At 41.0% G+C, this 252,309-nt stretch overlaps 21 protein-coding genes and 1 long non-coding RNA gene across 34 annotated transcripts; 13 read left to right on the top strand and 9 right to left on the bottom strand.

Moving 5' to 3' along the window:
- Positions 1-2,501: 2,501 nt before the first annotated feature.
- Positions 2,502-5,719, bottom strand: LOC117252236 (uncharacterized). The gene is made up of 5 exons (XM_033618977.2): positions 5,343-5,719; positions 5,073-5,236; positions 3,732-3,974; positions 3,411-3,630; positions 2,502-3,215 (listed from the first exon to the last, which is right to left on the bottom strand). Exons 2-5 carry the CDS (start codon positions 5,110-5,112, stop codon positions 3,170-3,172), a joined length of 549 nt encoding a protein of 182 aa, XP_033474868.2. The 5' UTR covers positions 5,113-5,236; positions 5,343-5,719; the 3' UTR covers positions 2,502-3,169.
- A 92-nt stretch (positions 5,720-5,811) lies between these two features.
- LOC117252972 (immediate early response 3-interacting protein 1-like) lies at positions 5,812-8,013 on the bottom strand. The gene is made up of 3 exons (XM_033620281.2): positions 7,854-8,013; positions 7,245-7,346; positions 5,812-6,304 (listed from the first exon to the last, which is right to left on the bottom strand). Exons 1-3 carry the CDS (start codon positions 7,942-7,944, stop codon positions 6,249-6,251), a joined length of 249 nt encoding a protein of 82 aa, XP_033476172.1. The 5' UTR covers positions 7,945-8,013; the 3' UTR covers positions 5,812-6,248.
- A 3,191-nt stretch (positions 8,014-11,204) lies between these two features.
- On the bottom strand, positions 11,205-21,895 carry LOC117252759 (mothers against decapentaplegic homolog 2). Of its 2 annotated transcripts, none has more exons than XM_033619890.2 (10): positions 21,523-21,895; positions 19,918-20,007; positions 19,488-19,681; positions 16,730-16,864; positions 16,323-16,397; positions 15,715-15,768; positions 15,333-15,545; positions 15,033-15,170; positions 14,058-14,202; positions 11,205-11,442 (listed from the first exon to the last, which is right to left on the bottom strand). In XM_033619890.2, the coding sequence occupies exons 1-10, from the start codon at positions 21,756-21,758 to the stop codon at positions 11,319-11,321; spliced, it is 1,404 nt and encodes a 467-aa protein (XP_033475781.1). In that variant the 5' UTR covers positions 21,759-21,895; the 3' UTR covers positions 11,205-11,318. The 2 variants fall into 2 exon arrangements, with proteins under 2 accessions (XP_033475781.1, XP_033475782.1); XM_033619891.2 differs by having other exon boundaries at positions 16,335-16,397.
- A 1,724-nt stretch (positions 21,896-23,619) lies between these two features.
- Positions 23,620-39,103, top strand: lrp13a (low-density lipoprotein receptor related-protein 13 a). 2 transcript variants are annotated; one of them, XM_033619108.2, is made up of 21 exons: positions 23,620-23,744; positions 23,952-24,107; positions 25,001-25,216; positions 25,336-25,554; positions 26,803-27,018; positions 27,119-27,348; positions 27,660-27,789; positions 28,624-28,814; positions 29,425-29,611; positions 30,602-30,814; positions 30,939-31,122; positions 31,217-31,418; positions 31,612-31,776; positions 32,183-32,383; positions 33,674-34,223; positions 34,334-34,453; positions 36,366-36,473; positions 36,590-36,823; positions 36,916-37,300; positions 38,834-38,942; positions 39,034-39,103. In XM_033619108.2, exons 1-21 carry the CDS (start codon positions 23,633-23,635, stop codon positions 39,055-39,057), a joined length of 4,152 nt encoding a protein of 1,383 aa, XP_033474999.2. In that variant the 5' UTR covers positions 23,620-23,632; the 3' UTR covers positions 39,058-39,103. The 2 variants fall into 2 exon arrangements, with proteins under 2 accessions (XP_033474999.2, XP_033475000.2); XM_033619109.2 differs by lacking the exons at positions 25,001-25,216; positions 25,336-25,554.
- A 3,683-nt stretch (positions 39,104-42,786) lies between these two features.
- hnf1a (HNF1 homeobox a) lies at positions 42,787-49,464 on the top strand. 2 transcript variants are annotated; one of them, XM_033620510.2, is made up of 10 exons: positions 42,787-43,233; positions 44,260-44,459; positions 44,600-44,780; positions 45,297-45,499; positions 45,830-45,972; positions 46,064-46,205; positions 46,295-46,483; positions 46,563-46,678; positions 46,756-46,840; positions 48,810-49,464. In XM_033620510.2, exons 1-10 carry the CDS (start codon positions 42,929-42,931, stop codon positions 48,938-48,940), a joined length of 1,695 nt encoding a protein of 564 aa, XP_033476401.1. In that variant the 5' UTR covers positions 42,787-42,928; the 3' UTR covers positions 48,941-49,464. The 2 variants fall into 2 exon arrangements, with proteins under 2 accessions (XP_033476401.1, XP_033476400.1); XM_033620509.2 differs by having other exon boundaries at positions 45,806-45,972.
- Positions 49,176-52,709, bottom strand: c9h12orf43 (chromosome 9 C12orf43 homolog). 4 transcript variants are annotated; one of them, XM_033620511.2, is made up of 6 exons: positions 52,555-52,709; positions 52,162-52,192; positions 51,794-51,892; positions 51,591-51,676; positions 51,381-51,468; positions 49,176-49,883 (listed from the first exon to the last, which is right to left on the bottom strand). In XM_033620511.2, the coding sequence occupies exons 1-6, from the start codon at positions 52,670-52,672 to the stop codon at positions 49,520-49,522; spliced, it is 786 nt and encodes a 261-aa protein (XP_033476402.2). In that variant the 5' UTR covers positions 52,673-52,709; the 3' UTR covers positions 49,176-49,519. The 4 variants fall into 4 exon arrangements, with proteins under 4 accessions (XP_033476402.2, XP_078027054.1, XP_033476404.2 ...); XM_078170928.1 differs by having other exon boundaries at positions 51,381-51,470; positions 51,596-51,676; XM_033620513.2 differs by having other exon boundaries at positions 51,381-51,470; positions 51,602-51,676.
- A 3,594-nt stretch (positions 52,710-56,303) lies between these two features.
- unc119b (unc-119 lipid binding chaperone B) lies at positions 56,304-59,740 on the bottom strand. The gene is made up of 5 exons (XM_033620553.2): positions 59,409-59,740; positions 57,935-58,048; positions 57,007-57,115; positions 56,685-56,857; positions 56,304-56,559 (listed from the first exon to the last, which is right to left on the bottom strand). The coding sequence occupies exons 1-5, from the start codon at positions 59,641-59,643 to the stop codon at positions 56,447-56,449; spliced, it is 744 nt and encodes a 247-aa protein (XP_033476444.1). The 5' UTR covers positions 59,644-59,740; the 3' UTR covers positions 56,304-56,446.
- Positions 59,741-60,108: 368 nt separating this feature from the next.
- On the top strand, positions 60,109-61,680 carry pop5 (POP5 homolog, ribonuclease P/MRP subunit). Its single transcript, XM_033620204.2, has 5 exons — positions 60,109-60,192; positions 60,275-60,417; positions 60,552-60,701; positions 60,796-60,879; positions 61,219-61,680. The coding sequence occupies exons 1-5, from the start codon at positions 60,173-60,175 to the stop codon at positions 61,320-61,322; spliced, it is 501 nt and encodes a 166-aa protein (XP_033476095.1). The 5' UTR covers positions 60,109-60,172; the 3' UTR covers positions 61,323-61,680.
- A 752-nt stretch (positions 61,681-62,432) lies between these two features.
- Positions 62,433-63,177, bottom strand: LOC117252831 (uncharacterized). The gene is made up of 3 exons (XR_004501344.2): positions 63,040-63,177; positions 62,792-62,873; positions 62,433-62,563 (listed from the first exon to the last, which is right to left on the bottom strand). It is a non-coding gene; the product is annotated as an uncharacterized LOC117252831 (long non-coding RNA).
- rnf10 (ring finger protein 10) lies at positions 63,112-72,519 on the top strand. 2 transcript variants are annotated; one of them, XM_033620035.2, is made up of 17 exons: positions 63,112-63,683; positions 64,432-64,616; positions 64,785-64,990; positions 65,072-65,162; positions 65,278-65,462; positions 65,629-65,765; positions 66,061-66,215; positions 66,480-66,608; positions 66,777-67,017; positions 67,500-67,633; positions 69,452-69,569; positions 69,674-69,775; positions 69,892-70,029; positions 70,141-70,232; positions 70,379-70,436; positions 71,070-71,234; positions 71,346-72,519. In XM_033620035.2, the coding sequence occupies exons 1-17, from the start codon at positions 63,521-63,523 to the stop codon at positions 71,417-71,419; spliced, it is 2,373 nt and encodes a 790-aa protein (XP_033475926.1). In that variant the 5' UTR covers positions 63,112-63,520; the 3' UTR covers positions 71,420-72,519. The 2 variants fall into 2 exon arrangements, with proteins under 2 accessions (XP_033475926.1, XP_033475927.1); XM_033620036.2 differs by lacking the exons at positions 70,141-70,232; positions 70,379-70,436.
- A 1,632-nt stretch (positions 72,520-74,151) lies between these two features.
- Positions 74,152-103,710, top strand: LOC117252336 (uncharacterized). The gene is made up of 13 exons (XM_033619139.2): positions 74,152-74,380; positions 76,408-76,501; positions 77,650-79,007; positions 79,115-79,205; positions 80,089-82,983; positions 84,089-84,214; positions 96,986-97,101; positions 99,962-100,127; positions 100,331-100,487; positions 100,703-100,836; positions 101,642-101,784; positions 101,886-101,973; positions 102,065-103,710. Exons 3-12 carry the CDS (start codon positions 77,665-77,667, stop codon positions 101,959-101,961), a joined length of 5,247 nt encoding a protein of 1,748 aa, XP_033475030.2. The 5' UTR covers positions 74,152-74,380; positions 76,408-76,501; positions 77,650-77,664; the 3' UTR covers positions 101,962-101,973; positions 102,065-103,710.
- A 1,581-nt stretch (positions 103,711-105,291) lies between these two features.
- LOC117253066 (beta-crystallin B3-like) lies at positions 105,292-107,701 on the top strand. 2 transcript variants are annotated; one of them, XM_033620404.2, is made up of 6 exons: positions 105,292-105,362; positions 105,726-105,823; positions 106,157-106,275; positions 106,412-106,544; positions 107,022-107,164; positions 107,307-107,701. In XM_033620404.2, the coding sequence occupies exons 2-6, from the start codon at positions 105,749-105,751 to the stop codon at positions 107,560-107,562; spliced, it is 726 nt and encodes a 241-aa protein (XP_033476295.2). In that variant the 5' UTR covers positions 105,292-105,362; positions 105,726-105,748; the 3' UTR covers positions 107,563-107,701. The 2 variants fall into 2 exon arrangements, with proteins under 2 accessions (XP_033476295.2, XP_033476294.2); XM_033620403.2 differs by having other exon boundaries at positions 105,309-105,445.
- A 3,675-nt stretch (positions 107,702-111,376) lies between these two features.
- Positions 111,377-115,690, top strand: crybb2 (crystallin, beta B2). Of its 2 annotated transcripts, none has more exons than XM_033620317.2 (7): positions 111,377-111,507; positions 113,598-113,876; positions 114,231-114,318; positions 114,518-114,636; positions 114,867-114,999; positions 115,091-115,233; positions 115,352-115,690. In XM_033620317.2, exons 3-7 carry the CDS (start codon positions 114,256-114,258, stop codon positions 115,518-115,520), a joined length of 627 nt encoding a protein of 208 aa, XP_033476208.1. In that variant the 5' UTR covers positions 111,377-111,507; positions 113,598-113,876; positions 114,231-114,255; the 3' UTR covers positions 115,521-115,690. The 2 variants fall into 2 exon arrangements, with proteins under 2 accessions (XP_033476208.1, XP_078027052.1); XM_078170926.1 differs by having other exon boundaries at positions 113,598-113,882.
- A 243-nt stretch (positions 115,691-115,933) lies between these two features.
- On the top strand, positions 115,934-121,240 carry ctu1 (cytosolic thiouridylase subunit 1 homolog (S. pombe)). Its single transcript, XM_033618682.1, has 3 exons — positions 115,934-116,096; positions 119,298-119,815; positions 119,958-121,240. The coding sequence occupies exons 2-3, from the start codon at positions 119,320-119,322 to the stop codon at positions 120,491-120,493; spliced, it is 1,032 nt and encodes a 343-aa protein (XP_033474573.1). The 5' UTR covers positions 115,934-116,096; positions 119,298-119,319; the 3' UTR covers positions 120,494-121,240.
- A 773-nt stretch (positions 121,241-122,013) lies between these two features.
- On the top strand, positions 122,014-143,833 carry pxnb (paxillin b). Of its 3 annotated transcripts, XM_033619800.2 has the most exons (14): positions 122,014-122,156; positions 133,433-133,641; positions 134,646-134,731; positions 134,835-134,974; positions 135,050-135,233; positions 136,541-136,652; positions 136,778-138,079; positions 139,207-139,473; positions 139,600-140,004; positions 140,160-140,321; positions 140,431-140,604; positions 140,690-140,771; positions 140,891-141,039; positions 141,489-143,833. In XM_033619800.2, exons 1-14 carry the CDS (start codon positions 122,144-122,146, stop codon positions 141,753-141,755), a joined length of 3,552 nt encoding a protein of 1,183 aa, XP_033475691.2. In that variant the 5' UTR covers positions 122,014-122,143; the 3' UTR covers positions 141,756-143,833. The 3 variants fall into 3 exon arrangements, with proteins under 3 accessions (XP_033475691.2, XP_033475693.1, XP_078027053.1); XM_033619802.2 differs by lacking the exons at positions 136,778-138,079; positions 139,207-139,473; positions 139,600-140,004; XM_078170927.1 differs by lacking the exons at positions 140,160-140,321; positions 140,431-140,604; positions 140,690-140,771; positions 140,891-141,039; positions 141,489-143,833 and having other exon boundaries at positions 139,600-140,010.
- A 1,115-nt stretch (positions 143,834-144,948) lies between these two features.
- Positions 144,949-151,947, top strand: rnf181 (ring finger protein 181). The gene is made up of 6 exons (XM_033618521.2): positions 144,949-145,013; positions 145,868-145,995; positions 146,484-146,620; positions 146,804-146,919; positions 147,034-147,108; positions 147,214-151,947. Exons 2-6 carry the CDS (start codon positions 145,910-145,912, stop codon positions 147,271-147,273), a joined length of 474 nt encoding a protein of 157 aa, XP_033474412.1. The 5' UTR covers positions 144,949-145,013; positions 145,868-145,909; the 3' UTR covers positions 147,274-151,947.
- On the bottom strand, positions 150,339-166,628 carry LOC117253003 (transmembrane protein 150A-like). The gene is made up of 8 exons (XM_033620320.2): positions 166,529-166,628; positions 158,699-158,974; positions 158,335-158,382; positions 158,120-158,206; positions 157,543-157,610; positions 155,002-155,129; positions 154,729-154,906; positions 150,339-153,322 (listed from the first exon to the last, which is right to left on the bottom strand). The coding sequence occupies exons 2-8, from the start codon at positions 158,761-158,763 to the stop codon at positions 153,021-153,023; spliced, it is 876 nt and encodes a 291-aa protein (XP_033476211.1). The 5' UTR covers positions 158,764-158,974; positions 166,529-166,628; the 3' UTR covers positions 150,339-153,020.
- A 6,154-nt stretch (positions 166,629-172,782) lies between these two features.
- On the top strand, positions 172,783-177,796 carry LOC117253002 (potassium voltage-gated channel subfamily V member 2-like). Its single transcript, XM_033620319.2, has 2 exons — positions 172,783-174,390; positions 177,130-177,796. Exons 1-2 carry the CDS (start codon positions 173,056-173,058, stop codon positions 177,382-177,384), a joined length of 1,590 nt encoding a protein of 529 aa, XP_033476210.2. The 5' UTR covers positions 172,783-173,055; the 3' UTR covers positions 177,385-177,796.
- Positions 177,797-215,445: 37,649 nt separating this feature from the next.
- Positions 215,446-218,232, top strand: atp5meb (ATP synthase membrane subunit eb). The gene is made up of 4 exons (XM_078170925.1): positions 215,446-215,601; positions 216,514-216,568; positions 217,732-217,830; positions 217,924-218,232. The coding sequence occupies exons 1-4, from the start codon at positions 215,566-215,568 to the stop codon at positions 217,947-217,949; spliced, it is 216 nt and encodes a 71-aa protein (XP_078027051.1). The 5' UTR covers positions 215,446-215,565; the 3' UTR covers positions 217,950-218,232.
- Positions 218,233-221,401: 3,169 nt separating this feature from the next.
- On the top strand, positions 221,402-223,578 carry LOC117253038 (purpurin-like). The gene is made up of 6 exons (XM_033620370.2): positions 221,402-221,513; positions 221,644-221,758; positions 222,130-222,266; positions 222,377-222,489; positions 222,581-222,793; positions 223,213-223,578. The coding sequence occupies exons 2-6, from the start codon at positions 221,645-221,647 to the stop codon at positions 223,221-223,223; spliced, it is 588 nt and encodes a 195-aa protein (XP_033476261.1). The 5' UTR covers positions 221,402-221,513; position 221,644; the 3' UTR covers positions 223,224-223,578.
- Positions 223,579-223,624: 46 nt separating this feature from the next.
- idua (alpha-L-iduronidase) lies at positions 223,625-231,530 on the bottom strand. The gene is made up of 14 exons (XM_033620368.2): positions 231,177-231,530; positions 230,657-230,797; positions 230,388-230,470; positions 229,863-229,970; positions 229,362-229,457; positions 228,766-228,968; positions 228,342-228,521; positions 227,258-227,474; positions 226,830-227,039; positions 226,576-226,697; positions 225,731-225,856; positions 225,276-225,352; positions 224,933-225,033; positions 223,625-224,815 (listed from the first exon to the last, which is right to left on the bottom strand). Exons 1-14 carry the CDS (start codon positions 231,311-231,313, stop codon positions 224,715-224,717), a joined length of 1,902 nt encoding a protein of 633 aa, XP_033476259.2. The 5' UTR covers positions 231,314-231,530; the 3' UTR covers positions 223,625-224,714.
- Positions 231,531-232,371: 841 nt separating this feature from the next.
- Positions 232,372-247,797, bottom strand: LOC117252669 (poly [ADP-ribose] polymerase tankyrase-1-like). 2 transcript variants are annotated; one of them, XM_033619729.2, is made up of 28 exons: positions 247,311-247,797; positions 246,433-246,657; positions 246,078-246,173; positions 245,610-245,646; positions 245,274-245,349; positions 243,746-243,766; positions 242,028-242,122; positions 241,872-241,938; positions 241,316-241,502; positions 241,044-241,165; positions 240,711-240,802; positions 240,231-240,309; positions 239,943-240,114; positions 239,594-239,673; positions 239,105-239,250; positions 238,586-238,751; positions 238,191-238,410; positions 237,803-237,912; positions 237,389-237,577; positions 236,918-237,164; positions 236,698-236,780; positions 236,355-236,475; positions 236,036-236,133; positions 235,608-235,682; positions 235,304-235,409; positions 234,929-235,115; positions 233,762-233,918; positions 232,372-233,634 (listed from the first exon to the last, which is right to left on the bottom strand). In XM_033619729.2, exons 1-28 carry the CDS (start codon positions 247,759-247,761, stop codon positions 233,548-233,550), a joined length of 3,792 nt encoding a protein of 1,263 aa, XP_033475620.1. In that variant the 5' UTR covers positions 247,762-247,797; the 3' UTR covers positions 232,372-233,547. The 2 variants fall into 2 exon arrangements, with proteins under 2 accessions (XP_033475620.1, XP_033475621.1); XM_033619730.2 differs by lacking the exon at positions 243,746-243,766.
- Between the last annotated feature and the right edge of the window lie 4,512 nt (positions 247,798-252,309).

The raw sequence follows: 252,309 nt of genomic DNA, 5'->3' as shown, positions 1-252,309 counted from the left end.
CATGAGTCAGCTTAGTGGCCTTGTGGTAGAGTGTCCGCCCTGAGACTGGGAGGTCGTGGGTTTGATCCCCGGCCGGGTCATACCAAAGACTATAAAAATGGGACCCATTGCCTCCCTGCTTGGCACTCAGCATCAGGGGTTGGAATTGGGGGGTTAGATCACCACATGATTCCCGAGCACGGCACCGCTGCTGCTCACTGCTCCCTCAGGGGATGGGTCAAATGCTGAGAACAAATTTCACACATTCAGGTGTGTGACAATCAGTGGAACTTTACCTTTACCTTTACCTTTACCTTTATGAGTCGGGACAGGGAGAGACGTTACTGCGAAAGTAAATCATGGAAAATGTATAATAATATTACAATATTTTTCTTTTGAGTGAACCTGGAATCTAGAAGCTGTTTTGGCGTATGTGCCAACTCCATTGTAATGTGTAGGTGCCATTTTAGTATCCAGTGTTTAGGTATTATTACACATCTATGCAAAAACTGGCTTAAAGCCTTGCACGCTTCCTGGGTGTCTGAATTAGTTAGCACAACTGTATTTCACAAGTTGCGGAATACTCCAAAAAACACTCCAGCGACTGTAATCTTTGTCTTAGATATACTTACTGATATGAGGACTTTGTGTGGAATAAGGGTATGAATATTTCTCAGAAAGAATATAACAGTGTTATTAAAAGTATATCACCAAAGCTACTGCTTCTCATCAAAAGTGCATTGTTATGGGGTGTTGGTGGCTTAGTGGTAGAGCAGGCGCCCCATGTACAAGGCTGTTGCCGCAGCGGCCCAGGTTCGACTCCAGCCTGTGGCCCTTTGCTGCATGTCACTCCCCCTCTCTGTCCCCTTTTCACGCTCATCTGTCCTACCAAAAAAAAGTGCATTGTTATATGGCCCTGTGACTGGAGAAATTCCCAAACTTTTAATTGATGGGCTATCTGATTGCATGTGCAATAATCACCATATTAGAAAAATACTGACCTCAGATCAAAGTTACTTTCCAAAATCAACTCTTTTATGGAAACTAACTTTTCCAGAAATCTTAGAAGAATAAATTTCTCATTCCAAATAAGATAAAAGAAGTACACATATGATTTTACATAAATACTACTCCTATAATGATTTTTACCTAAATTTAAGGAAGCTGTTTCTCCAATATGTTCTTTCTATAAAACAGAAATTGAATCAATGTCTCATTAATTCTATCATGTACTTACTCTCAGACATTTTTTTGAAAGTCTGTCTGCTGATTAATACAACTTTTGATGGATTGGCGTGAATATTAGAAGACACGGTCTTGTTTCTAAAGTGTAATACAGGCTCACAATCTACTGACGAGGCTCTCAAACATATATAGTTGGCAAGTATCACATCCGTAAGGCTCGAATGCTTCAGATTACACCAAGTATTCGTCTTTTTAACAACATCTCTTTGACTCGGTTTCTAAGATAACAATGAACAAGAAAGCTTTCCAGACCTCTCAAAAACATTGGCAAAACTATACCTAAATAACAAACAAGCTGTATTATTCCAAGGTTTACATCTCCCTTGTACAATTTAATGTTTGTCTGTATTAGTTTTGTTTTATGTTCTGTTGTTTGTTTTTATTTCACATATGATGTTAAAATTATTATTTTAAATGTTTCGATATATATCTATATGTGTAATATGATCAATAAAAAAACAAGCAAACAAACAAACAAAAAACCACTCCACCAGCTATATTCGCATGAGTATTTCATTGGGAACACAGCAATGTGATTGAAATTTGTTAGTTCTGGCTTTTGTGTGTGTGTGTCTTTGTGTACATGCTTTATTTGTGTATGGCCTTTACATTTTTTTTAAAGAAGCCCCACTGATGTCTGTAAGGCAGCCCTGCACTGGATGTGCATGTTTTCCTTTGCTTTTTCACTGTGATGTACAAACCAAGTTTCTCTCAGGGGTGACTGACACAGCTGTTGTCATTTATATAACAACTTATCCAACATGCACATAACAAAGTGATTCAGCATTATATAAATCAGTTCCTTATATGCATCTGGACATGGCACAATTTATTTTACAGTGGAAGTTCTTATTTTTATGTTTTTTTTCTTTTTTTAAAAAAGCATTTTCTATAAAAGAAAATGCATTACCATTATCAGAAGGTAGTGAAGCAGTTGCACTCAATGAAGCTGATAACTGCTGATAGCTGATATCTAACAAAAAGCTGGCTCAGACACAGAAACATCTAATAATACACACCCTTGTGAGAATATTGGATTTAAATTTGCAATAAATAGACATTATTTTATGATCGTATGAAACCAACTTGAGTGTTAAATATTGATTAGATGATTGTGCAGACCAACCATGTTGCATTTAACTGTGTTGTCAACACTGTAGCAGAAAAAAACAGAAAAAGTACAATACAAGGCATGCAAAAGTTTGGGCCCCCCCTTGTCAAAATGTATTTTACTGTGAATAGTTAAGTAAGTAGAAGAAAAGACAAGATGCTTTTAACGTTTTAAGCAAGTTTAATGTATTATATTTGTTTTATACAATTTTAGAGTGAAAAAAAATAAAAGGAGCACCATGCAAAAGTTTGGGCAACCCAAGACATTTGAGCTCCCAAACAGGGTCTCAGACTTTAATCAGTTTGTTAGGGTTCTGGCTTGTTCACAATCATTGTTAGGTAAGGCCAGGTGATGCAAATTTTGAAGTGAAAATCCCCCAAACAAGAACTGGTTACAAAAGGTGTTTAGCAGCTATGATACTTGCCAAACGGGGCGCTACCAAGTACTGACCATGCAGGGTGCCCAAACTTTTGCTTCAGGCCCTTTTCCTATCTTGTTATTTTTAAACTGTAAAAGACCGAAATAAAAAAATAATAAAATGTTGAAGAAATGTGTTGTCTTGAAGTTATTGCCTTAAGGAAATCAAGTCATCTTTTGCTTGATTGCACAGTGAATACAATTTTGATGAAGAATGCCCAAACTTTTGTGTGCAACTGTATCAGCATTTGACCTTCTATGTTAATCAGTCACCTCGAAATCAAACCCTTCATGTGAGAGATGTTGCTTCCATGTTGCTGCATATGGAAACTGACGCTTTGGGCAGGAGACTGATCCCCATCTTTGGTTGTCTCCCAAAACTTGATCGTCACTCTGCCTGGTACCAAAAGAGGCTCTTTAAACTGGGCAGTGATGCTGATGGGAGCTGTGATGACTCCAACACCTTAAGACACATGAGAGCAATGAGGTTGTCTGATCAGTAGTGCTCAAAATGTTTTTTTTACACTGGACATTTTGAATTGCTGTAACAGGAGAATAAAAAAAAACAGTAACAAAAAATATCTGCTATGAAAAAGGCAAGTTCATCCCTTTTAATAGCAAAAGCTTTCATGCACTGGCTCCATGTCAGGTCTTTTACCTTTTGTGCTTTCCTATTTCAGCCAAGCAGACAGACAGCATCCAGAGACTTGGTGCCTGCAATTTGTAGCCAATGAGCCTGGCTGGTAGAGAGAGGAGCCGATAGGGGTTGTAGTCAGAGAAGGACCATACACGCTGCAGGCCGGTAATCCTCGGAACTCTGAGCTCTACCCGCTTTACATTTTCTGGCACAGACTCATTGGGTTGGCCTGTCGAAAGACCTTTGACCAAAAACAGAAGGATTAATACTCTGCCACTATAAACAGGAAGGCAATAATTACTGTTTGTTTCTGTGGCAAGAAACAACCAGATTGTTGTTCACATTCACGCTCATTCTTGAGTAAGCATCTGCTGGCTTTGTGGCGTGTGTTTTTGGACAGCAGTGTCAGGACGCTCTCCCACACTGGGCAACCGGCACGAGAAGTGGCAGACAGACAGATGTCCACCACCACTCCTGCATCAATTTGCCGATACTCCAGGACTCGAGCCTGCAGCATGAACGGACCCCTCTTCAGTTCATCGACTGGCTGAAGGGTTTTCAATCTTTGTTGCACACGAACCAGACCTGCCAAAATAATTCACAATCACTATAACATCACCCATTTCTAACTTTTCATTTGAAGCATTCAAAAAACATGAAAATCAGGGCAGTGGGATAAACCAGATATAATGTACTCAATATAAGACATCTGCAAAAACACAAGCCGGGGCAATCAGCTTAAATAATCTGTTTTAAGTTTCACTGTGTAGAATTTAGGGAGATAAACTGGCATTAAGTATATTTTCGTTAGTTTATGATCACCTGAAATTAAGAATTGTGTTTTCGTAACTTAGATTGAATCATTTTAACCTATATAAGGAGCAGGTCCTCATCCATGGAGTCCTCCATGTTGCACCGCCATGCTTCTACAGTAGCCCAGGACGGACAAACCAAACACTTGCTCTAGATAGGTCCATACACATTTTCGCACAGAAAAATGCAGATTTTTCTTAACTTCTTTATTCAGTTTTTTTTTTTTTTTTACTGGTTTAAATCACCAGGTCTCTCTATATGGAGGGGAAGAGACCTCTGAGGGCAATGTTGCTCCTGCTAAAAACTCCCTGAATGTCTGCATCTTAAATTATCAGAGAAAAAAGGTGAGCACATTAGCAGGTGGTGAGTTAACAACGAGTCAAACAATATAAGGGAAATACTGAATTGTGCCGTAAACCTTCTTTATTCTGTGTTTCTGCACGTTAAATCACCGGGGCAGTTTGTTTTGGAGAAAAAGAGACCTCTGCAGATTATTCAGCTCCTGATGAAAACCTCCCAAACATCTAGATCAGAAAAAAGATGAGCACGCATTAAGCTATCACAGTTATTAGCAGGTGGTGGGCTAACAACCCATATTGGAGAAACACTGATTTGTAACTTGAAACTGCTTTATTCAGCATTTTTACTGGTTTTAATCACCTGGTCTGTTTGTTTTGGAGAAAGAGACCTCTGAGGATAATTCAGCTCCCTGTAAAAACCTCCTTAACAAAGAACACTGAAGGAATTCTTAACTGGAGAAGTTTCAGCTGGTTGCAATCTGCAATCCTCACCACTAGATGCCACTAAATCCCCCTAAATCTTACACAATGCTCGTTTAAAAAGTCACGTTGAATGTGTCCTGTGTCTTACCTGCTGGGCTGAGGCTGAAATTTTCATCAGTCAGCACCATGAGCAGCAGTCTGTGGCACAGGATCTCTGGGAAGCACAGTGGGATGTCTCTGTATTGGGTGTCTGGATAATCCCAACCACACCCTGCAGCACTGCAGAACCTCCTCAACAGGGGAGTCTCCAGCCTTATGTAAAAACACATATGCTGATTCAAGTTGTGGATGACCAGCTGCCACTTCTTCCAGCTTCAAAGGCTTTCTCATTAAAACTTAACTGTCAAACGTTTCTCACCTGCAGTTGAGGACCGTGTAAACGACGTCACGCGTCTCTGTCGTTGCTGTGTGTTAGTAGCCTGTCCTCCGAGTCAGAGCTCTGGTCACATATTTGATGTAAAGATACACGAAACTGGGAAGTCTCTCGTTGTTGAGGACACTTGTTTTCAACAACTTATGAGAGCAGTAAATGTAAACATAAATGATATACACACAACATGCAGAGAGCGAGGCAGCAGTGTAACTCTGCGCATTCCCCATTGTAGCTCCAAGTGGATCATTATAACGCACCACAGCGGGTTTAATAAAGTTATATAACAGTGCAGTACTACATATCAATGACTTTTGGTAGTTAGCACAACAAACCATAGACTGTTTAAGGCAACAAACACATCCGGAATTTCTTGACACAAAAGTACGGAGCGCAAGTTGGGACAAAACATACCCCTTCGACTATTTCATGAAATGATACGCGTTAACACACAAAGTTTAAAAACACACTTTCTTTTTTAATATTTCAACAACCGTAGCACGTTTACAAGAGATAATTTACATGGTTTCAGTGTATAAATCCCAAACATTTTACAGTTCTTTGTGAGTTATATTTTTACTCAGGAAAGTGTAAAAACATTTGTTTTTCACATTCATATTTTAATCAAAAGTAAATTAAGAGTTAACTATTCAGCATTTTATTGTACAATCAAAAAAAGGGGGATGTTAAACATTCTAAACAGCTGTGTATATTTAATTACTGTGCTGAAAAAAACAGGCCTTGGCAAATATCCCATGTATTGGTGTAAAATATAATATTCATATTCAGGAGGCATTTATGACTCAAACAGATCAGATGCTTCTGCAGATTGGGTCCTGAGATGATGGAGATGTTCTCCTGACAGCAGTTTGAACCATCTTCACATCCTGCTCCTCATCCAAACAGGAGCAGCAGCACTATGCACACTGCATTCACTCCTATCAGCGGCACTGCAGAGCAAAGAGACAGCAGATGACACAATCAGAGGCAAGAGGAGACTCACTGGGCTTCTTGTCACTCACCCATGCACAGACTGTGTACACTATGGCAAACCATTTTAACATTTAATCGCTAAGTTTGACTATCCGAAATTACCATTATAGATATCAACAACGTCATTTTGACTAGTAGTAATGTCACTGTGACTAGTATGAATTTTAATTGAAAATATCTATAACGTCATTCTGACTAGTCAAAACTACAGTTACAGATATCTGTAATTCAGTTTTGACTAGTAAGATTCAAACTATTTTTGCCATTCATGTGTATGGGGTTTGTCATTATAGATATCTACAATTACAATATGACTATCTATAATTCCAGTTTGAGATAGCTACAACGTCATTTTGACTAGTAATAATTCAGTTGTGGATATCTACGTCATTTTGACTAGTCACAATTCAGTTGCAGATATCTACGTCATTTTGACTAGTCATAATTCGAATTCAGGATATCTACAACGTCATTCTGACTATCTGAAACTCAATTCAAGATATCTAGAAAGGACCATGTAGATATCTTCAATTGATGATAATTAAAGATATCTTGAACTTGAATTATGACTAGTCAAAATTAAACTGTAGATATCTCAAACTGGAATTACAGATATCCACAATTCAGTTACAGATATCTGCATTTCTTATTGCGGATATCTGTAACTACATTAGAGATATCTATAATGACAAACCCTATACACATGAATGGCAAAAGTAGTTTGAATCTTACTAGTCAAAACTGAATTACAGATATCTGTAATTAGAGTTTTGACTAGACAAAATCTAATTACAGATATCTTGAATAAGAGTTTTGACTAGGCAAAATTATGTTGCAGATATAATGAATATCCAGTCTAGCTATTAAATGTTAAAACGGCTTGCCATAAACACCCACCTCTCATTACTGTCCTCACAGAGCGGACAAGGTTCATTAGCTGCACTTTGATGCCTGGTTCATCACCAAAACCTCCGACACTTTGGTCCACTCCCCAGCCGACTGATGATGGTGAAAACAGACAGTCAGGCACATACAGACAAACAGACATGCAGCTTCACCATTAAAACAAAATAAACCATGCTCTGACTAAGTACTGTTTAATACAAGTAAAGGATTGTCTTCATTGTAAGATAATGTTACATGTGTTGCTATACAGGTATGCTGTATTTTTACAGTCAGTTGCTGTAAGTTTGGGCCTCTAACGTGTGATTGTTGTGCACTGGTTTTGTTAATAAAGTTGTTCAATAAATTATTAAAAAAGTAACGTTAGTTTAATAATGATACATATAAATTAGATTTAAACGGTGGATAACCTCTCTTGGCCATTCATTAGAGACTGTGCGGTAACGTTAACTTTAATTATCATCACCCTTCACCGATAAACCCCAAAGTTCTGACAGTTGTTCTAACTCAGCTGTCATGTTACAAGCTAGTTAGCATTAGCTAACCTATTTCGACTTCCCATGAAACCTACGGGCGCAAACAATTTAAATGACAGCCACTTACTTTTACTCAGAAATCTTTCTTCGTGCAATACAGCGACAGCATTGACGCACAGAATTGCTGCTTGAATGAGAGAATACAAAGTAAACGCCATGTTGTCTTCACAGGCGGCTAGCTGACTAGCACACTGTATTTACTTCTGACGTAGCCTACGGTGGCTCCGGAAGGTCAAACCTAATGAACAGCAGTGGTTGAGGAAGTATTCAGACCGTAAATATAAGTGGCAATACCCCCTTGTAAAAATACTGTATTACAAGTTAAAGTCTATTAAGAAGTTAAAAGCAAAATATTGGACAGTTATTATCGATGCATTCAAATTTATGTTAAAGTATAATAACCATTATTTAATCAGTAATCATTACCTTGATTGTTGTAGCTGTTCATAGTAAAGCAAATTACTTTACTAGTACACAGTCCATTCGAAACAAAAATGTGTAAGAAATGCATCATATTTCATGGGCTAATAACATTTTGTATGTAATGTGTAAACCTGCAAACTAACTGTGGCTGTCAGATAAATGTAGTGGAGGAACAAAGGAAAGTTTTGCCTCGCTCATGACATTATGAACGTCTCAATATGAAGTGAAATACACACAAGTAGGATCTCAAATTTGTACTTTGGTGCAGTACTTGAGTAAATGTATTATGTTCCTTTTCTCTACTGCACCCAGTGTTCACCTGCAAATTAGTAATAGCTGAGCAAATACTTTAGTCCAAATCTGTCTAACTACCAGTCTTCAGTGACAAATATATCTTATATCTATTTAAGTGTGGGAGTGGCCTATTTGAATCCCTTTTGTTTGAGACCATGCTGCAAGGTGAGTGTGTTTGCTGATCCTGTAAGTTTATTTATCTCCTTTATATTGTAGTTCTGCTATGTAGCGTGTGAAATAGAGTATGGTGAATGTGCTAGGAAAGGTAGTATCAACACTGCTTCTACCTGGAGCTTGCATGTACGGAGCCTGGGTTTGGTTGAAGGTAGCGGTGCTGTTTGGGCTGAGAAAGCCATGTGTAAGTAAGGTAAAGGAGGTTATTGGGTTGGTGTGGGGAGCAGTGAGACCTGGCATTAGGAGAGTGTCTCTAGGACGCCAGAGATCACTGTCTAACCTCCTGGAGGTGTCGTGGGACCAACTAGACGAATTACTGGTGAAAGGAGGTTCCCACCCGATGACCCCAAAGACATGTTAGTTATCACTGCTCACTGGTCTGTATAGTTAAGTCTTGCCATAATAGCTTATTATAGGGCTTAGGAGGTTATTGACTGAGTGCTGATCCTTTTCTAGAGCACAAACTTCTTGTGTTTATTTGAATATTTACAATCAAGAAACACACACGCATACAACAGACAGAATCATGAGAATAAAAATCTTTATTAGTGTTTTATGAAGTCTGCATAATATGCCACACGCCTGAGAAGCTTATGGTCAGAAAAAAAAAGAACTGCTCTATCAATACCGCCCTCTACTGGTAAAACAACTGCGACATCTACTGTACTGACTGCTTTGCAAAAAGATTACTGTTAAATACACACATACTGTACTACTGTTATGTATATGTACGTCTGGTCCACGTCAGTTTTTGTAATGTATTTTTTCACATTCATATGTTGTAGGCCAAAGATAAAAACAATGTAACACTGGACCCTAACACATGGTTCAGTTCCCCAAATCCAAACTTCACTAGGTGCACTTAAAGTACAATCACTAGTGCCATAAGGTAAACACATTTACATCAAAAAGAAGGTGGTGGGGGCCACGTAATGACAAGAATGGCAGAGTTTAAGCTAATAAGTCCTGTTGTACATACTGTATTTTATAGACATAACAAATACAATACACACATTAACACAGAATGTCCTAGTGTGCAGGCACATTCACTCTTCTTTTCTCATGGAAGGAAAACCACTCTCCTCCCATGTTTCTGTAACATTTTAAAAGCCAATTGTATCTGGTTGACCTTAACCCGCTTGACTAAGCACCAAAAGGCTACAAGAGGTCACGTGTGTTTTTCAAAATAAATGAAGAGATGACTGAATGAACGGCCATTACAAAGTTTTACATGCCTCTGGAATCATTACAACGGTTACAGGAAAGTAGATTTTGGCTTTCAGGCAAATCTGTTGTTTTGTGTACTTTAAATGCACCAGATTTCTTTGGAAAAACAAAGGATAGAAACAGGCTACACATCATGTGGGGCAGTGAGGTTTTTTTTTTTTTTTTTTAACCAAGACAAAGAGCTGCAATTGGAAATTAATTCAAACTAAACCTTTTGGGTAAAATGAAGGAATGATCCATGCCCTCCATGTCACTTTAGAAACAGCTGTGGTCTTGAAAATATTACTTTAATAGAAAGTGAACGACAGAAAATTTTAAGTATATTTATATATAAAAATACATGAGAATACAAAAAAGTAGCAAAACAACGGGGATATAGGCTAAAAACAGAATGAATTCATTGATACCTTCAATTTCTCCTGGTGTGACGTTTAATGCTTCACCTTGGAGAGCCCCGGGACTCCCAGTGTCGAGTCAAAAAGAAAAAAAAAAAAAGCTTTTAATAACGGCTGATATTCTCTGGTCCCTGCCCAGTGCACCTTGCAAAGCCTGGCCTACATCTCATTAGCTTCCATACCAGGCTGTCCAATGTAAATCAACTAAACCAAGGACATGTAGAGTGCCATATAATGACAAAGAAATAAACTACATCCAGATAAAGTTTGCAGTTTGTTTGGGGGTTTTTGGAATTACTTTTTTTATTAACTAACATTCCTACTTGTCCATTAAGAAGTATGTCTTATAACGACACACATCGAGAGTTACAAAAAGGGCCTTTCTGGCAAAGTCAATTCAAATTTCATAAACACATTGTGGCGTTTCCTTCAGAGGAGAACGACCACCAAGGCCATCATTTCTTCACCAAGCCACCTCCCCCTGACAAAAGATGGGGCCAAGTTTCCCAGAGAAAAGTAAACTCAGGTTCAGAACAATGGTTGGGGTGGGCTGGAACAAAAATCATTTTTAGCATTCAAGCTGGTGTTACTCATACAAGCAATCTTCAATACTGAGAAACTATTCACAGATATTTTTGGTATTTCCCCTACTTCCTGGACTAAAAACCAATATACATTTTATTTGTACCACAAATAGATCTAATATTAAGGATTTGGGGAAAAGCAATTTAACAAGGTGCATGACATAGATGGGTAACAAAGTGCCAAATTTTTTACTGAAAAGTCTGTATGTGTATGTGTATGTGTGTGTGTGTGTGTGTGTGCATTTGTTCTTTTGTTTGTGTGTGAAGTAAAAGAGGGATGTGGTACTGGGCCACAAATACTATGAAGAATGGTACAGAAAATTCATTCTGTGGGGGGGGGGGGGGGTCCATTTTTTTTCATGAAAGGATTCACAAGTTTAGAATTTAATGATCATGTAAGGGGCTGCGTTTTTTGGGGGGCGTTTCTTTAGCTGTTTAGGACATACTGGAGCAGCGTGCAGACGGGGAACCCATCTGGGTCAGAACCTTGTCCAGCCACTGCAGGGGACCATTCAAATGCAGCTCGATCCAGCAAGGAGTGCTTGTTACAGTCTGCCGCCTGGAAGACAAAACAGTACATGCAGGGGTTAAAGCAAGAAAAAAATTTGTGCGTGCAATGTGGAGCACGGAAGATTTATGTGCCTGAAATCTGAAATCTTGTCTGAACGGGGGGGGGGGCTTGGTGTTGCGGTCACAAAATGAAGAAATAGAAATGTATGTGTTGCAAAGGAACGTGTTTATTATCAAAAGGAACAAAAAAATTATAGCTTTAGTAGTTACTTTTCAGATTAAACTTTTATAGCATAATGAGTTTATAGATAAAGACTAAACTTTCAGTGGTTACCAGACTTTTTGACTTATAGCTCCTACATCTCTTTTTTGCCTTGGTGCTATTTATTTTTAGAAGCTAAATCATTTAGGCTGTTTGCAAAATTGTATTGCGCTTGATGTGAATTAAACAGACAGTTACGTCGAAATTTCGCCTCTGGGCAAGCATGTCATCATTGAAATCGATCATATAATGTTGTGGTGGTGACTTTAAAACGTTTCTGTCTGGTTTCTGTTACCTTACCTTCAAAATTACCGCAATTACCGGAACCTCTCCCACTCCATCTGTGCTCTGTCTCTCAATGTGACATGATGTGAAAGCATGCACAGGCATCAGTGTTGATTGGCTATCACTTGTGACGTGTAACCAATCAGAAGGGGCTGTAGGTGGGACATTGTTACAAAGCTCAGTGCAGTGGGGACTGCAGGCAGGGAGGGAGAGGCTGTATCAGAGCCAAAGGAGCGAGTTTTAAAATACATTTATTTGATCGGTTATCAATGAAAAAATGTCTGATGCCGATTATGGTAAACAGTAGGCTGTGTTTCCTCGCACACTGTGCGCCTAAATCATTTTCCCGGTTCACACATATATATATTTTTAGGGGCAAATAGGAGTGAAATGCTCGCACTGCAGAGCACTTCTGCCCGTGCCGGACAGAAACTTCGCCACGCCGGAAATCCATCGCTGTGCCAGAGAACTTTAACCCCTGTACATGTTAATATGAGAGGCCTGTGCTGATGTAGCTTTTTCAGTCCTTTCAACTGTGACGTATGATGCTTCATGCTTCTTTTGAGGTTTTCAAATGAAGTTTTGAATGTCTGTCCTTAGATCAAATTTAGTAAGTCTTTTTTTTAATTAAATCGACTTTCTTTAATAATGAAATGCGAATCATTGTGCTGTTATACTGTTGCTAGACCTTCCTGTTAATAAAGGCACGTGCCTCTCTTTGTGTTTGGCAAGAAGAAGAATAAACACTTTCTTGACCAAAGTGAAAATGTGGTTTCTGAAAGACTTAACGCCAACAAATATGGATTGAAGCAGAACATTTCATTAGATTGAAACATTGTCTGAATTACATGAGTCAGAAACAATCCCGAATCACATTTTTCCAATAGTATATACTAATGATAGTTGTGTAGCCAGACATGCCCAAAAATAGAAAGAAAAAAAAAAAACAGCTAGACTTGTGTCAAGTCTTCAGTCCAAGAGCATAATGTATAACCCTTCTGTTTAGGTTGAGTTTGTAACGCACCTAACAAATAATCCCACTAATATCAGGGCTTTTTTGTAAAGCAGTAAATAAAGGTAGTAAAGGTGAATGGCCCATAAATGGGACAGGAAAAATCCCATCAACTTCATCTCAACCACACCAAACAAAAATTGAAACCTCACGTTGCTGGCTGGTTAACACGGTAGCTCTGATGACCTCACTTTTGTTAGACCAAGTAAACTGCTATGATAATGAACCAAACAAACTTGTAATAAAACAGACAGGAAAACTTATCATACAACAATATGAGCTCACTAATCAGGGTTGCTCAACATTTTTAGCTTCTGCAGTTTCACACTAAAAATGTCATTATGCACATTTTAGCAACTATCAGAAATAAAAGAGGGCTTTGTGTCCTCACTGAAGCCCCTGGCCAAGTGATGCTTACTATCATCTGTACTGTTGTGCGTACTTTTTTCATCCTATTACTTTTGTGAGCACAGGTGGTCTGTCGAGAACCAATCAAACATTACAAGAAAAAGAAAGCTGGACTGAGTAGCAACTGAAGATCAAACCATATTCAAATAAGTGAATCCTGTGGGGAAACATTTCTCATGCAACTAAAAATCTCCTAAAATTTAAGATATACCATGAATAAAAAATAAGACTCTTTAAGAAGTTGTATGACCTTCAAATTTAAAAATCTAATTTAGGCAACTGGGTAACTGGGTATGGCTACTGAAAGCTGTGCAATGGTTGATGCACTTCCTTTCTGCCATAAATGGAGCCTTCATTTTACCTGGAGATTGCAGTGGAATTGTATAGGGAGAGCAAGGCTTACAGCAACCAATATGAACGCAGATGGTGACATTATTCTGCAGCCATTACATCGTGCAATCAACATTTACTTCATAGTGGTAAGTTAAAGCAAAAACCTTGTCTATTTCCATTTCAGCTGAAAGTTTCAGATCAATGTTACACATCTTACGCTATGACAGAAAAACAATCTCCACTGGTAAAAACAGTTAAAATTAGAAACATGTTTTTCAAATGTTTGATATCATCTTAATTCAAACCTGTGTAGCCACCATGTAGGAATTAAGCTGTTCGTTATAATATTATTAGCAGTACTGACCTGTACTCGGCTCCCCAGCCTTTGACAAAGCTCATGCGGATGGTGCACATCCTGGTGAGCTGGTAGACAGCCTCAAAGCCCTGGTTGACTGACTGAGCCAGCAGGGCTGCAAATTCCTGGTTGTTGAAGATTTTTAGATTACAGCCTAAATGGAACAAAGACGTAAACAGGCCAGCAGTGAATGTGGGTTTTCACAGTGATTTGTAAGCCTTGACATGCAAAGTTGAAATCTGGCCTTTGGTTGGCAGTGGTCTGTCATTGTGTGTCTGTGGCAAATTACTGCCCAGAATTTTTGTGGTGTGTTTGGCACCATGGGCTCTAGTTGACCTCAACCAGTAGCGGTTAGGTCACATGGGCATATTTAATCAGAACCAGTGGGTGAAAACAGGAGCTCTGACTGGCTGTTCTTCCAAGCCAATAAATGATTGCACTTGTATATTATTGTTTTTATTTCCTTTTCACCTTCAAGCAAAACGTAACACTGCCTTTTTTAATCAGATACACAGTAAAGTAGCACTCCACGCACATGGTAACAGTTTAGACTGACTGTCAGAGTGTGACAGTGGTGGAGAACTAGATTGTACTGCAGAGGTGGTTTAAGGGGTTTCTATGGACACTGCATTAGATACGTTTTTTTTTACCATGACTCTGGGCCCCATCAGAATATTTTGTACCCGATATGAATCACACCTGACAACAGCTGCCATCCACCATGAAGGAGCATAGTGAAACATTTGCCAATAGCCAACAGCATGTGGATCTCTATATTAAAAATACATTTCTGGTGATTTATACCTTCAAAAATCTTAATTCTGGGTATATTATGCCTTCTTCAGCATCCATTTCACTTAAATGGCAAGAGCTCCATATATTTATGCCCTGAAGCTATCCACTCCGTCATTTTCTGTGTCCATCACTGACAATTTTTAACACATTTCCCCAAATGCTACACAAGTAACATCTTCAGCACCTTACCTGGAGGAATTTTACACACTGTTGCTGGATGCCAGCCATATCGCTGGTTGCAGTTTGGACTCTGGACAAAGATGGCGCTATCACTCAGGCACTCAGCAAATACCTCCCCTCCAATGTAGTAGAGTCTAACTCCTCTTCCTGTAAACACAGACATACAGAAGCTACAACACGAGATCTAACTTGAACAACTTGTGTCAATGTGTAAGAGTAGACGAGTGAAAGCTTAAACAAACTGTAAGAGACTGACAGCTTGTCTACAGATGATTAGTCGCTGCAAAGCTACCTGAAGCTTTGCCATACCTATGTGCCTCCGGGTCATCTCCACAGTGGCGTTCCTGTTGACATTAGACAGCAGGCCCAGGCAGAAACGCTCAGAATTTGATGGATCTGTAAATCCGTCCACTGTCAGCGAAGGCTGAGAGGCGTGGAACGTCTCCCCCACACGCTGGTTCAGCTCGTAATAGGCTATAGAGCACCAGAAGGCTGGCTCAGAGTAAGTCACCGGCTGCAAGTCTACAATAAAGGAACATGTCAGTAAGGTTTATACATATATGCTGATGAAAATACAGGCACTGCAAACATATGTGTATCTCACTAGGCGCCAAACGGCGATGTATTAAAACACAGGATGCTATAATGTTTTTTAGTCTTTGTATAGTTTCAGATGAGATTTGAATCTTACCCATGCTGTGATTGACAGGAGACAGAGTGCTGGGGGAGAGCTCTGCTGGAGAACCTGACAAAGGAAACAGTCAGACGTTAGTATGGATGGGTTCACAGGACACCAGAACACTGGTACCAGGTGGATCAGATCAAAGGCTTATGATGAAAGTGGTGGCTTGCAAAGGAATGCCATAATGATAGAGTAAACCTGATCAATTTGCATCAGAGTGATGAATAGAAGGTGTTTACTGTTACCATAAAAAAGCCTCATCTGTACATCTTACATCTTGCTTTGATAGAGGATTGTTGTACAGTTCAACTACAGTGTACTTGATTGCATTAAGACCTAAATGGACGATGTACTAAACAAATAATAGCTTGCTGCTGCTATTGTGGTTATCATCAGCAGCACATTGAAGATGCAAACGCACTCTGAGGTTGAGAATTTGGAGCAGGCCAGGAAAGACATGGTAAATACACCCCTCAGAATATTGTCCACTGTTGTGTTAATGACTGTTTATCACATATGCATCCTCAGCAGATTTATTCCATGAAAACATACATTTGAATTTGATCTGGCTGGGGAGGTGAGGAAGGAAAGGAGACCGAGCTGCTAGTCTAGGGTACCTGTGTCCATACTTTGATTCATCTGTTGATCGCTGGCCTCCCCATCCTCACTGATGTAGCCTGGTGGAGGTGTTTCTGTTATAATCATGAGGGGAGGGAAAGAAAAGCTGTCATGTTATCATCATTGAATGTGGCTGTTTAACCTACTGAAATCAAGGAAACGTTTTTCCTGGAGTGATGTAGATAGTAAAAGTAGAGGAAATTTACAGCTAAACCCAGAGTATAGAGGAAAAAAACACAACATATACAAACTAGATATCATGTCATACACTGCAAACTGGAATAACAGTACTTACACTTAAAACAATATCTATAACAACACCTTAAGATTTAGTTTAGCACATTATGTAACCTTTCGTACATTGGTCAAATATAATCCCTCCCATCCAGTGCACAGATGAACTCACCTGGTATATAGTTGTTTGGAGGTTCAATTCCTGCAGGAAAGTTTGTGTTCTCAGGTATGGAATGAGTGTAGTCATCCAGAGGTGGCAGCTCTGGCAGGATTTCTGAGTGTCTTGGCACAAGAACAGGAGGCAGCACTACGGTGTCGGGTAAAAGTGTCAGAGGAGATGAGTTAGCCTCTTATCAGTTAAATACTTTTCCAAAATAACTGTCAGTTTGTTTTGAACAATTTTAATGCAAATATATATATGTTAAAAGGGCTTAAAGGGCCAGTGTGTAAAATGGGTTGAAAACAGTGACATCAGTGGTCAAATTCTAGATTGCAGGGCTCATTTGCTCACCCCTCCCGTCGGGTAAATGACGGTGGCCTCGTAGGGACAAAAAGCCTTGCGCACGAGTTTTTCAGGAGTAGGTCTATCTAGCGACGAGGTGAATATTTATTTAGAAATCTAAACCATGTTACGATATTGTAATGAATCCCTCACGAGCAGGAGACCAGAGGAGCGTTTGGGAAAAAGGCCAGTTTATTTGAGCACTCCAAAAACTCTGGTAACACTCTAGGGGGTAAAAGACTCCGTCCCAAACTCTGACTCTTCTGGTGTAACAGACACACTTCATACACACATACTTGTTTACCATACGAAGTGGGGACCCCCTCTCCTCTCTGCTCCGCCAATCTCCAGCCTGCACACTGACTGACAGCGTAGCCGGTAAACAGAGTTCAGCTGTTTATTTAGCCTAGCAATATCTCCGGACTATAGTAGCTGCAATGGATGACTTTGAATGCGATTTTGAAGAGTTTCTTGTAGCGGACACAGACCCAGAGCCATACCTGTTTGAGCCGGAGCATACAGATGAGGAACTCCATGTGTTTGATGCTGAGCGGGCGAGAAGAGCGGTTGAATGCACAGAATGGGATTCGGTGCTACTGCTACCATCGTTGGGGAGATATATCATCAGGAGGAAAAGCGCCACAGAGAGTGCATCACAAGCAATGAAGTTGCGTCTTCTTTTCCTCGCAGATGACAGTTCAGGTTCATTCTCTCCTGTAAGTCTCCGGTAAGTGTGGTCCATTCGCAAACTTTATAACTAAAAAAACTCTTCACTACTCTCTATCGATGAACTACTAACACTCTCTGCTGTTTCCTCCTCCTTCTTCCTTCCTTCTGCTGTCTTTGTTGGTTCATTTATACACGCCAAACGCGTTCTCTGGCTGGCTGGATTGTCCACTCGGTCTGCCGTACGTACATGGCGGCGCAAGATGGCGACCTCTCTAAAGCAAGGCCCTTGCTATACATACATATATATATAAAAGCATAATTATAAGGCTACGAAAACCAAACAAATTTTATTTTATAGCGATTATACACTTGTATAAACATATTAATGGGCAGAATATTCAGATTCAGATTCAGATTGACAATAAACCATGCCAAATATTACACACTGGCCCTTTAAAGTGAAATCTTAAACTGATCAATGGCTTGCTAAGGCAGAATGAAGCAAGTTTCACTGCAGATTCTAACACAGTCCGCCCCTGAAACTCTTAAAGGAATAGTTTGACATTTTTGTGCCTGGGTCCAGACTTTGGAATCCACTCCCTCCACCGAGATCATTGATTTGTCTTGTATCATGACATGAAACGGTGATTTCTCAGTTTAAATTAAAAAAACAACAACAATTGAATGAGCACCACCGAGGGACTAACTGCGTTGTCAAATGTTGTCAAGCAATGCGCTGGAACCAAAGAAAAGTAATATAACACAGCGCTTAAAACAAGACTGACGCTGCTATCAATGCTGTTCTAAATCGAAATGTCTTCTCAATATCGCCCGACATTGTAGTTTGTTTTACTTTGCTCCGCTACACTCTTAAAACCATGGCAAAACAGGTACACTGACATGGCTCCGCATCAGTGTAGACATAAAATGACAATAGATTTAGGCTGATACATTGGTCTCAGGTGATTGGTTCAGGGAAGTCAGTTGGAGTGGTCAGGCTGGAGATGGAAACGGAGTGCAACAAGTTGACAATTCTGATATCTGGCAATGACATTTTGGATGACAAACTTATTTGCTTTCTTGCTGAGAGTTCGATGTGCAGATTAAAACCACATCCAAATCTGTTTATTAAATACTGTATAAGGGTAAAGCCAGCAGTCAGTTAGCTTAACATAAAGACTGTTAACAGGAAAACAGCTGACCTTGCTCTGTCAAAAGGTAGAAAATATATGCCTACCAACACCTATCAAGCTTTAGCTATACAAGCTATTTCTTGGCAGGCTCACGAAGGGTAGTCATTGCACCCCAAACAGAAACCCCAGATAGTGAGAGGCTAACTGTTTACCCGTTTCCAGTCTTTATGCTAAGCTAAGATACCAGGCTGCTCACATTAAGCATACAGATGTGAGAATGCTATTGATCTTCTCAGTTAACTCCTAGCAAGATATCCCAAAATGTGAAATTATTCCTTTCAGTAAACAAAAAAATGGAACGATTAATCAGATAAAAAGCTATGCATCATAGACTGGCCCATTTTCAGATCTCTAAGGCCATCTTAGAATAAAATCATCACTTTGGTTACTGGGAAATTCAACAAAATCATAATGACAAAGATGTTTTAAAATATTGCTGCTCAGCATTCGGTTTAGCAATACAAGTCTCAGTGGGAGCCAACAGATTTAAACAACCATGCAACAATAACGCAGAGAGATACAAAGAGATGTGCACATTTAGGTAACATTGGACCGAGTCATCTCACCTGGGGTCTCCACCCTCTGGTAGTGGTAGGGGTTGATGCAGACTTCATCCTTCTTTAGGTGGAAGGCATACTCACAGGCCTCAATGGCGCGCAACTCGTGGTGGCTGTGGAGGTCTGGCCATCGCCACAAGCGACAGTAGATAACATGGGGAAGCCCCTTCCTGTGGGAGACCTGCAGGCGGCCATCCAGGGATCTGATTGAACAGCAAACAGGAGATGGTGGTGAGATGGGCAGAAGGCACACAGGGAAGAGGGGGTGAAACATAATAATATGGCCAGGTAGGGGAGGGAAATGGAAATGGATTGGATTGAGTGGAGACGAGAATGAGAAACAAAGATGTTCTCAATGTCCGTCACCTCAAACATTGTAATGACAACTCTCCCACATCAAAGTTGTATGCAACACCATACAATAGTTGAGGATAGTCACCTGGTTTGGTCAGGGTAGCTGTAAAGGCCTGATGTATCCCACTGTTCTATCGTATTTGGTGTACTCAGTCCCCATATTTCAGAGCAATTGCTGTGCACAGAGAAAACAACAAAACAAAAACAAAAAACAAATGATAAACATGGGACATGGCTCATTCAGAAGTATCAGTATGGGTAACGTGAACACTAAAAGGCCTCTTTTATTAGAGTCGTATGGCAAAATAAAAACATCAAATTCATTTTGTGGAAATAAAAGATGGGACCTTCAAATAAGAGAAGCCTTTTTGACAGAATTAAGGAAAAAAACATAACATGGAATCTGCTAACACACACAATGAGTGAGACAGAGAGCATTCTTCAACAGTGGCATTGCATCAAACACTTTTTCACTACAGTCGTTTATGTCAGAACTTATCTGGAGACATTCAAACTAACACTGAAGACACACAATGACACAAAAGAGAGGGAAAGGGAGGAGGCAACCTTGGGGGAAAAATATCCATTTTCAGACATTCTCAAAACATTCACAAGAAAATGGACAAAACATAAGAAATTAAAGAACTTGAAATGAAGACAAATGAGAGTTGTTGCTTCTGAATAACAGGACAATAACAAATTCTGCATGTTAAATGCTACAAATACACAACAAAATGTACTACACTCAATTACTTTGGTGGGATCTCAACTACTATTCAAAATTACAATCGTCTGATTCATGACAGGGCAGGAAACCAACTTTTGTCCACCAGCCACAGCTGCTTGTAGATCCAGTTATCAGATATTTGTTCCTGCAGGAAACTAGGTGTTTAGAGTATAATCAATCTAAATGTTGAATGGGTACCTGCCAATGTAGCAAGCAGGGTAAATGCTAAGCTCCCCAATCACAATTGAAACGCACCAACATAAGTATGGCTGGTGGCAATGCCCCAATCTGGCATTATTTTGAGTTTGTAACCCTCCCTCTCTTATGTAGATGTATCCTCTACATCTCCAGTCCTCTACAAGAAATTATTTCATTCAGATTGAGCCAGCCATTGTATCTCTACAAACATAACAGTGCGGCCTAGAACAATTCCCAGGCGATAACAACCACTCCGCTATCTATAGACATACAAATACCTGACGTGGTACTTGGCGGCACATCAGTGAGGAATGACTCTGTTAACACAGTGTTCCCACTGAACATGAGTCTGGGCCATCAAGGCTGGCTGGCTGATAAAGTAAAAATCGTCTCTCACCCTTTTAATGTCTCTCTCCCCGTGAGTGTAATACAAGTTATCTGACTGTACATGCAGTAGTAAACAAACAGTGATTTAATTAATTTTCAGCTCACCTTTTATGAGCAAGTCATGTTCTACTATTTTGCATCCCTAAATAAACTTTGTAGCATTGTCATCAGATTTACATTTGGTAATAATTGCAGGAAATTATTGAAACAGGATAAAGAAAGGAAAAGTGTAACATCACCACCTACAACCAGCCCAAGGTTTCATGGTTTTATATTGTAAAGATGTCTCAACTAAACACACTTGCAGAGACACTGGTAACTGTTACAGCTTTTTCTCTGACCCTAGTCTGAACAGCAATCAAGTGTTGGGCAGTATACCTGGGGATGGTGACACACTTGGTGTTGCAGTTCTGTGTGGTGATAGCTTTCTCCAGCTCATCTAGCTGGCCTGTCTTCTTTAGTTTCTTCACTAAGCTCTTCACAGCCTTCTCACACCATTTCTCCTCTTGCCCATTCTGTTCTCCACCGCCTGCTCCGCCCGGGCCGCTGGTCGACTTCTTCCAGCCCAACAGCCTCTTCACCACAGGAGGGGTGAATGGCAAGATGGAGGACATCTTAGCTGGGCAAGCCGGGAGTCTCCAGAGGACTCAACACAAGCTCTCACACACAGACTGAGGGGACCTGGAGCTACAGTTTGGGCCCTTGCTCTGATGGGGCCCCTCTAGTGACCAGTGAGTCACAGGGTGGAAGCCAGTGCTAGCAGGGTTTACTCAAAAGAGGTGGACACCTTGGGAGAGAGTCACACACAAAGTACATCATTACAAACAAAACATGGTATAGAAAAACAATCACGATTAGGCTCATCAAAACAATACAAGACATGATGCTCATAACTCAATGAAATTTTAACTATTAAATAAAACAGCCAGATTGTTTTGACAGCAGCATCTTTCACGTTAAATAAATGTGTAATAAATTTCACCGAATACTTAATAAAGTTGAGCATTTGGTGAGTTGAGCAGGCAGAGATGTCCACTTGACGTTAGCTTGTCACATACACTGCTCGACATCCAGACTAGCTAACATGCAAACTTATAAAGTTAACACACGGGGTGTGCCTCATACTGACGCATTATGCGTATAAATCCAAATACGACAGATACTAAAATACATACTGAATACCACAAATGAACGCTGCTAAATGAACATGAACAACGAGAGTGTTTTGTGAGAGGCCCCCCAGTGCTAACACCAACTGGCTTGGAAGGCCGGCTGCTAGCTACCTGGTAGGGGGGCCTGCTTTACTCAAATCACAACAATAAGTTCACTAGCATTAGCTTGCTGAGTGACGAGCAGCAAAATGCTGAAATGGTCTTAGCTAAAAATTAAAAACTATAGTTAACATAACTAGGAAGATCGGAGGGAATTCATGGAGAAGTCCCCATCTAGCTAGGTCAGCTAACGTTAGCTAGCTTAACCGAGCTAGCTGCCAGCTTGTTATCAAAAATCCTTTTGTTGTGATCCACAAAAAACCTCCTATGCGCAACAGTCAAGTCGCGGCACTTCGCTACCTAATGTCAGCTTGTCAAATAAACTCAGGCTATAATTAACCAAATGACACAAACTGTGGTTTCATGAATTCAAACACTCTTGTGTTTTATTTCAATGTAGCTATTGAATGTTTGTGACTTTTATTAATACACAGACACGGCAGAAAATGAGTTAGCATCTTGGACGAACTCTTCCAAACTGAGCCCTGGCTCCCGCTGGCTAACGGACCTACATCTCTCACACAAAACAACATGCTTCAAAGTCCAGAAAACAGCTAAAAGCAATTTGATAGTTACCCCAGTTTTAAAGTCCAAAGCTCCGCGTTTTGAGTAAAAGATGTGCACAGCCCTCTAAACACCTTGTTGACATAAAAATGCTTGAACTGTATTGTGCTGCGGCTAATTTTGACAAGGCTTGTGGGCTCCTCTCAAGTTGCTACCAGTGCTACTGAAGCTAGTTTGCTAGGTTAGGTAGACCGGAACAACAAAACAAACATGATGGCTACGTAGGCGCTCTTAATCCCTCCTTTTCAAAAACTGATTGGAGGATTATAAGAAAACGCACTCTGAATACTGGCTAATGTCCTTGACAATCCTTATTGATTATTTGACAGCATGGGTTTATGTCTGTCATTCAGAGAGATTTGGAGGCAAAAGCTATTTTTATTCTGCATTTTCACAGAATATTACGTCATTATTTCCATTTTCAACAAAATACAACAGTAGATTAACAGCAATATACATATATATATATATATATATATATATATATATATATATATATATATATATATGCCTACAGGATGTCACAGTCAGTTATAGTTATTTCTTATCTGAGGAGGTTCAATATGAGTTTTAATGTGGCAACCATCAGTAGCTCCTCCCCTCACTCAGGTGTGTAATTAGGTTGTATTGGCCTCACCTGGTGTCATTATAAAATGATACACTTTGGCACTTGGCAGCTTTTGGTCCGTTTTATTTTATCTGTGGCGATGGGTGGATGTTTGTTTCTCGGTGTAGTCTTATTGCAGTTGTCAGGGCCCTTGCGAGGTGAGCCAGCTGTACAAAAAATTGCTTTTACATCATCTGCAAACATGACCCGATTAGACTTCATGCTTTATAATTTATCCAGAGGAATGTTTCTCAGTTCAGACGCTGAGTGAAGGATGCATTATCAGCTATATGTTTTATTTTTATTTTATTTAACTTTAGCAATGGTTGACAGTTTGTCCTCTTCTGCTCTCTTGATCTAAACAGTTGTTTCAGCTGAAAGCACTCCTTTGAAGTGTGGCCTGGGCTCTAAAATGTGCAAGGATGGCTCAGAGTGTGTCCTCTACAGCCATGTTTGCGATGGAGAGCATGACTGCAAGGATGGTTCAGATGAAGAGGACTGTGCATCAGGGTGCAATGAAGGTACTGGACTTGAAGTCATAATACTTATGTGCATTGCTAAAATTTATGGCCATCACTGAAAAGAGTTTAGAGGTCAAGTTAGATGGGATTTGAATTTTCATTTGGCGTAAATCAAATGCATGTCTTGTGTGATATTGATTTTTTTTTTTTTTTTTTTTTTTTTTTTTTTTAAATTATCCAAATTAGCAAATTACTGTGAATCAAAATCTAATGTGTGTACTTGGCTCTTTAATGTTCAAGAACCTTGAGGATGAAGTTTAAAAAAAACAAAAAAAAAACACCTCCATCCTCAAGAGAGAATGGAAATTTTCCAGTACACAATGGATTAAGTCTTAAAATGAATTGAATGACTTGTGTTCATTCATAAAGCCTAACTGCAGCGGAAACACTTGAGTCTGTAAAAAGCTAAATTCTTTCAGAATAAACAGGCCAAAAATGGAGTCAGTTGGTAGTTAGCTAAAACCGATAGTCTTGCACAACAACCCTGGAATAAATCCTGCCTTCATTAATGTTCAGTTTTTTATATCCTCAAGGATAGTGTCCCTGTATTATGCAATACAACTCAATAGCGCCACAAACTGCAGCCTCCAAATGATCATATAGTTGAGTCAACACCTTTCAGATAGTTCAAACAAAACTGAACATTAAAACCTTCATGAAGGTACAATTTATTGCAAAACTGTGTTTGAGACTACATTAATTTCAGCTGGGTGTGCCTGATAAACTGGAAAATGAGTAAATATCATCAAACTAAGTCACCATTTCACTGTTTGAATATGCTATTTGGCTCCAGTTAAACATGTCATCAGTTTAATTGCACGCAAAAATTGTAAACTTTGTTTTGAGGAAAACCATGGCTTGTCTCATAATGTCAAATGCCTGCATCTGAACAGATCAGTTCCAGTGTGCTCATGGGAAAAAATGTATAGACAAGGACCAGGTGTGTGATGGTATACCTCACTGTCAGGACCGTTCTGATGAAATGCAGTGTGCACAGCAAACTGAGGGCTGTTTTCACTACTGTGACAACAAGAGTCGTTGCATACCTGCAAACTTCATTTGCGATGGAGAGAAGGACTGCTCGGATGGCACAGATGAAGCCAACTGTGGTAGGTTGAAATGATCAGAGGATATAGTAGATCTCTCGCAGGAGATAATCGCATACATATCTCACTCTTGCATAATATGCATCATACTGTTTACCCACTTTATCTGGCATCTGCATCAGAGGACCAAGAGGAAGACAGACATGAGAGGGAAGATGGGACCAGTCCAATCTCTGTGCTTGCTCCCTCCGCCAGCTCATCCACTCCTGTGAAATGTCATTTGGGCTCTAAACCCTGCAAGGACAACAAAGAGTGTGTCCTCTACAACCATGTCTGTGATGGAGAAAAAGACTGCGCAGATGGCTCTGATGAGGAAGAATGTTTATCAGCATGTGAAACGGGTAATCTGGTGGTTGGTTTGTTTGGCTGTAAACTCCTGTATGTGGGTGAAGAATGACTTTACTGCCCTCTAGTGGGTAAAGTTAGTCTTTGTTTTATCACAGAATCTTTTCTTTTAAATGCATTAAATGTGCAGGATGTTGGTGCAGAGACAGTAATTTGGCTCACTGACATAAAGTGAGGGTCACTGGTAAATGGAACCATATTGGCCTAGATGTAGTCAAAAACAAAGGTCTTTATTGTCATTGGAGTGCATCCTCACTGCAAAGAAGTAATGTTATGCAAAACATTCCAAGGTAGGGGAGACAGGGGATGATTACAACACTTTTTGTTTGAGTGTAACTCAGTGGGTTTTTTTGTTAGAGCTCTTAAATTTTGATACGTGGTACCCATATTTGTCTGCTATAAATAACACACACTTTGACCTCTACTACACCATCACAGATTATGGAAATTAATGTCAAATACAAAGAGGTATATTGTTACAACGCACCCCAGTACCGGGGTGAGTTGTAACACTAGCTGGGGATGGATGTAACAATTAAATTATTGTGCTTAAAAAAGATTCACAGTAGGCTAAATGTATTCAAGCACTTTAATGAATGAATAAGAAGGAACAATAAACTTGTAAGAATACAATAATTATAATAAAATAAATAGAAATGTATAACATAAATAAAAAAAATAATTGTAGCCTGAATGAGGTTGATGTTTGAACAGCATTTTAACAGTTGAACAATAAATACTTTCGAAGAGTTACAACCCTCCCCATGCCTAGCAGCCATGAAAAAGCTAACCGTTTTTAGCATTTAGCTTCAAAGCTAGCACTAATGAAACACATCAAATTAAACTAGAGAAACTACTACTTGAACCTATGTAAGTGAAACAATTGTACATACAACACAATGGACACATGCCAAAAACAACTGATGAAAATGTTTGGTTTCTCACCTGAAAAACTGTTTTTTGGCTCTAGAACAGACAAATTTGGACTCAGAGACATGCGGCTTCACCAGTGAGCTCCAATTGTAAATGGGCATGGACTATATTGATGTCACCACAGCTCATTTCTAATTGGCCAAACTGAGTGTGTTACAACTATCCCTTTGTTACAACCATCCCCGATCTCCCCTAGTGAACATAAATAAAGAGCATCATGTATGACAACAGAGTTAATATAGTGTGTAGAGGAAGAGCCTTGATATTTGGGTTATGTTCACAAGATTATTTCTGCCATGTGTCCTCTGCAGACCAGTTCCAGTGTGCACATGGAAAGAAGTGCATAGAGCAGAGCCAGGTGTGTGACGGTGTGCCTCAGTGTCAGGACCGCTCAGATGAACTGGGATGTGCCAAGCGGATGGAGGGCTGTGCTCACCAATGTGACGACAAGAGCCGCTGCATTCCTAACAGCTTCCTCTGTGATGGGGAGAGGGACTGTTTGGATGGCAGTGATGAGGCAAACTGTGGTATGCTGTCATTGAAAAAGGAAATGAATATCTACTCACTGTGTATTCAGCTCTGCTTGTATGGTTCACCTTTGTGATGGTATCTCTGCCCTCCCCCCAGTTGACGGGGCCTGCAGTGCCACGGAGTTCAAGTGCACCAGTGGCCAGTGTGTGTCGGACACAATGCTTTGCGATGGTCACCCAGACTGCTGGGATCGCTCAGATGAGGAGAGCTGCACCAACGCACCGGTCTGCCCCACCAAACACCGCTGCCCCCAGAGCAAGGAGTGTCTGGTGCAGGAGTGGATCTGTGATGGAGATCAGGACTGCAAAGATGGCACTGATGAAAAGGTGGATGTTGAAGGCAACACCACAAGTTTGTTGGGCAAAAGTAGACATTAAAGTAGACATCTTTTGAACTTCGTCTTAAGCATTAGTCTTTCAGGGACAACAGAAATACAATCCTAAAAATCCAAGTGTTGTCTGTATTGGACCTTTGTCATAGACCATATTTACTTGTAGTGGTTTACAGTGAGCCACTGGGATGGTCTAAACATATACACGGCCTATCCATGTATATGGCCTCAATTTTCAAATCAAAATTTAGAACTGTCAAGTACCACTTTGGATTGCAGTAAAATAATCCATTTGTACCTCCTCAGGATTGTCCCGTGGCTCCACTGAACTGTGGTGAGTTCCAGTGGTTGTGTAAATCCAAAAGCAAGTGTATCCCTACAGCCTGGAGGTGTGATGGCATGAAGGACTGTGACGAAGGCAGTGACGAGACTGAATGTGAGTGGTTATACATTATATAATATATACACTATAAAACGCAGAAAAAGTTGTTTACCCTATGGTGAAAAGAAATTAAATGATGCTCAAGTGAAATGAATCGCAGCCATGTAACTGCAACATCTCTGGTTCAAATCCAGCTTATCCCTCTTTATTCCCAGGTTTCCTGTCTTTGTTTGCTATCTAATGAAGTCAAAAATGCCAAAAAGTAAAGGAACTATATGTGACATTCAGAGCATGGCAAACAACTATTTGCTGTAAAGATATAGTGGCATCCTGAGCAGAGAATGAAGTCACACTACTTCTGCATGTGTTGTAATCAGATTTTCTGTCTGTTATTGTGGTAGATGGTAATGTACATGTGAGTCTGTGTATCCAACTGGCTAGCTACTCGCTGCCACTCTGCACTGTGAGTACACAGTGGTTACCATTGATGCTGTCCCTGCTGTGGCAGGGCAGTGTTGTCGCGTAAGCATAGTGCTCACCCTCTGGTTCCCTCCTCTGTTAACTCACGTAGCTCTGTAAGCACAGTTGCCACTGTTGGCGCTATTCATGCTGTTAGCACTGTTAGCTCCTAGTCACCAGCTCAGCCACCTCCATGTTGAGTCGTGTGCAGGCAATTATGGCTCGGACTCTCAATCATAGATATGCTCTGAAGGTCGCGTACAGCTCCTTTAAAGTGATATTTGTAGTGTGGAAAAAGGAATACCTTTTATCGATAGTAAAACACTTAAACATTCAACTGTTCTTGTTTGTTAACTTTTCAGTAAAGGGTTTTTCTTATTCCAAAAGAATTTTGTATTAAATATGAAACTGAGTGTGTGTGCATACCAGGTGGAATGGTGACATGCCTCCCTCACCAGTTCCAGTGTGGCAGCCAGGAGTGCCTGGATCCCGTCCAGGTGTGTAACAGCATTACCAACTGCGCAGACGGCTCAGACGAGGGCGGTAGCTGCCAGATCACTTGCGCAGACGCAGATAACAGCCGCTGCTCCCAGAGCTGCTACAGCACACCACAGGGAACGGTGAGGACCCCTGTATCTCATATTCTGCGTGTGCTTGACGTTAACCAGTTTAAGGTCCAGTGTGTACGATTTAGGGGCATGTGTCAGCAGAAATTAAACATAATAAAATGGTTTTCATGAATTTAGAATCACCTGAAAATAAGAATCGTGTTTTCCTTACCTTAGAATGAGCTGTTTATCTACATACCGAGTGGGTCCTCTTCATGGAGTCTGCCATGTTGCTCTACAGTAGCCCAGAATGGACAAATCAAACACTGGCTCTAGATAGAGCCATTTGTGTTTTTGCTTCGGACATGGTGGTTCTCCAACATACTTGATACACAGGAGGAGTTCCAGTTCTGCAACCTCACTGCTAGATGCCACTAAATCCTACAAACTAGACCTTAAATCAAAGTCATATGCTTGTTGGTGGCATAAAATGTAAAAATAAAGATAAAGAAATGCAGTAGAGACTGAACTTTTAATGTAGCAGTACAATGTGAAGTTTCTGAGACCATTCTGAACAAATTAAATAAGTAAATGTGTGTGAGTGTCATGACTATGCTCTCTTACCTTCTGAATGTGTGATGTAAATGTTGCAGCTCCTCTAACACTTGATCTTGCTGTGTAGCGTTGTCACTGTGCAGCAGGGTTCACGCTAATGAAGGACGGGCTGACCTGTGTTGATATTGATGAGTGTGAAGGCCAGAGCTCAGGTGTGTGCAGTCAGCTGTGCATCAACACTCCAGGCTCATATCAATGTGACTGTCACCCAGGCTACATAATGGAGGCAGATGGACACCACTGCAAGATCACCGGTAAAGTCCTTTTAATAGACTATACCATTTGGTAGGCCATAGCCCAGTGTTTGAGCGGGGCACATCATAAAAACTTAAGGAACAGTTTGATATTCTGGGAAATGCTCTTCTCATACAACTCACTTTCTTGCTGTGTACGTCTGTCCGTTAAATATGACTCTACAGCCAAGAGGAGTTTAGCATAAAGACAGGAAATGGCTAGCCTGGTTAAGTCAGAAGATGAGAAAATCCACCAAATTAGTATATCTTGGCACCAAAAAAGTGGGAGATTATCAAGTTGCCATTTATGTGCCAGACTATTTCTTGGCCAGGTGCACTGACTTGAGATCTGTGTACCTTTGGGACTGAGCCATGCTCAGCAAAGATGACTGTCTCCTGGCTATAGTTTCATATTAATAGACATGAGAAGTGATGTCAGTCTTTTCATCTTAAGGCAAGAAAGCAGCGCCTTTTTAAAAAAAAAAAAAAAAAAAAAAGTCTTTAAATACATTGTCGTGACATGTGGACAGAGTACTCTTTACACTATATTACCACTTCCTTCCATTCCACCACTTTTAAAATGCTATGTCCTACACTCATGTCTCGCTTGGACCAAGGCTACACTGCCCCCATGATTTCTGGGGGTCCTGTTCCGTTTCGTCTATTCGTAGGCTTTTGGAAAACATGCACAAATAGGGACAATAAATGCAGAGTATGATCAGAGGGCTCCTTATGTGTCTGTATATGTATCCAATGTTGAACATAAATGAGCCTTGAGACTATGAAAATCAATGTATTGGATATGAATCATTTTTATAGAACAATCATTTCAGCACTGCTGTTCAAAAAAATGCATCTACATCTACTTATTTTAAAGGAGTTTTATTCAATATTCAGAGCATATCTATGATTCAGAGGTTGTCTGCACCCAGCTCTCAGCCATGAGAGGGCACACTGAATGAGTCCAAAAATAACCATTGGCACCATAATGTTGTTTTTCTCACCCTTTAGGTGAACCCTTCCTGCTGTCATCAGTCCAAACGGACCTCTTCTTGTTTGGCCTGCGCAGTGGCAGCCTTGATGTGTTGTCCTCCTCCGCCAAGAAGGCCATCCTCTCCTTGGACTATGACTGGAGGGACCAGAGGGTCTTTTGGGTCAGTCTGGACACTGAGAGCATCAGGTGGTCCTCGCTGGACCAGAAAACCACAGGAACTCTTATTAAAGGTTGTTGCAACACAAATGTGATTGGAGTATTTTAAGTGACTGACATCTACATTTTTGATTATTGAATGTACTGTCATGCATAAGGATGCCTCCTCATGACACACGACACCATATGTTTCCACAGGTGTCCGGGCTGATTCTGTTGCTGTGGACTGGCTCGGGAGGAACCTGTACTGGATTGACGGAGTGAATAGTCAGATTGTTGCCATTAGACTAACCACAGATACTGTCAAATCGCTGGACCACAGCGTCATCCTGGATGAAGACCTGGATCAGCCTCGCTCTCTCGCACTGCTGCCACAAAAAGGGTCAGCATTACTTTATTTCACTGTCCAAATTGTTCCACAATGTTTGTGAAAACCTTTTTAAGACTAGTATTGAGTCTTTTCATTTTTCTACCAGACTGATGTTCTGGACAGAGATTGGTAATGTAGTGAAGATAGAGCGTGCTGGGATGGACGGGTCAGAGAGGAAGGCAGTAGTAAACTCGAGTCTGGGCTGGCCAGGCGGTGTGGCTGTAGACACCATCTCTGACAGAGTCTACTGGACGGATGAAAGGCTGAGGGCGATTGGATCTGCAACACTGGATGGAGATGACATTCAGGTAAAACATTTTGGACTCAACACTAAATCTACCAGCAAAACGTCAACCTACCTTCCTTAAAACTACAGGGTACCCTACAAGTGGCGCCTACTGGGAGGTTTCTTTTTCCTAAAACGGACCAAGCATAAATAGATTAGACTTAATGTAAAAAAATGGCAAGATATAAAGTCAAGTACCTAAATGTCATTTTCAGATTCTACAGATGAAAGAGACCACCAACCCGTTCTCCCTGGCAGTGTTCAATGACATGCTCTACTGGTCTGATGCTAAGAAGCGAGTGGTGCTGGCTGCCCATAAAATCTCTGGCAAAAACCAACAAGTTCTCCTGAAAAGACCCAGACAACCTTTTGGTGTGAAAGTGAGTGAAATGTTCAGAATAAGGTGAAAGTGAAAAAATGGGGTATTGGTATAATTGTATAATAGACATTGTAACTAAATTTCAATACCTGTGTGTGACGTGCTCACAGCAGCTTGCCATATTTCCGACACACAGCTGTGACATTGCATGTTTGAAGCCTTCCACTTATGAAAATAATAATATAAAAAATATGAAAAACCATTCTGGCACAGTTCTGGGAGATGATAAAAACCTGAGGCCGTTGATGGAAAAATGGCAAAACTGGTGTTTGAATTAAATAATACATGTACCAAATACTGAATGTAGCATTTAATTTTTTATCTATTTATTTATTTTTAAATCAGCACAAATTATAAGGATTCAAAAAACATTTATAAAACATGTTCCTGTTCTGTTTGGTTTGCAGATCATCCACCCATTGCTCCAGATGGGCATTGAGAGTCCCTGTGAGAAGATAGACTGTTCCCACATGTGTGTGTTGGCCCCGGGACCCAAGGCTGTGTGCAAGTGTCCCTCTGGCCTTTTACTGGCTGAGGATGGCCTGACCTGCTCTAGCTCAGTCAATTCAGCATTCCTGCTGATGCTGTCTCCCTCCACCGTCACCCAGGTTTTTTCTTTGATGCATACCAGGTCGAATTTGTTTTAACAGAACAGACTTTAAAGGAAATGTTGGACATTTTGGGAAATGCATAATTTGTGCCTTTTTTGGCATGTATTTGCACCTGGGTGAGTGACTAGAATTAGGGCAAAGAGAGCATGGTTAGGGCTGGTATTGGCCAATCTTGTAAATTCACTGAGATTAAAGTGGTAAATTTTCGAGAAATTGCAAATGTCCTACCAGAAAGTAGGTTGACTTATTAATAAAGGGTGACGCAGTCCTTGGAGGAAAAAGGTGTGTTTGGTGAGTGGGTTAAACACAGGAGGCCGGGGTTGAGTCCTGTGTGAATAAAAATTGACAATATTTTTAGAATTGGCTGACCTATTATCAGTTTTTAGCATGTATAAAACTGCTGAATGTAGACTGTGTGAATAGCCACATTGGCTATATACACCTGGGTGTAAATAGCATTTCTGGCTATAGGACACCTGGGTGCTAATAGCATCTGCCTGTTTTTTGCTGAGTGTTGGATGACAGGATTGATACCACTCTTATCTATGATAACTATAAAGCTGCAATCGGTTAGCTTAGCACGAAGACTGGAAACTGGGGGAAATGATTAACTTGCTTTTGAAGGAAACAAAATCCACTTACCACCAGCACCTAAAGCCCTAAAACATTAACAAGTCATGATGTTTGTTAAATTTGTACAAAAGTGTAAAATTAAATTCCCTGCTGTAATGAAGGGTTATTTGCCAGACTATTTCCTGGTCAGGAGCAGTTGTTAATGGTGGTACTTGCCAAGAAGTGATCATAACCCTATGTTAAACAGAAAATTGTCGGTTTTACACTTTCACATTTTATGTCTTGATTTTAAAAAAAAAAAAAAAAAAAAAAAAACATGATCATGTGCTGGCAAGCAAATTCACTTACTTTATGAACAAGCCAGTCAGTTTGCCCCAGTTAAACTAAACAGTGGCTGCTTGCTCCAGCTATGTTTTAAGTGCATGTCCCAAAATGTTGAACTAAGCCTTTCAGGTCCAGTGTGACAAATTTAGAGGGATATATTGGAAGAAATTGACAATAATATAATAAGTAGCCTAGGTTTTCTTTTGCATATAAATGACCTGGAAATGAGACTTGTTGTGCATTTTCTTTACCTCAGAATGAGCCATTTAGATTTACATAGGAAGCGGGTCCTCATTTATGGATTTTGCCATGTTTCTACAATAGTGAAAGTTTATTCTGTATTCATATTTTACACTTGAATGTATTTTAAATCTCCAATTATCTCCGTAGATCTACTTGCAGTCCCGACACACAGCAGCAGAGCTGAAGGGCTGGCCTGAACACCTGGCCCTGCAGGTGCCCAGTGTCAATGAAGCAGCCATCATTGACTACAGCCTTCGTGACCACACCCTGTTCTTGACAGATGACGGCACAACTTCACTCAGCTCCTTCAAGCTGAGGGACTCAGACTTGTCCTCTCAGGGCCAGCTCCTAAAACTCCTGGGCAACACCATTACCGCCATGGCTCTGGACTGGGTAACACTTAACATCTACTGGAGCAGCGACAAACAGCCTCGCCTGCAGGTCACCTCCATCACAGGTGCACACACTGCTGTTCTCATAAAAGATGGTATTGGCAGAGTGGAATCCATTGCCCTCCACCCTCCCAGTGGAAGGGTTTGTTTCACCAATGTGGGCCTGCAGGGTACGGGTACTGTGGCTACTGTTGAGTGTGCCAACATGGATGGTGCTGGGCGGAGTGTGGTGTGGAAGGATGCTGTCCAGCCAACATCTCTGGTCTTCTCCAATACTGGGGATACAATTTACTGGGCTGACGTGGGTAAGATGCTTTTATAAATTTGGCTCGAGTTGGGAAGTTTTTGTTGAAGGCTTTTATGTAGGCTAATAATGGTTTAGAAAAGCAGTAACATAGCTTGGATTCTTGCCCAGATTTAGGGACCATCGGCACTGTCCAACTTGATGGATCTGGATACAGAGAGCTGAAGACCGGTGATGGCCTGGCTGCTGTGGCTCTGAGTGATGACGCACTGCTGTGGATGACTGTCAGTGGTAATGGCTCATTTAGTATGTAATAAATACAATGATACTGATGCCATGTTGTGTGTACCAAATACCAGGAGGTGGTGCTGTTAAACATCATAACTTTACCTTATATAATGTCTTTACTATATATTTTTCTATGCATCAGTAGGTGAAGACACACAAGACAATAATGCATTACAAAGTCTAAAAAAAAAATCAGTCAAATCTGACTGTCCTGATTGGTGTCACGCTATGAGTTGCAAGTTGCAAACATCTTGGAACCCTGACACACCAAGCTGGCATTGTTAATATTGGGTGTCAGTGAGCATCGGTCGGGTAGTTTTTGCAGTGTGGCCTGCATCGTTGGCACTAGCTGGCCCTTGTCGGCTGTTTTTCGGCCAATTCAGCATATTGAATCAACATCAGAGCTGGGGGAGCCCATCAGTGAGAGGAATCACTGATCGCTTTCCTCACTTCTGTTACTCTTCTTTTGCACTGAGCTAAACTGCCAATCAAATGACGAAAGTCAAGAGGGCATGAGATGGAAATAAACTTGTTATATCAGTAAGAATATTTTTTTAGCCATTGAGAGCATCAGCAGAAATGGTCTGCTAGTGAACAATAACATAAAAGTCTGAGCAGTTTCTGCTAAAGAGTTAAATGGCTAAAAAAAGAAACTGAAATATAACAAGTTTGTTCCGATCTTGCACCCTCTTGACTTAAGTTTACTTTATTTGCTTTTCTCACTTCCATTACTCTTCTCATGTACTTAGCTGAAGTGCCAACCGAAGCGATTTCTCTCACCAATGGGCTCCATCTGCTCTGATGCCGATTCAATGTAGGGGAGACTGGGGATGGTTGTAATAAAGGGATAGTTGTAACACTCTCAGTTTGGCCAATTAGAAATGAGTTGTGGTGACATCATCAATGCAGTCCATGCCCATTTACAATTGGAGCTCACTGGTGAAGCCGCATGTTTCTGAGTCCAAATTTGTCTGTTCTAGAGCCAAAAAACAGTTTTTCAGGTGAGAAACCAAACATTTTCATCACAATTGTTTTTTTGCATAATGTCCATTGTGTTCAATGTACAATTGTTTCACTTACATAGGTTCAAGTAGTAGTTTCTCTAGTTTAATTTGATGTCTCATTACTGCTAGCTTTGAAGCTAAACGCTAAAAACGGTTAGCTCTTTCATGGCTGCTAAGCATGGGGAGGGTTGTAGTAGTTCTTAAAAAGTGTGGATTTTGGGCCCACGAAGCCTGCACCCCAGGCTAGAACATCTACATTTGCCACAACTGCCAATCAGATTAAAAATAGGCTATAGGTATTATGCTTTGGTTTACTCAGATAATAGTTACTCTTCAAAAGTGTTTATTGTTCAGCTGTTCAAATGCTGTTCAAACGTCAACCTTTTTTGTATTTGTTATACATTTGTTTATTTTAATATTATAATTATAGTATTCTTACAAGTTTATTGTTCCTTATTATTCATTGAAGTGCTTGAATGCATTTAGCCTATTGTGAATCTTTTTTAAGCACAATAATTTATTTGTTACATCCATCCCCAGCTAGTGTTACAACTCACCCCGGTACTGGGGTACGTTGTAACAATATACCTCTTTGTATTTGACATTAATTTCCATAATATGTGATGGTGTAGTAAAGGTCAAAGTGTGTGTTATTTATAGCAGACAAATATGGGTACCACGTATCAAAATTTAAGAGCTCTAACAAAAAAAAACAGTGAGTTACACTTGCTCAAACAAAAAGTGTTACAATCATCCCCGGTCTCCCCTACTGAATGCCAGCAGTTTGGGACCCACTGCAAAAACAAGGGCAACAGACACTTACTGACCGATGACCGACTGTCTGTTTGATGTTCCAGGGCCTTTAGATTTCTAATATATCTTCATGACTTTGTGTCGGCCCTTTCCCTCAGACAAGACCAGGCTCTGGTACAGTGATGAACAGCAGCAAAACAAGTTGTGGTTTGAGGTCGGCACAGAAGTGGTCAGCTTAAAGGCATTCAGCAAGTCCAGTCAGACTGGTACGTAAGTTCTGATGGTCTTTCAGAGGGCATTTTTAATATGATGTTTGGCACTAGGTGACACTGACCATTACAAACTCCAATGAACTAATGATCTGCTGAACTATTTTTTGCAGGTTCAAACCAGTGCGCAGAAAACAATGGAAACTGCCAGCACTTATGTCTTGCCACCCCAGAGGGTCGGACATGCAAGTGTGCCCACGACTACATCCCTGTGAATGCTACCCACTGTGGTCCAGAGCAGAGCTGCCCAGGTGGCACCAGGCCCTGTCTGGATCAACTCTCATGTCAGCCTGTTGAGAAGTTCTGTGACAAGCACATTGACTGCTATGACCACTCAGATGAGAACTGTGAGTCTTTATCTTATACCTTTTTTAAAAGCAATAAGAGCTGTTATCTAAAATGGCATATGTTTTTAGCTGAAACGTTCATCTTTCCTCAGGTGTCACTCTGAAGCAGAGGTCAAGAGCAAAGGTCCTTGCTCCCACCCAACCCCACAGCTCATCTCCTCCTCGTCCGTCCCCTCCTTCTCCTCTCTCTGAAGACACTGGCCCGAACACCACCCTAAATGTCAGTAGTCAGCTCATGAACCTGGATGCCCAGCAGTGCAGCCAGAAACGCTGCAGTGGTAACGGCCGCTGTGTGGAGGTCAATGGAGAAACTGCATGTGTGTGTGCACTGGGCTACAGTGGTGATTCCTGTCAAGACAATCTCCTAAAGACCATGCAGGGTCCCATTATATACGCTGCTGTGGGGCTCTGTGCAGGAGTGGTGGTTATTGCTGTGATGGCAGTGGTGGTTAAGAGGAAGAAGAGCGCCAACACAAGGTTTGTCTGATTACTAATTAAGAGGAAAACCTTCCTGTTACAACACTGACATGTTGACGTAGTCTGTAACTTGAAATTTTAAAGCCAAGACATGAACATTTTTAAACAAGATGAAAACTCTAGTGGCCCTGTGAGACTGTACTTGGGCATTAGTGAAGCTTCTAGCCAAATGCTAACATGCTCATGGTACACCAGTGCTAGCTGGAGCAGGTTTTAATCAGTTACTGAGCAAACATTCACTTATTAGCACTAAACACAAGCACAGCTGAGGCAGAGGGAATAAGTTAAGTCAAACAAGTATTGGGTCAGGAACCAACGTATTTGACAACAAAAACTGACTTGAAGGTTAGCCTAAATCAGTTGCTGGAAGTGAGGCCTGCTGGCCAATGGTGGCCCTCAAAGATTTTGTGTGACACCCAAAAATTACATGAAATGCATGTATTCTATTTAAATCATCCGAAGTCCATTTCAGTACTTGGGGGAAATACGGTTGGTCATCAGTGCTGGTGCTTTAAGGAAAAGGACAGTTTAATGTGGAAGTGGAAAGGAAAAAACACTTTGGTTGAGGAGAAAAAGAGGCGTCAGGAAAAATTCATTAATGCTTGTTTCATCTGACCTCGGGACAGAGTGATCCACCTCATCTACAAACAGGTGAATTTGGTGCTCAGGGAATTTAATGTTAAAATATTATGAGAAAATAACTTCCTACAACTAGTTCATAGATGAAGAGCGTAAGGCTGAACAGTTTCAACAAGACCTATCTGCCCAACAGCCGGTCTTCAAAAATCTTAGAGTTAAAAGTGCTAAGGTGTTACACAGGCAAGCTATGTGTTAGCTCATGGAATTGCTAAACATGGTAAGCTGTTCAGTGAAGAAGAGTTTATGCAGGACTGCTTGGTAAAGGTAGCTGATATTTTGTGTCTAACCTATGCAACCCTCAATCATATGCTGACCCCTAAATTGACGCCCAGTCATCAAAACTGAGCATCCCTGCTTTAAAAGATTTAAGGGGCCAGCAAAGCTTCTACATCTTATCCTGATAGGACCATGAATGTCTGAATCAAATTTTCATGGCAATCAATCCAGTAGTTGTCAAGGCATTTGCTAAACACATTTCAACCTCATGGTGGTACTAGCAGGAAAGTCAGAGGAGCACCAACCCCCACTAGGGGATTATCAGTCAGGTTCGTCCTCTGGGGACCACAAATATTTGTACATGCTTTCATGGCAATCTATCTAGTACTTGAGTTTCAGTCTGGATCAAAGTGGTGGACTAAACAACATTGCTCTCCCCAGAGCTACACTGCTAACAAAGCTACAATAAACTAAACTGAAGGTGATCAGATGGCAACAAATGTCTCTTTCTAGGCTACGAGTCTGACAACAACCAGTTTTAGGAAGCTTGATGTGAACAATATCATGAACCTACAGTGGATCTGTGCATTTGTTGTGCACAGATGGGATTAATGTTTGCTGCATATGGTTGACTATACTGGGAGCACAGGACTACACTTTTGTATTTCATTCCTGCAGGAGAGCTAGCCCAGCAGCAGTGAAGGAGACGTGTATGACTGACCTGGAGAACAATACTGAGGCCAGCCCCAGTACACAAGCCGCCTCAGCAGACACAGAGAAACCAGAGGTGAACCTCCCAAAACCTCCATAAACTAGCAGGTTCCCAATTTGTTATTGTGCTTGTGTGATTATGGTCTGACTTTTTTCTCTCTATGCAGGAAGCAGTATCTTCTGTTGACTGAGGTTGATTCATGAACAAGCAACATTTTAAATAAAACGTTAACATTTGCCACTGTTTCCGGTGATGTTATTTCAGCATCGTTTGCTGTCACACCACCAATGTTGAGTTTTTTTGACAAACTGTTCCAGATAGTTGGCTGAGTTATGGGACTTAAATATTGTTCACACTGATCAAAGGTCAGTGGGTAACATCAGAGAATTTGGTGACCATCAGGTGAACTTCACTTTTGTAAGTCATCTTGAGGTTGCCAAGAGGTTCATTGTGAATGACAAAGGACAATAAGAATCTGGCATTAAAAGAAGCAAAACTCTAACCTAGGAGGACAGACCAAATTGCAAAAAATGCATTATTGTGTTTTGTGTAATTTCTAACCTGAAGGATGGGAGACGGCTGCCGGTGCTTAGATTTTTGATCCAAACCCCATTACGATCTTTTTCCTTGTGACTAAAGACTCATTTATGCTCACTTTTGGATACATATGTAAGGACACAGAACAAGCCTTTTGTCTGTTCATTATATCCATATTTGTGCATGTTTTCTGAAAGTTTACAGACATGGAGAAGTACCTTTTGGTTGTGGGGACAGTGTTGCCTATTTCAAGGGAGAGGTGACAAAGACATCTTAAAAATGACGGAGCAAATTAGTAATGGTGAAAATAATTCACTTGTCGCAATGTATTTAATGGCCTCAGACCACTGCCATTTACAACACTGCCTCAAATGATTTACATAGTTATGACGACCTCCACTGTCGCCATGTTGTTCCCTCGTGTGCCCTTTAGTGCCATCTAGGAATGTGTCTATGCCAACATAAAGGGTCACTTAAGTATATGGGTAGTGCCAGTTATGGGTTAAGGATTTATTTTTGTACGTAACGGGAGCATAAATGAGCCTTAACTCAAGTTATGTGTCATGAAAGACTACGGCTGCAACTACCTAATTCTTTTAATCAAGTAATTTGCTGGTTATTTTCTCAATTAAATCATTTGGTCTGCGAAATGTTAAACGCATGAAATGTACATCCTAGTTTCCCAGAGCCTAATGATGCTTTCCAGTGTCTTAATTTGTTGGACCAATAAGTCTAAATCAAATATTCATTTTACAGTGATATTCAGTGGAGAAAGGCAGCAAATCATCACATCTAAGAAGCTGAAGCTAGAGATGGATGCAATTTTTTTCTTAAAACATGAAATGATAAATCTTATCAAAAAAGATCCTGATTAATTTTCTGCCAATTGATTAATCATAAAATGTTGCAGCACTGCTAAAGACCAAATTAAAAGATACATGGCTATTCGCCATTATGATACACAGTCATCTGCCATTTTAGCAATGCTAGCAGCATGGCTGCAGAGATGGCAATGTCTGTCAGTCGGTCCACCTCATAAATTCCTGCCCCTCTTTAGGATGAATTGTCATCAACTCTGTTCATCCCTTTATTTTTCCTTTAGCAACACTGACAGATTTTAATCTGTGAATACCTGAAAAAATGCAAAACTAAGAGCATACACATGGTAAACATTGCCATTAGTCATTCTGAGCATGTTAGCATGTTTATGTTAGCATTTAGCTCAAAGTATTGCTGTGCCTCTCAGAGCTGCTATTGTAACTGAGGTCTTGATTTCACTGTGGCTATGCTGAAGTACTGTGGCTGTGGTGATGTGCTTGATATACATTTAGCCACTGCACTTAGATAAAGTTTATCATTTTATTTCACTTTATACTTCTACTATACTAGGTTACAAAGGGAAATTGAACACTTTTTTACCCCACTACATTTGATAGCTAATTCCTTCATAGAAGAACATTTAATATGTGATCAGCATATGTATGATCCACTGTTACAGAGAATGACAGTTGGGAAGACTGGGGATGGTTGTGATGCTTTTTGTCTCAGCACTTAACTTGCTGAATTTCTGTGCTGTCAAATTTTGACACAAAGCATCTTTTTTTTGTCTACTACAAATAGCGATATTTCCAACATCAACTATATTACAGAACTTAACTGCTGTCCAATACAAGCAGTTCCATTGTTACAACCTGCCCCACCACTGGGGTAACTTGTAACACAACCGGGGTAAGTTATAACAATAAGAATGAAAAATTTAAAATAACAAAATTACAAAAATTATGCATAAAAAAACGGATACATAAGATAATAACCAATTCCCACTATTGTCTAACTTCCTAACCTGTACCTGTCAGATGCTTAGTACCTCATGAGTCTAAAGTAAGTCTGCTGCCTCAGTTAGGTTACCACTCAAGATGTCCTTTTGCTTTGCACTGAAGAATTTTGACTGCCGTGACACTGCTGCCACATAAGGCAGCTGTGTTGGTTCTCTGTCTCTGATGTTTTGTTATTTCTTGCAGTGTCTGCTCAGTGTTACATGGCAGAAAGAGTATTATTTGGGGACAGACCTTAATGTCTTTCCCTGCCTCACTTTTAGTATGTGTGCAGGCACACCCCTATCACTTTTAACCTCTAACTCTCCTGGCCTGTTAAAGAGATAGAGGAGATAAGATGTGTTTAGTTGTCACTGGGGTTAGATGTAACACTTTCATAAAAGCTGTTACAACCATCCCCACCCGTGTCCTCCAGTGTTTAGTGAGCTGCAGCAGCATGGCGGTTTAAGATGAAAGATGAAGATGAAATACCTCACATTTTTTCTAAGAGACTACTCTTTAATCTAATACAAATTACATTATTCTAATTTCAACAATATCAGTACTTACTGAAAAATATAGACCTGCATCTAGAAATTACTTTCATATCTGAAAATCAGTGTTTTGGCTGTAAAATCTGCACACTTCTTCACACAACTATGAAATTTCCCATGCAAGCTCAGGAAGGAAGTGGTCATCCAATAAAACATCGTCGGTCGCCCCTACATCATGCTGGCCAGGACAGGGGCGCCATGTTGTGAGATACGTGCTCTGTTACCACTGTTAACAGAAGTGCACTCAATCCAAAAAGAGAGAGTTTAAAATGTGAGTGGAGGTAGCGCATCAGGGTCTGTAATCCAGCCTTGCGGTGCCAAGTCATATGGACCTATGCTGTTTAATGTAATTAGTTTGTCCAAATACTGTTGCTTGACCACTGTAGCAGGCACAGGTAACAGAGTGTGATCCTAACAAGATGGCGCCTCCCTCCAAAAAAATTAACATGGTAAAAAAATTAACACAGTGTGGCTTTAACTTCACATTATCCATAGATGAAACAATCCCACATTTGTTCAAAGCTCCACCTTAAATAACTACAATATTAATCTCATACTTGTCTTTGCTTTTATTATGACATTTTAAACTACATGTTTCAACATCAAAATCTGGAATATCCATAATTCACACAAAAGAGTAAAAGGAGCTTTCCCAAAAGTTTGAGTCACTGTGAAATTATGAATACCTACGGTACATATATAAATGCACCACACAACTCCACTTTTGTGTTTCTTTTTACTTGTCCTCTATATGTGAGGTGATCTTTTGCCTCTGCAGCCCTGAATGTAACTGTAAAGTCCCCTCACGTTTATTTATTGTTTTTAAATTGCACTTTGGTCACTGTTGGGGACTGAGGGAGTGGGGACAAAGTTCACAGGGCGCCTGTAAGGAGGAGGGGGTAAAGAGGAGGAAGGTTAAAAAAAAAAGAAAACTGACCTTTGAAAGCAAAACAGCAGGTGGAGAGCTAAAACCAGGCAGCTCAGTACACACTGAGAGGAAATTCAACACAGGGAAAATGAAAGTATATGTTCTTTAAGCTGAAGAGGGACTACAAATATTATGAGGCCCAACGCTGCCTGTCTTGCTCTCATCTGAGTGTGGCAGTGCACACGAGCGTTTGTTTGCAAGGCAGCAGTGACATAAGGCATCAGCGTAATGGAAGACAGGATAGAGGAGAGGGCCGGGGCAGCCATGGCGAGGCCGAGCCGTTTGACCGCCCTTCAGGAGCAGCTGATCTGGGCCCTGCTGGGATCTGGACTGTCCCGGGATGTCCTGGTCCAAGCCGTAGGGGAGCTGGAGCGAGATAGGGCAAGTGCTGGTGTCGAGAGAGGAGAGAGGGGGGACGGAGAGAGCTCTGAGGAAGGAGAGATGGATTTCCCACCACCTATATTCCGAGAGCTGGAGAAGCTTTCCCCAGAAGAGGCAGCTAAATTGAGGAATGAAGTTGACCGCCTACTGCAGTAAGTAGATCCAAAGCTTCATGGCAACAGCAAAATCAATTTAATCTCTCACTTACTGCTATTCTCATGCAGCAAGTTGTGCAGGACCTGATCGGGTCAAATTTCCAAAATGCCTTGACTGATTCATCAACACTGTTTTTGAATTCTTCTCTTCTCTTTCACCTCCTGTATATGAAAACTAAGCACCTGAGAGCTGAAACAACAGTTTACCTGATAATATCCCCTTTTCCTTTATTCTTCTTAAGCTTGGATCCCCTCTCTTTACAAAATCCTCCCTCCTTCTCCTGCTTCTCTGTCTCTCTCCCTCTGCAATCTGGCTTCTGAGGCGAATTTAAAGAGGGTTCCTCCTTTGCTAGTTACTAATTACCCACCCCCATCATTATTCTCTGGCCATTTCTTAATAAATAAGCTACATGCATAGGTGAAGATTAATGGAGTAGGGCTGGTCATGTGAGGCAATGTTTACACAAGGCGCCAGTGATATTTCTACATCGTTTTGGGCCTCTTTTCTGATATTTGGAATACACTGTGCACATCTTACACCTTACTGAGATGTGTATTTTTAAAAAGTATTAAACATTCACTAATCAGCTTATTAAAATAGATTTTATTACAGTTTTCTGTTTAAAAAAATATCTGAAAATAGGTTGTGTGCTGAATTAGAATCTTGTAAAGTCAGAAATTTGAAATTTTGTGTCTTTTATCTGCTCCTGCCCTGAGAGTTAGGGAGTGTTAAATTAGGATTCATAAACCTTTCACACCTTTTTTCCCCTCCAGTGATCTGAAAGGGCTGGACTTTGCCCCTTTGTGCTTTCCCTTATCTCTCTGTCAATAAGCCTCTGTCTACTTCCGTCTGAGTGGCCATGCATTATGTCCAATGTTGTGACTGTTGAGACCTTTCCAGAAAAGGTTTAACCCAGAAATACTAGAGAAAGGAAAAAGGGATTCACTTCTGTCAAATGAATATAAGAATACATGAGAACGTTAGATAGGCGAGTACACATTAAAAATTTGTCTGTGTGACAGGGAGGATCCCTGGCATGTTGCTAAAATGGTTAAAAGCTACATGCAGCAGCACAACCTCCCTCAGAGAGAGGTGGTAGAGTCCACAGGACTCAACCAGTCCCATCTCTCCCAGCACCTCAACAAAGGCACGCCTATGAAGAACCAGAAGAGGGCCTCTCTGTACACCTGGTACGTCAAGAAGCAATGCGAGATCAGCCAGCGTGAGTACACAAGCAGCTGTTGAACTGCAAAGGCCCGAATTTCTGCTTTCAAACATGCATCAAATATCAGTTCTCTAACAGTGTGAGACTGAATGAGAGATGTAAAAAACAGAAAAATAAAAAAGGCCATTCCCTTTCAGAATTTACCAACGCCAAACATGGCCTTCCGTCTGTGGAGGAGCAAGGAGAGGAGACCAGGAAAGGACGGAGGAACAGGTTCAAATGGGGTCCAGCATCCCTGCAGATCCTCTTCCACGCCTATGAACGGCAGAAGAACCCCAGCAAGGAGGAGAGGGAGGGCTTGGTGGAGGACTGTAACAGGTGAGACATAGTGACCGATGTCAAAGGGAGAAGTCAAAGGCCTGACATGCTCTTTACAAAAGTCAAAGTCGAAGTCAACTTTATTGTCAATTCTGCCACATGTACAGGACATAGATGAGACTGAGATGCTGTTTCTCCCAGACCCCTGTTGTAAACATACAAGTGCACAAACAAAAGAAAAGAAAAAGCTTGATATCTGATCTTACATATTTCTTTATAACAATAAATATTCATAACTAAATCAGCAATAATCAATTTGAGGAGTCCCTGTGGTTTGCATCTTCCACATTTTATTGTGTGTTGTGCAATGTGGGACTCGTGCTAGTCTGTTCTTGGACTTGACCACTCTCGACCACTCCAAGTCTTGATGTTGTCTTGATACACTCTGGTCTTGGTCATGACTTGGTCTTGGTTTAGGTGGTCTTGACTACAACAGTGAATGTGCCACACTTTAAAAGAGACAGTGTATGCCTTCAAGATGTAAAGCCATGTACCAGTGTGCTCTTCCTCCCTCAGGGCAGAGTGTCATCAGAGGGGGGTGTCGCCCTCCCAGCTTGCTGGCCTGGGCTCAAACCTAGTAACTGAGGTCCGAGTGTACAACTGGTTCGCCAACCGCCGCAAAGAGGAGGCCTTCCGTCACAAACTGGCTCTGGACACACCTTTTACCAGCCAATCCGCCTCCTCTTCTCACCCCAACCTCCCACCAAGTCCTGAACACGGTAATACCCTGATAGTGTCCAGGCAAGCTTGAGGAGTGATTAATGGAAATTCAAAGTGAAATAAAAACTGCCTTCTAAAATATGTAGCGAGTGTTGTGTTGAGACAAAGATAGACTCACCCACACCAGATCTTAAGACTTTCTTGTCTTTTTGATCCCTTGGTGTAAAATAACGAGCACACACTTGAAGACTTGACTGTTCTGGTTCTGGTACTGATGTTCATATTTCTCTGTTACGTCATGCTGCCATTTGGAGCTATCAACTAATTTATGTTTGATGTGTGTGTGAAATTCAAACTCCTATCAGTGTTGTGGGGCCTGACTTTTCCAGGTGTGAAATATAGCCAGCAAATCTTGTGTGACGCTGTTAGCTCAGCCAGAGGCAGCGGAGGGGACAGAGTGGGACGATTGGTGGTCAGCCCTATCCAACTGGAGCCCAGCCACACACTCCTCGAGACACATAACCCCAAGCTGGTGAGAGCATGTGTCATCGTGGTCCTAGTTTATATTCAAGTCTACCTGTATAGACTGCAGCCATTGTGACCGTGCTGTCTTCTGGTCTCAGGTGTCTAGCGGTGGACCACTGCCCCCAGTAAGCACTCTGACCTCCCTGCACAGTCTGTCTGCCTCCCCTGCCTCTTCACAGGGCCTCATCATGGCCTCACTGCCTAGCGTCATGAGCCTGGGGGAGTCCTCACTTCTCATTGGTAACATCGCCTCTCTAGTTTCCCCTCTTTTCTGTGGTAAGAATGAAATTAAAATTCTGACAACAATGTCTTTGGGGGTTGATTCCCAGGTTTAACCTCCACACAGCCTCAGACCGTGCCTGTTATCAACAATGTGGGGGGCGGTTTCACCACTCTCCAGCCAATCTCATTCCAGCAGCAGCTTCATGCCTCTTCCCAGCAGCCAATATCACACCAGCTCCAGAGTCACATGGGGGCCAGTCCCTTCATGGCAACCATGGCGCAGCTGCCATGTCACAGTAAGGCCACAGCTTGAAAGTGATGTGAGTTTAACATGTTACGTTGAGTAAGGACTCATGCATCTGTTTCTCATTACAGTGTACAACAAATCAGATTCACCCCAGTACCACTCGTCCAGTCTGCTGTCTCAAGCCATGGTCATTGCTGACAGCAGCAGCCTGGGGACGCTGACCAGCCTCACTGCTGTCAGACAGGTAAATGGGTCAGACCAGTTGTTAAGGCTCAAATAATCCTATTTTGATTTTAAAAAAATGATTTTTGTTTTGCATAGATTCTAACAGCAGATCCCGAGGAACAGACGGACCCACCTTTACAAGAAGACTCTCTACACCTGCAGCCGCACACACCTGTGCCAGGTAAACATCTGTAAATACAGGCTTACTCCTTGACATCTACATCCTATTACATCTTTGGGATGACATCATAGCTAGTTTCGCAAAGTTTAAAGGGACCTCCAACCTATAATTGTTTAGGCCAATTAGATGAATTTGAGAAATTGGGATGTTCTGCAATGTTTTGTTGGAATTGACATTAACCAATTAAATGTTAACATATAAACTCAACAAAGTGCTTGCAATGATTTTAAAGGAGTAGTTCAACATTTTGGGAACTATGTTTTATTTCCTTTATTGTCAAGAGTAAGATGACACGATTTACACCACTGTCAAAGTGGAGAGTGGTATCAGTCTTCTCATTTACAGGTTGAGTGTGCAGGATTTAGGGGCGTGTTTTGGCAGAAATGGTAAATAATGTTCATGATTATGTTTTAATTAGTTTATAATCACCTGAAAATGAGAATCAGTTTTGTTATCTTAGAATGAGCCGTATTAGCATCTACTAGGGGCGTAACAGTTCCCAAAATTCAAAGTTAGGTTCAATATGATATGGTGGTGTCATGGTATGGTACGTTTTCGATACGAGAAATTTAATTGATTTTTTAAAACTTTTTTTATTATTTCATTTATTTTAATTAATTTACATATTAAAATTACCATTGTTACGTATCATCAGCTGTACCTGAGTGACCCATCTCTTGGGGTGTCTTCTAAGCAACATATAAAACAAAAACAGCTCCTTATAAAATATAAAATGTAATACTGTAGTTATAAACAAATACAAACAAAAGGAGCAATTCTTCAAAAATTGTGAAGGAATATTGAAACAGGGCTTGAATACAAACAAAAGAAACATGTTCTTAAAGCCTGTGTTTTCCTCCACGGAGTCGAGTCTGTATCAGTCACCACAGTGATTACTTTTCCCCTGTCTGAATCAGTTGGGAATGACTGCCTAAATGCTGCAGGGATAACATTAGCTTATAGCTTGTGTTGCTCCCTGTTTTTGTCTAGTTCCACCTATTGACACACTGGAGTGAAATCAGCGTAAATGACATGTTGTTCTACATTAGCCAAGAACGGACAAATTAAAAACTGGTTCTAGATAGGGCCATTTGTGTTTCTGTATAGGCCACTGTAATTCTCCTACATGTAATCTGCGACCTCACCACTAGATGCCACTAAATCCTACGAACTGGCCCTTTAACTCTTAGCAAGGAAGCAAATAAGAGTATTTCCCATGCATCCATCATCACGAGTATAATCAATTCGTTGCATGCAACCTTTTTTTAATAACTGCAACATTTGAGATGAAAAAAAAAAAAAAATCGATGTCTGTGGGTTTTATTGTTGAGTGGCAAACCAGTTTACCAGTACATAGGCAAAAATCTATACCAAAGACAAAACTAAATTATCTTTGCCATCTTCCTTTAGGTATTTAATTAAAAGACTACACAATTTCAACGATGCCTTCCCAAGTTGATTTTTGCTTCCATTCGCGGAAGCATTTACCTTATTCCTCATCATAGCTAGTACATTTCAGTAGAATGTGTTCATCTGATTCACGTCCATTACAGTGTGCGTAATTTGGTTGGGTGTTAACCTATTTCATGACGTGTTTGATTGAGCCCTTTTACATTGTAGATGTTTTCCCTGTGCAATTGCCGTCCCCATATTCTTGCCATTATTTTGCATATAATAATAATAATAATAATAATAATAATAGTAGTAATAATAATAATAATAATAATAATAATAATAATAATAGGGACTGTATGACCATATCCTCATTGCCTTCCACACCTACAAAGGAGTAACCCAGAGGACACTCCAACTTCTACTATGCAGCTTCAATTCTACATAAATGAACATGTGATGAAGGGTTATTAAACTGCCTGTAGTCTATCTGTAGTTTCTGCTTCTGTGCTGCAAACAATTTAGTGTTACAAATAGCTTTCCAGCCCAGATAAACCAATTTTCTCTTTGTCAACAGCTTCCTCCGAGAGCCTTGAGCTGTATCCGGCCTCTCAGACAACAGACAGTCACCAGTCTCACCTCCTCTCGCCCTCACCAACAGACATCAGCTCCTACATCCCTACACAAATGGTGTCTACTGCGCAGTAGAAGTGCTCTGGCAACATAGTGTCTCCTCGCTATCAGCTGGTCTCAGGAGCATGATGGTGTTTTGGATGGACAGCTACCTCTGGTTTAAATTTCCAGAAAAAACCTGGAGTCAGGGGCCACAGTGGCGATTCAGCTTTGATGTTTCACAGGCTCTCTGAAACTCTGTGCCACTGTAATACGAACAAGGATTGACATTAGAGAAGATTAACTTTTGATACAACAATCAACTGAAAAATCAACACCAAAATGTATTTTTATTAAGATGTTTTAGTAACATTCAAAAATTGTACATTGAGTTTTAACTTGTAAACTGCATGTTACCTGCATTTTTTATGTCATTGCCTTGAAATGCTTTTTCACACTCTTAATAAGTATCTTTAATAACAAAGTAAAGACTATCTCAAGAATAACAATGAGCAATGGAATGAATACATTAATGTTTAGATAAACTTTTTTCTAATGTATTTTCCTTATGTTATGAAACAAATGGCTTTCTTAAATATACTCAAAATGTTTTGAAAGGTTTTGCAGACTGGAGAACAAACATCCCAAAACAGTGAAAGATTAGTCCTTAGAAATTCAGTTCAAAGCTTCTTCCTCTGTGCGAAACTTTTGCTTCTTTTTCTTTTTCCGTTTTACTTTGACTTGCATGTGTTCCTGCTCAGAGTTCCCGTGCTCACCATTTCTGTGAGCATTAAGAGGAGAACCTGCAGAGTCCACCTGCTCGCTCTCTTCTTGATTCTGTTTCCTCTTTTTCTTCTTCTTTTTAACAACATGGTTCTTCTCTTCCTCTGCCACTTTCTTCCTTTTCTTTACTTGTTCTGAGCAGGGAGGCTCTGCTGAGGGAGTGGAGAATGTAGAGGGCAGTGACGATGTGGATAAGAGATCTTTGACAGACACTGCTGCCTCCTTCAGCCTTGTTTCCATCTCACTGTCGCTGTCACTGTCACCAACAGAGGAATGTGTAACGTTAGAGTTACTAAACCCCCAAACCACTTTTTCAGTTAAAAACCAATATACCTGTATGGGTATTTAGTCATGTTGTTAATTGATTCAGGTCCAAATCTTGAAATTTCAGTGCAACATATTTAATTCTAAGTATTGTGTTGTAAATGATCATAGTGACTGCCCTCCATAGGCTAAAAAAAAAGTCTTGCCACCAGACAATCAGAGATCTCCGCCTTCTGATAGTCTGGGGACACTCCTTTCTAAAGTGTGATTAACACACCGGCGAAAACGGCCGGCAACAAAGCAACACCTCTTGCATTTTTGAAAAGGACAGGCCTTCTCGGAAATGTGCGCTCCCCCTTTTCTCGTCCGCAAGGACACAAACACACAGAGAGCTTGAAAATGGATGCCGAGAGATTTAACTCTGTTTTATCAAACGTGTGCTCATCCATGGAGAAAATATTTTTTCCAGCGGATGTCTTAGTTACAACATGATTGAGCTAACTGGATTAGTTTCATGTCGTATCCGACAATGGGAGGCTTTTAACAGATGACGTCCTGATGTTTGCTTTGCAGCTGCTGTTAGCTGTCCCTGTCAGCTGCAGCCACTGATGCTTTCTAGACATCGTGATTTCCCAAAACTGAATTAATACCACACATAGCAACACAAAACTGCTTTGCTAGCTCAATCATGTTGTAACTAAGATATCCGCTGGAAAAATTATTTTTTTCACGGACCCTTTATTGAGTTATTACCTATTACAGACACTGCTAACTGCTAAGAAATAGTAATGTTTGTTCAATCATTGTGTTTATAGACTTTACAAACATCGGATTAGTCTAAACAGTGATACAGTGATTTGAAAAATGTGATCTGCTGGTTTTCTGCCTGGAAGTATTTGCAAACAACAAGGCGATTGCCTCTATAGTCCGGCCGGACGGATGAGTCATGGCCTTGTAAAAGATTATGTTTGTTTCTTTTAGTTGGCGAGAATGTGTCGCCGCAAACGCGACAAACATCCACTAACTTTGACAGCGTTTTCTGCGAGTGTGGCTGAGCCATTTTGTACCTCTACACGTGTTTCTAGTTGGACTATGTTTACAAGCACAAGAGTTCAGCGAGCCACCGAAGGACCGCCCTGCAGATTTACTATTGGTTCTGCAATGTAGGGAGTTTTTTGAAACTCTGAAATTGTATCCACCCATCTAAACACAAAATCAGGGAGAAAGTCATCAGTCTTTAGTTAAGCAAAGCGTCTAAAGACTGACTTGTGAGTCTAGCTAAAACCAGGCTATTGCAACTGAATTTTGCTTTTGGCTGATCCAGTGCAAAGTGCAAAGGCAGTTTTCCTCACCAATCGACCGACTGACTAACCACCTCCTGTCTCTGCAGACTGTGGCAGCAGTGGTCACTCAGTCAGTTACTATACAGCTTTAATTAGCCCAAGATATACAAATAATGGAAGTTCTTTAAAAACAAAATGATAAGAACCTTGAGCTGGGAATAGGCCGGCGCCTCACAGGGGCTGGAGGATCATCAGCTGTCTGTCCTGGGACTGATGTAGAAAAAAGACGAAACCCTGAAAAATAGATAAATAAATAAATAAAAGCCAAAGGAAAACATGGAGGGATGTACATTTAAAGAAAATGTGACAGAATCCCCATGAAATTTGCAAGTACCAAAAATAAAGACAAACCTCACCTTCATCATCATCATCATCATCATCATCATCACATTTTGCTGATTGCAAACAGGACAAAGTTTCCATCTTCATCTCTGTAATGGAGCTGACAGTGGCAGGCATATTATAAGTAACATGTAAAAATATGTGCATCCTGTCCTCACATTATTCGGAGATGATTGCATTACAATGCTAAACTTCTCTACACTGCCAAACTACTTACTTGTCAAGAAGATGTCCCAACTTTTTGGCAACGTGTGTTCGAAACCCTTGTGTGACCTGGAGCTCGTTGCCATCATGGTCATGGTCAGCGACAACAACACTGTTGCATGGCAAGAAAATATTTTAACTTATCTCATTTGTGATATTCAAATATTTGTATGAAATTCAGCATTCAATTTTACTGCAGCACCTTTCATATATAACTATAGCTGACACACTGGAACTGTGTCAACTTCCTAATGGTAGGAAGCTGAAAAGTTAGTTATATAGGCTTCTTAAACTGTGTGAAGCACAAACAATTTTACAGTAGCCCCTCTTCCTTGTTTATACAGATTAAAGTTTGATGTTATGAGGACAAAAATAGCTTACCGCTTTGATTGTTGCACATTGCTCTCCCCGTCTGTAACAAGCAAACACACCAGCAGTTTTCAACAGGTAAAATGCATATGACAAACTCTCAGAATGCGTTTTAATGGACTACCAGCTCAGTTGTTGGTACCGAAAGTTGAAACCAGTAACCCTGCTAAAGGTTAGAGCACGTTAATGAGCTATGAAGTCCAATAAAATGTTTTATTTTTGACAGTCACGTACCTTCAGGTAACGTTTAATGACAACTAACGTTACTATCTCTGTATGTGCATTACATGTATTAAGGGTGGACTTTTCACCAGGCTACTGCCGCCGTATTTCTACCGGAGTTTATCTGCTTGTACAGGCAAGTTCACTACGTCCCTCACTATGAGATAAAAGAAAAACTTTTACCTTTATTATTCACACTTTGTGTCTCCCAAACTGCCTCCCGACACTTTTTCAGCGCTTCATCGTCACTACTGCTGGAGTCTTCAGACACACCGACCATCTTTTTAGTGGAGGCCGCCATGATAAAGGCATGTGCTGCTAGTGTTGTCTGTTTTGAGCTGAGGATTCTGGGTAATGGAGTCAATGAGCACTGAAGGCCCAGAAATGGGCTTTTTTCTGTCATTAGGGACGATAGGGGGTCGCCAGTTCGAGTCTCCCAAATACGGAGCGTGGACTGGTAGCTAGAGAGGTGCCAGTTCACCTCCTGGGCCCTGCAGAGGAGCTCTTGAGCAAGGCACCGGACCCCAACCACCCAGCATGCCTGTCCATGGGCAAACCCCTCACTTTGACATCTTCCCATTTAATGCATGTTTAGGTCCTGTATGTATGTATGACAACAGAATGAAAAATTTAAATTCCCCTCAGACATTAATAAATTTCTTCTTCTTCTTCTTCTTCTTCTTCTTCTTCTTCTTCTTCTTCTTCTTCTTCTTCTTCATGCTGCAGGACAACCACCGCACCACCCAGCTTGGTCTTAGCAAGGTGCTGCAGAAAACATTTCATACAATCCCCAAATGCAAAAGCAAGCAGGTGGAACACAGTGAATACAGAAAAAAACATATCCATTCAGAAAGCACCTTATAATAGTATCAATTACAATGTCATCACATAGTAAATGAGGCTTTGAGAGGGCTCAGGCTACAGCCATCATTAATCAGAGATCCTCAGATTTATAAAACAAAAAGGCCAAATCAGAGGCCAAAATAGGCCAGTGCTTTATAATGGTGTTTCTAAGGATAAAGACCTGATGAGTCTAAGTGGGTATACAGGAGATGGAGTAGCTTTCATCTTTTTTGACACTTCTTTGTAAAAGATTGGATCTAGAGAAAGCACCTTGGTAGGCCTTATCAACACACTGTAAAGAGTAGCCTCTGTCCAGACAATTTATGGCAGCAGCTTTATTAATAAATTCCTCATTACAGTGACATACATGTCTGAGCCTATAAAACTGACTCGTGGGTAAACCATACTTTAAAGCTCTGTGATAATTCAATCGTCATACAACTTTGAGAAACAAGCTGTTTGAACAGAACCACATCGGAGAGAAAATATGTTAAATCCTCATTGTACTGATAGAGGAAGTAAAAAGATCTTGAAAAACCAAGAGCTGTGCAAAAATGGTCATTCCATAAACATTAAAAACAATGTCATAGATTTCCCATTTTACATTTCCAACATACGGAGATCAGAATTAAATGGAGATTTCATGTCATACCAAAAATATTCAGTTTGCAACAGCTATCCAAAATTGTGTGGATATAGGAAAGTCAACAGAATTTATGTTTTCATGAGGTACCAATATGGCAGATGTAATGTAAATATACATATATAATGCATGATTTGTCTTGGACAGGCCACATAGTCAAACCATATGTCTGTGTTTACCATTTATGCCAATGTGGCGCGGGGGGGGGGGGCATTAGTTTCATGTTTTGCAGTCTGTCTTTTTTATTTACATTAAATTTCATACAACATAAATGCATCATTTTTTAAATCAGCCAATATAAAAGGAGTAGTCTATTTATCAGGTAACAGAATGGATTCATACATTGTTCGGGGGGGGGGGGGGGGGGGTCATGTCATAAAATCTTTTTGTGCAGATATACAAAGTGCCATTTAGACCAGATTTTAAGACAAAATACCACAGACTGAAAACATGCTGCAAAACAATGCACAGTCTTCTCAGCTCCTACAACACCAGTGTTGCTAACCAGCTGTCAATCTGACAAAAATTGAGGGTGTATAGAGTCCTGGAGCAAAGACTACAGATGTCCATGCATGTGCCTGATATCACACTTGATGGGGTTATTACATAATGACTTGATAAAATGCCAAAGTTTGTACAGGTAAAGAGTACATGAAATGACTCAACACATGCTGTAAGACACCCATATCACACCAGGCAGTTCTGCAAAACGCTGGAGTGGAATATTCTTTCCTTTACCTTTATGCAGTGTTTGCCTTACAGGTGGATGATGCACTTAGTCCTCCTACATACAAAAAGCAACCCAACAATGAACACCTAGATATAAGGCACATGGAATCAATGTTACAATGTACAGTAAACGGATCATTTGTGCATCAAAAACTACTTCCAGTCTGTACCAGTGGTTCTGCATTTAAATGCATTACATCATGGTGTCAGAGCAATGCTGACCATTTACATGGTTTTAGGAGTTTCTCCTGCCTTTCAGGCCGCTGCTGATGTCCATTCATGTCTGGACAATATGAAAAATCAGAGGAATGAAACAAGCTAATCACAGTGGATATTGAGACTGGAAATGACATGGCAGGCAGGAGACTGCTCATTGTTGGTATTTTTAATAAACACTACAGACATCTCAACTTTTCAGGAACACATTTAAATAGATGGAATATAATTCAGCAGCACTGCAGCCTCTTACAGACAGACACCTCTCTGATATAGTGTCACCAAAACTGAGTATTGCAAGCTTAACTATGGAAGGATTTAGTGCAGGGCTGTTAGGCAGAATTAAATTACATTGTGTAGGTGTACCTGGAAACTTTGGAAACTCAAGTATAACATTACACAATTTAGCGTAAATGGGTTATAATTAATGCAAAACCACCAGTATAGTCTTTAAAACAGGGCTTCCATGAATAGACAAACAGGTCAACTTCTGTATCTACTCTACTGCCTCGTTAAAAAATATCAACATCAAATCAACATCAATATCAAAATATCAATATCAACTACCAAGCTACATCACTCTGTACTGACATGTTGCGTGCTAGATTAAGAACCTGAGTGCAGAGCAGCTGAAGATACACTCAGCAAAAACTTGGTTCCTTAAGAGTGGGATTCACAGTGCTGTACCAAATAAACCAGGAAGACAAACCTCAAGGGATTAAATAACTGTGTGATTACACACTGGAGTGGATAAAGCGGGCCGACCACACTGTTTTAGACACAGATGCCATATAAAGCAAGTCCGGTATCTCAGACTCTGCTGCTATCTTGTCCTTTTCATGTATCCCAGTATGTGTGCAGGTTACAGAGTTTGAACAAATGCTAGATTCCCAGCTGACAGTCATCAATGTTGTTAAAACTGCTGTAAAGAGCTCATGCTGTTCTTGAAACAAAAATGTCCTACTGAAGATCAGATAGGACAACCCAATGTTCCTTATAAAAGTGACACCAAGCTTAAACATCCAACGCAAACAGTCCAAATGACTCGTAACAATATTTAAGCAAGAGTGAAACTCAAACAATGTCAACTAGTGCTACATGATCATCTATGACTAACAATACTGTAAAACATCTAGTTAATGCTCGCTTTTCCATACAGGAAACACAATTGTCACTTGCAAAAGGTAGTTCAAATAAACACCAACCGATAACAGCTTTATACTAAAGTAAATGAAATCATAACTAACAGTCTATAGGCTTTGCCATGAGAGGTCTATGACTCAAAGTGTCCCTTTCCAGCAGAGACGGCAAGAAACTTAAGGCAAGTGTTCAAGCAGTAACATGATTCTTGTATGACCAACAGAAAGAGAGAACAAAAAGGTTTCAGTCAGATTTAACAGAGAAATATTTAACGGAACATTCCTCAGAATCCCAGAAACTGGGCTCTGTGAGGTACTGGTGAATGGATCCATGATTTCATTTGAAGGCAGATGTGGTTCGTTGGCTCTTAAGAATGTTGTCACGTCTGTAGGAATGTCCACAATGGAGAGAATACTTCTGCCCCCCCCTGCTTTTGGTTTGTCGTAATATAGGACATCCATCCCCTGGGAAGTATTGCAAAAATTTTTTTTTTATCTTTGAGTATTACAGACCACCATTGTAGGCATAGTCTGCCTTGTTGTGCATGATGAGTTTGTTGTCCACAAAGTAGAAACTGTCTGATCTGGTCTCGTAAGGGTGTGCAACCATTTGGCGAACTAGAGAGGGAGTAGGAAAAAAGAGGGAAGGAGGGACAGATGGAACAAAGATTACTACATGGATTATTATCTGAAAATATGCATGAAACAGCATTAACATTAGTGGCCGAACAAAATACACTCACTGAGGTCATCTGGAAGCTGTGGAAACTCATAAATGTGTTCACATGTGTTGCGGCTGTTGGGAATGCAAAAACCAAAGTCAAAGTCAAAGTTCTTGAGAAGGCGTCCCTGGAAGTAATGCCTCTCAATCATACGAAAGCTGTTTATGGGCCGGTCGCCCACTGTGAATTCCACACTGAGGAAACAAGAAAGACAAAATTTAAAATTCAGCTGAAACATAAAGTTTCAAACAACAGCTTGACTCGGAAGAGACTGAACACGAAAGTGTGGTTATTATGTTCAGCTGTTTTTTAATAATCAGAAAGTTATGGTGCATTTACTTACGTTGCACCAACCGTGCAAAGTTTTAGGAAGGCGGGTGTAAACTGATATCGGACAAAACGCCCTGCACTGGTGTCTACATCTCCACTCTCCTCTTCACCCTCCACAGGACCTAATGCAGAAACCATGTTTAGCTGGCATCCAATCACATATTCACAGGGTAGGCAAAAATTACAATAACTGATAGCATTTTAATTTTTTAATTTCTTTTTAAAGATACATACAATGCTATCTGTTACATGGAAGTGCTTAATATGATCTTAAATGTTCTCTATTATTATAACTATCTAAATTATCATTCATCAGATAGGCCTATTCTATAAAAAGCTGTGATAAAACTGATTGCACTAATACAGCAAGATTTGTAAAAGCAATGTCAAATAAATCAAATCAAGATGTTAAGAATACACTGAGGTTTCCCAGTATTTTTCTAAATTCTGAATACGTTATACACATTTGTTACTAGTGAAAAGGAAGCGATAAAAATGACACATTCCTTGAGCATTGCTTCTGTTTGTGGGACTTTCTGTTCTCTTATATAAATAATACTGGAGATAAACCAGAGAGCATACAATAATGGGGTGAGAGCTACACACAGCACACCCCTGGGAAAGACTGCTGATCTCATGCTTGGTGAAACAGCGCTTTGTTAACATTACAAAACCTGTGGGCTATAACTGCAAAGCGTCACAGTGTCTGTATACATGCTTCTCCAAACTGGTCAAGTTAGAAAAGGTTTGCTTTCCATACATAATGCAGATTAAACAACTGTTACTGGGCAGTCAGACTGCAACTCCAATCATAAACTTCATAGAACTGTGGCTGTATAAAAAAATATGTCATGTTGAGTGAAACAAATCTCCCCCAGAGAAACTTTGTGAGCTTGTGAATAGCTGCCTCTGTAACAGGCAAAAGCTAAAATGCTCCTTACCGCTGTTGGGAGGTTTGGCAATCTCAAACAGCACCGTTCCTGTCTCCAGATCTCTGATTTTAAAACGTGTAAAGTCAATGTTGTAGATATTGTCTTCAGGTTTGCACAAATAGTCTGGAATGTGAAATAAAAGCATGAGTTCATGTTAAGACAAACATATTGCAGGTGAGTCCATTATCCAACAGCCAGCAAGCACCCATTAGCAAATAGAGGTAGTTCTTTGATATTCAATGAGATTCACTAATACTTATGTGATGAACTTTTAGACAAGTCACAAAACACTTTGGAGCAAAAAAGCTCTCCCTCCCTTTGAGAACTGCGATAGCGCTTGATATGCATTTAGGGTTTCATTATCTGTTTTCTGGCTCCTGCACCTTGCAGTAGTGGTGAGTAATGCTACAGCTCAAGCTCCCAGCTTTACACAGTGTTGTGTGAGAGAAGGGAAGCAACACCATTGTTGTCTGGTCTGAGGAAAAGGCCAAAAACAATGGAAGGCATTAGGCAATTGCAGCAACTGTGGTAGACTGGGTGTCCGATGACACACACTGGGGTTTGACTCAGTGGGTTTAAGCAGGGCAGTTACTGGCATGGGCGGTGGTGAGAATTCCAGGGGACCAATGGAAAAGGGGACAAAAAATAGCAGATTAAATGGCTGCACTGATACACTTTTTAAAATTAACATGACTCTGTGTAACGTAAAAGGACCCCTTGTAGTGACAAATGCACAGCAAATCATCACCTTACTCTGCAGCCTCCCTCAGTTTTAAAAAGCTTTTTAGCATCTTTCAGCTCAGTATTTTCCAGCCTAAACCTCTGGTCCTGTCACACTTATTCCAAGTGAATAGCATTTTTGGCAATTAAGCTCCAATAAACACACTGTTTACCAACTGCTAAACCCAAATGGCAGACTAAGAGAGCATGTGATTGACTTTTGATCATAGTGAAGCCAAATATTTCCCTCAGCAGTGGCCTGTGGACAATAAAATAAAGCTTAATGTTTGATGAATAGACCTGTATTTGTAAGGTGGCCAGGAAAATAACTGCATGAGTATGTGTTTTCTATGTATTAACACATTTGCCGTTACATCCTTATAAAATGACACTCTTGCTACTGTTCACCTTTCCTCAAGTCCCCAAGTGGCCCAAAAAAAGATTTAATAATACTTTAAGGACAGGGGGCCCTGGACAATGTTCCCTCCGGCTGGCACACATTGCCTACTGCGCCCCTGTTTCCATCCTACTTCTTTGATTAAAACCAAATAGTTAGGATGCCCAACTCCACACAAAGTTAAACACACTGCGTTAACTCGCTGTTTCTCAATATAATCATTACAATTAATTAATTATTGGTAACTTAAACTGATCTGGAAACTCGTCACTTAGCCACGATTAGCATAACGTTATAGTAAATAGTGCCCGTTTGGCGGTGTGATTTTACTCACTTTGAGACCAAGGTAACATTTACATTACATACCCTCCGTGACTACCCGGAGACCCAGGACATGGTCCGGGGTAATATCTCTCCCCAGAGCCCGGAGTTCATCCTCTGTGACCACGGGCCACTTATCTGTTTGACTGCGCCTCGACTTCAGCTTCTTCAGCATTCCTCCTCCGCTCTTTCGATCCCTATGATTCGTCTCCGAGCCGGTGTTTGCGTCCGTCTGACCTTTGCTGACTGTCGGTGCCGGTTTGTTTCGTGAACCGTTCATACCGGACACAGCGGCGCTTATTTAAAAAAGAGATGTTGCGCTTTGCAATTTGGGAGCGACTTACAAACTGCGGGTGTAATTTCAAGATGGCGTACAACGTGTATAGGAGACGGAAAACTAAGAATGTGATTGGCTGAGAACGATGGAGATTGTCATAGTTACCGAAGGGGTGTGATCGTATTTTAGCCCCGGCCTCCCCGCTATATCTTTAACTGGGTGTATTATGTTTCTACAAAGTGTTACAAGATTACTGAGTTGATTATGAGCATTTTGTTCAGTCCACGAGCTCTCGTCGGCCACCTCTTCCGTTTACTGGAATGCTAATAACATCCGTTTGTTTTTATTCCTGTTAGGAAACATTATACATGTGTTGATGAATTAATAAAACAAAATCGTGCTGCCCGGTGTCTGGTATGAAGTACACCAAGCACCGCTTGTAATGTCCAGCGAGTGGCGCTAGTGCAACTCTCCGGTTAGTGCATTGTTCTTCTGTTGACGGAAGTCCTCACAGAAGAAGAGAGGAGCTACGATGGTGCGTGTGAAGTCCAGGTAAAATGTGATATTCATGTGTCATTTGCACACGTTTAGTGTGTTCACAGGTCGTATCTGACTGTATCCCTTTTGTCGGTAGGTATTTACTGTGCGAAGTCAACGTGTCAGACAGAAGCCGCCTGTTGCTGCTGGATGACAGGGCTGTTGCAGCGGCAGTGAAAGCAGCGGTGGCCCGAATACACGGGGACTATGGGGCAGCTCTCTGCAGCATCAGATTCTCTGGTAAGCAGTGGTAGTAGCAAATACTCCATAACAAGTAAAAGTCCTGGATTTAATTTCTTATCATATAGTTCTTTCAGGATATTATAGTCTTGACTGAGCTCTCAGTGTTATCTGATGTTTTTTTTCCTTTCTAGTGAAATATCTGAATGCTCATACTGGAATAGTACTCCTGCGTTTTCCCAAAAGGTGTTACAAACTCCTCTGGTCTGCATTGCCTTTCATTACCTGTATTGAAACTCGTGGGCACATAATCCCATGCTTTCTGAACTGTTTGCATGTGGGAGGTGAGAACAGCAACAGCATCACACATTTCATAATGAATCAGATATATATCTTAAACAATCTCACTTGAACACTAATTAGAGGTATATTTTTCAGGAACAATTAGAACATGTCAGAAGTTTTTGATCCGATACAACACCCAACAGCTACATCAAATGCTCCCTAAGTGCAAAAACGAAGGTAAGGGATTCAATTGACTGCTGTGTAATAGTTTATGAAACACCCTGAACTCTGCAATTACAGGTAGTAGTGATCCATTAATTGATTTACCTGTTTGTGATTTAACTCACCTGTAATAAAATTCCCCAATAACTTGGAAGGTTTGCCAGTGTTGAACATGAATCTTCTTGAATCTTACAGGATATACTGAAACATTTCACTTAAGATCATTTTGAATTTTGTATTGCAGTCTGTAGTTTATTCAGACCATTTATTAAATACAAAACATTGATTACATGATGGACAAAGACAAATAACTTTGACACTGACTTGCTCCTTCTCTCTTTTTTTCATTTGTAGAAGAAAAGCAACAGGTTCAGACAGCTATTCTGAAGTGCTCTCTAACGGGAGGAAACAAGGAGACATTTGGAGAGGAATCAGATAGTGAGGAAGATGAACAGTGACTTCAATGAAGTAAAAGGTGGCGGACTATTTTTGTTATGGGACCGATAGAAAGGAAGATATGAAGTATTTGAAGAAATGCATACTCCACTCTGTGGATATATGATTTACTGCAGCTGCTCAGTGCATTTGCTACTACACAACTGACTGACTGTATACCTGTCTTCAATAGAGGGACACATGACGTTACATAAATAATTACCATCACATAACACAAAATAAGACTATGGCCTAATTCTGAAAAAAGCAAAAAACAAAAAAACCCACACTTTTTATGTTTTTATGAAATATTTTCTATTTATACTATGTTTTGAGCTTATGTATTTTGTTTAAAAAATAAAGCACTGTATTCGAAGATAATATATTTGTCCTAGTGTCCTTAAAATAAAGTTCTGTACATACTTATGTAGACCATTCAAACATAAACAAATTGGTGGTATAGGCTACAGTTAAAAATATTCAAGATGCAGAGATATTTATATGTAATCTTTATCGGCTGACTTAACAGAACCTTTAACAATATTGCCAATACCGTGTCATACCATATCAGAATTATATTGCTTATTAAACCCATTAATTACCTAATCCTACTTAAAGGGGAACACCACCTAAACTAAGAATTACAATATTTTATTTCCATGGCTAAGGAAAGATTAATCAATATTTGTGAACATGAGTTACTCTCTCTCAAAGCCAGAAACCAGAGAAGTAAATCTCAAATTTGTGATGTTCTCAAGTAAAAAGTCTGGAGCTGCTCTGTAGACAATGAATTCCTTTTTTATACCCGAATGAGCTTTAGGGGACTTTCCGTTCACATCAGGGATCCAGGCCTGGATTATGGGCAGTGCTAGGGTATAGCCTACTTAAAAAGTGGTCTCCAGTTTGGTTCATGTATACTCTGGTACGGTACACATCAGGTGTGAACACCAGCTGTACCATAACACAGAAAAGGGTTGCTATTTAACGCAACTACAAGGCGTTTTTAATGGGTTATGAAACAGTCTCAATTTAATACTGATAGCTCTATATCAGATGGCAGCAGAGACAGAGACAGATCTGGCTTTGTTGCCACCTTCAATCTGCAGTCGAAGCTCTGGCGGGAGGCAGAGAGCGCCGTGCCCAACAGCAGCAGCAGCAGTTCCTCCTCCAGCCAGGAGCAGAGCTTCACCCTGTCGCTCCACGGGCCCCCATTGATGACTGTCTCTGGAGCAGCAGTGTCCCTTCTACAGCACCTTTTTCCACACTCAAGGAAACAAAAATGTCACACACATGATGACACAAGTTTACTCACATAGTGAACATTACTAATGTGAAACCTGAGCAGCAGGTGAGTGGAAAAGGGAGAGCAATCGTACTGCGACACAAAACATATCAATCACACAACTATAAAAACACCCTTATTATTATTAAACACCCTTATTCTATTGTAGTGTTCTCAGTTCTGAAACAGAAAATGTACCCATATACTCACAGCATTGCCCTGGCTCCTCTCAGTGTCATCCATGACATATTTCCCTGTTCATTGTCAAAGGAGCAGCTCCAGATGTTATACCCTATGACATCATAAATTTGAGTTTAAATCATATAGGCTAGTTTTTTTGGATTTGAGAGACAGTTGTTCATGTTGACAGATATATTTGTTGACTTATAGACTACATGAATAACATGTTTAAATTTTGAAAATGGACGTAGTTACTCTTTAACTTGTGTTGGTTGTACCTTTATAGCCAACAAAGCTTTGACGACTGCATTTCCCACAGTTCCTTGCTGGGCCTCTAAACAGATTTGCAGGCGGTGGTACAAGAAACATCCGGGGCTTTCAGGTTCCTGTTTGGCGACCCGTCGCCATTAGTGCAAGCTCGTCGTTTCGGATATATTTTTTGATCAAAATCTCTGAATTGCGACGATTTCCATCTTTTGGAAAACATTTAACGCCTTGTTAAGGGCATTTTGTTTTCCTTAACAAGTAAAAACCTTAAATTCGGGGAGTCTTGGCCCCGCGTGGCGAGCTTTCGTCCTCTCTTCCAACAGTCTGCATAACTTGAGACGCCGATATCGTGTCTCTTATTTTTTCTCCGGTTGTTTTATTGTCAAGATGTCGCCGTGATGGGGTCTCCGCGTTTGACAGAAATGAATCAGGGCCTTCGTCGCCTGACCCGCACTCACTGCAGCCCGTTTTCCCCTTTGGTTTTTCATTTTGATGCTAGAGAGCTCAGCGGCTCTCTACTCGGAGCTCGGCCCCAGCACCGCTCACTGCACGGAGACAAACATGGAGAAAAACCCCAACAACAGCACCAATACCAAGGTTCCGCCTCGTTCCAGCTCCACAGGCCCAGCACCGGCAGACTCTAAACCCAAAACAGGTGAGTCAACATATCAGCATACACACACGAGGTTTTCAGATTCAATGTGTGCATATGAAGCTAAACACTCGTTGCCTTGTGGCCTGTTGGGGCCTAGCAGTAGCGCAGAGGTTGTTTATCTTGTATGGCTGACGTCGCTGTCAAAACATTTGGCCCTCCAACAGTCAGAACTGTGGCTAATGATTGCACACTGCACTATTTTGAAATACCATCTGCTCTGTTATCATGCACCACAGTTGTCACATTCGTGGATGCAGGCACAGTGATACATCTTGACAATCGACTTTTGCAAACATGAAGTTTTACATCTAGCTACTTGTGTAATTTGCACACCAATCTGAATATGTGACAGTTAAATAAGGCCACTATTTGAATGTTAAGGTTTTTTGTGTGATTAGGCTAAATTACCTATGCACAATTTTAAAATAATTTCATTACTTTTATACGATTATATGTTTACTTAAGAGGTAGTTGTTTCTGACTTAAAAGAAAATGGTGGACAACCCATGTTGAAGCTTGAAAATGCATAACCAAAAGAGACTGACCTGAGCCCCCTTTAATATCAGTATAATTAAGTAGCCTATGTTTACATGCCTTTATGGAGCTAGGTCACCAAGTCTCCCATATGACTTACTTTTTCTTCCAGCACTTTCTGGTTAACAACAAATCAGGCATCAACAAAATAGAGATACTGAAGGATAATATTTCTGTATTCATGTTGCTAATATTTTCTTTTTTTTCTTTTCAGAAAATAAAAATAATGGAGGCTCCAAGCGCTACAACCGTAAGCGTGAGCCCTCCTTTCCTAAAACCGACAGTTTTCAAGGCCCTCGCCACACCAATTCACAGAAAAGCAAGAATTTTGACAAGAGACCCCCTCAGAGAGGTGGAGGACGACAATATGGAGTTACAGGTGGAGGACGACGTGAGGAGGTTGGTATTCTTAAAGGATCACCCTTTTAAAAAAAGCGATGTGAAAATAATTTCAATAATAAGAAAGAAGATCTCATCATTGAAGATTTGGAACTTTGAACAGAGGCACAGCATCAGTTTTAAGTTCAGATATGCGTTATTGATTCTTATCCACCTTTGTCTATCCAGGTAGTAGAGACACGCCGGGCCGAGTTTAGCCCGGCTCAGTTTGCTGGACCGAAAAAAATAAGCCTCAACCACCTGCTGAACTTCACCTTTGAACCCCGTGGAGGTAATGGTGGCATCGGAGATGGGGGCTCCTCCGGTTGGGGCCGCCGAAACAAATGGGGCCACAAGCACAAGCCCTTCAACAAGGAGCTTTTTCTGCAGGCCAAGTAAGCAGCCCCACCCTACAATACATAACATGGAACAGACAGCCTAAAAATGTGGGAGTTATCTAACTTTGTGTGTTTCAGTTGCCAGTTTGTGGTGACTGATGACCAGGACTATAAGGCTCACTTCACTGATCCAGACACTCTGGTCAACTGGGACTGTGTGCAGCAAGTGGTGAGTGCCTGTCAACTGCTGAGCTGTGCTACTAGTACATGCCTATAAGAAATAAAACCCACATTCATTTACATACCGATGCACATAACGATAATCCATTTGTGTGCGTCTACAGCGCATCTACAGTCATGAGGTGCCGTCTTGCCCTATCTGCCTCTACCCTCCTTTGGCAGCACACATCACCCGGTGTGGACACATCTTCTGCTGGCCATGCATGCTGCACTACCTGTCTCTTGGCGACAAGAGCTGGTCAAAGTGCCCCATCTGCTATGAAGCAGTTCACACCGCTGACCTGAAGAGGTAAATGACAGATAATCAAAGCATTATAGACAGCAGTAGGAGAGAATTACATATTTATTTTAAAAGGATGAACAAGGGAAACACTGAAACCTCCACATAGAGGCAGTTTAATTTATTTAGGTCTGATTGAGTTTCTTTGACAGTGGCAAGTCGTTTATTTTTGCAGTGTGGTTGCTATGGAGACCAGGCAGTATGCGGTCGGTGACGTAATCACCATGCGCCTGATGCAGAGGGAAAAGGGGGCTCTGGTGGCCATGCCGAGCTCTCAGTGGGTGAAGGTGGAGGAGCCTGTTCGCTTTGGTGGTGAGAGACAGGGGCACCTTTAACTATGAAAGAGATTGTTGATTTCCTCTTAGCACTATCGTCCTTTAAAATGATTTTATATGACTTACAGTAATTCTGTAGCACTTTCTACATACATACTTGTTACATCCTCAAACAAGTTGGATTATGTTATGATAAGATTTACGACCATCTCTTGTAGACAGAAATGCAAGAGAATCATTTTGCACTTTGTATTTTCACTGTTAGTATATAACTCTTAAATGGGATAATTACCTTACCACCCATTCAACATGTGATGACATGTGTTTTCTAGATGCATGTCTAAGCCCGTACTCCAAGCTGCTGCTGACCTCCCCGGTGCAGGTTCTGAGCCTGTTGGCAGAGGAGAAGGCTGTCCTGCAGGCTCAGCTGAGCCAAGAAGGGGACGCCCAAGGGTGTTTCATCCAGAGCGCCCTTTGTCTTTTGCAGGTAACTAACGCTATATTTCTTTCCACACAGTACATAGTTAGCAATAAAATCATTGTATGAATTGAGGGCATTTAAAATAGATACAACAGGTATGGAAAACATTACTACTGATAATGGATAAAGGTTTTTGCTTTGCCATTAAATATAAAATCAGCTGTTTCTTGCCTGTCTCCAGGTGGAATATGAAACCCACTTTTTGACACTAAGAATAAAATACATGTTGACAGATATTTACCTCTCTACCTGGATGTCTTCATGCTTTAGGAGCGAGAGGAAATGCTACTGAAGCAGCAGAAGGCAAATGTGGAAGACAGCCTTGATCTGTCCTCTCTAACTCTGGAAGAACCTTCTTCTCCTGTGGAGGAAGTGGTTTCTAACATCAGCAGCACCAAGGTGGGTCCAAAAACACATATTTTCAACATTCATGTTTGACAGTATGGTATCTGTTGGTAATAGGATTAAATTATTTCACTTGCATGTTCCTCCCCAGCATTGTAGCTTCTATTTTATATGGTATTATTGGTATGCTTATTATTAGTAAGAGGTCTCTTTCCTTTGTAGCCAGTGCTGCAGTACTCCTCTGCATTTGATGACGAGGTGGCGGAGGTCCCAGAGGATGCCACTGCAGAGCTTCCAGGCTTTCCTGAAAGTATTTTGGAGAGTGTCCTAGAAGAGCCTCCAGAGGCTATGATGGATGCAGCCCCAGAGCCCCAGCCTGATGAGGAGATCCCTGCCAGCCAGACAGATTCAGGCCGCCCTTCAACCAGCGTAGTGCATGGACCCTTTTACTATTTCTACCAAGGTGGGTAATTCCCTGGACTCCTGCCTTTTCCTTGACCTGCCCACCAAAATCAGACGAAGTTGATTTTTAAGTTGTGTCAGGCTTGGCTGCTGTGAGGGTAATGTTACTCTGAGGAAACTGTGAACTGAAAACATCCTGCTTACATAAGAACCAACACTAAGAACAATAGTTTAATCCAGCTACAGGAAGACAGAGAGCAAATCAGCTCAAATCAGCTGTTCACAAGCTAATAAATCCTGTTTGGTTAGTAAAAAACAGAATCAAAAACATTAACATACCTTAATCATAGCTGGAAAATCTTGTAAACATTAGTCATTAAAACAATAAAGGATGTCTTGGAGTCTGACCAATAAAAAGTACAGGAAGCCTGCTTGTCTTGGCTGTATGGGCTGTTGGTTTTTCAACCCTCACCTTTAAGTTTCAGTGTTGACTCAGTTTTTTCCCATTACCTTTTCCTCCCTCTCCCATGTTTCTCAATCCAGCTGACGACTGCCAGCAGATGTTCCTGCATCCTGTGAATGTACGCTGTCTGTTGCGTGAGTACGGCAGCTTGGAGGCCAGCCCTGACTCCATCACTGCCAGAGTGGTGGAGATAGTGGGACACACAGTCACTGAGGTCAGCAAAAGAAGGAAACACAACCTCATACTATTGATATCATTTTGGTGTGGCTGTTTCAGCAGAGAATGTGGCAGTCTTATATATAGTACAGGCCAAAAGTTTGGACACACCTTCTCATTCAATGCGTTTTCTTTATTTTCATGACTATTTACATTGTAGATTCTCACTGAAGGCATCAAAACTATGAATGAACACATGTGGAGTTATGTACTTAACAAAAAAAGGTGAAATAACTGAAAACATGTTTTATATTCTAGTTTCTTCAAAATAGCCACCCTTTGCTCTGATTACTGCTTTGCACACTCTTGGCATTCTCTCCATGAGCTTCAAGAGGTAGTCACCTGAAATGGTTTCCACTTCACAGGTGTGCCTTATCAGGGTTAATTAGTGGAATTTCTTGCTTTATCAATGGGGTTGGGACCATCAGTTGTGTTGTGCAGAAGTCAGGTTAATACACAGCCGACAACCCTATTGGACAACTGTTAAAATTAATATTATGGCAAGAACCAATCAGCTAACTAAAGAAAAACGAGTGGCCATCATTACTTTAAGAAATGAAGGTCAGTCAGTCCGGAAAATTGCAAAAACTTTAAATGTGTCCCCAAGTGGAGTCGCAAAAACCATCAAGCGCTGCAACGAAACTGGCACACATGAGGACCGACCCAGGAAAGGAAGACCAAGAGTCACCTCTGCTTCTGAGGATAAGTTCATCCGAGTCACCAGCCTCAGAAATCGCAAGTTAACAGCAGCTCAGATCAGAGACCAGATGAATGCCACACAGAGTTCTAGCAGCAGACCCATCTCTAGAACAACTGTTAAGAGGAGACTGCGCCAATCAGGCCTTCATGGTCAAATAGCTGCTAGGAAACCACTGCTAAGGAGAGGCAACAAGCAGAAGAGATTTGTTTGGGCCAAGAAACACAAGGAATGGACATTAGACCAGTGGAAATCTGCTTTGGTCTGATGAGTCCAAATTTGAGATCTTTGGTTCCAACCGCCGTGTCTTTGTGAGACGCAGAAAAGGTGAACAGATGGATTCCACATGCCTGGTTCCCACTGTGAAGCATGGAGGAGGAGGTGTGATGGTGTGGGGGTGTTTTGCTGGTGACACTGTTGGGGATTTATTCAAAATTGAAGGCACACTGAACCAGCATGGCTACCACAGCATCCTGCAGCGACATGCCATCCCATCCGGTTTGCGTTTAGTTGGACGATCATTTATTTTTCAACAGGACAATGACCCCAAACACACCTCCAGGCTGTGTAAGGGCTATTTGACCAAGAAGGAGAGTGATGGAGTGCTGCGGCAGATGACCTGGCCTCCACAGTCACCGGACCTGAACCCAATCCAGATGGTTTGGGGTGAGCTGGACCGCAGAGTGAAGGCAAAGGGGCCAACAAGTGCTAAACACCTCTGGGAACTCCTTCAAGACTGTTGGAAAACCATTTCAGGTGACTACCTCTTGAAGCTCATGGAGAGAATGCCAAGAGTGTGCAAAGCAGTAATCAGAGCAAAGGATGGCTATTTTGAAGAAACTAGAATATAAAACATGTTTTCAGTTATTTCACCTTTTTTTGTTAAGTACATAACTCCACATGTGTTCATTCATAGTTTTGATGCCTTCAGTGAGAATCTACAATGTAAATAGTCATGAAAATAAAGAAAACGCATTGAATGAGAAGGTGTGTCCAAACTTTTGGCCTGTACTGTATATTATGTATATTTCTTCCGTATTTTGTTGGTCTGCTTAAGTCACAACTGTTAAAACATGGCAAACTGCTTTAACCGATTTTCCAAACATGTCTCTGATGTAGGAGATCCGTCGTCGGCATCGCTATCTGGCTCATCTGCCTCTCACATGCGAGTTCAGCATCTGTGAATTAGCCCTGCAGCCACCAATCTTGTCCAAAGAAACCCTGGACACATTCGCAGGTCAGAAAACTTTGCCTGCTTTCAGGATGTGAATTTACATTTCTAGCAAGGAGATTTCATAGATTGTAACTGTGGCTTGTATACTATTTCTTCCAAACTACTAGATGACTTGGAGAAGAGAAAGCGCCTGAGGCAGAAGAAAGTGAGGGATGAGAAGCGCAGGGAGAAGCGAATTGAAATTGAGGAGAACAAGAAGCAGGGTAAATGTAAGTACAGCTGATGAGGTCCCAACTGACATGATACTTCGAAATAATTTATGCAAATCTGAATGATATTAGGCTGAGGTCAGTAACTGTATTTGCCCTCATATGTCCCCCCTCAGATCCTGAGGTGCATATTGGATTGGAGAACCTTCACCATTTCCCAGCATTCGGGTCTCCTCCTCACAACAGCAGCCCCCCAGTACAGCCTGACTTTACATTTGCCCCCCCTTCACCCCTCAGCAGCAGTCCTTCCTCTGGTAAGAGCAGCTCCGTCCTCTGTGATTATTGTTTCATGCTGTAATTAAACTTCAGCTGTTTATGTCTTATATTTAAATACTGTGAGCTGAGCATTCCTTTTGTTGTTTTAGATGGGATGAGATTCCCAAGTCTGAATGCGCAAAGCTCTTCACCTATTGTGGGTAGTGTGGAGGATGACTCCCACTGTATGTCCTTTGCACAGGTGTGTATGGCAAACACACAATTACTAAATTAGCAGCATTGCTCAGTGACGCTGCCTTTTTCATAAGGGCAATGCAACACATAACTGAAGTGCTAATGTTGTAGCACATGAGTTATTTACTTGACATGGTTCTGTGTCCTGTGTAGATGCTAAGAGATGGGAAAGCCAGAGTTGATGCTGGGCCCAGGATCACTCCAAAGAAAGGTAGTGCAAGATTGTAGATGCTGTGGTGACTTGAAAACCTAATGTTACAATTTTTAACCACAGCACAAATTAAAGTTAGTACTGATTCAGAAACTTGCAATACTTGACGAAATGGGTACTGTAACTTTAAATTCAATTTTAGGGTCCTCTCTAATTAAAATAGAAAGGTCAAGACAAAGCACTGGAATCACTTGAGGTCATGCATTTTGTGTTAACATTGAAGTGACGTGCATGAATTAGATGAATATACTCAAAGAAGCAGACTAGCTCTTGGTGGTGGGCTGCAGCAGTCAGCTCAAAGTTAACTGGAACAGTGTCAGTGCACCTTATTGACAACTGAATACCAAGTAACAAAGAGATTGATCCTACTTCAACCGAGAGCCAATTTTGAGATATTACATTTGGTATCAAAGGAAAAATCTGTTAATTTATCATAAAACTAGTCCTTCTTAAATGCTCTGTTGGACTTTTCTTTAAAAGACAGGTAGCATGTGCTGATAGGTGTGGGGGTGAAATAGCTGGAGCTTTGTGCAGTATTGTGTATTTCCTGTTAAGCCTGTTTCTTAACAACGGTTGAGCAGTGTAACACCCTGAAGGCTGCCTAAAGTAAGTATTGCGTTTTGTGCCTTGCAGATAAACTGCTAGCTCCCCCATCAGCAGACAGCGACGGAGAGAGTGACGGGTCCGACCGTGTCCCTGTGCCCAGCTTCCAAAACTCCTTCAGCCAGGCCTTTGAGAAGGCACTTCTGCAGCTGGACAATGGTGCAGCTTCTCCTCCACAACCTGTGGTCGATGCAGGTCTGGCATCAATGAGTCACCTCCGTCTTACAAATTAAATTTTGATAGTTCTTCCAAAGCTGTAGTGTTTGTTTTGAGGCTGTCACTCATTCTTGGTGTCTTGTCTTTCAGATGAGAAAGGAGGGAAAAAGAAGAAGAAAAAGCAGAAGCTTCTGTTCAGCACATCCATGGTTCACACAAAGTAGACAACACTGAAGTTCATTTAATCATCCTGTTTCTTGAGTTGATCCTCCCACTGCTGGTGTGTTTTTTTTACTTCCATGAAGAACTTTCTTGGAACTATAAACTATGGAAAAGCGTTTTAGTATGTAGCCAAAGTTCATGCTGCTTTCAGTCATTGTTCTGTGGGCTTGATCCATTTTTTGGTGACATGCCATCAGTTTAATTTACATAAATTTTCATTGCACAGCTAGGTCAAAGCTTTGCAGCTACCTCCTGTCACAGTGAAAGCCGTATGGATACATTTTGTTCAGATGCTAAAGCAAGGGATACAACAAGGTGCTGGCTTTCATTTTGTATGCTTTTAGGCTTTTCCTGCCTTCCAGAGACCTGACTTTCGTCACAGTGGTTGCTTTATGATGTCCAACTTTTCTGAGTTGAAGTTGAACCTAAGCGTCTAGGATCCATGAGTAATATTGATAAGATAATTCTTGGTGCTTTATAATAGAGTAGCAGTCAGCCAGCTGCAGATACATTGCACCTTTATATCTTTCCAAGGTACTCAGTGCTCAGATATCAGCCTGGAACTTCAGCTTAGAACAGATGGAAACAAATAACTATGGATAAATTTCAGTGTTTACCACAGGTAATAATTTGGGTTAGAGCTTCATTACCCTTCAAGAGGATAGATTTTGGGATTAAGGTCAATGCCCTGGTATTCTGTAACAACAACATGAATACATAATGTTGTAGTAACATTGTGAGGAAGTAAAAACACAGTATTGTATTAAAGAGGTGAGGTCTGTTGGCTCAGCAGAACTCCAGTATATCTTGCGTGGTTAAAGCAGTACGCACTTTCTTCTAATTCAGTTTCTCCTCTGTGTCATCTTCTGTTGTAGAAGGTTTACTAACTTTAACATTACGCCCCCAGTTTAATTTCAGTGTTGAAAATGTGTGAAATTGGAGAATTTCTGACATTTAAAGAATGCTTCTGAGACCTGAAGAGAAGCCCATTGAAAGTTTGTTTTGTTTGAGGGTTCTTTAATTCACCTTTAATTTTGAGCAGGTTCAAAGACTAGTGAAATAACTAGTCTGATGAAATAAATAAACAATTATGCACAATCAAGGAACTGACTGTTTGATGATGCTTTTAGTAATGCCAAAGATGGTAAAGGATCAGTTGATAGATGCAGTACTTACTTTTCTCCACATGAGGGCAGTCCTGACAAGTCTGATTTGAAAAGTATAATCTATTATGAAGTTATCTCAATCAGAGTCAGCGCACATGCATGTTTGGTTAGTATGATCAGGGTCAGACATGACTGAAATTAATGCATTATGTGGGGTTACCCTTTTCACACAACAGGTCTCTGCATCCAGACAGACATAAGCTAAAGTTTTATACTGTTCATCTTTGTGAAACAGTAAGTTCCAAACGGGTTTATTTTCTTGAGAATGAACAATTATTTCTATATAGCTGCGATGGGATAATTTTTGTCCTATCACATCCTGTCTAGCGGCAAGCAAATGATGCGTCAAGTTATCCGCATCAGCTGGACAACAGCCCGGAAGTCGAGTGATTTACCTTTGATAGACCCGAGTTGCACATAGTTTAATTTTTTTTTTATATACTTTTATTAATCCCTGAGGGGAAATTCAATTTTCAATTCAATTTATTTTGGCTACTCACCAAAGAAATGTCCTGCAGACTAGAACGGACCTGACAACGTATATTGATGTAGGCATACATTAAAGGGATAGTTCAAAAATTTTGAAGTGGGGTTGTATGGGGTACTCATCCACAGATAGTGTGTTACATACAGTAGATATCAGTCAGCACACTTCCAGTCTGGAGAAGCAGGCTGGAGCCTGACATGGAAGCCAAGCAATCTACTGCTGGGAATATGGTCAGCAACAAAACATATTTTAGCCACCTTATAAAAGTCACACTAAAAAATCAATATCAGTATGACTGTATGCAATTTTTGAGTAATTGTACAGCTTTATCTTTCCGTCAGACAACTATTTTCAGCGGGATTATGAAGCTGTTTTATTGCTCTCCTTGAGGCCAGACTCCATTGAGAAAAACAGTGATTCAACAAAGCTGAACAAAGGAGCCGCTGGTCTTCCACTGCCTTAGAGTTGTTTTGTTTGTGTTACTGTGTGACTTTAAAATGATTAGTTCAGTTTCACCAAAGTCACACAACAACACAAATTAACTGATTGATGCAGTAGTGGACTCTGCTCCTGTGCTAAGCAAGCTAAAATTACTGTTTTTGTCAATGGAGCCTGGTGGCCTTGAAGAGTGCATAGATGAGGAACTGAAGCTGATTTCGGCTTCTCCACTAGAGCAGGCTACCTGAAGGAAAGGTAGAGCGTTGAAAACACTCTCAATATGGCATACACTTAAAGTGATACAGATTTCTTTTAGGTGGGACTTTTATAGGTGGCTTAAATTTGTTTTGTTGCTGCCCCCATCCATAGCAGTACATTGCTTAGCTTCTGTGTCGGACCCCAACCTGCTTCTCGAAAGTGAGTCGAGTGACATCCACTGTATGTAATACACTGACTATGGAGAAGTAGCATATCCAACCTCACTTCAAAATAATCCCTTTAATGTCTTTGGTCGTTATACTACATTACTACTTTGGCTCTGATATTAGTTCAGTGTGTGCTTGTGCTATACTTTATTTTGAAAGTATGAACCGGAAGACGCATGTTGGGCTGGCTCACTTGACACTGCTGTAGAGGCTAACCAGTCAGTCGGCTTGTTCAGCGCTGTCTAGTCGAGCCTGTCAACAACACTGCAACCTGAGACGGGATAGCCAGCCAGTTGGCTAGCTAAGTAAACCAGCTAAGTTAGCTGCACAGCTAGCCCCTGTATTAACCAAGTATCACGACTCGTAATTATTCCTCCGAGTCGGCGAGATGTATTGTTTTTGAAGTTGTTTCGACAAGAGAAGAGGCAAAACTGACTTTCTCATTTGGTAAGTTGTCTCCAGTTCTGATCAAACAGCCTGCGAAAGACAGGTTCAGTCAGTGTTTCCATTTTGCGAGTCCAGCTTCTTGAGTTGTTAGCTTACCGTTGCTAGCCAGCAAGCTGTTGATGCGTTCATCTTCCCTCGTATTTGAAGTCCCCGGAATTATAACACAGTTTGGACTCGACATTTGCCGTGAATGCATCTTGGTCATTCAGGACTTGGGGATAGTTTTTGTGCTTTAATTGCACTCCTGGTCTGAGCAGGCCAACTCTGTCTTTTCCTCAGCTGGACCAGGTACTGTCCGCGAGGTAACGTCAACGGTAGTTTAACGTTAGGTGAGCGGACAGGACTTGTTGCTAATTCTAGACTGAGACAGACTGACTTTCATGGAAATAGCTATTATTGAAAATCATAAAATAACTGTGGCTTGGCTTATTAGTAAAAGTCAGCCACTGTTGGATATTCAGATTTATTTGATTGACTACAAATTATTTGTATTAACATCTATTAATTGATGATCTGCAGGTAACTTGTGTCTTCATGTCTGTTCTTTTTATGCAGATCATATATTAAGAGTCAGTGTATTGAGTATTCCATACGCTGACTCTTAATTGATGATCTGCAGGTAACTTATTGTATGTATTTTTGGGGGTTATCTCTATAGCATATGACATGTACACTGCACACCAATCTAGCCTTTTGGTTAACTGTTGCATATTTAAAGTCATGTTTAACTGTGCTTTGCCTTTGTTTTAAATTACTTTTAAATGCCAAGGAAGCCCTAAAAACCACGTGCTTAATAATGATGAATATTAGATACAGGATAAACCCTGCATAGAGTCCTCTTGGGTGACAGCAGACAACAGAGGTTATACATTTAGATGTTGCACTGGTTACTTTACATGTTTGTGGATTGTAATCAAAAGCGTTTTTGTACACTGTGAGAGACTAGACTTCTTCTTTTAGTTGCTAATAGATTAGCTGACATGTCTGTGTCAGGAATTGTCCTTTGTATAACTGGCTGAACCAGGTTACTGACTTTTATCTCCTTCTGTGTTGCTTCCTGCTAGAAATCAAAGAAATGCCTCTGTGACTTTTGCCGCACCTTTTTCTTAAAAATTCCTGCCAATCATTTTGAGTATTCAATACACAGATGTATCATGTTAGAAATTATACAGATCTTGGACTTTTTTTTTTTTTTTTTTTTTTCACTTTTTGTGGCAATGAGTCTTGTGTGAAATACTCATATGTCTAAGGCTATATAAGGCAGATACTTCCCTAATCCCTGCTGTGCTGCTCGACCCACTACACAGTGAATGTTTAGCATTCCATCTTAGCGAAGGCGTTTCCTGTCAACATCTAAAGTTCAAGTTTTCAACTTTTCAATCTCTCTTCGATGAGCACAAGACACCATGTTCTCTCAGTATCATTATGTTTCCTTTTCTCCCCATTTCCCATTTTGATACAGTGAATTTATGGATAAAATGGTGTTGTCAGCACCTAAGTAGTGGAAAGTTTTCAGAATAACTCATCACTTGATGTACATAAAATGTACTGTGCAGAAAAAGAACAGACATGAAGACATGGCTCATATACCAAACAGTATTGTAAATAGTATTTATAGCTAGATCTGGCATTCACAGATTGAATTTACATAATAATAATAAGGAGTATGTGAGTGATAGCAGGAAAAGGAAGAACAGGAAAAGGTAAACACACTGTAGGGCAGCATTCAGTTAATGACTTTCCTCATACATTGCTCATTTGCTTTCCTCATTTGTTGTTTTTTCATATCTTGCCAAACATGCCACCATCTCAAATGTAAGGGTGTGACTGTGTTTACTCAAGTCTGTGTCAGTGTAAACATCATCATCTCTTTGCTTCATTATGGAGGCGTGAGAACACCACAGTGACGAAGTATTTGGACAGCCCATAGCAGCTCTGCCGTGATTTGTCTTCCAGAACCTTAATCGCAGCTCTGTTGATGAGTGAAAGCTTGTGTGCTTTGTTGACACAGAGTGTGTTCCTCTTAGGCCCCTTCAGCTCCTTCCTCCTGTGTGATATGACATCGCTGCTCGGTTACAACAAAAGCCAGAGCTCTACAGCAGACGGTTGACATCTGGTCAGGTAAGATATGCTGGGATTACCTCACAGCAGTTGGATCTAGCATGTCTTTTTTTCCCCAAAAGAGCTGTTTGCTGGTCTGTACAGCAACAACACAGCAACATGTGGAAAGCATTATCGGATGTGAGGAAGGAGTCTCTTAAAGGGCTACATACACAGGAGTGTGTGAGTTGTAATGCTTTCTGTCTTTGTTTTCACTATAGAAACAACTGATAAAACCCGATTATCGTCATAGTGTGTCCAAAAAAACATGATGTGGGGTTATCTTATACTAATCACGTTACCTTTATTTTTACATTGAGGAGTTAGTTCCAGGTATGTGAAAGTTTATGAGGGGTGGAGCTGATTGTTAAATGGCAGTGTGGTGTGAGCTTGCAGTGGAAACTCCATTCATTATGTGAGCCTGATTTGCCTGTGTCACAACATAAAAAAGAAAACAATGACATTGTGCAGATGTCCAGCCCCTCCCCTGTCTCAGGATCCACCTGAAAGGTACACAGTCCTGATCACTACTGTGCCAGTAGAATATTAATTATCAATAGAGAGACCTCCAGTGAGTGTTTCATGAATGCTGTGTTGTGTTCTTCCAATCAAATTAGCACTAGGTATTTATTTAACCCTAAATAAATTATTTTTTTCACAGCAGGCATTTTAACTTGTCACTGAGGCAAAAAGTCCAGTGTTACTAACAATGATAAAGATAGCTGTGTTCTATTCAAGTGACCTGGTAGGCTATGACTGTGCGACAGTGAGTCAGCATGCACAATACCAGGACCCTGAAGCTGAAGCTGCTAAATGGAATTTATCCATCATTAATTTCATTATTTACGCCTCTGTGACCTGCTGTCAAAATGTATTTTATGAAAAAGGTCTATCAGTGTGAATATGGATGACAAAAACAGTAATTGATTAATTATATCATCACTTATTTAGCTATCAGCACACGTGCTTTAACCTGCTGGAGTGATCATCAGTAGCCTTGTGTAAATAACTTTCTGGCTCATGTGTGTAATTGTGCTGCAGTGTAAGGCACTCCCAAGACAAAGTCCACAGTAATGGCTAGATAGTCTGAGTACTATGAGTCTAATAATAAAAATGACCATAGATCAGTTTCATTTTGTTTTCCTGAGGATACACTTTTTGCTTTGAAGGTGCTGTTGAAGAGGATGGCTGCTGAGGTAGAAGTTCAGACGGGGGAGGTGGGGAGGACGGAGGTGGGGAGGACGGTGGTGGGAGGACGACTTCATCTGAGTCCCCTGACTGATTCCAGCAATAAGAGCCTCATCGAGATCCCTTCTATCAACCCATCCCATATCATCACTCCAGAACTTAACAAACCTGTCCCAGGTCCCAAGCCACGGCTCACTCCCAAACCTTTTGCTGTGGAGAGAAACCCTACTATTAAGCCCATACTTGCTCCGAAGCCCCATACCAAGCCCCGACCAGAGTCCACTCGCCTCCCTGGATATAAACCAGAGCTTCCACCAAGTCCAAAACCACAGCAACCAGTTCCTGCTGTCAAACCCAGGCCAGTGTCAACTAATCCGAACCGACCTGCCCCCACCACCTTTAAAACATCTAATAAGTTGAACACTGGACAAACAACCAAGCCAGTAGTCCAGCCATTTAAACCAGCCCCTTCTCTTGACCCTGGAGACCCCAGTAAACCTATTCCTCCTCTAGCAGCAGAGAGGCGGAAACCTGGTTTATCCAACTTGGCCTATTCTAAGAGCCTTAAACAACTTCCAGCAGCAGAGTGGTCTGGAACCACTAAAAATGAAGATGAGAAGGACCAGATGACACCCAGCAAAGGTGGGACCTCCATTACCAGGGCCAAGTCCATGGGGTTTCTCGTTCAGGTAGGGCAGGAGGAAGAAGAAAAGGAAAAAGCTAACCCTGAGGCAGCAGTGCCACTGCGGCCGCAGCCCAGAAGCTCCAGGCCCAGACCTGTATCAGCCATTTTCCTCGATAGTCCTACAAAGACAGAGACACCAGTTCCTGCCCCTCGCTGGGCCAGACGACCACTTTCAGCTGATCTCACGGCCAAGTTTGAGTCAATTGGTCTGTCACTGCACCGTAAAACTCCCAAGGCAAATACTAAGGAGAACACTCCTGAGGAGAAGGCACTGCCACTGAAGAGAGAGCAGGAAAAAACCCCTAAGAGCACCTCACCACAAAGCACTGATGGTGTAGCTCCGTCTGCTGTCTCAGACCAAAGCAACAAAAAGGCAGAAGAAATGACTGTGAAAGAGACCGATGAGGATAAGCGTGCAGTTAGCATCAAGTCGCGAATCAGTCTTCTCCTCGATTCCTCATCCTCTCCTGGGACAGTTGTCATAGGCCAAGGGTCAGATCTCCACTCTCCAGTGCAGCCAGTCCCTGAACCCGAACCAACAGTGGGTGTCAAACAGCTCATCAAACAGCTGACAGAGGACACAACACCAACTCAGAGCCCTGTTGTGAAACCACCACTGAGGCCCCGCCCCTTACCCCTCGACCTGACTAAAAGGTAAGAGCTGCGCCTAATGTCTCCTCAGCCTGCTTTTGTCCCATGTCTTTGTCCACGAGTTCCATTGTCATGCATGGCTTTTGTCTTGTGTGATGTATGTTCATCAGGTTTTCATCTGAGTGGTCGCCAGACCTTGGCAGTGTTTCCCTCAGTGAGGCACCAGACCATCATGAGATCAGCAAAGATCCTCAGTGGAGGGTAAGAAAGGGACTAAGCTTCATATGAGCTGGTTTCTGTTGGGCTGAGTCTATGTTTAAAAAATAAGTGAATGAGAAACAGTGTTACAGCTTAATGCTAGGGAAAGCTTTCACATGCTGTCCTTTAACAGAGTTGCATTTTAGTGTGTTTCTTGTCATCTGTTGCCAAAATAAAAATAAAGGCATAATAGCAAAGAGAAGAAAAGACAAAGCAAGAGGGGCACATGACCATAATATAGGTAAAGTTTGATAAGAAGATTAATGCACGTTGACAGAATGAGCCATATTTTGTGCCCTTACACTTACTATTATAGGATTAGGCATGAATTGATAAACCATTGTGAAATATGTCTTAAATAAAAGTAAGAGTGTTTGCCTATGCTGTCGACCCTGGCCTGTCTGTTTCCCCAGAGGAAATGGGGCATTACAGCAAAAAGAATTGTCACTGCCAAAGATGTACAAAGCAGTGAAACCTAAGACAGCCGGCACATAAATCATCCCCGGTGGCTGGCGGTTATGAAACACGCAGAGAGGAGATCACTGGGAAAAGGTCAACACAGAGAGGCTTTGATTACCACCTCTGCACCACACCCACTGTTATGAGGCAAACACAGAACAAGGGGATACCGTTTCTATGCTCACAGTTGTTCACTCAATCACTTTACTCTTTTGAGGGCTATATTATTTTTCTATGTAATGTTGTCAAGTCACATGTGTTTTTAAAGCTTTTATTTCTGTCAAATGTTTCCATATTTGTCATAGCATAGTGATCAAATGGTGAAGTTTGAGAGAGAAAAAAAAGCATGGTTGTTGAATGAATAGAGAGTATGTTCCAAGCTTGCCATTATCACTTAACAACTGTCAATATCTCTGGATTTTCTTAGACTGAAGATTCAGCTCTCACCCCTAGTGACCAGAGGACATTTGTGGATTTAAAAGATTCCCAAGTGCAGCTCAAAAATGCCTCCACACCTGAAACACCTGAGGCGGGACAGAAGTTTGGCGCCACTTCCAAGGAAAGTGGTCCCAGCAGTGACGTACAGACAGTGAGAGCATCCTTGTTTGAAAATGTTGTGGAGAGGCACAGTGTGCTAATGGTGGAGGACAGCAAGCCATCAAACAAGGCTAACGATTCACTCAGCAGCCCGTCATTGAAGAGAGGAACTGGTGAAGATGAGGGAACTCTGGTCACTGCCACTTACAAAGAGCCTGTATCTCCATCAAGTCCCCTGCGGGTGTTACATGCCTTTGACACTGTGCAAGCAGTGGAAGAGAACAGGGCAGTAAGTGAGAACATCCCATCAGCTCAGCGGGAGGATAAGGCCATGACGCTGCGCTCCAGGCGCTCAGAAGGGAGCAGGCCGGTGGCAGACAGGACTGGTTTAGCACAAGGTGAACCAGCTGTGGCTGCGATGCCAGAACCGCAGCCTCGATATCTTAGAGTTGGAGCCTTGCCTAAGTGGAATAATACAGGTCCCGAACAAGAGGCTAGTGTGGATAAAGGGATGCTAAAGGAATCACAAAGGGAAGGAGAAGTGGCGTTGCATCAAGACAGAGGGAGGCACAGAGAGGCAGAACAGGAGGAAGTGGCTGCAGCACCTAAACGTTTGAAAATGCTGCAGGCAGAAGAACAGCCGAAACCCAGGGCAACTTACTTTGCTCTGACTGGACAAATACAGGAGCCTGTTTCTCCTGTAGATCCAGGATCAAAGATAGAGGATATGAATGTGCACTTTGATGAATTCTCTGTGAGGTCTGCAGCAGGTAGCTCTCAAGGGAAGGTCCTTCCACTAAAGAGGAATCCATCATTTGAAGAAGCATTTGGAAAAACCTCTCAAGATCAAGTTGAGGAGTTGATGAGGAAGAGTCACATGTCCCACAGGGAGATTAGATCAGCGTTGGACGGACAAACGACAGAGGAAAGGATTGAAGTTGAAAAGAAACGAGAACTAAAAAAGGAGACTGAAAGACACATGGCAAAAATGAGAGAGCTTGAGAGGGAAAAACAGAGACACCTGGAAATGGAGAAAGAAGCACATTTAGAATTTGCACGAATGAAGGAGAGGGAGATGCAAAGAGAATATGAAAGGCAAAGACAGAAGGCCTTTGAGAAGGAGAAACAGGAGTTTGAGGAGAAACAACGTGCACTAGAGCTTGAAAAAGAGAAACTGCAAGAAATTGAGAGAAAACGACAAAGAGAACTTGAAAAAGAAAAACAAGAATTGGAGCGACAGAGGATGATTGAAAGAGAGAAACTGCGAGAGCAGGAAAGGGAGAGACAGCGGGAACTGGAGAGGCAAAAACAAAGAGAACTGGAAATAGAAAGGCAAAGACAACTTGAAAAAGAAAAACAAGAGTTGGAGCGACAGAAGAAGATTGAAAGAGAGAAACTGCGAGAGCAGGAAAGGGAGAGACAGCAGGAACTGGAGAGGCAAAGACAAAGGGAGGAAGAGCGACAGAGAGAACTCGACAAGGAGAGAAAGCTGCTGGAAATCCAAAAGGAGAAACAGAGAATGGAGGAGCTGGAGAGACAGCAACTCTTAGAGTTTAAGAAACAGAAGGAGAGGCAGCAGATCCTGGAGCTCGAGAAGCAGAGACTTAGAGAGAAGGTGGAGAGAGAGGAGGCTGAGAAAATTAAACAGATGGCATTAGAACAGGAAATGTTAAGACTGAGAGAGCTTGAAAAAGAAAGGGAAAGACAAAAGGAGATGGAGAGGGAGCGTCAGAAAGAGATTGAGAGGGAAAAGCAGAGAGAGCAGGAGAGACAGAGACAAAGAGATTTAGAAAGGGAGAGACAGAGACAACTTGATATTGAGAGACAGGAACTAGAAAACCAGAGACTGAGACAACGAGAGATGGAGAAGGAAAAGCAGAGGAAGGAGGAGTTAGAGAGATTTAAAGAGATGGAGAGAAGACAGCTCTTGGAGTTGGAAAAGCAAAGGCAGGCAGAGAGGGAGAGACAACAAATTATGGAGCTTGAGAAGCGTAGACTGAGGGAGAGGATGGAAAGGGAGGAGGCAGAGAAAATGAGACAGATAGCCAAACAGCAAGAGGCAGAGAGGCAGCGACTAAAAGAAAAACAGAAGAAAGAGGAGCAAGAGAGGGCCAGGTTAGAGTCCTCACCTCTCAGGCCGAAAGTGTTGGATCTGGACTCTGTGCTCCGAAATGACCCATTTTTGAAGGCTACTCCTCAACGCAGTGACCCTTCAACACGTTGGAAGGAGCCATCTCCAAGAGCAGAAGAGTCTTACAAACCTGTCATCCTTGACATAGACTCTTTCACATCTCAAAGTCAGCTCTTCCCCAGTAAAGACTTGTTTCCTTTTTCTGGTATTCAGGGTGGAGATGCTGGGTTTGGAGCTAGATTACAGCCAACACCTGATGTAGATGTTAGCTGGAGGGTGCCACCACAGACTTCACTAGGTTTCACAAGCCCAGTATGGACAATGTCTCCTCAGGACCCGTGGGAGCTGCGGCCTGTTGAGATGTCTGTGGACAAACCCATGGCTGAACCCAGAAAACATGGCAACAAAGTCAGCCTAGAGCAACTCCTCCTCAGGCAGGAGGAGCGGCACCTGGCTCCACAGAGGCCTTGGCCTGCTGCGCTCGATGAGCCACATCAGTTGGCCCCTCTTTCCTGGACAGAAGCCAAAAGTGGAGGCTCTACAGGTGGACTCTCCAGCAGTGCTTCTGTAGAGCAGATATGGCTTCCCAGAGAGTCACGGGCTCAAGACAGCAGTGGAGAGGTCCGTAGCCACAGGAGGTCACAGGGATCTCAGGTGAGTCAGAGATATTTAGATAATACTTTTAGCAGCACAAATGAATAATTTGTATGCACTGAAATTCTGGGAATACACTCAGAGACCTCCTGACTTAGCCTAAAAAATGCTAGCAAGGAGTCCTAGGTTAGAAGTGACTTAGGACCTTTCTCAGAGCAGCTCTGAGCAAGGAAGGGACAGAAACTTTTACCTTAGTGAGGAGGTGTGGTTGACCAAGTTGCTAGGTATGATGCATTCTTTTAACAGATGTGACTGGTCATCTTTTTGTGAGCCTGCAAGGTGTGGACATCCACTGGAAATTAAATGAACTGTGTCAGAATATGAGACTGTGGAAGAGCTGTGATTGTGTGATCACTATGCTGATGGAGGGCTGACAGACCCAAGTCATCACTGCTGCACTGTTGCATTTTTCCAGTTGCCAAATATCTTAGTGTTGTGATCACTTCAAATTCTAACTTTATTGCAATGGGTAGGAGATGTGAGCACATCTCTAATGAGATCAACCACAAACGGCATTTGGAGCATATTTCTCCTGCCTCTTTGTCGTTTCAACATTTTCACCTCTGCTTAAGAAACTCTTAAGCCTCCTTAAAAGTCCTCCTCCCTACTCCTAACAGTTTTTCACCTTAGGAACTCTCTTATAGGCTAAAATGCTTTGTGAATAGATTTTATCTTTACCAGGATCTAGTCTTAACTCTCAGGGGAAATTCTTAGAAACACAATGTGATAGCTTTTCTTGTGTAAATGTGCTGGAAGTAATCATAACATTTTTTTTCTAAAGCAAAAGTCCATTAATCTCTGCCAATTCACTGTTAGTTAAGCCATAGTTCTGCTCATTGGGGGACTGTAATGTATGTGTGTGTCTCTCTTTTCTTTATGCAAGTGGAGGACTAACCATGGCACCTGAAAGAAATCAGAAAGTTTAAATATAGTTCTATCAAAATTATCATGTGGCATATAAATATGTCTCACAGATTCACAACACACTACAGCATCCAGCATGGTAGTGAAGAGCTTTTAGGACATACATGTATGTGGTGATAGAAGATATGAGGTTGACTACTGTTCCTTTGTGTGTGTGTGTGTGTGTGTGTGTGTGTGTTAGGAGTTAAACAGGATGCGCTCTCGCAGCGTGTCACGGCGATCAGCTCCTTCAAGCATTGCTGTGGAGGGAAGCCTTTCCAGGATGAGGAGTCGCAGCGCTCACAGAGAGCAGGACCGCAACAGTTGGGTGAGTCAGGCTGCAGCTCGGCCTCCGAAACATTACAACTGGGTTCCAGGAAAGATGTAACTCAGTGAGATGAGAAACTGCTGCCTGAGTCTGTGCTTAAGTTTGGTGGCTGGCTGTGAGCCCTTTATTATAATCACTGTTTTCATTTGGACTGTTTCTCACACAGCTCTGTGGAGACAGGGAGGGAAATCTGTTTGCACTTCAGTTTGCACTGTGAATGTGAGCAACACTGTTTGTCATGAAGAGAGTGTATGTGTGTGTATGTGTGTGTGTGTGGGTTTGTCTGTGTCTGTGTCTCATGTATTAAAGACAGACGGCATATAGAGGAATGCAGTTCGACAGTCGACTGGGTGCTGACAGCTGAATGCTGCTATGCTCAGGTAGTAAAGAGTTGGTGACTAATGCTGATGGCATGGCCTTTTAGACTAACCTCCACCCATCCCACGTCATGGCCAAACACCTTCTCAGGCCTGTAATTCAGGATGGGATTAGTCAAATGGTTAATGAGTACATGTTCTCACTGCTCGTTTAGTAGAAGCCTGTCAGCATGGCTCAGGGAAAGCTGTGAAATGAAATGGCCCGTAATGATCATGGACCCTGCAGCCAAACAGACACATCATATTTGTTTGGCTTCCTCAGTGCTGACTGGTTCAACCTGTCATTACTAACTTTAAACCTTGTAGTTAGTACCTTTTTTTTTTTTTTTACATTTTGAAATGGGTAAACTAAAATGTGTCTGTATATTTGCAGCTACACATATCACACAGATAAATCATCTACATTCAAGCATAAACAGTGTTTATTAATAAGCAGGGTTGGGTTCAGTTGACTCTTTGTCATTAAGACTGTAATTGTAGGTCCAGGTTGAAAGCCTACACACTATGAAACCAGAAGTACAGTTTATTGTGTCTCATAATTGCACACTGTATGATACAGAGCTCCATTTAAGTCACCATGAGTTTAAGGTTCACTACCACCACCTAGTGGTTGTGTTTCAGATTGTCACTGTCTCCCTTCCTGATGTCTTTTTTGTTTTTGTTTTTTTTTTAATTTTTATATACTTTATTAATCCCCAAGGGGAAATTCAATTTTTCACTCTGTTGTCAATTACACACAGGTCCGAACACACACATGCACAAACTGGACCTATACATGCACTAAGTGGAGAGATGTCAGAGTGGGCTGCCCATGACAGGCGCTCTGAGCGGTTGGGGGGTTCGGTGCCTTGCTCAAGGGCACCTCGGCAGTGCCCAGGAGGTGAACTAGCACCTCTCCAGCTACCAGTCCAGACGGGGACTTGAACAGGTGACCCTCCGGTTCCCAACCCAAGTCCCTATGGACTGAGCTACTGCCACCCCCAAAGTCAGTGCATGTAGTTCCTCATTACTGTTTTCAGGTTGTGGTCTTTGGTTTGAAATAAGATGAGTGACAGTCATCTGATATGCTTTTAAAGGTGGCAGCAGTGGAGCTAATGACAATACTGTTGGTTACAGGAATACACACTGTTGCAAAGATTACACCATGTTGCTGCTGCCTTGCAGTGTTTGAGCTACTTATAAGATATTCACTGTGCTAGATACTTTGACCCATAATGCAATGCTATTATATAATAGAATACAGTACTGGGTTGCATCACACTGTATGACCATCTCTTTACATTTGTTGATAATGTGGGAATTCAGCCTTTATAAAGCATTACTACTGTAGTGCTCATATGCGATTGCTTATTGGACTGCAGAAACAGTGTGACTACGATTATTCTCAATAATCATGTCACTACTAAAGTTGACCATGAATCTGTGTACAGTGTATAAACAATTAATGTAAGAGCTGCACCTGTCATTTTTGTCTATTAATTTACTCGTTTGAGCTACAATATGTCAGAAAATACTGAGAAATGCTTGTCACAATTTCCTTAAGGACAGTGTGTCATCTATAAATAGTTTGTTTTTTCCAACTAATGGACCAGACTTTAAGATACTAAATTTATTATCACATGAGACAGTGAAAAGCAGCAAATCACCACAAGCAAGAAGGTGGAGCAAGAGAATGTTTGGCCTTTTGTGAGGAGAAAATGATTCAAACAATGAATCGATTGTCAAAATAGTTAAAAATTAATTTTCTGTTGATTGGCTAATAAATTACTTACTTGATCTCTACAGCAACAGTGCTTCTATGATAGTAGCAGGTACTCAAAATTTTATATTTTGCATTTGTATTTTAGTTGTTGGTCTGTGCTGTTTAGTAGTAAAATAAACCCCCTCTGACTAAAATCCTAGAAAATATGTTTTATAAGTCTGGTTGGATGGCTTCAGGATTTACAGATATCTGGCAGATATCAGATATGATTCATCTCCCTACATTGTTTTTACTAACGGAAGCGTGGTCAGACTCAGACAGATGAGATAATAGCTGTGTGGTGACATCATTGCTTTAAGTTGGAGGGTCTGAGGCTGGTGAGTAGGGCAGAGCAGAGATGGGCACCGGGCTGAGAGCTGTGTTGTACATGTGGTCATGCTGCCTGACTCCACACTGCGTCTGGGTAAGTGATCGCACAACTCTCTTATTACAGATGTCTCTCTGTCGGATACATACATCCTCTTATACGATACTGAATGTAGGCAGTTATTATATACAGTATACCATATGTACTTTTGCTGCATCCTATTTCATCTCCTTTGTGTGGTGGCTGTTTGGGTTGCTGGCCGGGGCTGCGCACAGATTGATGATGTCAGCAGAAGAGGGGAAGTGATGAGCAGCCATGACTCACTTCCCAGTTGGTGACGTTTAGTATTAGGGGGAGGAATATTAGGGATACTGGGAGCAGTACATCTTGTGATAAGTGTTTTTGTCTTGGATTCTCTCTGTTAGTCTGATTTTCAAACATTCATAATTTTTCAATTAAAATCATTAGAGGGAATACTTCCTACCAAGGACACTTTACTCTTTTGTCATTTTTGATCAAAGCTACCAATGTACATTTGATGAACATGTAGACATGTTGGTACAATGTAACATTTGGATGTCATCAATTGATTTTAAGTGAGGCTTCAGCTAATTACTATTTTTATTATCCATTATTAGCAATTATTTTTGGGTTTTGTTTTTTAGTTGTCTATAAAGTTATGGAAAATTTACAGTGTAAAGGAGCATTGTGTAGGATTTAGTGACATCTAGCAGTGAGGAGTGCAACCAGCTAAAACGTCTCTCATATGCTAAGCAAGAATCCCAGTTAGGTTTCCAACCAATGGTCCAATCCCAAAAGAATTCAATTTACAATCATTCATATGAAAGTAATTTAGCAGCACATCCTCAAATTTGAGACGCTGGGACCAGGAAATGCTTCACTTTTTTGCTGAAGAAATTAGTCAAACAATTAATCACTTATTAAGTAGAAAATTCATTTTCCATCAGTCGACTCGCATTTTTTGCACCAGTAATTTTGAAGATGACCTCAATGATCATATTAAGAAGACAGAATATTAGTACAATAGTAATATAATTTTGGAACCACACACCAGAGGAAAGTAATAACATTGCTTTAACTAATAGTGCTGTCACCTCCTGATGTATAATATAAGTAATTTAGCTTATTCAGGCTGTGTCACCTTGTCCTTAATAGCACCCAGGAAGAGGCAGCCATGTTCAGGCTGAGGAGTGTGAGAGAGGTCAGTTTGTGTGCTGTTGGAAACTGAAAACCTCACAGCTCACTTGTCTTTAGCACAGCACTTCAAAGAAAAGTTAATCAGATTACCTGTAGGGGGCATATGTGGGCAGGAATTCAGCTTTTATGAGCCCCTCTGTTCCAGTTTGCTCTGCGGTTAACTCTCTGAAGTGCGTCTGGTGTCGCCCGCCGTGGCTTTATTCACAGTACCAGTTCACTGACACCGCATCACCAGTGTTTAAGTTGGAAGTTAAGAGGTGTTTTGTAGTCTGTTCTGCCGTTTGCTTGAGTCGGACTCTGAACAAGATTTAAACAAACATTCACTTGACTGTTGTGATTCTTGCTTTTGTCTAGACTGCGCTGACAAACTGGTTGATGAGCATATAATCTCACTTCACTGATAAAGGCACACCTGTCTTTTCAGTGTTCTCTCTCATGCATGTCTAGTCGATCTATTTATAGTTTCTTCTTCAACATGATCATGTACTTGTACTCATTCCTATCTGATTGTTTCACACTTTGTCATCCCCATTTTCTCGCTGGCTTTCTGATTTGAAAAGACTTGCTGTGTAGTAGCAACATATGCATTTTCATTTTCTATCTCATCCCTCCCTCTACATTTGTTTCCACTGCTTCTCTATTCTGGCTGTGACACTTCACTGTCTTGCCCTGCAACTGAATCAGGCTGGAGCGACAGAGCACCGCAGAACATATATCACCCTCCTCTCCCTCCCGCTCTGTATCAGGGACCTCCCATTCTCTCTCTCTCTCTCTCTCTCACTCCCTGACTCTGTTCCACACTCCCTCTCTCCACCCAGTTTCTCCTTGACAGTGAGTCCTATAGCGCTGAGTACAGAGAGCAGCACTGCTGACGCATTTTCTCCTACCTGCCCATACCTGCAGAAAAAGGCGAGGGGAGAAACATTTTCTCGCTGTTCTTCTTCTCTCCGCTGGATTTGACTTCCCCTCCACACCGCTCTGTCTTGTGTCCACTGTTTGGCACTGCGTTGCTCTCTGTTTTTTCTTATGGAATACGAATGACTACAGCAGCTCTTCTTTTGCCACCAGCTGTCCTGCACCATTTCTCCTCGCAGCTTTTTGCCAAAGGGTAGCACAGTATCGGGCACCATGGGGATGTAGTCTTGTTGAATGGATTTTTCAACTTTTTAAGCCGGGCCTTGTTTTGGAGGAAAAGCATCACCGTAACCCCTGAGAGAGCTGTCAGGTCAGCTGTAATTGAGGCTGTGATCAGGACAAAGAAGCTCACACCTGGAGAATTGGCCAAGGTGTCACATGGCATTGTTGAAAAAACGATTTTCATTAACTAAATATCATTAGTACAGTGGACTATGATAAGAATTAGCAAATTGGACTTATATGATGGGAATAGATAACTGAATGTTGTGCCAAACATTGTCACTTGTGTACTTTAGTAGTTGTCTGTACTTCATGTGCTTGAAGCCAGAAAAACATGGCTGAGAAACCTGTTGGTAGATAGCACAGCAGTTTTTCAGGCTCTCTCACAGAGTAGTGTCCGGCATAATTAATTGTAAGTGCTGACCTTACATAACCTTAATGTGCTCACTTGGTCAGTGTTAAGCGTATCACAGCCAGCATATCTTGTGTGCATCGAAATAAACATCAGAAAGCTTTACAATTCAGTTCAGGCCAACAAGCTGGAGTCTTGACGATGATGAGTTGAAACAGAGTCCTGACGGCTCCAGTGGGACTGCACTGCAGAAAGGCCATTTAGAAGTGAAATTAAGGAGAGGCTCAGTCCTGTTACAGTCAGGGACTGACTAGCATTTTCCGTGCTGCAGTGCTGCAAGCAGCAGACGCCGTCAACATCACCACATTGGACTGGCTGAGCTGTGTTGTTGTTCTCTCTGTCACCTTCCTCACTGCTGCAGTATTGACCCAGCAACACACACCAGTGAATACCTACAACACTGTCCCTCTCCAGCGTAACTAGACTCTAATGCTTCCCTGCTGCTGTGATAACAAGGGTCACAGCTCAGTTCGCAGACTCTATCCTGACACAGCAGGTCTTTCCAGTAGTGGCCTGTGATGGAGTATCTGGGCGACAAGCTGTCAGTGGCCCACTCTCAGGTGTCAGGATGGGTGGGAAATGTCCGTCGCTCCCTTCATGGGGCTCTCGGCTTTTTGTCCAGCTCGGTTGAGAGGGGAGGTCGGGGAGAGGACGGGACCGGGGACTTCAAGAGAACCAACTCCCTGCGCTCCCTGGCCTCCCGCAGCAGGGAGTCCATCCGCAGGTTTTCGCTGCGCAGCCAGCAACGTCTGTCGTTACGCAGGCGCACCGCACCCAACACCCCCACTGCTGTAAGACAACACACACACCAGGGAAGCACTAGTACCACATTTCAACACTGATACCAAGTATTTGCTGGACACCAGTGTGATTCATTACTTTAACTGACCCACAGAGTCAGTATTTGCTTTAACTATATGGTCAGCAGTATTACTATAACATCTGTTAAAGTTAAATAAAGCACAAGTGCAATTCAAGGCATTTTGCAGCAATGTCCATGCAGTTCTGTAATGTCACTGTGTTAACAGCTGCTCCTTCGTCAACTATTTGGTCTTAAGCCAAACATGTCAAGAACTTGTCCATCTGCCTCCCTGCTCCTTCTCATCTATCTTTCTTTTCTCTTTCCTTCTCTTTCTATCTGCTTTCATCCCTCCTCCATCTTATATTGTCCTTGGCACATAGTAAACAGTTTTTGTCTGTCTCTTTGTTTAGCAAAGCTGATGTTATACCAGTTCTTCATAATGTCACCTGCCATTTGTGCTTTTAGTGATAAAATTTGGCATGAGGACTGACAAAAAAAGTATAAATGGTATTCCGATTAGAAATTATAATATATTCTTTGTCTTGCCAAAGAACTAAACTCTTCAGAGGCACACAAATGTGATTCCTTGGCTTCATATCATTTCTCTCCACCCTGACATTCAACCTAGCCTGTGCTCTATATAAAGGACAGATTTAGAAACCCATGTAGGGATACGGATACATTACAGTGAAGTTGTTCCTATCTTTAGGTTACGCCTGTTTGCTGAACTGTGGTGCAGCACCTCATGAGTCGTAACTCCTAAAGATAAGAAATGTTTTCATGACGTCTGTGTGGCTGTCAGTTGTGTTGGCACGTCTTAGTAAGTCTTACTGTGATTGTGGTCTGTGGGAGCATCAGGCCTCCCCACTGGGCCGGTGTTAAGTGGAAGAGTGACAGTAAGAGGTCAGCAATGACTGACTGGTAATGGACAGTGACCACGTAGCCAGTAAATGAATGAGAGGAGGCAGCGGATGTGGAAATTAGGACCATTTCTCCCTGGGTACAAATTTGTTAGAACGGGTTTGTATGTTCAGAGATAGACACAAAGTAAAAAAAAAAATGTTTCTGGTGTCGGAAATATGTGGGTCTGTGCATTATGACACTCAATACTAGCGACAACTGGCACTCCATGTTATTTTCTCATATGGCTATACAAGTATATAAAGATGGATATTGACATCTAATAGCTAACAGTCACTCATAACCTCAAATAGTTTTTCAAGATGACAGGTTTACAATCATTTGAGTACTCTCATGTGGCAAATGTGTCGTATCAGATGTTGTGTTGATCTAAACTGCCAACTTGTTATGTCGACCAGGCTTTTAAAATGACCTTCCTGGTGTAATGAATGGTGGATGCACTTTAATACAAGCAGTAAACTTATGGAAACCACCAGTTAAAGTAATTCAGCTGGTGTTAAACTCTTACACAATTAAATGTAAAGGTTATGCATGTGACATTCAGAGCATTAATATAGCAGCAACCTACAATTTGCTATGTAAAGATATACTGAGTAATGGCATCCTGAGCAGAGAATGATGTCAAGCTACCTCTGTGTGTTGTAATCCAAGCTTCTCTGTTTGTTACTGTTAAAGATGATCCGGCCATGTGTGCATGGGAGTCTTTATCTCACTGGTTAGCGCATCACTGATGCTTTACAGTGGTTATCTCTGCTATTAGGATGGCATTGTCACATAAGCATGGTGCCCACCCTCTGGTTCCCCCTCTTTAACACCATTAGCTCTGTCAGCACTGTTGTTGTTGTTTAACACTGTTTATGGAGTAAGCATAAGGACAAAACCATGTGTGAGAAGTATACAAGTATGACTAAAGAAATATGTAATACAGATATAACTAAAATGTCTGGGTAAATGTAATTGCTATTATGCTGACATGTTTTGTATCTTCAAATAATCTGTTGGGTCAGCTATTAGCCCTTTATGTATATGCTGGACAAATGGCACTCGCAGCAAATTGGAGATATATCGATCTGGTCCATTAAAAGATAATCATTTTACTCAAAAATGAGCCGTGTTGGTAAAAGCCACCATGACAACAAACACTGGGCTGAAAGCAATGAGAATAATCCTTTAAGTCAGATCCAGTGCTCTCGGAGTGAAATTCCTAAGCCAAGTCAGGTTTTTACATTCTTTCCCTCTGTTCTTAGGAGACGCTTTGTACAGCATTGAGCCCTGAGTCTGTAGGAACCACTTATGTAATGAAAGGATAACACGGTACTGTTGGGTTTGCCTTAGCAGACTTCATCTCAATGTAAGCCCTCAGACATGCGGCTAGAATGCCCATTTGTTGACATGAGATTAGAGCTTGTGGGAGCAGTTGTTGTGAATATCTGTAGGATATTGATATTGATTACTGCTGTGTGCATGAGTGCACGTAGAGCATATTTTCCCACTCCACCTTAGCTGGATTGATAAGAGCAGATGTGGGGAGAATGTGGGAGTGGTGACTGCAACTATAATGTTGTGGTTGAATGTGTTTTTATAGCTGTTAATGGAGATGCTCACGTCAGATCCCATTTACAAAAACCTGGATAAGCTCATACCACAATCATGAGCCACGGCACAGCCATGCCAGCTGTCTGTTGATGTTGGCTGCAGTACTGAGTTATGTGAATACCTTAACAGAGATTACTGTGGTTTACAACGTCTGATTTGAAGATAGCACACACTGTAAAGACTGCAGCACTGATCAGGATCCCAAATTGCACACACGTTCTTTGACAATGCTGTTAAGTGGGTCATAAGCTTGTGTTTTAGATGCTGTGTTCATGTAAACACACATATTATATCTACAGTAGCTACTCACTTTGTGTTCTTCGCTCTGATGTAAGACCATCTGCTAGGTGCTTTACAGCAGAGCCCTTCCCTTTTCAAAGAACAGCAATGCAGTTATTCACTTTCCATTTCACTGTTGAGGTTGGAGCAACCCACAGACCGCTGTTTCTCCATCCTGTGTGAGTGTGTTGTCGGGTTATATGTGGCACCCGACGAACAGTGTGTTATCAAGTGGTAGTTTCCAAGGCCTCGTTCCAGCCCCTTCCTCCTCAGATTGTCAGTCAGCCACATATAGTGATCAGCCCTTTCTCTCCTTCATCCTTCCATTCATCCGCTCTTTGTTATGTTGTTTCCCCCGACACACCCTTCCTGTCTCTGCGAAGCTGGCTATTGCTAATGTTATTAAGGAAAAGCCTTCTGCCTGACGGCTATAAATCATTGTTACTGGACCTGTTGGTTCAGTCAGCCTCCTTGCTGAACCAACTATATGCTCCATGTTTGTAGTTGATAGAAGGGCCCACACCTGTGAGTGTCCATTCAGCAGAGCAAGTGAACTGATCTCAGAGCTTAAAAAATGTTGTTTGTTTTTTTTTTTATTGTTAGGCCAACAAACCTGTCTAACCTGTCATTGTCTGTAGATTAATACAGACTGCACCAAAAGAAAACGTAGAAAGAGTCCAGTTAAGGTTCAGTACTGAGGCTGTGAAAAGCCCCTATTTTACTGAATAATATATGCTGTGAGATTATGAAAGAGCCTCTAAAAGGCTTTACAACTTCTGCTTTGAGCAGCCTGCTATAAGTCATGTCTTTTTAGCTGCAGTGTAAAGGCACCTCTCCTCAACATGTTCCAGCAAAGGCAATGTTTGCCCTCTATGCTGATCAGGGGAGGGTGTGTTCTGGGTGTGTTTATGTTGAGTAACACACACTCACACATAGGATAGGATTTTTTATCACCAGAATTTTACGAGACCTGGTTTTACGATTTCTTGGCATTTTGACAACCATCATAGCAGTTTATAGTGACAGGTAGAAGAGAGTTGGATGACATAATAGCAAGATCTCCAGCTGGAACTGGGAGAGGAATTCAAAACCTGCCCATTTTCTTACCTCTGCACACCTGGTTAGTTTCTTAATTAAATGGGCATGATTGTCTGTTTCTGAAAAATACAAAAAAAATGTCTACAGTAGCCCTCCTGATTCTGCTGTCAGAAAGGTGTTTTCAGACACTGTTAATGGGCCAATATGCTTTAACTGAAGTGTTTGTTATATGGTCAAACAAACAATATCTGAAATCCCCATTAAACACACATCTCCTCACAATTGATTGGGGCTGCTTAAATTTCTTTCTAAAATCATCAAAGTATGTGGCGGTGAGAAAGTTGGCAGGTTTTGAACTATTCCTGTCACTTTTTGGATGTACAACCAAAAGCAACACTATGAATGTCTTTCAGGAGAGACAGTTTGGAAATGTGCACCAGTATCCACATAACCGATTGGGAAGTGTCGTCACAGCAGTAACATTGCAGGCACAAGCATTTAAAGGGTTACGTTTTTCTGACGAAAGGTGCTTTCACTAAGGGTGAGCAAAACAATCATAAGACTCCACTAATGAGGTATTTGAATCCGCACTTTGTTTACGGTATAGTATTTACGTCAGTGCTTGCAAAAAAGCATTACTTGTCTTGCAAACTTGTTGAATAGTAGATTACAAGAACACTGGCAATGGATGAAAACAGCTCTTTGTCCTGTTCCTGAAAATAACTAGAGACATCTTCTGCCGCGTATACGTACATCCTGCCCTGCCCCATTGTCGTCCTCTGTTGAGTTTTATAGCAGTTTGCATCGATGAGCTTTGCATTAATGCCATCTGCTGGACTGTCTCATGCCCCATCTATTCCAGCATTGCAATGGCCTGTGTGAAAAGGTGCAATATGGAAATGTTCCTTAATGTAGTGCATGTGTGAACAGTGGAAATCACTAGTGGTGCCTGAAAGCTTATCCAGTTTTTCACCTGTGGCTGCTTGGAACAGCTATAAACATTTTTGCCCTCTGACCATATGTCACAATAACTAGATCTTCTCAAGCATACAGTGCCCCTGAGGCCCAGACACACCAAACCAACATCAAAGAACTAGCAGGGACCAAAGCCGACTGATTGCGCCTCATGTCGCCTGAGTCTTGGCCAAAAATTGCACATGAACAAACCGCAGACACTATGGCTGATGGCCAACCAGCACGCACGTTTTGCACCTGCGTGAGAGGAAATAACTCGCCACACCAGCAGACAGTGGGAGTCATTAAAAAAGGGAAATTGGAAGACCGTCTTGACGCTAGTTAGCCAGTTAGCATATTAACAACACAATTCAATGTTGAAGGAACAAAGCATATTTATTATGTACCAGCAAACAATAACACAAAGAATTACAAACTATTTCTTTTGAACTGCTCACTTCTGTTTCTCTTATGCGCTGAACTGAACTTCCAATGATTTCATTCACCAACGGGCTCTGCCGTTGCTGATTTAACATTCTAAAGTGGCCCAAAAAAATGGGGGTCAAGGAGGGCCAACGGTGCGGGACACACTGCAGAACGACAGACTCACCAACAGCCCAGCATTGTCTGATGGCACACCATCAGCTTTGTCTATCAGGGCCTTTAGACAATCCATGTGTTATCGATCTATAGTGTTTCTGTTGATATAGAAGTGAATAAATCGCACACTGATGTTTCTATAGTTAAGACTCACTATCGTACATTTCTCTTCGTAGCCTATTCTTTGAGGGAGATCTACTCATCTAGCTAAATTAGCATTTCACTGACCCAAAGATCACTAGATAAGTGGAGTATGTGCTTAGTGTGTCTGCATGTTCAGCCTACAGTCTGATTTGGCCCAGAGGTTTTGTTCATTGTCAGCGGGAGCAGGACTCTGAAGTGCGTTTATTTAAGGGTAAGTGGCGCGACCCTGTGATGTCAACTTGAAAAGTGTGAGTGCTGAAAATCCTTGAGAAGAGGATGAACATGAGAACAAGTGCTTTCTCAGATGCAGGGAAAGTGTTGAACGCCGTTCTCACTATTCTTTGTTTTCTTTTTGTTTTCCTGTCAGGAAAGGCATAGCTGATGAATGACGTCCTGCGCTGCTGTTCTTTTTTTTCTCACTGTTCTTAGCTGTGTTACGCTCCCTCAATCAGAACGTATCACAGTCACATTCTACCTCGAATGTTCTTTTTATCTTATTGTCTCTCTTTGCCCTTTTTGAAGCACTCTTGTACCTCTGCTCTCACATACGCAACGAAAACAAGGATGGCATTCATGACGCTCTAAGAATGAGAACTCTGATCCACTGTCACTGCTCATATAAACACCACTAGAGAACTGCTCTCATAGTCTAGGAACCTGGGCAATTACAGAGCCAGGTGTATCACATTTCTCTGTCCACCCCTCGGGCAACATCTGAGGACAGAAGGATTTTCTATTGTTTTTCCCTATATAGGCCAGGGTTATCGGTTCATGCGCAGGCGTGCCTCTGTGAGTCCTGTGTGCTTTTGAGACAGTATGTCCTCTGTACCAGCCTCATTAAAAGAGGCATGGTTCAGTAGACAGCAAACACACACTCAATCACCCACCACTCTTCTCTGTTTTTGTCCCCGCTCTGGTCCTGTCTCCATTAACTCATCCTTTCACCTTTTCATAACTGTACCACTGCTGGCTGCTCAAGCTTGACAGGAAGCAGCTCTGTTAGCAACACCGTTGGCTCCTCACTACTGTACTAGCTTGGCTTAGCGAAACAAAAAAATCTGAAAAGACTGTTAACAAATATTTACCAAACTTAAATAGGGTTTGCATGTCAAGTGTCAAGTGAGAGCTGCTACTGCTGTCTCTCATGCTGGTCTGTTATGTAACTCAGATCCAACTTGATTCCTCCTCATTCATTAATGATTGCTCTCTCCCTCCTGCTCCCAGGTGCAGCAGAAGCAAAGTGGCAGTGGTGATGAGGAGGGGAAGGACTCTGGAACACCGGCCCGTGACACTGACAGTCAGTATGGAACCTGGGAGACAGGACTGCGCACTGATGACAGGTAAACATATTGTTGTCATGATGTCACATGGAACGTGGGTTTTTTTGTGTACTGTGTGTTTACAAGTACACAATACAAGTCAATTTTCCTAAACAATAAAAGTTGTCCATTGCATTGTACAAAGGCATGCAAACGCAACTATGGCAAGTGCATTAGGTCAGAGTTCATTCATTCAGTCATTATCCGTAAGTGCTTGTCCTGTTGAGGGTCCAGGGTTGGGGGGGGTACAGGTCCTGGACAGGTCGCCAGACTGTCACGGGGCTGACACATGGAGGCAGACAACAATTCACGCTTAGGTCAAAGTTGAAAAGGTAATATACTGTATATGCAGAATAATCAATGACAATAAAAAGTGATTTGTGTAGTAGTTCCCCCATAGGTTCAACTGTGAGATGTGTTCAAGCAGCAAGTTTGCCACAAAGCTTTTTAAGTCTAATAAATAAACAAGATAAACTCACTTGTTATACCTGATATCCTTATTAAAGAGAAAAATACAGCCATACACCTTCTGAATTCAAGTTTCTTTCTTCCACTAAACAAAGACTAGTTTCACTGTGCTGTTAGCTCATTGTAAAACACACTTCACTCAAACTCGACAGAAACAAAATAAAACTCAAAACCGTCTGGGTTTGTCCTTCCACAATTCCATCAATCACCATATGCTACCATATGCTGTAGCACCAGGTACTACATGCTGTTTTCCCCACTGTTTCTGTCTGCGGCAAGCCTAGTAGTGGCTCTTGCTTGGTCTATGGAGGCATACCATTAAATTACCAAATAAAATGACAAAGATCCACCCAACCCTGGTTTATAGTTGGATTAAACTGGACTTAATTAAAACTTGACTGTAGGCTTGTACCACTAAAAGAATTCACCTAAACCTATCATTAGCTTTTGTTGGCTTAAAAAGGCAGAATAAGTCAAATGTGTGATGTTTAAGTTCTTATAGCCTATATAATTTTGATCTTTTTTTTTTTTTTTACTTTGAATCAGATACCTGATAACAGGAGAGTTTAACAGATGTTTCATACCATTTTTAATAGATAGATATAGACATAGATATAGGCATAAAAATATCTCTGTATCATGGATGTAATGCTGTGGTGTGGACGTGTGCTTTGCAAGTTTTAAGGAAACTAGCAGGATGGATGTGTTTCTGCCTTTATTGTACATCTGTCTATGAGTGACGTACCTCCTTTAAAAGTAATTGTCAGAGCAGTATAAGTCATTAGAGATCAGATTTGAGATTCTGACAATCTCCCGTTGTTGTGGATCCTCTGATAAAGAACTGTGTACAATTTCATTTTATCTGTTCATGATTTGAAATAGGGATGCACCGAATATTCGGTAACCGAATATATTCGGCCGAATATTGCAAAAAAAACACACATTCGGTATTCGGTGGAATAAGTTAAAAGCAAGGCCGAATAATAGCGGCATGTTTTGACAAACGCAATCAAACAGTGTGCCGTGACCGGTGGAGTGAAATGTCGGCAGTGTGGCGATCCACCCGTCACGGCACTCGCATTTGCGACTAAAAATAGTTTTGAGCGAGCAAAATAGGCTTAAATCATTCAGCACACTGTGCGAGCAGCCTACAGATTTCAACTACCAGCAGAAACGAAAGGCGAATCCCACCGGTTGTGGGTTGAACGGGGGTCACAGACACAGATAGTAATGTATTCCTGTCAAATATGGCGGCCATTGGCTTACCGGCAATGGAGGAGTTGGCTTCAATAATATCCTCTTCTTGGCGTCATGACTGCCCAAAAGTACCTGAACAGCCGAGCCAGACGAACACAGGAATGTGATGTGTCAGAGGAGAAACGAGCCTTTTACGGCCCACAAACCTCACCGCACTTTCGGGACTGTTCTTTACTTATGAAGGGACTTGTCAGGGGAGGAGGGTGGCTGGTTGATTCTTATTTTATTAATTTATTTTATTTTGATCCCCCCTGTTAATCACTGATTGATGCTGTTTTTGAAGTATGAATAAGTCAATAAGTAATTTATTCCATTGAAATATCATTGATGTATTATAGAAAAGTGATTTATCTTTTTATAAATGACAAAAGGCACATCTGCCTCATTTTCGCTGTGGTATCGTGATACTACTTAGAACCATGATATTTTCATTGGTATCGTACAGTGGGTCCCAATTTTGGTACCATGACAACACTAATCTGGAGGGGGTTCATCTGCAAAAACTAATGAAAAACTAAACAACAATATTCGGTACTTGGTATTCAGCCAAGCGTTTAATATTATTCAGCTTCGGCCACAAATTTTCATTTCGGTGCATCCCTAATTTGAAACAATCCCCTGAAAAGACTAAATCCAAACATGAATCAATCCTGCTAACAAGTGTTGTTTACCTGTGTAGCCACAGCTGTGCCACAGAAAGCCATTGTTGTGGCAGGATAAACAATTGTTGATAACATTTGTCGTTTTTTGTAGCTCTGGGGGAATAATAATTATAAAAAGTTAAAATTACTCCAGCACTACCCTGTAACACAGACAGATTGCTCCTCTGATTACAATCTGTCACTGACCTCCTGTGGTCAGAAAATAATATCACAACATTAACCACTACTGATAACAATGGCTAATATTTCAATTCAGAATTGAAAAAAAGGAGTATTGCATTCTATCACATCTATATGTTCATATGAATATCTTCTGTTTAGGCTTGCAGTTCATTTTTAGGTGCGTCTGCTAAATCACGGCTTCCCACAGTCGAGTCAACAAAGGAAAAGATATGACTCAGACTCTGTTTGATTGTAACTGTGGTTACAGCAACCACACAGTTGTTTTCAGAGGTGTTTCCTTACTTTTTCTGTTTTCTTATTCCTTATTTCAGCCTCACTCCTGCCACTCCTAGTTCAGAGAGCAATCTCAGCCCTTCACCAAGGAAGCCCACTCCCGCACACACGCCTGAAGATCCTGCCTCACAGTTTGATACTGACACTGTGGACCGCCTCCCTCATTCATCCTCATCTGAGAGCCAGCCACTCCCTTTCCCTGATGTAAGAGCAATCTGAGTTAGCCACAGCTCACTTCTTTTGATGGAGCATATTACCACATGTGGCATTATTAGTCTCTCATGTCCGATGCTGGTTAATTAAGATGTTCTCATTTGTATCAGCAAAAACTGATCAATAATTGTGCCCTTGATTATACCAATATGTTTACAGGGTGGCTGATGTATTTTTTGTGTGTGGATGTCCAGGTCCCTGTCACTCTGTTAGACACTAGTGCTCTTCGCTCCAGAGCCCAGCTGGGGAAGAAACGAGCACCACGGACACGGCCCTCCAGAGCTGCCAGACAGAGTGCTCCACAGAGAGAGGAAGAAACCACTGAGGACTGGCGTTACAGAGACTCCACAGGTTAGCACTTGACACCAAACAGGACGAGCTAAAATTTTGAAAAGGTTTTATTCCTCAATATACTCTAAACAGGTGTATGTGAAAATGATGCACCCATAAGTCTGATGGTATTGTCCAAATGCACTTTTAATCTCTTAGAAATGGAGGACTAAGTTTTTTAATGGACTATACTGTACGCACACATATGACAATAATATGTGTTCTCCCTATGACAGAGGCAAAGGTTGAGAGTAAGGACACTGACTCGGACTCAGAGGAGCAGGCCAGAGGAGCTGACTCCAGCCCTGCTCTTTCCTCTCAGCCACAGAGGATCGCCCTGTTCCCTGGGATGGACCCTTCAGCTTTAAAGGTGAGCCTCACTTGTGCATTTGTCAGATGTATTCACCATTAGCCCTTTTCCGTACACGTGTGCTTGCTTGGCTGGGCGGGTGTTAAGGTGTTAAGGTGTATGCTATGAACATTGTCCTCAACTGCATTGCATTGTGGTATATTTATGCCAGCATAGTGTCCAGTGTTTGCGCACTGTAATATTTCAAAAGATATAGTATGTAGTTCATATACTATTAGTTTTATAATAGGTAGTTTTGGACATACTAAAAAATCTTACACACTGTTTTAGCCTACTAAGTAGTATGATAGTGTGGAATTTCTGACATATCCGATGTGAATGACATCAGCTGTTAGGAAGTGAACATGGACCCAAGCTGTTGCCTGGCAATGCAGTTGAAACAGTCAATTGCACTGTGTAGTGGTTGTTTGTAGCCAGCTACATATCATCATGGATGTTCAGACTGTTCAGACACAATTTTGCTTGGGATCTACCGGCAATGGAATTGGAGGCTATTTTAACACGTCGCTAAATCGTCCCTGAATAACAACAACACCTATCTGTCATGTGCTGTTGGCCAGACTCTGGAGATGGCCATCTCGGCCAAGACTCTGCACAACATGGGGCATTTAAACTGTTGATAGAAATCCATATCAGTGTGGCATGGTTTGACTCATCACAGCCATAAGAGCCATTGGAAAAGCCCTACAGAGGTGCATGTGAACCAGTCCTCTCTAATGCTGTATGTTACTTATCAGTATTTATTGTTTTGCCCTCTGTGGTCATGTATTTTTAGTTCTTAAATGTGTCCCATTCCTGTTGTCAGGCTCAGCTGAAGAAGAGGGGTGACTCTGACAATCAAATCGATGGAGCTTCTTCCTCTCCCTCCCAGCTTTCGCGCTCTCCCAAGTCCCCCTTCCTTGCCAGGGCAGCACGTGTACTGCCCCCACCTGGCGGGAAAGAGAATGGGTAACTCCAAAAGTTACAGAGAACTTACTTACTTTAGGGACTGGAACTTGTTTAGCTTTATTCCCTGCATTAACTTTGCTGTCTGTGTCTTATCTGTGTAGTGAGGAGGACTCACCCCAGTGGTTGAAAGAGCTGAAGTCCAAGAAGCGCTTGAGTCAGTATGAAAATGAGAGCTAAGTAAATAATGAGGTGAGACAGTTTTTGAAAGTTCTCTTTATCAGTCATCAAAAACAATTATTTCCACTTGTGACACCTGTTATCCTCTCATGCTCCCTCCCAGGTTGCCTTAACAGATGAATCTATATGAAACAGAAGCCTTAACGATCGACCCAGAGAGGAGGAGAGGTGAATCTACAGCTGCTGATGTTTTTGTTTTTTTTCTCTGGTTTTTTTTTGTTCTCTTCTCATCTGGGTTCATAAATGTGCATGGTGCCTTTTTTTTATGGAGAGTCTCTGTCCTGTGGAAAAAGAAAAAACAAGCAAGGAGGAATAAAAACACCAGGCTGCTCTGCTTTATCCATTTCATGCTTGAACCTGTCGAAACTCTCCTGCACCAGGAGGCACTTACACGAACATTTTAATGGGGACCAGGTGAAGTTGAGAGGGAAAAGGGAGAGGGGGGGCGATTATTGATAATTATTTCCTGTCAGGCCGCATTTCAGGAAATGGTTAACTTGTGGGACCACGACGCCTCTTTATCCTGGACGTGCTTCATCACATGCTGGAGGACAATCCAGCCAATCCTCTTCGAGATGTTTGTATTTAGTTTCCTTACTCGACTAATATGTACAAGGTGGCCCTGTCTGCGTCGGACATGATATTGGTCAGTGGAGGCTGCTGATGGGAGTCACACAAGCATTGCCATAGGATAACATTTCAGACACTAATGATTTTCCTTCTTTAACATAGAGAACAAATCACTGCTGACTTGATTGCCAGCCAGAGTGTATATCATGTCAGTAATTGTAATCAGGAGATGTTATATTTGTATTATTGTTGATTTAACAGAGACAGAGAGCTAGTTTTGAAAACATTAAGCTGCATCACTACAATAGACTTTGTTACACTCCGCGACCCTAACAGTGTCACAGTTGCTGCATAGTGTATATATGTTTTTGTCTAAGTATCTTTTTTGTCTTTGTGGAAGAGGGACAGGGGACTTTTGGCCAAGTGACTTTGCACCTGTCAATCATGCACACTCCTTATCAGCACAAATACACTCTTTGATCTTTTTTAAAAAACACTAATCAGCCTGTCTTCCCTCTTTTAACAGACTGAATAACTGTAGCTGTAAGCATTCATTATAAGCCATACTTTAACCTTGTAGCCCTCACACACTCCACTTTTTTTTTTTCCAACAAATGTGCAATTTCCCTCAATTTGTGTCCCCAGTAATGTGCATGCACAATCTTTGCTGTCAAACCAGGCGTTGCTTAAACTGACTGGTGCAGAGTGTCGGGTTGTTGGCTCACACTACTCCAGTGGAGGGATGTTTGTTCACTACATTGTGTGAATGACTCCACCCTCTGTTACTCCAAATAAAATTGAACATTTGCACCTGCTTTCCAACTTCACTGTAATCTTCCTCATGTTTGCCATCCACCCAACCACACTGCGCTCCTATAAAGCACTTTGTCACTTGATGCACTACAGCACTGACCTCTGCCCCCATCTTGTTGGACATGTCTCATCTCCTGTATTGTTGGAGTGCTAATGCAATGCAAGTGAATGTGTCGATCGAATCTTCAGAGTGATTGTCCCTGGTTTATGTACATGACGTTTTACTTTGTCATGAAAGTTAAGGGTTTATTTTTTATGTCCTTCTTTGTCCTTTTTTCATTCGAAAGTAAAGATGTATATTGCACTGTGTTGTACTGGCCAGTGTCCTAAAGTGAATACATTCTTAATAAAATTTACTTGACTTGAGCTACACATCTCGGTCTGGTGATTCTAATTTAACCCTGTGGACATTAAAAATTCCATGGGTATTTCTGTGTTTGGGGATTGCTATGTGCACTCCTTTAAAAGTCTTAATTAGGCTTAATGGAGCTAACTATTTTTATCAAACTATGTAAGTCACATTTAGTCAATCAAGGTCTGTGAATAAGAACAATGTTTGCAGGTCCTCAAAAAGTCTTGAAATGTTTCAAATTCAATTCTATAATTATTTGGCCTTGAAAGTTATTAAATAGTCTTAAGTTTGAATTTTATCTAATTTGATTTATCCATCTTTTGATTTCTTTTTGTCAAAATAAGTCAAGCTCTTTGGTGTGAAAGTTCATATGTCTGATATTATAAATCTTTAAACCTTCCACTGGATCTAATACTAAAGGATATTCTGTCCGTCCATCTGTCCTATTCTTTTGAATTTTAAATCTCAAGAATCCCTTTAAGGAATTTGCTCAAATTTGGCACAAATGTCCACCCGGAGTCAACATTGAATTTATGAGATTTGGTCATCAGAGTTCAAAGGTCACTGTAACCTCATCTGTCTCATTCTTGTGAACGCAGTATCTCAAAAAACCTTGAGGGAATTTTTCAAACACAAACATTCACCTGGACCTAGTGATAAAGTGATTAGGATTTTTTTTGGTTAAATGTAAAGGTCACCGTGACCTTGCATTTGTGTCATGCTCATGAACAGGATATCTCAAGAGGGCCTTGAGGGAATTTCCTCAAATTTGACACAAACGTTCACTTTGCCTCAGGGATTAACTGATTTCAATTTGGTGGTTGAAGGTCAAGGTCATTGTAACCTCACAAAACATGTTTTTGACCATAACTCAAGAATTCATTCACTAATTTTGACAAAATTTCAGAATACAAACACAAGGCAGTATTTCTAGTTTTACTTTTGCACTTGCATTTACCTGTTGGCAAAACATAGGGTAACCTAACTCACTCTAATAACCATATTCCTACTTAAAACCTTCCACTGGACCACCTATATACTTACCTTTATACTTAACTGCATTGCTTGAATAACAAAAAGATTATTGGTCCAGAAGTTGGTATTACAAGTTGTTTAAAAAATGTCTTAAAAAGCATTACATTTAAGTGTCTGATATCTGTAGACATCCTGAATACTGACATGGTTTGGTAAAATAATTTAATGGGACTGCTGTTTGGCTTCCACAGTCTAACCCCTTAAATGGAAGTATTCAATCATTCATTCATTCACACCCAAATTTCAGAGGAAAATGAGAGGAAGTTTGGTGTGATTGACACTGAGTGTAGTCCCAGAGTGTGTGTATGTTTGTGTGTGTTTGTGCTGAGCGGAGCTGTTTGCTGAATCCTCTTGGCTCTCTCTCCCTGTGCCCGCACACAGTGCTCACTGGCAGCCAGGCGGACAGGCAGGGCAGCGTGTGCCAACACAGCTGCCTATTGAGAGGCAGCGTTACGGACACAATGTGAGCGACAGACTTGCTGTATCAACAGCTCCCCCTTTTCTGCTGTTGTGGCCAGAAATAAACCATAAATACCCCCCCTGTCCCTGCCCTCTAATGGCTCAACCCCACCAAACACCAAGTGGCGCCGAAAAAGAGGGGACACTACCACTTCCTAGCAGGCATACCCAGGTAAAAACCCCACTCTGGACACAGTCGGTGTAATAATTCCAATGCAATGGAGTTAGATGGTGCTGCACCAACTGGAGACCCAGGTTTGGATGATTTTGTATCCTGGATTTATAATGGAATCTACTTTAAAAAACAAGCATGTTATTTTTTGTACTATATTCAGTGAATATAATGATAACAGAATTTTAGGCAAATTGTTTCCTTTAGACTTAAATGAATACAATCCTCTTATTCGAGGGTGAGTTATAAATTGAATCTATGACATTGAGCTTTCCTCCTGTGTGCGTTGCTTTTCCCATGTGTGCTTCAACGTGCATGCATGATGGATGGTGCTTTGTCTGTGTGTGTGCTGCTGCCAAAAAGTGGAGGAGCAGTGGATCAGGAGGATGTCGGAGCAGCAGAGCGCCCCAGAGCAGCTGGCTGCTGGGAAGAGCCAGGGTGGAGCTGGAGCCACATATAAGGTACTGGAAGCTGGTTTGATCAGGGGAGGACTGCACACATGGAGTGATCCGGTTCAACCACAAAGTTGTAATCTCATCATTCTAAAAAGGGTCTCTTTAATATGTAGCTGTGTGAACAGACATCAGAGTATTTTCACAGTATTTTGGAGTGTTCTGTGGACGAGTCATCTGTCTGTATCATCACAATGTGGCTTCTATATAAACAATATGAGCCACTTCATGAGGGCCTTTATACAAACCACACCCAATGGGGACTGAAGCTAACTCGACTCCTCTCTGTATTGTTGCCATGCTGGTAAATATCCCCCTTTATGATCCCTCTGTATGACGCAGGTGTTGCTGTTTGAGTTTGAGAACTTTCAGGGCTGCAAGGCAGAGTTTTCCTCAGAGTGTAAAGATGTGACAGAGAAGGGACTGGAGAAGGTTGGATCTGTGATAGTTGAGTCAGGACCGTAAGTCAATGTTTAATTCATGTCTTTAGAAAACACATGTAGTAAGAAAATAATTTCCTAGATAACCTGGACTTGGATAATATGGTGTCTAAAGTAAAGCTCTTTTTTTGTTTGTTTCCATCTCCCCTCCTCTCAGCTGGGCGGGTTATGATCGGCATGGCTTCACAGGGGAGCAGTTTATTCTGGAGAAGGGCGAGTATCCACGCTGGGACACCTGGACCAACAGTCAGAACAGCTACTCCCTCTTGTCTCTAAGGCCACTCAAAGTGGTGGGTGACTAGCCTCAATACAAAATGATACTGCAGCTGTAAAGCTCTTACAAATGTGCAGGATTTCAAATATGAGCTGCCCACACATTACTTCCCTGCACCCATGGATGGATTACTGAGAGGGTCTACCAAGCACAGATGCAGGGGCCCCCCTGACCTTCACCTGCAAAATTTCACTCAAATTAACACGTTCTGACCAAGAAGAGACCCAAACAACTACAAAAAGACACAAAACAACCACAAGGAGACACAAAAGCACAAAAAAAGATCTAAAATGACTATGAAAAGATTCAAAATTATCAAATTCTGGGTGTCTTGCTCCTATGTAGGTGTTGGGGCCCTTTGCATATCTTTGCCCATGGGCCCATTTTCTCATAATCCGCCCATGCCTACACAGTATACATAATTGTTTCAACTAGACAACATCTACTGGACACATTTGAAGGACTTGTCCACGTGTCTGTTTCTCCTCTATAGGACAGTGCTGATCATAAGCTACACTTGTATGAGAACCCTGGATTTACTGGTAGAAAGATGGAGATCGTTGATGATGATGTGCCCAGTTTGTGGGGCCATGGTTTTCAGGATCGCGTGGCAAGTGTCAAGGCTCTTAACGGAACGTAAGATCCTCCCTACGTCTCCATTTCATCCATATGTCACTTCCTTTCTGGTGTATATCTTGTTTTTCTATATTACTCTGTTTTGTCTGGCATTATTTTGAGGATGTTGTGAGACATCACTGTTTGTTTCCCTTTCCTCTAGATGGGTTGGCTACATGTACCCAGGCTACAGGGGGCGCCAGTTTATCTTCGAGCGAGGAGATTTCAAGCACTGGAACGACTGGGAGGCCCCTGCACCTCAGATCCAGTCAGTCCGACGTGTGCGGGACATGCAGTGGCACAAGAGGGGCTGTTTCACTGTTCCTGACCCAGCTCCGGCTCCCGGCCCCGTCCCCGGCCCTGACCCCGACCCTGCCCCAGCACCTCCCGCCCCTCCTGCCACAGCTGGAGCCAGCTGAGCAGGATCCTAACACACCTCCCCTGATGCTGCCGACAGTGCCTGCCCTCTGCCTTAACCTAAACACGGCAAACGCTGCTTGTGCCCAATGAGGAGTGCCATGTATGTTTCAGTGGCGAATAAAAGTTGTTTGACCTGGAGTGGGCCCTATTTGTTGGTGATGTTTTAAGTCAAGGTGGAAGTGGCTTTAACTGAGATACTAAAGATTCAGAAAAACTACTATCAGAGATGTAAAACTAACATCTGTGTGGAAATAATGTAGCCTACATTTGGCAGATATTTGTCTTTAAGATAAACTGCAGATGTGTTTTGAGCTGAATTTATTTTCAAGTCATGTGCGCCACTTTTACTGCTTGTGCTTTCCCATTTTAGTCAGACAGCTCAAAGCCCCATCCAGCATTAGGAGCACATGACTTATTCAGTGAATATGTGAATACGCATCTGCTTAACAGCAATGGAAGTGATGTCATACTTTATGTATGCTTGCTATTAAAACAGTGCATTGCATTCCCTCCCAAAGTCATCATTGTGCGTTTGATGGTTGATGAGCCTCTTGATGAATGGTCAACAAGTAGACAAGGAACTGATATCACCTAAACTCATGTAAATATGAGTCAGTAATGAGTATAGCTTTGGCAAGTGAATGTTGATCCTCTGATAATAATGAGCTGAGATCTGTGTTGCACAAATAGATCCCATCTGCAGACATGACTACATTTTATGATTTTTATGACATAGAATTGCAAATGCAGGCTATTATTTAGTAGATGTTGATGTAATATTTCAAAATAGAAATCATTCCTCTCATAACATTATTAAAAACAGAGACTAGAATGACATAGACTTGCATTTTAACATACAGTATACATACCTATATCTCCCTCCCCTGCAGTGCTCCCCTATCCTTTGGATGTTCTCCCACATCAGTAATGAATACTTCCAAAAACATGCATGGCTGTAGAGATGTCTGCACATGGATTATGTGCATTTGTGATATATTTATATTCTTGTAGTCTCAGTCTCATTCTCAGTGTAAATGTGACTATTTATAGGCTGTAGTGTCACTTTCCTTCACTGGTGCACTGACCACCAAGGTCTCTAATTAAGACGTACACAAAAAAAGTTGCATTACAATATGAAGACAAAAAGCTTTTCACTCCCTTAAAAGGACAGTTCACCCCCAAATCAAAAATACAATTTTTTTCCCTTCTACCTGTAGCGCTATTTATCAATCTACGTTGATTTGGTGTGCCGAATGTTAAAGATATTGGCCATAGTGATGTCTGCCTTCTCTCAAATGTAATGGAACTAGGTGGCCCTCAGACTGTGGTGCTCAAAGTGCCAAAAAAAATACTTCTGAAATGTGCAAAAGGAAGCTTACATCTACTCATGGACACGAGGCTTGTGACTGTGTCAGAGTGAGATGTAAACATGAATGGCGTCCTCCTCGGCTGAACTGTTAAGTTAGTGGCTCAGTGTTGCGAGGTGAGCTAGCAGTAGATGCGTGTTTCCTTCTGCAAGGTAATATGGTTGGTGGGTGTAGTTCAGTACAAAGACAATGGTGAATAGTAATGTGAAACTGCTAACAACAAGGGCTGTGGATTGGATGAGTAACTAATAAGTCATGGTTTCTGTAAAGAGATATTTCTCTTTACAGAAATTATGACTGACTAGTTACGGTTTCTATATCTCTTTCTGTAAAGAGATATTTCTGTTGAGTTTTTCAAATGTATTATATGGCACTTTGAGCACAACAAGCCAAGCGCCATCTAGGTCCATTATACTGGAGAGAAGGCAGACATCTCCAACACTGTTCAACTCACATCAGAACAATCTGGACTGATAAATAGCACTACAGGTAAAAGCAAAGAGGGAGAGTGATTTGGGGTTGAACTGTCCCATAATCTTTTTGACAGAACCCTCCATTCACACAACTTTATAAAGTCTTCATAAACAGTAGATGTAGGCTCAAGCCCATGTTTGGATTCATCAGATGATGGATGGCATTGTCATAAAGAGCTCAGTTTTACTCGTCTATCGCCGTTGCAATGAGTAGTGTAACGTACGACCAGATACTTATTTCAAATCTTGCCTGAAATCTCAGAAAAAAACACAAATAACTAACTACTGCTCTCTGAGACAGACTTGTCCTGTGTCTGTTGATCCTGAATTTAGGTGTAATGAGGTGAAAAAACACAAGATATCCCAACAGAACAGTCACCTATTTTCAGCAGCAAATGCCTGATCACAATAATTCATAGACCTGAATATACCAAAATCCTGAATGTTTCTCAAACTCTTCTCCTGAAAGCACATTCCACTGTGTGCCTTCTATGAGATTAATTCAAACAGCATTTAAATGCACCACAAACAGTTCACATAATCATTTCTGGCTGTGAATTAATGAGGACTGACTGACTCTGTTTCTGCTCTGGGTTTTATGAGGTACAGTTATCTACAGGCGGTGGAGCATTTCAGATGTAATATGACTACTTTAAGAAAATTGTGCCTGAGATCCTCACAGTCTCCATCAAGGACTTGCATTGGTTACACTTTACTCATACCCCATCATATCTATCAGTCAGATCTTTGTGGTAGCCATGCTTCCACTACTTGCTTTGATCTTTTTGCACACCCTCACAGAGGTTAATGCAAGAGCAGTTTAGCAACCCTGAAGCTATACACTGATCAGCCAAAACATTAAAACCACCGACAGGTGAAGTGAATAACATTGATCATCTTGTTACAATGCAATGTTCTGCTGGTAAACTTGGGGTCCTAGCATTCATGTGGATGCTACTTGACATGCACCAACCACCCAATCACCATTGTGGACCAAGCAAACCCCCTCATGGTAACCCAAAGTTACCCAGCAGAACACTGCATTGTAACAAGATGATCAATGTTGTTTACTTCACCTGTCAGTGGTTTCAGTGTTTTGGCTGATCGGTGTATAAGTGTTAATTTGCTTTCTTAAAGGGACAGTTCAAACAAAAATGGAAAAAAAATACTTTTCCTTTTACCTGTAGTGCTATTTATCACTCTAGATTATTTTGGTGTAAGTTGCTGAGTATTTAGAGATATTGGCTGTAGGGATGTCTGCCTTCTCTCGAATATAATAGAAATAGATGGCACTCGGCTTATGGTGCTCAAAGCGCCAAAAAACAAAGAAAAAAAAAGATATAACCCTGTACTCCACAGACTTTGTTGTGAGAAATTTTATGTATGAAATATTTTCTTTCTACTGAACTACACACGCCAACTGTATCACTGGGCAGAAGGAAGTGTACATCTACTCATAGACAAGAAGCTTGTGATTGTGACAGAGCAAGATGTAAATATTGATGGCGTCCTCCTCTGCTGAGCTGTTACGTTAGCTAGCTCAGTGGTGCCAGGTGAGCTAGCATTAGATGGCTGGTAGATGTTTGATAGAAAGAAAATAGTTCCTACATGAAACTGCTCACAACAAGGTCTGTGGATTACCTTGAGTAGCTGGGCCATGATTTCTGTAAAGAGATATTTCTGTTGAGGTTTCTCATGTATATTTTTGGCAAGTTGAGTACCACAAGCTGAGTGCCATCTAGTTCCTTCACATTCAAGAGAAGGCAGACATCTCTACAGCCAATATCTCCAAAATGCAGCAACTCACACCAAAACAATCTGTATTGATAAATAGGACTACAGATAAGAGGAAAAATATGTATTTTTGAATTGGGAGTGAACCGTCCCTTTAAGGGCGCAACACAGCACAGTCATGACAGTGATCAGTTGTGATATAATCTGTAATAATAGCTCACTCCCACCCAGTGGCATAAGGTAGTTACAATGGACCCAGGTGCATGCTTTTATGACAGGCCGAAGTGCACGCTTATGAAGTTATGACTGCTCACTCGACTTGCAGATGTGTTCAGCTTGTCAGTCTTGAAAGATTTTGCACCTAAACTGGGTAACGTATATCATATTGTCTCGTCACATGATCTGTATATGACAAAAATACCAAATAATAAGAAAGAATAAGAAATTATTCATTTACTTAAATGGTTTTTTAAATAGTTATTTATAGTTATGTTTATAGTTAGTTTATGCAGAATAAACATATAATATTGTCACAGATGCCTAATGACTATTTTCCAAAAAAACAGAAAAGAAGAAAGAAAACCAAGACAGAGATGGGTTTGCCTTTTTGAGGGCACATATAGCACATGGCACCATTTTTTATATGAATGTAAGTTCTCTATTGAAGACAGGTGTGTTCCCAAAATGGCAGCCTGAATCACTCATAAAGGCCCCACTACACCCAACACATTAGGTCCTTTTACACGGCCTGTTCAAGGTGGGAATATCGTGCCATACTGCCGCCTCACTGTTCTGTATATAAGGCATGATCATGGTAAGTGGGACAGAGTTGTCTTGCATTTATGCTGCCAAGGGAGGTAGTAACAGTAATGGTGTCTGTATGAACAGGACAGCCGATTTAAACAGCTTATCCGCTGGAGGGTCCTAAGGACAGAGGGATGTCGTATGCTGTAAAGCCCAGTGAGGCAAATTGTGATTTGTAATATTGGGCTTTATAAATAAAATTGATTGAAAATTGAATTGAAAAAGCGGCTAACTTAAAGAAGAAGAACGGCAGCTGAAAATGTCCGCAAATTGGGAAAGCAATGAGGTTTGGGAGCTCCTTATCCTCCAAGCAGAGGACCAGATCAGCTGCCATATTACAGAGAAGGTAAATGATTGTAATTGTCATGTTTTGTCATTGTTATTGTTTGTAAAGTGCTGTCGACGCGTATATTTGTGTCACACTAAAGGCCAACACTGTTGTGTTACATGTCCCGCTTGTCACGGCTCTTTTGGTTTCGCAATGCCAGCGTGCTGTCTAAAATCACACACTGGAGCAACATGATGCTGCTGTTGTTTGGTTCTGTGTAAAAATGCAAAGGGCGCATAAAGAAGGGACTAAGTAGCAGCTCTATAGCGCCATCTCTGTGTAAAAAGGGCCTTTACTGGAGAGCAGGCAGGCCCCACCCACACCCACTGGGCCACTGCCTGCACTGTCCATATTTACACTCCTGCTCCCACCAGCAGATGTGGAGATGGACTCAAACTCTTCACTCAGTAATTATATTACTCTATTTTTGGAAAAATGTCTACATACAAAATCTGAGTTAAAAATAACTTAAATAAAAATAAAGGTGAATGGTGTATTTCATGTGATCGCAGCCTGAACCAGTATTCTTGTGTAATTACTCCATAGTATTACGTGCTGTTGTAGTTTAAACTATATCACACTTCTCGCCCATCTAAAACTTCATCTTTCAGAGCAACTTGTGACTGTAAAGACAAAAGGCACCCCAATGAAAAATGGTGGTGTTAACATATAAATTCTCACTAATATTCAAATAAAGTACTGGTGACGCAAAATGGAACATAAATGACTTGAGAAAAGCACTTAAATTATATTTATGATGCACCACAAAACCTTCTTCTCCTCCTCCTTATTTAAAAGCTATGCAGTTGTATCTGTCCTTAAAGGTGACACCTGTCCACTTTGATCCTGTTGTATTTAAGTTACACATACTATTTACTGTTTAAATTTACATTTAGATATTAATTTAACTTTTGAAAAGAGTTTGTGTATATCAAAATAAAATCTTTTCAATAGCAGATTATATTAATCTCTTTCCCCTTACTGGTACAACAAAGTAATTAAATTTGGAAACATGACATTTTGTTTACTTTTTTTTTTTTTTTAATAGTATCATTACTGAATCTTTTTACCACCAGCAGAAGAAAGGTAGCGTCTGCAGAAAACAGGTCTGACAAAAAATATTTGCTTTTGAGCTTCCAAACAGCAGAGGCAACACATTTTGATGTTAAACCTTGATAGTGTTTTCTAGAAATCGAATATCAAATAAACCTACTCTTGTGGAAATATTCAGCAGCATTTGGACTGTTATTCAAATCAGTCCGAATCTCTCCAGCACAGTAAAACCCATCTTTCACAATCCTTCTCTCTCTCTCCCCCTCTCATTGTAGGTGTGGGACTCTTGGCAGTGTTTGTGCTGAATCATGTGGATATCGAACAATGACTGGCTGGACAAAACTGACAACTAATGAAATAACTTTGTGGGAGTGTGACAGCTTGGGGTGGGGGGAGGCTACACGGTGACCCCTCATTTCAGTGTGCTGGGCCTATGGCAGGCCGATCTGCTGGCCGGCTTGGACACTGTGGGTACTGTTGGCAGAGTTTCCACCCCTGGGCGTCCCGTATATATTGAGCTCATCATGCCATCACAAACACACTGGCACAGACAGGTACTGGTAAGAGGTTCATGTCCGTCATGCTGTATTTTTTATAAAGTTTATCATTTTTATCAGTATTTGTTTTCCTTTTGCCACTATATTTTAGGTTTAATTTCTAAAAACTGTATCACATGTTGTATTGCTGTAAATCTGTGTTCAGGAGGCTGTTAACTTCAGAAACTTGTTTTGGAGGGAGAGGGATGCGACCTTTTATATACATGTGTGCGAAAAATAATGTAAAACAAAATCTATGAAATTGGGATTAACAGCTGTTTGACCTGCTCATATTTATAAATAAAGATGGAACATTTTGTAGACATCCATAGATATTTATCAAAAAAAAGAAATTATAATTTTTCTTTTCAGTTTCATCTTTGCCAATCCATTCACTATGGCCACAGACCACCAGAACCCTGCAACCAAGCAGCAGCAGCCAGGCACCAGTGCATTTAAGGTGAGAGGAAACGCAACAGACACCAGTTCAGTTACAATTTACAACTTCCTCCTTGGCCTTGGCGTAAGCACTTGTGCGTGCCCTATTTGCATCCTTGCATCCTCCAAACATCACATTGGAAACAGACTGGCCCTCTTGATATTGAGACCAATTGCTCAACAACATTCACACTCTCCTTCTTTCTCCTATTGGTACACAGCTGGTTATCTATGAGCAGGAAAACTTCCAGGGACGCTGCCATGAGCTGACTGGTCCCTGCAACAACCTCCAGGAAGAAGGCATGGAGAAAGTGGGCTCCATACTGGTGCTGTGTGGACCGTGAGTGTGGGTCAGAGACAGACAGAAAACTAGAAAATGATTTAAAGCTGAACATACAGAAAGGCAGTGACAGAGAGTGTGGGCCAGTCAGAGAAATAAGGGGCTTACTCTGTGAATGAGTATGAGATGAAGGGGAGGAAAATGGCCAGAAAAAGTTAAATGTGTGCCACTAGATTTCTTTCCCACTTTCCCCTCACAAACATCCATCTGTTTCTCCTCTGCCCGCTCAGATGGGTGGGATACGAGCAGGCCAGCTGTAAGGGGGAGCAGTATGTGTTTGAGAAGGGGGAGTATCCTCGCTGGGATTCCTGGACCAACAGCAGGCGTAGTGACACCATTATTGCATTCCGCCCGATTAAAGTGGTAAGAAAGAAAGCTTTTTACTGTTACATACCCCCACCAGTCATCCAATCAGCTGCTTAACAAATCATCCACTGCTTTGCTCCTCTCTCAGGACAGCCAGGAGCACAAGATTGTCCTTTACGAAAACCCCAGCTTTGCAGGGAAGAAGATAGAAATCATAGATGATGATGTCCCTAGTTTTCACGCACATGGCTACCAGGAAAAGGTCTCCTCTGTTCGGGTTCAGAGTGGCACGTGAGTACATCCTCCCTGCAGATGTTTTGCAAATAACTTGTACATGTCTCTTGTCACTATCCTTTCACCTTTAACTGCCTCTTATCTGTTTTCCCTCTCTGCACTCCTGGTGCACCAGTTGGGTGGGCTATCAGTATCCAGGCTACAGAGGCTATCAGTACCTGTTTGAAAAGGGGGAGTATAAGGACAGCACTGAGTTCGGAGCCCAGATTCCTCAGATCCAGTCGGTTCGGCGCATCAGAGACATGCAGTGGCATCAGAGGGGTGCTTTTCACCCCGTCAACTAAGCTTGTGACTCTTTCCTGTCATGAACCCTGACCTCAGCAGCCTTGCTCCCTCCCAGCATCCACCCCTTTGTCCTTCATTTACACCATACAGCATTTTGATATCTATTGCAGCTATTGCAGTAGTGACCTTCTTTGAAGCAAACTAATAAATCCTTATTGCTTACATTTGACTTGTTGTGTGATTTACCTCTGTCTCACCCTCTGCATCAGTTCTTGGCCAAACTTCTCATCTTTAAGGAATATCACAGGTGGAATTAACATTGCTCCAAATATGATAAATTATTTAAATGGTCCATGGAAGTACCATAAAAATATTCCAGTGCTGTTTATGATGTAGCTACTTTATTGTGCACGGGGCAACTCCGACCAATAGATGGTGCTGTAGGAGCTAACAACTGCTGTCACTTCCTGTTTCCCGGTGAAGAAGAGTTACACATGATGAAACATCATGTTTCTCTATCTGGTCGTGTAATGCTGAACGTTGTTTAAGTACGATAACTTATATTTAACTGTTTTTTTTTAAGTGTACTTCATCTCCACATTGACAATTCGGACCTCGGTTCATCGGAAACGTTGGTATGGAAATGTTATCTCATAGAAATGTGACTAACTTAGCTTAACTTGGCTAGCTTCATGTGGAAACACGTTGACTGTCTGGTCATGTATTTGGTTTCAATGGAAACCGGATAGCTAATTTACTACCGTGTGCTTAAATTGTGTTGAGTCATTTCAGTTATCTGAAGAGTTTTAGGAGTTGTGAGTATCAACGTAACCACAATACGTTTGTGTTGTTGGAGTCTTGAGCAGAGACAACCTCATCTCTTACATAGCATAACTTCTACAAAGCTGGAAATTAACGTTAGCTACATGAGCTAGAAGTACATCCCTGTTAGACGGTGTTTAAAGACTTTAGTGATTTTGTTCAATCTTTATGTCGGCATGTCTCAAAAACATCTTTATCCACTGACTTTAATGTGGCTATGTACAGGTTATTTACTTACATTACATTTACTTACTACCATCAAAGGCAAAATGCCCCAAAAAATATCTTTGAGAAAAAAAAACAAAACAAAAAAAACAAACAAACTTCTGAACCACTGAACGTTTCCTGAAATGTCCAGTTGTAACCTCCTTCCCTTTTCTGTTGTGCACTGCATTGTGGGATAATGGTGTCCATTGCCGGTGTTGTGTCCCTACTGGTTTCCAATTTAACTGGTTTCCTTACCGAACAGCCGCAGATGTGCTGCGCCTCCGTCAGCAGATTCGTCACAAATTCACAAACATAGGCTACAAAACATTTTACTGGCGATCTTAAAGTCGCAGCCCACATCTACCACAGCGAATGTGCTTCTGTAAGTGAGCACTACGTAGCCTACCAGCAACATTAAAAAAAAGAAAGGAAAGAAAATATGATATACACAAATTTGCGTCAAGCTGGACTCGATTTCACGTCAACAAAAGACAATATAACGCAAACCGCACGTCTACCTGTGTGAGCCAGTGGGACTCACAGAGCGTACGGCTTTCCTCAGGTATTAGTAAATTACGTCAGCATCCAGGTAACATTTTGATTTGGGCTGACCTGAGACAACTGGTTACCCTCGGCTTGCCTTGAAAATACCCACACATATTTATCAATGTTTCTTGTTCTTTTTCCACGAGTCTACAAACATATTCAGTGCCACATTACAGTCCGCTTAATAATATTTAAATAAAAACCAAGCACTTATAGCCACTGGATCATTGCAGAGGTGAAGCAAGGACTTACATTTACTCACGTCACTGTAATTGAGTAGTTTTTTGTGTACTTGCACTTTTTAAAATCTAATTTGAGTGTTACATCAGTAGCCTATGTTTTAATTTAAGTATTATGCTTCGCTGCATTTTAAATGACTTCCGTGACCGAGTAAAAAAAAAAAGTCGGCCGAAATTTTAAAAAAGCAAACGGAATTGTATAAGCGTTAACTACCATGACACAATAATAATAGTATTACACTCTATGACAACCTGGCAGCTAGCTCTGATGGAGACATATGAGCTCTAAGAACAAACTCACAATTATGGACGCACACTAAAAGAAATGTCGCCATGGTCCGAGAGAGGTGACGTCATGCTGTTATCTCTGTCTCTACAGGTACGCAGTGAGCGAGTTAGATCGCCACTTTTTAAACATGACAGGCTTTGTCATAGTGTGCAGTGTTGTGCAGACTGTAATGTGGCACTGAATATGTTTGTAGACTCGTGGAAAAAGAACAAGAAACATTGATAAATATGTGTGGGTACTTTCAAGGCAAGCCGAGGGTAACCAGTTGTCTCACGTCAGCCCAAATCAAAATGTTACCTGGATGCTGACGTAATTTACTAATACCTGAGGAAAGCTGTGCGCACTGTGAGTCTCAGTGGCTCACACAGGTAGACATGCGGTTTGTGTTATATTGTCTTTTGTTGACGTGAAATTGAGTCCAGCTTGACGCAAATTTGTGTAGGTTTTCTTCCCTTTCTTTTTTTTTTAATGTCGCTGGTACGTAGTGCTCACTTAGGCTACAGAAGCATATTCGCTGTGGTAGATGTGGGCTGCGACTTTAAGATCGCCAGTAATATGTTGTGTATGTTTGTGAATTTGTGACAAATCTGCTGACGGAGGCGCAGCACATCTGCGGCTGTTCGGGAAGGAAACCAGTTAAATTGGAAACCAGTAGGGACACAACACCGGCATATTTAAAAATCAAATATTTTAATATGCGAATTAGCATCCATAAGTGTACTGATATTTGTCATCTTCTCCAGCTTTACATACTGTATAATGAAAACCTTTTCAGAATCACTATGTAGTTTGGAGCCGGGACACATTTTTTACTGTTTTTGCCATGAACGTGGTGTAGTTTAAATGGCACATTTTCTGTGTTTTATGTAATGTTCTTTCATTAGAAAAATAATGCATTTGTGTGTCAAGGGCCAAAAGTGCAGACAAAATGATTAAACTATAGATAGATTTTGTATGCCAGGGTCCCTTTTACTGAAATAACAATGTTAAATCCCTTACATTAAAGATCCAGTGTGTAGGATTTAGGGGGATTTATTACCAGAAATGGAATATACTTTAATAAGCATGTTTTTTTTAGTGTGTAATCACCTGAAAATAAGAAGTGAGGTGGTTTTTTTTTTTTTTTTTACCTTAAAATGAGCCGTTTATATCTACACAGGGAGAGGGTCCTCATCTATGGAGTCAGCCATTTTGCACCACTATGTTTCTACAGTAGCCCAGAACAGACAAACCAAACACTGGCTCCAGATAGGGCTAGATACATTTTTGTGTTGGCTAACCTAGTTAGCTGCCCCGTCCAGACAAGCTGAACAGCATCAGGAAAACCTTTAAACATAAATTTGCTATATTCAGTGTTTTTACCAGTTGTTAATCACCTGCTCTGTTAGTTTTCGGGAGGAAGAGACCTTTGTGGATTTTTTGGGTCCTGGTTAAAACCTCCTTAACAAAGAACACTGAAGGAATCCTAACTGGGAGTTCACGCCTGGCATACAGAAAACGTTTAAGCTGGTTGCAATCTGCAGTCCTCACCACTAGATGCCACTAAATCCTACACACTGCTTCTTTAAGTGAATAATTATAGAGAAAAGGTCATTGACATCAAAACTTATGGGTCACCTGTAAGAATCTGCAAAAAGATGGAGCATTGTAGATTAGTTTTCATCATGTGATTGACTGACTTTTGCTTGAAAATATTTGTTATACTAATTGTTATCACTGTTATCCTTTAAAAGAAACCTTCCTCCAACAGTCAAGATGCCTGTCCTGTGCAGTAACTGTGCTGACAAGCGTGCTGTGCTGAAACGTCCAAAAACAGGCCACTCGCTGTGTAAGGAATGCTTCTTCTGGGCCTTTGAAGAGGAGGTCCATCAGACGATTGTGGCAGCAGAGCTGTTTAAACCTGGGGAGATAGTAGGAATTGCTGCCTCAGGTGGAAAGGACTCGACAGTGCTTGCACATGTAATGAAGGTCCTCAATGAGCGATACAACTATGGCCTTGAACTTATGCTTCTCTCAGTGGATGAGGGAATCTCAGGTTACAGAGATGACTCCTTGGAGACCGTAAAGAGGAATCAGCAACAATATGAGCTACCACTGAAGATTGTCTCGTATGAGGAGCTGTATGGCTGGACTATGGATGCTATAGTGAAGCAGGTGGGACTGAAAAATAATTGCACTTTCTGTGGAGTGTTCAGAAGGCAGGCGCTAGACAGAGGAGCCATCATGCTGAAAGTGGACAAGATATGTACAGGTAACTCCAGATCCAGATAGCATTATTTAAATGTGAATGTAAATGTTTCAGCCTTGAAATACGACTAAACATTCTCAGCCTTTAAGTCCAAGAACAAATATTTTGTCAGAATTTGTCACATGTATGTATGTGTTTTTCACAGGTCACAATGCTGATGATGTGGCAGAGACAGTTTTAATGAACGTCTTGCGAGGGGACATAGCTCGTCTGCGCCGCTGCACTGCCATCTCTACAGCCAGCGAAGGTGAAGGGGTTGTGCCACGCTGCAAGCCCCTCAAATACGCATATGAAAAAGAGATTGTTCTGTATGCTTACTTCAAGAAGTTGGACTACTTCTCCACTGAATGTATATACTCTCCCAATGCTTATCGTGGCCATGCGAGGACCTTTTTAAAGGACCTGGAGAGTGTAAGGCCCAGCTCCATAATTGATATCATCCACTCAGGGGAGAACCTGTCTGTGCGGGATGGGGTGAAGATGCCTGTGCAGGGGACCTGCACCCGCTGTGGCTATATCTCTAGCCAGGCTCTGTGCAAGTCCTGTGTGCTGCTGGAGGGGTTGAACCGAGGTCTGCCAAAGCTGGGCATCGGCAAACACCATCGCCTGCATGACAAAATCCTCTCCCAGCAGCCCCTTACTGAGAAGGAGGAGAGAAAGCTGAAACCAGTGGACTTTTGACAATTATTATCCCCTGTTTTATTTAACATAAGACTAAAGATATGTAATAACATTTTAGAATAAATCACATTGATCTTTTACACACATAAAGACTAGTCCAATAAGTACACTGTCTCATCTGCTTTGATTTATAAATATTTATTGAAAGTTGGTATTAAATATTTTGATTTAAGTGAAGAATCTTCACAGCATAGAAAGTCCACTCACAGCTGATAATCAGGGATCACTGAGATACTGTGGAAACACACTTTCCAATGGTTTGAAAAAACTTGTGTTAATCTTAAGGTAATATTCAATAATTGATGAAGGGTATCCAGGTGTTTTTGTTGTATTTTGCTCTCCGTAGTACATAATGACTAATGGTGGGAATATTTCATGTCTGGAAAAAGCTTTGGTACCAAAGTACTGTGTTGAGTTCTTCAGCTCATTTTGATTATGGAGTTATAAATATTATTTATCAGCATCACTTTGATTTCCAAATACATGAGATAAAATTAAATTTAGGTAATTTAGACATACTAGATGTGAGGTGCAGAGATAAGGACTAGCACCTTGTTTTTTGAAAGTGAGGTGGTTATGCTTGTTCCCACATTAGTGGGATCTCACACTGATTGCATGTTTCATTTCTGTATTTTACTCTTATTCTCATTTCCCAATGCACCAATCTCTGGGGAGGATAAGATGACAGACGTGGTCACATTCCAAGGTGTTTTATGAAATACAGTTTAATAAATGCACCGTCCCAAATCTTGTTTCTCCTGTTTTTCTTAATTCAGATGAGCAGAATGTAATGTTAGTAATTACTACTCACGCTCATGTGCTCTTGTGAAACTAGTGGCTGCTTCAGATTGATTTCAAACTAAATAATGCCCCATAATACTCTGAAGAGGGTCTCCCCAGAATACCCTTTCCATGTGTGAACAAATGAAAATGTCCCGGCAGTTTACCTGTGTGTCTCTTTAACTAATTCAGTCAGCAGTCATGTAAATTACCTTAATTGCCACAGTTTTCACTCCTATTTTAACTTTGCTTTACTGTCTCCCAGTAAAAAAAGAATGGATTTAAAATAATTAATGTTTTTAATCTATGAATAGGTTAGCTCCTTCCTATGTTGACAACATGCGCACTAAGTAAACACCAAACACACTCCTCAAATCATTAAAGAAAGGATCTCTTTACTATGAGAATGGTACTTTCAGTTATTGTGGTCCTGTTCTCTAGAATTCACAAGAGCTCAATACATTTTTAATAATACCTAACCTACCTACTTTTTGTCAGCTATGATCTTTGTCTGTTGATTTGCTTTTTTATTTGAAGCACAATTAGTTTTCTGAGCCTGTCGTATCAAATGTGCTGTATAAATAAATTAGTCTTGATTTGACTATTCGCATTATCAGGCTATCCAGTGTTTTTATTTTAAGTGTGTAATTCCAGCTTCTGGCCTGTAGATGTCGCTCATCACTGAGCCTTGGTCCGAGCACGCGCTCTGGTAAAGTACACATGCACATATTGCAGCGCGTTCACGTGAGCTATCCTGACCAACTTCCAGGGCAGCAGTGGTGAAAGTTGGAGAGCAAAATTGAGACTTCGTAAGCAGTCGAGAAGCTCGCCAAACATAAAGCTGACACAGTCCAGAGCCAGGCAGCCACCATGGAGGATTTAGGTAAGTTATGAAGTTGTTTTTGAGACGCTCTGTGTTTTCCTACAGCAGTCAGTGAGGAGCGGATAGCAGGGTGGAGGAGTCAACGTTACGGCGAGATTTCATGTTGAAAAGACAGTTTCTGGGTCACCTTACTTTGGGGAAAGTTAGCTCCTTTCTTCCAGAAATGTTACAGTACAGTGTGGCTGAGTGAATGTTGGGCACCTTTTACATTTACCCTAACTTTGATTTATAGAAGCATCGTAGTAACTTAGCGGCTGGACATCGTTAGCCTTTACCACCACCTCCTTTTAAACTCTCCCTCTCTGTAGTAACGTTAACGTCTCTGATAATAAAACGTTATCCTGCACATTTAAGACAGTTACTTTTCCTCAATATCTATGTGCCAGAGGGAGGAGATATTTGGCTGACATTTTGACACCGAGCTTCAACATTACCTCGTCAACTTTTGCCCCCAGGCTATTCATTCCAGCTTTGAAGTGGTGGAGTCAACAGGCCTCCCCATTTAGACTGCTCAGTACAGCACAATGTGAGCTCAACCCTGGCTTGGCTGGCTTATAATGTATCTCCAGTCTGATGGAGCAGACTTAACTGCAAGTGATACCTAATTACTGACCACACAGTCTACCTTAGTGTCCTTTTTTACAACTGGAAAGCCTTGATACAGGAGACAACGATGTGATTAGGACTATAGAAAAAGTGCCATAAGCCATAAATTAGATTAAAAAGAAGAACCACCCCAAATAAACATCTTATCTTGCTATGTCAAAGGTGCGTCAACACTGTCTACAGGAGGTGAAACAGTAGTAGTTACTGGTAGCTTGTTGACCTTATGCTGTTGTTGATTTCTGCTACATTAGATCGGTGTAGCTGTGTCAGTATCTATCTGTGTCCATGCATCACAGACCTTGAGTAGTGGAGCTGCTGCGAATTCAAAACCTTCATGCCTTCACCAGTTAATTTTTTGCATTTTCCCTTAAACAATTGATTATCAAAATTGTTTATGATTATTTTTCTGTCAATTCATTATTCAGATTATCATTTCAGCACTACTGGTGCTATTACTGCCATTTATCTGCCCTGGGTCCAGTACCAGCACTGAGGACAATCGATGTCATGTACTGACTGTGTGTAGCTCCGTGCAGTCTATCCGCTCCATCTGTTTTTTGTGCGTCACTAACGAGTCACCTTTTCAGTTCACTGGCCCTTGACCTTTGACACTGAACCTCTGAACTTCTAATTTTGTTGTTATATTTTTCAACAGCTGGTCAGTTTGCTATATTTACTTTGCTAATTCAGAATAATCTGTTTCCGTGGGATTGCTCCCATTGTACCAATCTCTCAAAGTAGAAAGGCTGTAAAATGGATTTGTGAATTGTTTAAGTGGAGAGACGATGGGCCACATTTTAAGTCTGGCCCGCTTTGAGAATACCTCCAGGGCACATTAGATGCTCTGGCTGCCATGGGCCACTGAAAGGGCTGATTGTTGGTTGAGAGGGAGCCTGCAGTCTCACTGAAGCAGCGTGAACAGCACGCTGAAGGAGGGGGCGAGGCTGCTGAGGAATGTCGAACATCACTCTGTGTTGGGGTCCAAGGCCAAATACTCTCTGGGTCATGACTCACCTCCTACCACTACTCTCGGTCCCATGCGTGCTGCCACCAAAGGGAGGGCTGTCGGTTTCAGTCGGTCTTAAACCATGGGTCATCTGGTAATTGCAGACACTTACAGATTGTTAAAAATGTCTTGAACTTTGAGGTCTGGTAGTCTGATGATCACAGAACAGTAAAGTTAAATTGCTTACTGTTACTATTCAAACTTTTCTTGTACACATCACGTGGCAAACCCTCCCATGCCCTCCCTAAATATGCAACAACAAATTATGGCAAATGTTTGTAAATAACTTCTGACTGTGGTTTACTGCACTTCCAGTAAACCCCCAGCAAACAAGCCGCGCCAGACCCTTGTCTTGTCTTCACTGATGATTGACAGAGCTACTCTGAGCTGTTTGGAAACCTGATCGGGCTCCACTCTCTCTGCCTTCCTTCATTCTGTGTATATTGATCTGCTTAACACTCGAGAGAGGGAATCCCCTCAGCATAGTGTGAGCACTCTTCCAGTGTGTTCCTCTGAGTCAGAGTTTTCCACAGGTTTTCTCTGATCTGCCTTTTTACAGTCCAGACCAGGTGGCAGCCAGGCCTAGCCTCACTGTCGTTACTTATGTGGCCAAGGGGACGAGTCCTCACCCAGATGTGGCCCTGACGTGACACACTATCTTTTGGCTTGTCCCGCTTCTGTTTTTCATGTTTGTGGGGTACAAAGCCAAGCTCTCTCTCTGAATTCCTCAGGATTGTGTGAGATTCAGGCAGACTGACCTCACCAGGCTGTGGAGGCTCTGCTCTGTGTCTGCATGTTAACAGTAAAGGAATTGGATAAGCACAGACATGCATTATGCTGTAGGGTCAAGACTTAATTGCTCATAGCACTCAAGCTCTCCTTTTGTTGGAAGTTCTTACTAAATAGGCTGCAGATTACAAATAAATCAAATCAAAAATCTAGGCCTTGGTTACGAAGGGCCCCAAACCCCTAGGTCCCCCAGCTCAGTGGCCTAGTGGTAGAGTGTCCGCCCTGAGACTGGGAGGTCATGGGTTAGATCCCCGGCCGGGTCATACCAAAGACTATAAAAATGGGACCCATTGCCTCCCTGCTTGGCACTCAGCATCAGGGGTTGGAATTGGGGGGTTAGATCACCACATGATTCCCGAGCGCGGCACCGCTGCTGCTCACCGCTCCCTCAGGGGATGGGTCAAATGCGGAGAACAAATTTCACACACTCAGGTATGTGACAATCAGTGGGACTTTAACTTTACCTCGTGGCTCGCTTATTAATTTCTTGCACTATTAAAGTCCTGTCTTGCAGAGGGGGCCCATAGTCAAAATATACTTTTAGCACCTTAAATATTTCAGTTGATGTTACATTAGTCCTCCTGGTTCCCTCATCTTGAAGTCAGTGGGTTTTTGGTTAGATGTCTGAAACAAGGCCTGTAGTTAAAACACAAGCTTAAGAGACCTTCATGTTTTATGCTAAGACATAAAATATGTCAGTAAATACCCAACTCATATATTCTGAGCCTTTAGGTGTCTTAAAAAAGACTTATGCTAACAAGTGGCTAAATGAGACTACACAGTGTTATCATGTTGAACCACGCCAAAAACAGCTGTACAGCCTGGTGGTAGTGGCAACATCGAAATCATGTGACTGTGGTGTAGTTTGTTTATAGCCTAACATTAGCTTTTTACTTCTGGAGACTGAATTTACATGTCAAAAATCATAAAAGTGGTATTCATTTGTGAAGATTATAATATCAAACTTGTTTGCCACAAAGCATATTTTCTGCAGTCATCCAAAATTCAATGGAAAAATCCTATTGGCTGTTTAACAAGGGAACCAGGGCCAATGCAAATGTCATCCCTACAGCACTCTGTTAGCGGGTTAATCAAGCTCACATCAAATCATCACCGTTCAGTGAGCATTAGTATGCACATGTATTATTTAGTACACTGTGTGTTGAAACAAGAGCCTTGTATGTAATCATTGCTGTGTCCTATACAGATGATAATGTAGCTAGTAATAGTCAGATTTGCTAACCTTTTAATGCCAACATGCAGACAAGTCATCTGTACCGTATGTAAGTAGGGTCATGTTTACAACTGAAGACTAACTTTTCTCAATCTGTATTTACTTTTAAGCTATGAAGAGAAATCAGTATAGTGCACAGCTGTGTGCAGTAGCCTACCAATATAAAAACATTGTTTATTTGTGTAATCAGCTGGGAAGAAACACAGCAGAGAACAGGTACTATTTATCACTTAAATGCAGATAGGCTTCAGTCAGTGAGCAGTGTGAGACACTCAGCTCTCTTTTGCACACACAAAGAGGCTTGTATGTATCTATGGGAGGTGGTTATGAGGGCTGAAACAGACAGCGGCACCTGCCAACATGCCTTTTGTAAACACACAGCAGCAGTTAGATTTACTGTAATAGTATCAGTTGATCACCTTGCAGCGGAAGATGTTATTCTCCAGGCAAGAGTAAAAGTTGTCTGTTGAAGGAGCAGCGTGGTCTTAAATGTTTACAGCGTTTACACAGCATACCAAAAGATCTTAGAAGGTCTTAAGTGCTTTCTGTGTCCTGGTGTGTCGGCAGCACAGAGTTAGTGTTACCAGACTAGCTTTCATCACCCCACGAGAGCTGTAAGGTTAGTGCATACCACCCCTAACCAGTGGGCTTGCCTGCTCTGCTACAGAGAAGCTCCTGACTGTAAATCAGTCTTGTTCCCGAGCTCCACACCCATCCTGTTCTGGGTCTGGGGAAGAGAGAGCTGCATGGCTGACCTCATCGCTTAGGCAACAGACCCTGCCCCATATCCTGAGGAAACAGAGGAGAAAAACAATGTGCAGAGTCAGTGCTGGAGGCCAGCAAACACTCGTAGGGTGGGCAGCAGTGGGCCTTGAGGGTGTGATCGGGCTGCCAGGACAGAGTTTTCACTATTAAACACTGTTGTTGCTTCACTTGCAGTACCCTTTACTCTCTTCCTCTCTTCAGGCTGTTTCCTCACCTTCCCTGTTCCATGACCTTGTAACTTGGCTCAGAGAGCAGTGCTGATTATTTTCCTGACAGGTCTGGTTAACGTTGTAGGAATCTGAGTCCCTGCTGGATTCTTCCAACATTAATCAAGCTGGGGACACCTGAGGGCATGTTCAAAGACAGGGGAGCTTCACATCTGTAAAAAGGGCAGGGAATCTCACTTCTAGTTCCCGAATACTAAAATGTTGTCATAGTTATGATACTATTTTACTTTCACTTTTCTCCTCATGTTTCACAACTAGGACTGGTAATGGTACCTCAGTGCCTAATAGGTAACTGAAATGTTTCCATAATAGGGCCACAACTAATGATTATTTTCCATTGTCGATTAATCTGTCAACTATTTTCTTGATTGATTAGTTGTTTGGTCCATAAAATATCAGAAAATGGTGAAGAATGTTGATCAGTGTTTCCCAAAGGCCAAGATGATGTCCTCAGATATCTTATTTTGTCCTCAACCTAAAGATATACAGTTTACTGTAATATAGGTGAACAGAAACCAGAAAATATTCACATTTAGGAAGCTGGAATCAGCTAATTTTGACCTTTTATTTTTTTCTTAAAAAATTACTCAAACCAATAAATTGATAATCAAATTAGTTGAGGATGACTCAATTAATTTTTGCTGCTTTAGTTCATAGCACTGAGTTTTAAAAACTTTCAAATACCAAAAGCCAGCATCAAATGCTTGCTCATCACTTTGGTATCAGTATCGAACTCAGGTCAATAACTAAGAAAGGTATCTAATTTGTCTCTACAATTTCCAGCACAACTGAGATTATAATAATACAATAACGGATTCAGAAAAATAATGTGACTATTTTCGTAACTGATTTATTATTTAAGTAAGGGCTTCTCTGGTGCTGGCTTCTCATGTATGAATATTTTCCTGTTTTCTTGGTCTTCCATGATATTAAAATTAATATCGTTGGTTATGGACTGTTGGATGGTTGGCCAAACAAGCAATTTGAATATGTGAACTTCAGTTGCGAGAAATTGGAATGGGCATTTTCTACTATTTTCTGTCATTTTAGGGACCACATACAGTCAAGCAAATAATCAGCAGATTGGTTGATAAGGAAAATAATTCTGAGTTGCAGCCTTATTTGTTACACGCCTGAGGTAGGTGGTGTAGAGAAACCTCATCCACTGAATCAATCCATCAGGATTTTGCTGGTGGCTGTTTAATGTTCTGCTTCTCTATAGGATGGCTACATGTTTGGAGCATAGCTTAGTGTTTTCTGTCAAGTGTTTCAGAGACAAGAGAGACAAAAGAGCCTTTCTTTAAGGGTCTTCCTCATCCTACCCAATTACACTCTCTTATGGCACAAAAGGCTTCTCACTGACATACGGTCCTCGCACATGCATGGCTATGAATGTGTCCTCAGTGACTTGGTGTTACATCAGTCTTTAGACTTTTCACTGTCATCTGATTTACTGGTCTGTGGGGAAGTGCTTTTATTTTGGTGCAGCGTTCTCTCAAGGGGCGTGTCATCTTTCGGATATGGGGCTGCTTGGCAGGGTATATTTAGGTATGTTTATTTTGAAGTAATCACCCTAAGATGCTTCTGTCTTTCGGATGGTATGCTGTTACACTCATTCATCCTTTATACAAACGGGTGGGCATCTGTAACCTTTAAGGTTTAACATTTATTTGAATATTTTTTCTCTTGGTCTGTCATTTATTGTTTGCTGTTTGCCCATATTCTCTCATTCGTTCACACTCTGTCCGTCTGTTCCCTGTTTCTACCCATCCTCCCCTCCCTGTCTCACTGGCATCTCACCCTCAACCCCCCTCTCCCTGGCCCCTGTCTGTCTTCTTTGATATAAATATCATGTCGGGTTGGCCTGATGGGGTCGGGTTTCGGTTTGGGGCTGTGGCCAGTTCTGCTCTTTTGCTCCCTGGCTATAAACAGGTGAGCTGTGGACCCTGGTGGGCCATCACCATTGCCTACATGTTAATAGAAAAGATTAGACAGCCCTGGTTTCGTCCCCCCTGCCTGCCTGCACTGTACTCTACACTCTGTGGGAAATGGGCAGTAAAAACATTGACATCTCCCTTATCCTGGAATTCAAAGCATGCTGTAGTTAGTGGAATGGGTTCTGTAATTGTCAACACCATTTTTTCATTTTCTGGACTGACAGATGGTGTTTTGTATTCGAGCACATTCCTCACCGGCTCTGTACCTAAAATCCTGTGGTATCGGAGGAATGTGTGTTCTGCTGGAGTAGATTTTATTACAAAGCATCATTTTGATTACAGATAGGACAGGTTGCATGTGAAATGATGTCTAACTGGATCAGGGCAACTTAATGTACCCTTCACATGGCCACCTTCCCCATGTCCCCGCCTGATCACTTTCTTTCTCAGAAGTGGACAGAGGAATGTGTGGAATTCCCCATGCACCTTCGCTCCCATCTGATAAACACTGCGGGCCTGTGGCAGAGCCTTGGGTGGGTGGGGGGGCTGTGCACAGGCAGGACTGTACATGTACCCACTGCCACAAGAATGTGTACAGTGTCCACATAACTTTAGTGTTGTTTGTTGAATGTAATGAAGATTAGTTACCACAGTGTGACCACAGACACTTCCCCTGACAGAACGAGCCACTGTTATATTGTTTGCCTGACGTTTGATAAATTCATCTTGTATTATTAGTCCCAGCCATCTCCTTTTTGATGACAGCTTTATTCCTCCAGACCTTGCACAATGGACTATTGAGTCAGGATGCTGTTAGAGCAGAATTGGACTTTGTCCATTGTGGCTCCTACCCCCTGTCTGAAATGGAAAAGATTAGCCTGTTACTTGGCTTACAGTGTATGTTTGCATTCTTAATGCTTCTAACTCTTCGTGGACCAAACTTGTGTGAGACTGACGAAGGCTTGTTGTCTGTCCTCATGCCAGACTCAATGCTGCCCTCCTCAGGGGAAATAAGGAAAGTAAGATGGTCTTGGCTACAATCTCTATCCTTTTATGACCTGCATTAAATCATATAAAATAGACACACTCAACAGTCACTAAGAATGTTGTGTATACATGGTGTGTCTGCATACTCAACATTTTTAAAATGTCTTGTGTTCAGATTTATAAATATTAGGCCTTAAAAGTAATTAAATAGCCGTGAATGTGAATTTGTGAGGTCATAGCTGCCACAACTATTTTATCTAATTTAATTTATTCATCTTTTTTTATTTATTTTTTTGTCAAAATGAATCAAAGTCGTCTGCCTGAAAGTCTACATTTTCTGATGTTACAACTCTTTAAACCTGACACTGAACCTAATGCTGTCTTTTTACTTTATACTTGGACTTAGCTGTGAGCAAAATGTAAATTTCACTCACTCTAATTACCATATTCCTATATAGAGCCTAACCCTGCAAGGGACCAATACTACTCACCTGCAATGCTTGAATAAGAGAAAGACGATTTTGTCCAAAACTCAGTCTTAAATTCTGTTAAAAATGATCTTGAAAAGTTATTAAAAAGTGTCTGCTAACTGTAGACACCCTGTGTGTATAATGCACAGGCTGTTTAATCGACGGCGACAAAAGGATGTCAGCTGGACGTTGGGGATGTATGAATTATCCTTTTTTTAATGCAACATTTAAACAGGTTTGACTGTGTTACACATCTTTCCTAATGCCCTTTTCCCCTTTATCCTGCTAAAGAAAAAGCAGAATCCAGTCCATGACTTAACAGTTAGTTGATTATCAAAACAGATATAGATATTTTTTTCTGGCCAGCAACTAATTGATCAGTTGATTAATTGTTTCAGCTCTACTCCATGTCTTTAAAGCGCCTGTGTGACAGGCTCTTGATCCTTATTCAAGTCAGGGACATCAAAAATGTAGGACTGGAAATAACACACAGACAAAACCAGTTTTCACTTGGACTGTCCAATTTTTCTACAAACAAAAACACACAAAAATGGGCCCTTAGGAGTTTTGCAACATACTGAAGCTGTTTGTTTCCCATTAAGGCATAAATACAGTTATAATGCTTTAGCTATTATAGTTTGAGGTAAACAATGAATCTAATGCATCTCTCTGGAGTTCATGGGCCTGTGCTGTGCCTGACTCTCAGATGTGTAGTATCAGCAGGCAGGAGGGTGTAATGAGTGCAGATGCACTTTTTATAGTACAAGTCTCAAAAACTTGGCTCCGTCTACAAGTTTTTTAAAAGGCTTCAGGCAGTCCAGCTGTGTGAACTTTCTAGGAATACTTTACCATAATTAGTCTTCATTTCAGCTTTCAGCTTTATTTATTTTTTCATTTGACAGCTTTTAAGAACTTCTGCGCTACACTGTATTTTGTATGACTCACCTTTGTCACAAAACCAGCTGTGGTATTTTGCTACGTGGAGGCTTTGTTTTATGAGTGACAAAGTCAACTTCAGTAAGACCTTGTTCAGCATGTCGGCACCAGGTGCAGCTTATTTTGAGCTGGTCGTGATATTTCAGCACATTTGCACAGACATGGCCCACTCACTGAGCTTACTGCTTTAAATAGGCCTGTGCTCCCATCTGGTTTATGTCAAACTACGTGTCCTAAACATTTAGCTTCTAGGCAGGAACTCATTTTGGACTGACATCTTGGATAAAAAGTGGTGGCAAAAATGAGTGAGAGTGTCCAGTTTATCACACTTTTGTCTAAAAAAAAAACCTAAATCAGGTTCTTTTGCATATTTAGATGATCTTTAACATAACAGACACAAGTCTGACATATGTAAAGTTACCATCTTATTGGCCATATTCATTTGTGAGTGTAGATTTGAAGGTGAGAATGCACTTATTGGATTATTTTATTAAGAGAAAGGCACAATGAAAAGATGCTGTTATCGAAAGGACACTGTCACCCAATTTTGGCTCTCAGACCACTCCCCCCTGTAGACGGGCAACGTGTTATCACTTCTTGTTGCTCACACTGTCCTCGTCTGTACTGCTGTGTGCTTCACTCAGATACACACATCAACGCATACGTATTACCTCCTGGGAGATATTACAATTACAGCAGTTGGAAACAATAATGTGAGTACTGTCTCTCTAACTATTTTAAAAGTTAAATATTTGTATTCCTGGATTACAGTGACACAGCTTTTTTTTATTTTTTAATTATAAGATTGCATTGTGAGTGCTGTGTTTTTAGATCTTTTAATGTTGATGCAGACAGAGGAAAAACTTAACCTGTTTGTTCCAAGGCTGAGTGGGAACTTGATTTTCCAGATATTCTGTGTATGTTTTTTTATGGTCAGTTGATTGTGGATGGTACGAAGGCAGTGTCTCTGTGTACTCAAGACCTCATCTTAAGTTTTTAAGTAAACTATTTACTTTGCTGCTGACTGACAGTAGGATTCATGCTGTAACCTTGTGTGAAAGAATTGTGGAGTATTTGGAGATGACCAGATAACAGAAAATGCCTACAAGTAATCCATCATCACTTAAGTAATTTCTCTATTCTATTTGTTGTTTTATATTATTCAACAGATCAAGAATAATTTTTATTTTATTTGTAATCTTGGATTATTTCTTGAAACTCCTAGTCAGGATAGGAAATACAAGTTCTCATATCTGAACATATTTTAAATTTAGAGAGACATTTTTAACTTACGTAGATTGTATTTGAGAAGGGGCTGGAGCCTGGTTAGCAGTCAGACCTTATGGTTAATTGGACAGTTTTCAGTGCTGCTCCTCTGAGTTAACATGTTTAAAAGTGCAGCGATTCCTTGAAACAGACTGTAACCGTTCCAGGCCTCTGTAGTGTAACAGTATGCTGCTGGTGATTGCGGTCTATTCTGGACAGGCTGAGGATGGATGGATTGTGTGATGTAAGAGTCTATTTTGCTCCCGCGTTCCACCAAACACTCAGCAGGGTAACACTGTACCCCCTCAACCCTGGCCTGGATTCAGAAACTCTTTCTGTCTGTCTGCTCTTTTGTTCTTATCAGTCTGTCTTGTTAAGTTCACACTGATTCTCATGAAACAGAGACTAACCAAACACATACAGTGCTCACAGAGGTTATAAAACACTGAAATCAAGGATTAAGCTCATAGACAGGTAGCTCTCATTGTCAGTAGGGTTGTATTTATAGTGTGGACTGATGGAGAAGTAGGCTGGGGATTTCAGGGGGTATTTTATGAAGGCCTAATGGGTTAGGTATGAAGTTGAGTTAGATGATGTACTGTGCCGTGCTGTGATGGTGACAGGGCCTAACCTTTCTGTTGAACGATCCTGTGCTGAGGAAAAAAGCTTTTTTTTGGTGGCAGGTTGGAATGAGAGATGGACTCAGACTCACTGCCATTGTCTTTTTACAGCCTAACACCACAGTCAGTAGTCGCCTCAGAGCACCCAACAACCCCTGTAAAGAATTAACTGGTCTGCAGCCCAACCATGTTTGCAGATCAAAATAACTTGCAAAAACAGTTCAGGAATTTGCCTCTGAAGTTTTATGTCCCGAAGACGCAAGGATTTATTGTGTCTGAGTTTGAATATTTTTATTTAAATGAAAGTAAGACATAATTGGATTGTAAATGCAAAGATTGCACCATTGTAATATCAACCTAATGTGTGGTATTTTCAGTTGGAAGTGCCCTTGCAACAAAAATGCATTAAAACTTCAACTATCACATCTTTCAGACGCGTTGCTGGCAGACCTGGAATCTACTACATCCCACATCTCAAAGCGACCTGTGTTCTTGCCTGACGAGACACCCTACTCCATCCCCACCGGAGGACACTCCTACCAGGATGTGTCAGTTCCACCTCCAGTCCCTCCTCCACCCTCAGCCGAGGCTCTGAACGGGTCCCTGATAGATCAGCCAGACTCCCACCACTCCTCTCAGCAGGTAGGTCTCTGCTGTGTGACCTTGGATAACTCATGAACTGATTTTTCTCTATGAAGCCACTCAATAAAGAGGTTTGGACAAGGAACAAGAACAAGTAAGTGACACAGCACAAATTAGATCTGGAAGATATACAAACGATGAAAGATAAACCCTTAAAGCCGCTTGTATCATGTATGTCTGTGTGCTTCTGATCACAACTGAAAATAAATATGAGCAGGGATGCTAAGTCTTAAGCCTCTTTCACACTTGCACTGCAAACCTGAAATTATCGAGACATTACCCCAAGGAGCTGTATGTGAAAATGCAATTGTCTGAATCAGTTGGATTCCTGCTCGCCCCCTAGTACAAAGTCTGTGCAATGTCTGGTTGAGCCAGTGTGTGAATAGAGCATGTAATCGTCGGGAGAATTCATAACGAGTGAGTGGGCGTGTTGATGAAATTTCTGTCATCTGGCTTACACAAAAACGCACACACATCCAAGGATAAAGTAGAATGGTCATTTATATGAGAATGGTAACAAAGTGTATAACCTGAGAGATCATGCCGAGATTCGGGAACGTCTGTCTGTAAGAACTGATGTTGGAGGCGCTGGTGACTTAGTGGCAGAGCAGGCGCCCCATGTACAAGGGTACTGCCGCAGCGGCCTGGGTTCGAATCCAGCCTGTGGCCCTTTGCTGCATGTCCCCCCCCCCCCCCCCCGGGCAAAAAATAAATAAATTTTAAAAAAATAGAACTGATGTTGACTTTGTCAGACAAATTTAAAAAAAAATGGTGAGAGACTCTTAAATTTTCCCAGGGGCCATCCCTCACCTAAACCAAATGGAATATTTCCAGTAGGTGAGAACATTTCTGACACAAACATGCTACATGTGTGAAAGGAAAACTCCAGACATTGTCGGGAGTTCATATGAGAAGACAGCTTTACAGTGTTACCTGGGTCCAGATAAATGTTATATTGAAAGCACCAGTTTTCTCAGTATGTTTGACTGATATATCCTCTGCAGTCGTTAGGTTCAGCCCAGAAGAGCTCATGGTCCAGAGACAGTAGCAGCTCTCCATTGTCTCACATTGAAGAGGACCACGTCTACAGGTATCCTGCCTCATCTTGTGTGTATTAAGTTTATTGTATTATCTGTCAGTTCTCTTTAACTTTATTTGCTATTAGCAGTTGTCTCTGTCTGTCTCCTCCTCAGTTTTCCCAACAAACAGAAGTCATCAGACTCGTCAACAGCAGCCTTGACCTCTGCCATGGGTAGTAACCTCTCGGAGCTCGACAGGCTGCTGCTGGAACTCAACGCAGTGCAACAAAGCTCTCCTTCATTCCCCACTACAGGTAGACACAAAACCTTCAGCTTTATCAGTTCTGTTTGTGGTGAGCAGGATTAGCTGTACTGTTATGTTTCCACAGAGGAGGCAGCTCCACCCTTACCATCCTGCAGTATCACCCACTACGAGAATGGCAGCACCCCTGACATTATGGTGAGCCCCCCCTCTCAGGAGAAACCCAAGAGGAATGGAACGAGGCTGGATGAGGCCCGACCCACTGTTGAGAGTCTTCTGGATGAGCTGGAGGGCTCAGTGCCTTCGCCCAGGTACACACAGTCTCTCCACTGAAGCAGGTCTCTACCTTGGCATAGATTTATATAAAAGATGTAGGCTTCCATGACTGTCATTGGGCTAAAAAAGAAAGCGGTCTTGCATTGAAAAAAAGTTTGTTCTTACTGAATGTCATCCAGCCCCATCTTTGCCTCCATCTTTTAGTTTCTTCTCTAAAAGGCAAAAGATGACCAGAAAGCAGAGCTTTACAGCGGCAGTGTCAACTTCTTGTCAGACATATTCTGAAATTTGCATTTAATAGGATTACAGTGGCATCAAACGGTAGATAGTTTGTTTTGTTTGTCTATCTGGTGTTTTTAGATGAGGAACAGAGAGTAAGGACAACTTACTTCCTCAGAATTTACACCCATGCCAGCAGTCAGCTAGCCTGTTAGCTGTTGTGTTGGCTCAGTATCCAGTTGCAAATTTTAATAGAGGATGGTAGGTAATGCAAAAACTACTGGAGCTAGTTAACTGAAGTTGGCTTGGCTAAAGACTGATTTATGGTAGGGTGCTGGACACTTTTGATAAGTGTTGTGCATCACTTTCAATTTATGCTAGTCATACTTATGGTAACCATAGACCCCCTGCATTTTTTCACATTCTCAGTCTATTTCTTTTGTTTTTAGTGAAGCAAAATCTGCACCAACAGTTGTTTAAATCACAGAAATGTCCCCCTGTATATATGTGTTAAACGTATTAATCGTATTTATTGATTAATCAGCTCCCACTCTGTTCTCACTCGCGACGGTGGGCTGGGAAATAAAATCAATGAATCAATAAATACAAACACTGTTTTTTTCTTCCCGTGGTGCTGACATGAAAACTATTTTGGTTCAGTAAATGTCTGCTATCAGTCAGCCTGGTGAAGGCAGTTTGACAGGCCACTGTCCTCTCAGCTCCGCAGGCGCTGCTGCTGACAAACGGCTGCTTCTGGGACAGAGCTGCTGAATGCAGGTTGAAGTTAATGTAGAGTCAAAACTATGGCGACGATAGTAACATTACCAATCACATTGCATGACAAAAAGTTTTGTAATGTGTATGCAACTTAACAAAATTCTCTTGGTGCACAACATAAAACGCTAGTGTCGTACAACACTTTCTGGCGAGAATACTTAATTTCTGTTGAGCAGCACTCAAAGTGTCAAGTGCCCAACCATAAACAGGCTTAAGCTAGAGAAACATTTTGTCTTCTCATTGAACTTACACAATAGCTCTTTTGAGTTATGCTGTTAGTAAAGCTTAAATGTTTACATGTGATTACAAATTATATTTAATTATAAATTTAATATGTATTTTCCAGTTCCTCTGCTCGCCACAGCGATTTGGACTCCTCTCAGCAGCAAGCCAGAATTTCAGCTTCCTGTGCAACAAGAGAGCTCGACGAGCTGATGGCCTCTTTGTCTGACTTCAAGGTACAAAACAGCACAAATAAATCCTGCAAAGGCTTCATCTACAAAACACAAGCTTCTCCTGTCATATTTCTGATGATTTCTGTGTTTTCCTGCTCTTATCTTGCTTGTGCTTATCTGTCCTCTAGCCCAGTACTTTGGGCTCCCTGCTAGACCCAGCAGGAGTGTCCTCCAGCTCACCTCATCCTCCAGTCTCTTCCTCCGTCACCCCAGTGGCTTCTCCTTTTCCTAGTCTGTCCCACCCGTCTGCCTGTGCCTCTCCTCTTTTCTCTTTGCCTGCTGGTCTAGAGCTGCACATCGATGAGGATGGAGGTGACGGTGGCATGTCGATCCCCCATGCGAACCGTCTCTGTCCCCACAGTCCTATATCCTCACTTTCTGCAGCCAGTGACCTAGACCTGGACTCTGTCATAGAAGTCTCTTCCACCATACTGTCATCCCAAACCAAGTCTCTGTTAGCCCTCTCTCAAGCTGCTTCATCTAACTCCAACTTTATGAGAAATAGCCCAAGTCCCTCCAATACCACCACCACTCCCTCACTCACCTCAGTTAATACTGTCCTGGACCACAAGTCCTCCAAGTCCCCTAGTCCATCTGTAGAACGGGTCTCACCCTCAAATACTGTTGGTAAATTCCCTTGTGCCTCTGAGTCTGCGAGCAAGGGTTCTGCTTCTTTTCATGACCTCGTTTTGAATTTCTCCACCCCACCTCCCTCTAAAAACCTCACCCCTCCTTTCTCAGCTCCAAAGACTCCTTCGCCCATCCCTTCTGCCATCTCTATATCTCCACCTTCTGCACATGCTTCTTCAAAAACATCTTCACCATCTCCAGCCTCTCCATTGATCAGCCCCTCTCCCCTGGCCTTCACAAGCCCCAGTAGACAGCTGTTGGAGTTGGCACCCACAGACCAAAGAGCCAGCCCCCTAAGTGTACAGCAACCCCCAGTGGTAGAGCCCTCCCTGGACGAGGCACTAGATAAGCTGCTAGAAATGAGTTTTGCACAGAATCACTCAGCAGCACACATGGAGGAACCACAGCTGAAGATGGAGGCACAGTGTCTAGGTAGGGGAATGCAGGAGATCCAGGAGGAGCTCATTCTGCCCATGGACAGAAACAGTATGCAGCCTGACACTTTTACCAGCGCCACCAACACCATCACAGATGAATCAGTGGACGGAGGCACTGATGGGAATGGAGATTTGGACTGGGCTGACGAGGAGCTGTCCATGTCCTTCCATGATGGACTGGATGGCACCATGACGCCTTATACTGAGAGGCCGTACACAGATGGCAGTATGACCCCGCTGACAGAGGCCAGCTGGATGGATGAGTCCATGACCCCGTCTTCATGCCCTGGGACCCCTGATGTTGCCCTGGACCTGCCCCTGATGCAGACTCCAAATATAGACAGAGTCTCTGCTTCCGGACATGTATGCATCTCCAATCCTGCTTCACACAACATGGGCTTGTTTTGCTCACATTGTTTTGCCCCTGCTTACGAGACTGACGGGAAGCTAGCCTCTGCTTTGAAGTTGTTGTTTTTTTGTTTTTGTTTTTTTAAATCGCTGAAACGTGATCCCAAATATTTATCCACTAGTTTACTCACTGTTATAATTTACACACCTTGTCATTGTAACAGAGATAAGACAGGGGTTGTTTTGTTAGCTTTTAATATCATCTCTCAAATCTTGGTCAGAACTATTAAGTAGAACTGAAAGAATTAGTCAAATAATTGGTTCATCGGCTGACTTATAATGAATAGACAGAATGAAAGGTTAAGGTTTTATGTTGGTCACATAAAACACAACAGGCTTTCAATGTTTACGCTATCAGTCTTTCTTTAATCTTTCATTAGTGCTGGGAATCAATACAAGTAGTATCATGACATTTGCAGTCAAACAATACTTGCATTCGATGCATTTTTGTACCAGGGGTCTGATCCCCAACCATCCCCATTCCCTGCCAGGTCAGCCAACTTTCTGTTGCTGCCGTTTCCAGAGAAACTCTCCTCAGCAAACAACGAGTTCAACGTCTGTCTGGTTAGCACAGGTTAACTCTTTCTCTAATCCAGTATTAGATACCCATTTAACTAGACAGAAAAAAGTCACTATTATGTTTGCCCTCTGAAAAAATAATGATGAAAGAAACCTTTTTGAAAACACATCATCAAACTGAAACTAGTGGAATAGAGGCTAGCTTAGAAAGGGAGTTACTGTAATTTTTGTTGTGATACTGCACTTACAAATAACTCACTGACTAGCAGCACCAATACTTTGCATGGCACATAAACACCACAACCCTTACCTGTTACACCAGTTTTGTGTGAAGGACCCTAATGCGACCACCGTTGTGAAGTTTTAAAGGCATCTGACGTAAGCATGCAACAAATGCATGAAGTGTGACACGAAGCCCGCTGACCACAGCATCTTGGCCTGTCAATAATTAAACAGTCTGAAAGTGTGTGACTCACCTGCTGCCCCAGAGCTCTGCTGTAACTGCTCCAGCTGGGTTGTGTTTGGTGTGGACGTCTGATAACGTGCTCACCATTCCCCCTTAGATAAAGTCAGTGATAAGGCGCACTAAGGAGATTCCCAACGTGCACCCCATGTTCCGAGATGGCCACCTGCGCAGGAAGATGGGACCCATCATTGTAAACAAGAACACTTCTCAGGACCGTCTCATAGAGGAGCTTCAGGGCAAGTTTGGGATCGGCCGCTCAGAGCGGCGACGTAAACAGTCTGATGACTGGCTGACAGAGGGTGTCATCGTCACCTCCAAACCCCAGCGTTTCCGTGCCGATGGGGCCGGCAGTGAGGTCGACAAGGTTGGCTTCAGTGTGCTCAGCAGTTTTTCCCAAATATTTCTTTTCCTAATTAATTAACCTTTAGTTTTCTACACACTTTGCTGTCTGTGTTCCCTTCCTTCTTTCTGTTTTTCTCTCCTCTTTTAGATCGTAATTCCCCCAGAGTCGCCTGTCCCTGTGAGGAAGGTGCTCCCACCTCCCTCCCCCCCCACCTCTCGTCGTCCCCCTATTATAGAAGAACCTAGGCGACTACTCCCAACACAGCAGCCTCCTATCCCCACACCGCCACCTCTCCCTCCACCTCCCTCTCCCCCTCCACAACCTCCCCACATCCAGGAACACGTTCCCGCTGCGCCTCGGCAGATTATAAAAGCCCCACCTCCACCAGCCCCAATACAGGAACCTCCTACCCCCAAACCAGAGCCCCCTCCCTGTGTTCCCAAAGCCCCAACCTGCCCTCCACCACTGGAGCCAGTGACACCAATTGCACCCAAAGTCCTGGTGTCAGTAGGCTGCCAAACCGAGTATGACCCAATCTTCCCTCCAATGCAGGCATGAGCCCCTGTCTCTTATCCCTTCTTCTTTTTCACACTTTTACATTTTCAAATCATAGGAACCTCAAACTTGAATATTGCACTCTGATATATGTCTGTGTGTATCAGGCACATCTTCAACAAATAACTGTTTTTATGAATGAACCCTTTCAGATTATGGCCCAGGGGAAGAGTGGTGTTCCCGGAGGGCCTCCGACACAGGTCAACAAGCTGGACAACATGCTCGGTAGCCTGCAGTCTGACCTCAACAAACTGGGTGTGCAGACGGTAGCTAAAGGAGTTTGCGGAGCCTGCTGTAAGCCAATTGTCGGACAGGTGAGATGCTTTTGTTAAGAAAATACATCTGTAGTAAAAATATATTATAATTCTAATCATTTTTAGAGTTTGCTTAATAAATGCTCAATCCTCTTTTCTGTTTGTCTAGGTGGTGACCGCCATGGGCCGCACATGGCACCCCGAACACTTTGTGTGCACACACTGTCAGGAGGAGATTGGCTCCAGGAACTTCTTTGAGCGTGAGGGACAGCCGTACTGTGAGACAGATTACCATAATTTGTTCTCCCCAAGGTGCTACTACTGCAACGGGCCCATACTGGATGTGAGTCACCGCTGTTTACATATGTTTGTCATATCTGCTGTATGTGACAGTCAGCCAGCAATAAGTGCTGTCATTGTCTGTTCAGAAAGTTGTGACGGCGCTGGACAGGACATGGCATCCTGAACACTTCTTCTGCGCTCAGTGTGGATCCTTCTTTGGCCCAGAGGGTATGTTGATTTGTTGTTGAATAATTACTATGACTTTTTATTTATGTGGCACATTCATTGTAGTAGAAACGATAGTTGCATTTTGATTAAAATCTGCCTCTTTCTGTTTTTCTATCAAGGCTTTCATGAAAAGGATGGAAAAGCCTATTGCAGGAAGGATTACTTTGACATGTTTGCACCAAAATGTGGCGGCTGTGCCCGAGCCATTTTGGAGAACTACATCTCAGCGCTGAACAGCCTTTGGCATCCTGAGTGTTTTGTTTGCAGGGTCTGTATCTTGCAATTCTGTCATTCTGGTGTTTTTTTATGTACCGGAGCTAGAGTGCCTCTGTAAGACATTGTAGTGAGAATAATAGCATCAGAATAAGGCCCTCAACAGACAGAGTGCATTTTAACAGCACGGGGGTTGCTTTTGTAATGGTGTCAGTGACAGTGAAGTGTTTTGCCCGCTGCTTTTGCTATGATGAGCGCGTTGTGTTTTTCTGCTGTATACACCTTGTGTTTTTGCAGAAATGCTTTGAACACCACCTGTCCATTTTTAATGCAGATATTAAGGTATAGATGTGAGTTTACTTCCAACAAACTAGCAGTTAAGCTAAGGACAGGTGATTCGGTGGTTGCCTTTTAACAATAAAAAGGGGGCGTTTTGCAAAAAGCGCTCTGTCTGATCGCGTCCTAACAGCATCTTCCTCTATTCTCTCTTATCTCCGTTTACAGGAGTGCTTCACCCCATTTGTGAACGGAAGCTTCTTTGAGCACGATGGCCAGCCCTACTGTGAAGTGCACTACCATGAGCGTCGTGGCTCCCTCTGCTCCGGCTGTCAGAAGCCCATCACGGGACGCTGCATCACAGCCATGTCCAAGAAGTTCCACCCGGAGCACTTTGTCTGCGCCTTCTGCCTGAAACAACTCAACAAGGGCACCTTTAAAGAACAGAACGACAAACCCTACTGCCACGGCTGCTTCGTCAAGCTGTTCAGTTAGAGAGTGAGGGAGAGCATTTCACAGTTCTGGGTCAGGGCTTTGATAAGTCTCTAAAGCATCTTTAGCACAGGTAGGGGGGGATGGGATTAATTGTGTTTGTATCAAAGAAGGTTGTCTGTATTCTGATGATGACATTGGAAGTGTTTATGGGTTAGGTACTGTATGTGCATGTGGTTGAAGCAGCATACTGTCTCTGCCAGACTATAATACCTTTAACTTGTCCTTCAGAAATTTGGAGAAACTATTTTTAGACTGATCGCTATGCCCTGCCTTTTGAACCTCTTAAAGGTTTTGGGTGGGTCAGTCGGCTCAGGTGTGGCGCAGACATACTCAAAATGTGACATTACCAGGGTTTTCAAATTTACACTGATGCACAAGTCTGAAGTTTTTTCTTGATCACCCTGAAATGTGTTGGATATTTCCAACAGGCAAAGAGCTGTCCTTTTCTGTAATTCTCTCATAATTGTGTTTTCAAAGCTTTTTAGTTTTTATCTTGTTAGATGGTGGTGAGATCTTACTGAACACTGTAGAAATCCATGAAATACTCTGTGTTTGACATAGTAGCTCACTGGTTGAGCGTGTCATTTTAGAAACCTTTAAAAAAAGAAATATAAAAATCAGAAAACTGTAGCAGGGAGTGGGTGACCTGATGTTTTTTTAACACTACAATATAAACTGTTTTTTACAGCAGAGGAGGGTAGAAGGCTTTTCCCCCATGGTATAAGGTTGGTGAGAGCAGATGGATAAATCCATGATATCACTACAGCATTGACTAGAATTGGGCTGTGTCAGCATTCACAATTATTTTGTATAAGTGAAATGGAATGTTGTGTCTTAAAACTTTTATAGACACATGAAAATACTATTATATAACGATTTTAAGTGTGGATACCAGATTGTTACAAAGAGTTTTTCCGATAAATGAATCAAGAACTGAATGAATCAGTTTTACACAGTTTCCAAAATCAGAGTGTCAGGCACACCTTTTTTTAGCCAAAGGCAAACCCTGCATGATGAATATTTTTTACAGTGATCATCAATGATGAAATTCAATATATAGCCATCCACCAGTAGCTGCGTTATTCACTATCAGTCACATATGTTTGAAACCTCACATTTTTATGCAGCCAAATCATTCCTTGTATTTTCGCAGAAGCAGAAAAAAACGATCTGAAAACAGATTCTTGTAGTCATCTCTTACAGTGAAGTGGAATCACACAAAGATATTGGGAGTATATTGTGCATCTCTTCCACTACCATTGATGTTTTTTGTAAATATCCAATGCAGCTACATTGTGAGCAAAGCGCTGGCATGCTAAGCATGGACATGTGTCTAATAACCACTCATTCAAAGAGGGAGAGGGCCGGTGGGAAGGCAAAGCAAAGATACTTTGATATTTTTGGTGTCATTACTGTATTGAGAAGCTGATGAATGTGCAACTATTTTGAAAGAAGAAGTACATTATACAAGAAAATGTGCCTGTGATATTTCAATGACTCAACTGTGGGTTTAAAACTTTCTATTTCAGCATCAGCATGCATTTCTGAAATAACAGGCTGTCTGTGCCATTGTATCAGTACCATGTCTAATAACACTGGCAAATCCAGCAGAATACTGACAACAGGTCAGTAGTCCGCAGTTATGTTTTCATGTTATTAGTCTGTGAGTCCACTGAAAATGTAGGCTGTAAAAATGAAAGCCTGGTGGTCTGTTGATGACTCAATTCTCTCAGCATCTGAGTAGCATCTACTGTATGAGCACCAGGTTGGATCTGTACATGTAATCATGACATGCAGCAGATATGTATCGGGCCTTTTGTCTTGTTCAGGGAATTCTAGAGCCTTAAATCTTTTCTCGCTCTATTTAAGATATCATGTAACAGTTGTCTTTTCGAATCAATTTAGTAGAGTGTTATTTAACCAAAGCCATACCTTCTTTGAATTGTTTTAATGTCTGTTCACTTTTTGTTTTTCTCTTTTCACTCGGAATGTCAATAGTAATGAATAGTGAGATTCCTCACCTCTAGTCTGATTACACAAATAAATTCTGTTTTGGTATTAAAATGCTATACAAAGGCTTTATTTGTGATGTGCTTTCACTCTGTGTGTCAGTTTTACACTTAAGCTCAAGGAAACACCGTGGAGCACAAACATAGGTCAAACTGTACCGCCTTCATCCTCATCCTCATCCTCTGCGAGTATTAAATAAGAGGAGGAAGGGTAACAAGTTTATCCCTCTAACGTTCTGCTCGACTTTTTGGTAGAGCACATTTCGAGTCACTGTATCTTAGTGAAAAATTTGTGAAACTGACATGAATCTGACTGAGCTATCTCTACCTATTGGGTTAGGTATGTTATACTAAAAACAATCCAGTAGATATCACTGTGTCTTCAAATAGTATGCCTTTTCAGGTCGCCTCCAACAGGAAGTGGGTAACAAAAAAGTCACTCCAGGCTCTGTGGTGAGATTTTTAAAGGTTGGCATATTTTTTCAATGTTATAGTTTCAAAGGACTTATGTAAGTTTATACAAATAAACAAGTCTAATAAAGGTCAGATAATTAAAAAACAAAACAAAACATGCTTCATTTGTCTTTTTATGATAAAGGGGCTAAGCTAATGTAATTGAAATGACCTATTTGCTATGAAATAAAAACACTTCTGATCAGTCATTGTTGTTAATGATACATTTAATGTTATCATATTTATATGCTGATATGCTAATTTCATCAGTATGACGTTTTTACTGTCTAGCCATGCACAACCAAATGGTTGAATTGTCCTTTAATGGTAAAGGTAGTGATGCTAAGACAGTGATTTTTTTTTTTTTTTTTTTTTTGGTGAAATAAAAAAAAAGGATGAACATTCACTGTTGTTATTACCATATATTTGATATTATTACATTATATATTTGATGAAAAAAAAACATCTATGATTTTTCACCATTTCTGACATTGATTTTGGTTTTTATTGCACCAAGGAAATCTATAAAAATGCAAAGAAAAAGCCATTGCTTTTTTTAGTGTGTACACCAAAGGCTTAAGAGAAAATCATCAGACATTAATTAGACTTGACAGATTTCTAACAGCAGTACACGTCTGAAACCAGGTGAGGGCGGTCATGCAATACGATCGTTTGCCAACCGCCATAAAACTTGTAGAAGAAGAAGATTCTCTACTGTGATTGGACAGAGTACCACGTGGTTAAGTCATCATACTCGGAAGAATGACATGTTTATTTATCGTTGCTAACATTTCAGGTAAGTCAAGCTAATTTGTGAAGTCTGGTGAAGAATTTGTCAACACTGTATTATTTTCTACAGCTCGTTATGTGTTTTTGTACAAGCGGAAGAACCATTATGCTAACGTCAGACCGTAACAGGAGCCGAGCCTCTGTTATTACAATTATAATAACACAATAACAATAATACAAAACTCATTAAATAACCTCATATAAAGATATGTTACATGTTGTTTTTCATTAATTTGAGGTTGTTTACCATTCGGCATATAAGCGTTAAGTTTATCAATCATTTGAGGAACTTTTTCAGTTGAAAAATGTTTTTGGGGAATAAAGCAAAACAATTGCATTTTTCATTTAATGAACACTGTTGTTAATAATGTGTGTTTGTTGAATTGAAGAGTCAGTCCTGACAGTCAAATAAAAGTAGTTACAGTGCTCTGGTGTCAAGTGGTGGTTATTTATTAATCACTTAATGAACTGGGCAAATTATTGATATTATATGGATATTGTGATAGGAGACTAGATGTCGTTAAATTATAAGTGTTGTCTGGTTTTAAAGTAACGTCATGTAATTTTCTGAACTTATCAGGCTGTTATAGCTGCTCTGTTTTTTGCCTTTTCTCACTTACTGTTTGTCGAAAATCTCAGTGTGTAAATATTTCGTGGGATAAATCACTACAGTATCGTTGCAATATCCATATTAAGTGGTCTGGTAAAAAGTATTGGGATATTTGATTTTCTCTCTATCGCCCAGCCCTAAATTAAAGGGGTTCTGTCAAACCCCACATCTGTAATGTGAAATATCAGCTGTTGATTTTTTTGTGTTTTTGAAAAATGAGAATGAACATTCAGCATCCATGTATCTCCCAGGTATCTTAATGCTAAAAGGGCACAAACGTTGGCAGGACCAAGATGGCATCTTACTTTGATGAACACGACTGTGAGCCCACCAACCCTGAGGAACAGTATCGCCAGAATGCACTTCTTGAATTGGCCAGGTGAGGCTAAACACACTTCAGACACATTAAAGGGGAACTACTCAAATTTGTGATGTCATAGGGTGTAAAGTTGGAGCTGCTCCATAGACAATGACTTGGTAAAAATGTTGAAGATGACACTGAGAGCAGCCAGGGGAAGAATCTCTGTATATGGGTACATTTTCTGTTTCAGAACTGAAAACACTACAATCAAATAAAGCTCATTTGGGTATAAAAAAGAAAACACACATTCTGTAGGTCCACAAGTCAGGCTCTCATTCATTGTCTGTGGAGCAGCTCCAGACTATACCCTATGACATCACAAGTTTGAGATTGTTTTGTTTGGTTTCTGGCTTTGAGAGAGGGAACCTCATGTTCACAAATATTGATTGAACTTTCCCAGACCATGGAACATCGGAATTCTTAGTTTAGGTGATGTTCCCCTTTCATTGTGTTTCGTTGATCAAGAGTGTACAGTGTTGTGATTGACTATTGGCCTTCGTGTGTAGGTCTTTAATGCAGGGCTTGGACTTACTTGACTCAGGGGCGTTTGACTTGTCAGACTGGGACCAGCGTCTTCCTCCTCCAGCTGCCAAAACTGCTGTTCAGACCCTTACCGTGGTCATCATTTCTCCAGAGCAAGCAGGTGACACACATCAACTCTGGTAGAATTAATTGTGTTTTACATTTATATTCATGATCAGTCATTTTTTAGTGACATCAAACAAATGTAGAGGAAGAAAGTGACGATGGCAGATGGAGAGATCATGCTTACAGACAGGCTCAGAGAAAGTAGGGAGTGATTTAGTCTGACTGTTTGTTTTCACAGACAAAGGTCTCAAGTGTCCGGTGTGTTTGCTGGAGTTCGAGGAACAAGAGACGGTTCGAGAAATGCCTTGCAAGCACCTTTTCCACTCAGGATGTATACTGCCCTGGCTGGGCAAGGTAAAGCTGACAAATTAATAATTCAGAATTTCATTGTACATTGGACATGTAATGGAAAACTTTGAGTGGCTATTTAGAACTCCTTTTAAATCTTTTGTATGTTTGCAAATACAGACTAACTCCTGTCCACTCTGCCGACTTGAATTACCGACCGACAATCCAGAGTATGAGGAGTTTAAAAAAGACAAGGTGAGTGTGTAAACATGCTTGGGATGGTACAATCCTTATGTCCTAGCTGTGCTGTCAATATGACATCAGTCTCTGCCTGGCTGAATAGTGTTTTCTGTCCTGCAGGAGAGAAGAAGACAGAGAGAGCACAGGCTGGAAGACCTACATGGATCCATGTACACATGACATGCTGTGATGCAAGTTTGTAGCACAGTGACATTGTACTAAATTTGACATTATAAATTTTACAAATGTGCACTATGCTGTGTTCATGCCATGTCATACAGAATGTAATTTCAAGCATGAGGATGGAAAATCATGCCCGTGTCTGCCTCATATTTGTAGTTAAGAGTTAGAAACATCAGTGACATCTACAATATCTCCAAACTGACAAAACAGAGCTACAGAACTACAGGAAATTGTTAGCAAAATGGCTGCAAAGCCACCATCACAGGCAGCTCCACCTAAATAAAACCCAATATTACAAATATGCAACACAATAATAACAGTAACAGAGGATTTTCCTGTTCCTTCCATTCATTTGACATGGCTTGAACGCATCATAAGACATAGGAACATTAAATAATGCTGATCTTTAAGTTGGATAAATGCTCTTTTCTTACTTGTTAGGACGAATATATTCTAAGGTGGCTATGCTTTGGACAGTAGGCCTGAAACATTTTAGTTCAGTGTCTTCATTCCTTTTTCTAAATATAAAATCAATGAGCTTTAAATATAAAAAGACATCTGTTGAGTTGTTTTTGTCTAATTAATATGAATAATTTAAAGATATGAACATGCTTTAATCAAGGACTATTTTTACACAATATTGTTTAAATCTGAAAGAATTTTGAAAGTGCACTCCAGCAGTGTAGTAACAATAGTGTACACTCACATCAGTTCTGCATAATAATTAAAGACATAGTGAAAGAAGAAATGTCAAAGTTGAGGCAGCAGAGGTCGAAATATCTTGATCTATAATTTCTAGTATAGGTCGAACTCCAAAGATGCTGGATCCTACATTTCTCATTATGCATGATGTTAGACCCTTCCTGCCTGTCTTTCACACCTTGCTGTCAGTGTAACACAGGCTCTCTGTAAATGTGTAGTCTCCAAGCCAAAGGACAAACTGGACAAAGCTCATCTAGAGCCACAGAAGACATTATTTTTGTGAGTCGTACTACTCATGCGGAGTAAACTGACCTTCATGTGTACAATTGTTTGGAGTTCCCCTTTAACTTGTCCCATGATGTTGCATCTCCTCTCCACAGGCCTGGACAGAGGAACAAGCAGTAACATAACCAGTATGGTCTGGGTTGATTTTGATGCTTCTACATCACATGTTGATTTATACTGCTTTCAAACCACAGCAATAATCTGGGAAAAACTCAGTTTGCCGTTGGTGCTCACGTCTTAACACACATACTTGGACCTGCTGACACTGCTCAGCTTGGTTGTGAGTTTAAACCAACAGTAGTGCAGAAAACAGGTTAGACAAATCATCTCTGTTCTTCAGATGTACTTTGGTACACGTCTGTTTGGCGGCTTGTGAATGTGAAAACACAAAATATTTCTCCTTAATTCTTTCTGTTGATTTTAAGCAGGTCTACAGAGCATGTTCACTTTGCACAGCGTGTTAAGGAAAGCTGTGTTTTGTTTTTCCTTCAGGGCTCCAGTTGTGCTGCATATTTGGTTGGCACAAATATTTTTTTTCTCTAAATATGAACACACTGAGAAGAATGGGTTATCTGTTTTCGCCTGTCCCACACTGGTGTTGTGAAGCAGCAATAAATAGCTTACGGATGTGCATGGAGAAGTTTACTGGTCTTTTATATTCCAACACAGATTGACTGAAAAATATTGAATTGTCTTAATAAAATTAATTTGGTTAATTTTTGGTGTCTTTTTAGATAATACAATACAGTTTAAGCTACCTATAGTGTGGTTATACAGTAGCCTAAAGTAAAATATATAGTAGTACCACAGTAGACTAATTATAGTTGAAGAAAATCAACAATAAAAGAAAGTCCAGTCCAAAAGTTTGCTGTGCTGATGTGAGGCATCGAAATGAATGCGAACCAGGGGCCCCCTCTACTTGCTCTGACCGCACCCATGATCTAACTTGCCCTTAATTTTTTAGAAAGATTGTGACCCAGCTGCCATGTTGGAGACAGTCTAACCGATGCAAAGCACTGTCCACTGAATAGAGCAAACTTTCTCATTTTACAGCTAAACAGTCACTAAAATATGTTACTGAAAAGATTTGAGGTGCTAAACAGGCAATGCAGTGACAGAATCTTGATTCATATTTGATCAGCACTGCCTAGTTTGACAGTTTGACCTTAGATCACGAGTCGTGACTGAAAGAATTGACAGCTGCATTAGAGGCCCCTCAGCTCTAATTTGTTGTTTTTGGTGAGCCACAGTAGAGTCTAGCAAATGCCATTAGACGCAGTGGAGGAGGAGGGACATGGTATGTGTCACAGACTCTCTCTCTCTCTCATGTACATTGTTTTTACATGAGTTGTCAAGAGTTGGAGATCTCGGCTGTAGAAATGTCTGCCTTTTCTCCAGTATTACAGAACTATATGGCATTCAGCATGTGGTGCTCAAAGCACCAAAACATATTTGAAAAACTCAACAGCAATGTCTCTTTCCAGAAAACATGACCTGGTTACTCAATATAATCCACAGACCTTGTTGTGAGCAGTTTTACGTAGGAACTATTTAAGAACTACACCCGTCCCTATATCACTGTGTAGAAGGAAGTGATTCAAATCTGCTCCAAATTATAATGGGTTCTTTTTTGGCCTATGCAACACCTTTCCACTAAGTTAAGTCAAGCCTGTTGACTTTGTTGATACAAATAAACCAAATAAACCAAACCAAAAGCATAACCTTCTTTGTGGAAGTAATTTCCCTACCTCTTCTAGAATACCCAAAGGAGAAGTTTTTTTTATTTATTTAACTGAAATATTCCACAATATGATAATGGGACTTGAATTTGTTCAGTAGAAGCCATTCTTTGTCATCTGCTCTGCCAAAAGTTGTTTCTATTTCTGCTTGCAAATAAAGACATTTTTAAATAAAAGCAACCACTCTGACTATTAACCATAGTTTTAGCATGGTAGTAAAACTATTCCACATGGTCTACATAAGTACTGCATGAATACGTCATTGTCCTCTGTGTTGGGCAGCAACTTACTGACAATGTTTACAAAGACAACAGCAAGAACAACCCGTGCAAAACATCTAATAATTTATCATTTTTATTTCATATTTGAATATAAATCTCTGTCAAATGAAAATACCTAAATGATAGACAAATCATACATATTTACATAATTTATAAAAGGAAACAAAATAATCTGTGTTTTTAAACTTGTTCTGGGGATTTCTCGGACTCCATTACCATTCTTTTACATATTTTTCAAAACGAGGAAATCTGACTAATACATTTTTATAGACACTGTTTCTGGGTTGCTGTTGCAAGAGTTCAAGACATGTACAGGTCAGGCAGCCTTTAGTAATATAGGATTCTCCCACCAACAAATATATCATATGACAGTTACTGGTGTGTACATTTTGACAGAAAAAGGAAAAAATAGTAAAATCCACCTTTAAATTTTGGCCTGTGGAAGATGGTATTATGGAATAAACGCTGTTACAGAATAAATCCAACCCTGGTGTGAGGGCTCATACAAGCTGCCATTTGTAGTCACACAGTGTGACATAGTTACAGTTTGGTGAAATAGGCTACAGCTGAACACAAGATAAAAAAAAAAAAAAGAAAAAAAAGAAAAAAGAAAATCTGAACATGTTCCCCTGGCACAGCACGAGGGATAAGGCTAAAACAGTGCACTCATACCAATTCATACACCTCCTGCTGACACACAGAATACCAGTCAAAACTCCAGTAGATTCCAGTCTTTTTTGGCGAGATTTGCAGAACACAGGATTGCTGCAGTCCCAGAAAGAATGGGAATTTAAATAATTTGCACAAAAGTAAAGAAAACTGACCTGACATGTGACTACGCAGCTCGTAAAACAGCAGATCCACTGTCCTGTCAAATGCTGATACTTGTTAGGGTTTTGTGGATCGAGCTGTGGATTGCTGAGCCAGCATAATATTAAATACTTTGCTCAACCTCAAACCGTTGTGAGATGGAAAATATGGTGGAACTCTAGCTTTTGCTTCAGAACATCAAACCCACAAAAGATAAGAGGTAGGTGATGTGACCTTTTTAAAAATGTGTATTGCTGGCATCCAGTGGTTAGACAGTTAAAAATGTTTCAACACTACGCAGAGGGCAGAATACTGTGTGTTATGAAACATACTTCTCAGCTGGCTCACAGAGAAATAGTTCGCTCACTTAACTAAAAACTTGTGTAACCTAAACTGTGTGGCATTAGTCAGCTTTAGTTGGAGGAGTGGTAGTTTGTGGCAGTCTGGTGTTAAGATAATTCACTTTGAGAAATTGGCAACAGGAAATCATACAAAAACCTCAATGACACACTTTCCTTCCAGTCTACAACCTGTATGGTACTGTCTGTTTATAACACTATATTGACGCCACTGTGACGCTACGAGGTTTATGGCACACAAGCATCAAATTCATCTCTCAGTTAACAAAACTTTCCCTGTAACATCACTTCATATTTAACAGAAAACCTGTTCTGAAAACTCAAGTAAGGCTTCCAAGGGTCCAGCCTGGAATCAAAACAGTGTGAGAGCAAGAATTATTCTGTAAATGCATTAGTCAGACTACAGTTTTACCTTTACACATCTATTTTACCATGAGATGTAGGTCACTTAAAATGTCTTGGTGTTACTTAAAAAAAAAAAAAAAAGAGAAAAAGCCCTGTGATCGACTCCAACATACTGAAAAAGGCATTATTCTCTCCAGTGGAGTGTAAATTATCAAATGATTGATGGCAATTATTGCACCAGGCATGACAGAAACAAAAAGGTTGCATGAAATGTAAAGGTTACAAAAGAACCATCAGATTATGCAATGTGGGAAAATAACGGAATGACATCAAGGGAGACGACTACAGAGATTCTCAGTTAAAAGTGACTGTGATGGTCCTAGTTACAACACAGCAGAGCTTTCTTTCACAGCCATGCTGCACTCGCATACCAATAACATAAAAAACAATCTTAAGAATGATAGTGGCTCAAGATACGCATATAGTTTGTAAAATTATTCAAAAATACCATCAAAATTTGCAGTCAAAATCATCTGCGCAACCAAATAAAACTGTCAGTGAAATAAATGATTTTTGCCAATTGTTTGATGAATAATTTATGCTCGATTGATTTAAAAAGGCCGTACGCTTAAAGCCTGTAAAACATACATAACTGTTAATTATTCACTTCTCAAACATTCAATATTCTCTACTTACTACGCAAATTCAAAACTCAAACAAAAATTGTTATTCTCTCATTCAAAAAGTGTGCCGTGCAGAGATAAGCAAAAGGCCAAAACAGGTGGGCCACGCAAAGCACTGGGTAGTTCATGAAGGAGTGTCTGGGCAGGGGGATAATAACTTTGTGGGTGCACCAGTGGTGCACAGTTATAAAAAGGAAAGAAAAAAGTGTCATTAGAAAACAACCAACTCCTGTGAACAAGTGCCCAAATCAACAGCCATCTTGGATAACATTCATGGTTCCAGTACTCAGACTGGCTCCACACATTCAGCCTCCACTCATCATCACTACAGTAGATTTGACTGTAGTGGCTTGCACCAACATTGGGGGGAAAAAGATAGTACAGCATTAAAGATGGGATAACCTGGTGCTGGTTCAATGGTTAAAGATATCAGGACCTTCTCTCTTCCTCCATTGGCTACCTCTGTCGCCTTGCCTTCCTGTGGGAGCCCATCAAACACCTCTGCAGTGACATGTAAGACCTTTGGGCAGCGATGCAGAGCTACAACATAGCTATGCTCTCAGGGGTACAGTTGAGATGTGTGGACGTGCTGCTGCCCCCAGGGGACTTGAGGCCCTTAGTCGCCCCGCCCATTGTTGAGCTCCGCGCCCTGGGGCCCATGATAACCCCTGAGCCGTGGTGATGGCTCTGCTGCAGGCCTGCCATCATGGTCTCGCTGGTGACGGTGCCAAACTCGTAGGTGAAGGTGCCGTAGAAGACCAAGATGTCCACGGTGAAGACCCACTCACAGATGGCAGCAGTGTGCTGCAAAATGAAACTCTCGTGGATGAAGAAGATGCCGCCTGGAAGGAGGGCGAGTTAAAGAGGACAAACATGTCTGGTACAAAACAAATAAAACTCATTCTCCTATTTCACTGAATCCACAGAGGCACAGGAAAGAGCCCAAGCCAAATCCATGATATAATGAGATGAGAAATATGACAAGCAGCTTAACCTCAGGGGGCCAAATGTGAATTCATTACATCATTAGGGTTAAATTAAAATTGGCTTTGCAGCTCAGATGGATTTAAAAATCAAATACGAGTCAGTGAATACAGAATCTTAACCTCAGACAGACTTATTATTTATCAGATCATTTCCATTAACCTGGGTCTCATCCCTTTTCAAAGGAATAAAGGTGACAATAATGAGTATTGGAGAAAAAACAGTCCTCCTGCATGTCACCGAGAGGCAGGCAGGGAAAAGAGGCCACCATACGAAGTGACGCAATCGGCATCCCTGTTAGACAAGAGCGGACAGAAAGACCGATGAAACTGAGCCCAGACAGATGTTATCTTGGCTTTACTGTTCTGTCTCAAAGTTGAGGCACAATCATCTTAACTGAGTGTCTCAAGGCTAGTGAAGCCAAAAGGAAAATAAAACAAGAGGTCTCTCCAATGTATTATCGGTATGCCACCACCTGAGTGCACTGATCTCAAAATGGCTAGGTAGAGCCATGACATGGTTAACTAACAAGATGGAGCAACAGGGAAGACAGCAACCAGGAACTACACCACATAATTTTTGATATGAAGAAAAATCAGGTTAGAACCAATAACAGTGGCTTAGCCCAATGAGTCATTCCAGTGTCCAAGGACCAGCAATATCAGGTCCCTCCAACTGGTTGACCTAAACTACTTTTGTAGGACAACATAATGTCCCAGAAATAATTGTGATAGACGATATTGTCATTTTAAGACCACTTTATCATTTTTGGAATGTGAAAAAAATATTCAGAATATTTTTTGAAGTAATTTACACCTGTTAACATACATAAGAACATTTATTAGCCCTAAAATTAGTAGCCCTCAATAAAAACAAAACCAAGTGATTTTTCTTACGACTAATAAACTCCATAAACTCCATAATTCTGCCAGTGTGCTGCTGAGGGTGGATAGCTTGGTTTCTGCTGGTGGATCTACAGAGTGGAGGGTGAAGTTGTTGGAGGGTAAAACTACAAAACAACAGACTTTGTGGCTCGTTGCCAGAGGATGGCAAGCTAACAACTATCAGGACTGTGTGTCTTTCAGTCGAAAAGTATTGCTGCTGGCAACCAGTAAGCTATGTCAAGTTGTCTTGTGATTAAATGATGTACTTAAAATAACTCAAAATACACACACAGAAAACACATGTGAAAAATTGTGTTTAAATACAACACCTACTGTATCTGCACAACAAGTGGAACGTCCCACTAGTAAGTAAAGGATACTGAGGACAAGGGAAACCATGGCTCCCAGTGCCAGAGCCACTCTAAAATGGGCCATCCAGTAGTCGAGGGCGGTCACAGCCACCCGGTAGGTGAGCACACACTGCAGGCATACAAACAGCAACCCTGCTGGAAATGCCACACCGGCACCCACATAGTGTAGAGATTTGGCGTGATCAACCTGACAAACAGAACCGCACAGTCAGCAGGGTTGTATCAACTCATCTGAGGGCAAAAAATAGAAGCAAAAGGCCACTTAAGTGTTTTCGTGTTTACCTGGAAGTTGCCCACCATAACCAGGCCCACAGCATTGGTGCAGCCGGACACCAGAGCGCTGGTGTTGACCCAACATCGGTGGCTGTGTTCTATCACCTGGGCGTAGCGCAGAAGGCACACCATCACCACTGCAGGACACAGAGGAGGACATACACATTTACAGTGCATCCATTACACAAATAGAAAAAAACACAGCACAATGCATCAGGAGAAGCCATTTGATATGAATCTGTGGGTTAGTGGAAATTAAAACATTGTGGTATAGTTAATTCAGTTAAGTACTGGAATGGAAAACAAATGGGCTCTTTTCTGTTCTCGAGCTGACTGGGGAACTCAGGAATTAGAAGGTATTATACACACTTTGTCAGAATCCAAAATGCTTGTTTAAACTTGATGCTCTTGCTTGTTCAATGTTTTACCTACAGCTGTTGGACTGTCAAGTGACTGCACCGTTTTGCTAGATTGATTTGTTTTTAGAGGAGGGAGCTGAGAACAGACTGAAATTAAATGTTGAAAAAACAAAAACAAAAACGCAATAAAACATGAAAGATGGAAAAACTGGAAAATTAGGAGAAACAGATTGATAGTGAAAACAGCAGGAGAGCAATTCAAGGCAGAGGGTGAAAATTAGGGCAGAGCTGAGTGGTGATGACACCAGACAGGGTGGAGGAGGAGCAAAGAAGGAAGGCCATGGAGGGTACATGTAGGGGAAAGGACAGAGGGGGGAAGTGGAAGGAAAGCCGCATTCATTATTGATTGGAGAGCACAGGCTATTTCAAGCCCCTCCATATCTCTTGGAGGCTAGTGGCCGACATCTGTGGGCACCATGGAGGATTGATATAACACACATAATGGACAGATGAGATGGCTGTCAAACACTTTTCACCTTGGCTATACTCATTCATTACTCTTGTTGTGCAGATGGCAGCAGTCTTATTTAGTGTACTTGGTGTAAATCGCAGATTGCCAATTTGCATCATTGCGTATTGAACAATCAGTATTCATAATTTTACAGTACATCACCCAATATTTGTAGAGAACTGACATTTTACTACATCATAGAATAAATATTAAAGAATATTTAACTGATACCTAAATTAAAAAATTAAAAAAAAGAAGCTTGATTGGAATACTCCCTTTAGTTTTTTGGGGGAGGGTCAAGGGATTGTACACAGGGAGATCATTTTAATGGATTAATTCCACATTTTGGGAAATATGCTTATTGTCTTTCTTGGTGAGAGTTAATGAGAAGATCGATACCCACCCTTGTGTGTCTGTACACTGAATATGAAGTTAGCTTGACACAATGACTGAATCTAGTCTGGTTTTCTGTATGACGAGCTCCAAAGCTCACTAATTGACATATTGTCTTGTTTGTGCAAAAAGGGAAAATAACAAGTTGTTGTTTTATGAGTTATGTGCTGAGACTTCCTGGAGTCACCGCTGGTCACTTGGCAAACTCAAGAGACATCAAGTCTCTGGAAAGTCATTGCCACTGGCAAGGAAATAGTCATGCACATAACCCCCAGTAAAACCACATCTTTATTTATACCTAAGCTTTGAAGGCACCCTCAGGAAAAACAGCACCCGGCTAGCTATATCGAATGTTTATGCTATGCTTAACTGACCATATCCTGCCAGTAACTTCATGTTTACTATAAAGACACAAGAGTGGATTTAATCTTCTTATCTAACTCTTGGCAAAAAACTGAACAGCATGTTTGCAATCACTGGTGTGACTATTATGACATGCAAAATTCAGATGAAGGGCAGGAAGTGATAAATCCACATACTGCATGACTTGGAAATAAAGGAACGTGACTAATAAAAGGTTTAGATAAACCTGAAGACAGCAGATATTTTCAGGAAATTGAAACTCGTGTTGGATGTGATCCATAAAAAAATGAACACAACTTGACCAATTTGGACACAGCCTTTGCTTTTAAAACTACCTCATCCTTCAGACCTCCTAACATTATTATTGTTACTAATGTTACATGGTGAGCTGATGAAGGTGTAAGAGTCTAGGGAGATATACCTAATTTGTGTGCAGTTGGGTCCACGACTGAGACGAACACTGCCTCGTTTTTGGCAGGGTGAGTAAATGTGCCAGTGTAAGTGTCTTTGATATTTCAACTCTGTTCATGGATGTACCGCAGTCAGGCTAACGGAAGAAGGTAACGTTAGCTAACTGTAGCTACTATTTTCTACCTACTAGGTCTTATGTTGACCTTTGCCTTTTCCCACTTTGACAGGTTTTGAAACAGCCGCAGACAGCACAGATCACAGGCATTTGTGCAGTGGTGGTAGTCTTTGCCTCCAGTTTCCCGCCCTCCATCTGAACAGCGCACTGATGCATGACGTCATGTGCAAAGAAGTTATTGGCATATTTGCAAAATGTCATACTATTCCTTTCATAGGTTTTGCACACACCCTATGTCTGTCTGTGTGTGTGTGTGTGTGTGTGTGTGTGTGTGTGTGTGTGTGTGTGTGTGTGTGTGTGTAAGTATGGTTTTAAATTCAGTTAGGACGAGGCCTTACCCATAAAGGCTCCGACATTGCCGATCAAGCTGAACAGGCAGCTTTCAGGAGGGTAGGAACCACATTTACTGCAGCACATGGAGACAAAACAGCTCTCATTATTAAAGGCAGGAGAATAGCTGCACCTACGTATATCACTATATGCAAGGCCAGTCCCTTTACCATCTCAGTATTTCTAAGACAGACAGCCATGTACAGTCAAAATGAACAGGAATAAGGTGATAATGATTACACATGTGTATATTACACGTACAACTTCAAGAATATAAAGACGACTGGCTCTGATATCATATTTAAAAGTACAACTGAAACTGAGATGAGGCCTTTCCTCTACATACTCTGAAAAAAATCCTGCCAGTCTCATGATGCCTTTTTACAAGAGCTCTTTTGTGCTTGCCCGTGGTTAGAGGCTTATTTGCAGATTAAACTAATGCAGTTTATACAAAGCGTGGGTTAATGACTGTCACAGAGCCACAACATAACAAGGTGCTAATTCATGCCTCGGGGCTTTTGCTGCCACAAAACTGCTTTTGTATTCTGCAGAAACAAAGAGAGGAGGAGCGGTAGAATAGCCGACCTGATGAGGGGGATGTCCTGGATGGTGCAGCATGTCTTGGGGAAGCCGGGTCGGGGCAGCTCCTCTGTGCATGTTACATTGTAAGACCTGGAGCAGTGACACAATGAGTTCAGTTCATTTGCTACTGGTAGCTGTGGAATCTGACCAATTTAAAAGAAATATAATGATGTGGAATATTATGCCCATTTCCTCAGATCAAAAGAAGAATCACTCACCAGTTTTCCACAGGACACACATGATGATTCATCACAGCCATGGCATACCTATAAATTACAGCAAGAGGTGGCAAATGTCAAACACTGTGCTCTAGTCCCTGCTGACGTACACTGGACTATTATCAAGAAAGAAGATTATAGTGGGCATGAGAAAAGGGGTCATTCAGCAAGAAAGGATACTCACTGGAACCTGTGAATATACTCAAATATTAACTGACAGTGCTGATATGTAAATAGCTTGAGATGCCCATTTACACAACCCAATAAATCTGTACCCACTTTCCCTTCTGTGTACCTGATAATGTGAATACATTATGATGTCAATGAGACAGCATTTGTGATATCAAGTGTTACTGTAACTCACACTATCCATATTCCTGTGATGGAGAAGGCAGACAGGCTGACAGGCAGGACGATCCAGGCAGTCATTGGGCTGGCAGTGAGCTGGCTTTGTCCCAAGCATGGGGTGAGAGGGGGGCTTCGGGCTGGAGTGGCAACACGACAGGAGGGATCAGGTGGGGGACGGGTGGGGGAACGGGGTCACTAACACACAGGGAAACACACAGGGGGGGACATGAGAGGAAAAAAGGGGGAATGGCACAGCTCTTCTGCTCCACAGGGCCCTGCAGCCTGCAGCAACCTGAAAGAAGAGAGAAAGAATTTGACTTAATATATTGTAATAATAAATCTGTGATGTAAATTACCCTCCAGTAGTTACTTTTTAAAGTTTACCATTTTGTGAATTTATATTTCCATTCAGTGTGCCTTATTTTCTTTCATTCAGTAGTTGCCTACTGTGCAGTTGTATGTCACTCAAAATGCAACATTGCAGCTGTATTGCATTTGGGTCTCTTGCCTTGTCATACAAAGCTGACTTCAAAGAACAAGAAGCAACAAAGAGCAACTGCATCACATCTTCTGTACCTCAGACACAGCAATGATGACTACAGTTGACAGACATGTTGACATGCACGTACACGAACAAACAACTTCTCAAGCTATTTCACTGTTACAGACAAACTTCAGATGTCGGAATAAAATCACAAGAGTTTTGCTGGAGCTGGGGTTTGGTGTCAGGTGGTCATAAAACTTAGTCTGACCTGTCACAAGTCAGTCTTTTTCTCATCTTAATGTTCCGATAAAATGAAACATGTTTAACGTTATTCTAAGTTTTAGTCTTGGCTCATGCACATGATGAAATTTTGAGACATGAACATTGTCAATAACCAATAGGTGCGCTCTCTCCATCACCAAACAAAAAGACAGAAACTGGGAAGAGAGAAAATATGGAGGGGTGAAAATGTGAAAATGTCTTGGTTTTCTTGGACTGTGGAAAAGGAGGTGAAACTTGTGGAATTGTGGAGTAACAAGGGTCTGTGTTTAATTCAGTGTTTCTGATCCACCAACCATCACTTATTTTAGTGAGAAATCTTAATTTTTGAAACAGTTAGCTTCTCATTTCCATGGTCTCCTCATTCTGAAATAACGCAGCTGACCAATGGAGGCTGGTGGCAAGTTGAGGAGAAAAGACAAAATTCAACGTAACGTCTACAAAGAAACAGTTTTTTTTTAATGGATAATATTAAAGCTGAATAACATATGACTACTACTTTTTTTAGAGTTATGTTTTTTTGTGGACACCTCAGAAATTATAAATATATCAGTGTTCTTAAAGGGAGTTTGGTGTAATATCTTCCAACAGGAGCAGGATGAGAAATAATCTCAAAAGGAATCTAGTTGGAGCGCCCATTAGCTCAACTGGTAGAGCAGGCCCCATGTACAAAGGCTTTATCCTTGACGCAGCAGTCGCGGGTTTAATTGCAACCTACAGCCCTTTGCTGCATGTCATCCCCTCTCTATCTCCCCTTTCACGCTACAACTGTCCTATCAATTTAAAAAAAAAAAAAAAAAAAAAAAAGAATCTAGTTGTAATCTTGCAAAAACGTTACCCTGCAAAATCCCCAGTCTTCGCAATATCGTATACTCTGCGACTAAAAACTCACATTGTCTTAAGACATGAGAGGGTGTCAGAGTTTAGTTTTTAAAAGTCTTCCTGGGTAATGCTCCTCCCCTCACCGTTTAAACATGACTGGAAATGTGTTTTATGAAGAGAAACTCTTACTCTTTGATTCTGAATGTCTGAAAACAAAAACTGGCCTTTACTGTAAATAGTTTAGAAGGCTGACACATGCTCTGAACAAAATGGTCCACAAATATGCAATAGATTTGCTTTTGCTACCCTGTTTTATGGTGACTTTTTCTTAAGTACTGTGAGACAGAAAGACTAGCACCTCTTGAAGAGAAATCAACAGCAACATGAAGCTGTGAAAGGTACTATCGGGGCAAAGTGTACCCTTTTGAGAATGAGGACTCAGCCAAGGTCAGCTCTGTGGTGGAGGGAAGTGTGAGACAACACGTATCATTTTACATGGTGTACAGTCACAAGTGTGCCTTTTGCTCTGAGGGAATATACAGTGAACAAGATGAACTCGTCTTGAACTAATACAAATGAAAAGGAGCTCTTGAACTCAAAGAAAGGTTAAACTTACAAATAAGGCAGTGTTTATAATTCTGTAATGGTCTTTTGATGTGCATTTTATAGTATGTCTTATGTGAGTATGGACTTGACAGCCATTTTAGGCCTGTGCAGCGTTAACCTTTGCCCTGTTTCTAATTAGTGATGTTGTGATTTGTGTTTTGCTTTTTTTTTTTTAAAACCCTTTTAGATTTTCAGAACTTAGTTTTTTTTCCAAACCCTACTGTTAAAGATTTTCTGAAATCTGTTTTTCAATCAGTAATAGTAATCAGTCACTTCGTCAGATCACCTTAGGAATTTGTGATGGACATTTTTCACCATTTCCTTTTTATAGACCAAATGACTAATCAATTCAGAAAAATAATAACAGATAAAGTGATAGTTTCAGCCCTATAGACTTTAACATAAACATAATGTTCATGTTTCTATGGAGGTTAGGAGTTACTGTATACATATGTAAGAAATGAGGAAAACTGAAATATTAGAAAAATTATTTGTCAATGTATCTGATATTGTAATGTAAACTAAGCACAAAAAGTAAGGAAATTTGTGTTTTGTACATTATTTCCTTGTTGTAACAATGCTTCTTCGCAATAAATCTTATACCGTTGAAAAGCCTGCTTATTTCCCTTTTAAATGGTGCGTCATTTGTAAGGAACATGCATTTGTGGGATGAGCAGCAGAGCTGAATATGTGGGTTGCGCCCATGAAGAATTTGCCAAATCTGGACTCATCGCTGAACATAATGTTCCTCCACACGTTCAGGTTCCAGTGCATGTGTATATTATATGGAACTTGGCCTTCAGTTTGCAGATGGTACTTAAGCTCACTCGAAATAAAGCCGCAACTTGGTCTTGCGGAACACCAGCTTGAAGTTGCCCTATCCAGATCAGTCAAGCGTGGCATGCCGATTCTTGGAGCAGACACCAACTGACCACTGTAGCAGGGCCCATGCTCACAGGTGCTGACAATCAGCTCTGCTGCTCATCCCACAAATGCATGTTCCTTACAAATGTGGCAACATTTAAAAGGAAAATTAACAGGCTTTCCAACAGTATAAGATTCATTGCTAAGAAGCATTGTTACAACAAAAAAATAATCTACCAAACACCAATTTCCTTACTTTTTGTGCTTAGTTTAGATACTCTCTCATAGTGTACAGTGAGACCTCCCAGTTTGGCATATGTAGTGGGCTTGCAACTAAAGTAAGGTAACCTTGTCGACATTTTAAGGCAGTTTTCCCCCATCACACTTTCAAATTAAATAGTTAAAAACCACATGACTTATTTCCATTTCCACCTACTGCACCATTAGAGGTAATTGTTTTTTCAGGTCACCAGGTGCATATGTTGGTTTTAAAAAGGGGAGAAGTTGATGTGGTTAAAGATTAAGGTTTGCAGACAGAATGCCGACACCCCTGCTCACCCACCCCTGTGACCACTCCCATCTGCTACACAAGCTCCTCCATCTGCATGGACATCATTAAACAAAAAGACCTTGAGTCACAGTGAGTGTATGGACATTTGCTCTCAACATTAAATTTGACAGCAATTTTCCAGCTTTTGTTGATCACACTTGTTAAGTGTATACTGCAAGCCAAACACTTGTCAATCTTCTGTTGTCGGCTCCACCCAATTTTTTAGGTACAATTTTTGACAGGATTTTTACAGGTTGTTGTGGGGACCATGGTTTTCTTTCTAAAATAAAACATCTGACTTTTACATTCAACAAAAAACAAAACAACAACAACAACAACAAAAACTGTCCAGCAGTTAGTTATTCAGTTTCTCTTCTTGTTTTTGGTTCATCATTAAGGTAACAGCGTGTTAGAAAAGAAACCCATTTATTTATAAAATTTGCCAATTTTGGACAGGCTTATTCCCAGCTAACCCATATAACACCTATTACTCAAGTCAGCAGTGTTACATTGTTAGTACATTTTGTCCTGTGAGCTGTGTTTCCAGTTTGATTCCTATATTTAAATTTTGTTCTTCTTTTCTCAGGTCATTTCCATATACAAACACCCAGACAAGATCTGCATATTCTGACATGTTCACATGCAGTTTTTTTTCATACATCCATGTGCTCTCCTGCACATGTAACATTCAAGTGAGCAGTTTCCTCATATGGTTTGGTGTACATGGTAGTTGTTCCCTCTTCTGAATATATACAGTCAGCAGTAGAGTGCCTGCAAAGGCCTCTGAAGTGCTGTCAAATATGGCACTCTGAGCAAAGCCTGGAATACTCACTGCAAGTCCGAGTTGTTTTACAGTGTTCACACCAGATAGTGAAGCTTGCAAATCACAGCAGGAAAACACATAAAGGCAACTATAAAAACATGCAGCCTTCAGGGCACACACATAGGAAAACAGCCAATCACCTGACATTGTTAACCCACACCAAGCAAAAGAGGTAGCTTGTGAATTGCTGTTTGGATACTACCATTGGGGGTTACTGGAGCCAGACATTTTCCAGTTCTCCATATACTCACTTTATAATCTTATTATAGTATAAAAACGTGGGCTATGATGTACATTGTTTTGCATGCATGTATTTTTATACTACAGGTGACCTAGTCTTGCAAAATAAAGAAAATAAAGAAAATAAAGGTCTGGCTGGACCGACTCTCACTTTAAGATTTGAGAAATAAAATGCCCCAGCTGCTTGTATTTCTTTCAACCAATCAAAAAATATTGCCGGGTTTTGGTGTAACACGCCCACAAAAATATCGCCTACAGGACGCGAACCATAGCAGAAAAAATGGCTACATCCCTGCAAGATCAAACACCACAAAAGTTAGTAAAGGACGCGTTGAAAACGGTTGAAAACTGCTACACAACCGGAGGTGGTAGGGCGGGACTTCAGCGGGTGGCTCGTCACGCCCAATGAGAGGCTGATCTATGCAGCAAACTTCCATCCACTCAGACTACAGGTGACCATACCCAGGTAAGACTGGACTAAAGTACTTTATACAATATGTGATTTTGAGAGGAAAAAAACAATCATCCATATCACTCATCTTTTAAATGACATTTAGTTCTTTATTTGCTTCAAAACAGAATAATTTGGCATGTCGCATTTATATTTAATCAATATGCACTCCTAAGCCTGATTTATTATTATTTTTTGGATTATTTTAAGATTTTTTTTCAGGGTTAGACATTAGACTTTTTAACAGTCACTTGGGATGAAATCTAAAACCAATTTTACAATTAACAAAACTAAAGTAAAAACATGACCTGATATCAATTAATGAAAGATAGGGACCATTTCACCCAAATGTTTATTGTAACATAAAACCTGACTTTTTTGAGAAACGTCTGGTGACAGTGGTGGGTTTTCTGGGAAGTTGTGTGTTAATCACTCCACATGTAGGATTCCACTGCCATGATTCCCATCATGCTGAGTTTGGGAAAAAATTTTACATAAAATACACCAAGCCTCTTATGCATTGCCTTGGATTGATTTCGGTCATGCCGCAAAATCTTGGATAAATGCCCAATTTTCATTGAATTTGCACTTTCCCTTGTTGTCCAGGGTACAGTGACAGCTAGTTAGCAGACAGTGGATCCTTATTATTTAGGGATTTCACAATGAAACATCAGAAAGGTTAATTTAAGACGTTTAATACCAGTGAAGGCTTTATTTTAATATAAATTAATTCAATGCCATTTGAAACTGATCCACAAAAACCCTGTCTTTTAATGCACAAGTTGAAAATGTGTGTAAAAAGAGATGTGTAGAAACTCACTTTGTGACAACCATGCACAAACAAGGGCTGAACAATATGGAGAAAATTTCATATCGATATTTATGCCAGATATCTCGATACGATACGATATGACTAGTTGTTCAGTGAAAACTAAGCATTCTTTATTTAAAAAAAAAAAAAAAAAAAAAAAAAAAGAGTCCAAACCATCTTATGGAAGCCCTATTTAGTGACTGAATACACGGGAATCATGTGTAGCAATACGGTACATTATAGCGTTTGTAATGTCTTTGTGCCTGCTGGACGTTGATTGGTATGGCATTATGCTACTGAATACATCAGCAATCCGACCTTGCTTGGGCTTGACACAGGAGGCCCCAGATGTCCCTGCCGTGTCTTTTATTGCAAGGCACTGTTCATACAGTACTCGGTAGTGTTGTCACGGTACCAAAATTGGGACCCACTGTACGATACCAGTGAAAGTATCATGATACCACAGCAAAAATGAGGCAGATGTGCCTTTTGTCATTTATAAAAAGATGCATCACTTTTCTATAATACATCAATGATATTTCAATGGAATAAATTACTTATTGACTTATTCATACTTCAAAAACAGGATCAATAAGTGATTAACATAGGGGGGATTGAAATAAAATAAATAAATAAAATAAAAATCAACCAGCCACCCTCCTCCCCTGACAAGTAAAGAACAGTCCCTAAAGTGCGGTGAGGTTTGTGGAAATGTGAATGGCTCATTTTTCCTCTGACACGTCACATACCTGTGTGCCACCACAGCTCGGCTGTTTGGGTACTACTGGGCAGTCATGACACCAACTTATTCACCTGGAGCCGGGTTTCTCGGTCGCCGGTAGCCTCGCGTCACCAGGCTCTTCACGTACGGCGAAACGCTGGTAAACCACGTTATCTTGCGACGGCCATAGCACTCTGCCGTATTCCCGTCTGTGACCCCCATTCAACTCACAACCGGTAGGTTTCGCCTTTCGTTTCTGCTGCAGGTTGAAATCTGTACTCACACAGCGTGCCGAATGATTTATTTTGCTCGAACAAAGCTATTTTTAGTCGCAAATGTGTTGCGTGTACTAGCAAGTTGCTAGCAGCAGCACGTCTCCATCGCTCAAGGGGATGTTTGTGATTGGCTGGCTTTGCTGTACATTTAGGGCAAGCGTAAAAAGGATGTTTGTGATTGGCTGAGCTGTACATGCAGGTCAAGCTGGTGAAACTCATGGGGAAATTATATCGTCAATATTGTTGCCTTTTGGGATATAAATATCTTGCGTGTTCATATCTCGGTATAGATACGATAACGATATATCGTTCAGCCCTAGCACAAACACACAAAATGTTTAACATTTTATAAAGAAGAGCAGATCAAATGATAAAAACCTGGTTTAAAGTTAACAATCAGGTTGCAGATGTAAGATGGTTCAGATAGTATACTTTTTTTTTTTTTTTACATTTCATTCAGTGTTCTTAACTAGCCTCTCAGGAGCAGCTTGAAGCATGATGCTGAGTAAATCATAGGCAAGGGGGGCCATAATGACACCCCCAACCCCCGCAGACATTCAGAGGAAATATTCGCCACTGTACTTGTGAGACTCGATGAAACTGTGACAATGTACTTTAATACACACTGAATTATATTTATCCACTCATTCACAGTGGACTACAGCAACCACACGAACGGAGCAACATCACGGAGTTCGGCAGCCTGCTCTCGTGAACCGGGAAAAGGTACCGTTAGCCTTGTTAGCTTCAACCTAGCTAGCCAGTTAGCTTGCACTTTACCAGTTGTCTTGACTTGACACTTGCTCGCATCTTGATTTCCGCTAACCTAAGCGATGGGCTGCTAAATAAGAAGCGGTTTGGGGAAAAAGAACACCGACGCCAACGAAACAGTCAGGACACATAAAAGAGTGTACACCTACCTTCAACCCGCTATGCCCACCACAGACCTCAACAACCTTGGTTTCCCTTTAAAAACAGCGTTTTCTTAGCAGACGAGGCTAGCCGCATTAATAGCTTCCGGTTGTGCTTTTCAAAATAAGACCGGGTAGTTTCACTGTAAGAACGGTTTGCGAAAATCATATATTACAAACCAATGTTTCTTTTGACAAACTCATTCATTTCATGGCACCACTTAATGTAAGTGTAGAAATATAGAAGATACTCTGCAGTGCTACCAAAAAACAAAAACCTTGGAAGGATGCCCATCACCTGATTTGGTCCCGCAGGCAATAACAGAGATACCTGTGCCCTCCGTGACAACTGGAATAATGCTTCTTGCATGTAATTTCAATTTACATCAACAGTTTCACCATGTGTTAAATCCAGTTTGATGATCTGATTATTTTCACATAAATGGCGCTTTTATTTTTGCACAATCGCATAATCTCGGGTCTTATTCTGGTGTAACTAACTTGACGCAGCTTTCAGGGTTGTCAGACCCTGCTGTGAGACACCACTGTGTCTGTGGTTTTTGGCAAGGGTGTGCAATGAAAAGTTTCATTTCAATCTGTTAGAAGGTAATGTACCTCCTTAAATCTTCATTTTCAAAAAATGATAGCTGAAATTTCATATGTGGGATTGGATTTATGTCATGCACTTTTTCATAAATCAAATCTCTCTGTATAATTACACAGAACATATATGAGTGGTGTCTTTGAACTTTATACACGTGGCTTCCAAAATGAATGCTTTACTGTAGCAGCCAAAGAAAGAAAGAAAGAAAGAAAAAAATCTACCATTTCCAGTGACACTATACTGGAAACACAAAAGGTTCACTTAATCTCAAGTCTTTATAACAAAAGAAATAATGTTGCTCTGTTACAAATGATGCACCCATAGGCAAAAGAGAACAGGCTTCTCTCACACCAGACATTGGGACTTGACATCATAGGAAAAGAACAGGTGTTACTAATAACATCAATTATGGCTCTGTTTTATTCCCAGTAAGCATCATTATTTTAATTATTCACACCTGTGCTTTTCCAACTGTGACATTTTAAAATGTTTCATCAAAGGTTCATGTTAATTAACTGTTATGTTCACATTGAAATACATCTAAAAAACATGAATGTTGTGGTCAGAGTAGACATTTATGTATAAATTAAGATACCAGAGTTGCTAATTAATATGCATTTTGTTTCATTATTTAGCATAAATGTCTTGATTTTAAATTACAGAATTAAAGAGAGCCTTGCCTGGGTCCAGACCTCTGAATCCGCCCACTCCACTAACTTTGAGTTGACTGAGGATGAGAGAGCCGGCTGTGGATGTCAAACCAAAGTTATTTTCTATTGCAGTAATTTTATGTTTCAAAGCAGGAAAAGCACAGGTGCAATTAATAACAGTAATTAGCTCTGACCAAGATCCCCACCCACACATAACAGCTGTCCAATCAGAGCTTCAGCTGCTCCTCTGTTAGTTTGACATGAAATTAATTTAATGGAAAACAAATGAATAGTCCACTGAGAGGAAATATGATGGGCAATTAAATCAGATACAAAAGTTGAAATTTAAAGGCCATTTTAGATTTTGTTTTACATTTCCAATTTAAAAGTCAGTTATCATTCTTAAGTCAGAATCCAATTAAATATAACAGTATTTTTTTAAATTTCTTTTACTTTGACTTTATTAGGGTATAATTCAAATAAAAACACAATTAACTGACTTGTATTAGCTTTTTTACTCATCAATGTATCACTAAAAAACAAAAAAAAAAACAAAAAAAAAAAACACAGTTTATAGGATTATTCCACTGGCAAGCAAACACAGTGCCAATCATATACTTTCTCTTTTAATTACAGTAGATTGAGTTTAACTAATAATCTATTCCCTTTTTAAAATTAGTTTATGTAAACATGTGAACTTCCTTTGCACTCACTTGCCTGTAGTCCCTCCAGCTCACACAAATGACAATCATTTTATTTGGAAAGAAGGACAGTGATGAAACCTTGACATAGGTAGCGCACTGGTGTTACTAATAACATTAACAATAGCTCTGCTTTGTTCAAGTGCCCAGTAAGCCAACGATGAGAGAGTCATGAGAGTGAGCCAGCATGCACAACACCAAGAACTTGAAACAAAAGCAGCTAACAGTATTTCAGCCATCATTAATTTTACTGCTCATACCTGTGCTTTTCCTACTGTGATATATCAAAATATCCTCTTTTAAAAAACCCTATTGTTGATGACATGTTACAGTTCTCTAAAGGCCACAAATTCACACATCTGAGATAATTTACAAAATGCTTTGAGAAGAATATAGCTAAGATAACCATAATGCCACGTCACTCCTGTGGTACCTCAGTTGTACGTGATGCCAAGCAAGATCTAAATTTAGCTGAGAACAGTTTGAACTCTGAAGTTTCCTTCACCAAGTGAAGCACTCACACTAATTTATCCTAAACAAAGTGAATATCAATGTGGCATATTAAATTGAGAGTGAGTTCTCAAGGAGTAAACATTATATATATTGTATATGTTGCTGACACTTATTTGAATGGCTTGTTGTTGATGCAGCACACATGGCTTACAGTTATATCCAGTGGGACCATACCTGAGTCATATTCCTAACACCTCAGAACTCTCAGGCTGTAGTGTGGAGAGAGTTGAGTTAACCAAGCTCAACAATATTACACTTTCTTTGTGTCTTCATACTGCCTCTCAGAACAATGACAGAGTGTAAATTGTGACAGGTCTGGATTGTCTTTGTCAGTGACTGTGATGCCACCATCTGCTGGAGAAAGGAGACACTGCTTCCTCTATCTCTCATTCATTTGTTGATCAAAACAGATAATTCTTCATTGATTTCATACAACATGCTAATGTGAGGCATGTTTGCCAGACCTGAAAATGTTTCAGTGAACAGTTTACCCATTGTACAGAGAAGCAAATTATTCTGCATCTTGTGAATGCTGTCACTGTTACAGTACCACACAGTTAAATTAATCTTATCCACAATGACACATGCTGTCATACTGAGCCCACAGGTGCAACCCCTGAACAGTCAGAACCAGTAAATCAATATTGCAAGGGTGCAAAATCAAAAGTAATGTGTCAACAATAATCTTGGCATTCAGGAGAGACCACCGCATAACCACAGCATTGTTAAAACATAAAGTGTCAACATATATGATAATAATGTGAAACTGAAACATATTAGAGGTTTGCAGAAACGTATAGTGCCAGTTATTCTGACAATTCCGGTAATTCACACATAATTAATGTTGATTGACTGACTCATGCTGGTGGCAAAGGAGAAATCAAATTGATTGTAAGACCCAAAACATGGCCATATTTTCAACTGTGACCAGTTAAAAAAGGTGCACAGAATCCTTTCTTTTCCATGTTTTACCTCATTGTACTTGTATGCAGTCAAAAGACAGTGGAATATTGCACCATCTTTATAGTGCAGTGCTACACTGCGAGCTGTTGTGGAGTACGTGTTTGCAATTTAGAAAATGTTGATGATGTTTTTAAGAATACGCAATTAGTTGAGAAAACAAAAAATAAGGATAATTTTGAGCAAACCTAGTTACGTGCATATGACATCAGCAAAGGTCAGGTTGAACACTAGCATTTATTGCAACAGAGCAATCTGTGTTTTGGATTTTGCAGCTGTAAATAACAGAGAATGTATGTAAGGCTTTATAAACCTACATGAGGGATTATAATCTGCATTCTTGTTTTACTAAGCAGCTTTGAGGAGACTTTGCTGAATTTGATCCGTAAATCTTGTGGACAATAGTAACTGACAGGAAACTGTAGACCTTGAGAGCAGATGATCTTAATCCTAGTTAAGAGATACTGATGTTTTGTTTTACAGTCCTACTTCCTGGACTATTACTGGATCAATAAAGGGGAAAAATGTTGAATAGAAAATCTAAACTTAACTTCTTTCCTCTGTATAATGATAATTGGAGTAAGACTTACAGCATATGGGCCCACTGAATTGCAGGGGTGCCTGCCATTGTGTGGTAAATGCAATGCACCAAGGAGCAAGACTCATTTTTTTTTGTCCACCTATAATGTTCGGAATCTAGTTTGACTTCCTTGAAAAATCTCCTTCAAACCCAAAACCAAGGCCTTCTGTTGCCACATACAGGGTGAATACCAGGTAAATCTAGGACCTTTTTCACTATGTGTAATATTTAATTAGATCCAAAGGAGTTATATCATCTGTTATTTTTTACATTGGCCACAAAACCATTGGAATATCTGTCTTCGTGGGCAGATTATGAGAAAATGGGTCCATGGGCAGTGGGCACAGACGTGCCAAAAGTCCCAGCACCTCCCCTACGAAGAAACAAGACACACAGACTTCGTGGTGGTTTTGCCTCTTTTTTGTTGTTGCTTTGCATATCTTTGTAATTGTTATACATTCTTTTGTGTCTTGTTGTAATCTTTTTGTGTCTCTTTTCATAATAAGTGTTAATTTGAGTGACATTTTGGAGATATAGGCCAGGGGGGGCCCTTACACCTTGGGTCCCTAAAGGGCGCCTGTTCAGTAATTCATCAATGTCCATGTGTGACATGCAAACAGATGCAGTAATGTCATTTACATAATAATATAATATAACTTTGCTAAATCAGCAAACATGAGCCACCATGAGCTACTGGCTGTACCAGACCAAGTGAGGCTGAAGCAGAAAATCCTTGAGTGTACTGAAGTGAGTGTGTTTTACTGTTAATGAATTAAACTTTTCTAAAAGGAGGGTAGTGTAGAGTGATGACATTTATTTGTAAGCCAGACCAGAAGTTAACATCGCCCTGGTTGCCTTGTCTAAAAGCCTATGGGATTTTTCTATAAAATTTTTAAGTATTGCAGAAAATGAGCTCTGTTACAAACAAACACTTATGATACTTAAAAAAGATAGTTTCACAAATTAACACCACTTTCATGATTTTTAAAGTGTTAGGCTATTGCCAGAAGTAAAGACCTACTGTTAAGCTATGAACAAACAACACCACGTTCGCATGACTTCAACATCACCACCACAACAAGGCTGTAAAGCCACATTCAGTGTGATTATGTTCTAATTTAGTCACTTGTTTTAGCCATTTGTTAGCAACTGCCTTTTTTAAGACACTTACAAGCTTCAAAATTCACAAGTGGGGTATTTACTGACATATTTTATGCTATAGAATAAAATGAGAAAGTCATGTTTTAGGAGTCATTCCTGCACCACTATTTTATTTCCTTTAAAAGTTCCATAGCCTCACTTTAAAAGGCAAATTAGTTGCCATGAAGCTTTACAAATACTGATATAATTCAGTATATTGTATCATATATCATCATCATGAATTAACGTTTCCTTTTTTAAAAAGCTTTTTACATTTTTTTTTACGGTGGCCTCCTTTTTCTGGTGTGATCCCTTGGTTTGCATGACAAATCCAGTTCACCTCTCCTTCTCTTGACACACCACACTAACAAGACTAGCTTAAGTCTGGTAGCTCTATTTAAATGTCACTGCATTAACAACCTAAATCCTTAATTGTTTTAACTAGTCAGCAGTGGCTGGCATCAGGGAGGTAAATAAAGGTTAATATAGCGTATGGTTCGTAATATCATTGGGGAATTCTGTCTCTGGTCAGCTGGCACTGTTAATCAGCAGGGCAATAATCTGATATCCAATAAGAGGATTCAGTTGCCAGCAAAGTTACGTTTCCTGTTCTGTCTAAATAACTATGCCTCTTAGTTAAGAATATGATTTTAATCACATATTACTGCCTGATTGATATATTTATACAGGTCTAAAACAAAATTTTCAAAAAATATTTCTGAGAGTCTTTGGGCTTGACTTGCTTCAACTTCTGAAGATTCCTGGCCCCCTCTGAATGAGGAAGTAGGCTAATGCATAAAGCCTAAATCCTCTTTTATGTATCCACCAGCCTTCCTTTGTTCTCTTCAGTATCAGAGTATGAAAGAATTGCACAGTAATAACCAACATAAACCATTAATTGTTAATTTGAAAAATCAAGACACGCAATGGCATTTTCTAGTCATAGAGTTCCTATGACTTCCTTGAGTAATCTGTAGGGATTGCAAAAAGATTAATGTAAGCCACAGAATCTATGCATTCATAAATACATGTGAGGGCAGCAACACTCATTGTTGCTTATTCTGTCTTTAGATCACTCAAATCAACTGTAACTACTATAAACTTGTATCATAAAAATATTTATCAATCAAAAGAGGGTGAATTCATGATGGGCTTTGGTTGAGATGTGCCACACAGCCAACGTCATGTGAGCCAGGCGGCTCAGCAGGGGATAATGGTATTTAGATGTCCTGTAAGCACGCGGATCCTCTCAGTCAGCAACATTAATGGGGCCATGAGGCATCCTGCTCATGTCCTCCATGCTTAGGTAAAGGGGGTATTAGACAAACGTGTAGACATGCTGGCTGGTCCGGGTGTTCTGTCTGCTGTGTAGTCTGGGGGGGATCGATATGGCGAGCCCTGGGAAGGTGGCCAACTTGTGGAACAGGAGGCAGAGTCTCTTCCCCAACTACAAAGTCACAGATTCGGAAATTAATCGAAGACCCTCAGAAATTGCTTATCCACTAGCCAAGGAAAGCTGCGTGAAGACATGGAACTCCATGCAGGACCTGAGCAGGGATATCTATGACATCTATGCTGAGTATGAAGACGAAGAGGACGACAATGCTCCACATGGCCTCTCCAAGCATATTTTACCCTCCAAGAAGAACTATATGATCAACATCAATGTAGGGGGGAAGCCCTACCAGATAGCCTACAAGACGGCTGCCAAGTATCCCAAGACCAGAATAGGACGACTGGCCACCTACACGGACCACAACATGAAACTGGACCTTTGCGATGACTACATCGTGACCAACAATGAATACTTCTTTGACAGGGACCCAGATGTCTTCCACAGCATATTTAACTTCTACAGGACTGGTGTGCTGTGGATCAAGGATGAGTTGTGTCCCCGCAACTTCCTGGAGGAGATCAATTACTGGGGTGTGAGGATCAAGAACACCCACCGCTGCTGCCGCATCTCCTTTGAGGAAAGGCAGGATGAGCTGAACGATCAGTTGAAGATTCAGAGGGAGCTGGAGGCAGAGGTGGAGATTGAGGAGAATGAAGAGCTCTTTCATGACATGTTCATGGGCCAGCAGCGGAGAGCTATCTGGAACTTGATGGAGAAGCCATTTTCATCTGTCAAGGCCAAGCTGATGGCGGTGGCCTCCAGCCTGTTTGTCTTAGTCTCCCTGGTGGCCATGACTCTCAACACAGTGCAGGAGATGCAATACAGAACTCCCACAGGTCAGCTCAGTGGTAAGACATACTGGGAATATGTGGAGTCCATGTGCATCGCCTTCTTCACCATGGAGTACCTGCTCCGTCTGGTGTCCACTCCTGACCTTAAGTCCTTCGGAAGGAGCGTCCTCAACACTGTGGACCTGATTGCCATCCTGCCTCAGTATCTGCAGGCCATCCTGGAGTTCTTTGACAGTGAGGAAAACTACCTGAAGCATGAGGCTGACATAAAGGCAGTGGGGCAGGTGGGAAAGCTGGGCCAAGTGTTGCGCATCATGAGATTGATGCGAATCTTTCGTATCTTGAAGCTGGCACGACACTCCACAGGTCTCCGGGCGTTTGGCTTCACTCTGCGTCAATGCTACCAGCAAGTGGGCTGCCTTTTCCTGTTTATCGCCATGGGCATCTTCAGCTTCTCCGCCATGGTTTACACTGTGGAGCATGACATGCCACAAACAAACTTCACCAGCATTCCTCATGCATGGTGGTGGGCAGCTGTAAGTATATCTTTGAAAAATTCAATAATGTAAATGTAGGAAAGAAAGCTAAGTAACCTTTTTATGTAAGTAAAATAAAGTGCCCTACTCTTGAATTACTTTAATGCGGACAAAGTCCCTGAATTGTGTGTTAACCTTGTGATGTTATTAGATTACACTCCAGCACTACCTGGCTTACAAAACACATTGAGGTCAGCCTGACTGCAGCTTGTGTCACCTCATGCTTTGGTTATGTGTGACTTGCGTGATCGATGGGAAGATTTGTTCATGTAACCTGATCAGTTTTATAGGGTGGAATAATGGGGCTCATGCCTGTACTCAAGTCTAGCTCTTGGTTTGAGTGAAACTGCTAACATGAACCTTTATTCACTGCCTGCTGCCAGGAATAAACCCTTTACCAGATCCTTCCCCTCCCTCTTTGACCCAATGGTAGAATCTTACTTCTAATCCTGGGGAAAGAAATTATAATCCCCTGAATGATAGTATTGGTAATAGAGAAGGGATCTGTGAGCACTACTCACTGCTACGGGTTCCTGAAGTAGACGAATTGTGTGCCATCTTTGAGACTGCTTCTGGGTCATTCTGTTTGCAGAATATCTCTATGAATCGGTTTTCACAAAACTTTTTGGAAAGGAGGAGCTTAAACATTTTTTCAAACTTTGGCCATGGGGTGTGACAGTTTACAGGGCTTCTCACTGAAGGTTAGATACCCCTCGGAACAGATTTGTACAGTGCAGTCAGACTATGTGGCAGTCAGCAGAAAGAAGAAGAAAGAAAGAAGCAAAGCTGAGTGAGAAACTTTCATTACTACTTTTCCATAGACTGTATGGAAAAGGCTAGTCTGACTCACAGAGTGTATGTAGACTGTGACTATAAGCCTGCCATTGGCTGTCTAGTTTCCCTTCTGCTATCTTGTGTTACCATTTTAAAAATCCCCTTCTGTATTGGAAATAACAACAACGTCTAAGCTAAAAAATTAAACACGAAAAAAAAAATTACGAAGATGTGGATCGAGTGATAAGACATGCCTGCTTTGTTCTTTTAGGTGAATTGTTGTAAAGATCTACAATGATTAAAACAACTTGTGAAGGCACCTCAGAAAAGCCCAGACTTGGAGTTGATTTATCACATCTTTTGAAACATCTCCAGTCAATCGATACCTCAATAGGATCCTTTTTGCGCTGGGGGTCTGATCTCGGACCACTCCCCATCAGATCAGAAAACTTTCTGCTGCCACTCAACTTTCAACAGAGCCACTCCCCTCCTGGAGAGTCTGCCTGGGTAGAATAGCCTAACACACCAGCGTGCTTACACCCAACACTGAGCCATTAAACAGTCAACAAACTAGCCCTGTCACTTGTGTGTTTTCTCCCCTGACACTATTTTGCAAGGTCAGTGTCACTGTCTCCTGGGCTTAGCGCTGCCCAGGACAATTGTGATTGGTTTAGAGAAATCAAAACAAGCCAGAGTGTATTTTCCCCACAGCAGAATGGCAATACAGTGATTCCACACCTTTCAACAGAGATCTAGGTCTGGATACACAAGACTAGAGGACAGCTAATAACCACATAGTGATTACTGGCTACATAATGCTGTTATAACAGGATAAAATAGTGAAGTGTCTAGAATTTTAACAGGTAAATCTAATGGAATTAAGGAACAGTCAAGAAAAGATGCAGAAGAAAGATGTGGTTCATCTAATGTGACACTGTGTTGGTAATAATACAATAGTTTTCGTGGAAGTAAGGGTCCACCATGAAATTATTTGAGTATAAAATGAACCATCACCAAACTACAGTTGGTTTAACTGATGGACACAAGTGGTCATTTCTTTTTTTAATCACTTTGAACAACAATTCACAACACTGAGAGTTATGGAAATCTAGAATTTGTTTCTTGATCCATTTGATATGCTAAACCATTTTTTCCCCAACTAGTAGTATTAAAATCCAATTAGCTAACATTAATACATTTTTCATAGTCTGCATACTCTTGAATCAGTGCAGAGTGGCTCCAGACTTGTGTGTGTTGCAGTGTGTTCTGTTAATATTTTGTTTCTGAACTTTTTATCCATGTACTTTTTTATACTTACACTTGTGTCACTGGTTTAAAGAAGTACTTAACTTACAAAATGACCATTTATTAACCAATTGATCATGATGTTTTACCTTGAATTTGTGAAGAAAACATTGTTTTTCTTGAGGCCTCCACTGAAAACGGCACACATGATTAATTAATCAATCATGTGTGTCAATCAATTAATTGATTAATTGAGGACCATGATTAACAACAACAAAACTATATCAAAACATCAGTTTACAAACTCTCATACAACTCGTGCAGTATAATCCAAGTGTCATTTATCCAGTCGTATGCTCAGTACTTCCCAAACACATGCATTTTCATTAAAACATTATAAACTGAACTGAAAGTTAAACTTATCTAAGCTCTCTTCAACTCTACAACATTTTGTCATGAACTCAAGGCAACACGTCATGACTAATGATAATTGGGGATGTACTGGCTCAAAGTTTGAATCCAATCCCCCTTTTTTTACTATCTACTTGCAGTCCAATAAAGGCAAAATATTGTTCTTGATAAAGACGCAAAATGCCCCAATTTATTGGCACCACATGGATCAGCAAATGTCTATCAAAAGGGACATTGACTAGATCTACTGGTAAGGTTTGACAGTCATGTTTCTCCTCACCACTGACTGCTCTTCTCACTTTCCCACAGGTCAGTATCTCCACTGTGGGCTATGGAGACGTCTACCCAGAGACCGTACTGGGTCGTATCTTTGCTTTCATCTGCATCTCTTTTGGAATCATCCTCAACGGGCTGCCCATATCCATCCTCTTCAACAAGTTCTCAGACTATTACTCTAAACTCAAGTCCAATCAGTACACAGCTGCCCTGAAGAATCGAGGGAAGGTGAGATTTGCCAAGAGGACAGTGAAAAGGTTGAACCGCTTATTTGATAACCGCAATTGACATGAACACTGATTTCTTATGCGACTTTGTAATGCTTTCCTTTATAAATAAACAGCCTAATATGCTTGACTGTAAACTGTGCAAAAACAAACTATGTGTGATGAGGATGAAAAGGTGGAGCAGGGACAAAAGATGAGGGTTCAATCCACAGTCGCACATCTGGCCATGCATAACAATACATTGGCAGCTTTTGTGTTAGGAAGCCGGTGAGGGATCACACAAGCATGTGGGTATTAACACCCTATCCGTCCTAATTAGTACTGAACACAATGTGTGTGTGTGTGTGTGTGTGTGTGTGTGTGTGTGTGTGTGTGTGTTTGTGGTGGGTGGGGGTTATATTTTATAACCATCATTTTATACTAAATTTCTCAGTCAAAAATGAGAAATACAAAAATTAAAGAAATATCCCAAAGTAGTTATGCCTCATAGTTAAAGTAGAAAATTCTGTGTAAAAGCATTCTTGGAACCCACATATTTATATATATGTATATATAAAAAATAATGTGTGTGTATATATATATATATATATATATATATATATATATATATATATATTTATATATATTTGTATATATATAAAAAAATATATATATATATATATATATAAAGTTTTTCCCTCATTTCTTCCTGATGTATACATTCAGTATATTTGGAAATTGAGATTTTCTGTTATGTGGGTTCGAAGAATGCTTTTACACAGAATTTTCTACTTTAACTATGAGGCGTAACTACTTAGGGATATTTCTTTAATATGTGTGTATATATATATATATATATATATATATATATAAAACTTCCATTTGATGTAATTGTGCAGTTGCACACATTTATTGGTATTTCTCTCAGTATAATTATCACATTGCTTTATTGAAGTCGGAACAAGTTCAGTTTATCAGAAATATGCTTACATTTATCCCCCCAATGTGGAAACATATTTTTGTAACTTAAAATTAAAATGAACAATTAAAGAAAAATAAAATAAAAACAAGAAACATTTTAAAATCAGTTCTCCTGAACCAGATTCCCACAGTGAAAAAGTGTCAGCATCCTAGTGTTTGGTTGAAGAGGTCAAACTTTGCAGGTTTGGTCCGGCACACTGCTGTACAAATTAAAAAGCTTTTATTATTAACATAGCAGCTCTCAGGGAATCGACCTTCTTGTTTATCTACAACATAACTGTATGCCCCACTGATTTTGGAAAATTTGCTTTTCAGAGACCTGTTAATCAGGAATCAGCATAGATGTCAGCACCAAATATTCTTTGTTATTGCAGCTGCAATGTTTTAAATCTGTGTTCACATGAGATTTGCAGGAGCTTGCAAAGTGTACAAAATCTTCAAATACTGGTGCTGTTTTCCATGTGTTTGCAATGTTCAAAAGTTCCGCCTCCAAAGAATGCAGTATGCTGTACTTGCAATGCATGCACCTAGTAACATGATGTAGTCTGATACTGTTTTTAATAAACACTCTACTGCTCATGAAACTGTTATCTTCATTGACTAAATACTACACAGTTATGTTAAGAGTCAGGCTACTGAGACCTGTTCACCAGCATACATCTCTACTGACCTCTTCTGGATAACATTTGCTATTGCAAAAAAAAAAACTTCTCGGGGCCAATCCCAATTCTCTTCCCTTAAAGGAATATGCCAACGATTTGGGAGTTATGACCTTTCTCTATCATTTTCATATTGAGACAACATGATCAATATCATTTTTGTGTCTGTATGTCCAGTGGCTGGGTCTCAGCGGTTAGCATTGTGGCTTAGCTTAGCGAATACAATTGAAGTCTATAGGGGGTCAGTAGCCTACTCGTAAAAGTGAACAAATAAATGTTACAGAAACACTGAAGCTGGTATTTCTACACGTGCATTTAAAATAAACATGTTTAAACATTAATTTGAAAAACGAGAGTCCTTTTTAGTCGTTTTAGAATAAGTTTGATACACGGAACTATAGTGTGTTTACGCCCTGCGCGGAGGGATACACCGGTGAGCAACAGCTGCAGCTGGCTCTGGGACAGGTAAAGTTACGCTAGGTCACTCAGTAAAAGCAAACAAAGAGACGGCACGGACGATATTACTCACTCGACTGAAAGCTGTCCATCAGCTCCTGCAGGCCTGGGGCATTTTTTCAGTTTATCTTAGGAACATGAATGTTTCAATCACGCCAGGATTATTGATTGCTGCAAAGATTTCACTCGTGATTCACTCTCTGCGGCGGTTTTCCTCCTGATGATGATGATATATCTCTAGCCTCCCCACTCGCCTGCTCAGCATCACAGCAACACCTGGAGTTCCTCATCTGTATACTCCGGCTCAAACAGGTATGGCTCTGGATCTGTGTCCGCTACAAGAAACAAAATCGCGTTCAAAGTCATCCATTGCAACTACTATAGTCTGGAGATATCGTTAGGCTAAATAAACAACTGAGTTTTGTTTACAGGCTATGTCTGTGCCTGTGCCTGCCCACCGGTGTATCCCTCCACGGATCACAGCGCAGAATGTACACACACTATAGTTCCGTGTATCAAACTTCTTCTATAACGACTAAAAAGGACTCTCGTTTTTCAAATTAATGTTTAAACATGTTTCTTTTAAATGCACGTGCAGAAATGCCAGCTTCAGGGTTTCTGTAAAGTTTATTTGTTCACACTGACCCCCTATAGACTTCAATTGTATTCGCTAAGCTAAGCCGCAATGCTCACTGCTGAGACCCAACCACTGGACGTACAGACACAAAAAAGATATTGATCATGTTGTTGAAAATGATAGAGAAAAGGTATAACTCCCAAATCGTCGGCATATTACTTTAACCTTACCCTTTCGCCAGATGGATTCCCCTCAACCACCAAGGGGTAGTGTTGAGAGGTAGGGAATTTTACCTACGAACTGGGACGCCACTTCATGCAAATTAGCGTAACAGGCGTGTTCACCTACATCATTGGTATCATCACCATAGGCTTCTTGCACTCATTTCCAAAATGCTGGCTCCTGCCTGGCTGGATAGTTTCACAATGCATCCTGGAAAATTCAATCTTCCCCTCAGTTGGCATGGGTTTGTGAGTGTGCGTCGCACAGCCCTTCAAATTAAGTAGGGATTTTAAGGGCTGAAAAGCACTTCCCTAAAGTTTGGGACACCCTAGCCCTTCGAAGGAACGTGCAAAAACAAGTGCAAGGGCCAATTTTCAGGGGAAGTGTGAGTATTGGGACAGACCCTTGGTGCCTACAGTGCATCATACTAGTTCATTCACTGATGATTATTAGTGCTATACAAGAGGAAACTCAACATATTATAAAGTTATTCAGTATGGGAGAATAAATAAATAAATAAATTGAGGCTATGCTTTACTAAATCGAGCACTCGAGATGGCCTCCAAACTGTTTAATTCATTCCCTCGTTTTGGTTAATTTGTGCGCTTGAGATAAGTGTAACATGACTGAGAGCTAGCACAACACACACGCGGCTATTGTCATCAACAGCTCTGTATCAAAGCCTTGATTTCGCCCAGTTTTTAGATATGTTGAAAAGCTAATTTAGGCAGATATTTTACAGTTTTAATCAACTTGAAAAAATTAAATGTGACCATGCAGTTGAGAGTGCAATGAGAACGAGGGAACGACTTAATATCTTATAGAGCACATAAATTAACCAAAATGAGGGAAAGACTTATATTTCGATGAAATGACTTATAACTCCAGGGCACAAATTAACCAAAACTAGGGAAAGACCTTTATCTTGAGGGAACTACTTCTATCTGGAGCGCACAAATGAACCAAAATGAGGGAACAACCAGGGATGGGCAGTATTTCTATTACTTGTATTTAAAATACGTATTTCAATTACATTTCAGTATTTTGTAATTTGTATTTGATAAGGCCGATAAAAAACAAATGTAATTTAATAACAAAATACTTTTGAGTGGAGTAATTTTGTATTTTAAATACTCAAAATACTTTCTCACAAAAACAAAAAACAAAAATAATAGGCTACACATTCTCATATTATTGGATGTAACAATATTTTTTACTTATTTTTATTATCAAACTATTAAAACATATTAAAACTTGGGCCGTTCAATGTGCCCTTCAATGACCTAGTGGTCTGTTTTAGTGGACTGTGCATAACATAGGAAATTGTATGTTGTTGTGGTTGATGCTTGGGATGAGTATGTTGCAAATGAATTGCCTCACGTGGGATCAATAAAGTTGTCTGAATCTAAATCTGAATCAATAAATAATATTTTAGGGTAGCCTACAGTCCAAACCTGAATACTCTGCTATACCAAATTGTGAGAAAACAAGCGCAAATTTACAATAGCTGCGACCAAATTTGCTACTATCACACCATTAACGGATGAATCATGGTTGTTCTTTCTGGCATAGTTACTTGTGGTCTCTAATTGCAGCATGTAAATTTTGAGCATTTTTGGTCAAGGACGTTTTGAGTTATTCTCAAAAAGATTTGAATCGGTTAGTATAGCGCCACCTATGGACGAATCATGATCATTCTTTCTGGTATAGTTACTCATGGTCTCTAGTTGCAGGATGCAAATTGTGAGCATTTTTGATCAAGGACTTTTTGAGTTATTCACAAAAAACTTTATGGACCGACCAACCAACCGACCGACTGACAGAGTAACCTATAGAGCTGCGGGTCGCTGCTAAAGAGAAAAAGAAAAAAAGTATTTCCTGTATTTGAAAATACAAAATACATGTATTTTATTTTGATACATTTTCTGGCACCAGTATTTTGTTTGTTTTTTTTTGATACATTTATTTGAGGAGTATTTTGTATTTTGTATCAAAATACATTTTGATGTATTTTTGCCCATCTCTGGGTGAAGTGAATAACATTGATCATCTTGTTGCAGTGCATTGTTCTGCTGGGAAACCTTGGGTCCCTGCATTAAAGTGAATGCTACTTGATGCACTCCACCCACCCGAACAGCGTTGCAGACCAAGTAAACCCCCTCATGGTGACGGTACTCGCTGATGGCAGTCCCACAGATGTTTGATCAGACTGGGAACTGGGGCATTTGGAGGCCAGGTCGGTGCCTTGAGCTCTTTGTCATGTACTTTGGGCCATTCCTGAGCAGTTTTTGTGGTGTGGCTTGGTGCAATGTCCTGCTGGAGGGGCACTGCTACTGGGGGATGCCGTTGCCATAAGGGGGGGTACCTGGTCTGCACTAGTGTTCAGGCAGGTGGAGCGTGTCAGGTGGCATCTATGGGGTGCCGTTTGTAAAGTGGCTCATGCTGAAAATAACATCAACATTTTGCCACATTTAGCTTCAAACAATGTTTAAAAAAGTGTTGTGAATTTTTTACCACATTTACAGCAATATTTGTTAACTTAGAAATATATTAAATAGTTAAATCTAAATATTAAATGTGGCACCTAAATGTTAAATGTTAAATCTAAATATTAAATCTAAATCTAAATCTAAATGCTAAATCTAAATCAAAATGTTAAATCTAAATCTAAATGCTAAATCTAAATCTAAATGTTAAATCTAAATACTAAATCTAAAACTAAATGTTAAAGGCGCTGTATGTAAGAATGTGGCCAAAACGGTTACTGCACTCAAATTCAAAATACTGCCGCGAGTCGTGTCCGCCCACCCTCCCCTACAGATTTGAGGTTGCTGGACAGCGGCACGCTGGAGACTGATTTGTTTGCCCACAGACGGCTGCCGTGGCAGGGCCGCGTTGCCGCGTCCTTGATCTTCGGTTTTCCAGCGGACCGTTCGAGCAAGTCCAGCTTCTCTGCTGCTAACGCTGCTGCCGGGATACAGCTGAGGAGACTGCTAATGCTATGTACTGGGACACTGCTAATGCTGCTTGCCGTGCTGCTGTAGCTCAGTCATAACTTTAACTGATGCTGAGACTCTACTGACTGCGTGACTGGTAGACGGCGGTGGGTGGCGCAACAGGCCAAAACACAAATTAAATGTGAATATTCTTGCTGTACTATTGTTGTCGGTGAGATCAGTATGTTATATGAACATTATTCCTTAGTCTCTGTGACATATTAGGAGGATTTTACGACTATTTGCTTTAGATTTCTTACATATAGCTCCTTTAAATCTAAATATTAAATCTTAATCTAAATCTAAATGTTAAATCTAAATGCTAAATCTAAATCTAAATATTAAATGTTAAATCTAAATGTTCTGGGTGAAACTAAATAGAGTGTGCCAGTAAACCCGGAACTCCGTTAGCGCTTTTAGCACTTCCGGTTCTCTCGTCTAAAAGTCAATACGTTTTTTTGAATGGGATTTTGGTAAAATGCCTCAAATAAGGTCTGTGGTTAACAAAAGCTTAAGTGAGTTTCAGGTTTTGTTCTACGACATAAAACACGTCAGTAAATACCCTACTTGTGAATTTTGAAGCTTTTACGTGTTGTAAAAAAGGCGGTTGCTAACAAGTTGCTCAATACGACTACAAACCCTGTCGGGGACATTAAACGTCATCACCCTCGAACAGGCGAGAGTGCTGACAGCCCGCCATTACAGCTTCTTATTTAGCTTAAACAGTCTGATTTCCCCATTAAACAATGTTTTTAAAATAAAGGGCTGAAATCAGTTGAAAGCTTAGTGGCGGTGACGTCAAGAGTCATGTGACCGTGGAGTAGTCATGTAGTCCGTTAAAGTCTAGCGTTAGCTTTTTACTTCTGGCGATCGCATTTAAGCTTCAAATGCGGTATGAAAAGTGTTCATATGTGAAGATTATCTCATGAACAAAACCTGTAAGTATCATAAACTTGTGTTAGCCACAGAGCTTAATCGACATTGCTTAAGTCACCTCGTACTTGAATCGCTTAACCGACATAATCCAAAACGCAATGCAAAAATCACATTCACTTTCTCTTCCGGGAACCAGCGCGATGCTAAACTTCCGGGTTTTGACGTCAGCCCTGGCACACTCTATATTTAGTTAATATGCAAATTCACATTGCCAGTCACCGGAAGTACCAAATTAAAAGCTTGAGATGGTCAGACTGTGTTTATAGAATCAAATAACGAATTAAAACCAACTTATCGGGGGAAATGAACACTTGAACATACATTAGCGTGATAATAACTACCTAAAATAACAAAAAACATGTTTGGAGAAATTTTATTTGACATGTACTTTGAGTTGTCAGTGTCCCTTCGGAGGGAATCACCTTGTTGTTTACAAATACTTATACTTAAATATTTAGTTTCACCCAGAACATTTAGATTTAACATTTAACATTTAGATTTAGCATTTAGATTTAACATTTAGATTTAGATTTAGGTTTAACATTTAGATTTAGATTTAGATTTAGATTTAATATTTAGATTTAGATTTAGATTTAGCATTTAGGTTTACCATTTAGATTTAGATTTAATATTTAGATTTAACATTTAGATTTAGATTTAGCATTTAGAATTAGATTTAATATTTAGATTCAGATTTAGCATTTAGATTTAACATTTAGATTTATATTTAATATTTAGATTTAACTATTTAATATATTTCTAAGTTAACAAATATTGCTGTAAATGTGGTAAAAAAATTCACAACACTTTTTTAAACATTGTTTGAAGCTAAATATGGCAAAATGTTGATGTTATTTTCAGTGTGAGCCACTTTACAAACGGCACCCCATAGGCATCCACATAAATGTCAGAGCCCAAGGTTTCCCAGCAGAACATTGCATTATAACAACATGATCTATGTTGTTCACATCACCTGTCGGTGGTTTTAATGTTTTGGCTGATCGGTGTTTAGGACGTGAGTAGATCTGTCTGTAATTACATTTGTGTATTCCATTAAAATGATGTGATGCTTAGATGGTGTATATGACAATTTAAACCTCATTCTTTCAGTTCTAACCCCGGCAGTGCGAAAGGCACATGGGACAAATAAAAAAAAACCATAAAAACATAATTTAAAGCGGTAAGACTTATTCTCATGTTTTATAAGTACAGCGAGTAACCTCCAAGGCTTTAGTACCTTGATCACACTCTGTTGTTGGATAATATCAGTACAAAACGAGCACAGTAAAATGGCTTTGACATAGCTTGCAGCCAACAGGGGAAAAAAACGAATTGGGGAAGACAGGAGGGGCCCCTCCCACACAGGATTTCACTCCTGCTGAGGAGCTGGCCCTCTCCAACAAGAAGGGTCGCCCCTTAATGGAGGTAGTGGAGGGGGGAGTCTCCTTTGACCCTGGTGGAAGTGGCAGCACCCAACTGACCGCATTTGTACAAGGTGTGTGTCTGTGGGTAAATGTTTAACTACTGGGTTGCTAATAAAACACAGTTCATTAATATAGCCTAAGTATTGTGTGATATACTTAACACGTATTTATTTTCTGTACAGTTGATGGGGAGACATTAGTGTTGCTGCCACCACTCACATACACACTGTCTCATACAGAGGTAACAGTGAAAGCAACAAGTCATATATGCTGGCATGTCAACTGTGGTAGCTGACCATGGATTAAATGGGCCATTTCTGTTTTCTCAGGTGGAGGACCCAGATGATGAGACAGTGTCTGTGAACTCAGAAAGCGTTTTGGGGGGTACACTTTAGTCCTTTGTTACCAATTTTATGCAGTTTTCAGTCTGCCCATGTTAACACAGATGGTGTGAGTGTGGACACTTTGATTATCTTTAATAATTTGATGGTGGTGGTATGCACATCAGACTATTAACAGTTTCAGGTGCTCTCTGTCCTAAAATTGAATTGCTTTCATTTCCATATGTTCATTTTGCAGGATGAGGGAAATCTTCCTCCTCCTGCCCCTGTGGCTTCCACCTCTAGGCTAGGTTAACCCTGAAGTTACCTCGCTAACTCCAAATCTTGCTTCATAGTACAGGCCTCAGGTTTGACCAACCTGTCACATTGGCTGTCTGGATAACCGGTACTACAAAGCTGGTTGTCAACCAGTTCAGTCAACTCTGGGTTTTCCTATACAGCACATTCATGTGAAAGAGGCGGGGGTGGTTATGTCGAGCGACATCATCTGAACCATGAATGAAAGAGGCTGTTTCATATGATATGAGATGAAATGGTAGCAACTACATAGCAACAATGTTTGCCATTGTAAGACTGAATGTGGCGTGGGATGTAATTGCTATGAAAACACTGACCAAAAATTCACCGTCGGCTGAGACTTAAATTACGTACAGGTGTCACTGAGGTATGGGCCTCTGTGACATAACTATGGAGTATTTTTTGCTATTTAGCTTAAAGATAACAAAACTACTCTAAATATGTTGCATGCCAGACTGTTTCTGCTACTGAAGTAAAGGGTGGAAAGTAGCCTCATTAATCACTGATGACATTTATAACAACAGGAGGAGGAATTAACAGCGTGTGGATTGTTCTTCTAATAAAATATTATCTGTTTTATCCTAGTTCTCATCACACAGGTGTCTCATGTTATTTTGAGCTGCAGTGATGGAATCAGAGGGCACGTCAGCAACACTATCACTGTGGACTAAAATAATCTTTGCATAAGTTAAAATGCTGCTGAGATCATGTGTTTAGTGTGTAAACCATCTCTGTGTTCTCCTCCACAAAAATAGTATTTAAAGTCTTGTGTGTGATTTATCCTGGCTACATATGAGCAGAGGAAATGTCTGCTAGCTGCCAGGCTAATTTATACAGTGTAAAATGCTATAGGCTTGTGCTAATAATGTCAGCATGATTGGAAAATGTGTTTAGAACAGTTATTTTGTCAGTGAACCTTGTGAGCTGTAATGGAGCCGAATTTTATAGGCTAACGTTACCTTTGTTAAATGATGCCGTTGTTCAGAGGAAATGTCCACTAGCTGCTAAGCTAATTTATACAAGGTAAAATGCTTCAGTCTCGTGCTGAAAACATTAGCATGTTGTATTTATAGGAAAATGTGTCCAGATAAAGACAAGTGCTTCGTCTGTGAATGCTGCGAGTTACAATGAAGAGATCTGTGTACCTGTGTTTTAAATGGTCTCTATTAAGACATGTTTAATGTGTGTTTAATGTGTGTTTTGAATCAACTCAACTTTACAGCACTTCACAGAAACACCACATCCAACTAGTGTGTTGGAGGTGTAACTGCAGAGCGACACAGACACACCACCGCACAAGCATAAATGCTCACATCGGGGTAGGTCAGGTGCGTAGGCTCTGCATAGAGCTGACGCACAATTAAGCAGATAAAATAATGAAGTGATGACATTTAATATCCAAAAGGTCAGCTTCACTGTGACTTCATAATGTTCTACATAAAACACTTTTCTGGCTATTACTCAAGGTCATATCATAGGAACTGATATTTAATTGGTGACACACATCTTCAGTGCCCACCTTGAAACTCTGCTGTATAGATCTTCTGTGCTGTCTGGGAACAATGGGTGTGAAGCATCATGTTTTCACAGACATTGATGTAAACTGTGCATGGAGACATACAACCATAAGGCAGTAATTCCAATTGCAATTATTTTATTATTACTAAAGTTAGGTGTTGGAACAGCTGGGGGTTCAGTGCCAGGAGAAGCCAGGGGTCAGTAGATGCCCTGCTTAACCTGCTGAGCCCAGCTACTCCATTACCTAACCTGCATGTCATCGGGCGAACCGGAGCATCCCGGAGAAAACCCGACCTAACAAGTGGAGAACATGCAAACTCCACACGGAGAGACAGCAGCCAGATGGATTTGAGGCCAGGACTCTTTCTGTAGGTGTCTGGTGTTAATTTGTCCTGGGGGTCACTGTGTTGTCGGAAACATTCACTTACGGACAGGTGTTGCTTGAGGCGGGAGCACTCTTCTGACGCGCAACTTCAAGTCAGGTGTAGACTTTGGAGTTGAGGGTGGAGGTGGGCGCGGCACCAATTTTCTCACACAAGGCTGGGTCGTTTTGGTGAGGGGAGGGAGGACGGGCACACGACTAGACCTGTCTTCAGACTGAGACGGGGTCCTGTCAGCAGAGAGAGGGAACCGAGTGTGCCTCGATAATTGCGGAGGCTCACCCTGGTGCTCTGCTTTGAGCTTGTGCCAAGCGTCCACCTTCATCTCACTCAGGCCCTCTGTGACCTTTTTGTTTTCTTCCCTGGCACGCTGATAAGTCACCTCGTACTTGACTTTTTCGCCCTTTAATGCCATGAGCTGCTTCTTGAGCTCTCTGTTGTCCCACTGACTCTTCATCAGCTTCACCACCACGTTATCCGGACGCTGTGCCAACAGGAGCTTTAGCTCCTCGATCTCTTCGCGCTGTTTCACAACGAGTGCCGCTTGGCGCAGCACACGGCGCTCTTTCTGGTAGCGCTGCCTGTATTTATACAGCAGAAAGGTGGGATCATAGACTTGCTTTCCACTCCTCGCTCTGTCTGTGATCAACACAATTTTCTGCCTAAGAAGCTTCTCGAAAGCCTCTCTCAGTCCGTCGATCTCAGTCTCAAACTCCCTGTTGTGCAGCGTGAAGGACTCAACTTCCTCCCTGAGTGTTTTCACTGTCTGCTCTAAGGAGTCTTTTGCAGCCTTCTGGATAGTGATGGTATGTTGCTGCTGCGATACGTGGTGCGTAGAGAGCTGCAGCTCTCTTTCTAACCTCCCCTTCTCTGCCAGGATCACCCTGTATTTCTCCTCCTCCAGCTTAAGGTCCCGTTTCACGTTGTCCAGCTCTCTGCCCATTTTTTTCTGATCCAAAGTCCTGGCTTGGATCTCCTGCTGCTGTTTTTCAATTCTTGCAGTCAGCAGATCAATTTCTCTCTGGGCCCTGAACAGATTCTCAAGGGTGTGGTCTCTCTCAGTCTTGAGAACGGTCATCTGGATTTTCATCTCAGTCTGCTCGTTCCTTTTATCTCTAATTTCAGTTTTGAGATCATTTATTTCCTGGTCCTGGTCCTTGATGCGTTGCATTGTTTCATCGACATTCTTTTCAAGTTTTCTTTTGACTTTCTTGCCGATGTTTGCGTCACTTTGAAGCTTTGATATTAAGCTACTCTGTTTAAACGCTTCACTTTTGTGCAACTCAATTTCTAAATTTTGAGCATCTATAACTATCTTCATCTCATCCATCTGGCAGCTCATTTCTATTTGTACTGATTTAAGCTCATTTCTTTCGCTTACCAGGTTTTTAATTTGCTTTTTCAAGCAACTTATGTTATCCTGGTGAATTTGATTTTGGTCTTTCTGAATTTCAATTTCCTTTCTCAATTCTTCCGATTTTTGTTTCGCTTTATCAACATATTCTTGACAATGAAGCAGTTTTTTTACCTCTTCATTGTATGAATTGGATCGAGCTTTCAGTTTCTTATACTTCTCCGTCATCTTGTCCCGTTCGGTGTCCTTCTCAATTAGCAGTTGTTTCTGCTGTTCAAGTCTTTTGGAGACAGACATGTTTTGCCCCGTCAACACTGCTACATCGTGCTGCAGTGCCTGCACTTCCGAGGTCAGTTTCTTGTTGTCCGTCTCAATGTTACGAAACCTCCTCAGTTCATTTTCCTTGTGTTCTCTGAGGATCTTTTCAGCCGACAGTTGTTTTTCAGAGTCAGCCAAGATCCCTTTCAAGTCCACAATTTGTTTTTCAAGCTCATTCTTTTCAGAACCCCACTGTGTATGGGCAGATTGAGATATCTGGAGCTCTTTATGCAATACGTTCAGCTCAGCGCTTTGCCCTCTGATAATAGCTTGTAGCTGAGCAATATCGTGCTCCACTGAAGCGAGAGAAACAATCCTTTTCTGATGCTGTTTGTTTTGCTCCATTAAACTTTTCTCACGGTTAATGGCGACTTCCAGTTGCTCCTGTAATTGAGCAATCCTACTTGCTTGAGGATCGGTGTTTCTTGCCCTATTCATTTTGACTGACGAAATTTCGCTCGTGTGTATGGTGCGACGGCGCGGTGAAGATTTGAACTAACGCAGTCAGATCAGAAAATATTATGGAGATTGGGTTGTACTTACAAACTTTTGAAGCTTTGATGTGAGGTGCCTTTGTGACATCACAGAACAAATTCCGTCATCCCGCCCCCTTTTGGCTACATTGTCTTTACGTCACTTTGGAATCATAAGGTTCATCTGACGTGTTTGTCAAAATATAGTTTTCATACATTATTATTCTGTGACAACTTATTAACACTGTGTGCGTGTTTTTTTTTTGTTTTTTTTTTGAAGTTCTATGCAGTTTTGGACTTTTTTATTTATAAAACAAAAAGGTTCTGTATCTCAAATCAAACTCTACCCTGGTTCCGTCAGGTTCTATCTGTGAGCCAATCAGCACTGAGAAAGCACACACAACAACCAATCAGCGTTGGCTTCTTTGTGATGCGACAGTGTCCTTTTCAGCCCTCTCAGCGGACTCAGAGCAGTGACTCAGCATTTTGTTTTGCGCGAACCCCTCTGAAGCGAGCCGGAGGTGGTGTGAGTGCGGTCCGTTTTATCTGCGCATTGTAAACGCAAAGCTTTCCGGGGCCGCTTTGCCTTTTGCCACTGTACTTTTGCCGTAGAGAGAGACCACACGCTACCTCGGCAGGACGCTTCAAAAACCCAAACACAACGAAACCATGGCAACAGTTAGCGACAGCACGACCGGTGGACGCCTCCTCCTCCAGTCTGCATGTTGAAATGTCCTTGAGCAAGATACTGAACCTCAAATTGCTCCCGATGGCTGTGTGAGTGTATTAAAAACTGAATAGCAGGTGGCATCATGTATGGTTGCCCAGGCCACCAGTGTATGAATGGGTGGGTGAATGAGCGCTTTGAGTGGTTGGAAGACTAGTAAGGTGCTATACAAGTGCAGTCCATTTAGCCTACCATTTAATTTGGCCAGTCAAGGTGAGAGCACCTGAGCTGTTCAGAGGCTCATGGAGCACAGGTGTGTATGTGTGTCTCATTCTTCATCTGTGAACACTCCTGCGCACATGCTCGCCTGGTGAGCTGTTTTAAATAGATATTATTGTTAAGGCAGGGTAGAGGTGCAAACACACCCTGAGGTTTTTTTTAAGTGCTAATGTTGAAGTTGTATTTTTAATTGCAAAAATGACAATTAGAAAAGATGAACATGTGTTTGTTTATTTTATATGATATTTTATGCTGGCTGAGCAGGAGTCCCTAGTGGTGCTGCTGGAATGGATGGGATGCCACAATAAAGACCCTGGAGTCTTCTGGCTGTGAGTGGGGCATCATGTGGGGAGTGGGGGATGCATGTCTCCACTGTCCAGACACCTCGGCAGACAGCTGGTTCCGCCACAGCACCACTGACTGCCTCCAACGTGTTCTCCCCCTCATCCTCTGGCATGTCGTCCTGCACTTCATCCTCTGGGGCCATGATGTCACCAGCACCCAGGCAGATGTTGTGCAGGATGGCACATGCTGTTATGACTTCAAGAAAAGAGGAAAAAAAAGATTAATTTAATGTAATTGTAATTTAATTTTAATTAATTTACGGGTATTCACCATTTAACAATAATTCTGTTGTGTAATGACATACCTGAGGCACAAAGGTGTGGTGCACCTCCAGCACTTGGAGGAAGATGGCCCTAAACCTCGTCTTCATCATCCCAAAGGCACGCTCTATGATGGAGCGTGCCCTGGAATGATAGCTGTTGAAGCGCTGGGCTCCCACACCTTGTACCGGCCGCTTGTAGGGAGTGGTTAGGGTTAGGGTTAGGGCCCGCCTGTACAGTGGGCTGTGCCGGAGTACCCTGGAGGCGTGCACCGACCCCGGCCAGCCCATGTACATGTCGATGAAGCGGCCCTGATGGTCACAAACTGCTTGTAGGATTATAGACGCAAACAGTTTGCGATTTCTATAGCACTGACCATCAGGGCCGCTTGGTGGCTTGATCCTGACATGGCAGCCGTCGATTGCTCCAGCAGCTTTTAGAAAAGCTCTGTGTCTTGCCAGCCCTGCAAACCCCTGAGTTACTGCCGCCAGGTCATCAGCGGTCTTGGGGAGGTAGATGACCCTGTGGCGAATGGCCACCACCTCCTCAGTAACTTGATGAACAATGCGGTGAACAGTGGAGCGAGACATCCCAAACACCCTTGAGACCACTCTGTATGATGTCCCACTCGCCAGCCAGAAGAGAAAGACCAAAGTCTCTATTGCGGCACCCCATCCGTGTCGTCTTTCCTGGTGGAGAAGGTCCAGCAACACTGCCAGGGACTCTCTGCTCAGCCTTAAATCTTGTCTGGTGTCATGATCATCAAAAAATATTTGGAGCACCGAACGTTGATATTGTGGCAGTACTTCGGCCTCGTCTGGATGGGGAAAGGAGGGTAAGAACAGGAGAACATAAATGATTAAAGCAACAATAGCTATTTAATTTTAGTTAATAAGACAATGCTAGTTAATGTTATAGCTTAGATCAATAATGCTTTATCTGTCCATCTATCCACTTTGGCTTCTCAATATGGTTTTGATGTTTAATGACACAACATTTTAATATTGAATTAAGTCAGGGTTATTTACAGGGTTCGTACACATTTTACTATTCAATTCAAGCACTTAAGCCCTTTCAAGCATTTAAACTAAAATTCAAGCACTTTTCAGACCTTGAAAACACAGCATTAAAATTACATCATTTTCAAAGATTTTAAGCACCTGTATGAACCCTGTATCAAGTGTAATGGTTAAATGACATGAACCATATATGTCAATCTGTAGTTTATATGGCTAGCATTTGTCACTTAACGGTACCCGTTTATTAACGAGTATATTAATTACCACGAACTATGCTAGCTATGTATGAACATTAATGTGGGTTAAAATAACAGGTTTAACGTTATCTCCCCACAGCTCTCTCCCAGCCGGAGATAAACGAGCCGCCGGTGTCGCTGTCGCCGGAGCCGCCTCTCCTCTTTCTCCAACAAAAAATATATTTAAAAAAACAAAATCAAAACCTCTGGCTCCATCATTGTCGTCTGTTATGTTTTTGTGTCGTCTGTTATGTCGTCTATCCGTTATGTTTCTGTGTCGTCTGTTAAGTTGTCTGTTATGTTTTTTTTGTCTTTCCTGGGCTTGGGCAGCAGGAGTAATGACGTCGTGACGCAACCAGGAAATCCTCCGTAGGCTAGACTGTCCCATTTAACAACAGGTGACGCGTCCTTTGGAGGTGCCTCCGAAGGAGGCTGCGTAGGCCGCGTCCTCCGAAGGATGCAGACCCGGAATTGGGACACAGCTACACACAGAGAGCCGTGTGTGTGTGTATATGTGTGTGCAGCCGTTGTCATGGCGATTAATGACTTGCCTGCACCTGAGGGGCACACAGAGAGCTCATGAGAGAGCAGATCAGCAAAGGCTGTTTCTAATGGGTTTGAACTCCTTGAACAAGTTCTTCTGATTCCCAAACCGTTGGTCCAATAATGAAAATAAAGTGATAGTGAGAGAGATTAACTTCTCGTGAACGCACGTGTCATGTTTTATATGTGTAGAGTCAAAAATGTGGTCACACGAGGGAGTTACAAATGTGTTGCACTTCAGCTGTTTTCCGGAAATTTCTCCTCTCAGTTTACATGGGAGTGAATGAGGAAAAAATCGGCGCTCCCTTTGCTTTGGAGCCACTCAACAAAAATGTGTACGTGTGAGAGAATCCATGTCAACATATCTGTGACCTGGACAAATTTTCCTACGTTTTTTAGTATAAACTGTGTCTGTACAGTGAAAACTGTGGCCATGGCAGCCAGTTAAAGACAAAAGTTTTAGATGATTTTTAGAGCCCTCTCCACTCTAGCTCACAGCATTCCGTGCAATACACACCCATTATAAACTGACAATTTCTCCACATTTGCTCATGGTACTTTGAGGCACAGATTAAAAATGGTAAAAGATATGAAAAAGATGAAAACATGAGTGAATAGATGAGACCTGTGGCAACATTTGAGAGTTGGAATGGAGTCTGTAGCACAAAGTATGGAGATGCTGTAAAGGCTAGACAAAGCCCTAAGATTGGTCCCTTTCTCCCCCTGCTGCCATTCATTTCCTATGGGACAGCTTTCGAAGATCGTCAGGATGTTTTGTGACATGTCACCTTAAGGAGCCCATAAAATCAAAACCGTTTGAATAATGAAAAAGTTATACAGAAGATCTGATTAGCACGAGTTGATCTGTCATGTGTGCGAGTTTGAAGCCGATACGATAAGCGGTGTAGGAGGAGTTTTTTTTTTAGGAAGAGCAGTTTTGAGGCGAAATCTTACTTTGAAAGGGCAAATAGCTCACTTCCTGTTGGATTTAGGTCAGGGGTGTCAGCACGTGATTTGTAGGTCTTGATGAGATGAACACGCCAGTTTTGGTTTGATGTTTCTACGACGTTCCTACGGGCCACAGCGGCCATTTTAGTGCGCCTTCGGCGCGGACTGCTCTGTGAGCAGTCCTCTGCCTTCGGGCTCAGTCCCTAATTAGCAGTACTTCAGTTTCTGCCAAGTTTATTTTAGTCCACAGTGATAGTGTTGCTATTTTACACTCTGATTCCTTCACTGCAGCTCAACATAACATGAGACACCTGTGTGATGAGAACTAGGATAAAACAAATAATATTTTATTACTAATATAATCCACACACTGTTAATTGGCTCCTGTTATTATAAATGCAACACATCGGTCAGATAGACCTCATTAATCATCAACTACTTTTCCACTCTTTACTTCAGCAGCAGAAACAGTCTGGTGTAACTTTAAAGTGTTTTTATGTGACATATTTAGAGGGGTTTCATCATCATCCAACTAAATAGCAAAAAATACTCTCTACTAATGCTACATGTAGCCCACAGGTAATTTAAGTCTTGGCTGACAGTGAATCTTTGGATCGTGTTTTCGATGCTTCTAGGTTTTCTGTTATGAGATTATCGTCATGTGTCGTTTACATTACATAGGAAAAGACAGAGTTGACTGAACTGAGGCCTGTACTACGAAGCCAGTTCATCTTACACAGGATATCTTTTCGTAACCTGGCTCAACTAACCCTAACAATCCTAATCAAGCTAAGCGGTCACATGACTGTGATATCAACTTGGTAAATCAAGCCTGGTTTTCCTAATCTAGTTATAAGCCCGTCCACATAAAAGGAGCGGTGTTTGCAGGGGTCATTATACGAAAACGTGCCATTTTGTGTCTCTCGAACAAAACTGTGCTATGAATGTCAATAAACAATAAATACACCATAATCATTTTAGAATTTATTTTCCATGATATCTCTTGTAACATTAAAACACTGTAAAATTGTATTTATTTTCTTTTCAAAGAGTTTTAAACACCTTTTTGTACGAAGCATCATTCAAAAACTGTAAAAATGGCCTGTCGCTCAATATGATTGTTCTACTTTTACTAGCTATTAAGGCCCAAAAAAGTCAAACTATCATAAAAACATAAACTTATATATAAAGCCTCAAGTGTCCTGTCATTGTTCATGAATGGGTTTTATTCTTAATATATGTAAAATGTTGTAAAAAACATCAATTTAGTCGGGTCGGCAGGTAGTCATCAACCCTGTTACTTTTAATGAAAACACTCCTTCTGAGATAATGGACTGCTCCGAAAGTTGCATCATTTCCTGGGAGTGAAATCAGCTTCCGTTTGTGAACATGCTGGTGAAAAGACAAATAAGTGTCCTCTTACTTTAATGATTCTTCTTAGAGTTATATAATGTTTGACAGAGGGGGACGAGCTTATTGTGTCAGCCCTGTTTCCACAAAAGGACACATTAAAAAGATATTTGTTAGAAATTTTTAATGTACATAAATAACATGATATAAGCCTCTAATGAATGCACACCATGTGATCTCATGACCTTCACCACATGGCTAGTAATGGCTGCCAAGAACATTTTTCGTCAACCCTGTTACCGTCAACCCTGTTACCGTCAACCCTGTTACCATTCTTGTAAAAGGGTTGATGGTTACAGGGTTGACAAAAGTATGGTTTTGCGAGTACATGAAAATATACTTTCCTTACTAATAGTAGACATGCTACTAGCTGAGAGGGAAATTGAAAAAAATTGTGCACTTGGTGATAAGTTTTTGAAATTTGGCATGGTGTTAAACTTGGTGGAGAGGTATAACATGGCCCAACATGGAACCCATTACAATTTGGAGCAGATCCAAATCTCCGGTGAGGGTCATATTGAAATTTGTGGCTATCCCAACTTGGTTTTTGAAAACCTTACCCATACCTTACAGTATGCCAAATTTCAAAAACTTTTTCAAAACCAAGTGCACAATTATTTCAATTTCCCTCTCAGCTAGCGATGAAACTTGTAAAACCATGTATATAATGTCTACTATTGGTAAGGAAAGTATATTTTCATGTACTCGCAAAACCATACTTTTGTTAACTCTGTTACGTCAACCCTGTTATGCTAGAACGGTAACAGGGTTGACGAAAAATGTTCTTGGCAGACATTACTAGCCATGTGGTGAAGGTCATGAGACCACATGGTGTGCATTCATTAGAGGCTTAAATCATGTTATTTATGTACATTAAAATTTTTTAACAAATATCTTTTTAACGTGTCCTTTTGTGGAAACAGGGCTGACACAATAAGCTTGTCCCCCTCTGTCAAACATTACTAAATCATGAAAAGAAGAGGACACTTACTTGTCTTTTCACCAGCATGTTCACAAACGGAAGCTGATTTCACTCCCAGGAAATGATGCAACTTTCGGAGCAGGCCAAACATGTTCAATTGATCAAATTCATTGTGACTGTCCTTTCAATATCCTTCATGTTTTGAAAAATGCTAAAACCTCTCATTAAATATGTCTCCAAAATATACTTTGATTAGTCATGTTGAAATAAAGGTTTATGAATGTCCCATTATCTTCATTAGACCCAAAGCTGCAACTTAAACTATCAGTATGGTAACTGTTGTCAACCCTGTTACTGAGGTGTCAGTCCTGTTATAATATAGTATAATATAGTGTTATAGTATAATTCAAAAAATGAAAAGACAAATGTCAAATCAACTCATTTTATATGTTAAGTAAAAGAAACCAGTAATCTACAGGATGAAATGTGGGTATTATTGTTTTGTTTCCATATTCTGTTCTAAAAAAAAGAAAGATGCTGTAAAAGTGTCAATTGCAAATGAGCATATTCATCCATGGATAAAACATAAACACCTCAATATTCCCACTGTACAAACACACTCAGTGTAACAAGGGGAGATTTATCCTTCAAAGTATATCAGATTTGTTGTAAATATGCATTTAAAACATTTTCAAACACTAATTGGTATATCGTAACAGGGTTGACAAAACACACATATGCATGTTGGTTAAATGTGGAAAAAACATAAAAAATAAGATAGCCTGAGATGGCACAGCACATATTTCTGATAGATAAGGATCTATTTAATCCAAAAAGCATCATAAATAGTTTTAAAACAGTACTTTGAAAATCAAACATTAAGAATGGGAAATGGCACGTTTTCATATAATGACCTGCAGCATGTCCCAATTGCAGCCATGGAGAAGTCCCACAGAGCAGCTGACTTCACCCAAGAGGAGCAGACGATCAACAAATATGAAGAGTTCAAGAATTTAACCCAAGCCAAAGGCAACACGGTAGGGGCTGCCAAAAGCTGTAAAGACGGCTGACTGTGTGAACGTGAAAGTTAATAGGTTTATACACCGATCAGCCAAAACATTTAAACCACTGGTGGGTGAAGTGAATAACATTGATCATCTTGTTACAGTGCATTGTTCTGCTGGGAAACCTTGGGTCCCTGCAGCGCTGCAGACCAAGTAAACCCCCTCATGGTGACGGTACTTGCTGATGGCAGTCCCACAGATGTTTGATCAGACTGGGAACTGGGGCATTTGGAGGCCAGGTGGGTGCCTTGAGCTCTTTGTCATGTACTTTGGGCCATTCCTGAGCAGTTTTTGTGACGTGGCTTGGTGCAATGTCCTGCTGGAGGGGCACTGCTACTGGGGGATGCCGTTGCCATAAGGGGGGGTACCTGGTCTGCACTAGTGTTCAGGCGGGTGGAGCGTGTCAGGTGGCATCCACATAAATGTCAGAGCCCAAGGTTTCCCAGCAGAACATTACACTATAACAAGATGATCAATGTTGTTCACTTCACCTGTCGGTGGTTTTAATGTTTTGGCTGATCGGTGTATATCTTATGACTTATGTATATTGTGTACTATACAATATCATAACTCATTTAGGACATGAGTAGATCTGTCTGTAATTACATTTGCGTATTCCGCTTAGATGGTGTATATGACAATTTTAACCTCATTCTTTCAGTTCTAACCCTGGCAGTGCGAAAGGCACATGGGACAAATTAAAAAAAAACCATAAAAACATAATTTAAAGCGGTAAGACTTATTCTCATGTTTTATAAGTACAGCGAGTAACCTCCAAGGCTTTAGTACCTTGATCACACTCTGTTGTTGGATAATATCAGTACAAAACGAGCACAGTAAAATGGCTTTGACATAGCTTGCAGCCAACAGGGGAAAAAAACAAATTGGGGAAGACAGGAGGGGCCCCTCCCACACAGGATTTCACTCCTGCTGAGGAGCTGGCCCTCTCCAACAAGAAGGGTCGCCCCTTAATGGAGGTAGTGGAGGGGGGAGTCTCCTTTGACCCTGGTGGAAGTGGCAGCACCCAACTGACCGCATTTGTACAAGGTGTGTGTCTGTGGGTAAATGTTTAACTACTGGGTTGCTAATAAAACACAGTTCATTAATATAGCCTAAGTATTGTGTGATATACTTAACACGTATTTATTTTCTGTACAGTTGATGGGGAGACATTAGTGTTGCTGCCACCACTCACATACACACTGTCTCATACAGAGGTAACAGTGAAAGCAACAAGTCATATATGCTGGCATGTCAACTGTGGTAGCTGACCATGGATTAAATGGGCCATTTCTGTTTTCTCAGGTGGAGGACCCAGATGATGAGACAGTGTCTGTGAACTCAGAAAGCGTTTTGGGGGGTACACTTTAGTCCTTTGTTACCAATTTTATGCAGTTTTCAGTCTGCCCATGTTAACACAGATGGTGTGAGTGTGGACACTGATTATCTTTAATAATTTGATGGTGGTGGTATGCACATCAGACTATTAACAGTTTCAGGTGCTCTCTGTCCTAAAATTGAATTGCTTTCATTTCTATATGTTCATTTTGCAGGATGAGGGAAATCTTCCTCCTCCTGCCCCTGTGGCTTCCACCTCTAGGCTAGGTTAACCCTGAAGTTACCTCGCTAACTCCAAATCTTGCTTCATAGTACAGGCCTCAGGTTTGACCAACCTGTCACATTGGCTGTCTGGATAACCGGTACTACAAAGCTGGTTGTCAACCAGTTCAGTCAACTCTGGGTTTTCCTATACAGCCACGAGCACATTCATGTGAAAGAGGTGGGGGTGGTTATGTCGAGCGACATCATCTGAACCATGAACGAAGGAGGCTGTTTCATATGATATGAGATGAAATGGTAGCAACTACATAGCAACAATGTTTGCCATTGTAAGACTGAATGTGGCGTGGGATGTAATTGCTATGAAAACACTGACCAAAAATTCACCGTCGGCTGAGACTTAAATTACGTACAGGTGTCACTGAGGTATGGGCCTCTGTGACATAACTATGGAGTATTTTTTGCTATTTAGCTTAAAGATAACAAAACTACTCTAAATATGTTGCATGCCAGACTGTTTCTGCTACTGAAGTAAAGGGTGGAAAGTAGCCTCATTAATCACTGATGACATTTATAACAACAGGAGGAGGAATTAACAGTGTGTGGATTGTTCTTCTAATAAAATATTATCTGTTTTATCCTAGTTCTCATCACACAGGTGTCTCATGTTATTTTGAGCTGCAGTGATGGAATCAGAGGGCACGTCAGCAACACTATCACTGTGGACTAAAATAATCTTTGCATAAGTTAAAATGCTGCTGAGATCATGTGTTTAGTGTGTAAACCATCTCTGTGTTCTCCTCCACAAAAATAGTATTTAAAGTCTTGTGCGTGATTTATCCTGGCTACATATGAGCAGAGGAAATGTCTGCTAGCTGCCAGGCTAATTTATACAGTGTAAAATGCTATAGGCTTGTGCTAATAATGTCAGCATGATTGGAAAATGTGTTTAGTACAAGACAGTTATTTTGTCAGTGAACCTTGTGAGCTGTAATGGAGCCGAATTTTATAGGCTAACGTTACCTTTGTTAAATGATGCTGTTGTTCAGAGGAAATGTCCACTAGCTGCTAAGCTAATTTATACAAGGTAAAATGCTTCAGTCTCGTGCTGAAAACATTAGCATGTTGTATTTATAGGAAAATGTGTCCAGATAAAGACAAGTGCTTCGTCTGTGAATGCTGCGAGTTACAATGAAGAGATCTGTGTACCTGTGTTTTAAATGGTCTCTATTAAGACATGTTTAATGTGTGTTTAATGTGTGTTTTGAATCAACTCAACTTTACAGCACTTCACAGAAACACCACGTCCGACTAGTGTGTTGGAGGTGTAACTGCAGAGCGACACAGACACACCACCGCACAAGCATAAATGCTCACATCGGGGTAGGTCAGGTGCGTAGGCTCTGCATAGAGCTGACGCACAATTAAGCAGATAAAATAATGAAGTGATGACATTTAATATCCAAAAGGTCAGCTTCACTGTGACTTCATAATGTTCTACATAAAACACTTTTCTGGCTATTACTCAAGGTCATATCATAGGAACTGATATTTAATTGGTGACACACATCTTCAGTGCCCACCTTGAAACTCTGCTGTATAGATCTTCTGTGCTGTCTGGGAACAATGGGTGTGAAGCATCATGTTTTCACAGACATTGATGTAAACTGTGCATGGAGACATACAACCATAAGGCAGTAATTCCAATTGCAATTATTTTATTATTACTAAAGTTAGGTGTTGGAACAGCTGGGGGTTCAGTGCCAGGAGAAGCCAGGGGTCAGTAGATGCCCTGCTTAACCTGCTGAGCCCAGCTACTCCATTACCTAACCTGCATGTCATCGGGCGAACCGGAGCATCCCGGAGAAAACCCGACCTAACAAGTGGAGAACATGCAAACTCCACACGGAGAGACAGCAGCCAGATGGATTTGAGGCCAGGACTCTTTCTGTAGGTGTCTGGTGTTAATTTGTCCTGGGGGTCACTGTGTTGTCGGAAACATTCACTTACGGACAGGTGTTGCTTGAGGCGGGAGCACTCTTCTGACGCGCAACTTCAAGTCAGGTGTAGACTTTGGAGTTGAGGGTGGAGGTGGGCGCGGCACCAATTTTCTCACACAAGGCTGGGTCGTTTTGGTGAGGGGAGGGAGGACGGGCACACGACTAGACCTGTCTTCAGACTGAGACGGGGTCCTGTCAGCAGAGAGAGGGAACCGAGTGTGCCTCGATAATTGCGGAGGCTCACCCTGGTGCTCTGCTTTGAGCTTGTGCCAAGCGTCCACCTTCATCTCACTCAGGCCCTCTGTGACCTTTTTGTTTTCTTCCCTGGCACGCTGATAAGTCACCTCGTACTTGACTTTTTCGCCCTTTAATGCCATGAGCTGCTTCTTGAGCTCTCTGTTGTCCCACTGACTCTTCATCAGCTTCACCACCACGTTATCCGGACGCTGTGCCAACAGGAGCTTTAGCTCCTCGATCTCTTCGCGCTGTTTCACAACGAGTGCCGCTTGGCGCAGCACACGGCGCTCTTTCTGGTAGCGCTGCCTGTATTTATACAGCAGAAAGGTGGGATCATAGACTTGCTTTCCACTCCTCGCTCTGTCTGTGATCAACACAATTTTCTGTCTAAGAAGCTTTTCGAAAGCCTCTCTCAGTCCGTCGATCTCAGTCTCAAACTCCCTGTTGTGCAGCGTGAAGGACTCAACTTCCTCCTTGAGTGTTTTCACTGTCTGCTCTAAGGAGTCTTTTGCAGCCTTCTGGATAGTGATGGTATGTTGCTGCTGCGATACGTGGTGCGTAGAGAGCTGCAGCTCTCTTTCTAACCTCCCCTTCTCTGCCAGGATCACCCTGTATTTCTCCTCCTCCAGCTTAAGGTCCCGTTTCACGTTGTCCAGCTCTCTGCCCATTTTTTTCTGATCCAAAGTCCTGGCTTGGATCTCCTGCTGCTGTTTTACAACTCTTGTAGTCAGCAGATCAATTTCTCTCTGGGCCCTGAACAGATTCTCAAGGGTGTGGTCTTTCTCAGTCTTGAGAACGGTCATCTGGATTTTCATCTCAGTCTGCTCGTTCCTTTTATCTCTAATTTCAGTTTTGAGATCATTTATTTCCTGGTCCTGGTCCTTGATGCGTTGCATTGTTTCATCGACATTCTTTTCAAGTTTTCTTTTGACTTTCTTGCCGATGTTTGCGTCACTTTGAAGCTTTGATATTAAGCTACTCTGTTTAAACGCTTCACTTTTGTGCAACTCAATTTCTAAATTTTGAGCATCTATAACTATCCTCATCTCATCCATCTGGCAGCTCATTTCTATTTGTACTGATTTAAGCTCATTTCTTTAGCTTACCAGGTTTTTAATTTGCCTTTTCAAGCAACTTATGTTATCCTGGTGAATTTGATTTTGGTCTTTCTGAATTTCAATTTCCTTTCTCAATTCTTCCGATTTTTGTTTCGCTTTATCAACAAATTCTTGACAATGAAGCAGTTTTTTTACCTCTTCATTGTATGAATTGGATCGAGCTTTCAGTTTCTTATACTTCTCCGTCATCTTGTCCCGTTCGGTGTCCTTCTCAATTAGCAGTTGTTTCTGCTGTTCAAGTCTTTTGGAGACAGACATGTTTTGCCCCGTCAACACTGCTACATCGTGCTGCAGTGCCTGCACTTCCGAGGTCAGTTTCTTGTTGTCCGTCTCAATGTTACGAAACCTCCTCAGTTCATTTTCCTTGTGTTCTCTGAGGATCTTTTCAGCCGACAGTTGTTTTTCAGAGTCAGCCAAGATCCCTTTCAAGTCCACAATTTGTTTTTCAAGCTCATTCTTTTCAGAACCCCACTGTGTATGGGCAGATTGAGATATCTGGAGCTCTTTATGCAATACGTCCAGCTCAGCGCTTTGCCCTCTGATAATAGCTTGTAGCTGAGCAATATCGTGCTCCACTGAAGCGAGAGAAACAATCCTTTTCTGATGCTGTTTGTTTTGCTCCATTAAACTTTTCTCACGGTTAATGGCGACTTCCAGTTGCTCCTGTAGTTGAGCAATCCTACTTGCTTGAGGATCGGTGTTTCTTGCCCTATTCATTTTGACTGACGAAATTTCGCTCGTGTGTATGGTGCGACGGCGCGGTGAAGATTTGAACTAACGCGGTTGATTTCAGAAAATATTATGGAGATTGAGTTGTACTTACAAACTTTTGAAGCTTTGATGTGAGGTGCCTTTGTGACATCACAGAACAAATTCCGTCACCCCGCCCCCTTTTGGCTACATTGTCTTTACGTCACTTTGGAATCATAAGGTTCATCTGACGTGTTTGTCAAAATATAGTTTTCATACATTATTATTCTGTGACAACTTATTAACACTGTGTGCGTGTTTTGTTTTTTTTTGAAGTTCTATGCAGTTTTGGACTTTTTTATTTATAAAACAAAAAGGTTCTGTATCTCAAATCAAACTCTACCCTGGTTCCGTCAGGTTCTATCTGTGAGCCAATCAGCACTGAGAAAGCACACACAACAACCAATCAGCGTTGGCTTCTTTGTGATGCGACAGTGTCCTTTTCAGCCCTCTCAGCGGACTCAGAGCAGTGACTCAGCATTTTGTTTTGCGCGAACCCCTCTGAAGCGAGCCGGAGGTGGTGTGAGTGCGGTCCGTTTTATCTGCGCATTGTAAACGCAAAGCTCTCCGGGGCCGCTTTGCCTTTTGCCACTGTACTTTTGCCGTAGAGAGAGACCACACGCTACCTCAGCAGGACGCTTCAAAAACCCAAACACAACGGAACCATGGCAACAGCTAGCGACAACACGACCGGTGGACGCCTCCTCCTCCAGTCTGCATGTTGAAATGTCCTTGAGCAAGATACTGAACCTCAAATTGCTCCCGATGGCTGTGTGAGTGTATTAAAAACTGAATAGCAGGTGGCATCATGTATGGTTGCCCAGGCCACCAGTGTATGAATGGGTGGGTGAATGAGCGCTTTGAGTGGTTGGAAGACTAGTAAGGTGCTATACAAGTGCAGTCCATTTAGCCTACCATTTAATTTGGCCAGTCAAGGTGAGAGCACCTGAGCTGTTCAGAGGCTCATGGAGCACAGGTGTGTGTGTGTGTGTGTGTGTGTGTGTGTGTGTGTGTGTGTGTGTGTGTGTGTGTCTCTCATTCTTCATCTGTGAACACTCCTGCGCACATGCTCGCCTGGTGAGCTGTTTTAAATAGATATTATTGTTAAGGCAGGGTAGAGGTGCAAACACATCCTGAGGTTTTTTTTTAAGTGGTAACGTTAAAGTTGTATTTTTAATTGCAAAAATGACAATTAGAAAAGATGAACATGTGTTTGTTTATTTTATATGATATTTTATGCTGTTGTTTTATCTGTATTGTAGTAAATTGAACTTAATGTATTAACTTATTCATCTTTGTTATGTAAATATGACCGAGAAGAGAAAGCTCTCTGTTCAGCCAGCTGCCTGATCTTGATTTGCATTCATCCATCTTGTTTCAGACATTCAAGGATTCACTCAGTTAATTGTTGTAATGTGCACACTCAGGTATCTGACAGTCGACTTGATGGGAGTACCGTATGCTGCCGCAAGATGGCAGTCATGTATGACTGATAGTTCACTTTTGGTCAAATTCAGTTTCAGACCAGATGCTCTAGAAAAGAGATCAGTGGTCTCGATGGCCTTTGGAACCTGCTCCACATTTTTTAATAATAAAGTTGTGTCATCTGCCAGCTGATTTACAACTATATCGCTCCTACAGACACTTTTTTAACAAGAACTGAAAGCATCTCTGCTGCAATAAGAAAAGTGATGGTGAGATTGGACAGCCTTGTTTTATACCTCTGTTGATTGAGACACGAGGAGAGGTGCCACCTGTTGAGAAAACTGAGCTGTTGGTGTCGTGATATAAACATTTTATTGTCTTCTTGAAGCAGCAGAGCTCTAATGCTTTGAAATGCTTTTTTGGAGCTTCTATCAGCAGGGTCGTGCACAGGTGTGTTGCATACTGCCAGTGATTGGCCTGAGACTGGTTACTGGTTACTGGTTACTTTACCTGCCAGCCCACTGTTGCCTCATGTATGCTCTGATGGAGATCTACTGGACTGAAAGCTCAACAATAAAGTGAAACACTGCAGAGATGTAAGTGTGCAGAAATCTTTTTCTACCAGTTTGGACTTGTTTTTTTCTGCAGTGACTTTTTGGGCTGTGAATAAATTGATGTATGTTATTAGAATGTAACTTGCAGTTTTTGTCACAACAGCACTAATTTGTAATTAGCAGTACTTCAGTTTCTGCCAAGTTTATTTTAGTCCACAGTGATAGTGTTGCTATTTTACACTCTGATTCCTTCACTGCAGCTCAACATAACATGAGACACCTGTGTGATGAGAACTAGGATAAAACAAATAATATTTTATTACTAATATAATCCACACGCTGTTAATTGGCTCCTGTTATTATAAATGCAACACATCGGTCAGATAGACCTCATTAATCATCAACTACTTTTCCACTCTTTTTACTTCAGCAGCAGAAACAGTCTGGTGTAACTTTAAAGTGTTTTATGTGACATATTTAGAGGGGTTTCATCATCATCCAACTAAATAGCAAAAAATACTTTCTACTAATGCTACATGTAGCCCACAGGTAATTTAAGTCTTGACTGACAATGAATCTTTGGATCATGTTTTCGATGCTTCTAGGTTTTCTGTTATGAGATTATCGTCGTGTGTCATTTACATTACATAGGAAAAGACAGAGTTGACTGAACTGAGGCCTGCACTACGAAGCCAGTTCATCTTACACAGGATATCTTTTCGTAACCTGGCTCAACTAACCCTAACAGTCGTAATCAAGCTAAGCGGTCACATGACTGTGATATCAACTTGGTAAATCAAGCCTGGTTTTCCTAATCTAGTTATAAGCCTGTCCACATAAAAGGCGCGGTGTTTGCAGCATGTCCCTATTGCAGCCATGGAGAAGTCCCACAGAGCAGTTGACTTCACCCAAGAGGAGCAGACGATCATCCTCAACAAATATGAAGAGTTCAAGAATTTAACCCAAGCCAAAGGCAACACGGTAGGGTCGCTGCCAAAAGCTGTAAAGACGGCTGACTGTGTGAACGCATAAGTTAATAGGTTTATACACCGATCAGCCAAAACATTAAAACAACTGGTGAGTGAATTTATATCTCGAGGGAACTACTTGTATCTTAAGGAAATGACTTATATCTCGAGTGCACAAATGAACCAAAACGAGGAAAGAGTTATATCTCAAGGGAATAACCATACCTTGGGAAAACAACTTATATCTCGAACGCACAATTTCACCAAAATGAGGGAACTTACGAGGGACTTACATCTCGAGGGAATGACTTATATCTTGAGGGCACAAATGAACCAAAACAAAGGGATGACTCATATCTCAAGTGCACAAATTAACCAAAATGAGGGAACAACTTATATCTTGATCAAATCAATATCAGTTTAAGTGTATGCTTTATTGAGTGTATTTTCACCACTCTACCTTTCCATCAGACAGCCCATTTTGACGGGGAAACTGTTAACAGCTTCAGTTCCCCATCTATGCTGTCGTCAAAGCCACCAGACCAGCAGCTCCCATGTTCAGCAGGCTAAAAACACTTAAACTGATATTGATTTTTTGTTTTAGGTGGGACTTGGTTTAGCCGGCCAAATAAGATTTGTTGCTTGTCCCCATTCACAGCAGTAAATTGTTAAGCTTCTGTGGCAGACTCCTGCCTGCTTCTCCAAACTGGGGGCGTGGATACTGACATTTACTGTGTGTAATACACTGACTGTGGACAAGAACCCCTTACAACCCCACTTCAAAAAATTCAAACTATTCCTTTAACTGTTACCGCAGTCTGCTCTCCAGTTTGTCCTATAGGTCAGATATGAGCCTGTCTTCTTTGTCACTGAGCACTGCATTTACACATCTTTCTCCTTTATTTTCTTCCTGAGTGGAAGTTGGAGCAGTGCACTGGTCCTGCAGACTGAGTGAAACACATATACTCTTTGATTTATTAAGTAAGTGATAGTATAAGGAGAAACACGTGCATATGTAGCTAGTTTACACAATATTATTCATGATTTATCTTTATATAAATCAGAAGCTCATACCCTTTAGTCAACAGTGAACAGCTGCAGAATAAAATGATTTTACATTAACAATTAGGTTTGCAAATTTTAGCTTATTCATAGTGATTTTCTTTTTAAGTCAGTTGATAAAACAATATTTAATGAGTTTGGAGAAGCATAATATAGAGATGTACAGATTTACAATACAGTAACACATATTGCTTGCTCTGTCTTTACATAATATCCTATTCTAGGACACTTAGTTTACATGTCAGAAGCTCATACTAACTTTTGTCATCTGTAGTGAGCAGTAGCAGCTCGTGGTGGAGAAAGAAAGGGAGCATAAATAACGGTCAGTAAAACAAACAAACCATTAGCTATTTAATATCTGATATTCAATTAACAAACAGGTGTGGTATTCAGTTTGTGGCTACTTTACACAATTGTATAGATTACTTTGTATCGGAAGCTCATACTTACTTTTTCGTCCACGGTGAACATCAGCAGCTCAGGTGGTAGATTAAGAGAGGGAGCACAGATAATTGTAAGATAGTCAAATAAGCTTAAGACTGCGAAATGTGATAGTCTATTAACAAACAGGCAGTGTATATATGTTGCTAGTTTACACAGTAGAATACATTAATTTCTGTGTCTATGTTATATTATATTCTAGCCTAGGTCACTTTTCTTCTAAGTTACAAGCTCATACTTACTTTTTTCGTCCGTGGTAAATAGCAGCAGCTCAGACGGTGGGGTGAGATAAGACCTTGGTAAGACAAAAAAGGTTAATGAGACAAATGATTGAAAAATGATTGAATATTATGAATATGATATATATAACATAGTTACTTACCTTTTTGGCCATATAAAGACATTTCTGACCTGTGGGGGAAGATGTTAAGGAAAAATAATGCTCAAATTACTTAATGCTTACCCAGACTTCAACCAAATTGCTTTTGGGGGGCTTCACTGGTCACATGGGGGGTGGGTGGACAGGGGCATGAGAGGTGGGTGATTCAAGCTAACCCCCACTGCGCAGACCACAGACTAACCAGCAGGAGCCGCTGGTGCTATGAGATGGAAAATGGTGTTCATTTAAGCACCAACCAAGTTGGAAGTTTTTCACCCTGCCAGACGCAAAGGTTACTTTCTCTTCCTCAGCCCTGCCAGATGCAAAGGCTACATGCACGGGATGTCAACAGCCTGGGACATTGTCGGCCTCGCCAGATGCAAAGGTCGGCCCTCAGGATGAAAGAAAAGTTGATCAATCCACTGTGCAAGGAATGAGGAAATACACCAAAAAAGTCCCAGTGCAAGACACTACCTGGGGTGTTACCAGCCCTGCCAGACGCAAAGGCTACATGCACGGGATGTCAACAGCCCTGCCAGGTGCGGGGACTACCTGGGACATCATCGGCCTCGCCAGACGCAAAGGCCAGCCCTCAGGATGAAAGAAAAGTTGATCAATCCACTGTGCAAAGAATGAGGAAATACACTAAAAAAGTCCCAGTGCAAGACGCTACCTGGGGTGTCACCAGCCCTGCCAGATGCAAAGACTACATGCACGGGATGTCAACAGCCCTGCCAGATGCAAAGACTACATGCACGGGATGTCAACAGCCCTGCCAGAGGCGACGACTACCTGGTACATTGTCAGCCTCTTCAGATGCAAAGGCCGGCCCTCAGGATGAAAGAAAAGTTGATCAATCCACTGTGCATAGAATGAGGAGATATACCAAAAAGTCCCAGTGCAAGACGCTATCTGGGGTGTCACTAGCCCTGTCAGACACAGAGGCTCTCTTCCTGGGGGGGGGGGGGGGGGGGCTGATGCCGGCAGATGCAGGAACCACTGCATCTTCAAGATCTTCTTGGGGGGTGGGCCAGATGTCCTCATCATCTTGCAAGTACCCGCTTTGGCGACACAGATGCTCAAGAATTTCAAGGAGGTCACCTTCAGGGTCAAGGTGGGGGTAAGCAGAAGGATCGTCTACAGGGTCAGGGGAAGGGGAAGCAGGAGGGTCGTCTTCAGGGTCAGGGTAAGGGTAAGCAGAAGGGTCATCCTCAGAGCCAGGGTAAGGGTAAACAGGAGCAGCGTGAGGAAAAGCATAATGATCAGCAAAAGGATGAGGGACAGCAGGAGGGAAAGCAGCGGGGAAAGCAGCAGGAAACACAGGAAGGAAAGCAGCAGGGAAAGCAGGAGAGTGAGCAGCAGGAAATGCAGGAGGAAAAAACATAAGGACCACAAGGAAAAGCAGGACCCTCCATCCCATAGTGAGGTGGTGGGAACTGCTGCTCACCCTCTAAATTACCTCCCTGAGGCTCAGCTTCTTGAAGCTCATCCAGGTCATCCACCCCGACCACGGCAACCTCTTCCTCATCATCCTGGTAGGGAAGACTGGGTCATCGGGGGGGCTTTCAGCAACAGGTAGCCACCTGAGGAAGAAAACAGAATAGTTTTTAGAACTCACATTCGCCACTTTATAAAACAAATGAAATCGATCCAAATCATATTCATTTGTATCTTCCCTTTAATGAGCAGAGTGTAACAGTAATGAGGGATTGAGGAGCTAAAGTACTTAAGGTTGAGTTGTGTGCACTCAGATATGACATTCCAGCCTGTTGTCATTCCCAGCTCCAAAATACCGCCGCTTTGTCAGTGATTCAATGTCAGATACCAAGGCACAAAGACACTTTTCACGGCAGTATAATATGCACCTGATGTGTCAGTTTTAGAGGCAGTGGCTACCCAAGTTGTCAAATACCTCCACTTTGTCAGTGGACTTAGATGTCAGAGTGGCACCTGTCGTGATGGTATGATACGCACTAGCCATCGGCGTTAGAAACTGCCACCAGCAACTACTATAATACAAAGAGTGAGAAAATGCCTATAAGGCGGGCAGGAGGGGAGGTGGATGGGTCAAACAAACTCTTGACTTTCACCCAAAAGCCCAATGTGCAATAAATGTGTGAATTTTCAGCTAACCTAACCACGTGCTTTTTTTTGCCTAAACCCAAGGAATCACCATAAAGATGAAGAATTTTATCTATGTTTTAAGTTTAAGTTTATTTAAAAAAAGAAAAGACTGTATGCATGTAATGAACAGGAACTGTACATTTCCTGTGAAAATGGAAATGTATTTTGAAAAGACACAATGCATGTAATGAGTGTAAATTGACATTGCATCCCTGAACATCCAAAACTGACGCAGGAGGGTATCTAGTGTCATATTTGACATGTAGGTCCACGTTGGGATGAGAATGTGTTGGATATTCAGTAGTGTTGTCTCTACTCAGTGAGGGAGGAATCAGCTAGCTTAACTCTCATTTGGATAACACAATCTGGTTTATTTGGATAGTCTGCCTGCAGATAATTTATAGAGCATTTGTAATATTTCAACAGCTTATTGAGATTCACAATTCAATGGTTTTGCTTTGTAGATGTTGAACAGATTATCTATAGAGTATATGTGACAATTTATGAACATACCTACGTACTTTAGTTCAAAATCAACTCAACTGTTTTGAGAATATGTTTGGAATTGTCACATATATTTTGTAGATAAACATATACAATAAAACAATTGAATTATTGAATCTCAACTAATAAGCTGTTGAAATATTACAAATACTCTCTAAACTATATGTGGGGGGACTGTCCAAATAAATTTACCCACAGTTATACATAATAACTCTGTTAACATTCCTCAGTTTTGCCTCTGAAACATATGTTGATTCTGACAACCACAATAAAAGTCAGACAAGTGTAACAGTAATCAGAACAATCGGCCACAACAGCTGTCATGTTGCATTTAATAGTCCACTGAGACTAGAGAGTAGAGATGATCAACACTGTGTCAACTGTGTCTCTAAGAGGATGTCACTGCATCCAAGACAAGGTGTGTAAAACACTGAGGCACAAAAATGGGGTATACTGCATCCCATCTAATGTGACACTTTTTAAAATCTAATTTAATTTAATTCATTTCAGTTCATTTTAATTTTATTCATTTTATTGAGTGATATCATCTCTTCAGATCCCTGTGTTCCCTGCAGATAGGCACCAGGTGGTGCTCAAGCACCTACCCCTTTGGCCTTTAACTAGCTAGGTGCCCTTCTTGGTCATACTGCTCCAGCCAGAGGTGACCACACTATAGTACCTTTGACTCCTGAATCATGCTGCTGTCAAATCCTATATTTAAGTGTTATAAGATACCAGTCATTGCTGTGGAAACAGTGGTTTAATTGTCACTTAGAAAAAAAAATCTTGTTATTTTAATGTCTGTCTTGTATTTTGCTGGTGCTGTACGTTTTTCTAATGGACTTTGAGTCTGACAATTAAGATGAACTGAACTAATAAATCTGGCAGTCTGGGAAACTATTCTCAGGTCAGCTTGCTTTAGCTGGAGGGCTTTCTGTTCTGGATGAGAAGGTGCTCCTTAACCCTGACACTAAGTCAGTTGATACCTAATTTAAACCCTTAACCTTACCTTAGTGGAGACACAAATATATCAAAGAAAAATTCAAGAAAAACATTTTGACCGTCAGTATAGTTCAACACCAGACATCAGGTTGAAATCCAAACCTTTCCCTAAAGTGAAAAAATTGACTGACGTGTTCGATCAAAAACACGTGAATTTGTTCATGAAAGCTCAAACACATTTTTAAAAAAGACATTAACAACAAAATAATCAGGTAGGTTTTATTTATCTCATGCTCAAAAGACAGTGTAATGGTTGTGGATTTTAGAAAGAATGCAGCCCCACGTACTCTCATCACTCTACGTCAGTGGTTCCCAACTGGTAGATCATGACCCAACAACCACTGACTTTCACGCTGGAGATTGGTGTTTGCTTCCCATTAGATTGTAAAGCCAAACACTGTTCATTGTTCCTACACTCAACCACGTGCTTTTGTTGTCGAAGGAAAAAAAGGAGAGTTTTGGGTTTTATATTGACATAGTCTGTTTATGTTGAAAGAGACTGTATGCAAACTGTACATTTACTGTGGAAACAGAAATGTATTTTGAAAACAGACAATGCACGTAACAGGCAGAACTTGACATGGCGTCCCAGAACATCAACAACCAATGCACCCAGGGTACCTTACACGTCATATCTTGATGTAAAAAGTCCATAACTAAACACTGATAGGTGACGAGGTGGGAGTGAGAATGTGTTGAAGTGACTGAGGGACAGCTACTTGACAGAGACAGCAAACTAGCTCAATGACACAGCCAAATGTAAGTATGACGCTGAATGTATTAATCTGTGTGGATCTTGCTCTAATAATAAAGGAGAAATCTGAACCCTGTGGCTGGACCAGTTGGGAACCACTGCCCTACATGAATCAACAGTCACTGATTGGAGCTGAGCATCAGCTTCCTCACCAAAAAAATCACAGTAGAGGATGGACGACCTACAAAAGACGTTGATGCACTTATGACCTGCCGTCACTGAGTCCATCCTCACCTCCTCCATAACTGCTTGTGTGCTGCAGCCACTGCCAAGGACAAGGGCAGACTGCAGCTTATCATTTGCTCTGCTGAAAAGGTGATTGGTTGCAATCTGCTGTCCCTCTAGGACCTATGCGTCTCTAAGACCCTGATACAGGCAGGCAGGAAAGATGGTGGCCAACTCCTCCCATCCTAACACAAAATCTTACACCAGTGGTGCTCCACTTCCATTCTGAGGGTCAAATCTGGCCCACAGTAGAGTGCTGGGTGCCCCCCCCCCCCCCCCCCCCCATACCATTTTTAATTCAAGCAATAAACTGATTCACACTGAGCCTTTTTTGTGTTAGAACTCTGTTTTTAGCCTCACTGTAGCCTGTAGCTCTGACTGCTTCTCTGTGCTCCGCGTTCACGTGTGTGCGCCTGCGCAAGACCAGTGAAAGCATGAGCTTTGCTCACCCGTGTTTACATCACGTGACACGTGCACCGCAGGGGAAAAAACAGTAACCACAATAGCTAAAAGATAATTTGCACTACGGTCTTTTAGCAAAGGACAACCCAACATGTCTGAAGACTTTGAAACTGAGGAGGAACAGCATTTCTTTGTTGAGCCGTATTTGTTTGAGCCCGAGTATACGGACGGAACTCAGGCTACTGGATGAAGCAGCCGCTGCAGCTCATGAGCCTAACCCTCAGCCAGCCGCAGAATACTGGAGTCGAGCTCTGGAACCCTGGTGGTGTAGTTGTTTCAAATGCAAAGCAATGCCAACGGATGAGGAAAGTCTTGGCTGCTCAGACTGGGAATTGGCGATGCCTGCACTTGAGAATCTGGACATCAATACTGACGAGATTGCTGCTCTTCAGAGATCACCGATCACCCTGAGCGCGCACACGTGAGCGCGGAGCACAGAGAAGCAGTCAGAGCTACAGGCTACAGTGAGGCTAAAAACAGAGTTCATATGACGTTTTTCGAAACAACTTTTTATGTCGGGGCTGCAGCACACTTGGATCACTATGGATGAGCAGTATGGAGATACTTTGTGGATTCAATTTTGTGTTCTTGGACGTTAGTCTGGGGCGCCATCAGCCATTAGGTGTGCTGGCTGCTCCCCCCGCTGATCTCCGCAAGGGATGTGAGGACTCTAAAACTTCACCAGGGCCTCTATCGGCATATGGGTGAGTAGATAATGGCTGAATTTTCATTTTTGGGTGCACTATCCCTTTAATGTGCATAGCTGCCTTTACACCGCTGCACAGCAACCACCCTGATAACCACCTACCTACAAGAGTGTGTGTGTGTGTGTGTGTGTGTGTGTGTGTGTGTGTGTGTGATCTCTGACAGTAGCTGAACACCTCAGTGCTCTTCGTATCCCCTTTCTGAAGTGATTATAACCTGTCCAATGTGTTCATTGTCTTGCTTCCTTGACATTTGATGGTTTCTCAGAGCTCTTGGGTATTTTTGGGTATGGGTACTTTTTGGATATGTTTCAATGCTTTAATCTGCACATGGACCGATTTATAAAAATCTGTTGTGGGTTCTACAGAGTGATCGCTCAGACCTGCTTGTTTCAACGCAAAGCTGTTTAAAAAGCCTTTTAGCCACTTTAGCCACATTTTTGACACCTCCAACTGATTCAGTGTTTACAAAGCTTCACATTTATTCACTGAAGTTAAAATAAACTTCACAATACATTGTGTAACTTCAGATGATCTGATGTGGTAAAATGAGGGTGACAGAGTGTGCTCAGTGGACAACTCTATGTGGTTTGATTAGTTCTAATCCACTCTCAGGAGCCCCTGGACACAATAGGAGTACTGCCCTAAAACAAGAAGTAAAAATAAAAGTGCTTTTTAAATTATGTAATTATTGTAATATTGTAACAATTGTAAATGTAATGTATACAAAATGTATTTTCCTATGTCTGCTGTCAGCATCAGTTATCCAAAATTCTATTACACTATTGAACGAACTGATCAATGGATTTAACCATTTAAAATCCAAACATATATGACTGTCCCATTTACTTGAACATGTCGGAGTGAGGTAGAGGTTCTTGATGTGTTTGAAGGTCCATAGTTTTTTAAAATATTTTGCTTAGCAACATATTTCCTTTGTAGAAATATAGCAGAAATACAAGTTCTACAAGTAATATTCAAGGTAGTCTTCAGAGTTTTAGGTGTTTTTCTGGGTAATTTACCAGAAAGTGTCTGACTTCACCCTATGACTATTTTCATATTATTTGCGATTATATAAAACATATATTTAGAAATATGTCATTAGATATGAGAAGATATTCATTTGCAGACGATGACATTTTGTGGCACAAAAGAGATATTATTTGCCTAATATAATGCACTGATTTTTATTTTTTACACGACTAGTGGAAGAAGCTATCGATTACTCCTGCAGTGGACAGTTTCCCCCAGAGGGTGGCAGTAGTTCGACATATCAGCTACATTAAATCCTCAAGAAGAAGTGTCTTCTCCCACAGTCCTCTGGTTGTGAAGTGACCTCTGCAGCTAGTTGTTAGCCTGCTGTAAAACGATGGCACCTCCAGTTGCAGTGTCGCCCTTGATTAAGGTTTGTGTTGCTGTATATCTTGTGGTTTGCGTCTTTTACTGTAAACGAGCTTTACAACTGTCTTTCAGGCTGCTAGATACATAGAGCACGCAAACCTGTTAACCGCTAGCTTGGAAGCGTGCTATCTTACAGCCAATGATAGCTGTAACTTTGCAACGTTACTGTAACTTGTAACGTGAGTTAGTCAACCCAGAGTCAAGTAAGTAGTTGCATTTTACCACATTATAGCTTTGTTTTAACATTGGATTTGTCAAATGTTATCGTGTAATGTTAGCGTAATGTGTATTGACGGGACGTCACCCTTGACGTTGCTAGCTAGCAGTAGCGTTAGCTGTCTCCATTGAAACGTTTATTGGTTGTTATAAATAGCAGTGCCCTTGGATGTAATGGAAATTAATCCAGTGAAAGGTATTGCAACATGAAAATCGCATCTGTTATCTCAATAAAAGACGTGTTTACCAGTAGTCAAAGTATTAAATTCAGCTGTTAACTTTACTCGTGTTTTGGAGTAAATTGTCGTCCCCCTTACCGCCCACTGCTGTTCATTTTTGGTAGTGAAAGGCTGCATACACGAGATGGACAGAGTGCTTAGGTGTATCTTCTAACAAAACTACTGCTTCTCGGTTGAATCTGTTTTTGCCAAATTAAGGTGAAAAAATTCTTGAAACAACTGTATAGAATTCAGTGGGTGTGTCAACATCATGGGAAGCAATGCTGAGTTAGCATGTAAAGGCTTCTGGGTATTGTCTCTTAGACATTCCTATAGATGTAGAAGTGATGAAGCCTGAGTGGCAGAAGGTCGTTCAGTTGTCATTTGCCTTAACACCTCACCTGTCACCTACATGATTGACAGTCTGCGTTAGCTTTGGAAGGATTTCACTGCACTGATTTGTATTTCTTTCTCCTTTACAGACTGCAAGGTATTCAGCTTTGATTGCTGGCATCATCTATGGCAAGAAGAGATATGGTGAGTTCTTTTGATTAGTTACCATGTGTGCTGGACTTTACTAGAAAAGTGCACTGAGATAAACCCACTGTAATATAGTGAATATAGAAGAACATTTTACACTCTAAACATTAAGTTTAAAACCCGATTCTATTACAAAGAAAAGCAAAACATGCAATATCATCAACTTGACTAATTAGATAACACACTCCAGTTACTGGATTAAAGGCCACTAAAGGTTTAAGTGCCAAGAGATGGCAACTCTCCAATCAGTTCCTCTGTTTATCTTATTTAAAGGTTCAGTATGTAACATTTAGGGGGATTTAGTGGCAGCTAATGATGAGGATTGCAGATAACAACCAGCTAAAATTTCTCCTGGTGAGAATTCGTTAGTGTTCATTGTTGAGCAGGTTTTTACTGGAGCTGAATTATTCGCAGTGGTCTCTTCCTGTTAGAAAAGAACAGACAAGGTGATGAAAAACACAGAATAAAGCAGTTTCATGTTACAAATCAGTTTCTCACATCTGGCACTTCCCAGACAGCCCACTTTCTCAGTACCCCCTCACCTTATTTCTGATTCAGATGTTAAGCTTTCTTTTTTTTTTTTTTTTTTTTTTTTTTTAAACTGTGAGTGGAATTATCTGTAGAGGTCTCCTCCACTCCAAAACAAATGGACCTGATGTGATTTAACGAGGTAGAAAATTATTAAAGCAGTTTCACATTAAAAAAATCAATTTTTTCATAATGCTCTCACTCCAGAGGGGCTGCTAACTACAGATGCTGATGCAAAAATGTGAATGGCCCTGTCTAGAGTCAGTGTTTGGTTTGTCCATTCTTGGCTACCCTAGAAACATTGCAGTGCAACATGGCGGTCTCACAGTAGACAAGGACCCGCTCCCTATGTAGATATAAAAGGCTCATTTTAAAGTAATGAAAACATGACGATTCTTATTGTCAGGTGAATGTACACTAAAGAAGATGCACTTACTGTGTTCCATTTCTGCCAATATATCCCCCTAAATCCTACACACTGGAACTTGGCATTGTAGACGCATATAAGTCAGGTCTGTGTACATGTATATAATTCTTGGTTGGTGCTTCTTAACAAGATGTGCACTTAAAATAATGTTACCAGATGTAATTTTCCCATAATGAATGATTAAAAAAAACCTTTACTTTCTTAGATTACCTGAAGCCTGTTGCAGCTGAGGAGAGGAGGATTGAGGAAGAGGAGAAAAAGATTCGAGAGGAGCAGGAGCGCATTGCCAAGGAGCTAAGAGAAGGTAAGCTAATAGCAACACCAATGTACAGTAATTGTAAACTATATTTGAAATCCTGCATGTACTAATCAAACTTATTTTACTCTCTCCTTACAGCAAGTGAAGATACTATTTTGAAGTAAAGCTGGTGTCCCCTATGAGGATGTCCATGTGCAATTCCCAACCTCTCCCTCCTTTTTCCTGGAGTACTAGCGGCAAAGTCGGGTCCAACCAGTCAAACACACCACGCTGTGGACTTATTCACTGTACCCTTGTATAATACAACACCTCTCTGGATTGCCAGATACAGTGATTTCATGTTAGTTACATGATAGAAAATAAAGCTCTTCAACTCAACATTGTAATAATTCAAATGTTAAGTTCATATTTGTAATGAAACAATGGAATAAATACAGAAGTACGTGATAACTGTGGTCTTTCTTTACCAGCATGTGACCCTTGGTTACAGTCAGTGTTCTCCTTTAGCCACTTTACATAACAGTTTTAACAGATCTTTGTTTAAAATTTTAACTTATTTTGCAATTAAGAATTTATTCACATAAGTTAGCACATTAAAGGGACAGTCGACTCCAAAAGCAAAAATACATTTACAGTTGTATATACAGTTGTATGCCAGGCAAGTTACAGTTTACATCCACGTCTGTCCACACTGATGTAGCCACCACAGTTAACAAGTCTTCAAATATGGATGCAGCTGCAAAGAAGCTACTTTTTAAAAAAATCAAAAAAAAACATGGATGCTTCATACACATTTTAAATCCAATAGCAAGAAGATATTTGCAACCCTAACCCTAAGGTTGGCTCCCAAGATTAGTGTCACCAATTCACCAAATGTCTGCCCATCCATTCCCGAGTTATGCAGCTATTCAGCCCAGGCAAGTGTCAGTGCAGAAGATTATGATGTCAGAGTGAAGCTGACCTTTGACGTTTTGGATATACATACAATATACTTTGTTAACTTTTGTTAGACATTTGTGTGAAATTTTGTCATAATTAATGTACGAATTCTTGAGTTATGGCCAAAATCATGTTTTGTGAGGCCACTGTGACCTTGACCTTTGACCACCAAATTCTGATCAGTTCATCTGTCAGTCTACAGGGACTTTTGTGCCAAATTTAAAGAAATTCCCTCAAGGTGTTGTTGAGATATTGCCTCGTTGAGAATAAGACGGACTAGGTCATAGTGACTCTGACCTTTGACCACCAAAATCTAATAAGTTCAACCTTGAGTCCGAGAAGACATTTGTGCCAAATTTGAAGAATTTCCCTCAAGGTGTGTGTGATATTGTGTTCTCGAGATCGGGATGGACAGACAACTTGAAAACACACTGCCTCTGGCCATGGTGGTCACTGGCCTGAGGCATAAAAAAGAAAAGCAGCATAATTCTCACAATTAGAATGTTGGAACTAAGTAATGTTTGGTACTTTTTCCTTGAAAAATAATTCAATTAATTGAGGGTCAAAATAGCTGCCCATTATCTTGCTGTCACTTTATTAATCTACTCACCATTTCAGTTCTAAGTGCATTATAAACTTTGGGAGTCTGTCAAAAGAATTTCTTCGTAATGACTTTTAAAGCAACAGAGATCGGAGCTGAAGTATCAAAGTTTAACAAAGTTTTATTTTCTTGTACAAGAAGGAGTGTTTCACAGTGCAACACACAAGGTGAGGTTACAGAGAAAAAGGCTCGCTGGAGGAGCATTTGCTATCAGCTAATATACAGCACAGGTGGGCAGGGAAGCTTGGATGTTTCTATCAAGTACACACTTGTAGATAACGTCACAATCATCTTCGGTCCCTCTGTTGGAACAATACCCTGCCTGTCTGGCCATCCAAAATGGCCTGTCCTTGACTTGTCTAAGATCTGGGCCTCCCTGTCCTCCCTTACAGATACAGAGTGATGAACTGAATGAATACTGATGAATCTGCTGACGTTGTGGTGTTTAAGTACAAAACAGAAACAGTATTCTACTGACCGGTACACAGCGTACATACACAGCGTGATCATAATTTTTATAACACTGACTTTAGAGAATTATGGGTTATATGAAACATGAAGACATAATCATAAATCCAGCTGTTCTACAGTCCCTTGAGGGTCATGTGCTGCTCACAGCGAAGGCCACTGCTGACAGTCTTTTTACCCAGATGCAATCAGTGGTCATCTTAATACAGAATGACTAAAACTTGAAATTCCATGGGGATATTTGTGTATTCTTACATCCCTCTCTGATGGTCACCTGTTATTATTCAGCAGTCAGTGACCTGGCATGACTTCAGTACAGACATGCTAAACCCAGGTTTAAAGTAGGTGTGCATCTGTGTACGTCTGGGATCATTTAGACCTAGCTTTTCTTCTTAGATTAGAGATGCAGAGATTGTGCTGCTGACATGTGTCAGGTTGATATTTTTGAAAGCGCTGATCAGCCCAGGATGTCACAGCACAGAGGTCTTACCTAATATTCTCAGGACAGGCTATTATTGGAACAATAACAATGCCAGGGTCGACTAAAAATAGAAACTGAACTTACTGGCATGCTTCTTGGCTTTACTTAGCTCTCACAGATAGCAAAAATATCTTCCCAGGACTGGTGAGGGTGGCAAGACTGGGATTACAGTGATCTAATTACAATTTTTTTTTCTTCCATTTCTTTTAAAAGTACATCACCAAACAAATGAAGAAGGATATTAAAATGACTAGAGATAAACAGGAATTAAAATAAAAATTCTACAAAATAGAAATGATGGAAAAATACTGATGACATTGTGAGCAAGAACACAAATTAGGTTTACAAATGCAAAAAAAAAAAAAAAAAAAAAAAAAAAAAAGCAACAAAAAACAAACAAAAAAACGTCACTTTGTCTTTAAGTGGGACATCTTTACACTTTGGCGTCTGTATGCACATTCACAGGCACATAACTGGTGTAAACTTCCTGTAACACACCTCAGCTGTTTCCTACACAACACATTGTACCCCAGATTACAGGCTGAAGCTCTGGCAGTATTTACACACAGGAGTACCATGCACATTACTTAACCGAGCAATCGACAACAGACGGGAACACCTGAGCCTCTGCTGACATAACATGATGGAGCGTCATTACTCAGTGTTATTAACTAGACTGTTTTATAACGTAAATGCTACGGTTCTTCATTTGTGGGGCCTGTAAATGTAAAAATGCTCCTGTTTCTTCCTTTCCACATCTTTATTCTTAAACTTTGTAGATCTTTTTATGTTTTAAATAAAAATGTTGTCTACAGTGATGAACAAGAAAACCTTATTATTTAAGAGCACCTATGATCAGTGTCCAGTTAAACATGGCCAGGCAATGCTGGGAAATCTGTGAATAAGGTCAAGGAGAGTTGTGAATGTGGAGAAGTATAAAAACAGAACTCGAGGCTCAGGCCAAGTGCCGTTATGTATCCTGTTATAGAGCCCTGTAAACAATTACATAAAGCCCACACACTGCTGAATGCAATGGTTCATCAGCTTACAGCGGGGGATTTTGTTAACTGGATTAGCGGTAGATTTAAACTCTGTATTTAGGTTCAAGAAGTGAAAATAATCAGTGAGCCTGTCTGTGCATCAGATATAAAAGGGCTCACACGGCGTCTTCTCACCACAGCTCAGACACGGCAGCAGCTCTTCACTGAAAACTTCCTGCAGCTTCATTCTACGCCTCAGGTAATAAGATGCTACTTTGTGGTAACTAACTGGTCTTTTTGTAAACTAAATGTAGAGTAGTAAGAGTGACTTTTCTTCCTTTAAATGACACATTTGATACAATTAGCATGCTTGACTTTGTTATGCTTAGAATGGACTTCCAAATCTTTGCCCTGGTGATGTTGTTCCTGGCCTGTGTGGAGCAGGGCCTGGCCTCCTGTGTGGTTGACAGTTTCACAGTCAAAGAGGACTTTGACCCCAAGAGAGTGAGTATAGAAATATGTCTGTGTATTCAATTTAGTTACAGTGCAAGTCACTTCACAGTAATACTACTATGTAGGTTCAGGACAGCTAGCTGTCTCCCACAGATGAACGAGTAGGAAAACAGATTGAAAAGGAACAAAATGATGGACATCCTCAAAGTAAACCAGGACATCATCAGTGTTCAGTGAAATATAGTATTGCATACTGTGCTACAATCAGGGAATTTTTTGATCGTCTAAGATCCCTGATTGTAGTACACATGCAAAAGACCCAAATTTGGCTCCGTATGGTTTATATGTATAGCTATATTTTACTGATGAAATGCCTATTAAAAGAATTTCTGTATTCATCTTTCTGATTTTCTTCCTGACAGTATGAAGGAAAGTGGTATGCCCTGCAGAAGAAAGACCCCGAGGGTTTGTTCCTGCAAGACAACATCTCTGCTGAGTACACAGTTGGAGATGATGGTGCCATGATTGCCTCCTCCAGGGGCAGAGTGACTCTCTTTGGGTGGGTATTTGTCATTTTTCAGTCACAGTCTGAATATGATTTTATGTTTAAACAAAAAGTTTCTGTTGCTATTTGCAAATGTGTCATTTCTTTCTCTATGTGACATCCAGGTTTTGGGTTGTCTGTGCTGACATGGCTGCTCAGTACTCCGTGCCTGACCCCGGCACCCCTGGCAAGATGTTCATGAACTACCAGGGCCTGGCCAGCTACCTGTCGAGCGGCGGTAAGTTTCCTCAGCTGTACATACAGATTCTCTCAGCCTCTCTCTCGCTCTCACGCAGTTGAAATTTACTTCTTGCTCTCTGCTCTTCCAGGTGACAACTACTGGGTCATTGACACAGACTATGACAACTATGCCATCACCTATGCCTGCCGCACCCTGAAGGAGGATGGAAGCTGCGAGGACGGATACTCCCTGGTCTTCTCCCGCAACCCACGAGGCCTCCCCCCTGCCATCCAGAGAGTCGTCCGCCAAAAGCAGGAGGAAATCTGCATGGCCGGAGAGTTCCAGCCTGTGCTGCAGTCTGGTAAGTACTCAGTCTGCCACATTCAGCTGCACTGACAGTCAGACAAACAGAGAAACAGAGATCTTGTACCTTGACTCGCTTTGAAAGTGTTTAGTTGATACTCTGATGCAAAAAAGTCCTAAAAGGACACATTTTTAATATCAAGAGATAAAAAGTCTCTATGCTACACTTGGATTTATCGGACTACAGCCCTTTACAGCAATTTATTTCCAAAGGACTTTAAGATTTAAGTTCAGAAACACAGAAACGTGTCTAAGCTACATAAATCACTTATCAAATTGCCAAGTGCTGCTCTGAATCACTAAAGCTTCTAAAAAGCTCACTTTGTTGAATAGTATTTATACATTAATTATTTTAAACTGTGTGTTACATTGAAACTCATCTAACACATGTTCCTCTTCTGTCTGTATTCTTAACAGGAGCCTGCTAGACTGTTCATTAGCTGGAGTTTGTCAAGCCCTTTGTTATCCTGGATTGATAATCATTGTCCTGCCTAAACTGAAGCCAAAGATGCAAATATGAGAATAATCATGCTATGCTTATGATTGACCATGTTTCAATGTCAAGTGAGAGAATTTGCAGATAAATCCACTTCAACGCCCCATGAAAAATTTAATTTAAATTTTTCCAAGGTGAAACTATATTTCCAAATCCAAACCACTGAAAAGTAGCGGTTGAGTGATGAATGTGATGAAATCCCCAACCACACAGTATTGTCACATTGATGGGTACCATCTGCACTGTGTAATCATTCTGTAATGGTGACAATAAATTTTGTAAAGAAACTGTCCTTGTTTTTTTTGATTCAACTTTTAATTATCCAGAGCACAAACATATAAACACAACAATATAAAGATCTGCGACATTGGTTAAAAAACAAAAAAACAAAAACAAATTAAAAAACAGATAACAAAAAATGACTCAAGTATCCATTATATTTGTCTGGCTGTAACAGTTTCTGATAACAGTGTGATCAGTTAATTAATCTCATTGCTCAGTGACATTTTGTATTTGACTTCAACAATGACACATTATGTGCAACTGCAAAACAAGCATTAATACTAAAATCTTATTTTAACACTGCGTTTAACAAGTTGTCCTTAAGGATGTATGACCTATTCATGTGTAAATACATTACAAGGATAAATCTAGTAATATTCAATATATTCTTATTGTCAACAAATCCAATAAAAAGACCAAAATGGACAATGAATTGACCCAAAGAATAAGTGTTGCCTGCGTATCCAAAGCCTGATATATCTTGATATATAATTTTTTGTTGTCCAACATTCATTAACCAACTGTGTATTAATCCACTGCTGAAAACAGTCCCCAACAAATCACAGTGCCCAGCTTTTTAGGTAATTTTTTTTTTAAATTGAAACTACATATTATTGACCTGTCTTGTGTCTTCAGCAGAAACCAGTGGGATCTTGGCTGAGTGCCGAAGACAGTGTAGAAAAATTAGACAGTATTGAAAGAACAAGTGACATGTTGTTTGTTTTGATTGACTTGTTAACCGTTTATGATTACGCATTACTAGTTAAACATGTTTCCACCAAGAAAGGATGTGTTCAATCCCTTTATTTATCACCATAAGCCAATAAATCTACAGCTGCTTTACAAGTGAATGTATTTGATCTTGTAATGTTTGCAGATTACTGTATTCAGTCACTTTTATCTAACATTCTCAAAGTCTTTGAACTTGAAACCACTACTATACACTGTCAATACATGTGATGCCTGTATTACAGCAGGAGTATGAAAAATAAATGTATGCTTATAATTTGATTGGGGCATATCAGAAACGACCCATACTGTATAACATATATAATCAACATACTGATGTCTAAAAAATGTATTTACATCGTACAAAATGGTTTAGAAACATAATATAAATGGTACCAGACTTGACTTTGGTCTACATCTCCTCTGAGTACCTCTCTGGCAGCGAGAACTGGCCGGGCCTTCCCCAGTAGTCCACAGCTCGGACTCTGTACAGACCGCCAACCTCCTGGTCCACTGCAGAGCACAACATGGTATATGGTATTATTTCTATGGCTGGATTTCAGTATGCTAAAATATGGTTTAAAAGGTGAATAAAATTCAGTTTTGATGCTCACTGCCATTGCCTCTTACCAGGTGAATAAACATGAGAAGTAAAAATGGTGTCTTGAGTATTGATTCTGCTGAATTCCTTTTGCTCTTTGGAGAACTCCACTTCAAATGTCTTAATGCATCTGCAAATGCAAAGAAGTTTAAATGCATGAATGACTGCTGTCTTGTTCTTGGTCTATGCATATTAAATATTCACCTCATCTCAGCATAGTTATTTAGAGTCTACTGAACTGCGGCACCTAATATATAGGAGTTCTAGATAAGACATTTTTTTAAGTGAATAAATCTGAACCCACTTTCACTTCTTTTGTATTTTTTTGCTGTGACAAATCAAAAAACAAACAAACAAAAAACATGCACCTACTTGCAGTCAATACAGTGGTCTGACCAGGCAATCAGAACTTGGCCTTTGGTGATCCTGATAAAGCGTAATCCATTCACCTAACCAAAAGTCAGATATTGAGAGTTAATAATAATAATATCTTTATAATTATGCAGCTCAGTTCCATAAAAGTATTTGTTGGCTGTGTACCACTTACATCTATGAAGCTTCCATCACAGCACAGGCTTTGAGTTACATTCAGGACACACTGTCTTCATACTTAAATCATAAACCCCTTTCTGTCTTTGCAAAGTTTCAGTGCCTAGAGAAAATCTGCCTTACTTGAATAAATGCACAAAGTAGGAGTCTACTTTTAAACTGTTACAGATAAATAACATTTATGAGAGAGGTGGACTGTGAGGTTCATGCAAACAAGGAGAACAATTAAAGATACCTTGACTTAATGTTGCTGTTGTGTGTTCAGTGTTGGTACTGACCTGGCCTGGCACTGCTTTGGGTCGGGCACAAACATGTATGAGGAGGACAGAGGGCAGGGACAGTTCAGCTTTCAGAGTCAGAGTGTCCCCAGCAGGGACTTCCCAGGGTCCATCAACATGAGGGTCCTGACACAATGACACATCATCAGTGGGTCACAGAACTTTATGGAGATGAAAAGCCCAAACTGATTGAACAAATCAGCTCTGCCTTAATGTCAGCAGATGGAATTCAACATATTAATTAAAGCTGCGCTGAAAAGGATTTTCATCCATGAATACACCTGGCCTCACAACAGTGTGCAAGTAACATGTACACAGTCTCATATTGCATACTAGAAAATCTGAGAGATCAGGCACGTCATCTACCAAACAACACCGACACTTGACAGATATATTGTCATCATAATATTATTGTATATTGGTCGCAAACATTATTTACCACACAATAGTCACTTAGTGGGAGAGTTGGCTTTTTCATAACTGATCTTGAGGAGGAACACTATGGTTCATCTGACAAAGAACACAGTCTAGGCTGATTTAATTTAATTACAGGTTTTGAATTAAGCCCCACTGACAATAAACCAATTACAGTAATTCTGAGCAGACTGATTAATTTAGAATGAAAACAAACAACAACAACAACAACAACAACAACAACCTAAAAATCGTTTATAGTAAACTAAAAAGACAGATTACAGATGACTTTAAAAAATAAAATAAAGTTATTGCTATATGGAAGTGATTTGGAAAAAGCTTCTCTTCACATACTGTGAATTTACTATGCACAACTATTGAAAAAGAAATCACATTGTGTATTGCAAAAAAACTAAAACAATGTTGTTTACCTGCACGGTCCTGAGGCGTCTGAACTGTTCTGTTGAGGGGTAGTCAGGGCGGCCCATGCTCTGCCACAGCTGGTACGGGTTGGTTACATTGTTGTCAATGTAATATGTGACATACACAAGACCTGGATAGCAGACAGCAGATAACAGGCAGGACGGAATTAAGCCAATGTTGGCCCGGGTCATATTATTCTTGAAATATCATTACCTATTAATCTAGAATAATAGTACACCCAACAATAATGTGTTGAACCCACCCTTTTGTGCAGACAGTCCCTTCAGTGAGATGGTGACATCATCAGTGTTTGTGGAGGTGCTGTTGTCGTCACTGTTGTAGAGCAACACTGCTGTCTGCCAGCTGTCTGAGCCACCTGGTATTGTGGGCTTATGACTGCTGGCGAGAACTCCTATAGTGCTCTTGTTGGCTCCTGCTGAGCTCAGAACCTGAGCCAGGACCTGGGTCTCTCCTTAAAGTACAATCACATACAGGAGAGGCAGCAGGGCATTTAAAATAGGATTCAGACAGATGAGACAGCAACATCCTGCAGACATGAGCTTTGCTTGTGCAAGGGTCTGCTTCAGAAAACACACGTTATTTAAATCCACATAACTCAATCAGACATTTCCTCTGAGGAACAGATAAAAGCCTACAGGGTCACCTGTTCTAGAGTAAAGAGATTGTCACCTAGCAGAGCCAGCAGGCCCATGACAGTGAGGACAGGCTTCCTGATCAGCTGGACGTGAGGCGGCTGGGTGTTGTTGACCTGGAAGCGGGCAGTCAGTGTGCGCTGGGTGAAGGGGTGAGGGTGGTAGCTGAGGAAGGCATTGTCATTGCTGAGCAGGGTGTAGTTGATGGTGCTGTTTGGGTCTGCCAGCAGCAGATCCTGGTGCTGGTTTATTACCTGTAGGAGCCAGACAGAGGATTGGTGTAAAGTAAGTGGCAGAGCTAAGCCTGTCTGGGTTTGGTGTGCAGTTCCCCATCCAACCAGTGGCTACAGTGACAAGCATGTATTAGGTTAGGTGCTCTGTGAATGAGAAACAAACTATAAGAGAAAGGCAGTGGGAGTGAGAGGGATGGTAAACCTGGCAGGGTGTATTTGTTTGGGTGCTGAGTTACAAATAAGCTTTCTCCAAAATTGCTTACTCCACCTTTAATAGTTTATAGCAGCCATTTGAAAATGTTGCTCTAAAATCAGCAATTAATTTCAGGTAATAAGAAACCTCAGTCATTCATTCAGAAAATAAATAATACAAAAGACTTCCAGATGGTTCATAATGATTGTAAATATGCAATTGTGTGAGTCACCATCTTCAGGAATAAGTACATTATTTGCTCTACACTCATACTAGACTTAAAGACCTGCGTGTAAGATTTAGTGGCATCGGGCAGTGAAATTGCAGAACTGAAACTTCTCCCATGTACCAAGCGTGTAGGAGAACTATAGTGAATGCCAAACACGAGTAGCCCTATCCGGAGCCACTGTTTGGTTTGTCTGTTCTGAGCTAATGTAGAAACATGGCGGACTCAATGGAAGAGGACCCATGCCACATGTCTCATTCTAAGGTACCAAAAATACAACACCTCTTATTTTCAGGTAATTCTTAAAACTAATGAAAACATACTTACGAATATTACATACCATTTCTGCCCCTAAATCCACATACACACACTGGACCTTTAAATACAAATGCTGATCTTTACCATCAAGTGTTCAAATACAATTTTTCCTCTCTATTTCATGTTGCTCTTCTTCATCCCTTAACCTAACCTTCACCACCATCGCAGCATAGGTCACATCAGCTCTCCACTCCTGAGGCCTAGACCAGCCCACCAGTGGGTCAGCCTCATCGTTGTAAACAGGGAGGCTGCGGAACCGAGGGAAACGCTCCTGGATCTCCTGCACTGTCTGGATCTCCTGCTGTAAGATGGGTAAGGAGTAGCCTCCTCCCTGAAGGACAGAGACAGAAAGTAAGCTTCAACTAAAGTAATTCTCATTGCATCCGTTTTATAGATAATAAAGCTAATGGAGCCACTAACAAGTTTGACATAACTCAGGCAAAATTTAAATAACATCACTATCCTTAAGTTTGTTCCCAGAAATGACTATATCAACTAAACTGTGTCTAAACAATGAATGTGACAATTTTATATTATATTTGTTTGAGATATTCTTTGAGTTGTGAAAAGCCCACCTTCTTGTGCAGGGCGATGTAATCGATCCTGACCCCTGTCTCTCCAGTGAAGTAGTTGGTGCCGTTGTAGCAGTGCTGCAGCATGGCCCAGCAGTATGGTGAGTGTGGGGGGGAATGACAGGAGTCTCCTGGGCCCCCAAACCTCAGGTAACTGCTGGCAGCACGCAGACCCTCCGAACAGGCATCATAGTAGTTTAAAAACCCTGAAGAAAAAATTGTCGTACTGAAAGAACTCTCAATCAAACCCCAAACAACTTTTACTATCTTAATACACTAATGAGGATCTGTCAGTTAAGGTACAGAAAATATATAGCATGATGCAGGTAGACAATACCGATTACTTGACAACACATTTTTATTTGTCAGTGTGGATGTACAAAGTTTCAAATAAGCATTTATCAAACGACACATATTTTGAATAAGTTATAGTAAGACAAGCATATTTATGTAAGTAAGTAACATTATATCTATGAGGTAAAGTGAGAACAAAATTGATTGGAGCAAATTTGCATGTCCTTGTACCAATGGCTACAATTTCCACTTTAAAAATAACTAATATGACATTAAAATATGATATAGGATGCATTACGGTTTACCTTGGATTGACACAGTGACATTATCAAAGTCATGGTTGTTTGGTTCATTCCATGTCTCAAAGTTCCACTGAGAGACACTACCCAGGCCATATTTGTCTGTAATTAAACAAAACACAGCAGAAATCACATTATGTACGAGCGAGCTGGATCGCAAAGTGGAGGTTAAGCTTTAAAGGTGGTTATAGGTTATGTTGAATTACACTGGAAACATTTACACATACATTTTATGGATTCTTCTGTGGGGACATTACACTTCCTAAATGGTACTGATGTACTACTACTTATGTAAAAAAACAAGCTAAAATGTTCCAAAAATGTGTGTGATTTAACTGTGAAACACAATATATATTGCCTTAATTTTTCAGAGCAAGCCCCACTAAAGCAGCTGTACAATCCGGAAAAGTGTGGTTTTAAATACTCATTTCAGCACTTTTAACAATCCTTAACACTTTTAAAGATTCAGGTTTTACTGACTATGATTGACAAAACAATGGCACTCACCGATGTACCTCTTGGTGAGGAGATAAATCAGATTTCTCCACTTGACCACTTGTGATTTGTCCTCAAAGTCAGTGAAGTAGTTAGAGACACTGCCCATCAGTTCAAAACCTGAAAAGCAGATGTGCAGGAATCAATTACAGTTCAGATATTACAGCCTCATGTCACAAGTGCAAGAGACGCCAGCAAAATCAAACTTGATTTGTAGTTTTTTTTTTTTTTCTTACCTTTTCTTACCCTTGTGCTTTAAATGTAGTTTGGAAAAGGCTATTGAAATAGCTCTGCTTTGGAATCTTAATGAAAGCATTTGGGACAACTGTGTCTCAATAATACTCATTTAACCATATTACAGTTATCTAAGAAACAATTAAAGAGCAGCCACTGAACAATTAACAAGTCATCCAATATCAGCAATGTGACAACCAGGCAAAAACATGGAAATTAGTGTGATTTATTTGCAAAGAAGAACTTTAAATATGCATCACAAACATGATGTGACATTTTCCAGCTGGAGTCATGGTACAGTACCTGGTCTGAGTCCATTAATCCACAACAGCTCTATCAGCTGGTCCAGTTTAGTGAAGTTGTAATGGGGTTGTCCTCCAATATCTCTACAACAACAACAACAACAACAACACCAGACAACACCAGACAACAGTCATTTATCATTATGAACACTCGCAAAACCAGTAACTGATAATATATGACTGTCAGACTAGACATATCCAAAATAATACTATGTGACATGTTTGCATGCAAGAGTGGCTGGAGAAGTCTCCACTTGGTAGTTCACTCACTGTGCAGTCACCAGCTCCAACATCCAGTGAATCCTGACCTGCTGGATCCCTCCATGGGGGACTGAGCCCACATAGGCCAGGTTCAGCTGCTGGTCAGTGCTCAGGTCAAACTGGTGGGCCTGAGTGTGAGGGAGCGGGGGACTAAGCACATAGAGGAGCCTCCTTTTAAACCTTGTGATGTACCAGTACACACCAGCTTGTTCATAGACTAAATAGGAAAGTGTAGCCCAATCAGACTTTGGACTGAGACATCTTATTAGTTGCCTATTGAGAAAACTATGCCAATGTCCACCTAAAAAAACTAATATTTTAAATATGCCTTAGCTTTACTAAAGGTGCTTACATGATGCGACATTATTTAATACCTATTTTTAATCGCAGAGGACTTCTGGCAGATTCGGCATGAAAATAAACTCACATTTATTTCTCAATTTCAACAAACTCTTTCATTGCTTCCTGTACACCTGTATATCTAAGCATGACGTTTATTGTGAATAAAAACAGTTTTCATTTGACCTACCAGAAACCAGTGCTTCTCCAGAAGTGTTTAAGATATCCTACTGGTTTCCCAACATCGACTGTGATGACATATGAAGTCGGTGAAGTCCCGGTGATGTTGAGAAGTAACGCAAAGACAGAAAAAGTTTTCCAATGCATGTCTGTGACCGAGCATGGCAACTCAGTATGCCGTGCTAGTGTAAATGGCTGTTGAAATGATGTGAAGTCAGTAACGAGGTCAGTTTAACATGCCTTACATATTGTATGTGAATAATGAGAAACAGTAACTTGACACAATTCACTGTAGAAAGACTAAAACACAGCAAAATAAACGCATTTCCTCTCCTGTCGCGAGCTGCAGTCAGTCAGCTGAGCATGATGACGTTTAATGCATGCGACCTTGTTGTTGTAGTCTTTTTGGGAAGTGGAGATTGTTTTATAAATACAGCAACTTGAAAGTATCTTCGAATTACAAAAACGTGTTTATTTATTGCCATGTAAGTTAAGAAAAATACTAAATTAGAATTAGAGACATTAGTGTCTAGAATTTAATAACTTCAGTAATAAAAACGTTAATTTAGTATCAAGGAACATCCAACTGGATTTCTAAGGTAAAAGTTAACCATTTTTGGCACAACTATCACCCCAGAAAACCTGAAAATTATCAGTAAGGTAAGAGTAACTCACAAAACTGTTTAAATGTAGCTGTTTAAAGTAGCACTAATGCCTATACTACATCCTATGGATGGAATTGGCATAAACGTCATAGCTGGTAATCTAAGATGCTGTTGGGTCCAAGCCTCAATATCAGAAAGGCAACTTCTCTCTGACTTCCATCTCTGGCATCCAACAGCCAGTCAGTGTTGCAAAATGTTGGCACTTCCCTTACAGCACCAGTTAGACCAGCACCACCTGGCTGTGGCTTAATACAATATATAGCCATGAAGTTTACTTGTATAGGAAAATTAGTGATTTGTTAGTTTCTTCCAGTACACTTTTGCTCAAATAACTACCAAGGTCAAATAATACTTGTCTGGTTCCATATGACGTCAGGTTACATCAAAATTCATCAAATGTGCTACTACTGCATCAACGAAGCTTTAATAATTTCATCTGTGATAACTTCTTGGGTACAGTTAAAAGGGAAACTAAAAACCTTCTTACAGAAATAGTCATACACACAGAATTTTGACAACTGTATAATGAACAAACATGAGGAGCTGTTAATGGGACATTTATTAAAAAAAAAAGTTGGGAGAATCAAGAAGGCATGAAAGGAAAATCCATGTCATTTACAGTTGAACTCATACTGTTAAACAGCAACAGTTATACACAACCATTTACACAACCTGTACAAATATTTTTTCCCGAAAATTTGCAATTTAAATTCAAAATAACTTAAATAGGCTTCTATGTAAAAGTGCAAATCCTTATGCGTGGGATGTCTGTGAGTAAGACCATGGTGACAGAAAGGGTGCTTTGTTGAGTTCACTGGCTATTGGGTGTTAACTTGTAAGGCATCACAAGCACATTTCAATGTTTACTGACTCTACTGTCTTGAAGCACAGTCATATATAATGCTTTTAATGTACATCATCCACGCTTTTAGATACGATTGTGTAATTATGATGCCTTACACTGCATTTCAGCTTTGTTACTGAGCACGTCTTCTCATACAGATTGATATTGTAACGACAATAAAATAGTCTCAACTTTTGTGATTTGACAGAGAGCCCTTTCTCTATCGAGCACGTCCAGCCCTGAATAAAACCACTAAAAACATTACAGTTCAGTGTTTGTAGTGATGTTGTGGTGAAAGTTCAGAAAGTCAGCATTACAGCATAGCAACAATACACTGTTACCTGTTTGGTAGTGTTCTAAGTTAGCATTAAAATCACAGTTACCAGAGGCCATTCTATACAGGATGAGCCCAGATGCGGTGGGGCAGTAGTAGTCCACAGGTTTCAGGCTTTGACAGTGAGACAGTGTGTGTATTTGTGTGTGTAGAGGTGAGGGGTCGGTGATTCTGCACAGTCACAAGGCATGAGACAACAAAGAGTGGCAAACTGTTAATGCTGATACTTCTAAGTCTCTACAAGCATCCTCCTGATTGGTGAGGAGGGGAGGGGGAAAGAACTAACCCACGCACGCTATTGGGCCTTACATGCTTCTGTATTAACATGCAGCCGATGCAAAAAAAGTGTGTCATCACCATGGGAAGTGGAGGATTATACAGCATATCTGCTCATGAAGCACTGGTCACCATGAAGTTCTACTGGACAGGAAACTGGAAATGTGTTTGGTAAATAAAAAGTGTTTAGGCATTTGCAACACAAAGGAGAAAATAACGAGCATCGAGTCCGTGTATGTGAGTGTGTGTGTTGTGAAAGTAACTACGACTTCTGTTCAGCTCCTGCAGCAGCCTGGGCTGTGCTCTCTGGTTTAAGGATCTGGTAGGTGATGAGGTACTCCGGGTACGCCTGAAGGAAAAATATAGCAAGACATCAGCCAACATTAAACAGGAAGTTTTTCACGTATTTTTTCTTGTGTTCAGCCTAAACAGGATTTAGGGAAATAAACTTTCCACACATTGGTTTTTGTGTTTACCTGCTCTCCTCTGTAGATGACGTACTCAGCGTAGGCCAGGCCGTTAACACTGGGTCGCCCAATCACTGAGTGGTGTCCTGGGGGGGCGTGGGCCATCTTCATGGCACTGAACTGTAGGAAGGACTTCCCTAGGGTCACTCGGCAAAACAGCATCTGCCTAAGAGGGCAGGGAAGAAGAGGAACCAGGTCAGACACAAGTGTCCCACAATACTGTATATGACACCTTTACTTTGATTAAGAAAAAATAGGTACAAAGTAAAGATGTACCAGTTTATCAGCTGAACAGTAGTAACGGCTATTGACAAATAAAGTGGCAGAGGCCAATGTTTTTCTGTTGTATTACATCGATTTTGCTCAGACTAAAAAGCAGGGCTCAAGGCTGCCCTAAACTCTCTATCAATGCATCAGACAACGCGCCCTAATGTTTCTCTGATGATGTTACATTGTGAACAACAAATCGGTGTTAAAATCAGCAGGAAGAGAGCTAGTTGACGTTAGCTCAAAGCAGCCAGCGCCCCGAACTAACTGCTGGCGGAGGTTAGTTACGATATGATGCGTTCAAGCTCTCTTCAGTAAAATGAGTCATGGGTAGGTAAATTGTAATGCTCTCATGTGGTGTTTAAATGAAATCATGTAAAAAGTTTTTTTTTGTTTTTTTGGGCGAGAAACTTGAGCAGATACAGTTGTTTGAAGGAGAAATTTGTTGTCATCTTCACAGCAATATAAAACAGATATTAGAGAGGGGATTACCATATATTACATTTAGTAAAAAGGCTTTTGAGGCAGTCGTTCAAAAAAGTTTTCCATGAAAGAAGGTTATTTTAAAGGTTGTTTCATAATTGTATATGATTGAGTGTATGCTCATTCAAAGATTCAAAGAAGTACAATGGAGGTTTTACTTTAAAACAGTTCACTTGTTTTTTTTTAATAATGAAGATTTCTTTGTTTCCCTGGCACAGGAGGAGAAATAAATAAAAACAAAACAAAACCCCATCAGTATCAGCTACAGGCCAAATTGTTATTTTGAACATAGGTTATCAGCCCAGATTTTCGCAATCCTTGCATCCCTTGTACAAAGTAGTTTTACAACCTGAGCATCTTTTAGTGTTTGGGTTTGAAACTGCAGTTAAACTTTGATAGTCATGTTTGATGTCAAGTCACAGTTACCTGTGGCACAGGTAGCAGGATCGGTCTTTGTGCGTCGGGCAGCCTGTGCCTCCACCGATGCCGTAGACATACTGATTGCTCTTTGACGAGTTCTCTGCAAAGTAGATACCTGCTCCAAACATCCCTCCTATGTAAGCGTGGCGCTCATCGAAGCCTTTGTGAATGATGGCGTTGATGAATGGGGAACCTGAAGGAAGACGTGACGACAGTGGCAGAATATTATATATAGTAACTGCCATGCAGTGTTTTACATGATTACAAGTACATGCCTGTCAGAGTAAGAAACTAAAGCCTGTAGAATCTTTAAATAACAACTCAAAATAGACAAACAACGTCCAGTGCTGAAATAAAGCAAACAGATGGTGGTGTGGTTACCGTGAAACAACATCCGCTCATTGTGATGGTTGTGATTCTCATCTGCGATTTCCTTCTGTCTGTGGGTGTAACGTTCTCTCAGCTTCTTATTTACCACCTTCTGAATCTGTGGGGCAAAACATGACACATATCACACAAGATGTCAAGTCTGCTTTACCATAAGAGACAAATGCTTACTCACATCCATCAGGTCAGATCACTGTTATCAATTTTCATTAATACCAAAGAAACAGTTCCTATAAAAGCTGTTCAGTGTTGTGTGGGTTATCAAAACAGACAGTGCAGAGAGATTCCTGGTTCAGACCTTGATGATGTTATATCTGCTGAACACACCACCAGCGTTGCCTCCATCTCTGTGCTCTCTGATGGTGCTTTGCAACTGAGAGACACACAACGAAACATATATCATTATAAACTGTTAATAAACTATTGCTTTCCATGAGCATATTTTTGCTGTTGCTTCTCAGTTTATTAATTGAGGGTTTTTACCAGCCATGTGGAGCAGCTGCACTAAGCACCCGCATTGGATCTACACATTTTGCTACAATGCAATTATTTAAAGTGCCTTTATGTAGGAGTTCTATTGAAAACTGCTATAGACAGTCATAGCAAAAAAGCATTTGCATAGTTATTCAGAACCTGTTTAAAATCCAAAATTCTGACGACTGCCAGAAAAATACTGATCACAGAAGTTAAAACATACCCTAACTAAAGACAACAGACTGGACTCACCTCTTCCTCCACTGACTGGTATTCCTTGTCATCTGGTGCCAGGTCTATCAGGATGGTGCCCTGGCTGGCACAATGGAATGTCAGGTAGGGGTTACCACCTGAAAAACCACAATACAGTTAATCATTGACTCTCCAGTTTTCACTTGTAAGGCATCACAAGAACATAGGTTTTCCCTGTGGAGTGCCACCTTTTTCCTGACTTTGCTTTTGGGTTTAAAAATGTTTCATTTTAGAGTTAAATAACTGACTGTTGCAGACAACACAGCATGTTACCATTCCTCTGTGATTCTTAAGAGAGAAACATTAGATGCCTCCTTACCCTGCTGGCCGCCCAGCAGCCTCTCAACACCCTTGATAAGCTTGTGTCGGTGGCCATAGGCATTAATTCCAATCTCCTTCAGCTCCTCGTGACCCATGTCAGCCAGCACATCCAGAGTGATCTGGAAGAAGGAAATAATATGGCAAGTCGAGAGGTTTATACCAATCACTAAAATCAACTCAGTATTGTGCTGTTGGTCTGTTTGCTCCAACTACCAACTACTTAAACAACCAGACTACAGAGTAGTACAGAGCTATTCTATGATCGGATTAGGATCGACTGATTGACAGATATCAAACACAACTACCGCATGAGTGTATTGAGTGTTTCTAAGATAGCTGACCTGCTCCCTCTCAAAGATGTCCCTCAGGTGCTCCAGGCCCAGGCTCTTCATAAATTGACTTATATTCATGTCCAGCATGGTCACTATGGAAAACAGGGTGTTGAGAGTTACATGAAAAATAATTCACCAATGTCACACACTCACATTTTCCTTATAAAAACAAAACAAAAACAAAGTTTACACCTTTAGATCAGTATTCAATATAATAAAATAAACTTACTCTCCCCTTCCTTGCGGTCAGTGCCTGTGGCTCCATCTGCCACTCCCGAGGACCCAGAGGCAGCGGCAGCAGCCAGCTCAGTGAGCGGTCCGGCTAAATTGTCTATGCTGCTGGCGGCCGACAGACAGGATGGTGTGGAGGCAGGGGAAATGACTGAGGCGCTGACCACTGTGGCCTGGGGCTTAAAGCAGCTAGGCAGGGCGTCTGGTGGCATGGCGTCCATCAGCAGGGCCCTGATATCATCAGCCTGCAAGGATAGCCAAGAAAAACTAGCTTGAAAGGAGCCCGATTTAAGTTAATTTATTCTACATTCTCTTTTCTATTATTCCACTAAAGTGAACAGTTTGGGGCCCTCAATGACCTCAAAAACAAGAGAACTACTAAGTGAAAAGATGTTATGATGTGCTGTAATATACATCATCTGCCCACCCCTTATATTGGCCTAAAAAATAATTTCACAGTAGCTTTTACCGTGGCCAGGTCCAGGGCAGTCTGGCCCTCCTGGTTCTTCATTGTGGGGTCGGCTCCATGAGCCAGCAGCAGCGCACAAAGCTGTGTACGACCCTTTTGGGCTGCCTCATGGAGGGGTGTGAAAGCCCATTTGTCTGTAGCATTCACACACGTATTGTACTTGATCAGTAGAGCTGCAATGTCCACATGCTGTGAGCAAGAGAGGAGTTTAAGAGTTTAAGTCAGTGTTGTACTTTGAACCACAAAAAAGATGAAACTGAAGTTGAATAAAACAGACAATTAACTGTTTTCCTTATAAATCTTGTTGGTTAGTTAGTTTCTAGTAGCTTTAGGAAGTTTCAATGTATAAATCAAATCCCACAGGAACTGTATTTGATTAAGTAATGGGTTTGTGTATATGTTGTAGAGACTGACCCCATAAGAAGCAGCATTATGAAGAGGGATAAGGCCTCCTTTGTCCTGGGCATTGACATCAGCTCCATGCTCCAGCAGATATTCTGCCACCTCAAGGTTGTTGTACCCAGCTGAGGAGAAGCATGAGGAATCACAGCATGTAAATGTACTTTTATTCTTTAACACTCTGCATAAGTACAGCATTTAAACTCCTCTTTTTAGAACACCCAAAGCTCAGCAATAAAAAAACATAGCTAGATAAAACTAAAGCACATACAGCATCAGTGATGATGTTGAAAGCTTTTAACTTTCCACACTTTCCAAGAGGAAACTAGATAAAAGATCAAAAACTTTTCACATCAGGATTGTGTTAGTACCAGAACCCTGTCAAAGCAGCTAGTATTGATACCTGCGAGGTGGAGTGGTGTGGAGTTGCGTCCCTGTGTGTCTCTGCAGTTGATGTTCTCAGGGGAGCAGAGTTTTTGGACTCGGGCCAGGCAGCCCTTCTTGGCAGCGTCCAGTAGGGCTGCATCACCCCTAAGCAGGTCCTGGATGTCTGTGTCTCCATCTTTCACCATGTCCAGTGGCATGTTGCCATCACGGTTCTTCTTGGATGGGTCCGCTCCATGCTGAACAAAAGAGTTCAAGTTTTTTTTTTTGTACATTATTTTACATAGATGTTTAGTATATAAGACTGTGTGGCTTCATGGTGAAATGATATATTCCCCCTCATGATCATCAACCAACATAATAACTAACACAGGACACAAATCCATGTAAGTAATGCACGTGACAGATCCTCACTTTGAGCAGCAGTTTGCAGATCTCATATTTGCCTTTGGCTGCAGCCTCGTGAAGCGGGGTGAATTTCCACAGGTCGGCTACATTGACTGAAGCTCCGTGTCTGACCAGCAGCTCAGCCACTTCATAGTGACCGTAGGAGCATGCATTGTGGAGTGGAACCAGACCGCTGGTGGAGTGAGAAACACAAGTGAAAAACTTCACATTAGAGGCATGTATGCCATCTTTGTACTTCTGTCTACTGCAAAAACTCTTAAACATGAAGAAATTAAAATGTTGGATTATGTCACTCTCATACACTGTTTGGCTTTCTACTTTTATATTGCCTTTGGGGAATCTTGCTTCTGCTTTACTTTGTTTGTCAAAGCACTTTATAAACTCTGTTTTTAAAAATGTGCTATATAAATGGTTCTTTACTTCACAGAAAACAAAAAAAGGTTCCAAAACTCTAAACATACTTGATTCATTTATTCCATTTTTATATAACCCACAGATGGGTAAGATGACAGTTTAAAAACTCACCCCTTGTCTTTGGCATGGACATCAGCTCCATGGTGTAACAGGTATTCAACGACAGCCACTCGGTTGTAACCAGCTGCAAAATGGAGAGGAGTAGAGTGGCGGCCCTCCAGGTCTCTGCAGTTTACATTCTGGGGAGTGCAAAGTTGCTGCCAAACAAAGAGACAGTATGATAATTAGCAACTCAACTGAGTGGCATAATAACAGGTTTACAAGACAATTAAAATGGTGCCTTCACTGTTATTTGTAAAGCATTGCTGCTTTTATGAGTGTGTGAAATGTCTGTGTTGCAAATTCTTCAAGATAACAAAAAACAGCCCCAGTATACAATGATTTTATTATAACAATGCATCTCTGTGTAGCAATGTTTGCTGCTACCAAATTTCCAACTGAAAATAGTCTCCAATTAAACAAACAAACAAACAAACAAGACAAACGAGGTACCACTTCTAAAACCTAGTACAAACACTACAGGACAAACAGTGAACTTACTTGCACTGTATCCAGATCCCCTGCTTTGGCTGCCTCCAGAAATCTGTAGTCTACGTCAGAATTACGTGTGGGAACATTTTCTGGAATAAAAAAAATAAAAAAATAAAAATAAATTATACGAAATCACATCACAACTATTTAAAACTGGTAGATCTGATGACAGATTTATTAAAGAGCCTTGCAACAAATCAATTAATCCGAGCACTGAAATTCACTCAAGAGATATGTTTACTTCAGACTACAAAATCTGCCTTAGCTTGGGCGAGGATATGAAATATTGTTTAAGTGCATTTTCATTCTCGAAATTTAAAAAAAGTTAAACATTTACAAGCATGGTGAGTGCAATTACCATTAAGAATCTGTTGCACGGCCTCGTTACCCATCTGGGCAGCAGTGAAACCCTGCAGGGACACGATGGAGGGGTCGGCTCCGTAACTCAGCAGCAGCTTGCAGGTCTGAATGTGACCAGCCAGCGCAGCTCTGTGAAGAGCCGTCTGACCTAATGTGTCCACAGCATTAACCTGGAGTTAGAGAAGGTGAAGTTTCAGCAGCACATACTTTTAATCCTCCCAGATGACTTTAATATCATTTTATATTGATGGAACAGAAGAGAAATGTAAAAACAAAACAGACAGACCTTGGCTCCATGTTTCTGCAGCACTTCTAGGATATCGTTGTGAGCTCTCTCAGCAGCAACGTGCAACGGTGTCATGAAGCTGAAAGACACAATGGACAGGAAGTTAAAACCGTTTCTGCCACTATTTCTTTTCTTCTGAGCACTTAAATGTGTGTTCAACGTGCAGTTAACCTTTCTTTTTTTTTTTAATTAGTTTTTTTTGTTTTTTCTATGTGGGAGACATCATCTTCTCACCTACAAACACAAGTTACACAAGCCTGACTGTAAAGTCTCTAATTAATTTTAGTTGATTTATTTGGTTGTTTGTTTGTTAGACAGGCAAGTCTAGTGTGAAATGGGGAAAGAGGATGACATGCAGCTGCAGAACAGACTAAGCCTTTGTACGTGGGGCGACCACTTTACCAGGTGAGCTAGTGGGCATCCCTAGTTTTTCAGTTTTAAATAAACATAACATATAGAAATTGAACATTGTGGACTTACTCTTTGTTCTTCTCGTTGATGTTGGCACCTTTACGCAGCAACAACTCAGTCACCTGCTTCCTCTTGGGATGGGGAGAAGCCACAGCACAGTGCTAAAATACACAATATAAGATTAGTGCACTGGAATATTGACCTGCCAGCCTAGGACAAATGTTTTGATCTAAACCAACAGCAAATCAAATACAACTAACTCGTTGTACATCATTAATCATACAGATCATTGCTGGTAAGATAACTTTTAATTCATCAGGTGAAGTTTATTTAGATTCAAGATCAGAATGAGCTCCATCAGACCCTCAGCCTCAACTATGAGTAGTAAGACTTGATTCTGACCAGAGCTGTCTCGTTGGTCTGAGGATGTTTGAAGCTGATGATCTCCAGAGCAAGCGTCTTCTTCACTTTGGCCATGTCTGCCTCCCGGGCTGCCTGCAGCAGCGAGTGACCTTTGAACTCATCTATGCATGGAAGAAGGGGTAGTAAATGTAAAATAAAATTTCTTGACTACCAACAGCTTAAGCACCAAACCTATAATATATATTGTGCGAGTAAAAGACTATCATCATTGTGTTTATACATGTCTGCTGTGTGAATGACAAATAACTTACAGGTGAGTCTTTCTTTAAGCTCTGGAGTGGGGGCCATGTCCACAGCGCTCTTGCTGTGACAGTTCAGCAGGGTGGGGTCGGCTCCGTGGCTCAGCAGTAAAGAACAGACCTCCACTCGGTTCTTGGACGCTGCCTCGTGGAGAGGAGTGAATTGCCACAAGTCCATGGCGTTCACACAGGCTCCGTGCTGTAGAGAGAACAGCACGTCAGAGCACAGAATGTGTGCAGAGGGTTTGCTTCCCAGATTTCAGTACTTCACATAATAAAAACACATCTAAAAATGTGATTTAAGTGAATCGTTGTAATCCCTAGCTCCTTATTCTTTGTTTACTAGTCTTTACTAGTAACACATGCCAGCAAACTGACAGGACAGGATTTCCAATAACATACACTCACAGCTAAGCACTGGGATGACTTGCTTTCACTGCCAAAATCTCATCATCCAAGCGTTAACTCTTAAAATTAGACTGTTTATGTGTGCACATATATGCTGTCACATGTTCAATGATGTCTCAACACAGGCAACTTTGAACCCGAAACCTTCTGTGGGTCTTACTTTAAGCAGAAGCTCAGTGACCTCGAAGTGGCCGTAGGAGCAGGCGTTGTGAAGGGGAACCAAGCCACTGCAGGGAAAAGACACTCAGTTTAGTGTCATGAATTAGAAATGGAAAACAGACAAAGTGTTGGTGTGTTTCTTCTGAAAGTGTCTCACCCTTTGTCCTTGGCGTGCACATCAGCTCCATGCTGGAGAAGGAGCTGGACGATGCGGACCCGGTTGTAACCGGCAGCCAGGTGGAGGGGCGTCGACTGTAAGAGAAGATGACTTGTTAGCACATGCAGATCGCTGACTGGTTCAGTGTGTGCTGCCTTCGATGGCCACAGGAGCAAGCGGCTGATTAGGGCCAGAAGCATTGTGCTACGGCAGGCTATGCTCGGTGAGTTGCAGATGAATGGTGGATATGATGATGCAAGGTCAATGGAGTTTGTGGGCAAATCCAGCAACAAAAATTAATTTGCCGTCGATACTGTGTCTGACCTGAGTGAGTGACAACAAGCAACTTCAACCTTAATACTCATCTACCTCCACTGCAATTTGACAATGCCAGCAAAATAAAATATTCTTCTTTAGTCTGGGGAGTTAAAATTAAATTTTATAAGGTTAGATGGCAAGAAAAAATGGCTAGTGCAACTGTTAGACTATTAAATTCATATTGGTTGCGCAGGAATTACGGTTGGGTGATGATAGTTTGTTCCTTGATTTGTTAAGTCCTCTCTTTTCTGTTAGAATATGGGGCATTCAGGTAGTCATTTAGCCAAATAGAAACACAATGTGGCAAAATGCTACTTTTCTAAATGCTTATCGTTGAGTTTTGTTTACTAAATATTCAATTATTTCGAAGTGCCTTTACTTAAAAGGCTAAACCTGTGGCAAATACAATGGATTCAGATTTGATAAAATGCTATCAAATCCCAACCGTAATAGGATGCAAGGAAGCTACAATAAGCAGGCTGAGTGTTTGAAAAAGCACCTCTGCAAGCTATTAGAGGATCAAATCAAATGGCCTTTTTCAGCCAAGGGAAAACAACTGTTAGTCTAAGCAAAGCTGCAAATTCAACTTCAGTGGCATTTATTCTCTACTCAAAAGTCTAGCTCAGGTCAAGCTTACAATCAAAAAGGGGGGACGTATCATTCATTTCAATTTCCATGCAGTGATACTAATATAAATCCTAAAAAGCCAACAGTTAGATCTCAAGCCACAGTGATTAAAATCAGATGGACGAGAGTTAAATCATTGAGGCATCGTTCAGAGTGGGATGACACGAGCAATCAAAAGCAATCCAAAGTCATTACCATGGAGGGTAGCATAGCACTTAAATGACAGGCGAGCAATGTAGTCCATTCATTACTGCATACCAACTGTTCCAACAGGGAACGTGATGTAGACACAAATTTCACAGACACATATTCAGGATTCGCTTAACAAAATGCACAGGGCAGGCCTTCAGGCATGCATGAGTGATCATCGAAAATAAATTAATATGAGTAAAATAAAAGCCAAATCAGATACTGACTGAAGAGCAAGTGATTGAAAGTTGGAGAAGTGTGGGTGAGTGTGCAAGGACAGGACAGACGCTGAAGAAAGCAGGCAGCGGACATTGTGAACTCCTCTCCAAATCCAAAAAAGATGAGTCGTCACCATGACACCAACCCAACTCGCTCACTCCCTCAATCACATGCCACTTACACACACACAAACACGCACACACACAGAGGAGCATCAGGGTAAGGATACATGAGTGACCCGTACACCCAGGTCCATGATGTGCAATTAACAAGTGACAGCCAGCTTATTGGTCAAATAAAACAATGGATTAAAAAGAAATCACAACAGTGCATCAATCAAGTGGCCGTTATCAAGGTCAACTTACCAGCATTTTTTGGGATGTTGACTGATCGACAAATGTTGCCAGAGTCACACGGAAAACAAAACGAAACAAAAATTACAAAATGACAGTATCTTTTTTCACAGCAATTCTTCTCTTCCTTCTCAAGTCAATGAAACACAAGCCCTGGTTATTAATCACCTTTTGATGCGTCAAACATGGTTTGAGATTAAATGTGACACTTAGGCCAGGGAGTAAGTGGCTGAAGGGAAAGTGTGACTTCTCCTCCTTGGTTTTCTCTGTGTCTTTGTGAAAAGGCAAGGATTGGTGAATGGTGCCTGCTGGTTAAATCTCAGACCAAATCTACACTGGCGTACTGGCTCGGATCATGAAACTCTAAATGCTACTATGAAAGAGGCAGGGAAGGAGTAATACTTTAACTGCTGTGGAAGAAAATGACGTTAGGAATAAATGCAATAGGCAAGTGCTGATATACTGTTAGTCACATGGATTTTTAAGGCATATTGGTGTTGCTGATAATGCTTTCTGTGAGTTATTTACATAAGTAAGATAACTATTCTGCCAGATATGACAGGAAATACTTCAATTATTTCTTAAAAAAACAAATATACATGATGGACAAAGACAGTGGAAGTACGTATATCAGTGCCTGACATGACGGGGGAATAAAATGCAATTAGCAATGCTAAATGCTGACTTGAGAAAATACGGGCAAGTGCATTCCTCCCTCACAAAGAGGAAAAAGATAAATAAAAACTCCATAAAATTAAGGCCTAAAATACAGTTTCATGATTTAAACACTGCTTACATTATCAACAAGTTCCAATAACATGGACTGAGTTCAGAGGAGACACTAGATATTACACAGAAATAAACCTACATAGACTTCAAGATCACAACTAGCCTTGCTCCAGCATCTGGCATGGAAAAATGATTATGGGGAAGAAGAGACAATGATGCTGTCGAGACACCTGAACCAAACATGTTGAAAAATGATTAACAAAAACACTAAACTGTAAAGAAAAGGAATGGGTTGTGTACTTAAGTTCCAGAAAATGAATGTAGACTCAACTAGCCTGACTAACTGGATCGGACTGTTGCTGGTTTTCATGGTGAAAAAACACCTGATGGGTGACCACACACACACACACACACACACACACACACACACACACACACACACACACAATCACAAAACCTGAACTGAAAACTTAAAAGCTGAACCTAGAGGATTAATGAAGTTGGTGAAATGAAAGTCAAGATATTATAACAGGAGCCAATGGACTCCAAGGATGGTCTGAGGAGAATCACACATGCATAATTACACAGAGGATTGTCCGAGGCAAGGTGGTCCCCATTAACACCTAATCACATAAATCCTCTTTGCGTCTGCACCACACACAATAACCCCGCCATAATAAAATGGTTAATACCTTTCCTCATACATCATTAAACTCAGAAACCTCACTGTTATTTTTTGCCAAGAACTTTTAAAATATGATAAAATGTTTGCACAACATGTTGTATGGTGCGGTACTAGTGGCTCATTTACCTTGCGGCCATCACTGGCATGGCAGTTAACATTTAATGGAGTCAGCAATGCCATCAGCTTTTCTTCATTTCCACTCCTGTAATTACATGGTTGGAAAGACTTGTGTCATTAAATATTTCCCATGAACATCAGTATTCACTGTGCTTTTAATGGAGATTCAATAATCTAAAAGTAATTCTGCAGACTTTAACAGATGGTAAGACTACAAACTACTTCTTGAGCTGGTCAGATTAAAAGTTGTAGATCTCGTGTACATTGCAGATGTATACTCTGATGAACAGAAACTACATAGCTGTTTGGACAACAAGAATACTGACCAGTCAGATGGATACTCACCTTGCTGCTTCCAGAAGTTCGTCCTTCTTGTATTCACCTTAATTAAAATAATCATATAGATTAGCAGTAGGCATGCAAAACACTTTCCTTAAAGTTTAGCCTGTGGTGTAACTATTTGTGGTATGTAAGCTATTACTGCACGTTTATTTGGAAAATGGTTACACTCTGTGGTTTGTGTAGAGAACTACCAGAATTAAGTTTACCAGTTTGTACTCTTAGTACAGGTGGAATAGTTGGGGTATAAGTAAAGAGAAGACACACTAAAGGCTGTTGACAAAGTACCCTTCTGAACTTTACAAGGGACAGTATCACGTGTATCTTCTCTTGTGGGAATGCAGTCCATCTAACTTCACATTTTGACTTATGGTCACATTTCAGCAGCTTTATTTAGTCCTGTATTCATATGTCACTTGCTGTAAAAGCGAGGGCAATGCAAATGTAAGAGATAAGCAGATGAGAGGGACTGACCAGTGAGAACAGCCTTGGCTGAAGGGTCGGCAAGATCCAAAGCAGATTTTCCATCAGTGTTGCGGATGTTTGGATCAGCTCCGTGTTGGAGTAACACTGAGTGGGCGAGGAACAGATAAAGACAAGACTTTAATTTTCTCCCTGAAACATTCCCATGTTGCCTCACCCAGTACACTCATCATGTTTTAATACAGCTAAGTTGGTTACAGCAAAGAGGTTGACACAACTTCAACACAACACAATCCCGTCAAACTTTTCAAGGCAAAATTACATCTAATGACACATAAGACTAGACCGGTCTTCAGAAACATCACAGGTGTGCCTGTGCTTTAACATAATCTACAGTCATCCTTACCAATGCAAACATCTATCTTCCCCTTGATGGCAGCCTCGTGTAACGGTGTGTAGTTCCAGTTATCTCTGGCATTGGGGTCTGCACCCTGACACAAGAGGAGGCTGACAACTTCTGCATGGCCGAAAGAGCAGGCATTGTGCAGGGGGATTAGTCCTCCATCATCCCTGGCGTGAACATTGGCCCCTGTCTGCAAAAGGTGCTCCACCACATCTTTTCTGCCAAAACCTGAAAGAGGATTAAAATGCATTTCAATTGAGCTTTTCCGCAATACTGGGTTAGAAGTGGTGCACTAACTAGCCTGCCAATACCATCTATAACTGTTCAAAAATACTCATAACTGTAGGATTCAGATCCTACAAGACTTAATTTCTACTATTAAGTTATAGGATATTATCTTTGGTGACGCACTGAAACATCAGTGTAGATACCTCCCAGCCACGATTCACATGACAGCAGGCACTACATTCATTTTGTTGAGAACTTGTGCTACAGTAAAGATAACTGCACATATGTAACGTAAACTCGCAATGTGTTGCAATTTAACCTCAAATAACATTTCCGTAAAAGTAACAGTAGCTAAATCAGAGGGCGTTTTGTGTTGTCTTGCTCTATGTTGTGAAGGTTTAGCTAAATTCGTCAGATGTTTACGGATTGTTTATCAAACTAAACACAGCGTCACATTAGCTAGTTAGCAACACTACGGTGTTAATTCATACCAGATGGATTTTCTTTTGACCTTATCAGGAGAGCAAACCACCAAAAACAACGTTTAAAGTGAACACGTCGACCAAAATACATTAGCAAGCTAGCCGTCTCAGTATGATAGCTAATGTTTAACAACATAACGCTGCTGTAGCGCTAGCTTAGCTTATCGTTACCCGCAGCGAAGTGAAGGGGAGTTGATTTTCGACCAGCCATGTCCTTCGCGTTTACATTCACCGAGTCGACAAGTCTCTTTACTCTAGATACGTCTCCGTTACGACAGGCCTCGAACAACTCCCTGAACGCCCCGCCGATGCCGCTGCTACCGTCAGTGGGACTGGCAGCTCCGGAGCCTGGGCTTGATACGCTGCTGCTGCCGCCGCCAGAGGTTGTCGTGGTGAAGCTTGCGCTGCTCGCTAGGACCGGGGCGGTCAGGTCTGGGGAGGCCAGAGCCATCTCGATCCCTCCGCTGCATTCCCTCTCATTCTCCGGGGGTCCGACAGCCGAGGTCAGCAGAGCCATCGGCGGAGAGGCCGGAGGAGCGCCCGACAGAGAGCTGTTTCTTGGCGGAGACTGTAATGTATTCTGCTGTTGTTGCTGCTGCGAAGAGCGACGAGACACCGCCATTACAGCAGCTCTCAGGCGACAATAAAAGCAGCTCCTCCTTTCCGGTGAAAGTGGTTGCGTTTCCTGTCAGCTGTTTACTCTCAGTGGAGGCTGGCTGCGGATGAACACTTGATTTCCTTTATAATTTATTTACACGACCATTTGGATCTCAGAAATCCAGAAGACCTACAACAGACAAAGTTTTCTGCCAGCACTGTGAGCAAATGTCTGTCACAATTCAAACAAAAATAATACTGGTCAGCCAGTTGGTGGCAGTATGATATGCACGTTTGCATTTTTAGCCTAAATATTTCCCCATTGCCTCAGAAATAATAAAAACACAAGCAATTTATAGCTTAATCATGGTGATACGCTGGCTATTTAATAAATAAACCAAATAATAATAACAAACCAAATTGTGTAAGAATGATGATGGGAAATACATCATGGTGCATGGACAGAGATTATAGTTTTTTATTTCGTGACATACAGCAGCTTAATTTGCATTTTTCTGTTCTTGAAGGGAAAGACCAGAATTTTTGGAGTGGGGCTGTCTGGGGTACTTACCCATCGACAGCATATTTTATACAATAAATGCCAGTCCGCAGGCTCCCAGTTTGGAAAAGCAGGTTGGATCCTGACATGGAAGCCAAGCAAAGTACTGCTGTGGATGGGGGCAGCAGTAAAGTACATTTCAGACACCTAAAAATACATTATCAGTTTAAGTGTACGCTATATTAAGAGTATTTTCCCTGCTTTACCCTAATGTCAGACAGTGATTTCCAACAGGAAAATGAAGCTGTTACTTTGTTCTCTTCAAAGCCAGACTCCATTGAGAAAAACAGTAATTTAACTTCGTTGAGCACGGGAGCTGCTGGTCTACCTCTGCCTCAATATGTTATTGTATTTGTGTTATTGTGTGACTTAAGCATTAAAAAGGGTTAATCCAGATTCACTTAAGTCACACACTAACATAACTAACAAACAGACTGAGGCATAGGTAGACCAGCAGCTCCTGTGTTCAGCGAGTGAAAATTAACTGGTTTTGTCAATGAAGTCTGGTGGCTTTGATGAGAGCATAGATGGGGAACTAAAGCTGTTTACTGCTTCCCTATTGAGGCGAGCTGTGATGGAAGGGAAAAGCGATGAAAATATGTTTTGTTGTTGCCCACCATCCACAGCAGTACATTGCTTAGCTTACATGTCAGACTCCAGCCGGCTTTTCAAAACTGGGGGAATGCCGACTTTACATTTACTTACTTTTACTGTATGTAATACACTTGACTATGGATAAGTACCCTATACAACCCCATTAAAAAAATTCAAACTATCCCTTTAAAGGCTGCCTAACAGTTGACAGAGCTCTGTGCTTCTTTGACTGATTTAGGTAGTGAAATGAGCAATTAATGACTGTTTGGGTATCACACTTCTATGACTATTTATTGTGTACATATCCTCTCTTCTTTTTAACCTTTATTTTAGGATTTTCAATACAAAACAAATGCTCAGCACATCACTAACAACTCAGTCACTCTTTCTTCATAGGTAGAAAAACAAAAAAAACAAGTCCAAGGACTTCAACATGACTAGTAAAATAAAATACATATACACAGTGATAGAGGGGTATACTGCCATTCAGTTAGACCATTACACTACCCCTGAGATACTCAAGTACAGGGCTCAACATTTTGACAAATATTTTAATCTTATTCTTATTAGAGAACTTTAACCTTTCTAAATACAATACATTTAGATAATATCTGCTTATCATATGTTCGTGCACTGTCTGACTTCCACTTAAATGTAGAATGTTTCCTAGCCACAACCACACCAATTGAAATGGCCTGATTTTTCATACTTGTATGCCAAAGGCAACACACTCGTGGCTCCTGGGACAGCAACTAGTTAGTTAGGTTCCCAGTTCTTCTCAATGGCATTAGAAAAACATTCAAATATACTCTTCCAACAACTGACTAATTTCTGACAAGTCTAAAGAGTGTTAATGTCCCATCTGCCTCTTTACACCAACTGAGGGGGAAAACATCAGGGAAAATCTTATGCATCCTGTCTTAGTAGTATAGCCAAGGCACTGTTTTAAAATTAATCTAATTGTGTCTAGAGTTAACTGAACATTTATGCACACTTTCAAGACTCCTCCCAAATCTCATTGTCTATCTCTTCACCCAACTCACTCTCCCAAGTCTGCTTAAATGCATTTGTATTGACATCAGTATGTCTTTGTATAAGCTGATAAAAGTAGGAAACCGCTCCCTTACAAGGATTAAAGTTGAGAAAAAAAATTAGACACATTTTTCCTCATAAAATCACGGATTTGCAAGTACTTGAAAAAATTGGAACTGGGATATTATATGCTCTCTGCAACTGTTGAAACGATCGTGCCCATCAAGGTATAGAGCACCTATGTCTTTGATACCTTTAAGAGTCCACTCTGTGAAAACTGAATCATTTCAGCTGGTGACAAACCAGTGTTTTGGTGTTTTATGTGTAATTTGATTTGCTTCCAGATTTAAAAATGAAAATGAAAACTATTACTGTAATGTAACTTTGTTTTAGCAGGGCTGTTAAGAAGGGCAAAAAAACAGGTCTTATTACAAAGAACGCGATCTAGTGATAGCCAATCGATAGCATTTATTTTCCCCAGCCAAAGAAATATGGAGAGTTTTCCAGAATTCTTTGTTTTGCTTTAACTGGGCAATGTTTTTCTGCCAGTGAACCGATAGAAGGTCCTCTGTTTTTTTTTTAAGTGAAGCTGCTGTAGGTTTTTTTGAAAGTAATAGTTTGCAGACATTGCTCATTAACATTTGCAGAAATGGGCATCAACTCACTTTTTTCCCAGTTGATTACAAATCCTGAAATCACGCTGAAGCTATTAATAAGTGAGAGCAGTGGAGGTTTTGGTATCTCTGGGCTTGACAGATACAAGAGGATATCATCCGCAAAAAGGGAAAGATGTGGAATCCTGTGACGCTCTATTGGAGTTATTTCAGGGCTCTGTCTAATACTAATTGCTAGTGGCTCCACCATTAATGCAAATAAAAGAGGGAAAAGGGGGCAGCCCTATCTAGTTCCCCAATGTATCTCAAAGGGGTGTAAGATGCAACAGGGTGTGAATAAATCACTTCTATTTTTTTAAATGAGGGTCCAAAACCAAATTCTTCCAGTATATATAACATATACTGCCATTCAACCTGGTCAAAGGCACGCTTGGCATCCAATTATATAATTGCAGCTTTTGGTATGCCTTTCCCATATAGAATATTAAACAGACGATGCAAGTTGAACAATATGTGCCTCCCCAGCATAAATCCAGTTTGAGCCGGATGTATAATGGTATAAATAAACGTTTTGAATCTGTTGGCTAATATCTTTCCAATTATTTTAGTCTCTTTGAGGAACGAGATAGTAGTGTGCTCAAGGACTGGTCTCGCTGTATGGCCTATCTTTCCTATTCCTCCTCTTCGTTATCGGACATCAGGAGCTCCGAGTTGGCCGACTCTTCGCCATCATTGTCTGCATCTCCTTCAAGGATCGCACGGGCAGCAGCGAAGCCCAAGCATCCTTCGTCTGCGTCTTGCGATGGGAAAACGGGGGCAGAAGCAGGGGGTCTGGTGCCTCTGCCCACCTCAGTCCAGGTGTAGTGTCCAAGCCTGTGGACACACAAGTGGGTCTCCCTCAGACAAGCTAGTCTGGCGGGCTAGCCTGCGGTGAAGCAGTTTACGGGGGGAAACAGCGCAGTGGATACACTCGTCGGTGGATGTAAGGCAGCCTGAGTGGAGTCCCACCTAGAAATTTTATTGCCACAGGGACAAAGCTTTGGGCTTTTCATGACTTCACTGGGGGTGTTTATTGTAGCCATGGTGAGCTAGCAAGCTTGTTGACGCTAGTGAAATCACAAATTTGCTTACTAGCTTGTGCAGCTACTGGGCAAAAAGGAGGGAAAATATCGCTATTTTCTCCGCTAGTGCAGTGATACTTTCCTCCAGGTATTGCTATCCAATGTGAAGGTATTGATAGCGCTACCTGTTAGGAGGTATTTTGCTACCTCTCGGAATTGCTAATGTAACCTGTTTTAACAAAAGTGTTGCTACTTGTATTGCCTAGCTCCAAGTACACTTGCACCTTTAATGAGCACAGCTCCTCCAAATTTGTACACTGTTTAATTTCATTGGCAATGTGTATTCTGATCTTGCCACCACTAATGATTTGGTTAACTCCTTCAACTCCATGTGCTCCACTTCCTTAGATCTCAAAGCTTCTGAATTAAAGAACAACCTCTAACACCAGAATACAGCTGTGGTTAATTGAAAACATTTAAATCTGTAAAAGGGAATGCAGAAAAGCTGAACGCAGATGGAAGAAGTCAGGTCTCCAGCTTCACTTTGCTGCTATGAAAGAGCAACTACTCATTTACAGTAGGATGGTTAAAAATGCAAGATCTCACTACTACTCTGATCTTATTTCCGCCAATCGACACAACCCCAGATCCCTATTCAAGACTGTTGACCAGTTACTAAACCCAGCCTATCCTTCTGCTCCTGCTGACTCTGA

The sequence above is a fragment of the Epinephelus lanceolatus genome, chromosome 9, assembly GCF_041903045.1.
Source record: "Epinephelus lanceolatus isolate andai-2023 chromosome 9, ASM4190304v1, whole genome shotgun sequence".
Taxonomy (NCBI): domain Eukaryota; kingdom Metazoa; phylum Chordata; class Actinopteri; order Perciformes; family Serranidae; genus Epinephelus; species Epinephelus lanceolatus.
The sequence above is the reverse complement of the archived record's forward strand: the minus strand, read 5'-3'. Positions and strand labels throughout refer to the sequence as shown.

What these genes read in the sequence shown, in the direction of transcription:
- LOC117252236 (XM_033618977.2), bottom strand. Translation starts at nt 5,112, where the DNA reads ATGGTGCTGACTGATGAAAATTTCAGCCTCAGCCCAGCAG. An exon ending in TTTCAGCCTCAGCCCAGCAG is followed by an intron (nt 3,975 to 5,072) that starts GTAAGACACAGG and finishes TTATTTTGGCAG; the next exon opens with GTCTGGTTCGTGTGCAACAA. An exon ending in ACTCAAGAATGAGCGTGAAT is followed by an intron (nt 3,631 to 3,731) that starts GTGAACAACAAT and finishes TTTTGGTCAAAG; the next exon opens with GTCTTTCGACAGGCCAACCC.
- LOC117252972 (XM_033620281.2), bottom strand. Translation starts at nt 7,944, where the DNA reads ATGGCGTTTACTTTGTATTCTCTCATTCAAGCAGCAATTCTGTGCGTC. An exon ending in AGAAAGATTTCTGAGTAAAA is followed by an intron (nt 7,347 to 7,853) that starts GTAAGTGGCTGT and finishes CACCATCATCAG; the next exon opens with TCGGCTGGGGAGTGGACCAA. An exon ending in TGTGAGGACAGTAATGAGAG is followed by an intron (nt 6,305 to 7,244) that starts GTGGGTGTTTAT and finishes TTTGCTCTGCAG; the next exon opens with TGCCGCTGATAGGAGTGAAT.
- LOC117252759 (XM_033619890.2), bottom strand. Translation starts at nt 21,758, where the DNA reads ATGTCCTCCATCTTGCCATTCACCCCTCCTGTGGTGAAGAGGCTGTTG. An exon ending in TCCTGTCAATCACAGCATGG is followed by an intron (nt 15,546 to 15,714) that starts GTAAGATTCAAA and finishes CCTTTATTGTAG; the next exon opens with ACTTGCAGCCGGTGACTTAC. An exon ending in GGCTGGGGAGCCGAGTACAG is followed by an intron (nt 11,443 to 14,057) that starts GTCAGTACTGCT and finishes TTTGTCTTCCAG; the next exon opens with GCGGCAGACTGTAACAAGCA.
- lrp13a (XM_033619108.2), top strand. Translation starts at nt 23,633, where the DNA reads ATGATACACTTTGGCACTTGGCAGCTTTTGGTCCGTTTTATTTTATCT. An exon ending in CACAGGAACTCTTATTAAAG is followed by an intron (nt 30,815 to 30,938) that starts GTTGTTGCAACA and finishes ATGTTTCCACAG; the next exon opens with GTGTCCGGGCTGATTCTGTT. An exon ending in GCTGTGGATGACTGTCAGTG is followed by an intron (nt 34,454 to 36,365) that starts GTAATGGCTCAT and finishes CCTTTCCCTCAG; the next exon opens with ACAAGACCAGGCTCTGGTAC.
- hnf1a (XM_033620509.2), top strand. Translation starts at nt 42,929, where the DNA reads ATGGAAGACAGGATAGAGGAGAGGGCCGGGGCAGCCATGGCGAGGCCG. An exon ending in CCCACCAAGTCCTGAACACG is followed by an intron (nt 45,500 to 45,805) that starts GTAATACCCTGA and finishes AACTCCTATCAG; the next exon opens with TGTTGTGGGGCCTGACTTTT. An exon ending in AGACACATAACCCCAAGCTG is followed by an intron (nt 45,973 to 46,063) that starts GTGAGAGCATGT and finishes TTCTGGTCTCAG; the next exon opens with GTGTCTAGCGGTGGACCACT.
- c9h12orf43 (XM_033620511.2), bottom strand. Translation starts at nt 52,672, where the DNA reads ATGGCGGCCTCCACTAAAAAGATGGTCGGTGTGTCTGAAGACTCCAGC. An exon ending in ACAAAGTGTGAATAATAAAG is followed by an intron (nt 52,193 to 52,554) that starts GTAAAAGTTTTT and finishes TGCTTGTTACAG; the next exon opens with ACGGGGAGAGCAATGTGCAA. An exon ending in TGATGATGATGATGATGAAG is followed by an intron (nt 51,469 to 51,590) that starts GTGAGGTTTGTC and finishes TCTATTTTTCAG; the next exon opens with GGTTTCGTCTTTTTTCTACA.
- unc119b (XM_033620553.2), bottom strand. Translation starts at nt 59,643, where the DNA reads ATGAACGGTTCACGAAACAAACCGGCACCGACAGTCAGCAAAGGTCAG. An exon ending in CTTTGCACGGTTGGTGCAAC is followed by an intron (nt 56,858 to 57,006) that starts GTAAGTAAATGC and finishes TTGTTTCCTCAG; the next exon opens with TGTGGAATTCACAGTGGGCG. An exon ending in ACAGCTTCCAGATGACCTCA is followed by an intron (nt 56,560 to 56,684) that starts GTGAGTGTATTT and finishes CTCCCTCTCTAG; the next exon opens with TTCGCCAAATGGTTGCACAC.
- pop5 (XM_033620204.2), top strand. Translation starts at nt 60,173, where the DNA reads ATGGTGCGTGTGAAGTCCAG. An exon ending in ATGGTGCGTGTGAAGTCCAG is followed by an intron (nt 60,193 to 60,274) that starts GTAAAATGTGAT and finishes TTTTGTCGGTAG; the next exon opens with GTATTTACTGTGCGAAGTCA. An exon ending in GAACTGTTTGCATGTGGGAG is followed by an intron (nt 60,702 to 60,795) that starts GTGAGAACAGCA and finishes TATATTTTTCAG; the next exon opens with GAACAATTAGAACATGTCAG.
- rnf10 (XM_033620035.2), top strand. Translation starts at nt 63,521, where the DNA reads ATGCTAGAGAGCTCAGCGGCTCTCTACTCGGAGCTCGGCCCCAGCACC. An exon ending in GGGACTGTGTGCAGCAAGTG is followed by an intron (nt 65,163 to 65,277) that starts GTGAGTGCCTGT and finishes GTGCGTCTACAG; the next exon opens with CGCATCTACAGTCATGAGGT. An exon ending in CAGGATCACTCCAAAGAAAG is followed by an intron (nt 70,437 to 71,069) that starts GTAGTGCAAGAT and finishes TGTGCCTTGCAG; the next exon opens with ATAAACTGCTAGCTCCCCCA.
- LOC117252336 (XM_033619139.2), top strand. Translation starts at nt 77,665, where the DNA reads ATGGCTGCTGAGGTAGAAGTTCAGACGGGGGAGGTGGGGAGGACGGAG. An exon ending in GGACTGCGCACTGATGACAG is followed by an intron (nt 97,102 to 99,961) that starts GTAAACATATTG and finishes TCCTTATTTCAG; the next exon opens with CCTCACTCCTGCCACTCCTA. An exon ending in TGGACCCTTCAGCTTTAAAG is followed by an intron (nt 100,837 to 101,641) that starts GTGAGCCTCACT and finishes TCCTGTTGTCAG; the next exon opens with GCTCAGCTGAAGAAGAGGGG.
- LOC117253066 (XM_033620403.2), top strand. Translation starts at nt 105,409, where the DNA reads ATGGAGTTAGATGGTGCTGCACCAACTGGAGACCCAG. An exon ending in GAGCTGGAGCCACATATAAG is followed by an intron (nt 105,824 to 106,156) that starts GTACTGGAAGCT and finishes TGTATGACGCAG; the next exon opens with GTGTTGCTGTTTGAGTTTGA. An exon ending in GTCAAGGCTCTTAACGGAAC is followed by an intron (nt 107,165 to 107,306) that starts GTAAGATCCTCC and finishes CCTTTCCTCTAG; the next exon opens with ATGGGTTGGCTACATGTACC.
- crybb2 (XM_033620317.2), top strand. Translation starts at nt 114,256, where the DNA reads ATGGCCACAGACCACCAGAACCCTGCAACCAAGCAGCAGCAGCCAGGC. An exon ending in CAGGCACCAGTGCATTTAAG is followed by an intron (nt 114,319 to 114,517) that starts GTGAGAGGAAAC and finishes ATTGGTACACAG; the next exon opens with CTGGTTATCTATGAGCAGGA. An exon ending in CATTCCGCCCGATTAAAGTG is followed by an intron (nt 115,000 to 115,090) that starts GTAAGAAAGAAA and finishes CTCCTCTCTCAG; the next exon opens with GACAGCCAGGAGCACAAGAT.
- ctu1 (XM_033618682.1), top strand. Translation starts at nt 119,320, where the DNA reads ATGCCTGTCCTGTGCAGTAACTGTGCTGACAAGCGTGCTGTGCTGAAA. An exon ending in AGTGGACAAGATATGTACAG is followed by an intron (nt 119,816 to 119,957) that starts GTAACTCCAGAT and finishes TGTTTTTCACAG; the next exon opens with GTCACAATGCTGATGATGTG.
- pxnb (XM_033619800.2), top strand. An exon ending in CCGGCAGTGAGGTCGACAAG is followed by an intron (nt 139,474 to 139,599) that starts GTTGGCTTCAGT and finishes CTCCTCTTTTAG; the next exon opens with ATCGTAATTCCCCCAGAGTC. An exon ending in CAATCTTCCCTCCAATGCAG is followed by an intron (nt 140,005 to 140,159) that starts GCATGAGCCCCT and finishes GAACCCTTTCAG; the next exon opens with ATTATGGCCCAGGGGAAGAG.
- rnf181 (XM_033618521.2), top strand. Translation starts at nt 145,910, where the DNA reads ATGGCATCTTACTTTGATGAACACGACTGTGAGCCCACCAACCCTGAG. An exon ending in GCACTTCTTGAATTGGCCAG is followed by an intron (nt 145,996 to 146,483) that starts GTGAGGCTAAAC and finishes CTTCGTGTGTAG; the next exon opens with GTCTTTAATGCAGGGCTTGG. An exon ending in AGGAGTTTAAAAAAGACAAG is followed by an intron (nt 147,109 to 147,213) that starts GTGAGTGTGTAA and finishes TCTGTCCTGCAG; the next exon opens with GAGAGAAGAAGACAGAGAGA.
- LOC117253003 (XM_033620320.2), bottom strand. Translation starts at nt 158,763, where the DNA reads ATGACTGCCTGGATCGTCCTGCCTGTCAGCCTGTCTGCCTTCTCCATC. An exon ending in ATCACAGGAATATGGATAGT is followed by an intron (nt 158,383 to 158,698) that starts GTGAGTTACAGT and finishes TGTAATTTATAG; the next exon opens with GTATGCCATGGCTGTGATGA. An exon ending in CAGGACATCCCCCTCATCAG is followed by an intron (nt 157,611 to 158,119) that starts GTCGGCTATTCT and finishes CATGTGCTGCAG; the next exon opens with TAAATGTGGTTCCTACCCTC.
- LOC117253002 (XM_033620319.2), top strand. Translation starts at nt 173,056, where the DNA reads ATGGCGAGCCCTGGGAAGGTGGCCAACTTGTGGAACAGGAGGCAGAGT. An exon ending in ATGCATGGTGGTGGGCAGCT is followed by an intron (nt 174,391 to 177,129) that starts GTAAGTATATCT and finishes ACTTTCCCACAG; the next exon opens with GTCAGTATCTCCACTGTGGG.
- atp5meb (XM_078170925.1), top strand. Translation starts at nt 215,566, where the DNA reads ATGGCACCTCCAGTTGCAGTGTCGCCCTTGATTAAG. An exon ending in CAGTGTCGCCCTTGATTAAG is followed by an intron (nt 215,602 to 216,513) that starts GTTTGTGTTGCT and finishes TCTCCTTTACAG; the next exon opens with ACTGCAAGGTATTCAGCTTT. An exon ending in TGCCAAGGAGCTAAGAGAAG is followed by an intron (nt 217,831 to 217,923) that starts GTAAGCTAATAG and finishes CTCTCCTTACAG; the next exon opens with CAAGTGAAGATACTATTTTG.
- LOC117253038 (XM_033620370.2), top strand. Translation starts at nt 221,645, where the DNA reads ATGGACTTCCAAATCTTTGCCCTGGTGATGTTGTTCCTGGCCTGTGTG. An exon ending in GGCAGAGTGACTCTCTTTGG is followed by an intron (nt 222,267 to 222,376) that starts GTGGGTATTTGT and finishes TGTGACATCCAG; the next exon opens with GTTTTGGGTTGTCTGTGCTG. An exon ending in CAGCTACCTGTCGAGCGGCG is followed by an intron (nt 222,490 to 222,580) that starts GTAAGTTTCCTC and finishes CTGCTCTTCCAG; the next exon opens with GTGACAACTACTGGGTCATT.
- idua (XM_033620368.2), bottom strand. Translation starts at nt 231,313, where the DNA reads ATGCATTGGAAAACTTTTTCTGTCTTTGCGTTACTTCTCAACATCACC. An exon ending in TTGGAGCTGGTGACTGCACA is followed by an intron (nt 230,471 to 230,656) that starts GTGAGTGAACTA and finishes TTGTTGTTGTAG; the next exon opens with AGATATTGGAGGACAACCCC. An exon ending in GACGCCTCAGGACCGTGCAG is followed by an intron (nt 225,857 to 226,575) that starts GTAAACAACATT and finishes TCATTGTGTCAG; the next exon opens with GACCCTCATGTTGATGGACC.
- LOC117252669 (XM_033619729.2), bottom strand. Translation starts at nt 247,761, where the DNA reads ATGGCGGTGTCTCGTCGCTCTTCGCAGCAGCAACAACAGCAGAATACA. An exon ending in ATGCCAGTGATGGCCGCAAG is followed by an intron (nt 243,767 to 245,273) that starts GTAAATGAGCCA and finishes TTTGTCGATCAG; the next exon opens with TCAACATCCCAAAAAATGCT. An exon ending in TCTGCAAACTGCTGCTCAAA is followed by an intron (nt 238,411 to 238,585) that starts GTGAGGATCTGT and finishes TCTTTTGTTCAG; the next exon opens with CATGGAGCGGACCCATCCAA.